The sequence below is a fragment of the Thunnus maccoyii genome, chromosome 9 (genome assembly GCF_910596095.1).
Source record: "Thunnus maccoyii chromosome 9, fThuMac1.1, whole genome shotgun sequence".
Classification (NCBI taxonomy): domain Eukaryota; kingdom Metazoa; phylum Chordata; class Actinopteri; order Scombriformes; family Scombridae; genus Thunnus; species Thunnus maccoyii.
In genome coordinates this window covers 25,348,493-25,633,333 of record NC_056541.1, presented here as the reverse complement: position 1 = coordinate 25,633,333, position 284,841 = coordinate 25,348,493, and the positions used below count along the sequence as shown (strand labels likewise).

The window sequence follows — 284,841 nt, the reverse complement described above, 5'->3', positions numbered from 1 at the left end:
GTGAACTCTGGACCTTCCACTTGTGCAGCAAAGCCACCACAGCGTCCTGGTTTGATTGATGTCACTACAGCAGTCAGTCTTTTCCCTTTGAATTGAAAGGCCCAGCGCTCCAAAATAGATTTTCCAGCACAATTCACACTGGCTGCCAGTAGATAGAATGGCAGGGCAACCCTTTATGCAGTTTCATTTAAAACCATGAGCTAGCTGACGTGTTCATTCACTTTTGGCAAATGCCCCTTTGGATAAGGTCTACAGTCTTCACTTTCATATTGTCTGGGTAGGTCTCATTGCTGGTCTTGAGCCACCAATAACCGTGAAATGATAAAGCAGAAAATGTAGACTCACTGTGAGACTAAGGTAAAAACCTATACAGCTTTCTTTAAAGGGGGCCTATTATGCTTTTCCTTATTTTCAGTCATATATATAATGTTACAATGTCAGATTTTCATATAATTATGTGGCCAAAGTGTCAAATAATGAGGTAAACATATGTAGAAGTAATCCCTGTGAGCAAAAAGCACCAGCTTCAGACGGCTCTGAACTTGATCCGCTTGAACCGCTTGGTTCCAACATTTTTTTCTACTTTCAGCCTTAGCCGACGTTGGCTCGTGATGGATTTCTTTATATGGTCATCTGCTCCATGCACAGCACGCAGGTTATGCTAACATTATGGCATTTTTCCATTCTTTTGGGAGTAGTCACGCCAAGCCATGACTCAAGTCAAGCTGGCATGCTGTGAGTGTTTTTCCATTACACAGCACAGCAAAGCAAACATCTCACTGTGGCTTTGAACTATTCCTCCCTGCATTATTTCTAACTGATCCGTTGAACAAATAGCTCCAAATATCTACATATCTTGTTGTGTTGATCGTTTTTTAGCACCTCTAACGAAGCTCTGCAGTAAAGCAGGAAATGTTGGGTTTGCATTGGCAGTAACGTAACCCAACTCTGATACGGCTGCCCCTCAGCATGCTTCCAGAGAGCTGGCCAATCAGAACAGAATGGGCTCATCAGGAGGGGGGCCTTAAAGAGACAGGAGCCTCTGTCTCTTAACTGCCTGAACTGAAGGGCCAGTGTAAGATAAATAAGGGTTTTTTTTTAACTGTGAATAATTCAAAGCTGGAGTCCCAGAATAAAAATATAGAGCTGGAAATGAGCTTAATAGGTTCCCTTTAAGACAGAAAACAAGATAGAATCACTTGTTGACTTTTCTCTAATTCTTAATGACAGTGTGTTTTGTAAAACAACAATTACTGTAAGATGCAAACCATTTATAAAAGCTGAATATATAATTGAAACAAGCACAAATTTCTGGATTGTAGATATCCAGAATGTACCATTGGACTTGCATGATTTGGTAAACATCAGAAACCTGCATTGGCAAAATTGGTAGTAACAAGTTTACTTTGTCTGTCTGCTGTTTGGTGCTAAGTAGGTAGTGTGCAGTGGGGTATTGGGGAGTTTAGAGCTTTTGTCACAGAAAAGAGCTGTCTACTAGTGCTGGAAACAATGCTGAACAGCCTGACTGAACCAAAACGGTCATTTCGAATTAGCTGAAAGATGCTAAAATGCTTTGTAGAGCTTAGAGGAAGTGCAGAGTGAAGTGTTAATTTTCTGTGGGTTTCTCACAAATGTCCCCTTTTACATTACACATACTCACTAGATCCATTGTTAATATAAAAATATTGATTATAGCAGCTTTAAATAAACACAGCTTCATTCACCAAGCAAGCATGTCCTCTTCCAAGAGAAAAAACAACCTCATTGCTAATCATGGCCACGCCACACTGATGGCAATGCATACACTAAAACCCCAGAACTGCTTTGATGCAACACTTGTGAAAGGTTGACTGCAGCTTGTTCTTTGGGCGCTCTTGTAATCAGATAAATTAACCAAAGCTATCAAAAGATTGCAATAACACTCAACGCTGCCATAAACCTAAGAGCTGCAACTGTGGCGGGAGCTTTATGACAGACGTCACTAGAGCATGCTGATTTATTTGTGCACCCCTGTCCTATCGATCTTTTGTACGGAGGCCTTACTCTGCCTCTCAAGAGAGACCTCTCAAGCCAGGTTCTCACCAGCAACCATCAAAATCAACTCTAAAGCACCGGAATACTGAGTGTGTATGTGTGTGTATATATGCATGCATGTATGTGTGTCACTGCTTTTATGACCCTGGACATGTGACAGTTAGTGGCAGGGTGGGGATTTTTTACGCTGGCATGTAGTATATGCGTGCATGTATTCCTCTGGTGTTTGTGTAACATTAGTACATCAGGAAAGAACGCCGCTAATGAAATTAAATAGAAAGCATGTGTGGGTAGCAAAGTGACCCGTATCCCGTTTGTGCATGTAATCAATATTATAGCTTGGCCTCTCTCGGTTGTTACTTTAATCAAGAACAAGCTCTACCTCTCTTAATCGCTTGGTCCCAAGATGAATGTTTCACAAATGCTGCTGAACATATGCTTTGATATATGCATCTGATTAGTGTATATAATATATGAGGGCTTTCTTTTTCAATTGGTTCCAAGAAATGTTATAATTTGGATGGCAAATTTTATTAATTATTCTTATATATTGAGCCCTTTTAAGAATCTCTCTTTTTTTCATAAAGACACCTTTTTGCCATTTTAATCATAAATGAAAAGTATGACACATAAGGGCACCCAATCATATGGTACATATTGCCTCATCCTTTTAACAAATATGTTTCATAGCCCTATTAAAAGGGGTCTTCATCTGTCCTGTCAAAAAGCAGCCTAGAAGGGTTTTTTACTTTAATTACACTATCCAATTAAAAAAAAAACTGAGCCGCATTCTGATCCGCCTCTCCTTGGGTTTGAGTGGATATGACATTTACAAGGCTCGCCTTTCAAGCAGACAATGGTGTGATTGATGAGGTGCAGACGCTATGAAGGAGGCGATTGCCATGTGGAAGCAGTGCTTAGTGCACTTTGATTTATTTATCATCTGTTTCTAAAGCAAGGCTGGCTGCTCCAGGTCCACACGGTTAGGTGAGGCTGTAGGTGGACTGTAGCCTTGATGCTCTGTGCTTGGAGTTTAAACAGCAGCGAGGCTGGAACATGACACTTTAACATAAGAGGTACCCACTATAAGCCCCTGAGTGGCAGTATCTTAAGGAGTATCAGGCCTCCAAATTGTTGTCCTCATTGTGCTGTGGTGTTGAGTCCAGTAGCTAAATGTTGCTGTTATTGACATTGACATGCTGTGGTCAACCAGCAGGGGCCTCTTGTTAGCTGACTCTTGCTGTTTTGTGTGTTTAGAGAATGATTAATTCATTCTGTAGGGAGAAAAGCTGGATTCAGTCCATAGACAGATGCTGATGGGTGAAAAAGAAGGTCTGTTTGCCTTTATGTCAAAAGCCTCTTTCTGCATATATATATGTATATACATCAGCGTTTTCACAATTAGCTGTTGATTGGATATATTTTCTGTGGGCCATTAGATTACTACAATAAATGCTAAAATGGACAGTAAGACTACCATACATCATCTTGTTAGACTACATTTTTATCACATTTCATTTGGCTCTTGAAGATACAAAGCTTTGTGAAATCTTTTGTCCAAAACCACACTATTAAGACTTTTTAGCACAAATTCAGGGTCTTCTATTCCGTTACAAAACTTACTTTTCTAAAAGAGATGGTAACATCTTGATTGGAACATCTTGAAAAGCGCAGCTGCATTGAAACTCAGTGAGGCGTGCTCACTCGCTGCTGCAGCAGTAGCAGCAACCTCATCAGAATCCACTGATGAACTTAGCCTCTGACATCTCTCTTGTCTTCACACTTGTACAGCCATGGAGTCAGAATAATTTAAAGCAATATTTCATTTTTTCAGCACGCACACCTCAGTGCGAGTTCACGAACAGTTAACCGCCAATCCCAAGTGGTGGCTCTCACATGACTTCACTTCAAAAGCTAAATACAAAAAGTCACACTTTTTACTCAGACAAGATGGCATCACGGGAGTCAGAAAATAGGAGAATCTTTATTCCTTTTTATATCTTTCTATTTTATTGATTTATTTTGAATTAGAAAAAGGATGAATGAATGCCAAATCTAGAGGGTGATATCAAAGGTAAACCTGTGAGTGAAATATGATCTTTCAGTGTTAAAAGCACCTTACTGTATATTTCCGAAATACAAGCACTGAAAAACATCTAACATAGCAACTCTCTGATTCCTCAACATCTTCTCCTTCATCCCAGTCAGACTCAGCAGTGATGGGTGGCACTGTTAACTCAGCGTGATGATGGTCAGCCCTTGGAGAGGGAGCAAGGGTGAGCCACCTTTGTTGTTTATTTGCTGCCTCCTTGGCAGCCTCCTCCATACAGAGACTGAAGGGGGGAGTCAGGAGACAGATGCTTAACGACTCCCTCAAGGCCACGGCTCCGGCCCTTATCTCATCCCCAGTTTGTGCAGGTTGCCATAGTAACTGACCTGAACACTTGAAAGGATGAGTAACACTACAGTATATTGGCCCAAAAGCTACTAGAAGAATTTATTGAACACGTATACCAATAAAAGCCTGATGCACTATAAGGTTAATGCAGTTATAATGTTCACTGTATCACTGTTTTTAGTATTCAGCTAAATCTCAGCTTAAACAGCAGAAAATTGCAAAATGTTGCCCTTCAGATTGGGAATTTAAATTGATATCAATTTTTGTCAGTCAGGCTCTCTATTGAATGGTGAATAAGTAAAATATGATAGCACATAATACTTTATATTAAATGTTATACAAATAATCCATTTGCATGAAAACATAATATTCTGATGTCCCATATGTATGCAGTTTACCACATCATTTTTTTGGTAAAATAGATAAAAAAAATTAAAAAATTTTAAGAAATAAAAAAAACAAATAAATTGACTTGAAGCTGGAATAGTTGATGAAAAATGAAATACATATTTCAATCACCTGGAGAAGAGTGCAAGGAAAGAGAAAAAGTATAGCCACACCAAAAATAAAAAATAAATTTCTTGGACCAATTTTACATACTTCAAATGTGATGACATGTGAGTGGCTTAACTGATTTGTTTTATCTTTATTAACATACCATATTTTCAGTTAATGCTGTTATTAATTAGCTACTGCTGTATACGTAAGGCTATAATTTGGCAGTACCATTCATGTTTAAACAATCAGAAATTTATTTTGTTAGCTTAAAGGGATAGTTCACATTTTTGAAATAGGGTTGTATGAGATACTTATCCATAATCAGTGTATTACCTATTCTAAATATAGCCTACACTTAAACTGATATTGATTTTTTTAGGTGGCTAAAATACATTTTGCTACTGGCTCCATCCACAGCAGTACACTGCTTAGCTTCTGTGCTGGTACTCCTGTACTCCTGTACTCCTGCCAGTACCCCTCCTAACTGGAGAGGTGTGGACCCCCATCTACTGCAGGTAATACACTGATTATGGATAAGTACTTCATACAACCCCATTGCAAAAAATACAAACTATCCCTTTAGCCTGTGCTACATTCAGATTAATTATGTAGGTATGACAAGGAATAGCAGACTAAATTAATTTGATCTATCTATTGACACTAGCTGAATCACCAACCCCGAATGTAAGTAGGTAAATGGAAAAAAAGTGCTACATAGACTAGAAGATGAAATTCAGCCTTTCAGGACAGCTCTTGTACATGTACAGTAATGTTGAAAAAAAAATCTGCAGTGTCTTTGTCAGCTGAGGCTGCATAGTGTAGTCGCAGACTGGGCCTTGAAGAGGAAACTAAACTAACAAGGACTGGTTGCACTGTTGCCGGTTGCACCAGCATGTGCACCATGGTGATCAGACAGGTGTTTTGACATCTCCCTCTCTCCTCTCAGAGAAACATCTGGCACGGCTGCCAGGCCTAATTGTAACAGTATTTTGCAGGCTGTCAGTAACCTGGACACTAACAAGCAAAACAAAATTATAATAATGATGCAAGTAAAGCCTTTTAGAAGGCCTATACTGTTGATTTCTGGAAGAAGTAAAATGCATCAGGCTTGTAATTAACTTATTCTTGTTTGCATGTTTAATATCTTCTTATTGCAGTTATTACTGGACAGCATGTATGTAAGAGTTTGTCTTCAGTTTTTTACTCGCATCACTCAATCATTTTTCAGGTCTCCTTTTCAAACCAAATACCACAAGGGCAGTCTAAGGGAATTCAAATATGGATCATTTTTCACTACTTTGATACAAAATATCAAATATGTCCAGCAAAAATGACTGAAACAGAGAACTTGTGGCCAAATGATGACTCAGTTGACCAGCATTTCCATGTGTATGTCTGTAACCATACTCTATATGTATAGTATATGTTTTTGTTATGTTTTTTATAGTCATAAATTACTATTTCTTTTTTATGTATTTACTTCATACAAACATTTACCAAAATAAAGCAAATAAAGCACTGCAGCATTTCTGATTAATTTCAATGTAGCAAACCGTAGTTTATCTTGTACATTCCTGTTTTAAAAAGGAATTACGGTTTATATGGTTTCAAAAAATGTCAATGATACTTCAAAGACAGAATGCTACCTGTTGTTGTTAGTGCTTTTAGATCAAGTGCACCAAACTGTGTTCTTGCTAATTCTGCTACCTCTAATTTAGTTTAGAGTTCAGGTGCATATTAAATGAGTGATTAAGCCCATGTTGGTAAAGAAAAAAAGCAATCTGCTCTCCAAACGTCAGCTGGATGATTTGGTTTGAAGATATTAAAAAGGTGAATATTGTATTGAAAAAAGAAACAACTGAGGCTAAAACAGAGTAAAATCATAACTGATTATTCTTTTTGCGCATGTATTGTTATATGAATTGTCATTTAGTTTTCATTTGTAGCTATGTTTTGGGCTATTATCAAAGCTGAATGATTGATGGCACAGTTAAATCAAACATTGTCAGTTTACCAATATGATATCATGTTGTATAGTCATTACCATATGCTATAGAAACGACAACATGTCAGTCAACAGGTGTTTATAGCAGACTGTAAACAAAGCTCCACCTTGATTGACACTTCACTCTGTGTGACTTTCGATTATGCCATAATACAAACCCTGTGTGTGTGTGTGTGTGTGTGTGTGTGTGTGTGTGTGTGCGTGCATGTTCTTTGACAAATAGAGAATGAACAGTTTCATAAATGTAGACAAAGGGTGTTAAGTAGAACCGTGGCGAAGAAATTAAATGAGTACAATAAAAATGGTATGAGCCATTTTACAAGTGACAAAAGATGCTTACTTTTACAGCATCCAGAGGACAAATTCCTGTGGCAGTTGTAAGGAACAATTACTTAAATAATTGGGCTTTCAAAGAAAAGATTGATTGTCTAAAAGCTGTTTTCTGTGGAGAATCCATTAAGTGAAACCATTTTTTCTGGCCCCTTGACATAGTGTTTTTATTAATTCCTACTCGCAAAGATGCATGATTCTTTGGTTTTTCGCTGCTCTGTCACTGGCCTGTATGATGAACTATGCAGCATAGGGAAAAGTCATCAGATGAACAATTTAGATTCAACCTCTGATTTACTGTGGTTATATACATATATATTTCTCAAGCAAAAAAAAAATTCTCTTTCAACTTGCACTGAAATAAATGTGTGCAGTGTTGCTGGATGTCCTGAGTTAACTGTGATGTCTTGACAGGAGGGAAAAGTAGTCAGCATTGCTGTAAGTGTGCGTGTGGGTTGTTTTTTTTTTTCACATGCATCCTTTGGCTGCAACAGTATGGCATCTTCTTTATATTCACAAAGCTTAATTAGCACCTATTCAGTACATGCTCTTCACACTGTGAGGAGAGGCAAGGGCTGGGAGGCTGCTGAAGGTTATCTCCCAGACAAGCTGCTCAGACGCCACAGCCTCATTCATAGTCGACCACGAGCCACGTCAGGCAGGTCGTGCCCCGTCATCTTAAACCTGATTTTATTCTGTCTCATTTTGAGGAATATATTTCCTCATCTAGATCCCATTTTTAGGCTATATGCGATAGGCTCTACCCTTGACTTTAATGTAACACTGTAAGTACCCAGATGATTGATTCAGCATCTCCAGTAGTGTGCTGAGGCGTTGGGGGGGTTTGGATGTTGTTAAAAACGTATCACGCTGGCGGGATGATAAGGCGTCTCCCTGAATACTGTTAATGCGAGGGGGCCTGTGGCCATCTTGAGTCCCCCTTCTGTTGTGCTGATGGGACAGAGCCGCTGCCATCTGCTTCCCATCCTCCCCATTCCCCCACCCACGGACGCGGCCGCTCTCCGATGCCCTTTCATCCAGCACGCTCGCATTGTCTTCCATCTCTCCTTGGAGGTCATGCGGTGCGCAAGTACAATAGCCTAAGCAGCAAGAGTGAATCCAGGCCTTCCTCTTTTGAATATGATGCTGTTGTCGCCACTGAGATCCTGCACGAATAGTGAAAAATTGGTAGCAGGTGCTGTCAACAAAAACATATGGAAAGTATATGAAAATACAAACATTTCTACCTGCAATAAATATGGTGGTTTGGGTTGTACTGCTAATATTTTGGAGGCTGATGTGAATTACAGGCCAATCCTGCTGCTACATGCATCATCACATGACTCCATAAACCTTGGGGCTGATAGAAGTGAGGGTGTGCATGGTGGAGTATTATGTAAATGTGAAGAGAGGGAAGTGTATTCCAGGAAGAAAAAAAAAATCACTTTATTTATGTGTCCTACATCTCAACTTCTATTTCAATCATCCTGGACCCCCCACCCCCCACCCCCACCCCCTCCCTCTGAGATGGGACCGGCAGCTTTGCTCCAGGGCAGTCTGGTCCTCCTGTGACTGACACCCTCCACTGCTGCCCCCCCACCAGGATGCTTCACACACAACCTGGGGGGCCCGTGTAGAATTAGCTTTAAAAGTAGGGCACGGATAATTGTCTGGACAAGAAAGTGTATCAGTGCTCTGTCATGTTCAAGTTCCTGCCACTCAGCCTCATAAGGCTAATCCTGGGGAACTACCTCATGCTGTAGAGGCAGAGTCGCTCTGCTTTTTGACTTATTTCTCTGCGCTGGTACATACATGTTAATGCACTCCTCAGCCCAAGGCAGCTGAATATAATTAATATGTATGAAAGGTGAAAAAGGGAAGAAAAGAGGTGTTTTTGATTAATTGTTCCTCTGTGTTGGCTTTACCGTATTAATAACCAGGAGGATTAAGAAGGTCAGGACTGACCTGGTAAACATTAAAATTTCATGGAACTACTACACATAGCTGACAGTAAAAAGACAGTAAGCATACACACGCAGGCTCTCATGCTGGCATGAATATAAATTACTCACATGGCGTAACACCAACCAAATCTGAAAAGTGTGCTGGGATGTCATTAATAATAAACAGGCAGGCTCCCATTTATTAGAATAGTGAAAAGTCATGTTTTCTCCAATGTGGCCTATTTTAAAAGTGCGTCTGTGGGAATAGAGGAGGCGCTCTGTGCTTGTGTCAGAGCAGGCTTTCCAGGTCCCCGCTGGGAGGAGGTATGGCTCGCTAGCAGCTGAACACACTCCTCATTCTGGTGGGACAGCACTGGGACAAATAGCAGAGGGAATATTTTGAAGGAGCAACGCTCCGGCTAGATTTCCCTTACACTGTGTCTCCATTCTGCTTATCATGTAAAGATCTGGGATTTTATTAGCCATGAAAATGTTCCGTATATTTTTATGCTTTAAGCTATAAAATGTAATGAAAGGGGAACACCCCACGGTGCATAAAAATTGTTCAGATTTTAGCACGGCACTGTAGAATCCAGCTGATACAAGGCCAAAGGGTCCATTTTTATCTTTTGATTCTCACATTAACCTTCCATTAAAAATTATCTATGTTATCATCACCCTAGATTTAGCCTAATAAATTCCAGTTTTATGAGCCATCTTGGAGGAGAATTATCATGATGTTATAGTTTAAGTAACATATGTTCCAATTTACTGACATCTACTGGATTTGACGCGGCATCAGCCATCCATTCACATCATCATCATTTCATGGCATGAAATTCCCTGCAATAAGTCGCCTTTGGATTTTGGTGATCAAGCAGCACATGGAGCCAGAAATGAACAGCCTGCTGCTGAACCAGGAACAGGACTGTTATAGGAATGAATGGGTTTTTTCTGCTTATTATGATCATACAACATAATGTAGCACAGTCTCTTTAGATAAGAAATGAGACAACCACTGCACTGAATAATGTGCCCAATTTTCTTTGTAAGAATCTAATTTATATGTAACGCTAAATCCTTATATTTACCGGTAAGCACTGGGAATTTTTATTGAGTAAAGCCCCATTAGCAAAAAAATACTATGAATCTTTAAGTGATTAATGTTTGGCTATTGTTAAAAATCCTTTTAGTTTGTACCATACCAATGTACTTTATTTCCTCCTTTGATGTACTCAGTAGTATGTAGCAAAGTATTCAGTGATTCATTTTGCATGAGTGGTAATTGATGGTTGATATATAACTAGAGTCAAATATTTTCTGAGGTCATGGGAGATGTTTAAAGCCTCTAAGGTGTTTATTGCCAGATTTACCCGGTGGAGGTTGACAAAAGCAGATGTAAATCTAATCTCTAAAGGTTAATGCTTTAGAGAATTCTGAGTCATAAAAAAGGAGTTGTGTTTATACGTTTTCCTCTTCCTTCTGGTAGACTGATAAACTTTCCCCCCACGCTCACTTGATTCATACTTTTGTGACCAAGAAAAGAAAATTCCAATCATATTCTTATATTACTTGGTATGAAACAAGAGGTGACTGTCATAGTCTTTAGGATGAAAATAATTATGAACGTACTGGTAAAGGTTTAGACTGAAAAAAAGATCTTTATTTCTTGTTTACAATGCATTGACATCAGAAATACACTGTGGTACTGTTGAGATGAGTCATAGAAATGCCACAAAATAAAACTGGAGTGATATCACTAAATGTCTGACACCTCTACGCAATGCGTGCAGTATCCTTTCAGGAGGTCAGCTGGAGTCATCTGGTGGGAGGGAGACACTGGGGCAAAAACTCTGCTTTTCTGGACAGCTGCTGCAATAACCTGAATAGATGTCTACCCCCCTGCAATTAAACCCTCCCTGATTACGTCTCTCTGGCCATCGATTGGAAACTTTCACTTAATAACCACTAACATGGTCTCTTATCTTAACCCCAAGGTCTAGCCTTCAAGGACTGACTGCAGAAAGATTTATGCCTGCTTCCTTAGTGACTCCTCGGGGACATTGTGTCATTTCTGTATTCCAAAGTGTGGAGAGGTCTGTTGATTTCTTGCAAAACCACATTATTAAACACTGTCCTTACCCGGTTTGCAGGTCAAATCTTTTTGTAGAAGTGTAGTGAAAAGGAACAAGGAAATGAAATAGCTGAATGTGGCCCAAAAACTTTCTTTGATTGTCGTTGATTATAAGTTAGGTTTTAAGAAAACAAAGCTTCATTAAAATTGTCTGACTGTATTGCTGTTCAAAGGGATTCTAGTTATGTAGCTCCAATGCACAGAAAATGCTGCACTGAAAATCTATCTGGCATAAAAGCATCCAAAAATGTTCTTTTCTATGGAATAATACCCACCATCCAAAGGCTCTCTACATGAAACATAAATATATTGCAGTATTACACATGTTTGATAAGTTACCTTTAAAGGAAAATTTTAGTTTCATATAACCTGGGTCTTAATTATTTTCAAAATTTTCCAACAAAAATGATTCCTAAATGATTCCTATCAGTCAGACTCCTATTGTAATTTTTGAGATTTGGGAAAGTGCCAACATCCCTAAAAAGAAATCCAATATGGCAAGAAACACAAGCAGTAAAACCATGAGGCTGAGGATTGGGAAGGCTATCATTTGACCAACTATCATATTTGTTTTAACGCCCATGGAGGACAATGTTATCATGTTCATAACAACAATTATATGCACTGATCGCAAAACGCACAGCTAATAATGCAACCCAGTAAAAGTAGACTGACTACTAAAGTTAGAAAAACTGAGTTTTGACACTTCGACACATTTAAACACAAGTTGATGTCATTATCTCCTCTCTCCCTGGATCATCCCTCCGTACTGTACAGGTAGCAGGTGATTCAATGCTAGCTGATGCACTAGCCAGTGTTGCAGGTGCTGCTGGCGGCATCTGGATTACATGTGGGTTTATCTTTTGCCTTGAAAAATGTAAATGTCCATGCAATGTCCATTTTGTTAGTTGAAGTTGACACTAGCTAGCTATAATTTCCAAAATAGTGCTTGCTTGCTTTCAATTGGCAGGATGAAATGATGCTTCGTGAACTGGATGTGATAGGCTACTTGAATTTAACGAGGCTAGCTAAGGCTTTGAAACACAAAAATTAAAAACATATATTAAAGTCTCAATTACATAATGTAATTTATAACAGCAGTAGTTTTATGTATGTGCAGATTTTTTTTAGCATGCTCATAAGACCTTCTACACGCTTCACCCTGGTGCTGCATTGCCACCTGGTGGCTGCAGTGATAATGACACACACAATAATACCATAATCCAGGCAAGCCAAGGACGACACAGCATTTTTATTATTTACTTTACCAGTATGCAACGTGGGGTGCACAATAGCCAGCAGTAAATTTATGGAAGGCTTAGCCTCCTCTAGCCTACATTACCGTCCCTGAGTAAAACGATTATTCAGGTTTTCAACAAATTCCCAGGTCAGTAAAAACTTTTGGAAGAACAAATGAACCTGGTTCAACTTTTTACCATACTTAGCTTAGAGCACACTCACAGTGCTTTTCAAGTGCTCAGTTTTGATTTTACCTCCTAAAAAAATTAAAATAATCTGGCTAAATTGTTGGTTTGTTAACAACTTGTCTGATATGTTTCTTGCCATGTGTTGGATGTGTTGCTCTGTAGTGTATCCATGTTCCAGATCTCAGCAAAAACTTTCGTGAGTACAAGGTAACCATAATCTATACAAATAATGGCCAAAACTCTGAAAATAAGACCCAAGTTGTATTAAACACAAATTAGCTTGCAGGCTAACTAACTAGCTAGTTAGCTTGTGGCAGAGCCAGGGACTGTGATGTCATGTCAGATTTACTTTGATACACAGTGCCAAGTGGGGAGAAGCATTACAGTTTTGTTGTGCATGGATGTTTTACAGGCAGGGATATGTAACATGAATCTGAATACAGCCGGCAAGAAAGGTGAACACAGCAGGGAGTCCCCTGGTGTCTGCTGTTCAACGCTGAATTAAATGATCTTTTGTATTCTTATTAATACATCAACGTCATCTACTCATAAACTATCAGCTGCACTCAACTCTACGAACATGCTGTTCCTCTGAGAAGCACCAGGTAACAAGCAGCAATACTAAGAAGTAAACAATGCAACTGAAATGTTGTGTGATAATTGCTTGATCGGTTATTTAAAGATGAAATCTTAAAGTAAAGCAAAGATGGCAGAGCATTTATATGCTGTTGTGCTTCTTGCCTCTGTGTTGTTCAGATCCAGCTGTGTACAGTTGCAGAATGAAATAGGGGGTTGTAATGACAAGCAGGGGCAATTTGCAAACTTCTGTGCTGTGCTGATGTTCTGCACATAAAGCTTCACAATGAAGTCATTGAAAAAACATTGATCAGCATCAATCAGCAGCATTTAGTATATGGCTAAAACACAGAAAAAAAATGATCAAGATCAAAATAAAATAGTAAAATAATGTACTCTCCATCACCAATGGATATGACACAATTATCATTTAGCATTCAACCCATTCATGAAAGGTTTAGCATTTGCTCCAGTTATTATCCAGAGATAATACAATGATGCACAGGATGTGATGACTTTTTAACAGCAGCTGCAACAGAGGTTTGTTTAAAATAAATAAATAGAAATGTGACAAAAGCACTGATATCCTCTGTGGCTGAATGGAGAGGCCCACCTACACAAACTGAGATCTCATGTAGAGGAAATCCATCCCTGGGCTGACAGTGTTTTAAAATACCATGGTGCTGACCACTTAGTATCACGCAGAATTTACACGCCATATTGATAAATGAGATTCAAGCCCATTTTTAATCCTAATATAGTAACAAGCACAATGGGGAATGCAGAGTTACTCACTGCCTTGAGCTCGCCATCAAAACAATAGAAACGCGTTTTGCCTTATGAGAGGAAAAAGTCACAATGCGTGTAAATGTTTCCTGGGACAGCTCCAAGCCGCTGTTTGCTCCAAAAGCAACATTGACTTGTATAAGAAATTCACCCTTCACAGCTTACGCCTCTGAATCATACACCTGTTTGGTTTCAGCGTGCCAGTCTTCCTCACTCGCTCTCTGCTCAGCCATGTGAACACAGCGCAGGTTGTCCACAGTACTGCCCTCAGGCCCCGCAATGTGTTCATAGCCCGGCTGGCTGGGTGGGTGGGTGGGTGGGTGCATGCAGGGGAAAAGAAGAGGAAGGGAAGGAGGGGGAATTAAATAAATAATAGCATGGCCTTTCTCTGGGTGAGTAAGCAAAGAGGGAAGCAGAGTTTCCAAGTGGCAGACATGGTGCCCTTTTATTTTCCGGAGCTTAGAGCCCATGCTCTTTATGGTAAATACAAAGCTTAAGATGATAAAGTATGTTTGCTGCAGAAGTGCAGAAAAAGCCAAAAAATAAAATGTATGAATCTTCAAAGAGAAGATCCACCTCAACTACGGTTTGCATTTACTAAAAAAAAATAGTCTGTTATAAATGTGAATGTGAGATAAATGTGAAATCTGCAATGGTCATTTGCACTCTGTGAACATGTGGAACATTGTGGGGCATTATCTTTTGAACTGTATCTTGCAGATGGAAAGATGGTTCATTTTCTGTTCTCTCTGTCTGGCGTCTGATTTTCGGGTAACTGCTGCATTCATCAAAGGCCTAGTCAGACACACAGAGACAATAGCTAATGAGTAGAAGCTCCCAGTTGGGCTGATCCAGGCTTTGGTGCTCCACAACATCTGTGCTGCTGAGTGCTGGTGTGTGCTGACAGAAGCGTCCCCAGAGAGAGAGAGAGAGAGAGAGAGAGAGACTGAAGGGGAGGAGGTGGGGTGGTGTCTTCACATGTCCTGGACATACAACCCTCCCTCCCTCCCTACCTCCCTCCATCCTTCCCTCCCTCCCTTCCAAGCCCTCTCATCACCCATCTGTACTGGGTCTTGACACACGAAGGGGATGGGTGGCGTGAAACCATGATCTATTTCTCACCCAGGTACACCGCTTGCACAAAACTCCAATCTCCAACTCAAGAAGCATTTGAAATGTCAAGAGTTTTGAGTTACCACTGGAAGAGGGAGAGAGATGATTTTTCCAGAGTGAGGATGGAGGGAGGGGGGAACAGGTGTGGACCTCCCTGTGGATAGAACTTCTCAAGGGGAGGGTTAGCAAAGACTGGGGCTGGATGGATGCCTCCCCACAGGGAGAGAGGTACACATAATTCAGGGAAGATGCCGGTCTCTCCCATATACAGAATTAGTTATGTTGAGTGGTGGCAGGCCAAGCATGAACAATAAGATCCCTATTCAGGCTCGAGCATTACGATTATGTTACAACATTTAGGGGAGTATCTCACTGTAAACATGCAGGTCTGAAAGCAGGCACGTCTGCACACTCACTCCCACCAAGGCGGTGACCCATCAGGAGGACAAGGTGTACCTGGTAATTAAAATGCAATCTCTGCTGCTGTGCCCCCTGGAGTGGCAGTGGCAGCGGACTCACCCAGGAGCCTGGGGGCGAGAGGTGCCACCTGCACTGCCACACCACCTGCGCCAGCACTGCCTCCCTTCATTAAGCCTGGTATTTATACTAGCGCCTGCCCCCCCAACAGCCCTGGTCTTCATGGGCCCCGGTAAGGCAGCGCTTTATTAGAATTAATGTGGCACTTCAGAGGAGAGTGTCAGTGTGGCGCGTACCGGGGTGCCAGGAGAAAGAGTCCCCAGCTCTCCTCTGTCACATTGAATAAAGGCGCCACAGCCAGCGCAGAGCTGAGATGAGCGTGGACAGCAGATGACAGAACTGTTTTCCAGGGCCAAGGGAAAGCAAAGTATTCTTTATTCAATCTGTTCTCATGTTTACAGGATGAGCTATTATATTGTACATGGAGAAGATCAAAGCCTTGAAGAGAACGTAACAGCGCGAGACAGAATGTTGTGTCAAGCGTTTAACAAAAAACGGACATTCGGCAAAGCTCACCGGAAAACACATGTGACAGTTGAGGAAAATTAATATCAAATTGCCCCTGCAGTCAGAAGGTTTAGAGGAGCCTCCCTGTTGCTCTGTTTTGAATGATGTTATTGTCAACTTGATTGGGTCAAGATTTGATACATAACACACTGATGACACCCAGCTTTCTCACTTTACATGGTGGTTTTTGACCTCTTCCACAAGCTTTAGAAACCAGCCAAGACTCAACTTCCTGAGACTGATAACAACAGTATCACATTAAAAATACCAACACCTTAATATGACCAGTCATTAGAAGCCATACATTATAAATCACTGGGTCAAAACTGACCCAATGTGGGTCCATTGTATACTCAGCACTGCGTTAATACAGCAACAAAAAAAAACAGTACTGGGTCAAGATTTACCCTTTAAGCATTTGTAGAAAGCTTTGTGTCACTGATCAAACCAAGACCCAGTGTTGGACATATTTGTTATAATACCCAGTATTAATGTTGTCCACATTTCTGTCGGGTTATAAATTAAACTGAAACAAGTACTTAAAATAATATGAAACAAAAATGATTCAAGTTCCCTCATGAGTCATGTGAGTGTATCTTTGGCAGGATTGTCACAAATACTTTTGCACCTCTTTACATGCCAGAAAATAAAACAAAACTGGCATTTAGATGCATTTAGCGTCTAATATATGCGTGTTGTGTTGCCACATTTAGAAGGGATTTTGTAAGAGTGTGTTTCAGACGTTGTTAGCAGTATGTTTGGTCATTTCTGCGAGGATAGATGGAAAAGGAGGGGTGGCAACATTGATGCTACTTGTACTCAGGCAGCAGGGGAGGGCATTAAAACCTAGTTTGCATCACTCAGCGCCTCCAATTAAACACGAATAACCAGATACAAGTTCCTGTCTTCAGATGTGTTTTATGAGCTCCTGTGCAGCAGGGGAATTCTCCAGAATATACTGTACATCTCCCGGCAGGTTGGTGATCTCTACTGCATGCCTCAGTTCATTAGTGTTAAAAATTGTAAGCATTTTAGAGCCAGATGTACTTTTTAAGTCTTATTAGCTTCAGATGATGTTGTTTAAGGGGCATATGAGGCTTCCAATTAAAACTGTAGGAAACTAAAACAGAAGTTTCTCCAATATTTTTTTTTTCCTCGAGTTATATGCAACTTTTTTCAAGCCATGGGCCTGACTGTTAGCACCCTACTTATCAAAGGCAGACATCAAAGGACTTCTGCGGCTTCTGCACACACAGCTATATTAATCCTTAAGACAGAATCTTAAAAGTTTGACTCGAAAAGAGAAATGAACAGTTCAGTCATGATTTGTTGATGTTGTCCATACTCAAAGTAGCTTGAAGATGGCTTTAGTTTGGATGTAAACAGATCTTAGCATTTGCAATACAGTATGTCAACTGTGACATCCATCCAATAATAATAAAAAAACTTTGAATCCCTAGCACATTAAATCAATGTGGTACAGTCAATGTCTAATACATCAGCTGAACAAGCAAAGAAGCATAATGCATAAATTGATACCATAACATCTTGTCTGAAAATCCCCTTTTGCCTCAATGGTTGAAAGTTATTTCAATTAATTTGTCAGCAGGTCTTTTAGAAAAAGACTTTTCCTCAATATGTCCAGCTCCACTCTAACCAAGACACAGCTCTTTTGGCACTCTAATTTTTCGACGGGTCCGCTCTAATGGGTTCATCCTGAGCGGCAGCGGAGGCAAGAACAAAGCCCTTTAGCGTCTCCCAGTACGGGGAGGTGCACCGAGGCCGGGCCGTGCTGCACTTCCAATCCCCTTACAGTGCTGTCACTATTCATTCACAGTCTGCCCTTCCTCCTCCCGCCACAACCTCAACAGGGGCATCGCTCATGATAGAAAACAATGAGCATGATTTGTGAACTCTCGTCGTCTTTGTAATTTCATCAGTGTAATGGGATTATATTTCAAATCACCACTCCTTTGTTCATTACACGTTTAAACTCCTCTGACAGACAAAAACTTAAATAAAATGTGCATGTCAACCCTGGTTGACTTTGCCGGCTCCCGCACTTGATTAGACAAACAGTGCACCAGGGCTGTGGAACAGGGGGAAATAATGTGCTCATTTATTCATTTTTCAGACAAGTCACAATAGATTTTTAACGACCAGTGTCTGACCTCCCTTAGGTACTTCTTGCTTAAGGGGGTTAATAAAGCCTAACGCTGTGGCGCTCGAGCACCAAGGCGAGGAGCACGCTGAGAAGGTTCCTGTGATGAAATAAAGACAGGACCAAATCAAGTCTCCGAACGCCCGCTCCAACCCCAGAGAGAGGAAGAGAAAGAGGGTGTGGGGGTGGAAGCGGTGGTGGTGGTGTCGGGGGGGTGAGACTGGAGAAAGAGACTGGTATTCCACTTAGATTCCAATTCCACAAGTCTCTGAGGGACAATTAAACCAAGTGAGGAAGAAGTACTCTCTTTTCTCAATGCACTGGGGCGTGCATATTAGACGCCGCAACCATGGTGATACACTCACACACAGAAGAGTCTGCCAAGATTTAAACTGGGAAGCTTGTAAAAGCCGCTCTGAAAACTTCACATTGACATTTTAGAACACAGAGAGATCCTCTCTGAATCGTCCTGAAACTTAATGTCAACTTGTGTGCCAGTTAAAGGATCCTCTCTGCATCGTAGCAACATTAAAAGCAGTGTACGTTTGTGAATGTCTTACAAGCGATTGTGTAATTTGCAGGCCTATTAAGTGTGCATCCAGACGGCTTTAGATGTGGAGCATCTTGGGAAAATGTCAAAAGTTTGAGAGTACCAGACAGACACACACACATACACACACACAGAGGGAGCCTGTGCAGATGTGCTGCCACAAGACATCCATCTTGTTTTCCCGCTTAGCTCAGTGCTCTATTTGTCTGAATCTATGTCATTTTAGCTCACTCAGGTCAACGGCAATTCAACCTCCTCTTTCGTCTGAGGCACTTCAGAATCATAATGTGATGCATGTGGGATAGGAACCTGCTAAACACAGTCCCTGTCACTGCTCAGACATTGCTGGATATAAATGATATACACCCTGTGCTTGCCTTCCCCATTCTGAGTGATACTGCATCCTGTTTCCACCTGTCCATGATCACTACTTTCTGCAAATGTTCTCTCCCACACCCTCTCAGGTAGCGTTCACAATGTGTCACGGCATTAGACTATAATCACACCTCCAGAAACAGCAGAAAAAAATAACTCTTAGCGATCTGGAAGAAGAAATAGTAACAAAAGGATTTGCTCAGAAGTCAATATTTCATACTTTTTTCTGGGCTCAGCCTTGTTTCTCTCCTTTTAGTTGGTGCAGCTCTCTGTTGGACGCCTCTTGGGAACGGAGAAAATTACATCCTACCTGATAATTAGCAAAGTTCAGAGCAAACTAAAATCTGCCCCACTCTCTTAGCTCCCCACCACTGGCAGCTTTCTCTTAGCAACTAATTAAGTCCGCCTCTGAGGTTTTCAGACAGCAATGGTGCTGGATGCTGCAACAGCAGAATTAGAAAAACAAAAGAAAGAAGGATGGAAATGAAGAGTGAGAGTTCATTTTTTTATTATGTTTTTTCATTTTTCTGTTTCATCTTTTTATACTGAGGAATAAAATATGACAATGGTATTCCTGGAGGGAGTATTATTATTTCATACATGGATGCATTCTTCAAATAGAAATAACAGTGTTGGCCGCCATTACACACGATAGCAAATAGCAAAGCACCCTCTGTCCATAATGTTCTTTAATTATTATAATGTCATCATCCATATCCGGCAATGTTGCATGAAAAAGGAACAGCAGAGCACACCGGGTATTAAATGCAAATCACTAATCTCCCCTCTCCCTACAGTTGAATGAAATCACACTACACAGACAGCATTATTAGTGATGTTATCGTCACTGTTGCAAATCATATTTGAGACTCCTCATATGAAACTTATATGTTCACAGAATGGGGTTTGATGCATGCTTCTTTTTTTTTCTTTTGTCGTTTGAATACTACAAATATAACTTCATTTTTGTGGTCCCAAACGCCTCAAAGCCTCAAGAACTCAAGAAAGCAAGGACAACCAATAAGAAATGCGAATTAAAAAGAAAGTCTGCGATTCAAGTGTGCGCAAAAATAGAAGCTAATTGTAATCTGTCATAAACCTTGAGTTAAACACTTACATACAAGTTGCTCATTAGAGACACTTGAGCCACTGGGCCACTGATGACTAGCAGTGTAAATGGAGTCGGCTTTAAAAGGCAACCCAACAGCCTCCTTGATAAGGCTCTGGGTTGCACTGAGACTGTTTGTGATGTGCAATCCATGAGAGACAGAGGAAGCAGGCAGGCAGGCAGTCATTATTTTCTCCACAATTACCTGAAGTCCTTGATAACGAGCAAAAAAAATGCCATATAATTAGAAAAACACCAGCAACACCATTATTGTCAGGAGAACACAACAGTATAATGAAGCAATTATAAATGAGCAGCTTTGTGCTTGTCATTAATTTCTGCTTTTAAGGATGTGGAGATGAAGCATGGCTAAACGTCACAGGCAGAATGAGCTGAGAGGATGTTTAGGTGGGTTAGGCTACGAGGAGAGCACTCTGGGGTGCTGCGTGTGTGAGGGGCTGCGGCACAGACGGGATCAGGCCTGCAGAACTGCTGGTGATGAGTCCGCCAAGTCACCCTGGACAAAATGTCCTCTGGGGGGACACTTTAAAGATGTTATAATAACCTTCTATAATGCGAGTGCAGCTAAAGCGCTCGGTCTGAGACGTGTGTTCACAAATATGTTCAGATGAGGACATGCAGGTTCCACTGCGGACACAGACGGCTGAATATCGCTCCACTGTATTCAAGTTGTTTATTTTGTATCAAGTAGAAGATGCTCAGTTGCCAAATGAAAGGTAATGAGGAAAATTACATGCTGGGCGAGGAGCTTGCCCTTTTCACACATCATCACAAAGATTGATCTCTCCTTCCCTTCCTCTCACTTGTATCTGGTCTCAATTGAGAGATACTACATTTGAAATTCATGCATATTTTCCTTTGAAATGTATACCGTGCTCCTGATGCAGCCGTGCAATTAGGTAACGTGTTGCATTTCATTAAAAAAATTTCCTCCCAGCCACTGAGTGGATTAGAGGCACGTCTTTTTATTAATGAGCCTTTTTCCCTCTTTGATTTCTCCACATATTGATATGAGTGGAGACAAGCTGAAATCCCAGTTTCCTCCTGATATGTCAGGACTACAGTGAGCTCAGTTGTTTGCTGCCTCAAAGGCATCAAATGGTAAAAAGGTGAGCAAACAAGAGAGACAGTGAGTGAGTGAAGTCGCTCCACTTGGTATACGCAGAGAGTACAACTCCAAAGGATTGTCCTCCTCAGTTAGAAATGCCATCTTATTAACACATCCTAAAGCACACTTCATCATATTGTCTTGAGGAGGCAATTGTATGGAAGGGGCAATTAGGACAGAGAAGCTGTGAGGTTGCCATTATTTTAGAATTTAATGACCACGCAATACGGAGCTAGATGTAGAAATGAGGGCTACAATACTACAATTATGCATAATCTGGCAGATCTTACCGCACCCCCCACACTCCTCTTCCTTTCGCCTTGAATAAATTTACATGGAAATGCATCTCTGCCTAATTTATTCAGAAAAATTAGAATATACATTACAAATATTTCCATAGACGACATCAGCAACATGCGGTTAGAAATTTAATGACTTATTTCTTTGTATTCATGCTTATGGATTAGGTCAGGGGGGTCCCCCTCCCCAGGCAGGGTTTTTGTGAAAACAGATAAATAATTAAACACAGACGTATATATTGATATTTATATTCACCTTTCATTTTCTCCAGCTGCTCTGCCATTCATTTTATAGGAAAAGAAAGCTTTCTGGTCTAACTCCAGAAAGAATACAAACTGAGGAAATGTGTGTATGTTTGTGTGTATGTGTGTGTGATGCATGACTCTGGACACCACCCAAAAGCAGGGATTATTGACATGGATGCTCCACCATTAATAAGCCGCTGTATCCTTTGTGTTCGGGGTCGCCATTGCTGCAGTTAACTATAACTTGTCAAGGCTGCTCTAGCTGCACAATGCGTACCTCATGCATCTCCTGTCAGCAGGCATAATTCCTGGATGCTGGCACGCCGCTGATTTCTGCATAAGTGATGCGAGCCTTCTAGTAGAGTTAGGAGCACGAGTCTTTTGCCATTGAGAGATGTTCATCATTCTTGATCTGGCTCTGTCAAGACCTGGTGTTTTAGTACCTCTCACGATTAGGCAGAATTGACAGGCCAAGAAGGCAGTGAATAGCAAAAATGTGAGGAACTAAGGGGGAGTGGTGTAGGCTGTAGGGTGAAGTGGAGTGTGGCCGCCATTTAATCTGCAATTTATCAGTTTAGGCTGCACCATGTAACATCAGGGAGATTACATTCCGGAGAGAAGGAGCTCTATCGCTCCTCCATCCCCTCCTCCTCCCCTATCTCCTCTCACATGCCTCCTAATGTCGTCTGACGGCAGAATGCGGAGGACAAAGAGGGAGGACTGTCTTTATTGTCACCATTATTGTTTCTGAAACCTTTAATTAATATATAGCATTGTGGACTCCTCTGTGAGTAAGCAATGAAGTGCCGGTGACAGAGAGACGGAGCGTAAGAGGTTTTGCTGCATCAAGACAGGCTGCATCTTTTATAGAGGCTGTTTGTCAAAGAAGAAAAAGTTGAGCCAGATTTAACATGCACAAGCACACAAACTGTATATGTCTTCAAACACATACACACACACACACACACACACATTGCCATTGATGTCTGCACATGACCTCTGACAACCCTGATCACGTTGGGCCAATAAATGCTTAATTGCCATTTTTCCGTTGGGCTGCTTTATTGATGCCATTTCAAAAGTGATTAATATGAACTGTTAACTAGCTGTAGCACTAAACAAAACTGAGCCGGCATGTTGGACTATATTGATTTCTTAGATTTTTATAACACTGTGCTTAGATAAAATTAATCCAAGAATGTGTTATAATAAAGATTCAGACTTCAGTGATATTATATGCCTTGTAATTGGAAGCTATTAACAGCGCAGGTATATTTTTTTTATGTTTACACCAATATCAGAGTCAAATAAATCCAAAATATTTTCTCTACATGCATCTCTCCTGCACAGTCTCCATGGTGTTTAAAAGGGCCATTAACAGGGTCACCAACTCTATTAATATACACTGGTAAAGTGTACCAACAGCATGCTTAGTACTCCAGTTTTATCTCTTGTTCTAGCAGGGCAGAAACAGAAATATGAAGACACTGGCTTACAGGAAGGAAACCCATGGCAGCCTGATATTAAAATGGTTCAGGAGTCAAGTAGAACAAGTCAAGTAGCTGGAGGGCAAACAAAAGAGAGAGAAAGAGGAGGGAACGAACAGGTCATTCTTAAAAGCTAATGGACTGTCAATGGTCATATTGTAATATGTCGAATATTATGAAATATGTTTGCTTCATGTGAAACGGTGCTATTAGTCATTGACTGTCCATTGACCAACAATAATAGAAAAAAAATATAATAGAAAATAAATGAATTCAATTTATATACTTCTATTTGAATAATGTTAATTTTCCAACCACAACAGTGAGTTTCCAATCGTAATTTGTTTTTTCTTTTCAAAACCGGATACATTTTTTTTAAAATGATAAAAATCTGATCACTGATATCTCTCCATAAATCTCTTTCTTCTTTTTCCTACATCTTGGTAACCTTTTCTGCGATGAGTCTGTCTACCAGCTGCTGATATCAGAGCTCAGTGCTGCTGCAGCTTACAGTGATATCCACCAGATGGACTGTAGCATGAATATGAGGCCATGCAGGGCTCATACAAAACACATTTCTCTTGCTGGACATACAGAAGTAGCAGGCAACACTTGTAATAAAATGCACGCTTCACATCTCGATTAGGGAATTTATTTGTACATGTGAAATCTAGTATTTTAGGACACACAGTGCACAAATTAGTTGATAGAATCTATTGCTCCATGATCACCAATAAATCAGCCTTTGTTAAGCACGCTTGTATCCCAAGGGTTATTTTCTAGACATTCTGAGTATGACCCGCCACACTTATCTGCACAGCCTCTCTCCAGCGACATAGAGCTTGATCCATCCTGAAAGGGGGATTGAACTCTCACAAGATGAAGACATGACATCTTCGGCTTACTTGATGTCAATGATAGGACAGCTCACTTGTAGATCGGGCATGTTGCCAGCCAGCTCTCCCTGGGTCCTGAATGCTGTCTCTGAACAGAGGCCAACGACACAGATGACATCCGGGGAAGCCCATCACCTGTTGCTTAAGGACAGAATAATCAAAGTGGGTCATACTGGGAAGCTGGACTCACTGTGTGTGCATAGCTGATGTGTTCATCTAATATGTGTCTGTGTGTGTGTGCGTGTGTGTCAGGGCAACAGCCAGAGCGGAGCCCTGAAATCCACCCCAGTGACAGAGATCATCAGCATCAGCAGCAGATCTTCAGCCTAGATCATGTTCACAATGAGGGCCATGCCAGCCACTGACACCACTGCACTGTCCAGTTGTACAAAAAAAAAAAAAAAAATGCTGCCTGCCAACAAATTTCTTAACATTGATTCTAAAATTTTCAAATCAGCAGACGTGTATAAGCAGTACAAGCTTTTCTCCAGGCAGTAAAAACAAAGCATTTTAATATAAACAACAGCTTTATTGATTTGCATGCATCCAGGTAAAATATAATTTATTATTAGCCTTAAGGGATTTTTCCTTATGATCCAAATTTGACACTTCCCTAACAATATTTCTTAATTGCAACCTCAATGAAACATGCATGTTCCATCAGAGAGGGAGTTTACTGTCGAATTTATGGAAATGCACGAAAGAGGCCTGTGTTAGTGGTAGGGTACACCTGCACTTGTCAAGGTACTCAAGGATGCCGGGTAATTGGCTGTTGATTGCTGCCATTAACATCCGATGGCTAAGTGTATCTAATTCCTGTTCCATTTCCACGGTTCAATTTGATGTCACCACCCACTCTTTCTCTCATAGGTGATTAGCTGCGCCTGTGAAATTTGTTCTTTTTCTAATGATATAAGCAAAATATAAGGAAGGAGCTGTAGCTGCAGAAGCACCATTGTAATTGACACCTTTGCCTAATTGATATCCTTTGTGGTGAGCAGTAAAAGAAAACATGGGGAATGTTATTTATCCCTATTTGTCTCCTATTTTAGACCAAACCCATATGGTTTAATGCCACAATAAATGTGAAAAAGGATGCAGTAGTCCACGTCTATCCCTTGGAATGATGCTATAACATGATTTTTAAGGTTTCTTAGCATTAACAGTATTTCCACAGTTTAATATTTACTTTATAGCAACCTTCTACTGAACCAGAGCTATTCTGTTATTTGTTACAAGACACAAATCTCCTTTGTCTTTGTAGTTTAAGCAGACATTATTACAGAGAATGGTGCTCACTTTTACTATTTGCATCTCTACAGTATCACCACCTCGGGGCACAGAGACTTAGTATCCCTTTGAGTTTTAATCTCCTCGTCTGCCTGCATCCTTGCGGCTATTTCATTTAAGTTTTAATATGTGTATTTGACATTTTGTTCATTTAGACCCCCCCACCCCCACCCCCACCCCCTCTCCTCCCCCTCCTCCTCTGTCCCCCTCCACCCTTAATTTAATTGACGTGCTGCTGCCTTGTGTTGTTTGTTTTGTCCTTAGTGAAGATTCCCCGCCACCACCAGCAGATTAGTCATATGTAAGTTATACTGTATGGACTTGTACCTTGTAGTATTCAGTAGGATATGCACATGAGGGATGGAGAGAGTGTTTTTCACATCAAAGAAAATGCCATGAGGAACTTCACAGGCCATTTTTAATAACAGGAAATGATTTGCCTTTTCTGTCAGTTCTGTCTGCCTGTTAATTTAGCTTGCAACATGTTTTATGTCAGTACTATTGCACTACTACTATCACTAATAATAATAATAATAACGATAATAAAGATAATAGTAACTTTAATAGCATAATGATAATCATAATAATAATAACACATGTTTAATTTGACGAATAACTATCTGTAATAAACAAAACAGATCTGTTTCCAGACAGCACAGTCCCACTGGCTTTAAATGTCAGGCCGTGGTGCCCCGTGGTGTTCTTTGTCTGCGCCGCTCTCAGATCAGATCTGCAGAGCGTCGTCGGGAATGGTGCGTCTGCCATCTGCAGGACGGCGAGGGAAAAACACTCACTGCCACAATAGCCGTCAGTCATTCAGTACAGCAGTACTGATGCTGGTTGTTGTGCTTCTTGCATGCTAAACGGACCCGTGTTGTTAAAATGACAAGGCCGCTTTCAACATAAGGAATTCTTGGAATAAAAGTAAAATCACTGGGATATTGTGGGTCATTACTGTTACAGTGTGTCTGCAGCGCACCTTTAGCCATCATGTTACCTTTTTAATTCTCTCCACTCTTAGATCACTATACTTTGTCTTTTGACACCTACCTTATATATATATATATATATATATATATTTTTTTTTTTTTTTTTTTTTTTTTTTTTTTAAACTGTAAACTGCACTGTTCTTGATACTGCAACTATTCCAAAATAAAGTAAAATATACCCTCATTAGAAAGAGCTTTGTGATCATTTTAGATTTTTCAAAGACAGTCAGTCTGAAAGGAATTTCTGTGTTCATGAGATAATTTTGGCTGATGGTATGTGGTGGAAGCTAGACATAGGAGGGGTGGGGGTGGCTCCTCCACTGTTCCCCTGCAGTCAGGAAGTACTAGACCTACGTGTGAAGTCATGCACGAGCCCCGCTGGACTGATCATCTGTTATTCCACAGCCATCTGGGTGAGACCTCAGGCCTGTTTATGTCTTCAAGAAACACAATGACATCAATATAAAACTCTGATGAGTCAAACAAGCCCAACCCCCCATCTCATCTTCTGAACTGGATCCATCTGCCATCACCTGTAAAAACCAACTCTACTGCACCGATGCTTTGGATTGGAAATAAAATAACACCTGATGTCTACACTGCTCTGTGCTGCTTCCAGTTCAGTGCTGAAGAAGGTTATTAGCCAGTAAGAATACAGTATTTGGGGCTCATTTTGGTTTAATACAAAACAAAACCCAAGCCTCCTTGTATCTCAGATCAGCTAAGTGCCACACAGTCAAAAAGATCAAATCTTCAAATCTGGCCTATCTAGCCATTGGCTTATGCAACTAATTAACTTCACACACCAAAATTTGAATTTAAATTAACAATTGCGAGATATCATCAGGGGACACAAAGCACCCCACGAAGAAGTTTATGATGAAAAAAAGATGAGTATTAGAGAAGACAATCGGTGAAGTAAGGAGGGCTTTTAGATGAGGGGATATCTCCAATTACAATCCAGCGTACACTTGTCAGCAGTAATGAAATGTTTGCTGAGAGGCTGCTATTTGTGGCTGCTAGATTGGATGATGCTGCTCCACTGCCCCCACTAACAATTATATTCCATGCATAAATTTCCCCACCATCTATTGTGTGAATTGTCGGCCAGATATACCTACAACTGTCCACGAATAATGAAACACTATTTGTGCATGTACAGTATAGGTACAGTATGACATTCTCCTCCTGCAGTGGAAATGCATAATGTATCTCGACACGACGCAAGAGCCACAGAAGAAGAGAAAATAAAAAAAAGGAAAAACTTCTGCTTCTTTTATTGTTTTTAAAGAATTACATAATGCATTAATCACAGTAAAGACAAACCGGCTTTCCCCGCATGTCATAATTGTGCAAGCTTACAATTAAATGTAAAATTAGATGTAATATGTAAAACTTTTTTTTTTTTCTTTTTTCTCTGCTCATCCTTTTCAACTCAATTGTACAGGGAGCAGAGCAGTAAAGCTTTGAAGAACAGACCTCATTGGTCTGTTTACTTGATACCACTGCTCAGTGGTTTGCATACAATCAGAACTAAAATTATAGTCAATATCACAGTCATATGTATTGGTTTTGTATGAATAATGTGATGTTTTGATCAGTGCTTCACCAGGGTCATTGGTAGCTGTGACCAGCTATCTGAGGAAACCCTGAAACATAAGCCAGGTCCAAATAATTTCATCAGATTTGTGCAGTATGTATTTCCAATTAAAGTGACATCACATAAACCTAATTAGTATAGATGCAACCTGCAACTTGATTTTCCAGTGCATGGTTTTCTCATCAAATTGATTACACAGACCCTGCAAGGAAGTGTACAGCACACATGCGAATCTGGTGCATGTGCTACTGTAGACGGATATAAAATGTACTTGTGATGTCTCCCATAAACACGGATGCTCATTAGCTTGAAAGAGTAACAGTCAGGTCCTTAAGTTTGCTACTCAAACAACGTTTATGTTAAATGACTGCGGCTGTAAAGGCCAGAAGTAATAACATTTCAAAATGCACTGCTCCCTGTCAAATGTTTTTTTTTTTTCTTTTTTAGGAAAAGACATATTTTGTGCAAAATAAATCATCGAGTTCTGATATGCAAGTATCACGGACACAAAGAAAAGCTTTGCGTCCTCTTGCAGGTTCAATTACTGGCCTGTGGCAGATACTAATCCTATTCTACTGTTTTATCATGATTGAGAATGTACAGACCATTCAATGACTTCATGCAAGAGGAGGCAGAGGGTCAACCAATCACACAATCGTCTCACACACCCACTAGACAAAAAAAAAAAAAAAGAAAAAAAAAAAAAACACACTCATGTACTACACCACCACCACTTTAGCATAAACTGCAAGTCAGTAACAAGTCAATAGTGTTGATTATTTGCTCTTCTATCCTACTGTGTATTGTGCTGTCAGGTCATTTACCATAAAATGTAATGGATTATCCAAACTATAATACACGTGGCACGTTTGTGCACAAAAATGAAGCAGAGGAGTTCAAGAGAAAAGGAGTTTTAGTCATTTCTGGATAATTAAAGACATGCTTGTTCTATAATTGGAAAGATACAATGACAATGGGATATCACAGCACGCCAAAAAAGGGGAACAAAAGTAATATAAGTGCACATAAACACGAGTCCCTTTCTTGAACTTACGAGGAGGTAGAGAGCTAATATCCAATAGTTCACTAGTCTGCCCATGCGGACACATGTGGCATCTCAGGTATAGTATCAGAAAGTAAAACGTCTTTGTTCGCTAACAAAGGTTTGTGTTATTTAAGGGCAATGTGACCACAACAAGCATCACAGCAGCTCCTCCCTTCCCCTTAATGTATTACTATGAAAAGGTGCTGAATGTACGAATCTACAGCAAACCTTTAACCAGTGCAAAAAGTGATCCAGTACTCTGTTGTCAACCAATGCAAGACAGTTTCTGTATGCAGACTGATATCAGGCTGATTGGTTTCAACTCTGAGGTAGGATCTAGCTAGAATACCAAAAGGGGATATTTGTTCAAACTCAAGTGCATTAAAGGGACTCAGCCGTGACAATCAGTAATGTAGCGATGCCTATGTTCCTGCAAGTGAGGGCTGGACAAAGGTTCCTCAGTGAGATGTGGTTGGCCCATTGGGGTGTGTTTGTGTGTGTGTGTGTGTAAGAGAGGGGGCGTTAATGCCTATTCTGGGTTAATAAAAAAAAAAAAAAAAAAAGAAAGAAAGAAAATTAACTACCTGTACAGAGCGCCCCACATCAAAGGCACTATTTTCAATATTTCCTCAAATGCCACCACTCCTCTGTGCATGAGTTGACCCTGTATGTCTTAATCGCCCAGCATCCCCCCACCTAAAGGGCTACTCATTGCTAAGGTGCCTTCCTAACTCAAGCTTTTCTAGCAAGTTTAATACAATATCAGCACTTGCCTCAGACATCTAGAATGGGCATGATATGCATTCATTTAAAAAAAAAAAAAAAAAAAAAAAACTAGATAAACAAAGCATTAAATAGAATTACAGAAATAAATACATTTTATTTCATATAAATATGTGGGCCCTTCTGTCCAAATTGTCACTGACACGTGTTTTGGGAATAGGTTGAAGTAAACAATTCATGAAATAAGCTGCCCTACTGTTTGATACACTAACCTTTTGAGTAGTGATGGTTATTATGAATTGATCTCTGTGTTTGAGTCACTAAATCCCATCATTAACTCTCACGCACTGTAAATCACCATGTTACAATGCATTTGATGAACATTATATTGTAATTTAATTGGAAGCCCATCCTTCTCACTCTGAGGAAAAGAAAAAAAAAAGATCAGTGATCACACCAAGGAAGTCTGGTCCCTTTAAATAGGATTATCTTTTAGGCTGATTTAATGTCATATTGGTAATTGTGTATGTATATATATATATATTTATATATATATATATATATAAATTCCTAATACAGACCCCAAAAGTGAAACATGACGGAAGAGACAAAAACATAAAAAGGAAAAATCCAAATTAGGTTCAAAGATAACATCTTGCCAAATTTTTCCCCAAGGCCGTTATCCCACCACGGCTAAAACCTGGATTTATCCTCATACGTACAGTAATATATATTTTGTAATCTTTCAACGTCTCTGGCTATGTACAAGCTATACAAATAAAGAGCAGGCTGAGGGCCAGGTTTTAGAAGCTGTGCAGAGGGAGCAGTTGGTTGGGAAGTCTCCCAGTCTCCCGGCTCCTTCCCCCGCAGTCTGCCCATACAGGTGGCTGTTCTGCTTCACTTGCGATCGTCGATGGTCTTAATGAATTCCACCGCCGCGGTGAACTGCATCCACCAATAGCACTCCTCCCCACTCAGCCGGCTGGCGTAGAAATTATTGATGTACTGAACGGTGGACAGCAGGCAGGGCGGGTTTGCCTGGAGGGGAGGAGAAGTGGGGATGGGCCCGCATTAGCCGCTGAAAGAATCTCACGCTACGCCATACAGATTACAATCATAAATATGTAAATATGTAAGATATATCCACACAGGTTATGGTGCCTTGCGATTACAATATAGTCGTTTTGGGGAACAATATTCTGATTTTTATTCATTCAAAAGTCTATAAATGATCAATGCTAATGGTGCAAAACCTTGGAAATTAAAGATTTTTTTCACAAATACACCTCAGTAGCAAAGTGTGAAATAATAGAGAACAGAAGCAGGAAAAACAGCAGACTCACCCTTATGAGGACAAAGACGAGCACAGGCACAAAGTCATCAGCTCCAGGGACAGAGTCTTCATTTGCCAGACTGAGGAGGTTCATAATGGTGGAACACATGCGCAGTATACACTGGACTTTGTCTCTTGGTGTCTTGTAGGCATTGATGGTCCTGATCTCAGACTGCGCAGAGGGCCAAGGAGCCTCCTTCAGGTAAACCTGCAGCCAGAAAAGTCAAAACACTCAAAACCTTCTACAAGCTGTATGCATCCCCACACTAAGTATATCCTCCTTCTCCACAAATGCGTAGAAGTGATGAAAAAAATATGACCAAGTTGATACCTCTGGGATTTGAAGAGCTTTATGATTGGCCGTCACAACTTTTGAGAGCCGCTGGATGTGTTCATGGAAAAGCCTGCCAAGAGAGAAACAGCTCAGTGTTTGACACCAGAAAGCACATATTCTGTCCAATCTATTGATTACTATTACTAAACAATTTATCCGTATTGATTGTATTTGTATCTTGTCTTCTGGTTTTCTAATGATTGATCAAGTTGCCTCAACACTTTTAAAGAGAAAACAACAGTAAAATGAGCTTTCATGGTTTACAGCATCATACTGACATACTATACATGTAGACTTTGGTCACACAATGTTATAGCTTACAATTTAATTTTGTATTACAACGTTTTCATTTAAGATGAGCCAAGAAGTACAGTATATATATATATATATATATATATATATATATATATATATATATATATATATATATACACATACTTAAATAATTACTTAGACACATAGACATTTATGACAATTACTTAGATACAACTTTCAAAATGATACTAACTCTTCTATATAACAATATAGTATATTTTTAGACAATATAACAGATCTACCCAATGGTATTTTATTCAACAAGTGTCCTATTTTAGATTTTGTACGTAAAAGTAATTTACATAATTTTCATATTGTCAGGCAAACCTGCTCTAATAAATTATTCTAAATGCCAAAACAACAAACATTGCAGACCTCAGATTACCACTCACTGATTTATAATTCACATTTGTGCATCTGAACACTTCTTTTTGTCCATTATGTTGAATTCCAACCAACATACCTAATTATATATTCTTGTTTTTTTTAGAACACCAGGTGCAGTATCAAAGTCTATTTACTATTCTAACTAATATTACTTTCAATCTCAAATGCCAGAGCATTACTGCCGCCCCTACACAATTCCTCAGTTTGAAATCTTCATAACATAACAGCGAAAAACTGCATAGTAGTGAGACTGAAGCACTTTGAGCAACACTGTGGTAACTCCAGCTACTCACTGGTCTCTGAGAATATCTCCATCTTGGTTTGGGTAGAAGGCCAGTTTGAAGATGCGGTTCATAACGCTGCGCTCGATAGCCATCTGGGCATCCTGCAGCTGGTCCTCGCTAGCATACTGCCAAATGGCATCACGGGCCATGGCGCCGTACAAGTAGCGCAGAAAATCCTCCACTGCTGCAGTCTTGTCATCAGCTGCTGTGCACCCCTGGAACGCTGGAGGGGAGGCGGGGAAACAACAGAGTCAACACCGGGACAGGATAAAGAGGGAATGTTTGAAAGCGAAGTTGAGTTTGAAAGTGACGCTGTGTGGACACACATCAACTAACTACATTTTAATAATAAATACAAAATAGGGAAAAAAAAGTGTCTATTAATTACATATAAGCTACCAATACACTGTCACACTTTAAAAGGACAAATTGTGTCACGTGATATCTATAGTGTCCACTTAGAAATGTTTCATATACAACCTACTATAACTGCTACTCTATATTATGAAAGTAAATCTTGTTTGGAAGCCACAGCTTATTTGCTTGTTATCTTCGGAGTGATAGCAGGAAAACATTGTAAAAGCTTGTAGAACATGTCAAAATGAAAATTAAGAGATACCCTTAATGAAGTCAAGCATCTTGGACTCCATGTGTTCGAGAAGGAGCCGAACACAGACAGTGGTGAAGTAGCGGTTAGCCACTTCCTTATCTCTCAGCACCCTCTGGAGGAGCCTCTCCAGATGGGCCTGTGAGGTCTGCAGGCCCTGACGACACCTGGTTAGATAGGCTATGTATGGTGCCCGCTTTCTAAAAAGGAAACACATGCAAGAATTTGTGTTTTATTATTGTCACTGTAGTGCACGCTGCATCTTCGAGTTGCAAGACTACGCACTGAGCAAAGAAAAGATAATTAAAAGACACATAGGGTGCACCGAGTGAGTTCTCCTCATCTCCCCAGGCCCCAACAGTTACCTGTAATCCTCCGCAATAGCAGCCAGCAGCTTCCGGCAGGTACGCGCGTCGAAACGGCTGACACAGCGCGTGGTCTCCTGGATCTGGGCCATCTGGTTCTTATCCTGAAGGTTGATGGCCTCTGCTAGCTGGACCTTCAGGAAGCAGACGATCTCATTGTCTGGGAGAGAGGACAATAGGGAGGCAGCATTAGACACAATGCTCACCGCTCACAAAGGAACGGCTGGTCGCTGTAATCTGATCAACCTGCCGCCTCCACATGACAATGTGACTGATGGCCACGAAGATGGAGTCTTATGGTTTTACTGTTAACCATTTCACAGCAGTGGCGTAGGTAGAGATTGTATTTTGGGTGGGCCAATACAAAGTGGGTGGGCTATCTTTTCTTAGAAAAACTGACTTATGAAAAGTTAGAAGAAGGAAAAAGAACAAACACAGACAAACTGAAAAACAAGCGACTAGTTTACTTTGCGACGTTCTGCATCACAAAGGCAACAACAGCAAAATACTGTCTGTCCAACATGCTCAACCAACAGCACATCAGACCATAAAAGCTGTACACTACAGTTCAGACAAAACGCCGTCTTTTATACCCCACCTGCCTAAACTCAGACAGCAGAAGTGTTGGACAGAAATCACACATGTAACACATCCCTCATTCATTATATCCTACCGCCATTGTTGCTTCACTACAGGTCAGCTCACGAAAAAACCAAATCTTCACATTTGACAGAAAACTGCATCCTTACACTCCATCCTTGAATCAAGAAAACTGTCCATCCTACTGTGATGAAAACACCTTGGTTTTCCATTCTTGACTGTGCAGGGAAATACATACAAATTTAGCTGTGAATGTGGTTCATAAATGGCACAAAAATCGGTGGGTGAACTCATAGCTGCTAGAAAATGATTTCAGTTAGGGGCTTGGGGGTGCTGTCTATTAAACACCTCCTCCCAAAAAAATGTTTGAGTTTATTGAATACTTGCAGCAATCCCACCGCAGCAGAAATGATAAGTGCATCTCCCCGTTGAGAGATACGCTGTGCGCGTTTTCGCTCAAGAAACAGCAGCGTAACTTCACCGATTATTTAAATCTCCTGACACACCGACAGGATCAGTCAGGATCTGATGGTAATTAATGTTCTTTGTTCTGTTACACATCCAAAAGGTCACACACACACACAGTCTGGGTTCATACAGTGAAATTGTTTGGAGTGAAGCAGCCGTCCTCCTGATAAATCCTGAGCTTCATCAGAGATGTCGAAAAAAAATTTTCAGAAGCTAAAAGTTTAATTCTGTTTCCTCTGGAGAGTGTCCTCTGCCCTGTCAAGTTGATAACTACCGTTTTATGGAAGTCGGGCTGCTGGAGAAAATTCTAATCGGCATGTGTCAAACAGGTCCTTGAGCCGCGTGTTTCACGCCTGGTTCTTTTCCCTCCTTCACTATCTTGATACACATGATCTATTGTTGCCAGACCAGTTATTGCAACAACACTAATGGGCCTATAGCTTGGCAGCCACTTGGAGGCTGCAGCGCTCCCAGAACCCCTACCTCACATGGCTATGAGTGAACCCGCATCAGGCTTGACCAGGAAGAAAGTGCTATACCACCAGGGAGCGAGCGAGCGGCTGGGCTGACCTCGTCATGGACTGATGAGGTGGTGGAGTTTCTTCTTACTATACTTTTTTCAAATAACTCATTAAAAACTTTGTTTGGCCATCATTGTAGCGTTAACAATACATCACCTGAGAAGCAGCTAGTAGGCTGAAGGCAGCTCAGGAAGGTCTGTGTGTCAGAACCGGAGCAACTAATTACATTCTGGAGACTTCCTACGACTTGTTTCAACTGTTCCGTTTTAATCAGCCGACAAATTCAACACATACATCGAGTCAACATTAAATCGAGTTCACGTTTATTTATTTATTTCCTCAATATATTTTTTATATTTATTGTCACAAAATGTATTTTGATCAAACTTGGCTGGGTGGGCCGGTGCTGCCCAGCTCTATTACTGTCTACACGCCTGTTTTACTTCATTCTGTCTGCTATTCTCCTGCCTCTCCATGTGTAGAGGTGAACGTGGTGCCCTGCAGAATTGCTAAGAGGAAAGGTTAAGAGGTCCCTCTTTTATTTTGTGCAGCATCAAAATACTTTTATATTTTTGATAAAATGTTGAGCCATTATTAATCTGTGTGGTTACACGGGTATTCTTAATATGTATGATGGCTTCATAATAGGATATTTTACGGACACCATATGGGAATTTGTTTTTTTAACATCCCCGACTCTTTCAACCTTCCCCCAAACCTTGGTGGGTGAGTCAGAAGGTGAAGGTGGGACAGATTTGGTGTCTTGCTTAAGGACTCTTTCAGCAGGTTGGACGTTTGCCAACATCAAGGGCTTGTTCCCTGCTCCCAATACAGAGTTGTGACATAGATTATTATAATTTAGTCGACAGGACAAAGTATAACAACAGCTCAATACACTCTGCAATGCATTCTTGATTTAGCTTAAATGCAGTCCCAGTTCTGACTGCATGGATGCTGCATTAATGCTGTGCTATTGTTCTGCCTCAAAAAGAAAAAAAGAAAAGAAAAGAAAAATTCCTTCTTTTCAGAAACAGGAAAGCAAATGAGCTGTAATACCTATTCAGTTCCAGTCTAGAGCAAGTGACAAAACAGGAAACTCTTAACTTGAGTACTGATAAAGGATACATGTAACATATATGACAGCCTACCTTCAGGGTCCATGTGGTCAGGCAGCCCATTTCGAGTGGTTGCGGGAGTCATGATGGGCAGAGCCACTGAGTCAGCAGAACACAACGCCAACCTCAACTTCTTCTTTGCATCACTGGAAGACACAGAATACAACATTTCTAAATAAGCAATGGCTAGGCAACTAGAAAGTGTTGAGTGATTGTTTGTGGTTTTCCTGCAGCATTGTGAATATCTGACCTGAAAGAGAACTTGGAGTCATGCTGCTGTGCTGTCTGGCTGGCTGAGTCTGGGAGGTCATCTGTGGAAATGTTCTGCAGAGTGTCTTCTCTTGGAGAGTCATGCACGCTGTCCTCAACACAAAGATCTGTCAACATAACAAAAAGCAAAGTAAGCAATAAGCAAATTACACAGTTTATCTGCTGCAAGTGTGTGTAAGGGTGTGTTTTTCCTGACCTCCTGCCCCATCGTAAGAAGCTCCAGTTGCGGCTCCGTCACTTGGGCTGGTCCTCTTGATGTTCCTGTACTTGTCCAGGATGTCTTCAGCTGCCTGGGCTTGTGAGCTCTGTCTGGGCACAGGGTCATCTAGAAAACCCCAAAACACACAAGATCCATTAAAATGAAACCCAACATAGTGGATATGCCTCAGCCACTCTGAACTGTAATGAAAACAAACCAGGACCAACCTTGTGGGATTCGCTCCTGAGCAATATCATCTTTCTCCTGCTTGTCCCTTTTCCGAAATGCTGCTATTGGAGCTGTGGAGGAGACATGATGTCAGTTGGGTGGAGTGACAACAGTTTCAGTATCGCTGGATGACAGGCTGATCATGAGTAACCTGTTGGCAGCCCATCAAAAATGCACTTTGTTAAATCTTTGGTACTTTTTCATGGGTTGTAATAAGACTAAAAATCTAAATGTGGGATGTATGGTATCATTCCACTTAAAAGTGTCAAAAAAGCAAAAAAAAAAAAAAAAAATTAAAACGGTGAATAAAGCCATTGTCCCATACCAGAATATCAAAAATGTCTGCTGTAACTCATTATGAAAAGTCTATAAAGACATAAATAACAAGAGACAAACAAGAGAGACGCTGAGTCGATCATTTGATGGGACACACAGGAAACGTTGAGTATCTACATTGATATTCTGTATTTTCCAAAAACAGTAAAATGGCAACATACTGTAGCAAAAGAAGGGTGATAAAAAACAGATGCATGAATGAGGACTGTGGGTGTATGAACTCAAGCTACACCATGTCACATCACAGCTATACAGCTCTAAGGCAACATCTACAAAGCAGCATGGCACGCAGCCGCTGGCTCCAGCAGTAAAGCTACGGTAGCTCAATGACGACAGCATGAAAGCGTTACCTGGGACATCACTCTCAGCCGTCCAATACAGCACTGTGAGGAACACAACAGACAGGGTTGGCCTTTCACACACAGGCTGCCGCTCTGCGGGACAACTGACTGTGCGTCACCATGCAGAGCAACAGGACAAACACAATGGACTCACTCTACAGAGGTTGGTGGGAGATTTAGGCTTCACGGCTCTCTACTTTTTTCCATGTGCACACAGTCCTCCATTTTATGAATATCAATTTAATGTTTACTTAAGAAACATCATTATCTCAAAGAGTAATAAGCAGTCATTCCGTGTGGGCACAGCCCATTATTTCCCAGACAGATGTATGAGAGATGGTTATAGAGTAGAACTGCAACAAGAGATGTGTCATCTATCAGTGCTGATGACAGAGAGGTCTATCTAATGACCATTAGCCGCTGGCTGACAGCACTGCTGGGAGGGCTACAGCCATACAATCTACACAGCTAAAGCTCCTGTGATGACTGATTAGCTTTGAAAAGTCTATATAAATCTGCAGCCGGTGAGACGTGAGAGAAAAAGGACTGGATATGTCTCTGGAGTAACTTCAAACAACAAGAAACATCATTTTCCAACTGGAACATCAGCAATGGAGTGGACAACATGGATCATCATTCTCTTTCTCACATTATAAATTGGTTTTCGCTCTGCTCTTTAAAGTGTGATATTTTCCTGTCAGTTATGATTAAGAGAAGTTTTTTCTGGAACAAAACATAAAGGAGCTCTGCAATCAAACATCACTTAAATGTGCAAAAGCTGATTTTTCAGTTTAGAAAAGAGGACATGCTTAAAATGACCAAGTGACCTGTTTCCTTACCTTTAGGAATGGCTGACACAAAACGTTTCTTCCACCATGGTCTGTTGCGATCAGACTTCTCATCATCACTGTCTTTTCTGTCCTCAGTCTGTGAGTGAAAATCACCAAATCACACTTAGACACTAGCAAGTAGATTACTACACATAACAGGTGGAAATGGAGATGAAAGAAAACATTCGACTTATTTTTTTTGCTATTTCGGAGCAGAATTTGTCAAAAACACATCCGTCTACGGCAATAAACCAGAGCACTGCTGTAGCTGGTTACCTCTCCTTTCAGGGAGTCCTTGCTGGGGGACGAGGACGGTCCTAGCGCGAAGGCCCCGGCAGGGTCACGCTCTTCAACTGCTACCCGCCGATTAAGGCCGGGGTCACTTGTGGGCCGGCGGCCTGGGCACACGATGTCAGAGCTGCGGCTACGGACCAGCCTGTCAGGGAAGGAGTGGCGCTGCTTAGTGTGCTCCAGCTCAGCCTGGGCCAAGCAGTGGGGCGTGAAGAGAGAGTGGCGCGTCTCTGGCCCCAGGGCGCTGGCTTCAGGGATGGGAGGGTCGGGGGGAGGGTGAGGGGGCCTGGCGTAGTGCACTTTGGGCCTCACTATTGTTCCGGTGGAGGAACCTGAGGTAATAAAAGACAGAAATAAAAGATCTGTTTAATGGAAATTTGCCTGATGAATATGGAAAACATTGAAATATCCGTGTGCACTTGATACGAGTAGTTTTCATTACAGTCACTCTCATTTTGAAGTTAGTTACTTTCAAGCCCACTAGACAGAGACTGCAGTGTTTCCCTTATATGCTTTCAACAGTGGCGCAGCAGCACAGCACTTGTGACGAACGCCACCACTGAAATTTCACGTTGTATATAATAATCACACACACACACAGCAGAGAGGTGGAGAAAGTGAACCAGGTGAGGTGAAAGAATTGACGACTTCTACTCTCGTTACTTTAAGTGCAATAAAACCGTCATGAGTAAAAAGCCAATAAGTACTTTATCAAAAAACTGCTTTGCCCGCAGTCCCTCATCAGTTTTACACAACCACAGCGTGCTGGTTAGGCTAATAGTAAATTGTTATGAGCAAGCTAAACTGATAGCTGTCTGTATGTAGCTGATGTAAATGTTTAGCTTAGTTTGCCACGTATCTTAAAATCTGGCAAATTCTTGCAAACTTAGCTGCTGGCTGAGACGGCAGCCCCTTCCTCTCTCTACCAGCAGAACCTGCAGCAGTGAATCACATCAGCAGCAGAGGGAGGAGGACAGAGGTAAGGACTGACAGTGACTGTTGACTACATGTTCTTCATTCTTTCTATACGTAACTCAGTATTTTGATGTCAGGAATATTATTTATTTTACTGAAATTTTAGATTTGTTTCCAGTGAGATATTATTGAGTTTATATAGTGACTTTGCTGTTGATATAAATCAACAAGGATTACTTCAGGCAGGATGTAGCGCAATGTCTGCCTGTACTGTGAAAAACTACAAACTGCGTTGTTTTTTTTTTAACAAATATTGTAATGATAATGGTCCAAATGATGTGAAATGCATAGTTTTTAGTCAAATAACATCAAATTTTCTTGGGGGAAAACCTTCAAATCCCCCAACTGTGTTTTTGACACTTTTAACATGACACTTATTTGGACCTCCAGAGCCCTTGTGGTGTCAAATGCTCCTGTAAATTATCACACACATAACTCTGTGGACATGGATAAACCTACCTGGAACAAATCTAAGCTAATTTTAAGTTATTCCACTGACAGTGTGCGTAAATACGTGTCCTGGCGTCGAATTTAATACATTAATGAAATTCTACCAGTATATTTGCCAAGAGATGTTATTCTGTACCACAATATCTCACCGTTTCTAAAGAGTAGTTGCTAAACATTACGAAAACAGCGGAAAAAAAATACCTCGAAAGTGGGGGAGAGTGCTAAAGAGAGATGTTAGTGGGAGATGAGCCCTAGGTGTAGGTAGGCCACCTGTTCCAAGGGTAGACTCTCTCTCCTGAAAAGCTTCCAATGGCAGCATCGTGCCATGAGCACAGTGGGACAAGGGGACAGTGCCAAAGAGCCTGGGGTGAGGTCTCTCAACCTGTCATCCCTTCACCTTGCCACAGACACGCAGCCACTACCATCCTTCTCTCAAACAATCTCCACCTGCACTGCGAACAAAACCCTCAGAAGATGGGAGCGAAGACTGCAAACGGATCATTTGGGATATTAAATGTGTCAAACAGAATGACATTTCACTTCCACTTATACTGCATCCAATAATTGGCACAAGACTTGGGTGAGGGGCGCAGGCACTCTTTTGGTTAATTTCGCAGACCTCAAGCTGTTCTGCGAGCGCGCGACATTAGGGTCGGGATTTAATGATACTCATTTCTATCTCTGATTGGCTGTAGAGCATTTTGGGAGTGCAAATTACCTTCACCAGAGGAGAGGGGATCAAACATGGCCAATAAGGAATCAGCTTGTGAGGGTGGAGATGTCAGATGGTGTGATCCTGTAACAACACAAGAGGACACGAGACAATTAACAGAGTTTAATAAAACAAGCACTGATACACAAATGCACATTTCTGTTAGCTTTAAAAATGTTTATCATTTGAGGTCTTCCAAACTTGCTGGTTCCCCAGTCCCACTAACAAACTCTCTGCTTTAACTCTCAGTAAAAATTACAACTGTTGAAACCAGTGAGCAAATAAAACAGTGATTTAGTTTGGTGGCAGCTGTGGAGGTGACAGGGATTGATAGCTCTGGCTGATGCTGTTTTGACCAGATAGACACTGGACTGATGGCTTAGCTAGCCTAGCAGGGATGTGACACTCTCCTACCGTGGCCTGACTCCTCCCCATCTGGACTGGTCACAGAGTCCTTTCCTCCAAAGTCTGAGCTGCACTCTGACCGCAGGTCCTCGATCTTGTTGGGGATGTCTTCAGAGGTTGCGCTGATACCTGCGGCATAAAAAAAAAAAAAGTTGTGTTGACATTCAGGACAAAAGCGACTCAATATCACCTCAGTCTACAGAGAGATGTCTCAGCTTGCGAGCAGTCAAAAAAAAAAAAAATGAATGAATGAAGAACCTGCATGCTAACAAAAAGAGGATATTTTTCTCTTTAGACTATGCTGTATGGTGTCTCTCAGATGGGAACCCAGTGGGAGCTCTAAATTGGAAGTGTAAGCTCCCATGGGTTAGGAGAAAGACACAGATAAGAGTGATCATCAGACGCAGACTATCCATCGGCCGGATCCCGTGAGACATTTTCCTGTGTGCTGAGCCTGGAACTTCACCGCTGGCTTCTTAATCTAGGATACTACTTCATGCATGTCAACATAGCGTGTCCACCTGAGCCCACGGAAAAGACAACCAGCATTAACCTCTGTGTCATACAGAAAATTTCACACTGACCCCACTATGCTGGTTAACAACCCTCCCAGCACCATGATCACTCTAAAAAGAAACAAGGAAAGCAAGAGGGGAGGCAGTTTCAGTCTGTGTATTTAACCTAAGTTTAGCAGGTATATATACGACTTATGTGATATATATATGACTTTTTCTACTTATAGGAGACAAAACAAACTACGGAGTCGAAATAGAAACAGAACTGTTTCAAACAGAGAAAACACGTGAGATGAAGTAGTTGAGTGAGAAGGTGGTGTTGGGGAAGATATGGACTAGGTAGATTTATACCTGAGACAACACTGAGGCCTGGAGTGCTGGGTCTAGAGCTGACCTCTCTGACCTCTGTATCATCTGAGGTGCTGCCAACACCTGAGCAGCTCTCCAGCTCCTGCAGCCGCTCCTCCTGCTTCAGGTCCGGGGCTTCTGCAAATAAAAAAAAATAAATAAAAAAACTATAAAATTTCTCTCTTCAGGAAAAAGACATCTTTCCTCACTTGTAGTGTGGATAAAGTACCGTTTAAAATCAAACAATACTCATGGCTGTTTCCAACAGATGCTGGTCATTCTGTCACTCCACCCCCTCCTCTGTTATGGTTATTGGGAAATCAAGCGTGCACATATGCATGAAATCAAACAAAGCATACATTATCATGTCTTATAACTGCCAAACGAAACCATAAAGCTAGTATGGCCAATTCTTTGGCTACCCAACGGAGCTGTTGGGTCGGGCCCAGAGGCTCCATACTAACAGCAGTACTCATTTGCATGCTCGTTAGTAATAATGTGTTGGTGAAGTGCTCTTCAGAGTGTAGTTTTCTGCTGCCTAACCATGAAACAAGCGCTCTACTCGAAGCAAGCCTCCGATCGCGCTATTACAGAGCCGAACAGGGGCAGCAAACGGAACAAAAAGCAATCAAGACACTCATGCATGTCATTTCTACACTGCACATATTGAGATGGTGTACTACTTCAATTAACATAAGGCCCAGGCTTTTCAAAGAAACACTTAACGCTGTCAATTAAAGCACTCTACTGATTTTCACGAAGCACAGGTAAGCACATAATCTCTCATTAATGAAAGCTTTGGACAGTATCTTCATTTTGAAAGAACAGACAAAAGAAAATATCTATGATTGTATTTACATTTGCACTGACACAAGTGACACAAGTGCCCGAAGTGATTATTGTCATAACAAAAGAAAATGTGCACACCAGTGTCAGAGCGATGCAATGTTACATCTAGCCAGAAAAAGAACTGACAACACGTAAACTGACGGAGGACAGCTGCTGTCCTTGCGCTTCCCTCCCCACTGCTCCACCACAGGTGCAAACACACCTGGTGGTCCCTCTAAGGAAACCCTGAGCTGCCTTTTACTGGCACACGCAGATCTGCCCTGAAAGACAGGCAAGTGCACACAAATATGATGACAGATGCATGCACACATTTTTTGGTATGGAATGCAGCGCCTCCACACCTGGTGTCCCAACCCCCCCCACTATATCAAACAAACAAAATATGCATGCATATACACGTTTAAAGCTGTCGTGGAGATGAAGTGCGAGAATCGAGACGATAACCGAAGAAAACAAAAGGTCAAAAGGTGTCTAGAACGGCAGAATAAACCTGGCACCGCACCTGAGTCACTAGGCAGGACCTCCACACTCCAGGCCTCGCTTGTGGTCTCTGAGATCGTGGAGCCATAGGGGTCGAGCAGCACTGAGCCCGAGCCAGGAAGACACAGCAGGCTGCCAAGCATGTTCTCCGCAGCTGCCCCTGAGAACAGAGAGAGACAGAGACAAAGAGTTAACCTCCTTCCGCAGCATGAAACTGCGTTATTGTCTGAAAAAGTGTTGGACCCGCGAGAAGTCACCTCTGTAGTCACAAAGTCATCTTGAGGACACCTTTTTGTTCTTTAACAAGTCTCTATTTGTTGTTAAAGGCACTAGTGTTGATTCATTTTCTGTAATTAGTAGTAATAAATTATTCAGATTTTAAGTATGAGCAATGTGTGAACTTGAGAATGTCACTACAGATTATATCCTTTTGACACCTTGATTTTTTTGAATTACATTAAATCAGCAAAGTAATTATTTAGTCTATAAATGACAAAAAAAAGAAAAAAAAAGTTAAGTGGTAAAAAAAACCAAATCATCACCAAATGTGAGATTTTAAGGTGATATTTTCATATTGCCTGTTTTGTGACCCAAAGATATTCAATTTACAATTAAAAAATTTACAAGCAAATTCTCACATTTGAGAAGCACAAAGCAGCAAAAATTCAGCATTTTTGCTTATGAATGACATAAATGATCAAAATAATTATTTTCAACCGACTAATCAACTAATTGATCAGTCATGTCAGCACTATACCTACTGTACTAATCTTGCCTTACATCTTAATTAAAAATTTAACGGTTCTTTCAGTTGTATGCTTTTGTTTCTGACTTTTAAACAACATTGTGAGATGGCCTGAGATAAGCCAAGATATGAAATAAACCCTAACCGACTTCAGAGACAGTGAGCTTTGCATACAGAGACACAGAGAGAGTTGGAGGTCACATGCATTTCATGCTGGGACCCACAGGCACATATACCACTGTGCCAAAGGTCAGAGGTTAATGGTAATATCTCACCCTACCCTGGCCTCCAGGGCCATGACTTTGAGCTGTTGATTAAGCCTAGCATTACTCACAACCAAATTACCGCCTTGCCCATGCTCCCACTAAGTCCTCAGCACAGTGTCCCTCCATCTCCATTTGGGAAGCCGCGGCTTAACAAGGCGGAAGAATGTGGAGGAGTGGGAACAGAGCTAGCAGGTGTGAGTGGGAGTCAGTGGCCAAGGCTCAAGACCAAAAAGTCGACCTGTGCTAGCCGCACCCCCTGGTACGTCATGCTTCCACTTCATGGCACACACGCGCCATGAGCACGCATGCATGCCAGCACCCGGGCAACAGTGTGTACTGATGTGTTGGCGGGGGCAGGGCTCTCATTGGCGGTGGGAGAGTTCTATCCCGCTGTCCGTGTTTACAGTCTTCAAGGTAGGGGCGCAGAGTACTTGTCTTTCAGGTGGATGATTAAATAAGTGGCACAACAAGAAGTGAAACAATTAGAATTTCTGCCTCATTATCATGGTAATCTTATCAGTGGGATAATGAGGTATTAATGGATATTTAATGTGCATCTCATAACCCAATCCCTTGGAGAAAACACATAAGGAAATCGCTGTAAATTCACTTAATGATGGAAAAGTCCCCCAACGCCATATTCCGAAGAATGAAAAATGGTGGATGCAAATGAGAAGGAACCAAGGTCAATAAGACTGCAGGGACTGAGTGAATGTCAGAGAGAGAGGGATAGAGAGAGAGAGTAGGAGAGAGATGGGCAGGGGGGCAGGTTGTGCAGAAAAAAGACTGAGGAAGAGGAGACAGGAAGATGAGGGTCTGTAGCTGGTTTCACATTGTGATGACTTGAGAAGTCATCTAGTCAAACCGGTTTTTCTTATACAACCTGTGTCTTCCTGTCCCAGTTTTGGCTCTACAGAGTTCAGAGGATGAACTTCTACAATCTATTGAATATGTTTATCTTGTATATCAGCTTATTATAATTATGCACGTACTTACAGTATTCACTACTACCATTGTGATAACGCAAGCTAACCTCATATTGTATTTGTCTATGAAAAGATATCCTAACTGGTTTTGCCTCTAGCTTAGACAGTCCCGTTTTCTATTTTCATATAATGCATCCACTACACTACTGTGTTCTATCTATGGGAAGATAATTCATTGCTTATTCATTTAAATCCAGCGGTCATTAAAATAGGCAATTGCTTGGTCTTTAAATTGCTGATCCAAATTCAAATGAATGTTATAAACTATGATGAAGCTCCTTTTTCTGAAATGACAAATATTCAGATGCAACACAGAAATTAAGCGGTGTTATGATTTGGCAGTGTGACATGGTACTAGAGCTCCAATAGTTAGTCAATTAATCAATTAGTCGATCAACAGAAAATTAATTGGCAACTATTTTGATAACTGATGAATCATTTTGAGTCATTTTTTTAGGACAAAATGCTGAAATGATCTGGTTGCAGCTAGTTTTGTTCTTCTGTGACAGTAAACTCAGGGTTGCTGCATCTTTTCTTAAATCAAATTCAAGCATTATATATTTTTTTCACTTCTTAATCACATTAAATCAGATGTTGTTATGCTATAAACAACCAAAATTATGTTTAATGATAGTATTCTACAGACAGCAGACAAATTAAAATGAAAATACAACAGTAAGTTGTATTTTCAAGTAATGCAATTACAATTTCAAGCAATTTCAAGCACTTTATTTAAAATCCGAGCGCTTTTCAAACCTTGAAAATACCATATTAAAATTCAAGCGTTTTCAAGGACCCGTATGAACCCTGTTAAGTGAATATGTTTGGGTTGTGAACCTTTGTTAGAGGAAACAAGACATTTGAACTTGACTTTGGGAAATTGTGATGGACGTTTTTTCTTTATGACATTTTATAGATCAAACAACCAATTGATTAATCAAGAAAATAACCCACAGATTATTCAATAATGAAAAGGTTTCAATACACGGCACTGAATTTGCAACATAATAACATCATTTTGTCAACACTGCCTTAGTTTATTACTTTCAGCCCAATTAAGAATTAAAATTCTGATGATGTGCACCAGTGAAAATAAGTGTAATTAACTGTATTTCTTAAATCACAGAAAACTACTCAGAGAAAACACATAAAAATGGCCACATATGTGTTATATGGCATCTGGTGACTTTCTTTGTATAACCTAAACTGAAAACCTTCCCTTTGATGCTATTTCACTCATGTACCACAAGGTGATGACATTTCACTAAATCTACTCATTCAACAGTCACAGAAGGTCTTCAAGAGCAGAAAATTCACCTCTTAAGATATAAAATGTCACACTGGCTTACTGATACAGAGAGTAAAAGGTATTCAAATACAGGTAACAAACCCATGTCTCACCTGCTATTTCCTGCAGCCGATCTTCATCCATGTTGGGATCAAAGTCACTGCCGAGTACATCAGTGCTCCAAGTTTCACTGACTGTCTCAGAGATGTCCCGATCGTCTGTCAGGCCCATCATGTCTCTGATCTCAAATTTGCGCAGTTTGTCATCCAGGTTGTCCTGAGTGGTGGCTGAAAGAGGTATACAGTATGTTAGGCTTTGTAATATTTGTTTATAAAAATGTATCTATGCCTTCAACTCCACTTTTTTAGTAACATTCACAAGAACAAACATGTACCCTGTTCATGCTCCAAAAGCTGTAGAGCCTCCACCCCATTGCTCCCTGATGGTCCAGCTCCCAGCTCAGAAACAGACTCTCCCTCCAGGTCCAGAGATGATACAGAGTTAGAACGATTAGATGGACCTGAGCAAAAAAAAATAGAAAGTAAGAACTTATCCAAGGTTGATCAGTAATTTTGTCAGGATTGTTTTGATCTCAAAATCCAATCAGCACTGTCCGTGATACGATGTGTGACAAAACATTGTTTACTTTCTTACTTTGCCTATATTATTCTGAAAATATGAAAAAATACCCTGTAATTATTAGTTTTTAGTTAGTTTTTGGCTTCATGTGTCTTCAAACTTCAGACTGACCCTCTGAGATGCCTTCCAGGTTGTCACTGCAGAGGGAGAAGCGCAGGGTTTTGTCTGGTTTACCATGCAGCTTAGTGTCATCAGCATGGCCGTCACCTTGGGCCCCATCAGCCATCTGCAGGTTCAAAACCTAGAAATGCAGGAAACAGGGGGAAAAGGGGAAAGTATTGATGACAAATAAGTGCACGCATGAAAAAAGTGTCACTTATGTTTGGCTGCAAACTTGTTTTGCCATAAGTCATTCTTAACAGAGCCATTACCTCATTTAAAAAAAAGTCATGGGACAGTTAAATGTGGATCAGGGAGTTAGACTTACAGGGCATAAAAAGGTTTCTTATTACTTGCACATTACTGCAAGCAAAGATAAAGCCCTACAAAAGGCATGACACCAATTCTAAGAAATCACACTCCCCTTCACTGACACTAAAAAAATATTACATTGAATTTATGACATCATCATCTCTCCTGCAAATGAGTACATTAATTCAAGTCACATTACCTCATTCTCTGACATCATCCCAGGGACATTCTGAGGACCAGATCCTAGTGAAATCACCAGCACCTCCTCTGGCATCAGCTCCTGCAGGGACTCTTGGGAGCTGGCCTCTGCCTCCCCCTCCTGGGCTATGTTGGTACGGCTGCGGCTACGAGCAGCTGCTGGTTAGTGGGTTGGATGAAGGGAATTAGTAGAGAACGATTGTGTTATTTTCAGACTGTTGGACACTAAACAGCATTTTTTACTCATGTTTTAACTCCCAGATTTTTGTTGGATTTAGTCAGTACATTATAGAATCAACATGTCACTTTTTAAAGGACATTTTTTGAGCAAACAAACTGTATATTTGTGAAAACAAACAGCTCTATCTTAAAGCTGGAGGCCAGCAAACCAAGACTCATCTAGTATGTCATACCAACGTGTAGTTTGTAACTGCAATTTAATGACTGAATTTAATTTTTAATTTAAATTGGAAGGTCAAATTGGCTTGAAAATGTCAAAACTTTTTTCTCTGTGCAGCTACAGGTTTACACTGGTGTGACATTGAAGATGAGTTTATCTCTGCCTCGCGTTTTTAAATGTTAGACAGTAGTTAGTTAACAATGCAAAGGCTGAGCTTTCTTTTAGCATAAAAATGTTGGTTTTTATCATCTAAATATGGTGTTCCTGTTTAACTGTGACCAGTTCACCGTTTAGCTGCAAACAAATAAACAAACACACACACAACAGCACATAGACAGCTTCGCTTATGATGTCACTTTACGTACCAAATCCTCACTTGAAAATGGAGAAGGCTACATATCTGCCATAGTACTTAAACAATATGATTCAGCCAACACTAGTACACTAGTATAAAGAATTTATAACACTGTGCATAAAAAACATTAACCTGTAACACCATTTAAATTCAGTCTTCCAGCCCAAAATAAGTTGTCATTCTACACTGGACCACGTTAATCTACGTGTGTCACAATACCAACTGACATGCTACCATGTTGTTTCTGGGATTAAAATGGCCGGTCTGACATAGTGGAGCACTTAAATATCACATGACATTCCTAATGAGCTCTACTACTCTAAAAACAGGACTGACATATTTCAGTCCTGTTTTTGTTGCTATATAGTGCACTGGTTTGATTCTTTAGCTTCATCCGCTGGATATAGTCAAAAACTTACAACTAACTACAGGCACTATACTAGTTCACTGAGGTTCTGGGTTTGTATGGAAAGCGTGCTGTTCACTTCTTCAATCACGTCAAGATTACATAAATACGGTCAAGACGTGCGACCACATTACACTCAATCTGGGTTGCATTTCCTTCTCAGTGCGAGTGGTTTTCATGAACAATGCCTCAATCACAGAATAAAAACCCGCATGAGCCACTTAACAGTTGAATGACGTGACAACGATTCTGGTTATATGACACTTTGACTAACAACACATTGACGCAGTTAAAGATTTTCAACTGATCTACCACTATGACTACATGAAAAGCCAACGTAATCACTCAAAATAATTGAAATCATCAATGTACTTAGTTTTGCCCTTTCTCTCTAGATAGTGGATGCTATATGTGCTATCAAGAACACAACTGCTATTCCAGTACCTGGAAATGAATAGCCATACTCCGCTGAATGAGGAAGCAAAAAAGGGAAAAACTTAGAAAACGAAATGAGTGGGACAAACATCTCAGCCCTAACAATGAGCCAAAGCACTATGCAAAACAAAGCAGGTATGGTGAAAGCGCATGGAGGAGAGCAGCTGCTAGGTATCAGTGGTGAGGCGGGGGGGGGTTACTGTGCCGTTTGGAGCATGGGCTGATGCCGGATGAGAATTATCTAACACGCAGCTGGGTGAAAACAATAGCAACAACGGCTAACTTCTCTCCAGCTCTAACACGACTCACAGGCTACCCACCAAAAGGGGTTACTAATGGAATGTGAGCAGACAGAGTGGTGGTTGTGGGGTCCCAGGATGTTATAGCGGCTAAGTGTTGTCCTGGTCATTCATTGGCAGCACAGGAGGAAAGGAGAAGGACAAGGTAGGGAGTTGGAGAAAGAATACAGAGTACATCTCAGAATTCAAAAAGTATTTCAAGTATCAAGTCAAGACTGTGTGTATAAACGTCATATTTCAGAGAAGCAAGCACAAGTGGTTCATTTCTAATTAAGAGGGTAGTCGCTGCAGCATCATTTGTCTTGAAAATGCTAATGAAGGTAGTCTATGCATCTTTTCCATCCATTCCAATTAAAATGAGTTCATTTATATTTGGTAATTTAATTGGTTGTCATTTCTGTAATTGAGCCTCAATCCAGGCCGTGCTAATTATCTTTATAACAAGATGAGAAGAAGCTCATTAGCTTCCTATGAAACACAGGCCTTTAACTAGCCATCACCACTCAACTCAACTTGTTTATTTTGCTTCTCATTAGAGAAAATATTACAGTTTTATCCTCTACTTCTTGTTTCAAATTGTTATATTCCTATAAGGCAAAATGGCCTTCAGATCTTCACATCAAGAAATTACACGAGGTTGCATCATACTGAGCACGTTGATAAATGTATTTTGAAAATCAGAGTGACAGGAAGACGGAGGCTTAGAGGCTGTAGAGGTACCTATGGGGAGCCTGTTCTTCTTGTTGGCAGGAGTGGTGGCCGGGGAGAGCTGGGGGGTGTTGGAAGGGGTGAGCTCCAGACTGTTGCTCTTCACAGTTCGAGATTGGGGCACATTGGCCAACAGGGTCTCCAGAGCCATGTGGTCCTCCTCCCGAAGGTGGTCTCCCGCCGTCACGCTCCGCACAAAGTCCACCTATACAGGATGAAGAGGGGTTTTTCTTTTTCTTATGATCATAACTCTGAATAACAATCAATCAATCCTTGAAAGTCAACAGTTATTCCAAGAAAGGGTGTGACATGTGATATGTTTGCACTTGCCAAGCTTGTGTTCTGGTGAATCTAAATGGTTACTTGTTTAAATTATGGGATTAGACACACTTTCAAAAGTGTGGGCGAAAATCCAAACAAGATCTCAACTTTCATATACAAGTAAACCAAAAGGCTCTTGATCCACCTTATGTCCTGACATGATATACTAATACACATACACTGAGGTCACACTGATATCATGAGGTAACTTAATGCATTAAGCCATTCCCTCTGGCAACATATCTGCTGTGTTCGCAAGTGATTCATGAGAAATTCAAACACCGACAATCTAGTCTATTTTTACCACTGTGGGTTGCTTCAACAAGTCACTTTTAAGAATAATGCTTGTCACACACCTACTAAAGCGTTTGCATACTGTTGTTGGCATTCAACTGAAAGTGACTCACGTGTCATTTCTTTTCTTAAAATGTGATTCACACAGTTGTGACTGAACTGCTATTACATCAGCTGAAAACACTGAAAGATTATTTAAAGCGAGGATAGGTTAGGTCTCAATAAACATGGCAACATATGCCACACACAGAAAAACTGCAATGAGAAGTGGTCACAAGTAAAACTTCCAACATTCCTCACATAAAACACAACATAAAACCACTAGTTTCAACAAAAACCCAACACTCTAAGTTGTACCAAAAGGGTGTTAACTGTACAGCTTTGTACTGTACAGCATTTTTGTTATTTTGTCCTCCCCTTGTACATAAACTCTGTATCCGAAAGCATTAAGTTCTCACAAAGGTTTCAAGGTGATATGCACATTTATGCAGCAAGGTGCTTCAAAATTTTATCAGATCACCTAGTCTGTAGGGAGCATGTGTGATGCACGCTTGGTAATTTTACTATGTCTTGTTCCAGGATGGCAGAACATAATTTGGCTATCAGTTACAAAATAAATTACCAGCGCCAGCAGCTGATTATGCGTAATATAGACTGCAGTCCTGCTTAGGCCTTCCAGAAGGTTCATTGAGGACATAGGTGGGGTCTCGACTGCTCGTCCTCCAATCACCACATCCAGAAAGGCAGCTACACAACTCTGGAGAAACAGAAAAGAAACATTGTACAAGGAAAAATATAATAGAATTAAGTTAGAGTTACACAAGCAAAAATAGCAATGTGCATACCTTATCAAATTTGGACAAGCAGCTTTTCCGCCTTGGGTCTGCATCATCGTCAGCCATGGCCAACTGCTGCAAAAGCTGCCCCACCTGTACAACAAAACATTATCAGATATGAGTCTATAGCAGAATGAGTCCCGCATGTATGTATGTGTGAGCAGGTTACTTCCTGTGCCGCTGACCTGCATTAGATTGAAGCGGGCCACTTCATTGATGGGGGCATCTGAGATGATACCATACTGCTCCGGGTTGACTATAGCTGGGCAGATGAAGCAGGTCAACAGCAGGTCTGTGCACATGGTGCGCACTTCACCCACCTCAAGACGCTCCACACATGACAACGTCTTGTACATCTGGGACACAATCCAGCGCAGGCTATGGGGAAAGCAGTAGGTGTTCTGCTTCAAGTAACCAATAAACTTATTGACCAGAGCTACCAGCTTGGCTTCATTGGCCTCCACAGCTGCCTGCACCCTTTGTTTGTATCCCTCAGAGCCCTTCTCCCCAAAGCGCTCCTGCTGGGCCGGAGTGAGGCGTTCTGTCACCTTGGCTGGGTCAATCTCCAGATGGTCTTCATCTTCTACCAGCAGCTGCATAATGGGTTCATGGAGGGTGGCAGTGAGGAAGAGTTTGGCTGAATACAGGCCTTCAGAGAAGAGCTTGAAAAGGATGCTGAAGGCACAGGTTCCCCTTCGCAGCAGACGGCGAGGGTTGTCGCTCTCCTTCAGCTCAAACTCTATCAGGTACCGCAACACCTGGAAGTTGGCAAGAAAGAGAGACACACAAGATAAATAACATTTAATCTCTCTGAGAAGCTAAATTGCTTTTCTAATGTGTAACACTAGAGGCAGGTAGGACCTCACCTGCAGCAGGTAGCTCTCATCCTCCTGCATGATGCAGTTGCCATAAAGTGAGGTGAAGACTGTATGGATGACCCCCTGGGTGTGCTCCTGGTTCAGCCTCTCTCCTGCCACCAGGCATGACGCCACCAGTCTGGGGTTCTCCCTCAACCGGGCCACGAACTCGCCATATATAGTTTCCTGGAAGCCCAGAGTCTTGTAGCCATCAACAAACTGTGTGTCTTCCAGCATTTTGGCATGTTGGCAGCATTCAGCTGGAGAGGCCTCCGCACTGTAAAAAAAACAAAACAACACAGCATGTTTTCCAACCATGCTCTGATTGACGTATATACACTTTTACAGAAGCGAGTGCATCTATTAGATCACATGCTCAATGATTAAAGGGTTGCTCTCACTTTGTAGTTTCCCTTTTAGGACAACTGATCTGAACTGCAGTGACAGGGCGAAGTGTGTGCAACAACACCACAAAGAATCAAACTTTAGCTTATATTTGTGTTCCTGGGTCGTTATCTTAGCATTTGTACTTGTGCAACAGTATTTACAATTAGAAAAATGTTCACCACATCTTCAACTTTTAACATTTTTTTTTTTTTCATTTGAAGTTAAAATATTTGCATTTACCAATATTCTAATTTCTTGACAACAAATAGTGTTTATTCATTCAATTTAATGCTCACTGTTGGTAGAAGCACCACAAGATACAACAACAAATTACGGGCATGTATAACAGGAAATGTTAAGTTTCATATCTCCCTCTGAAACCACAAACCAAAAATGTTTTTACATTTCTGTCAGTGTACAAATTAAACAAACAAGTTACATAATAATTAATGACCTTCACAGTTGCTGGTAGTCATATTTTTGAACTCTGGAGAGAGCCAAGCTAGCCATTTCCACCTGCTTCTAGTCTGTAGAATAAGATAAGCAGGTCCTGGCTCTAGCTCTGTTAAATGGCATTTAAGTTTATTTTAAGTGAAAAGGTTAAACTATTCCTCGGCCCGACCTGGTGAGAATGAGACGATCTAGGTTGATCCTCTGCTGCTTGGCGATCCAGGCGGCCCGGTAGAGCCTCTCAGCTGTCTTCAGCACATCACTGTTGAGCCTCTGGATCAGCTGCTTCTCCGACGCCACATACAGCCGCTCCTGCTTCAGGTGGTGGGCCAGAGTGTGGATGTCTGGCTTCACCATCTTCACCAGCTCTCACAGGCAGAGGGGTAAATAACTATGGGAATAAAAGAGACAAGATTCAGTCACGCTAGATTACAGAACACAACTGTGTAAAAGGATAACTGAGGTGAATATGAGGAACAGGGACTTAACAAAAGTTCATACCACCTTTCATCAAATGTTAAAAGAACATCAGTGGAAAAAAAACAGGAATAAACACCATACAGCAAAAGTACATGTATGAGCAAATATATTTACTATTAAAGGCTTTTACTGTGAAGTAGCTGAAATCACAGAAGTGGTGAGTTAGCTGCTGGCCACATAGAGGCCAGCAGCTAACTGAACCATGGTTCAGTTCATTTCTGGTGTGAAAACATTTTTTGGATGGTTCGGACTTTCGGGTTAATTACAGGAAGTTGCAGCAGGCTATCGTCAGACCTGGAAAAAGGAAAAAGGAGCCATGGTAGCACATGGGTAGAGGAGGAGACCAAGTTTTTAACTGAAATATGGTCTGACCATGTTAGAAAAAGTCAACTGGAAAAAATGTCTAAAAATGCCAACACTTTCCAGGTATTGAGAAATGAGACAGAATGAGACAGAGAGGATATGAGAGGACAGGAGAGCAATGCCACCTTAATATAATTTAGTGGCAATGGGATGAATCTGTTGATTCATTTTTCTCCATTAATTCAAACAGCAGTAGTAGGTAAAATGACAACATGCCAACGTCAGACCCACACCTGTCTCAAAAACAATCAATGTCAGGTATAGGAACACGTAGCACACATAGGTGATGACGACAGGACGTAGGTATGTCATGTAAAGTTCTTTAGTGCGCTCACATAATTGCAATGTGAAACCAAAACTAACTGGATCAAATGTAGTTTAACAAAAACATGAACCTTGGTTCAGACTTTTCAGGTGTGAAAAGGCCCACTGACTGCCACATTAGGTGGGCTCTCACTCAGAGGGATGTTAACATCAGGGGTTTCACAAGAAGCAAGAGAGGCAGACTCACTTTTTTTTCACAACAAAGCCACACAGAGGCTCTTAAGCAAAAATGACCATTAATTTCTGAATGAAGGGGTATGTGGTGTTAAATACTCCCTCTGTCTTATAGTCACTGTTCTGGTTTTTAAGTCAGCTGTGCCAAAGGGAACTCCACCAATTTTACACATATAAGTCCGTTTAGGCATTATGGGTAGTACTTTAGCATGTCATCAAGGTTATATCGGCTTGGGCTTTGAGACTACAGATTTATAATAGACAAGGAGTAATCATTTAATCAATTAGTCGATTGTCATCAACAAATGTTGGTCGGACAAAACAAGCCATCTGAAGAAGTCACTGTGAACTCTGAGAAACTGTGATGAACATTTTAACTATTTTCTGACATCTTATAGACTAAACAATTAATCAAGGAAATAAGCAGCTCTACTTATATTACAAACTGGGGGCAAGGAGTTTGAAAAGAGGGTCTGTTTAAAAGATGCTATAGCATTATGGGAAGTGCAGTATTCTGCCATTCTGGAGCTTTAACTAAAAGTTGGAATATTTCAGCCTCTGCTCCTTTAAATTTGACCATTTTTGTCATTGTTGTGCCCAAACTTTATGGAAGTGAATAATTAAATTGCTGAAGTACACCTTTAAACATCAAAACACTGAGCTGGGATGCTTGTTTTTTGCAAGCACTTTAATCAGAAGGGAGAAAACTGCAGTTTTCAGTACATCACTGTTGCACTGGCACAAGGCTTGTGACTGTGCTGCGATACTATCTAGCATGTGTATTGGAACCATACAGAAACCCCAATGAACCAAAGAAACACAACATTTATTACACAGTTAATACCCACATTCAATTTCATTTTTTTTTCCTTTCTTGAAAATCTCGTCAGTTTTCAATATTTAGGTAATGTTGCATCTCAAAGTTGATGAAGCAGGAAGCAGTTCCCTTTTCTGTAAATGTCTGGCTGAACGTTAGCTCACACATGATGCTCGTGTCATGCAAGAGGGAAGTGATCATTTGCATTCAGTGTGCTTCACACACTGGCCCAATGACAACAGCAAAAGCATGCTTTTTCAGCTACATAGCAGAATATGCAAATCACTCTCCCCTTTTCCAGACATACACAGCCAAGATATACAAACCAAGCTGAGTGCATGAAATTTGAATGATTTCTTGGTGAATCCTTTGCACAAAAGCCTCTTTGTGGCTGCTTGCTAACATAGCAAACACAGATTTAACTGCGGAGTTAGGGCCCTGGGAGGAGAATGAGACTAGACTGGTGAAAACTGCCACAGAGCGGGAATGACTGCAAGGCAGCGTCTTTGCTCGCAAGGTAATAGACAACCACAACGTTGGAGTTGATATGCCTGACAAATCAAATTGGTTATGCAGATTTAAACACATAATGATGGGCTGTACAAAGAGTTCCCTCTGTAAACCAAGAATAAACAGTGATTACTGATCTCAAATTACTGAGATAAGATTGTTTCATTAAAAAAAAAAAATGGGTCAAGTTTAAAGACCCAGAAACATTGTGTGTGTTAATTTATGGTTTAGGGAGAAAATGTAAATGTATAGTGTCTCCCAGAAATTCTTTATAAAGCACAGCTTCTCTTTATCACGTGAGAAACATGATGACGGTCTGAAAGTAGGGCTGCGATCGAGAAACAACAACAACAAAAAAAGCATAACAACCTTAATCAATTAACTGTTAAATACATTTATCAAGTTAAAATATCAAACATTAATGTTTGATATTTTAATATATGTTTGATATTAATGTTGCTAGCACCATAACGTAAAAAGAGTCTAAAAAGAGAACAGAAACAACTCATCTACTGTATTACTTGAAAACCTACAAAGGAGGGCTGCACTACATTGGATAGGGGCTTTAAGTTGTTCTTAACTGACCAACATTCAGGACCTTTCCAGATTATAAATAAATTTGTATATAAAAAGGAAAATAAGAAAGATGACATTCTGTGATTTATTTTGTTTTCATTTCCTGCCTAAATAAGCCAACAGGTAACTGGCTGAGTAGAAGGGCTGGGTTTTACACGATCTCGATACGGTATCGAAATAAAATTTATGTTGATAACGATGATAAACTTTGGATATTTTTTACTTGATATGGAAAGATCTAACAGCCTATTACAAAGCAGAAATAATCGTGACATTTGCCAGTCAGTCTGTAAATTTGGTCTACATGTCAAAGTACAAACTCATTTCCTTCTGCAGCGGGGCTATGAATATCTGGAGAGCCCGTCATGTATAAAGTAATGTTAGCCAAAAAAAGCTGCTCTAACTCACCGACACGTTTCTCTAGTAGAGACATTCTGTCTGTAGCTGTGGAATAGGCTGCTTTGACTGCAAATGCTAACTAACGGTTAAGCTAGGCTAAGCTTGAAGCTAAGTAAAGAGTACGAGTAGCAACGAAAAGCCAGTTACTGCTAACATCGTCATTTCATAAAGAAAATGAGCAAATCTAATGATGAACTAAGCAAAGAAAATGATGTAGTCAGTTAGATAAATGAAGAGGTTACAGCAGACTGTATATTGTATCTATAAAAAACATGTAGCATAATGACTGGATTACAATTTTGTACTTTTTACTCAGATTTTTACTTCTACAACATTTGAGAGATGTCAAACCAGATCATAATTCATATCTTTTACATGTATTTTATCTTACAGTTGAGTGTATGAATGTGTCAGGGCCTTTCTGATCCACTGGTTTATTTGCTTTTTTTGTCTTGGTTGAACCTCTACAAACATTTGAGATGTTTGCTGCCCCGCCAAATGAATTTGATGTGACAGTAATCACAGCTTTTAGTTTCATTTACATTATTTTAAGAAGTTACAAGGCACGCTCACTTGTATTGTTTTGTTACAGCAGAAGAAGCATGTTTATACAGTTAAATGTTTACATTTAGATATGATCCAATATATTATTTTATCACAAAATATATTCGAAACCAAACCATGTTTGCACAGTTAAATGTTTACATGATTTTATTCTGTTTTTTATGTTAATAAAGTATTGTAAATTTTAACTGATGAACCCTCTGGTTTCTTCAGGCTTCAGATCAATATGGAAAAAATTATCATGATCACATTTTTTTGCCATTTCACCCAGCTCTACTGAGTAGTACACTCACTTCCACGTATACACTCGTGTTAGTGAATAAGCACATTCCTGACATACTTGGACGGAAGTGAAAAAGCAACTAGGCTATTAAGTGGCTAGCAGGGAGGTTAACTGCCATTTGTCATGGCCTCCTGTGCCCAACAACTCAAATACAATCAGCTGCGTAAAACTACCTGGTGAGTCAGTCATGGAGAGCACTGAGGAACTCTAAAGCAGAAGAGAAACCAAACAACGGGGGGGTGTAAAGGAAGGCATTATCTGCAGTCTTCTGAGTTGCATGAGAATGATCATGGTCTTGAATACAGTTAACATGGGAGACAAAGAGGCTCAATGACAAAAGCCAAACATCTGTGTAAGCACCATAATTATAACAGCAAGGCAGGGTAAGAGACAAGAGGCAGGGCAGAAACAAAACAAGAGAATTTCAAATATCAGGATAAGGCCAACCACTTAAGTTATCTGATGAAAACGATTAAATGTTGCCAATTTTTTGATATCGAAAGCACAAAACAACACTACCCTATAAAAGAATGTAAGTTAACATCACAGCACTAGAGTAAAGGGGTTTGGAACGTGGCCCACTCCTCCTACTGCATGATCTCACACACAAACCAATGGAACAAAGTTCTTTTTATAGATATTCAAAGGATTTCACTCTCTACAAAAGGTATTCACGGTTGCGAGACAACATCCTCTTCACACTTCCCTTTCAGATAATTTCTTACACTGCTCAGCAAGCAAATACTGTGCAGTAAGTACATGAGATTTATCTGACTTCTCCCACCACTAACAGGACAAGTTACTAGCGGTGGGACTTAACCTCAATACTTTCATAGTACTGACCAGTATGTTTCCACTCCACTGTTTATCGAAATTTGTCAAATACTCGATGACATTGAGCAATTGATCGGATTCTTAAGATGGGTTAGTTTGAGAAAAGGTGAGATTTATGCATGCCTAGATCTAGATCTATCCATGCCAGTCAGGGGATGGAAGAAGCGACACAAGCCCCCTTCTCTAACTTTAAAGCCACCACTGCCCCGAAAGAATGTTTGACAATGTGCACGACACAAAAAGCTGTAGCAGTGGGGGAAAAAAAGAAAGAAAAAAAAACACAATGAACACATAAGCTGTGTCCCAATTCAGGGGCTTGATCTTCTTAAGTCCATGTTTCTAAACCAAAGACAGTGTGAAGGGCAGACAAGTCCTGTCTAATTTCAAGGGCTCCTCTACGTTCATCCAAGAAAATGAATGTTTATGTTGAAATTCTGGCATCAACTGTTATCGTTATGTAGTTATTTACAGGGTGTTAAATGAAAGTAAGGTAAACTTTTTATCAGTTGCCCATCATATATATGTTGAAGTTTTATCACAACTCCGACTGTGAACTCAGGTATCATGGAACATAGTCCAGTAGACCACAGCAGTTACTGACGGTACAAGTACAGCCTAGCCTTCAGATCCTTTAAGGGTGAGTCAGACCTTGTTTGTGGACCAATACGTGGCCCCCAAACCAAACTATTTAGTGAGATAACTTTAAGGAAAGTGTGGAAACACTGGATTCTGAGCCACAAACAATTTGCCCAAAGCAAAATCCTCAAGTTGTGCAGCAAGTGTCATGAAGAAGTGAAGCACACAGCACAAATACACAAAGAGATACACACAGCACAAGCTCTAAAGTTTAATATCATCTTAATTCCTCACCAATTGTCTCATTCAGTGACTGCACACTTAAGAAACAACATAGACTTTACTAATACATTCAGGACAGACACAAACGAAGTGGTGATCTTAAGACATCTGCACCGAGCATCACTGTTACAGTAAACACTAAATGAAAGGAGACAGACGATGGTATTGCAAAGTATGAAGAATATTAACGTTGACATTTGTATCACCTTAAATGGCCTCATGAAAAAACACAAGGCTACTTCTGAGTAATATCTGCTAAGGCTACAGCATGAGGCCAGGAATTATTAAAATCCAGTTACGTAGAGTCATTGCACTCTCAAACCATAAACTAAACAGGCCACATTTCCTGGCAACACGATAATTACTACACAGGAAGAAAGTCCTGTTGACTGAACCTCAATCTGAGCTAATGAACACAATATGATACATTAAAGTGACTGACTGGAGCTAACTGATGCATTGACACTATAATGCAAAGGGATGTTCCACTGTGTAATGTGTCAGCATCTGGCTACACACTAGGAAAACATGTTAGTGCTTTTATGGTGAAAGGATGAGAGCTTGGATCATTTCAAACCAAAACACTTTGACATCAATTATTGTCAAAGTGGGAAGTAATGACTGAATTTTTGGATGAAATTACAAGTTATTAAATGATTATCTTCCTCATTTATCATGTGGAATACAAGTTCACTAAGCCAACAAGTCTTTCATTAATACATTTTTTTCTGTCAAACAATAAAATTCATAATATCCAATTTAGAAGGATATGAAACAGATATAGTAATAATAATACACTTAATTTGTACTGCACTTAAATTCATAATGAAATTCAACATAAAGACAATATAAAGAATAGAGCAGCAAAATCCCAAATTTCACAAATGTACAAATAAACAACAAATGTTTCGCATTTTCACCCAGTAAAAAGACTTCAATGATAAACTGCCTTTATTATCATTACTGTCGTTCCCTAATTGTTACAGCACTATAAGACAAAAAGGGAAGATGATTAGTTTAACATTTAAGATGTTAAATGACAGCATCACAAGCATTACAGATGTGGCTTAATCGTGCTGTTGTTCGACTAAAAACTTCAGACATGCCTTTCACGGCCTCGACGGGTGGGTGGGGACACATTTGACACAAAAACTGAAACATTTTGATGTGCTGTTCAAATTCAGTTGCATGTTTTCAGTGTCCTTGATACGAATATATTGGTTTATTAGCCAACCGAGATTTATCTAAGCAGCCAACACACCGAGGTGTGTTAGGTTTGGTTAATGTCAGCTACCACTTGCTTAGGTTAAACCCGGCTAAATTTACCACCAAACGAGTTGAGAATCAGATCAAATAAACCATGTAACGTTAACCAACGTCAGGTCGGCTAAAGACTGTGGAGAAAACTGACCGAAGAACAAGACACCCACAAATCTGGTATCAGTCAAGGACTTGTGTTCGCACTGATGTGAAAGGAGAATCACAAACAGCAAATTGGTGAACTGGCCAACCAAGCGGTAGCCTGCTAACCAAGTTAAAGACTGCTAACCTTAGCTAGTCAAGCACGGCAAGCTAACGACAAGCTAGTTGGCTACGTTAGCTTAGCTTTAGGTTGCAAGCTCCTGAGAGACCGAATATGAGCCACAAAATATGCTAACGTAAATTCAGCAACTTACCGGACGTAATTAGCGCGCACCGGTTGTTCACAATGTCTCTAAACACGGCTGATCATAAGATTTCTCGAGTCAGAGGGATTGTTTGTTGGCGATTAGCCGTCTCTCACTGGCTTCTGCAGGGGCGAACAGTGCTGTCATTTGCTGTCATCACGAGGAGACCTGCGCAGCCCGCATGCGCAAAGGCTTTGTTTAAAGGGAGAGCCCGCACTAATGCAGAAACAGGCGTATATGTTATTATTGTAATATAAGAATTTGGTGCAATTTCAAACAATAGATTTTTTGATTCACATGCTGTGGGCACCAACTTACATAATAATACCTAAAACAATTTCTATATGAACCCACAGAGTCACAAATTGTCTGTTGGCCACTTACAAAAATGTCTGTTGATATCATTAGTTCAGTTTTTAGGCCAATTGTTGTCTCTGTTATTAAAGTAGAATACTGTCGACTATTTGAAATAGGCAAATGTTATTTTTGTCTTCATGGTTATGTAGCCGTGTTGTTTTTTTCATGCTCTTCAAATTCTCCCAAAAATTATTATCATTATTGTGTAAAAACAATTTGATGCACTTATATAAATGAGAGAATGTATAATAGAGAGATATTTTCAAGATTGTTATTAGATGACACCCTGGTGGCCTAGGAGTCAAGACACTGACCATCAATATTAGCTTTCATGCACAAACTGTAAGATTATGTATTATTTCAATGCTGAAATCAAATTTGTGAAATGGCAGTGTCACTTTCAGGAAATTAAATGCTTTTGCTATGATTACAGTCACATGTATTTCAGCTCTGTGAGTTATGGGTAGTGTAGCTGGCATTACATCCATTGGGTAAGCAAGCTAACAAGCAAGATTCATTCATCTATTTTTATTATCTGAACCCCTCTGCACAAGGGACGGAAAGGCAAGGGCCATTTTGAGTACTGCCAGATACTGCAGCTTTTTTTCTTCCATGATATTGAGAGAAAAAGAGATTCATCCTTTTATATCATCCCACCATGACTTTGCAATTACTGTTCACTGTAGGAAAAGCAAAAAAAGTAGTTCAGCTTCAGAAGATCTAAAATAGCTCAAAAGAATGTCATGATCACCAAGGTCTAAGGATAGAGGATGTTGTATGCTGTACAGATTGTAAAGCCCCCTGAGGCAAATTTGTGATTTGTGATATTGGGCTATATAAATAGAAATGACTTGACTTGAAGGCTGCTCCAAACCCCATTCGTTGTGCCTCCCATTACTGTGCCCCAGTATGAATATACTGGCCAGTATGGTTTTCTGTTCCTGCCTTTTATGCCCTTTCTCACCAACTGTGAGAAGGCACCTGATATTGATAACTGACATACATGATGCTGCCAACCACTCAGTGTTGGAAAATAATCTGAAATTCATTTGGGTTTTTATTTTTATGCATTGTATTGTATTGTACAGTCATCACAATTTGTTTTCATAGGTTTTTCATAAATAAATTTGACAACTTTATTTTGCATCATGGCCACATACTGTAATATAAATACTGCTGGATTTAGCTGCTGCAGAGTGCCAATATGAGATCATTGGGAAATGCTGCAACTCTGGGTACAATGCACAAAATAGGTAGAGGTAATACCTGCATTCTTCCACTAGGTGGTGATCTAATAACATGGAAGAAAGCCGGTCCAGGAAACACTACAAACCCCTTATAATATGTATATAGTGGCATATAGTATGGTTTATAATATATTAATGGTAGAGCAAGTCATATCATACTACTCTCTATCTCTCCTCCATGTATCTCTCTACAGTGTCAGGCCTCAAATAAAGGCAAAATGTCAAAAAATAAATAAATGAACCACATATTTACTCATGTAAATTTACTGTTGCTTGTCTAAGTTATTTGCTGCAGATTATTACAAGCTTGAATTATAGGCATGTACTCTAGCCCTCATCCTTTCATATCCTTTATATTTGCTTATCATCAACTATTTGGACCAATAAAATTACCTTAAATAGGTATCATATAGGATGTAGCTGCACAAGTTTCCCATATTTACACTTTAACATTCACTCTTGTATTTAGTGTGTAAGGGTGCCAATATTTTAAAATAAGAGAGTTATTATATTGAGATCAGGAAGATCAAGAGCCGCACTTCAAAGTAATGACACTTGATTTTTACATTTCAACCAACTGGCCATTTTTTATAATAGTTGTGAATTTTTATAGTAGATTAGTATAGCAGAATTTTTTATCATAGTGTCTTAGCTTTCATGGAGATGGTTGATTCCTCACATATTTCCTGATTGAATACTCCTGCATGTATGTCAAAAACCTATGAAATATTAAATATTCCAGCTCAAGAGCAAAAGGGACTGGATGTCTTCAGTTCTCGCCATAAGACACAGTGATCAATTAGTATATAAATGCTGTAGATGAGTACTATATAATTTCCCCTTTCTGCTGAAATGCCTGATAAGCAGTATAGAAGAGAAATGCAAAGCCATGAGGTCACTTGTTAAATTCCATTTATTATATATATTTATATATAGGTTATAAACATCACAAAATAGAAAGTTGAGGAAGGTCTTGCACAAAGATATATAATCAAGTAAAAGAGCAACCTTAGATTAGTCAACAGTGACAATGGAAGCAGGCATATCATCATATCTGGGTTCAGTGCTGCAGCTATGTTAGGAACATTCTTATTTTATAATTTATGATTTAGTGCAAACAAAGTCTTTGCAGCTCTTGGCTCCAAGCAATTGTTCAATATTGATAATAAAATAGGATTTTACAATATAGATGTTAAGGTTGCTCTTTTATTGCATATTGTTTAAGAACATACTGTGGTATTAGTTTGTATGTTTCAAATGATCTAATATTCAATATATAATATACCTCTTACATAAGCATCAAATGGTCTCTCATTAACATAATAAATTTAATTATAAGCAATATCAATATTAAAATACCTGAATATAAATAACATGCTTTGAGCAAAATAATTGTTCATTTACAATGGTAGTTCAAACCCAGGTCAAGACCTGTTAAGCCTTTAGAAATAGCTAAATCTATACATTGCTTTGTGTCAAATGCATTGTTTTTCTCAACTGAAGGCCACTTTCAAACAAAGCAATGAACACGAGAATGACATCAAATCTTATCACGAGATGAAATAAGTTCTAACAAAATTCTTAATGAAGTGGGAAAACAAAAGATGTGGTTTGATTGTACTTTTTTGTCTATCAAACAATAACTAATGTAGCAATAATTTAACAAAAAAATACCCACACAACTACAGTATACTTAGGAAATAATACTTAAGTACTAATAAACAGTTGTAATATTACAACCACTGTAACAAGGTATAATAGAAAATTTTGATATATTTGTTGGAGAAAACAATTGTGGGTGACTGTTACAATATGAGACCTTGCTGTGCCTTATTATGTGGAGGCAATGAGATGTGTACTTCATAAATATTGTGTGCTTCATACATTGTCTGCAGAAACTGCACAGATCATACATGTTCACATCTTAAACACCTGGATAATTGAGTTTGTGCCTAGTCTACATGCAGGCTATTAACTCTTCTGAGTGCAACAGGTTCAAAACAAGCCAAAAACGACATAGGGCAACTTTTCAAACTGTGTATATTATGTACGTGTGAGTATCAGTGTATGTGTGTGTGTGTCTGTGTGTGGCAACAGAAAGAAATAAGAGAATAGACAGAAAGAGAGATTGATCACAGATATACACACACACATTTCCATATCAATTTTCAATTTGCTAAATCCCACCATGTATTTACAGTATGTACACTAGTGTAGCTGACATCATTATTATTACTATTTAGTGCTTTTCTATATAATATCATCCAAGAGATGTGGGGTACCCACCCAGTCCAGTGTTCTTGGCTCTGATGCAGCCATGATCATGCACATAAACTGCTTCCCTGTTCTCTTATCAATTGGATAAATAGTAGTTGGAGTGAACCTTTTGTTGCTCTCCACAAACTCACACAGCTGATTATAGATTTTGGGGTACTCGTGACGAAGAAAGACTCCCCTGATCCTGAGCTCACGCTGGATATTGACAAAGCACACCTCTCTGGCTTTTCTTCCTTCCTCCCCCTCCTTGTCAATGTCTGGTGTGCCTGGAGGCGGAGTGAGAATGAGAGTTTCCATTTCACTATCCTTCCTGAGTACCTTTTTGTCAGGGCTTGAAGAGGCCAAGGACACCTTTGCATATTTTCGAACTGTTGGCGTTTGGACCCTTGGTGACGGTCGGTTAGGTACCAGTTCACCAACAGCTATGGATACATTCAGAAGGAAACATTCATTGGGGTCGTACTCGTTACCTGCATGCTGCAGTTCCTTGCAGTATTCACCTAGGTTGTCCTTGAAGCCATCCAGCTCTCTGAGAGATAAGTATGTGGGAGACATGAGGAGACTCTCCAGCCCAACTTGCAGGAAGTTGTCAGCTGTCTCTGGATTAGCAAAACCCAGAAAGAGAACGCCTCTCCCTCTGGAGAGGTAGCCAGCTTTAGCAACACGAGAGAAGGCTTTATGAATCTCTGAATTCTCTCTGCAGAACTTGAGTGTGTGTCGACACACACTGCTCACACGGCCATACAGACAGGTCTCTTTGTGGATCTCCCAGTCATCCCTGCGACAGTTTCGTGAGCAGTAAAAGGTATAGCAACTGTGACATGATTTGAAGTACAAGCAAGCGTTGAACATATTCTCAGTCCGATTGCACTTCTTGTTAGCACACACCATGGTGTCATCTTCATCTGTGCTGTGGTCTGGAGAACATTCTTCTGCACTCCTTTGTAATGCATCACACCCACTATCAGGGTCTTTGATTGTGTCAGGGCTGGATTTAGAGGATGGGAGCTGAGTGTTCAAACATCCTAGGTTTTCAAGTCCAGAGGACCCTCTGCCTTTTTCATCATCCTCACTAATCAGGTGTTTCAGCTGGTCCAAAATGTCCTCACTTGACTTTCTGCTAGTTGGTGGTTTGTAATCAACAACCAAGTCAGCTAATAGCTCGTCCAGTTGCTCCAGACTCTGCTGAAGGGAGAAGTTGTTGTGTTTCCTGTCTTTAGTTATGTCTGCTGTGTTGGATGTCTGCTTCTGATGCATTACTCTCGGAGATGGTGTCTTTTCATTGTCCAGTGTATCCCAGCTGACAGTGTGCACATCACGCCTTTTGCTGTTGCCTGCACATATGTCATTGTCTGTTATGGTGATCTCCGGAGTTACAAACCACTGCCCGCTCTTGGTATTCCTCCACGCATTGCTTGAGCCCCTCTCTAATGAGTTTTCGGAGAGTGACAGGGCAGCGTAGCGCCTTGGTGAACTTGAGAGGTTAAGGATAACAGGTTGAGATGTAACATCAGCGGATGCTCCATGCCTTGCTTGGTAAAATAGGTTTTCATAGCTTCGTCCACGAGGCACTGATTGCTCTCTGTCATGCCGTGGATATAGAATATTGTCCCAAGACTTGGAGTGGTTTTTGACCTCTGCTCCTAGTCTACTTGTCTCCATGCAGCTGTTAGTAAACCACGGGGGTATACCAGGGTCTTGCCTTACTCTTGGTGGTGTGTGCTGAGAGGACTGGTTGGAGTAACCAGATATACTTGAGCGATACCAGTCATCTGAAAAGGCCTGGGACATTCGAGGGCGCCGACGACCCTCTGTGTGATATGGCCTTGATGGAAAGTATTGCTCCTCAGGAGAGTTGAATGGCTTAGAATAAAACAACCTTGAGCTACTTTGATGGTATGGATTGAACCGGTGGTCCTCTCCGTAGTAGGATCTGGACAGTGGAGTTTGAGAAAAGTATGACCCTGCCTCACTTGTAGAGTAAGGTCTACTATATACAGAGTTTGCTGGCTCTCGGTTGGAAATGTGGTCTGTGTAATAAGACCTGACTGGAAGGGTGTGCACCCATCGAGTCCTTGGATCATACTGACTAGTCATTGTACTTCCATGGCTGGTTAGACTGGACCGATCATCCTGAAAGTATGCCCTAGAATAGGGATGAACTGGATACCGAACAGGATCCTCTGTATAGAAAAACTTTGTAGGAATGTTCGGGTTTGAGTAAGCTCTTTGTTCTTGACTCAGATATGGTGCTGTTGGTGATGGCATTCTGTGCATGTCTATATGCTGGTAAGAGATGGGAGACATGCTGGTGGTGTAGTGGTATCCCTGTCTAAAATCTCCACTGTAGCATTCGCTTGGAATGGGCGTTGGTGAGGAGACAATCTGCCGTGGTACATACAAACCTCTACTGCTACTGGCCTGTGAGTATCTCTGCCAAAGATGCTCGGTCCGTACACTGGGAACCAGCCTGGATGTGTGCTGGAGTACAGCAGCATCTGGTTTAATATCCACACGGCACCTGACATGAGGGGTAATGGCTGGTTTATCTGGTTTATCCTCTTCAAAACAATCAGAGACATAGAGGGGGGAATGAGGCTGCAGTTTGATAGGATGGACCTCATTCAAAAAAGCCCTGTTAGAGGAATATGACTCTCGATGCATCTCAGAAGTCCTCAAAGTATCTGATGCAGTCTGAGGTGCATCTCTCCCCTTCCTGGCTCCTGGCGGAGATACTGAGATGGGCACAGGAGTGAGGGTGGACTTAATTCTGGGAGCACTTTTAGATCTTTTTCTATTTTTAGAGTCTGACCATGTAAGATGGCTGGTTTTGTCTTGGGTGGTGTGCTGCTGGAAATGCCTGGTGTTAAACAGATCAGGAGACGAAAAGCGAAGGTGCCCCGGTTGATCTAGTCCATTCCACATTAGATCTTTGTTTAATGTCTGATGCTCAGCCCTCTTGTAAGGGTACTCCATTGAAGAAGGGAAGGACTGTGGGTCGTCTAGGGACTCAATGAAGTCAAAGCTACGACAGTGTCTTTTGTTGATGATTTCTGGTTTGTCAATCATCTTCAAGTCACATTGCTGGAAGGAACGGAGAGAAATGGAGTGGTCAGTGATGGGATTTAGAGTAATGTCCCGATATAGAGTTGATGCCAGTATATCAGGGGGATGCGTCCGTGTCATCTTAATGGAACTTCAATGCTCCCCATTCAGTGTGATTCAAGATCAACACAGCCTGTGGAAAGAAAGAGATACATGAAAACACATGCACTTCATTGAATTGTTGTTCTAATGTATTAATGTCCTGAAACAAGATACAGACATTAAATTGTTTCCAGCAAACACTAGCAACAGTTAATATTCGCTTAATCAGAATACCAAATTTCTTACTACATTTTAAAATAATTTAATACATATGATTTATATAAATCTACAAAGAGTCTTTTTGGTTTCATACTTGTGAAGATGATTGGGTATAAACTTAGCAGATGTAGTTGTTGATTTACTAACCAAGTTAATGGAAGATTTCATGGCAACAACCACAACAGATAGTTGCTGTATCTGAGCAATGTCACCACCATGCTTTATCTCAAATAATAATTGAGGAGGTTTTTGAGGAGGTGGTTTGTTTGTAATCAAACTATAAAAACTGATAAGACATGACCTTTAATTAGACTGGAGATGCTGTATGCAAACATTAGCTATTTACATTATCTTGCACTGTTACTTAGAAGTTTTTTATCAAAAGAAAGTGCAAAAAAACTAATGTGTTTATTTCTAATATTACTTTAAAATTTGTTATAAGTATAAATGATTAAATATGTTGGTAGATAGTAATATTAAAGCTATTTTCAACTTTTTTGATTCGTGATTAAAATGTCATCTGGGGCAAATTTAAAGCAATTTTAATGCATTGCTGCAGGATACCATGTTTACCATTTTAATGAGGTGCTAAGGAACTAATTGCATATTAGATATTAAATGTAAACAAAATTGCTATTAAAAAAGTTAGTTTCAGTTTCAGTGGAATACTATCCTTGTTTCTAAAATTAAAAAATACCATGCAACAAAGCATTTCTTCGGTCTACCGTTTGAATTATTCAAATCTTATCTATAAATAATACAGAAACCCTCTGTCAATCTCTGCTTAAAGAACACCAGGAGTATTTCTTTAGGCCTTAATTTAGGCCTTAGTTCATAGATTATTAGATTAAAACGATCCAATTCAACAATGGATTTTTATGTGTCACACACACATGGGCTTTCTTGTTGGCTCTCACCCATGAGCCAACCCTGAGTTACCATCTGTTCATCGTGATGAGAAAGGACTGACCAGCCATCTCCCTGTCATGTCTCCACAGTATACCTAAATATCACGCCTGTTCACACACAACCAACCTCGACAGACAAAACTACACTGTCGTCCATTGCTTTGCTTGGTTCCTTAGGACTGTTTGTTTCAAAAACATATAGTAAGGTAACTGTGTGTATTCTGCAGCTTTTTAAAAGAGAAACACAGAAGCTACATTTGTATATGATGATTGTTTTGATTGATTGATTTTGATTTTGATTGGCTGTTGTAAATGAATACCAAATCTCTTAGTTTCTGGCTCAAAGGATCACTTAAATTAAGGCTTATCAATTTTATACACAGTACATCAACTTAATCCTTGAACATCTCATGATATTTATCCTATTACATGGCATTTTATATGTTAAATACTGTTGTATTCATATTACAATGTGAGTGTTTTGACTGAATCATTCATTGAGATAGGAAATGTTTAAATTTGGTAAGCTAAATTTAACGCAAAAAAATGCAGGTTACATGCTCTTATTAGCTCTTCCATCCCATCACCATGGGGACTGATTCAACTAATGGATGAATGCCAGTATAATATGAATTTAATAAAGTACTTCTGCAATAATGGCAGGAAGAAACTCATTAGTAACATCCTACCAGCCAAGAATATGTAAATGATAATAGGATTGGTGCTGACGTAAAAATGGTACTTAAATCCATCTTACTTTCAGTCTTCCTATCTTTCATAAGAATGAGACAAGATGTCAACAAGGTGGATAAGTCCATGATGAGACTTATTTCATTATATAGTATAAAATGTAGGTCCAGTAAGGTGCAGGGTGTTAAGTGTGGACAACTAGTGAGTTGTTTACAACCTCAATCTATTTGTCTCAAACAGCTACCCAGTTTAGATTAATACATTAATGGATATGGATAGCTTAGCTCAGGCTTTCTTAAACATATGAATGGGTGTGCAAGGATATTGTACAAATAACACTGCAGGCTACTGTACAAATCCCAACACAGCACTATAGAAAAGCCATAAAAGATAAATAATAACAACAGAATTGATAACAGGTCTACAATAAGGTCACTAACATCTCTACTGACCACCGCTGACACACTTCAAGTCCCTGTAGACACATTATAAAGCTTTACTTCTTGGAAAGTGTGCAATCACAGATCTCTGACCTAAAGTTTAGAGAAACACAGCAATTTGTTTTTAGAATTCAGTGACAGGACATGCTTAAATTAACTAAATGCATGCTTTCTCCTACTCGCATTCATGGCTTACAAGGCTGTTCTTCAACAGAGGGACCACACTTTCTAGCACAAGTATAAAACCACATGCCACATACTGTCTCCATGGCTACAGCACACAGCAAAGAAACCATGAAACACTCCTGGAGTTGCATACTGGGGGGGCAAAATCTCAGTCTGAAAAAAATGACTCCTTATAAGTAAATTGCTGTAATATCCTCTGTGGAGGCAAAATGCATCTGTGACACACAAGTGTGACTCTATATTGATCCAATAAATTCTATCTCTATAGCTCATATTCATGTACAGTACAGTCATATAGGTTATATTTCCCTGTGGGGAATAGGTTACAGTATTTTTCTTAAATGGGTCCGTGGTTTTACATGCGGTCTAGTAACATTCACTAACTTGCTGTAATTTGAAATTGAAAAAAAAAACTGCGCAAACTGTATTGAAGCATTTTGCCTGGTTTTCTGGACAATAACAAACGTGATGCCGATCGGCCTGAAACCTCCCCATGGGGTCATACCATGGCGCATTCATCCTTGAAGCGTTACCAAATACTTGCTCTAACGCACTTGGCACCCCTATTATTTTGGTGCTGCGGCACGGACACGGCCCTCCATCCTTTGTGGCTGACCTAATGCCTTTGAGCCCGCCGGAATGACATCGTTTGCGGAAAAAGAAGGAAGCAGCGGGTTCAAACCAGGACAGAACAGAAAGGGGGAGGGGGGTGACTTTCGGCTAAGTTTGGCAATATAAGATTTCGCAAGTCAACAAGGGGCCTTACCGTTTTGCCAGTGAGTTGATCGGATGCAGTGGACATGGTGAAGCAGCAGCCTGTCCTCCGTGAGGTGCAGCTTCAGCCTACCGCACCTGCTGTGAGCCTGCCGGAGCCGAGCACTCGTCCTTCCTGCTGCCTTACATGTTGTCTGCTTCACCGAGGGATGCTCTCACAGTCCCTTATGTCTTTGTGTGTGTGTGTGCGTGTCTGAGTGAGGGAGAGAGGGTGTGTGTGTGTGATGGAGGGGGAAAGAGGAGGTGTGTCTGAGCCTGCGCCTGTGCGCGTGCCTCTGGAGGCGTGGTTGTGCGTGTTTTTATGAGGAGTGCGGGGGTTGGGGTGTTGGAGGCTGGGTTGGGTGTTCAGTCTGCGAGCGGCAATGCGGTCTCTCTCCGTACATCTCTGAATACGGAGGCCTGAGGACAACTTGGCATTTCCGGGGAAACTGATGGTTGTTTGCTCATCCTGCTGTGTAAGGTGCTTCGTAGTCAGCTTTCTCCTCCATAAGGCAAAGCAAATGTGACATTTTCATTTTTAGAAAGTTTGCAGACAGACTTTTTAAAAAAAAGCTGCCTGGAGAATTGGGTCTTCTGTTAAAGCCCTCATTCTGCCATCCTACATTTGATGGGTCACCTCTGGTGTTCCTCCCACATTACTGGAAATGCAGTACATATGGTGATGAGAAAAAAATAAATTGTGGGCCAATATACTGCAAATTCTGGTGGAAATGTGGTGGATTGTTTATCGAAACTGGACTTTTATGGCCTATAGTTTCTCCTTTGATAATGAGCTGGAGAGCAGCTTTAGTTTACTCAAGTCTAGTCAATTTTATTAATATGTTGGCTGTAGCCCAAAATAATGAATTTGCCTCTAAGGAAATCTGTGCATTATTAGACACTCTGTATCCTTAGACCATTAAAACCTCAATTTGGATAAGGAAAACTCCCTCTAAAAAAATCCATAAATGGGTAAAAAAGAAAGAAACTTCAGGAGGAGCAAAAGAAGGAGGGTCCCTCTCCCAGGAACTTTTCAGATTTTTCTGTGTGAACTTGTGCATCCATTCAAATTGTAACCTCAAAAACTTCTCTCGCCACCCATAGAGTTGTTCCATGATACAACATGGGGCAGACAAAATGTTCTTTTTTGCTTGCAGATCATCTTTGTTATTAGCAATGCTGTGAAGTTAAAAATCAGCTACTTTACTCCTTTCCTTGCCTGTCCCTGTGTCACACACATCTACCCCAAAGTCTCACCTCACTACAGCTTCTGCATTGTCTGAATTGATGATGGGGACAGCTGGCTGTGAGCCCCGGCCCAGAGCATGTGACTGCCGCAGGAAAACTGCTTACTGAAGCACTCTCACAGCAGATAGAAATCACTACAGACAAACTGTGCTGATCAGGCTGAAGATCGCAATGATACTTATAGCTTTGACACAGCTCATTATGTTGCAGGGAGGACAGTTTTCTACTGCTTGCACACGCTGGAGGCTGAGCATGATTTTTTGTGTGTGTGTGTTGCTATTATTTATTTTCTTCCCTGTATAAAATCTTGTGCATCCTTGTGACAAAACACCACAGCTAACCGAGACTCCATCTGTGATATACCACGTGTATGAGATATGATTCAGAATGACAGTATCATGGATCTCACATTGTGCGGCATCCAGCATCCCTGAGAGTGGGATCTATCTATCGGAGCATGTGTGACTCACCCTCTCCAGCACAGTGCATTGGCATCAGTTCGTGTCAGCTGTTAGTTAGCAGGCATAAGTGTCTGTCAGCTGGCTTCTAGCAGGTGTCTTAGGCACCTCATAGGTTCCGTGGAGAGGAAATCAATGAGTCTCTGTTGATTAGAGGCCCCTGTGACAGGGATCAATCAGGTTTATACCAAATTAAAGGAGAACACGGCTTCACTCTGCCTCCACTGCTCAAACAGGCTTTCATGCTGCTCTGACATATCAGCCATAATGAGCCATACGGAAGAATCTGGACATTCTGCTTTGTTCCTACACTGTTCCTCGCTCATGCTGGCACAGTAAACAACCTTCAGTTCTCCAGCTGTCTCCAATTAACTCTCTGTAAGATTAAGTGACTCTCAACAAACTTTCCTTCTGATTTCTGTGCTCCCATCAGAGGGAATTACATAAGAGATGTGGCAATGCACACACAGCCAGGCCCCGTTGAGTCCAACCCAAAATAGCCAGGGCGGCAGGCTAATACAAAGCAACTCTCAGCTTCGCTTATTTTGGATTGTAATGATATGTCAGAGGAAACAAGGAAAACACATTAGACTGAGATGTTAAGGCAAACACTTCTCAGCTAGACTGTGTCACAAGATCTCCAGGGAACCTAGGGATGTCAGTGGTCCCTGTAATGGTGAATTTTTCACACAGCCAGATTTAGACCTCTTAGATAGACATATGTCTGAATGTGGGTGGTTCTTTAAGATACATTTTCAAGCCCTGTATGAAATATGTAGATTCTCAGATTCAGTGGCAGACTCAGAAGGGAGTGAAGTGCAGCAGTGGCGAATCTGAAGACTCTATGAGAGATGCACACCATGTCATCCCTTAATTCCAATTGAAACCTGATTAAGTCTTCAACAAATTAAACCACTCAATCCTCTCTGCCCAACTTTCTTGCCTCAGACATAATTTACAGTTTTGGCGGTCCGTATAGGGCGCACACCACTCAGACCGTGTGTTTTTGTGAGGATTTACTGTAGAACTGCAACCAAATGAAGGACTTGGATGTTTTGTTGGCGTAGTTTTGATTCCCAATGGATCAGACTAGATTATACGCAGTGGATTGTAAGGCTTTTTCTGAGTGAACAAGAGTCACTCATTCTGGTGTCTTCAGGTAACTGAGACAGAATTTCATGATCACTCTCCGAAGAAACCTCGATCAAATGGAGCACTCTGCATCTTCACCCTGGTAGAATAGAATAAAATAGGATAAAATAACAACTTAATGAAATTTGGCTATGCCAGTAATTCATGTTGACTTTGGCTGCACAAAAAAAGAACATTCCAATCCACTCCAAGTAACACTCAAATAAACAAATTCATGTACAAGCCAAACCATTTGGGAGCGGTATCCATGGTAACCCACACTGAGTAGGAGCAAAAGAGACGGCATTGATTTCAAAGGGAATGAAGTAAAGTGCTGATGGGAGTCTTCCATGGAGACCATAAAAATCTACGTCATGAGAATAAGACCAGGGGAGGTGAAAATTGCTTGTAAACCTACATCAATCTGCAAATTCACAGTGGGAGGGATTCAGTAGTGCAGCATCCTATCGAGTTTCATTTCCTCTTGAGCTGCACTTTTAGGGGAAACAGGCAGTGCGGATGTTTCTTATGTCCCAGATTATCTCCAGCAGAGATTGACAATGTTCAGTTAACATAAGGTTTACCATAAGGTGACCCCCTCTGGCAGCCTCACCGTGAAAAAAGACCTGCACTCATGTGGGCATATTCTCAGATCCTCCTCTCAGTACATGTAGGTCAAAGTAAGAATAGTGTAGATATTATTCACAGCTGCACTCAGCAAACACAAACTCCTCTGTCCTGGTCTCTGGAGTCACAGTAAGCCATCCCATGGTGCAGCTTAATTAAATCTTTACTACACACTCCTCTCTTATCCTTCATCATCTGCCATTTTGGCTAAGGAATCACTCTATCATGTGTGCAAGTTTATTAAAAGGGAAACACATTTGGAACAAGGAGATGGGAGTCTTGGTGGGTGCAGTGTTTTTCAGAGGGCTTCTGATGGTGTGAAATATTTGTGGTTGTGAATTGTCACTGTGATGTTTTTATGTAACATAGAGAAGGAATGCTGTTACACTACATGAACAGCAAAATGTCCTCACTCAGAGTTTCATTAAAGTCCCGCTATTCAAGACTGGACAAACAACAAATCTTTTGTGCCTCAGTGAGGAAGAATCAATGAGGGCCTTCTAAATATGGATATCATTCACCCTCCATCCCACAACAGCACAATGCAAAGCAGTACTGAGTTGCACTAATTGTCCAAGGCTATAGGCCGTGTGTAATAGCTGGTAACAGCCACTGTTTCCCTTTCAGAGACTACTATGGGCCTGCAAAACAACTCAATGGTGCACTGGGATCGACATGAGCTTTTCTTATGTTTGTTTTTTGTTATAAAAGAATGAGAATGCTTAGTTACACATCTTCTGTTTAAGTATTCAAAATGAAACTAAAGTGATTCAACCCTCAGCCTGGGATTCTCCCGTTCAAATCCTGAGTAGTTTGCACATCCACCCGTCAAATTATACGCGCAAATCAGTTTTGACAGTTGTTTCAATTTGTGATTTAATAGCATCTTAATGTATGTAATTACGCATTCTGGTTGGCAGTTGCAGCCATCCAGATGCACCTGTGCTTGCAGCTTCCCAGGGCTGTTTAAATGGGTCAGGTCTAGAAATATCCAGGCTGAGTGAAGAAGTCGTGAGTGCCCCTCCCCTTTTGTCTTCTCTCTGTCCATAACAGAACAAGACTATTGCTGGCAATACCCTTGAATCCTTTATTTGTGACCTGCCAAGTCATGAGAGTTGAATTTGAATGATTATATAACACCTTTGTAGGAGAATATCACATTTTCTACTATCTTCTTGTGAATGGGTGGCTTAGTTCATCACAGTGTTTGCCAGCTAGTGACAGACTAACCTCCTGCTGTCTTTTTATCAAGTTAGTAAAGTCATTCTCTCTTGCAATTGTAGGCTCAAGATGTATGTAATGTAGAAATGATGCTGAGTTACAAATATTAGGTGCCAAAAAATTAAGGTAATTCTCCACTGGAACAAGATCAACATAACATCACATCTTTTCTGGTCAGATGAGCATCATTACTGCTAATCAACCCTTGTTTGGAGAGAATAAATAAAATAATAAAAAAGCCTGCTGGGAAGCTAGATAAGAAATGCAGGCAAGCAGACAGAGCTTTAAAAACCTCACTGACCTTTCATGAGCGAGGGGCTATATAACATCCTGCCTGCAAATTGGATTTTGCACCCCAGACACTTTTGTCTGCAGTGAAAACTTTAACGGGAAAAAGAAATTGATCCATTTGGTGATTAAAATTGAGTCTTCTTCGAAGCTAAAACGTACCAGCCAAAGAATTTAGACATGACAAGTCATTTTACAGTGGCATGAGGGAAAGTAAAATATCTCTGCTCGAATGTATTTATTTCAGTAGACGCAGTCATTGATTTGCACAAAAAAAGGTGATGAAACACAGTCATTCTTTTGACTGCAGGGTGCACAGTACTGTTGGCCTCTCTCAGCTGCAGCTGTTGCATTCAAAAGAGATACTGGAACATAATACGTGTTTTTTTCCTCAAACACCATGAATTAGGATATTATTCTAAGAAGAAAAGATAGGCTAACTATGACGGGTTGTATTCAGGGGGCCATTTGTTCATGTGTGCCAGCTTAGTTTTGTTTAATAGGATTATGCACACATTGGTATTTGTGTTTTCTGTGTGACTGTGACGCAAAATTGTGTAATTAAAAATGTATATCTCAGAGGACACAGTGAAAATGAGACCTCATTGCTATTTATAACACAGCAGAAGACAAAACTCCAATAAAACTTATGTCTCTGTAGCATTACCAACATAATAATGGTTCAATCACTGAAAGGTCAATGAATTACTTAGATCTCATTTCTAAAAAAACGTGTGTGATTTGTGTTGCACTGAACACATTTGAGCTAGATGCACTTCCATATTTTGATGACATCAACCCATTGTTCCTATTGAGTCTCTAGGGACAAAAATATATCTGCCAAATGAATGTAATGTAATGTAATGTAATATAATGTAATGTAATGTAATAAATACACATTCTAATTCTCAACAGACCAATGTGAAATGAATTACATAACTCTAGTTAATCTTGTGCACAACTGAAGGCTATGGTAGGGAGACTGCAGGCCCACACCACCTTGTGGTCACATTCAGATGCCCATGATCATAACTACTGTGCAAAACACTGTACAACTCCATAAAGTGTGCTTAGTTTAGAGTTGTATTTCATCCATTTCATAATCTGTCTGTTAGACATAAAGTGGAGATGTAAGCTCCCTCTTGACCTCACATTTTAGATGTATTTTATTTTAGACATATAGAGTGCCAATGATGAGCAGTTGGACTGGACAACAAAACAAACTGTCAGTGTTGCACAGAGACATGTTTAACACAGGCAAATTTTTTCTTCTTCAATTTCCTGATCTGGGTCAAGTCGAGTCAGTTTTATTGGCCAAAATCTTTTTGTGTGGGACAGATTTACAACTTGTACAACATAAGTTTGAATTGAATAAGAATTGGATAAGAAAAGTAAAACTGGAGAAACCTCAGGAAGAACAACAGACGAAGGGTCCCGCTTCCAAGATGGACGGATCTTCAAACTTGATATATTCAGTCAACAACAACAAATAAAACAGTAATTGTTGGTCATAGACTTTATTCGACATGTGCATGTTTTAATAACATACTCATTTGCACATAATATATAATATAAACATTGCATATAACATCAAATATTTTTTTTTACATTTAATTTAATAATCCACCATGATTTACATTATGCAGTATCTTATTTTTTGATTAACCAAAACCTCAAAAGCTTTTGATTCTTGCACTTACATTTATGATGTATGTTTTTAAATCTGGCAGGCATCGACTGACAATCATTTCCACTCAAATTTATAAGGATTTAATCTTTTCACAATGATTATACAATGCGTTTTATTTTTTAAAAAAACAATGAAACTAGCTGTAACAAAGAAAACAATTTACATTCACAGTCAAATATATCCACCATTAATAATGTAATCTGTTAAAAAGAACATATCTGTGGATATCAAATACTTAAATAAATAAAAACAACTTTGTTGTAGTGCTGTCATGGCTCATCCTGTCAGTCTCAGACTGACATGTCAAATGGTTCGTCTTAATATGGCCAAGAGGCCTCTGACTGACAGAATGACACTTCTCAAATTTAACCATCCGTGCTAATTGACATGGCTCATTTTCATAAATTACACACTCAGTGTAACAATTACACAAGCCTCCTCTTACCAATTCTCTTGCCAGTAGGATGTATCACGATATATCTGACAATCATGTACTGACACTGAGTCACTGTAAAATCTAAAAATGAAGCCCTGAATCACAAGCTGGCGCATAAACTTACAAGCACCAAATAGTCTTGCCTCATAGAAAAAAATGAAGCTATCACAAAATAAATGAAACAGAAATGCACAATTGTGAGTCAAAAATTAAAAAATAAAACCCAAAAGGCTCAGAGACACACGTAATATCAACAAGCACAGATAGCAGCAGGGGATAAAGGCGACAATCTGCGTCACTCAGAGCTCTGTACAGCACATCTATTTGGTTTGACCAGTCACAGAACAACATTCACACATTTATGCACCATTGAGCACAAGGGGTCACTGTGGCTACACAAACAGACTGATAAACACAGGCAGCATGGAGAATCTGCAGGGGAACCAGGACTCCTTTACACTTTTGGCTATTGGGTCTTCTTTAAAAAGCATGATATTGCCATACTATATCAACATTCGAATGGAAAGCACTCCTTCTGGAAGACATTTTTGGTGCCAGGAAACTTTCAAATTTTCAGAGTATAGTGACCAAAGAAAGAGTTGTCAGTGCAAAGGAGGGGTGGCAGGAAAGTCACAAGTGCTATATCTACTGCAGAGGTGCATCCCACAGTTGACATTCCCATACCTGGACATTATTTTGTCTTTATTGTATAGATGAACCGTTAATATGTAACATTCCTTGGCTGAGTATGCTTTGGAGTATGGCCTCCGCTCACAGATTGTGAACCCACTGAAAACTGAGAGGCAGATATGGAAGCAGAAACTCTTCTGCACTGTATGATACAGACTCAGGGTTGGAGTTGCTTGAGTGCAAAATCGTAAATTCATAGCTGGTTTACAGTCAGACATTTCCCATTACATTGCTTTGAAGTCAAGGGAATACGAAATTAAACTGTCTGTGAATAATGTAATTTTTCACTAACTGTACCTGAACAGTTGCCAACCCTGTCTATGCTGTATCTTACTGTACTGTGCCACACCTGTCACAGACACAGCAGCATCCCAGAGTAGAAGAGCTGAGTTGTTGCTTTGTCAAGTGGCAAATGAATAAACCTGAAAATATAGACTCAATACATCAGTCAGTGTCACTTAATTCAAGTATAATTTTGCAATATACTCTGTGTGCAAATGCATCATAAATAATAAAAACATTCTACCTCATTAAAATGCATGCTTTTCCTTCATCAATGGTAGACAACCACAATAAAACTGTAATGGAAGACCCTCACCCACACACAAGTGTCACAACCAATTGGACATCCCTGAGACAACTCCATTTGATCTGACGTTCTTGTCTGTGTAAGGCATGCTTTCAAGGTGGAGAGCTTCCAGGCTTTTGTTCTTGTGCGACAAAAAACAGTAGAAGAAAGCAACAACATACTCACAACACCTACTAGGCTACTTTACTAACTAATTCAACTACATGTGACAACACAGTTACAAGCGCCAATGTCAGGGGTTGGAAAATGCAACCATTGCCTCCTGTTGACATGCAGCTAAGACATCACCATGAGCGGTCAACAGCTCGAGCAGATCTAGCATTAGCTAACACTGGACATCCTATGTGTGCAGCTGTGCTGAGATAATTTGTTTGGTTGGTCGGTAAACCAACCAAAAGTTTGAACATAAAGATCACAATGACTTTACGGCACCGACAAACAAGTGGAAGCAGTATTGTGTTGTTTTGTTTCTTATTTGTGTGTGTTCATGCATATACAGGCTTTTTTGTGGTGTGTGTGTTTATGTGTGTGTGTGATGAGTGAATAACTTAAGCTTGAGGCAAGGCAAGGAATGTTTCAGACTTCAGTGCCTAAATTTACTGTGTACTCTATTTTTTTGTTCATTTTAAAATATTTTAACTACCGTATTTAGGCAGTGAATGTGTAGTGTGTACATTTTCATATCAGGGTCATTGTACATGAATTGGAGAGAGTGTCCTGTTGGTCCTTGTTTGTTGGGAGAAGAAGGAATCAGTCCTTCAGTGTACCTGTCCATCTTTCTGTCAGTAGGAGGAGGGAGTGGGGGGGGGGGCTCTTGCCATCTCAGTCTGAGAAGAGACTGGCAAAAGATTTGCGTAGATTGCGTATGGTTTCAGCCTTCACCTCATCCTGGCTAAGGCTGGCTCGTGGAGCTGGGGTTTCTGGAATGTTGAAGGTATTGGTAAGAGACTGGGATTTGCTATAAAGAGAGGAAAATGGCAATAGAGGAGAGGAAGAGGCTATTAAAGTCATGCAGCAAACCCATGGAATGAAAAAACTGGAGCACGGCAGGACAGAGAGAGAGAAAGGAGAGAAAGGGCTCAATCAAAGATGACAAAAGCGCATTCCTTCTCTAGTGTCATTCAGTATTACCTTATCATTTCAGGGTATCACTTGAATATGATATGAATAGTGAATGACTTTTCTGGATGCAAGGATTGATGACGAAGTGTTTCAGGGCTCCATTTCAAGTCCTAAATCAGGATTTAATAACTCATTTATCAGTGATCCCATCAGCTGGAGAATGTAGAGGCAGTTATAAAGATTTTAGCAGGAAAAATTTTTTGTCGGTTTATTAGGCATTTCTGAACGAAATTTCTACAGCGTTTAAGAAACTGAGAATGAATGTAAGTGTACTTGTAGAGCATTGATAGTTAAATGGTAGCCTGTTGTAATAAATGGTTCAGTATCTTGGTGTGTTCTATCTTTATTTTTTGTTGCTGTTTACGTTTATTTTCTGCCCAGTCTTGTTATAACTGCCAATATTTTGTACATTTTATCTTCTTTTTTAAAAAATATAAACCAGCAATACAATGGATTCACTTGGCATTGCAACATTAACATACACAAATCCGTACTGTTTTGCATTATTCGTTTGAGTGTGAGAGTACTCACTAGGAATTTGATTTATTGTATTGGTTCAAATATGTCATCACACTTTCAATTATGTGAGAAAGAGAATTTGGATAAAATATCACTTAAATTGTCTTACTTTACTTAATACAGTTTCATCAAGATGGCAAAAATTATATTTACATATCATAAATGAATGCCTCATATAATATATAATTCAACATATTTTTCATAATATTAAGACATTCTATATCAAAGAACCATTTTTGAAAACAACTTCTTAAAGTTGGATTCATTTGTAAAAGTTGACAGTATGCAGAGTAATTGGCACCATAAACTATAGTTATATATATCTATATTTATATCATTGTCCATGCTTTTGACTAAAAAAATGGTTTATAAGTTGACACCTGAGCAATTTAAAGCTAGTAAGTGTAACTTGAGTTAAAAATCCTTTACCAAAGAGTTATTAGTAGAAAAATATGCCACAGAACACTCAGTAGTCTGTGACAGATGTGATAGATTTGTTGTGATTATGAACAACTGCAGGCCAGTTTCAGCAAGTTGTTGTATCAGTGTTGTATCACAATCACTCCAGACATTTTGAAATGTTATGTTTTGTGAAACTGCTGTTGAAGGACTGAAAAATGTAAATACATCATGCACATTCAGGAGGCTTATATATCAGTAAAGAATATGGATAGATTTCCTATGTAGCATGCATATCTTGAGGCAGGCAAAAAGTAAGAGAAGATCTTTTGTTTGGTTCACTTAATGAAAAATTAGAGAGAACTGATCCCAACTCATTGATCATACACAGTTACTTACTTTAGTTGTGGAGAGCCGCCCATAGTCGGGTTGTCCTGGCTGGGCTTCTGTGGGGGCTGAGGCTTTTGCTGCAGTGGGGGTCGTCCTCCCGGGCCTCCCTGGCCCTGGGCTGCAGGTCGTGGCTGCTGGGTGGTGGGCGCTCCAGGACGGCCCGGCTGGCCAGGAGCCCTCTGTTGCTGTGGCCCTCCCTGGGACTGCTGCCTAGGGGGCTGGGCAGGCCTCTGCTGCTGGGGTTGGCCACTTGGTGGTTTCTGGCCAGGGCCTCCTGGGGAAGGTTTCTGCTGCTGTTGGGAGACAGACTGTTGCCTCTGAGCTTGGGGGGAACCTCCCTGGCTTCGCTGAGGAGAACTTTGACCAGAAGGAGGTCTCTGGGTAGGAGGAGCTCCCTGACCCGGTGGCCGTTGCTGTGCTGTGCCTTGGCTAGCCTTGGCCTGGGCACTTGGTTCGCCAGTGCCTGGGCTAGCTGCAGATTGCTGGGCCTGTGCAGGAGGTTGGCCTTGAGGCTGTGGACGTGGCTGAGATGGGGGACCTTGCTGAGGACCACCTAAAGGAGAAAAACAGAAGCAGCAATCACATTACATCTTCTTAATCCCTGCTTTGGAAATAAGGAGAAGGATTTTAAATAAAACGGTATGATTTCATGTTTTTGTTATTATAAAGAGGTCAACTTCTTACCCTGGGGTGAGGGGCGCTGTTGAACCTGTGGCACTCTGGGCTGTGAGACAGGCTGAGGAGACACTGCTTTCTACAAAGGACACAAGAGTTAAAAAGCAGAGAGTAAATATCAAAAATGAAAGAACGAGAAACTTTGTCAATGATGGAGAATAATAATAATGGTAATTCCAATAATAATGGTCTGAAAAATCAACTCTTTCCACCACAAGACATCTGGAAAGCTTGACATCAAAGATAAGTATATTGTATGCCTTGTATGCAGATGTGTGTTCAGTATGTCAGTTGTGGAAAGTATGGCCTCTTCATTTGATCATCAAGACTTTGTAGAGACTTGTGTGCAACGTTGCAGGATTGCTGGATGATGCCAGTACAGGATATTCAAATCATCTTGGTACTTCTGTCAGATAGAGCTTAATATTTTGTCTGTAATGTTACCACCTCTGATATCTCTGCTATTAAGCCTGGAGTACCCCAGGACTCAGTGCTTGGCACATTACTATTCAATCTGTTGCTTCATGGTGATATTATCCATAAATCTCAGCTGCGACACCGATGACACCCCCGTTAAGGCTGACATCTGCCCTTGAGAACTGTTTGTCTCAGATGTCAGAAGTGGATGTCAGCTCACTCTCTGCATCTGAATGAGAAATACTGTAAGGCTGAGATGCTAAGTGTTGGTCCAAACAGATATACAGTAGATATCTATTTTCAGACAATGCCATAATTTTTGTCCTAGACCTGTTTTGATCTTTTGAATATAAGCATTATAAAAACTGCACTTTTCCATTTTTGAAATATAGGTGTTACTGTCTGCAAAATAATAAAATGTATTTTTACAGTTTGTGCATGTGTGCATGTGTACCTGTATATGCATATTTTTGTTGTTGAAATTTTCACTTTTAATATAAGATGTGCTGGGACAATTTGTATGTAATTGTGTAACTGTGGTGAGATTACAGGACTAAGAATAGACTATAGGTGGTTTGAGCACCTGTGCTGGCTGTCCTGCTGTGGCACGGACTGTGGAAGAGCTTGAAGTGCGTGGAACAACCTGGTTCATCTTAGAAACCACCAGTTCCGCAATCTGAACACGATCCTCATCCTGCTGGTCTCCAATCAATGGCATTGAACAGTCATCTACCTAAAAATCAACACGATGATGGGTTAATGGATTTCCGTTTTGATCACAAATGATGATTACCTTGATTTCATTATGTGGCCTTCTAGTACCTCTATAATGTAGTCCTTGCCATCTTTACCGTGCAGAGCTTCCACTGCACAGATATCCAAACCTCCAAATATATCAGCGCAAGAATCCACCCACATTCTGTACCTGCAATATAATGTTAAACAGTGCTATAATAGTACAGTGAGACTTAATATGACACACAATCTCACATTACATCCCATCCATGAGCTCTTACTTGTCTGACATGGCCACCTGCTCAAGCATAGATGAGCCAGTGTTGGTTTTCCAGTTGCCAGAAATGGATGTTCTCCTGTTAATACAAAAATAGAAAAAATAATTAACATGTTTGCTGTTAACATGCTGATGTGTTGATTCCGTAGTTATCTGATGGATCTACAAAATGCCAAGACAGTTGAAGGCTAATTTCACTCACATGTAAGCCTTGTAATTGTCGCCAATCTTCTGGATGCGGACGTCATATTTTGCATCAATAAAGGGCTCAGATGTAGCATAGGTCTTGGTCAGTGCCACGACACTGGCAATATCTTGAAAATCATATTGATTGTCCACTTTCACCTGGGATAGCAAGATTCAAAACATAAATATGTTAGCACATATTGGTCCCAGGGGCTTTGTGGTCACATTGAATTGAGTAAAAAGTTGAGTAATCCAGTACTACCTTTCCCATTCCTGAGTGAGCATGGCCCATCTTTACCACTACAGGGAATCGAGGGGAAGTAATCTGTAGATTAGATATTTAGATTATTATAATAAACAAACTCAGAATTCTGAGATACTTTTCTAGTGATTAACACACCAATCATTCAATTAATTTCAAATCAAACAGAAGTGAAACACAGAGCACCCCTCCTATATTTCTGCAGGAAATTCTGATTCATATTGATGGCTGAAAGCAGACTCGATACTGTCAGCCTTTGACTGCAGGGGTGGAGATGATGGCTCTGCAGCAACAGTCTCAGTGTAACTGCAGTGACACTGATCTGGCACACAGAGAACCAAAAAAACCAACCTCTACCCGCAAAAAAAAACAAAAAACCCCCCCCAAAAAACAAGACACTTCCCAGAAAATTAGATTGGTCTCAGCTGCTACATGAGATGGAATATTGACGGAGGTGAATTATCCTCCTAACATGTGATCCATGCAGAGGGAAGACCTGTCTGTGTGTGTCCCTTTAAGGGTTGTTTAGCATGAAGACATACTCATCAGTGCAAGTGGAAGGGGGAGGAGGAATAGAAGGAGAACAGATGGCAAAGAACTCACCATTTCCTTGTGATTTGGATAGTAAACCTGCTCAATCAGTGGGAACTCCTCTGGGCCGAGTTGCTTATACAATCTTGACATCTGAGCAAACTGATACAAACACAAATCTTTAGGATTTGTAATCCAAAATGTAATTTTAAATTAATAAATTACTTAAAATAAACACTTACCACCCATGGTTTGTCACAGAAATTGTAGACAGAGTGTAAAGAGTTAGCACTTGGCAATCCTGCATACTGCAGTCCAATCACTATGTTCCGGTGGTCTCCATTCTTGTCCATGCTGAAGGCATGCTGTCTGATCAGCACAAAGTCTGGCTTAAAGGATCTGGGACAGGGGACATTAGCAAAATATTGAACTGCATTGCAAGTCAAACTGATCAGTTATTAGGCATACAGAGAGAAGAGATTTCAAGATAAACCCACGTTGTGTTTTATGAGCAGCAAGTGCAAATTATCAAACTTTCTTGACTAGTTGAAATATTTCATAGAGGACTTACTTAGTAACCTTATGCCCATTCCTGATTGCATCAATATCCACATTATAGGTGCCTGTGGAGTTGGCCACCAGGTTGATTTCAGAGAATTCTGCCTAAAAGGACAATAGGAAGGTCAGTCATATAAATATGAATAATTACAATCAGAGCAGGAGTACAGTGAATGACTACTTATTCTACATGAGTCAGGCTGAACAGGGTATAATTATAATTATAATATGACAGGCTTTATCTGAAGTGTGTTCTTCCTGTTAGGAGGCCACAGGGGAAATAATTGAAATGCCAAGGCAACGTCAAATTGGAGGACAAAAATAGGTGGTAAGGAAAATGCCTGAGGCAAAGAAAAAGATCTTGAAACTTTCAGGGTCTCCTCAAACTGCTACTGAGTTGATGACAGCATGAATAACAACTTAAACATATTAATACTCTTTTAAGCCTACACATTACTATTTACTCATTTACCTTACTGCTCACTAGCTTGTTAGGCTACAGCAAACACCTGATTTATCACTCGAAAAGATCACAATTAACAGTTTAGATCACTTTGAGAGGCTTTGTCCGCATTTCTCAAACTAAATATTGAATATTTTACCTAATTGGATGTCTAGAAAGAGAACTAAAGTGTGGAAATAAAAGCAGCAGTCCCCTCTTCAATCAATACTCACTGATTAGTGAACTGGTCCCTGAGACATTTATCATTCTAAGGGCTATTTGTGAACTGAGTAAAAGCTCCCATCCTACGATATGATTCATCTTTTATTTGTTGAAGAAACCGTGAATCGTTTTAGTTATTTAGTTATTAGTATCAAGCAGGTTGTTGATCAGAGCACCTTAAAATGCAAGTGCACACATTGGAATAGATCTACCTCACAAAATGACACCTCAAGGGAGTTAGACATGGCACAGCCTTAGAAAATAAAGACATATAAGCAAAATAGGACCCAATAAAGAATGCACAATGTGGGCAGGGGTGGAGCTGAAACCCTATTGTTCATTATTATTATTATTATTATTATTATTATTATTATTATTATTATTATTTTCTTATTTCTTATTTTATTTTTATTTTCTTCTTCTTCTTCTTCTTCTTTAGAAATTTTTCACAAATTCCTGTGACATGGTAATTCAAGAGACATGAGATTTTGCCCATTGACTGTAAGTTGTGTGCAAGTTCTAACCCAAGAAATATGACCCCAATCAGCCTGATGGTGGCGCTATAACAATTAACTTTTCTTTTTGGCCTATAACTTTTGAACTGTAAGTCTCACAAGCGTAATTCTTTTTTTCATAAGTCATTTAATGTCATAAATCAATGACAGTTTGTCCAAACATCACCAAACTTGGTGGATATTTTTATTTAAGCTGTTGAAGCTTTCAACTTCTAACAGGCTGTGTTGGCTTGAACCCCAGAATCGCTGCTTGTGGCTATATTTTATGGCTGCTTGTGCTTTTAGGGAGAATAATGACCATCAATAAATACAATTAAATCATATATCTATAAATAGTAGATGTAATAATGCCAATGGCACTGCCCTCATCTACAGAGGAAAATAAATCAGACAACATGTCAATAACCAAGTCTTGACCCAAGCTGGCCAAAGACAATCCATCAGCATCAACAAAAAACACAAAAAATGTTTCACAGAAGAAAGATGCAACATCTCTCTACCTGACACTCAGCCACTCTGTTATCTTATGAATGAGTCCAATAACTATTTGTGTCTTTATTTTAACCATTAACTGTCCTCCTGGTACAGGGCATAAAGATGAACACAAAAAAGCAAGCAGTTACAAATGAAAACCTACCTGTTCTACCTTGATGTCGAATTCGCCATGGACCTTTCTGCCTCTGAAAACCTTCACCCTGCACATGAAACAAGGTGTTAAATCCAGTAGTTTATTTGGCATTTAATATTTTCTCCAATGTTTGCAGAACATTTCAAACCTCTAACATCAAATTCAGCTCATTTGATAGTGTGCAATATATTGCACACTATCTTATATATTATTACATTATCAATATGTTGATAGGTTGTATCTTAGATCAAGTAAAGAAAAAGATAAAGAAACTAAATAGCCTACAGTATACAGGTATAGAGATAACTATCTGTGACAGAATGGGAAAACCACTGTTTTCTGTGGGATGGAAGGGTTTTAATGTGGTGATTACACAGATCTGCTTACTTTATTATCACCTGTAGAGTGTCATTTTAAGACATGTAGAATGCAGTATTTCTTCAGTTTTGTCTTGTTGTGCACTGGTGAAGTCTTTCTTGTAACTGTAACTGTAACCGTGCGTTACAGCCACTCGATTTACATCAACTTGCATCATCATGGTGGCATTAACCCTTATCCAGTGCATTGGCATAATTATAAGCCTTTAAAGTGCAGAATGCAACATGGCTTTGTCGCAAGCAATAGCTGATCGTCAAACGAAAATGGCTTCTCTGCTGTAAGTCTGTTGCGTTTTTGCCATGGCACCATCAGCGCTCAAACACATCTGCAAGGTGTTTCTGATCTGAGTAAGAAGCCGGCAGCTTGTTACACATATATCTCACAGCATTGGATGAATCATATGACCTTCGAGATATTAGGCCACTGCAACCCACGGTCTGGCACACATTTTTGTCTAGACTAGGCACCGCTCTGGCAATGCGCACTGCTCTTACCAGTCGGTCTGCTGGTCATCAATAACCAGGAGGATCTTGGCACTGCTGGAGACACCTGCCCGATCTGCTGCCTCGGATAGGGTCGCAGCCGCAGCAGCTGTGGTCTGTTTGACAGCATTTGATATGGATGAGAAGAAGCCGGAGCCTCCACCTCCAGGTTGCTGCTGCGGCTGCTGGCTGGTGGACTGGCGCCTCTCTGACGGCCCGGGCGACACTGCGGGGCTTTGCTGCGGCGGGTCGGGGCGTTGGAGATCAGTCATGTAACCATTGGGCAGGTTGGACATGAAATTACTGTCCGAGAGTCGTCGACGTAGGTAGTTCATGATGGAGGCTTATTGAAATGACAGAGGTGTCCAAATATCCTCCCACAGGATGAGACTTACAACTCGGTGTGCAGTGAGAAAACAGAATGACTAGGCTACTTTTCCATGTGCAGATACGTGAATCAGTGTTACCTAAAGAAAAACAATAATTGATGTGTTATCCATTAGGAGCAGATTTTAAATATCTGATTAAATAAGCGAGAAATAGAAAATGTCGTGACTGAGTAGCCTAAGGAATTGGCTAAGGTAAAGGAAACCACAGCCTCTTGACAATGAAGCAGGACAAAAATAAGGTGAGTCGCCACAATTGACTCAAATTTTTTTTTTTAAAAATCACTATTATATCTGAATGATTTGGTTAATGAAGCCACCTATCAAAGCAAGCACTATAATCCATAGTAATAGTCATAACAAGGCATGATGAAGCCTACCTGGGAGCGCATCCACACTGAGCCGCCCCTGTAGGATGAAATGATGCCTTATTATTGTCTCACGCAGGAAAGACGACACATAAGTGACTGTGGTGTCCTCTAAGGCATTCGGGCTTGAACCTGTGAGATCAAAGCTACAGCCCTTCCTGCATCACCGCCGTTCTCCCTGCCCTGTCCTGCCCCTCAAGCTCCAGTTTTTTCCGTCTGCCCTGCGTCACTCCCAGTCATCCTGAGGGAAAGCAGGATGAGCCAACGTCAAGCTAGAGAGGACGAGAAACAACACACCCGGATGTTGCTTTAAAAATGAAATACACGTATGAGTAGGGCGTTGCAAGGTATATATTTTTGTAAATTCTTACTGTTGAATTTAAAACCTATGGTGAGTTCTGTTTAATAAGGCTATGTATCCTGACCATTTTATTGCAAATGTACACATATTTATATCACAAAAGGAACATTTAACCCCCTTTCTATCATAACCACGCAGCCTTACTCTGTACCCCTTTATTTGGTGTATCAGCAACACTTCTGTTCATATATAAAGCAGCATTTGCCTGTGGTGAGATCTCTACCATTCTGTGGCAAATCAAAGTAGTGCTGACACATTTGAATGACAGGATTCAACAGTCAAGTAAGAATGCCAAGCACTGGTTCAGCTTCTCAAATGTGAGGATTGGCTGCTTATTCCAGTTTGAAGTCACTGTCAGTGCCCTACCCTTACATTTCAGACCTGGCTGGTTAGTTGAAGATTTTTATCTGGACTCCAGGAGACAGAGATGAGAAATAGTCAACAGATTATTTGATAATGAAAATAATCATTAGTTGTGGCCCTAGATTTCTCGATTTAAAATATTTAGAGAGATGGCAGGCAGTTGAAAATACATTGAAATCTTCTGCTGTTGTTTTTCTATCTTTTAAACTTTTGAAGGGCATTTTAAGTGGCTTCCTGTATTGTCGTGCCTGCGTCTGTGTGGCTTGACGGAGCTCTGTGCTGGGATATGAGGGTGGTGCTGATGTGAGCAGGGTGACAGGGGCGTCGCTCTCTGTCACACATGGGCATGCTGTTGACTCCACAGGGCGCATGTGGGTGTTGATGTGATACTGCATCCCGCTGTGTCCAATAAATCAGCAGTGACAGACTTGCTGTTCGCCTTTTATGCTGCTGACACAGGGTGTTACTTTTCAGCAGAGTCCATACACATTGTCAGAGATGCGCCATCTGTTGGTGATGCCCAGAGCCAGAGAGCAGCACAGACCCCCTGGTAGTCCTTACTGTGTGGTGGTTACTGAGCTGTATTCACAATGAACACAGCTAAGCACAGCAGAGTGCATTATTTTACTGAACCAGTGGTTTCATGCCTGGTAGAGACACGGAGGGTTTTACCAGTAAATTTACCCACGATTGTCATGCTGATAGTAAAATAATGAAATGCATTTTCTCAGTAGTACTGCTTGTGATATTAGCTAATAAAACAGTTCACTGGTTTAAAGAATTATTTATAATATGAATGTTAAATTCTTTTTTTTTTGCATAAGTTACGTTTTAAGTGGATATTTGAGGATATCTATTTGTTGTATTGTTGGATTATTTAAATGTTAAACCCCACATATTTCAAGCTCAGACTAAAATCTTTTATTCATTTATGAACATGCTTTTACTCAACAGTGACTGCTGGGCCTACAGACACTGGTGAAAACACTCAAGGAACAGCAAAAATTCTGTAATTTTTTCAATTGTACTTGTTGATTAATAATATAGGCATTGTATGTATAGATATATTTACTGTTATGATAATCATTTCAGAATCTCAGATCAGTATTGTTTTAGCATTATGAGCAATAGAAATTTTATGTTAAATAACTGAAGAAGCACAGGTTTGAGGCGCAGACACGAGGACCATTAAAGCTACAGAACTAGAAAAATGTAGTCACAGATTCCACACATTATACGCTCAGATTCATCATCATTTAAAATGTTTACACTGCACGAAATTTGTGAGTGAGCAAACGTGATTTTCAAGATTAGTTTTGTCCACTTTACTACTCGTAGTGCTTTAACTCACATGCTGAGTACCCTGGTGTAGATTTTGATGATGTTATTGCAACATGTGCCTTAGGGGGGCACTCTTGAGCTGAATTTGAACCCCAGACTTTTGATGCATGTTTTCACAGTAAAATCTTTTACGTGTACAGTCCCTTCTCATTTCTGAACCAGTCTACTTCAGCAGCTGATATGACCCTGTTTGGACCATAATCACCAGCAGTATGAAATGACTGAGACAGGCTGATATCATATATTAGGGTAGCACAATGGATCATTTTTATTGATTATCAACATCCTGATGTGAAAATATATCTCAAAACATATTAATTACACTCTTGATGGCTTTCTCAACAGTGTTAATGCAATAAAGTGTCTGAGTGAGCAGCCTTCAAGACATTCTGCGTGTTTCTAAAGTCCTCAGTATGCTCAGGCAAGACTGTTCTCATGGCAGCAGCATTTTCAGGACTTAGGAGTCTTTGTCTGGCCATCAACAAAAGCCTTCGGATTACTGGTGAGGCAGGCTCACAGTACAGCTGCATGCGTGTATGGGCAGGTCAGTGGAATGACTGGAGCTCTGGTGGGCTAAGTGCTCGAAAAAATGCTGTTTGGTGAGATTGCAGATTAGGAGGGAGGGAGGAGGGGAGTGGGACAGGTGCTGACTCCATGGGGGGAAACAAAAGCCACACTTCACTTTCTTCATGGATCAGGGGGAAATCAAAAAAGTTGTGCCAAAAAAAAAGTGATTTATGACCAAAGTGGTGGGTTTTTTTGTTACCTTGTATAAAAGGAAGTGCTGGAAAAAAAGCAAAAGCTCAGTTGCTGTAACCAATGGACCCTGTGGTACTGTTACATTTAGCAACTGTTCACCTCCACTTTCTACCTTTTGGGCAGGTCTACCTGTGAGCAGCCTGCAGGACAATAACAACACTGAGTCAGTGAGGGACAGCTTTTGATTGGTCCCCTCAGCAGCCAATCTGAATGCAGGGAAAGAGTCACAGCCACAGCTCCTGTCTGCACTCACCTGATACGTTACCTGGCTGAGCTCAGACCCAGCATCTCATTACCTTTCCAATACAATCTATAACCGAGGCTCATTGTGTCCTGTAAGCTCCAGCAGTCAAGGTGTCCCTCTATTTTTGCCTCCACTCAGACAAAGGCACAGAGTCATGGCTGTGGCAAATTTCCAGTACATTACTCGGATGAGCAGTGGCTTCAAGGTCTACATTTTAGAAGGTAAGCTTGATTATTGCTTTTGTCTTGATGCCTCATGTTGCTTAAAGAGTATGAAGACTTGTAACACCTTGATCAGTGGAATTAACTCTCTGCTTTGGTCATGTTTTAATATTTTAGTCTTGTAGTTAGAGTATATATTACCTTATATCATGACAACCTCATATAATATTTGTGTGCATTACTGTGGCACTCAGCTTTGTTCTGTGCATGACATTTATGTAAATATCAAATGGTAACTTTCAGATGTGTATGACAATCAAATAGAAGATACACAGGAACAAGATTCTTTTTGAATTTGTTAGGTGTGTTTTAATTACCTGTGATGAGAAGAAATTAATATGCCGATTTCAAATTTTGAGAATAATGAACTCTATGAGTGCTTACTGGCTCTCAAAGTCCTCAAGATTGAACTAAGATATTGTAAATTGTGTTGTCACTCTCAAACTGTTGAATCTGCATAAACCCTGATTAAACACACCAAACGGAAGGTCAGGGAGCTTATTCCCTCCATAATAAGGAAGAAATATCCATGCCCGAGGCATTAGAAAATCAGCATAGGTGTGGTTATACATGCCCCCCCTCCCCTTCCTCCACAATGGCACTCTGTGTGAAGGAGTCGCTCACAGGTGTTTGAGTGTTTAGTAGGAAATGCGGATTGGAGCAAGCACTGAGCACCTAGGGTGTGAAGACACTGTGAACAACTTTTTTTTTTGTCTCACTATGCAAACAGATAATCACCCATTGTTTGATTTCACTAGATCAGTAGATGTTGTTGTGGCTGGGTATTTTTTTCTTTCAAAGCACTGAATGACTGATTTGAATATAGTTGAAGGAGTTTTGAAGGACTTCTGCTGTCTCATCAGTGTGGATTTCCAAGTGTTAACTGAGCATACAGTCAAAACAATGGGCCATAGAAAACACTGAAATTGTGTGAACAATTATGCTGCCATTACATTTTCAGACAATGCTGGTGTTTTGACTGTATGCATGACTGTTTTGAACATTTGAGCATGCTCATGAGAGGCAAGAGCCCCAAGAGCAAACCTGATTTACATATATATTACTCCTGTTGCCTGGACTGCAAATTAATAAGTATTTATTAAGTATTAAGTATTTATTTAAAAAAAACATTGATCATTTTGTGAGTTCAACTTACACTGCACATTTCACTTATTAAACACATTAATGACATCATCAGCTTCTTGTTGATGTGTTCCAACTTGTGTAATTACTAAAATCCAGTGTGTCTGTGTTCACCTTTCATAAAAGGGTGCAGCCTAAATTGGGGTCTTCAAAGACTAAAAGCCATTAAATGTGTGGCGCTCCATCATAAAAAAAAAAAAAAGTGACTGTGCCCTTTTGAGTATGTGATTGGGCCAAATGCCAGCATTATGCAGAAAAACAACATTTACCGTTAGCACTGAATCAGCTGTGTAGTGTTGTAATCCTCACTGATCAGGTAGATCAAGTTCTACCACTTAACGGAGTTTACAATTAACGGTGACAAAAAAACGTTCAAACGTTTTCCCACGAATGTCAGTCATGCAGGTCGATGTCATGGATCAAAACAAGCAGTTACTCATCGCTGATGTGTAAACCACCATTACCCATGTAGTGAAATCATTTGATCATTTGATCTTTTATCCTCTTACTACTGTATTCTTTGTTCTAGCAAAAATGCCACAGCACCGGTGGCATGATTGTATTCTTTAAAAGCCTACTTTTCTTATTCAACACTTTGATTTTGTTTTACAGGTCAGTCTCACCTCAGAAGCGAAGACAGATACAGACATATCACAAATGACCGGGCTCGAGCCCCAACAGTGTATCCAATCAAGCGCAAGCGCAGCCATGAGAGAGGTCTAACTTTGGAGGAAAGGTAAAACTGTTTTATTCATGCTCCCAATTATAATTCAATATTAAACAATGTGAATGATAAATTCAAATTCTGTCACAGTAATATGACATTTTCTGATGAATGCTTATTTCAGACGAGAACGGGCACTGAGCAGAAGCAGCGGTAAAGCTGCCCAGAGAACAGCTCCAGCATCAACTCCAACACCAGCACCAGCACCAGCACCAGCGGTGTTTAACAGCCCACAAAGTCCCACATCTACCTGGAGTCCAACACCCAGTCCCACCAGCCCTATGCCCACCCATGTGTACTACACACCAGTCATGGATGAACCCCTTGCCCTCATCAAGAAACCAAGAAAGGAGCCTGAAAACAAAGAGGACAAGACTAGAAGCACTGCTACTAATCAAATCCAGGTAAATCATCAGAAAAAACAGGGGCTACTTCTGTCTCCAGACAGTTAAAGTTCATTTCATCTAAGATCAATGATGTTTGCGATATCATAACTTATGGAAAGTGGTAGCACTGTACAGTATGTCCCTTTGTAGTGTCAGTGTAGCTCCAGGCTATTCACAGCAATGGTACATCTCCCATGTAGTCAGTGAATCCAACTGCACAGACATTCTACTTCCAAGAGTGTATACAGGCCTAAGCTTGTCCGAGCTATGCAATCCAGCCGGATTCAGGAAGAAAATGTCAGCAATGGAGGGAGGAATGCCATCAACAAGACCAAACAGACTGCTCTCTCTGACCTGTTTATGCCACTACACTGGGAGTGATCTGACTTTCATGGACAAACCCAACCAGTTTAATGAGTGTTTAAATCACTTCATTTTCAAATTGAACTTTATACACTATTTCGTGTGAAGTGCACATTCAGGTTCAGGAGATTTTAAAACAGTAATACAACTTTTGGAGGATGAAGAGAAAAGCAAAGCAGAGTTACAATGTTATAAATGCAGAAATTAAAGCCATTATTCTGTCTTTTTGTTTAATTAATGACTCATCTCTCTTTTTTTTTTCAGATGCGTCCCTCTGTGATCACTTGTGTCTCCTCATCAAGAAACCCCTCCTGCAGATCTGAGGTCCACAGGAGCCACTCATCAGGTCAGTCTCACACCTGTGAATGAGCTCATCCACCACAGGGTCACTCCCTAATCGTTACACATGCATCATAATGTAGCTATCTGCATTCATATACTGACTCACTGAAGGCTCAGCATGAAGGTGTGTATTTGACGTTTGTCATGCATCCTTTCTATTCCAGTGATTTCCAAAAGCAATTACGACCATGTCGTTGAGGAACATTTCCAGAGGAGCCTCGGGGTGAATTACCAGAGAGCCCGTGCCCAGCAGCTCTCCATCAGCGTGTCTGTGGATGACCACTTTGCCAAGGCCTTGGGAGACAAGTGGCTGCAGATCAAATCCAAGTCTTCTTCCTGTTCTTCCACCCCTCCCAGCAGTCCAAGTGTTACTCACTCTCCCACGTACAGCCACAGCCCAATTCTGTCCCGCAAAGAATCCACCAGCAGCTCATCGCCAACCTCCAGCCGCTGGTCTGTCAATTAAAGCAGAAAATGACCTCTGATCCCAGAGGAAAATGGACTTTGTGACTTTTAACATTTCACTGCGTGCAGCTCTGCTTGTCGAGCAAGTGTTGAGAGGGCAGATTTAGGAGTGATGTCAGACTGGACCACTGTGTGTCCAAATATAAGACGCACGGACGCAGACAAATGTAGCATGAATTGGGACGTCCTTGTTTTGTTACATTTCTTTACTCTGCTTGCCGATAGCCTCTGAATACCTGAGATAGATGGTGGTATGGGATGATTGAAAAATCAGCCAAAATATTCCTTTACATTTCTTTGATTTTGTGTCATTCTTTCACTGCCACAATTTCATTGTATTATATTTATATTCTGATACACCTGGGTGCCTTATGGTCTACCTGACTAGCCTATCTGCTGTATATTATTGTGCTTTTAAGTTGTACACAAAACAAAGACCTTGAAACCTTTTGAAAAAAGTTTTGAAAAAATAAAAAATCTTTAAAGAATCAGTAATGTTTTTGTGTCTTCTTGTGTCATTTGTAAAAGCACAAATGTGTAGTGGTAAACATTGGACTACAAATGAAAAACTTCATGACTTTTGTAAGAATTTATTCATTAATTAAACTCTTTTTGAACATGAGGGTTGTGAACTCATAGACACCTTGTAAAACAGGGCAGGGTGCTGTACCAGACAATCTAATTTGAGTTGAGTCAGTGTACGTCTACAACACGTCCGGTGCATACATGGCACTTCACACTAAGAGTTGTTGCCACATGCTGAGTGGGAATTAAATGGATGTATGAGCAACACATTCAGGACTTTTTCCTGTAAGTTTGAGGGAATGTTGGGTGCATGTTCCAGCAGGCACCAGCCCTGACATTCCTGTCTCCTGAGAAAATGACTCTGTAAGATCCTACAGATCCTGTTTGGCAAGGGATAGGAGGGAGGGAAGAGGGGAAGGAAGGGTTGGGCTAATGTAGGCCTGAGCATGAGAACCAGTCGTACTCTTCAGTTACTTATTTGCATGTCCTATCTTGTCTAACTTTAAATATGATAGGCAACATTTAAAAAAATTCCAAAGCTTATGTCTTTGAAATTATAGGGTTGGTCGTTATTTCAATTTTAAAGAAGTGGGAAATAACCTGAGTGTCGTGACAAGTTGAACGTGTTAGAAATCAGGGACCAGAGGGAGGGAAAATGTGAACTGAATATGTTTTAATATTAAAATTGTAAAGTTAAACAATTAAATATGCGTGAGCTAATGTCAGTGGATGGTTGGAGTAAATACATCTTTACAAGCTCTCTTAAAATCCACTGTACAGTTCACATCAAACAAATTATTGACATTAATTCTGCTGCAAGTTCAAACAGCAGCAACTAGTGACTGAACTGCTGATTATTACCTTTTCCCCATTAAGTGTTGAAACTGGTATTTCCACATAGAGTATATTCATTAGCCAGTGTAACCTGAACATGGGCATTGATGCCATCTAGAGGCCCTCGGGTAAACCTCAAACAGCAGGCATTGTCAGTGACAAATGGTCTCATATTGCACGATGAACAGCATAAACAACTAAAAGGAGTTCTGCGGGTAAACTTGTTGTTGAGTAAGAGATCATGCTTGACAGAAAGACCCTCTAAAACTAAAGAGAGAGACAAATTACTTTGCTCAGCTTACCACTAGGAGGTGACTCCACAAGTTATTGCACCTGCACATCAGCCTCAATCCTCGTCACATATTATTTGACCAAACTGTTTAATAAGAGTTTGAATATGGATTATATTTCTCATGCTTTAAGTCAAATTAGGTGTGTAAAAAGTAACAAAACTTTCATTTCAGGACAATATTATTAAATACCAATATGTCTACTTATTATCAATTTGATACATTGACCACAGTAATACACACTATTTACAGTAGAAGGTAGTTGAAAGGTGTTCGGTCACTGTCAGCTTTTTAGCACTGTTGTTTAATGTTCAGCACAGCTAAGCTGTAAATAGCATTTTGAAATATACTCTACAAGTGGCCATGAGAATGTTAAAAGATAAAAATTCTCATGCTGCTGCAAAACAAATGCACATTGTAGTTCAGGAGAACAGTAACACATAATTACAATACAGCAGAAAACAACGTTTAACTCGCTTTAACTCCAACAGTAGCAATTACTGTAAGTATACAGTATATCACAATACAGAACATCAACCAAGCCTTCTGGGAAACTGTTTCTGGTCTGTCAAAAGTTTGATCACTATCAACAAATCAAGAAGCATTTAGTAAATAATCAAAATACGGCTTTAATCTTATGAGAACATGATTGCACAGAATGGCTGATGTGTATCTATTGTGAGTCATTTTCAAAGTTCTTGCTCAACCTCTTTTTATTTAAACGATCTCAGATAATTATCTGAGATGTTTGTTTAAACACAATCCCAAACTGGCAGCTACTATTAACCTGCCGTACTGAGTCAATAAGGTTTTCAGGTCCTTTATAAAAAGCTTTGTTGCTTATTCCTACTTGTTCCACTAGTGTGGAATGTCTGTTTTGCAGTTGGATTTCATGTAGCCTCAACAGGAATATTTTAATAGACACTCTTACAAACATTGCATGCACAACAATGTATATTTGAAATATTCTTTTGTTATGTTAAACCAAGTGCAAGCCCTTAAAACTGAATGAGCACAGTCTGGGATTTAGTACAAGCTGAATATTGTTCCATCAACACCAGTTCATCAACATGACCTATAAGTAACATGTTTGTTTTGGCACTGACTGTACACATTGATGCCTTTTTACATTATCTGAAGCACATATAAATAGTTCAAGCAGATAATAAGTGTTTTCACTGCTTCCTCCAACAGTCTTATTTCTTTTCAGTGGAACTGTGACTCACTTTCCATTTGCAGTGGTCACATGCTTGAGCGAGGTCAAAATATTCCACACAGGTGGCATTTATTCATGAGCACAGATTGACTTCTCAGATGCCACAGATCCAAACGACATCATCCAACAGGTACCAAATAAATGAGTAATGAAGAGGAACTTATCAGCAGATTTGGAGGCACTGTACCATTTCAGAAAAGAGTGGATTCTGCTGACGTTCAAGGCGGACTGACACTGTAATGGAATTTCTCAGTAAAAAGGCAGTTCAATGCGGATAACAGGTTGATCAGTAACACAGATTGTGACTGCTGCCTCTCATTCTGCTTAGTTTACTCACACTACAGGTCACTTTCCATACCATTCAGTTCAGTGTGATCATATTGTGGCAGAATACATTTTCCTTTGGTGGGAATTCTTTAACATTGATACCCTTAAATTAAGTGATAGACTGTCAAAGAGGAAGAGGGAAAGGGCCTTTTAAACAAGACTTAAAAAGATTGGAACACAAAGTAGTAGAAAAATGGAGAGACTATCCCTTTCTTGTAACATATATGAAATATTAAATTTGGCCAGTGGGTGGCACCAGAGGAAAGGCCCTGTTGTTGCCTAGATAACAGGATAATGCTCCAGTCATTTTACGACTCAGTTAGTTAGACTCAGCTGCACTCTGCCAGATCTGCATTATGAGATGAAGTTGTACAGTGTCTGCCTCATTTGTACCTACAAAAATACGCCAAACTATAAAAAGGATGCTGGAACACTATGAAAATATTACACTTAATACATGATATAATAAACCTGATCACCAAAACGCACTGTAAGTAGAAAAGGTCTTTAGAAAAAAAAAGTTGTAAGATATTTATATATTTTGACTTTCTTAGAGTAAACAATAGACATTTTATATTTCTCCATAGTGAATAAAAACATTTAATTTGGGGATTTCAGGCTCACAGACAGTAAAGCAACTTAATCAAAGACAACTGTAATTATGTATCCCTGTCACCAAACAGGCTAAACATTAGCTTTCGGCGGCAGCAGTCCCATGACCGGACTGGAAAGGCGTGTACTCAGCCAGCTCAATAAATAAAGCGTACTTCAGCACCCTCCAAACATTGCAGGCAGCAGGACTCCCCTCCCCTGACAGCCACTGAAAACATCATTCTCAGTTTGTACACAGTTTGTTAAGGCTGGTTTTCTCCTGATAAAAGGACACACAAACTGCAGTGGAGCAAAACACTCAGTGGAAAACTCTAACTTTGGTCTCACATGTGAGTACAAACTATTTTTCTTCTATTTTCATTTTCTCTCATTTCTTTTTTTTCTGTATTGTTGGTCCTTTTGAGTTGTGTAAGAACAGCTAAAGAGATTAACATACCGCTGTTTTTTTATTCTGATGGTCAGTTTCTTCATAAATACTGACTGCTGACAGTCCTGAATAGGCCAATTATTCACAGCTCTAGAGTCCTTTTTTGAAGTTTTAAGTGGATTTATTTGTGATTCCACTATGCCACTGGAATTTATAGGGGCTACTATTATTATGTAACTCTCACAGGGTGCCTGTTGAATGCTACACCAACACATGTAGACAGTCAGGTAACACTTCACTTTAAATGAGCAGTATATAAGCTACAAGTACATATATGAACATTTTAAAGTGTTTATTAATGTACAGTATTTTAAACAGTCATAACTTGTCCTATGAAGACTTATTTTATATAATTACAACCGTGTTATATTTTATTGTCATTCATTATCTATTTATATACCAGCATCCATTTATGGATACTTTATGAGGAGTTAACATTGGTGACAACTACGTTAGTAAATACTTGAAAAGACCTATCAGCTTACAACCACATTGAAGTGTGTTATAAATATGTATTAAATGTCTCTATACTCTATACTGCTTATAAATGCCAAATAGGGGTGTTAAAATTAAGTGTTACTGACAGTTGTAAAGAAAAATAACTACTATTGACGCTAAAAGCAGTGGCTTAATTGTTCCAAATCCGATTTAAACACCCCAGGAGATTGAACATACCAAAAGTGCTCTGAAGTTACTAAAAAGTCACTGCTGTTCTACAGCTGTTTTCCATATGAGCCCCTTCATTGTAACATAAAACTGACAAGAGGGGAAGGAAAAATATACATAATAATGATACTTCACAGTTACTGTATAACCTTAAAATATAACCCTTAAAATATGATTGTATTTGGGAGGTAGTAATGCTTATAAAAACCATTTATCAGACCTACACCGCATCATTCATGAAGGTATTCAGAGTTGTTTGTTGTTATGGAAAATATTAAATGAAATATTAAATTCAAGCACACTCTGAGCTGCATTACTGTGTTAAGACACTGACTCCAAGTCATGTTATGATTAACTCGGCTGTCTGTAGCCACCTGCACAGACAGATAACTCGAGAGTAATGTTATGCTCTAACAAGTTTATGCCAAACTTTATTGTCCCTCACACCCATTATGACATTCTTCCTCAGCACTTCATCATAACCACTTCCCTCTGTCACAGCTTACTAAATCATGCCTGCACGACAACATAATGCATGTCGTTGGTCTTGTCAGCTAGTTTCGGGCTTGTTAATATATAGCTCAGTTTAGCCTTTGTTTATGTATTGTTAGCAGTTATTAACTACTAACTCATGTATGTCTCTTTCTTGCAGTGTGTATCATCAGAGGCTCGCCATCAAAATGGATGTGATTCTCATCTCTATACACTCTCATTTTTTGACAAAGCCTGCAGACAAACAATGCATACCCAGATAGCAATAAATTTTGATTTCTTCCCAATTTTAGAACTGAACTAAGGGGTGACAAAGAATATATTTTTATCCATTAATCATTTCCTCAGAGGGACAAATTTATTTATTAACACATATTACCTCATTAATCATTGTCAAACCCCAATACACTGGCTTGTTTTCACTTTGATTGAAACTTAAATTAAATTGAAAGTAACCCGACAATGTATTCAACTACACTAGCAACCCTCGCCACCGCCACTACTGTGGCTCTGGCCTCTCAGTCTGACATGTCATCTTACTTGTGGCTGTTAGTGTTAGGCTTCATCATTGCCTTCATCCTGGCTTTCTCTGTGGGGGCCAATGATGTGGCCAACTCCTTCGGTACAGCGGTGGGCTCAGGGGTGGTCACCTTACGGCAGGCCTGCATCCTGGCCACTATCTTTGAGACTGTAGGCTCAGTGCTGCTGGGAGCCAAAGTCAGCGAGACCATCCGAAAGGGCATCATTGATGTCCAGATGTACAACGGCTCTGAACACATCCTGATGGCCGGATCAATAAGTGCAATGTTTGGTAAGTACTCAAATACATATGTTTCACTGAAATGCCTTCTTAACTTGCTTGAATGTTGCCATTCAAATAAACCAAGGAAGACATTTTACTCGCAATTTTTTCAGAATTTGAAGGCCTTTTTACTCTTTTGTATGACAGGCTCTGCTGTGTGGCAGCTAGCTGCGTCATTCCTGAAGCTCCCCATTTCTGGAACCCACTGTATTGTTGGAGCCACAATTGGTTTCTCCATGGTAGCCAGAGGTCACCAAGGGGTCAAATGGATGGAGCTACTCCGCATCGGTGAATATACTTTGTTTTTCCCCTACATAAGTATCTGTCAAATCTGAAATACAAGTCTAGCTAAAAACAATGTTCTCAAATGTCTTTTGTTATCCAAAGTGGCATCCTGGTTCCTGTCACCTGTACTGTCCGGCATCATGTCAGCAATTCTCTTCTATTTTGTTCGCAAATTTATTCTGAACAAGGTAAGCCATTTAGCCAGTTAATAAGAGTAATTTGAACTTGTTAGTGGTATTATAAGTATTAAGATCCTTTACATAAATAAAGTGCCGATACCACTATATAAAATACTTAAATCAAAAGTCCTGCATTCAAAATGATACTTCAGTATAAGTACAGAAGGACTATTAGCAAAGTATAGTTTAAGTATCTCATTCTGCAAAAAAATGTCTCCATTGACAGATATATTACATTATTTGATCTTTAATGCCAATATATCAATGCTTCAGCAGCATTTTACTGCTGCAGTTTTTGGAGGTGGAGATTTTAATTAATTTTTACACTGTTAGGTAGTTCAGACCAGTGGAGTAGTGTATGGAAATACCCAAGTACAATAATACACTGATTTCCACAGACTGACCCTGTACCAAACGGCCTCAGAGCACTTCCTATCTTCTACGCCATCACTATGGGCATCAACCTCTTCTCCATCATGTTTACAGGAGCACCAAGTGAGTCCCACATTCACACATTCTACACCCCTGCTTCTTTTAACTCTCGCTTACCGCACTGCACTAACACAGCAGCTGTTGAAATCCCTGGAGCAAGATGAGGTCTGAATAAATGTGTCACTGGAGGCACAGAGGAGAGTTGATGACATTCTTCTTAGGACAAAAGCAGGTGACAAAAATAAGGAGGAATTTCATTAATATTTAAACACATCAGATAATTCTTGATTCATCAACCTGAATTTTTTACTACTGTGGTATTTCTGTCCAGTTATTTGCTGCCTTTAAGCTAATACCAATAATGAAAAAGCCAAATACTAATTAAAAACAGTATAACAGAAGATAAAAGCAAGAAAACATACCAAGAATATAATAAAAAAAAAGTCTGAGAAAGATACAATTATTAAATGGACAATTTCCACTCCTTTTGTTTCATTTGCAGGATTGAACTTATCGAGAAGTCAACTGGCCTGGGCCCTTTACTGAAGGCTGCAGGCCGGTGTGTGTGGGTCAAGGAATATAACACACCATAATACCTGCTATGCAAAAATACAGAAGAATGCACTTCTCACACTGATGCAGGCTCCCATCACACATTGTTTTCTACACACATGCACATATTCTCTGACACAGTGTTACAGAAAACCTTTATTTTTTGCATCATATTAAAAATGACACTTTCTACATACGCACTTCAACTGTGTATGTAGTTAATAATATTTGCAGCCTCATGCATGTTAAAGATGGGGTATTCCCATACAGCCACTGCTTTTACTGTGTGGCCCTTTATTTGTAGTTAACCTGCCATTGTCTACAAAGGAAAACAGGTAAGTTTTGTCAGTAAGGAAATATTTAATATTGTCATACTAACCTATCTAAAGTTGTAAATTATAAATTACTTTATAAAGTTAGAGACAAAGACCAACAACAGTTTAGATATTCTGTGTTCTGTGAGGACAGTGATGTAACTCGAAGTGCCTGTAACAGAGTGTACTGTATGTATTTTATCAATGGGCCACAAGCCTGGTCTCCTCCTCACTATCTGATTAGAGGACTGTGTACTTTCGCTGATACTGTAAAATTTGAAGCAATCACATGACCACAACTCACGAGACATGAAGGGGCGTGGCTACCTTGGAAAAATGATCATGTTTTTTTTTTTTAGTTTTCTTGGAACATTTAAATGATATGATAACAATTATTAGGAATGTATAGGTACTAACAGTTTTTTCTCACTAGTGTCAAAGGACCAAACAGCATCAGTTGTGAGTTAAAGAAGCAGTTAAGCTTCTGTTTCTCCTTATCTGAGACAGAGTTTTTTTTTTCTCGTGTCCCTGTCTTGTGTGCATAGTGCTGGGTTTTGACAGAGTGCCATGGTGGGGTACACTGTGCATTTCGCTGGGCTGTGCCTGCATCACAGGTTTGGTTGTTTGGTTTGTTGTCTGTCCACGCCTCAAGAAGAAAATCAAACGTGAGTAAATCTCCAGACATTTTAGGACTTCCATTCACAAATGCATTATAAATGAGATTAAACTGCTCATTGTTCACACAAATACAGTTCTTTTGATTGAACAAGTTAGAAAGTAAAAGAAATATATATATATACATATGGTGGATATTACATTTTGGAGTGTCATTTTTACTCATTGTTAAAGTGAGTATGCCACATGAGCTTGTAGATAGTAGTCCTTGTCTACATTGTGTCATATTTGATCATGATCAGTAAGCTCAGTTGAACACTGCCCTGTACTTAAGGAGAAACGGCTGCTGTTCCCTGTGAAACTCCACTAATGGAGAAAAAGTCCAGCACACCTGTGCTAGAAGAGCAGCCCTCGATATCCCACGAACCTCAACCCCAGACCCCTCCAGCAGACAGTCAGAAGGTGGCTTTCAAACTTGGAGGCTCAGATGAGGCTGATTTGGACAACAATGACATGGAAACCAAAGACTTTGATATCAGTAATGGTGAGAAAGAAATTCCAAGTTATACTTTACCTCAGTTTCTAAATGTCAAAATATTTCCCTCAATGGATATATTCATGGAGATATAACCAGAGGTAACTCTCAATAAGTTCCCCAATTGAATTACCATAGATTATTATTGTCATAGGGCTGAATGGCACTGTTGGCCCCATGATGATCACGGATCCTCACAGCGGACGGTCCCACACGATCCACAAAGATTCTGGCCTTTACAAAGACCTGCTACACAAGCTTCACAAGGCCAAAGTTGGTGACTGCATTGGTGACAGTGACACAGAAGAACGGCCCATACGGAGAAACAACAGCTACACCTCATACACCATGGCCATCTATGGCATTCAAGGAGATCCTAAAAACAAGGACCTGGATAGCGGGCTGCAGAGAAGATCAAGGGTGGACAGTTACAGCAGCTACAGCTCAGCAATAACCAGTGGGAGTTCAGTCCATGACGCGAGTGTGACGCAGGAAGCTGGCGGGGACCTTGCTCAGGAGGAGGATGAGCTGGAGGTCGACCAACCAGCTGTTTCCTTGCTCTTCCAGTTCCTCCAGATCCTCACGGCGTGCTTTGGTTCCTTTGCTCATGGAGGGAATGATGTCAGGTAGGTGAGAGTGGTATCCTCTGTGGAATGTGTGTATGCACATTCATTCAGAAGATTTACACAACTTATTTCTATCACCAGCAATGCAATTGGTCCACTGGTGGCTCTTTGGCTTCTGTATGAGAGCGGCTCTGTGGTGTCCAATGCGCCCACACCAATCTGGTTGCTTCTGTATGGCGGAGTGGGCATCTGTGCCGGGCTGTGGGTATGGGGCCGAAGGGTGATCGAGACCTTGGGCAAAGACCTTACCCCCATTACACCCTCTAGGTATGCCATATATCTTTATCCTATAACAACTTAAATTCTGATATAGTCAAAGCATAACATATTTTCTTCCAATTTAGTGGATTCAGCATCGAGCTAGCTTCAGCAATCACAGTTGTTGTGGCATCAAATGTTGGTCTTCCTGTCAGCACAACACACTGCAAGGTAATGACACTCAAAAGCCTGAAACATCAACCCAAATAGATGACAGTCAAAAGTAGGTTCAGCTGTTGATGAACTCTCATATTATGTGAACAGGTAGGATCTGTGGTGGCTGTGGGATGGCTGCGCTCCAGGAAATCAGTTGACTGGCGTCTGTTTAGGAACATCTTCATCGCCTGGTTCGTTACAGTTCCCATCTCCGGGCTGATCAGTGCTGCCATCATGGCTGTCTTCATAAATGTCGGTCTGTGAGCGTCACACTGTCCAGCTAGTCTGTCAGCACACTGTTACTTCAATCGATGGACCACTACCAACAGTTATTTTTTGACTGGCTGAGAAAACTGTGCTAATAAATATGTTCAGTTTGTTTTCTGTTAATGATGTTTATCATGTCATTTAATGCCATTTCAAGGTCAAGTCAATGACGAAATGTCCATGAGCAATGTAACACTGTTCAGATATCCAGAAGTTCTGTGATATTGTATATCCCTATGAATATTTGTACAAAAGCAAAATATTTCAAAAATCAAATAATTAAATTTTGATTAAAAAAGAAGAAATTTCAACAGCTATATTCTATGTTTTACTATTTGGCTAATGAAAAAAGGAGTTGCCTGATTTGAAGGGATTTCAATGTATTTTACTCACTCTTAAATATTTTCAACAGCATCTTATCTTAGTATGTTTGCATGCAGAAAGACGGGTTAATAAAATTTAAAAAACACCATCTTAAGTGTTTTTGTTTGACAGTATGACATTGATTTAACAAATACAATTGCTGACAGAGACAGAGCATATTGTAAGTGAAACAACAAACACACACATATAGCCTCCTTATCTCACATTATCATCAGAATCAGGTTTATTGCCAAGTAGATTTGCACATACAAGCAGTTTGCCTTAGTATTGTGGTGCATAACAGTCAAAATATACAGTAATCAGTAATCAAATTAAGTAATCATTAATATAAAAAAGAAATTTACAGTAAAATATATAAAATATATTCTAAGTGAAAAGAGCTGTTCTAAGTTTAAAGTCTAAACTGAAGAGAATGAAATGAAACGTACAAAATATTGACCAGCAATGTGTAAATGTTCATAGTGTAAACAGTATTATGCAGTGTGCAAGTAATAATAATATAAGTTTGCATTAATGTAATGCGCCATGTTAGATCACAGATCACATATGTGCAAATATAAGATTATGAGATTTTACATTAATATAACGTGTAATGTCTATGGGGAGGATAGAGTCCATGTCAGTGGAGGTCTCGGACCTTGTTGATGACGCCACCTGCAGTCAGAAAAAAACTGTTGCTGTGGTGTGAGGTTTTGGTCTTGATAGATCGCATCTTGCTGGAGGAGAGTGTTTAAAAAAGTTTATGTCTGGGATGGTAGGGGTCGGCCATGATCTTTCCTGCTTGCCTGAGTGTCCTGGAGGTGTGCGGGTCCTGGTGGGACAGCAGGCTCTCCCAGCAGCTGCTGGGATGATCGTGTTGAAGGCGAAGCTGAAGGCCACAAACAGGATCCTGGAGTAGATTCCTGAAGAGTTCAGGTGTTGGAGGATGAAGTGGAGGGCCATGTTGACTGCGTCGTCTACAGACCTGTTGGCTCTGTAGGCAAACTGCAGGGGGTCCAGGAGTGGGTCTGTGATGAATTTGAAGTGGAAGAGCACCAGGTGCTCAAAGGACTTTATTACCACAGAAATAAGGGCAACGGGTAGTCGTCAAGTCTTGTGATTCTTAGTTTTTTGGGGACTGGGATGATGGTGGAGGATTTGAAGCAGGCTGGCACGTGGCATGTCTTCAGTGAGGTGTTAAAGATGTCTGTGAACACCGGAGACAGCTGGTCAGCACAATGCTTCAGGGTGGAGAGAGAGACAGAGTCTGGTCTGACATCTTTAGGTGGGTTCTGTTTCTTAAACAGCCTGTTTACGTCCCTCTCCAGGATGGAGAGAGTCGTTGTTGTGGATGGGGCCTCTGAGATATTAAAGAATATTTAGAGAATCACTGAAAACTGCACACTGCATATGAGGTTATACAAGAAAAAGAACAAAAACCCTGTAAAGTTCATGCATGTGGTCATAAGAGGCTGTAAAATGGAGAGAGATGATGAACTTATATACATTACCACAAATCCTCCATTTTTCCAGTGGCGCTGTCCTAAGGGTTCTAAGACAACTTGTCCTCAGCATCATCAGGTAACCAAGGTCTTTGCAGCTGGTTGCACTAAACTGAAATAAACATGCATTCATTGTGTGGACAAGTACACAAGTATTTAACTTTCTCATGAGAGGGTTCACATACCGGTGTTTTCTCAATCTTTTCTTCTCATTTTGTCACTTTTTTCTCTTCTACTCAACCCTAACTTTTTTCCCATCACCACAAAGTAAACTGATACACAATCAAACAGAACACAATCAAAACAATACATCAAAAAATACAGTTTTACAAATACAGAATTATAACACAAAAATGAAGTCAAGGCAACTTAAAAGAAGAAATGCAATGAAAGAAAAAGAAGAAATCCAACACCGCATGGGTGTCATATCACATCTTTACCTGGAACAACACCAACATTTAAATCCAGTATTTACACAAACTGTGCCCAGATTTCAGAAACAGAACTACAAATATGGCCCCACTGTTCTGTAATTTGTTGTGTGAGCTGTATGCTACATCCACTGTGGATATACTGGATTTAGAATATCAGCAGACTTATCCGCTTTCGAATCAGTGTACCCACTAGAAAGAAAAACAGACTCAGATCATTTCATCAGATCTTTTTTTTTTGCCTTATTTGACAGTTGAAAGTCTTGAAGGAGAGACGGGAACATTTACGTTTTGCGGTTGTGTGTGTTTTTGATTTTTTTTATCTCATCAGCATGGTGTTTTTTCTAAATTTTATTTTTTCTATCAATTAATGTGCAGTATTGTGTTTTTGTGTTCCGTAAAAAATGCAAATCATTCTAACTCACAATAACATCCAGTGATTCACCCACCAAATGTCTTTCCTTGCTACCTACCTTACTTATTCACACTGACAGGTTTTAATAGCTGGTTCCAAGTTAAAAATATAAAGGTCTGTAAAGCTCAAAGTCTTATCAATGTCATATTAAATCTTTTATCTCTTGTTTTTTTAATTAGCAAAGAACAACGTATTTAGCTTGATGGCAGATAACTAATCTAGTTTTTGTTATAGATCTTTTAGAATAAAGTGTATGTAAGATATTTCTTTGTTTCTGTGCAGCTGGTTTTAACACCCTGTTTGGTCAATGAAATGTCAGTTTTAAATGTCAGTTTTTGAGTTTAAGTTCCTTAATATATTTTATAACTTGTGACGACCCCTCCGCTCCACTAGGTGCTCCTGCGTTCCGTTTGCTGGTTTCCTTTTGTCTTGCAGGATCCAGGGCAGGGCGGAGGATCGTCATCGCCATCATGAGCCACACCTGGGCCCGGTGTGGTCATGACTATAAAGCTTGGCCTCCTACAGAGTTTCTCTCTCCTCCTTCATCACGCCTCTTCCATTCCGAGCGCAGCATGGCACGGCTGTTTTGTTTTTTTGTTTGCCAACACGCACACATCCACACATCCACACATGCCTACATTACTGATTACTGACTTCCACGTTTTTCCGTACTCATTTATCATTTTGTAAATAAACACTTATCCTAAGTTGCAAAAACTTGTCTGGTTTCCCGTATTTTGTCGCAGCCTATGAGCCGGGCTGTGACAAACTTTTGTTATTCACGTTTTCTGGACTAAAATTAATGAGATTTTGCAAGTAATTTGGATTTGACAAACAAATGTAATACTGCTTGATAAAGTGCTCACACTTACATTAACTTGTAAATCAAATGTCTTGTCAAATGTTAAATTTTGTTTAAACACAAGCAGCTGTAACAGACTTTGTCCTGATTTAAATCAGGAAATATCTGATTAAAGAATTATTAAACAAGATTATGAATCTGACCAAGCAATTTGATGCAAACTTCTGATTTTTTTCAGTCTGTGCTATAGGAAGCAGTGTGTAGTCGGGGTCTCATTTCAGATGTCTATGAGTTGTTAACAGCACCACCAAATAGTGATTTTTCCCTCTAAACTTCACATGGTTTCATTTCAATAAATGTACAAATGATCCAATATTTCACCAAAAATCAGAGATTAGAGAAACTCTCCAAAACCTGAAAACAGATTTGTGTATCTGACTTTGCTTTGCAGGACTTTTACTTGAAATGTATTTTTACATTGCTGAATTTGTACTTTTACTTAAGTAAAGGCTCTCCATATTACTTCTTCCACCACCTCCTAACATGACTACTGTAGGATCCCTTTTGATTACAGTAACACCACCTTTCCTCTGATTTCCCCTTAGGGCAAACTTTATTTTATGACACACTAGTAGTAAAGATGAGAATAACAAAGTTGTGTCTCTATATTCATTTATCTGACAATTCTGTTTTCTATGAACATTACAGGGCTGCTAGTGTGGCTACAGACCAAGTCTTCTTTCTTTTTGTAAGTGACCTCATTATGAATGTGATGATACACTTCAAGATGTCGGACATGTCGGACATGTTGGACATGACGTGATGGTGTCCTGCTTGAGCCAGGACTGCATACACAAGCTGAGGACACACAAACACTCAGTGTTACTCAGTGGTACGAAACAATCTGTAGTAATAAAATATTAAATAAAACATTCACTAAATGTTACAACTGAGTGACTCATGCATACAAATCTCATTTCCTTTTATTACATCATCATTGTGCTCATCATTGTGCTTGCCAGTCATTTACTTTACTGTATCTCATCATTGTAATGTTTCCAAAGTTGCATTTATTTTTCAATTATTTAATCTCCTCATTAGGTTTCCCAGAGGTGTTTATTTATTCATCAGTCTATCCCATCATCATGTTTCCCTGTAGGATTTAGCTCTTTGTTAACTAACTAATGTACGCTCAAATTATAATTACTATATTTCCCAGAGCACATGAAGGCAGCAGCAGTCAGCAATGTTGTTTCGTTGTTGTTGTTTTTGCAGGTAACATTATTCGCTAAAATGTTGATGACTTAAAACTGCAGCAGAGTTTTGAGTGTGTGTGTGTGTGTGTGTGTGTGAGTGTGTGTGTGTGTGTGTGTGTGAGTGTGTGTGTGTGTGTGTGTGTGTGTTTTAAACTGTTCATGTTTGTCTTGTTTTCAGACTTTTTTCAAAAACTTTTATGCATCCATTAATAATCTCTTTAATCAAAAAGCACAAAAAACATTGTGAAGCACAATGTATTCTTGTGCTTTGCTTTTCAAAGTCAACTCTTTATTTCTAGCAGTAGCTGTGTGATCTATTTTTTATTGTCCCTTACTTATAATTTGACTATGGAGCTGCTATGTAGGTCCAGAAGAAGTATGTCTGTCATCCCCCTGTTCTGTTTGTAAATTAAGTTTTTAAGAAGAATGTGAAGCTCCGCAATCGAAAATTTTAAAAATTCAATTGGAATAGTCATATTGATGAACCCACAGAGAATTATCACCAACTCTGCAGCTCCTCTGAACTTTTAAGGCTATTTTAGATTGTAGTTTTGGTTTTGCAGCGCATTTACTGTCTACTGTTTCCAGCAGCAGCACTTTTCATCAAACAAGCTCTGATGAACCCGCTGTACACTACCTGCCCAGCAGCAAACAGCAGACACACACAGTTAGAGACTAGCTGGTGAAGAAAATGGAACATCTAGAAGCTAAAGAGACAGATATTTTTCTTAGAAGTTAGTTTAGTTAGACTAAACCAAAGCTAAAAGGAGACTGACTTAAATGGACTGAAATCCCTTGCGCTCACCTGTGGAAGAGGTGACCACAGGGAAGTTTCCACGCTGAACTCATCACATTCCAGCAGATCGCACAGTCAATATTTTTGGCTGCCAGTTCATCAGGAGACGCCATAGAAAATCCGGAAACACAACACAACAAATGCAATATTTAAAGCATTGTTTTCTGTTTATCCTGACAGTTTGTTACAAGTGGTGTGACGTGCTGCCACTGTACTCTAACATCCACTATAGTTCTCTGATGAAGTGAAGTTGTTGTACATGTTGAACATTTATGACAATTGTATTGTTGTTGTGTATTGACCTATTGTCTTTCATTTTGTAATTAAAGGATACATTCACAAGTTTTCGAGTCTGTCTTAAAACAACAGTCTGGTGCCTAAATGAACACTGGAAGAGGTTTTCCTCACTGTAATCATTCCTCCTGTTCATACTGGCTATTTAAAGATCCCCTTCAAATGTGCTTTCAATGGAAGTGATGGGGACCAAAATCCACAGTCATTTTGTGTAAAAATGCATTTAATAGTTTATCTGAAGCTTATATGAGGCTTCAGCTGTCTCAGTTAGTCATATCAAATGGATAGCTGCTGGTGTCATATCAAAAAGTCTTTTTCTGAACTTTCAATCACCAAAATTAGAGGTAGGAAGTGAAGATGTGTCGTCCATGTTTATATATAGTCTGTGCTACACGCCCAGAGCCACAGACTGGTTGAACGATTCAAGTACACCTGCAGACGAAGGCCCCAGTTTCACTGCACCTGCCCCCGACCCTGGTCAAAGTCCCCCATCCGACTCTCAAGTTCAGGCATGAGGTCGCACTCCAGTAATCATGGGAAACCCCATACCATTAACTGTTTTACCATATTGACCTTCTTGTGAAAGTCCTCAAATCTTTTATATAACAGTATCAGTACATTACACATAAGTAAAAGTATTTGCAGTTAAGTATAACAATTAAAGGTATGTATGTATTTAACAGTGTTTTTATGGCATGAGGCCTTAAGTTTAAGCTGATCATACCATATGTTGCTGGCAAATTAACTTAATTCTACTATATATCAGAAAATATTTGATGAAATATGAATGTCTTTGATAACAGAACAACACACTTGTTTGTCACAGTAGTTATCATAAAAAACAATGCATCTAACAATGCATTATATGCCTTGTTTGTAGACGCTTAAACCTCCCAAAGAACTGTTTTAACTGTCAAATGAATGTACAGTTGAATAAAAATTATTATATTTCCTTCTTAAATAGTAAAAAAGGAGTAAAACAATCTCACACATTGCAAGCAATTAAGTGAAGAGTCAATACATTAAACTTAAGGACAGTACTTCAAAGAATGTACTTTGCCCCTCTGCTCAGCAGAACCTGATTATATTAATTTGATAAATAGCAATTAAATAACAGTTTCATTTTAATCAATAAAAGTACATTTAATCTGCCACTGCACATATGTGTACTTGTTAAGGGGCTTGTACTTTACTTGAGTACACCCAGTTTGTTAAATATTATGTACTATTAAACAACCCAACAGTCCTATAAAAGTATAAACTCTACCTCCATTAACTACAATACTGAAATGCAGCTCACACCTTAAGGCCTCAGTGAAAACTATTATACTAATACTAAAACTACCACGATTACTAAATACTTTCACTTATCTAAAGGAGTTGTGAACTTGTCCACAGTTCATTAGAAAAATCTTTTAACACCATGTAGAAAAAAATGGCTTTGTGACTAATAAATGATCATATGTAGTGGTGTAAGGTACATTATTTCCATTCTATGCTACTTTACACTATTATTCCTCTACATTTCCGAGGAAAATACTGTACTTCCACTGTACTATACTTTCACTACATTTACCTGACAGCTATCATTACTTTTCATACTTTTCATTTGTAAAATATGTTCCCTTGCAATCTATGAGACCCAAAAATATATAAAACAATAAAAAAAATAGCTCCACATTAACTAGCTACAATATTATAGTACTGCTTACATTAATACATCCAAAATAATGATTCCACAAATTATTATTTAACACTGACAAGGTCCACTCTGCCCAACAAGTACATTTACTTTAAGTATACTTGCTGATAATATTTCTGTACTTTTACTTGAGTAAAAATCTGGATGCAAGACTTTTACTTGTAGTTCAGTATTTTTTATAGTGAAGTTGCTACTTTTACTTAAGTATAATGATCTTAGTACATCTTCCACCACTGATTAGGTTTAGACTGCATGAAGTACAGACATCTGTCATGAATGTTACAGCCTGCAGCCTGATCCTCGACATGGGGATTGTGCAGCCAGATCAAATGCCGAAGCCTTATATGTGTAACAACTTTCTTGTTAAATCAGATGACTTTTGTTTCTCAGTCTAGCAACCTGTGTTAATTGGTGGTAAATAGTCCGTCAAAAAACTATTTTTTCCCTTCATAGTTGGTTTGAACCTTAAATGTCTGTCACAATTAATTATTATATACCTCAATTTTCACTCAACAGTGGCTTATTAGCAATGTCTCGATGAATCTAGGACGTTTTGAAAGTTAGAGGGGTGAAAAAACTTACCAGGACACCATGAACCTGAACCATGTAAGATGAAATCTCACATCTTCCAGGATGAAAGCACTTCTGTCACTTTATCAGTGGGCTATCTGTCGGTGGATGTCCGGATGCAAAACAGCTTCGGTGGATGTTTCCTTTGCAGAGAAATCGTCGAGTGATGGTTGTTGTTATCCGAGAATTGCCAAGTGATAACTGTGTGTATAAATGGTCCAGCTGTCCATATGCAAATGTCTCTCTTCTTATCTACATGTTTGCCTACCCCAGCTGACCCCAGCTGTAAAACAAGGTTAAACACGATGGATTTTCATTTGATCTTTTCATTTGACGTGATTGATGTACATAGTGATAATACCCTTCTCAAATACTTTCATATTACCGGGAGACATAATAATCTCACTTCAATACCTTTCAACATATTTACTTCGGTAACGCTTTATTTTACCGGTCCTTTTATTTCATACTAGGCCTAATTTCCTGGAAATTTTCTTAGTAATTATCAGGTATTTGAATGCAATTTATTACAAATTATTAAAAAAAAAATGAAAAAGTGTTAAGTAGGTCTAGTTAAGTGCTGATTCATTATATTTGGGTTCATATGTGGTTGTTCATTTGCAAAAATATTAGGTTGTTATTTAAAAACTCTAATGAGTGCATTTACAGTCTACTAAACTAAATAACCCTTTCAAGGAAATGTTCTGAGAATTAACAGTTACACAGAAGCTACTTTTAGGAAATTGTTGAAAAAACTAATTATGCTAATATATCATTTGATTTGATTTCACAAACTGAAAACTTAACATTGTCTGTCAGTTAAAGACTTGTCAAGACTCTAATTTATTAAGATTTAACAACTACAGGTGAACCCAAATATAATGAGTGGGCACTTACCACCCCTTTTCTGTAAAATGAACCATTAAATACCAGCAAATTACTCTGAAATGTATAAAATAAAGTAAAGTATAAAATTAAGGGACCTGTGAAATAAAGTGTTACCTTTAGTTTTTAGAAAGGTCAGAGGAAATTTTAAAATTATATCAATATGAAAACAATGGTTGATTTTGCAGTTATTCTTATTACTACATCACATACTGGACACACTTTTTACACATACATGGACTCAAAACAACAGGAAAGTAAAGCATATTTCAACAGAAGTTGCTGTGTTGTCTTGTCCCTCAGTCTTTGGTCCCTCTTTTTCTACATGATTCCTGCTTCCACTTGCTTTCATCCTTTCTGTCATCACCAGTAAACACTCATTTCTTGCTGATATATTTGAATAAAACAGATAAGATAAATTACAATTGGAAAAACTAAATAGAGCTGCTGAAACAGATATGACAATTATTATATCACTAAATAGTCTGAGATATTTTAAGTAGATTTAATTCATAACACCGGTGGAAGATTTCCACTAGTGGTTTTACTAACACCAAAAGGCCACATGATGGTGGTGTTCTCCATATGATTGATGCCTGCTGTTCATACTGAGGCGATGAATGTTCCCTGTGTTGCATTACTTCCCCTGTTTCACCACCTCGGGAGTATTTTCCTGTCTTTTGTCCAAATCTGACCAACCTGTCTGCACTGAGGTGTTCATTTGATTTTGCAGCTACCATGTGCATGTTTTGTTTGGCTCTTGAGTAACAGATATATGAGGCTAGTTAGTGAGGCTAGTTAGTAACCTAAATGAAAACCATATACTGGGTTAGTATTTCTGCCCCTACAAAATCCACAGGTCTGATATGCCCCATCCTTTACTCCTCTGCATCAATATTACAGCATTTCACATTCCCCTTAAAAACCTGAGGTCAGTAAACCTGGACTGGAACAGAAAATGCTTTACAAACACAAGCAATGCATGAGATGTATAAGTGCAGGAAATCATTCTTGGTTGGAAGTAATGGATGGGGCAATGTACTTTATTATATAAAACCCATGTGTCTCCAGCCAGAGGGCCAGGATGGCAGAGTTATTACTTCAGGGATCCTTCATTCTTCTTTTTTTTCTACCCCTTGCAGGTACATTGTTTTGACAGCAGATGGTACTGGTCCCATTTAGCAGAATTTATCATGAACCCAGCCAACTGTTACACAGTAATCCTTGAACAGACAGACCTTGACATCAGTTGAAATGTGTTACCCTGAGCAACAATATTCCCACGTCAATTGAGAATCTATGAAATCTTCTGTAAACTTTTGATGAAGACATCTGACCTCTCTGCTTACTTTAAAAGCTTCTGTAAGTAAGTTGAATTATGTAATAAGTATCCTATTTACAATGAATAACAACTCCTTCACTCGATTTGATGTTAAATTTATTGTACTCAACAAGTGCTGAGTTCTTTGAGGAGAAAATATAACCAAATTATCTGCACACAAAATATGATTCTAGGCATTTGTGAGACTACAAGTATTTAATTATCCACTCAAGTCATCCATATATTATGTTAATAATAATTCAAATAACATCCCACTCTACCTAACTCTGTTACTGACATGAGGAGAGTAGACATTTGTCATCTATCTTTCTAATAACTTTAGACACTTCATCAGATCTCACTCGTCAAGTGAAGTCAAAATTGTCAACAGCAAAGATTTTGCAGTGCAGTCATCATAATGCTGATTTAGCAGTCTTGTCTATGTCCTTCACCACATCAGTATCACATGATAAAGAGGTTGTACTGCTGTTTATGGTTCTTACTTCTCTCTAAAAATCATAAGTATTGCTTCACAAATTCCTGGGAATTAAAGCACAGCCCATTTCTGACCACCTCAGCCACATTTTCATCTATCCAAACTTAATTTGACCCCCCTAGAATTTTGTCTGGGTACGGTGAGTAAGACAGAAAATGTGCAGGTTACTTTTTGTTTTAAATTGACAGATCTAGTTGTCAAGGTACTTATGCATCTCAACAGGAGCACTGCTTTAAACTCATTCGGTCTCTGAGCCTGGCTGGGCCCCTGAACTGTGTATTTTCCTGTCTGTCACCTTATGTAAGACCTCTGGTTTCACAGTTTCAGGGGTAAGAAGGGGTGCATGTACTGTAAAATGCTATGAATAGATCTGTGAAAACCAAATCTTTCCATCCACTATTGTTTTTTGTTATCTGAATGCTTTTTTTTTTTTTTTTTTTTTTTTTTGTAGTGTGCTTTTCTCTCTCTCTCTCTCTCTTTCTCTCTCGTTAAGATTTATTTTGAAACCAGATACCGGAAGTTTTATTCTTCTGTTTTGACACACTTGACGGTTTGGGTGATTTTTTTTAAGGCTAAATGTACAGGTGCGCTTGGACATTTGTGAGTAATTTTGTGTGCGTGTTTACCATGTGAACGCACGCTTACAGAGAGAAATGCGCGTGTGCAGCGGAGCACGGCTCTCCACCTCACACACTGATAACCGTGCAACTGGGGCAAGCATCCACTTTAACACAGCGGACCAACAAAGCTGCTGTAGTCTATAGCAGATTCACGGGAATAAAACGACGGCTTGGTTTTCTGCAATAACACTGGATTGTTGGAGCTGCGGGATGTGTGCTTGAGACATTTCAATTTCGGGAAAAAACGTCCAAATCACCGATGTGAAAAAGGCAGATGTCTTTCAAGATTTACGCGTCTGTTTTTTCTTTTGTTTTGCAATCTGATTTTCGGCCGGAGCCTGTGAAATGCAGCCTCTAGTTACCTGACAGATGTGTGGCACCACAACTGCAGCCTACAGGTCTGTATCGCCAGAATCAATTCAAGCATGATGTGAATGCACGTAAAACATTCAATATGAGCCTTAAAATGAAATACGAATCATAGAAACAGAGACAATGTTCCTTCTTTTGCGTTCATTGCACCTGGACTGCTTTCTACTGTATGTGGAAAATATCTGTCTGCTAGGATTATGATGGCATCTGGCTGTTTATGCACACTGCTGTCTCTCTCTCTCTCTCTCTCTCTCTCTCTGTCTCTCTGCCACTCAAAACTGATGACAATCACAATTATTTCGCTGCTCAAACAAGGCTGAGACACATTTTTATGTCACCACACTTCAAGTAAACAGAATTGCCTAGAGGTACAGGCTAGTGGATCCATAGCACAGCACTGCTTGGGTTTGTGTCGTCTCTTGTGAAACAGCACTTGACTGTGTGAAATAACTCATGGGATAAATCACAGCATTTGTTTACCAGTGTGTTTCCTCCTCTTTTATTCAGAGAGTGTCCCCTCATGTCTACCTGCAGCTGATTTGCTGTGGTTGGCTTTGGAAGACTGAGACTGCTGCAGCTGCAAATCTCATCATCATCATCATCATCAACCTCATCAACATCTGCCACTTCAAATACGACAAGACACAAGGGGGACAGAGGCTTGCTCTTTGGCTGATCAAAGCGCCAGCAGCCAGAAAGTACCTGTAGACGATGACTCCAGCAGAGATGCTTGCTTGAAAGCAGCATGAGATAGCTGAGGGCTAACGTACCACTCGCTGATTCAAGCTTTTTTCTGTTTGGCGCAGATGAAAATGTTCCAGTGTGTCAGTTGACTGACAGGGTTGCAGTGGTGTTCTAGCCCAGGACTTAGCCAGCAGCTGAACCGCAGACACCACAGAGGAGATGGCCCGTCCAGGATCAGGGTTGCTGGTGCCTGTCAATGGGCTGGGGTACCCCCCTCAGAACCTGGCCAGGGTGGTGGTCTGGGAGTGGTTGAATGAACATGGGCGCTGGAGGCCCTACAGTGCGGCCGTTTGCCACCATATTGAGAACGTACTGAAGGGGGATGCCCGGGGAACTGTAGTTCTGGGGCAGGTGGATGCCCAGCTCTCTCCTTACATCATCGACCTGCAGTCCATGCATCAGTTTCGACAGGACACAGGTAAGAGACACACCAGGTTCACGTAGCACACAGTCTGTTTACTGTGTGGTCAGGATTCTTTTCTATGTCAAGGAAAGAACAGATAATGTGTGTGTACACACAACAGCCATCAATACATCACATATATGTATAACCAGTAGTCATATGTAAATAAGGGAATCCTATTAAGCTTTCTTCACCACAAATGATGTCACATAATCTCTCATTGGGACCGATTAAATCAGAGCCAGCCTTGATGTGGTTGCTACACAAACCTTATGTAATTTTCAAGGGAATAAATGAGCGTCCCGAATGTCCCGTCCACTTTGGGACTCACGTAGATGAGCCACAGGTTGAGCCGAGAGGCGTCGCAACAACAAGACACAAAGCTGCCAGATGAAAAAGTGTTGCAAAGATATATTAATTCAGGAGTGTCTTTATGCAGCTGCTGGAATGCCATGACCTTGCCAAAGGTCAGCATGTTGGAGGGGCTGTGCATTCATCAAGTAAATGAGTGTTGTAGCTCAGTACAGCGCTCCGCACTCGTCTCAGCGTGTTGTATTCATGAGATGTTTTCAGTTGTAAGAATGGCAGTCATAATTGTGTTCAGTGATTTAGTTATACTACACGATTACTAAAAGACAATGCTCCTAGTTTCTGTTGCATGACTTCAATTTATGTCCTTTCACTCCACATGATGGAAACAATATGACTTGGAAGAATATGGTCCACCACATGCGTGTTACTGAAGAATAAAATCCACCCGACACAGCCTTTGTTTGGTTGACTGTAATTCCCTCTGATCACTGCTACCTTTTTTAAATATGATCAGATGTTTTTGCTGTGCTCTACCAAGGCTCAACACACTCTCTGGGTCCGTCTCTTCACCTCCCTGCTGTTTCCCGTGTTTGAAGCGAAGATATGGGGGATGTTTTAGACATCTGTTAGAACAGGCCTCGGACAAATCTCAGCTTTCTGAATTGTTCTTCACATATAATTCAGCCATACAAAATACATAAAGTATAGTAGCACTGAATTACAGCTAAAAACAAATCAGGTGACTGATTTTGTGTTGGATATGAGTCCTGGGAATGTACAGGAAAATCAATGTTTCATCACCTTATCAGAGACATCAAGAACGCTGAGTAAATCACTCACTTTAAATCAGAGACTGTTTGAAAGCATTACGTAACATCTGAGCATCACAAGCAAAACAAGGAGACACACACACACACACAATATATACAAGGTGACCTTTCTATGAATTGATCTGTATTATGTCAACTTGCAATGATTCATTTCCATTCATTATTTAGTCTCTAAATGGTCCAAACCTGCAGTAATACCTTCAGCTGTATAAACAGTTATAGTTGTGTATATGTTTCTTGTTAGGCTGTGGGGTTTTTCCATCTACTGATGGGCGTTGCAAACCAGCTCCGGCTATAAATTCTGTGGTATGTGGCATTGGTCGATGTGGTGCACTTGTCCTTTTGAAAATAAATGAATACATCAAAATATCTATTTTTAATTCAGTCATTTGTTTTTAACTTATTCATCAATAATTATATATCATTATTCTGTGCTGACATCACTTACTGTATGATGAACCGATTGCTCTGTCTTTAATGCTGTACGTTCAGTAAACAGAGAAACATTTCAGTAATTTTGACAAGTTATAACATTAAAAGTTGCCACAACAAAAACACCATCATGTAGAAAACAGACAAGTATTAACTTTCCTTGAGTCTGTAGAATATTTATGTAGTCTACAGTTAAGGGTTACATAGAGAAATCAAAAGCAGGTGTGCAGGCTATTGAAGGCATGTGAAAGGCATCGAAAAAAGTAAATACTGAGTGAGCACTAAATGTCTTTGCTACACAGTATATAGCATACTATACCCTCTAAATTGGCGTTTTTCTATTCTTTATGAAAAACATGCTGTTCTTTTATGTTGGAAATGCTGATTATGAGGGTGGTGGCACTTTTTTCACGACTGTCAGGTGGTTTGTATAAGTTTGTGTAAGTATAAGGAGCCTCTTGGCTGCATTTCTGCTGTTCTCGTTGTCATTTCCCCCTCTGATAGAACATAGCGCAGAGCAGCATATGTGTCTGGGGTTGAGTGGCTGCGAGATGAGCCGCTGAGCCGTTTGTCAGCCATTACCACGGCACTGAGGCTAGGCCTGACGTTTATCGCTCCTCATTGTGCTGTTGGGTGTGTTACCTTCCCCCTCGGCTGGGATAAACCTGTCACAGTAGGGCCTGACATATAGCGGCCTGGACACCCGCTGCCTGCTTCCTCCTCTTCTTTCTTCCTCCTCTGCACACTCTGTTCCTGTCCCCAAACATGGGCAAACCTCTACCAGGCCACATCCATCGATCCGCGCTCCCATGAGGCCTAGCTTCCAGGCTGCAGTGATGTTGTTGCACTGCCACTTGCACAAGCGATGCTTAGCGAGCTTGTTTCGATGTGGATTGCGATGCATCTGTTTCACATGGAGTGTTTGCTATATTTGTAGCTCAGCAGGTCAGCTGCAGCCACTTGCTCTGTTGCAGGCTTATGGAGTGTCCCTGTGGGGAAACCCCATTTTGTCACGGAGCCAGTGATCTCGTCCTCTGAGGCTGTTTTTTGGCAAGAGCTAGAAAGAGAGCTGAGTGAGCTTGATGTCCCTTGCGTGTGTGTGTGTGTGTGTGTGTGTGTGTGTCCTCGTGTCTGTGTGTGTGATGGTGCATTGTGGCAGCTGTGGTGTTTGTGTCCTGTCCGGGCAGGCTGTGTAGGGGTGCCCTGCTCTCCTGTGGCTTTGGGAGGGGCTCCTGTGGGTGGGAGCCAGGCAGAGTTACTTCAACTAATGAGACAGTGGCTATAGTTCATCTCCATGGCTCCCTCTAATCAGAGCATCATGAGGACAACACAGGCACCACAGATGATGCAGTCGGGCCCCTCTCTCTGGAAAGCAGCCTAAACACATCTGTATTTAATTGGCATTTAAAAACACAGGGCTTGGAGTTCTGCTGAATACAACTTCTGGTGAAGACTACCAGTCTGTGGTGAAATCCTGAACCTCAGCGCTTTGTATATACAGTAAGAGTGAAGGCTTAAAGGCTTATATATAGGATGGATGAATATCTGGCTGAAGGCAGGGAGAGGATTGGCTCCCGGCCAAGGAGGATCGATCCGTTCTTCTCCCCAGAGGGGTGTTTGAACCTCTAAACACTGCTGTGGACTGATCCCCTTTCACTACACCCACTCCAAAAGCAAAACACATGGGCTTATCTGCCATTTCCATCATATACCAACACTTGTGGCCTGTCTGATGGATTTCACACTGCAGCTATTGCTTCTGCTTCCTGGCTTTTAAGCGTTTTCCTCTTCTATATTTTCTCTTATGATGGAGAGGTGCTGAATGATCGCTAAATCATATATGTAACATTAAGCATCATTCAAAACTTTTCTTAAATAATGACAGATTCTGTGGGTTACTTGCTATAAATCCACTTTATAGCGAGTAGTCATTGAAGGACAGTGAAGAGGTGAAAAAAGTAGACAGTATTTTCAATTTGACAGGCGCCACCCATCAAGAAACATGAGCAGTTTCTCAATAACATCTTCAACCACAGCTGTGGTTGCTTTACATTAACTAAAAACATGACATCTTTAGTTATGACTTTGAAAACAATATAAGTTACAATTTGTTTTGGTAATAAATTTATACATCCTTGGAGCTTGTTTACTGATTTGGTCAAAATTGTAATTTTGTAAATTTTATTTCTTTTGTGCAATATCTGTGGGCAGGTATAAAAAATAATTTGTAATAATACTTCCATTCCAACAGCTGCAGAGGCAGTTAACCAAAGTCAAATAAAAGGGAAACTTATGAGTGCTGAAGTTACACGTTGCATTGAGTTTTGACAGTGTGGTCATTAGCTGTCATGCTAGTTATACACCCTGCTTTGACATCTTGACCACAACCCAGCAGGTGTTGAAATACCATGACATGAAAACAACTTTAGCAACATGGTGGGTCTTCCTACATTTTGAATGTTGTAAAGGGACAGACAGCTTAAATTAAAACAGTTAGTAGCCTATGTGGGCTTGTTGAAAAAGGTGGGAAAAACGTATTGTATCAATGATTGTAGGATGACAGCAACGTTTCCTAGCAACGTCAGTTCTCAGGTGTCAATCAACTGTTGCCATAAGGAACATCCACGCAGAGAGTTTACATACTTTTTCCAAAAAATATGTCCAAAAACACTTCTTTATTCTATTTTGAAAAATAGGTAAATATGCATGTTAGCTGCTGTAACATAGTTACTATTTCCTTACACAAGAAGTGAGAAGAATCGAAAATTCAGTTTGACTTTAAAATCAGAGAGTGACAGCAAGTCACATGCAGTGAATGTCTGCATCTGTTTCTGGAGTTGAAAGGGCAGTTGCTCAGTGCTTAGTGTTTTGAGATGGTCCATGTGCGACTGCAGAGATAACACCTATCAGCGGCTGTTGGCTGCTGTGTTGCCAGAGAGGGGTTTTGTTTGTTTTGGTTGCACAGGCGTGAGAAACTCCTCTCCTCTGGCCTATTTCCCTCAGCTAAATGCCCTCTCTGAGTAATTATAATGAAAAAAACAGCAGAAGACAAAGAAGAGATGGTCCTGTTCTCATGTCTGTTTTGTGTTGAACAGACAAACAACAGCAGCTGTGGTTGTGGTCTGGATACTGGCTATAAACCTGCTGAGCATATGTAATGCTGTAGATTACTGAAGAGGGCAGTGCGTCAGTTTTTTGTTTTTTTCTTTTTTTGTAACTTAGCATGTAGTAAATGTGTGTGGGAACTGTTTTGGTGGTCTGTGGGAGGAAGCTGTAAAAAGGATTCCAGCTATGTTCGTGCTAAAGGTCAGGTGTTGCATGCATCAGCTCTGACTGTGAAATCCCACTTGCGTCAGAAGAAAGCAGAATGAGCTAACAGTGGAGCCTGAAGGCTTCAACCTATACATTTAGAATAGAAACATCAAGAAACAAGTAGAAATAGACACAAAACAGAAGGCGCATTGAGTGCTTTTTTATTGAATGTGTCCACAAGTGGAACATATGTCCACACAGCACTGTGATGCTGGCTGGCGCGCTGCGTAATGCAGTGTATCATTTTTACGTGGGTTACACACTGTAGGACTGCTATTTATGATTATAGTTGTGGAACCAGAAGTAGTATCTATGTAACACGCTACAGATACTCAGCATTTCACATCCTGACCTTATCCTCAGCCACGTAAAGATAAACAGACATTACATAATGACCTGATACTTTTTCTCTTAAAGCTTTTTGTAATTAACATGATTAGTGAGAAAACTTCTGTTGCAGAATCAAAATTCTGCTTAGCCAAGGTGGTGCTAAGGTGTCACTGTACTCCAGGCTCTATTATAGCCCAAACTAGCTGGCTCAATTCCACTTGGATGTTGGCAGGAAAGGGATTGGAGCGGCGCTGAGGGAGGGAGGGAGGGAGGAGGGTAGTTGGGATGACAGAGGTGAGAACAGAAGAGGAACAGAGGGAGAGGTGGAGCGTTTTCCTGATGGAAAGTGACAGTCAGGGAGGAGGGAGGGATATATAATAACACTGGAAAGACCCTCAGCTGTGCACATTCTCCTGCTTTTTCTCTCTCACACACATACAGCCTTTGTCTTGTTAGTACGAAGACTCCCATCTGCGGCCTCAAGATGTGCTTCTTTTAATTATGAACCATATTTTTTGTTAATTAACTGCTTGATTATTGTATTTTGACAAATGCCTGTCACACGCTACTGGAGCCCAAAGTCATTGCATAGTCTGACCAGCAGCCGACTCATTTTGTATTGACATGAAATGGAGGAAAGCAAGCAAATCATAGCATCTGCGTAGTTGTGAAACACATGTTGGTACTTTAATTCAACCTATGACTAATGTTGAAGCTGACTCGAGCTATAAAGCAAGCAGCAGCAAAAAACATTTGTGTAAATACATTTTTACATATTTGAAGTAGCAAAAGCTATTTTCATTGTAAATCTTTTGAATATTTTTCAGATTTTCATAGTTTAGTCCAAATAATATCAGAAAATAGTAGCCAATCATAGTTTCTCAGTTTAAATTGATGTCTCAAACTTGTTTTTGTCCAACGAACAGTCCAAAACTCAAAGCTATTCAACTATTAAATCTCACTAATTAAATACATTCTGTCATCATTGTAAAGCATCACAGTCAGTTTGTACAGGCAGACTGCTGCTCCCTAAGTGTGACCTTGTTGTCAGGGTCGTAGTGCTTTGCTCTGCTCTGTCCACATCCTCATCACGTCACAGTGATGAGCAGGCTGTGCAGCCTCTGGTGCTGGTAGCAGAGGCGTCTCTCAACATCTCCTTTTAACTAATCCAGCAAGTCACCGCTTTTAACTTCTAAAGTGGATATCTAACTCTTTCATCAAAGAAGCAGCTTTAAAGCTGCTCTCTGCGCCGCTTGCTTATCAGGCCGGTCTGGGAGGTCACTCAGATCGGAGGCTGTCGTCTGCTTCAGCATGCTGCTGCTAGAATAGGAATGAGGCATCATCCCAGCACCGTAAAATATCCTCCATCTCATGGTTGCATTCATTGACAGATCTCCTGTTGAAATGTGTGTTACTATCTAAGATGAAGAGTTAAATTCAAAGCATTCTCACTCAAATCTTATGCCTGCACCAAGATGGTTGCAAACTTATCATGAATAACTTAAGCTGGTATTAATGAAGAGCTGTAGGGGATGTACTTGAAATCTAGAGAAACATTGTTTTTGAGTGTGCAGAACAGTATTCTCCCACTAGCATGATTTATCTGAGGAAAAAAGTTTTTTATTCAGAAAAACGTCACTGTCACTCGAGTCAACAGAGTGGTTACAAAATGTGATTTAACAAGTATATTCCAATCCAACTGTTGTGTTGAAAAACATGACTTTACATGGTTTTATTGCTCTACACTACGAACCAGATGTTAGGTAGCTGTCATGCTGAATAGGGACACACTGTTCCTGTTGTAACAAATGGGGTGTCTTTGATCTACAAGAGTGTGTGGGCTAACATTTACAGAAAGCATCGTTTGACTGAGACCAGAGCTGCAGTGACGCAACTCAGGCTGCCAGCGGTTGCAGTAAGCCAAGCTCAGATCTCCTTTGATCAGTCTCGGTGAATGCAGAAACACAGCGCGGGACTTTCTGTTTTGGTCTCAGCATTTTTTACTCATTTTAACAAAATGCACTCTGACCCACTTAAGCCCACTTCCAATTGTGACAACAGAAGACAATAAAAAAGTGGCAGCATGACAAATCACTAAAGCCCAAACTGGGATAGCTTTCTCAAAAGCATCTTGGTTGTAAAACAGTCATCGCTGTCCCAGTATAAGCTACTGTAATAGACAAAAAAAGATCTTCCTCAAGTCTGAACACACAGGCAGGAGTCATATCTCTGTGAGGCTTTCGGTCAAACACTTTCACTGGCCGCAAATTCTGTAAAAATATTGTAGTTACATGAGATTTTTCACAGACTGCTTTGAGACTATATGACGCATCTACAATACAACATGATTTATTTCACATGGGGCCATTTATAATGAACGTATAATACACAGATAACAAACAAGACAGGGAAGGTTATCAGTTTAAACTCCTATTATCATATACTAACCTTTTAATGTCAGTTTACTGTTCTGCCCGCACTACACCGTCATTACATATGTTAATTAGTGCTGAAACGATTAGTTGATTAATCAGTTAATCAACAGCAAAATAATCCACAACAATTTTGATAATCGATTAATCACTTAAGTCATTTATCAAGCAAAAAATGCCAAACATTCACAGGTCAGATGTGAAGATTTGCTGATTAATATAATTGTAAATTGAATATATTTGAATCTTAAAGTGTAGAACAAGTCATTTGAAAATGTCAGTTTTCGGTCTTGGACTTTCTGAACAACAACTATGGTTTGCCCTGAAATGTTATACTGGCATTCATGGTCCCCAGAGGACCAAAGGTAAAAATTTTCACTTATCCAGTGAAATATCTCAACATCTATAACATGGATTGGAACAAAATTTTGTACACATTCAAGGCTCCCATACAATGTATCCCAATAACTTTAGTGATCCCTTGACTTTTCCTCTAGTGCCGCTATGAGGTTGATGTTTGTAGTAACTTTGATCTCCTGACATTTCATCAAGTCAAATTTGTAGTTTGTCCAAATACTTATATATAAATAATAATAAATAAACTTATATAAAAACTGACATCAGCCTCAGCTGTACTTTGTATGTAGTACTAATTAGTCAATTTTAACATGCTAACAAGCTAAACTAATATGGTGAAAATGGTAAACATTATACCTGCATGTTAGCATGCTGACATTAGCTTTTAGCTCAGAGCTATGCCTGAGTGCAGCCTTACAAAACCACTAGCATGACATTGATTCAAAATCAACAAATCATTATGCAAAACTGCCCAGATTGGTCCAGCTTCCCAAATGTTAGGATGTGTGAATTTAGTATTATTGCAAAATAAATATGTGTTTTGGACTGTTAGTTGGACTAAACAAGCCATTTGAGGAGCCGCCTTTGGCTCTAGGAAGTTGCAATAAGCATTTTTCACTGTTTTTTGACATTTTTAAGACTAAATGATTAATCAATTGATTGCTTGCGTTCTGAATGCATGGTCACAGGCTGTTTGGACTGATGAAAATGAGAAGAGGAATTACTGCGACGAGGCATGGGATGATCACATGCATGCACATAACCGTTTCACATTCCTCCACACTCGCACTTTTCACCCATACAAAAACGATCACTTATTTTGATTGTTTGCTGCCTGGGCACTCAGCAGAATATCAATGTTGGTCTCTCTCAACCTCTTCCCCTCTCCTCCTTTCTCTGTGTCACCTGTGAGTGCTTCTAAATCACGGTTTCTGGTGAGAGTCCAAATCCTGTGACTTGTCAGCATGAGGAACATCCTGCAGTAGCCTGTGAGGTGAATAATATTTGCCAGGTGCTCTTGGCAGGCACCCCTCCAACCTCCACTGTTGCTCCTCAAAGGAGCAGCTCACACAATGTCACTTTTTAAGACATTTCATTATTAATGACAGCTTGCAAACTCTCTAAGGATTTATAACACTGGTGCCTCAAGGTGATTTTTTATCAGACCTAAACGGTAATTACTTCTACTCTTTTCTGTCCTTTGCATGGACGCATTCAATCAAAGAGACATTTATCAATATGAAAGAGAAAAGTCGCTACAATCATGTCTTTCAGGTGGAAGTTTGTTCTTTAAGGCAAATAATTTACTACTTCACATGGAAGCCTGAACCAATGACTGAACAAATGACTTAAGTGTTCCACAAAGTGATATTTCGATCAGGGAACTTGATTTGTTTATGATTGGACTAGACTCATTATTACAGTAAAAAATAAGTCATGAGCAAAAGGGCGTAAGCATAGGAAACTGCTTGCCATCAAAAACAGTGAAAACTTGGTGTGAACCTGATGAATGTAGGGATCCAAGTTGTCATTTTCATCTTCCTCCTCCTTCTGATTGTGACAATAGAAGACGACAAAAAAAGCTTGTAATAAGATATCAATCATTTAATAAAAACTATTCTATCTGATAACGTATGGCCTTACCAGAGCCTTACAGCCATGCAGTAATGTATAAATGCAATAATCATGCATGTCATAATGGAGCTATGGCATAGAGATGCAAACAAACATAAAGCAAAGCAAACTATGGAGTGAACTATTTGCAAAAAAAGGTAAATAAAGTTACCTGCATATCTTTTTTGGTCTCAGCCCAGCTGCTGTCATGTGACAGAGAGTGCAGGCGACTAAACGCAGCAGGTGGACAGCTCGCTTTCCAGTTGATCAGATACAGACTACACTATCTGTCTTCGCTGTATTCAGAATATTTGAACTTTATCAGCATTTCAAAAGGCAACATCGAAGGTTGTTGCCTTGAATGCAAATGATTGGAGTCCTTTGCATCAGACTAGCGGTGAATATGTGAGTTGGCAACTGGAAAAATATCACATGATACATTAAGTTATAAACAAAAAGGGATTTGCAAAAAAAAACAAAAAAATATTTGAGACACCAACAATCAAACATTCACCTCTTATGAAAGATGGCTGTGAGGTTTGTAGTGTTACCTTGTGGTCAGCTTGTGCTTACCATGGATTCCAACAGTGACAGCATTTGACGTACAAAAAGTACCACAAGGTAAATCGAAACTTTTCAAGCTACTCCTGCAGCATAATACTCTGTATGTATGCTCAGTATGTTCCAAACCATAATTGCTTTGCTAAAGTGCGGCTGAAAACACTGCTTCTGGCGTAGCTTCAGAGCTTCAAAGCTTCAGAGCTTTGGAGGTTCGTGGTAGGTTGTATTTTGGGTGGTGCATATCACTTTAGGCCCAATAATCCCAACCCTCCCACCCCCTAGAGTGCAATATAAATTGAATTTCAAAGTTGTTCTAGAGTAATTAAGCCTTCCCAGAAAATCATAAATGATTTATTTATCATAGTTCCATATAAATTATGTACATTTCTTGCAGCTATTAAAGCCTTGAGAACAGTCCTCTGCCTGTATTGATATTACACTGTAAACAACCTTATATTATCATGTGACATCAGAGCATAGAAGTAGGAGTCTACCTACAATACAATAAGCACTTTCCCATAACATAATTCATACTGTAGCAGTTCCCTGTTCCTCCTTCTTTATCGCAAGAGAACTGATGACTTCTGAAAAGGCGATTTGTGAAATGAGTTTCTCCGTAGGCTTTGACCCCCAACATTACCGTACCACTGTTACACTTATATAGGCTTCGATAAAGCCCACCCGACCTGTGTTGAGGCTTTAAGCTCAATAAAAGCTTTTTCTTGATCCCGCAGCAACTTTGCAACAAGGACATGACCCTGATTTTATTCCAGCCTCTGACCTTTAGCCTCGACAAGCGTGAATCGGTTCCCTGCACCGCTGGCTGAATATTCTCCGTTACTGTAAATAGACTTAATCAGTAACTGCAGAAAACCTGTACATCATTCAGAAATGGTAGTAAAGATAATTGGGCTATTCTCTTCATTAATTTTGTAGTATGAACACAAAGGAGATGTGATTACACTTGTGATTCAGCAGGGAGAAGATCTAGGCCTAAAAATAAAAACTCCTTGGGAAAGTAGAGCATATTTAAGGCAAAGTTGTGTTTGGAAAATCCATTAAGGTGTACGGATAAAACATCCATCTCTCTGCAGGGGGGTCTGATCTGATCTGATGCCCTTTGACCTCTCTCATACCAGGTCCATTTTACTGCTGATCAAAGCTGACTGGTGTAGACTAGCCCACTGACACTTTGCATTAATGCAGCCAGACGTTTCCTCTGATAAGACCTGACTGTGTCTGACAGCCATGAAGTGGGTTATAAAAGCCTCTCTCAGCAAACTCATTTACTGCACGCTGTTCATCTCAACGAGTTAGACTCCCTTTATTTTTCAAATGTAATATTCTGAGCAGTTTGATGACTCCCATCAACAACCTTGATGTTATGTCATTTGTTACAAATTGGTCCTTGTTTGTATATTTCTTGGTATATATTGTGGTCAGTGATTAACCTTTTTTAGATGATTATGTAGGATCCACCCCACATATTTATTGTATGAGAAGTATATACAACTCATAGGTTGTTGCGTTTATACAGAAGTGCAAGTCAGAAATGTCTGACGTCTGTAACACTGACCACGTAAGAGTTGAAGTGGAGATCATGTGAAAAACTACTTCCTCTTTCTAAAATTTGAACTTATGCTAGCTTTGTTTGCTAACTTCATACACTTGACTGGATGTGATTAATTCTTGATCCAGTCATGTAGCAGTTAGTGTTTCATGTTCAGCGTGGAAGAGGTCACCTGAGTGAGCTATTCCTCAATGACTCCGCTGACGTGGTGCGCCCATCAGTCAGCTTTGTGCTGAGAACGCAAAATGGTTTCACTGATGTACAGTCTGTCTTGCTGGTGTGACGGCTGACATGAAATATTGTGTTGTCACACAAAACTACTGCAGCATGTCGGGGTGTGGGAGTTTCACACGTGTATTTTTGTGTGTAGGTGTGTGTGTGTGTGTGTCACTTTTGCTTGTGTTAAATGGAGGGAGGAGTGATGCCGTCTGGTCAGATGCGAGGTCAGCCAGGGGTTCGTTGTATGTTTGAAATCATTCACTGTCCTGACGATATAAATATTAATATCACATTAATGTCATAATGCAATATATTTACATCAATGTGGTTTACTTTCCAATGTTGCTATACAGTATATGTGCAAAAAATGTTATGAGTGATAAACTGTTCCATTGTTTGGCATCATATGGAAAAAAACAGAAATGTGTAGAATGATAACGTGATAAGATCATGTCATCATGATATGATGTTGTTGAAAATGATGTCATACAGACGACAGCTTTTTGACATGCAGATTTAAAAAAACAATGAATAAACAATATTGGGCTAGTTTTTAGTGAATGCTCAATATACTGTACCACAATATACTGCAGCACTCCTGTACCCTGGCAGCAGGGTTTATGAAGCTTTAAGGAGTTATAAATTGTTATTATTATATGTATTATTATATATTATTATTAATGTTATTGTAATTGATATCTTTTGTTGTATCAGCTGGCAGCACTGTTCTCAAATTGGACTGATGCCAGAAAAAAAAAAAAGCTCTGTAGCATCTAGGCATAAGAAGTCATCAGTCAGGCAGCTGTCAGGGATGAGAAAAAGTGTTGTGATAAAATAACAAGCCTCTGTAGTTCACAGGGGATAAGCTGGCAAAAATCCCAGAAAATTAGCAAATGTCATACCTCAGAAGGAAACGTTGAAATGTTGTCAAAAGCTACATCGACCATATAAGCTGTTTTGGTCAGACTGACAGCCAGATCTGCTGTCTTTACTGGAAGTTAACAAGGCAGGATTTTGTTTTCTAATGTGTGAAAGTGACTCCTCTCTGCTAACAAGAAACCTGTTTTACTGTAACTCTGACACTTGGCAGTGCTGGTCTGTTTCATGTGAAGCAAAGGCTGCAGGTTGGTGGGTGTGTGTGTTTGTGTTTGTGTGTGTGTGTGTGTGTGTGTGTGTGTGTGTGTGTGTGTGTGTGTGTGTGTGTGTGTGTGTGTGTGTGTGTTGTAACCGTGCCTAGAGCTGTGCCTCCTACTCCCTTGCCCTTGTGACGTGATGGCACGGCACTGACACGCTAACGAGGCTCCTGCTGGACGTGATGAGGCTGAAGTGGTGTGAAGAGGAAGCAATTCTGCCATGAAACACACAAGCACTGTGCATTCAGCCACGCTCACCTCCTAAGTGACGCATGCCACTTCTAGTATTCACTCATACACAGATACACACATACGTGAGTGAACTGATAGGTGTGTACACACACACACAGTGACTCAGAGAGCATCCTTGGCAGAGCTGAGGCTCCTCAGCTGAGGACGGTCACGACATCCACAGAGTCAGAAGGTTGTTTCAGGGTCTGTTGCTTCACTGCAGTACAGGAGCTGGCAGGTGGACAGGGCTATAACTTCATTTTCTCAAGATTTTTTTTTCTACACTGTCTTTTTTTTTTGTTACCTCAGTAACTGCAAACTCTGCACAAGTGCACGGTAACTGGCCAGCTCCCCGGGCCAGGCAGGGGTGTTGGAGAGTTTTGAAGGGGCTAAGGATGAGGAAGGTTGCAGTGGGAGTTAAGCCACTTCTCCTCACCACTTTGTCTTGCTGGCAGCAAAACTGTATTAGTGGGGCCTGTTTTACTGCAGTGTTCACTTTCTAAGCTTGGGCAGAAGTGAGACATCCTCTTTTTTTTATTGTTCTTTGGCAGAAATCCTCCACTCATCACACGCCTCCTCCAGCATCTACTCCCTCCCTCCCTTCATACTCACCTAACATTTCTCCAACGCCCCCCCCTCCTTCCCTTCTTCTGGCCCTCCTCCATCCCTATCTACCCTCTCTATCTTCATTCCCCCCATGTCTTTTCCGTCTTTCTTCTGTCCTTTCCTCTACCTCTGCCTACCCTGTGGGCTTTCATCCCTCCTTTACAATCCCCTTTTCTCTTTCCTGTCCGCTTTACTTTCCTTTCCTACCCTGCCTTACCTTCTCGTCCTTTCCTCCCTCTCCCCTCCGTCCTCATCTCCCTCCTTCCCTCCCTGCCCCCCAACCAACAGCAGATCCCCCACTTTTGTTCATCCATCACGTGTGCCGACAAAGAGACAAGGACGCTTAAGGGAATCCAAGTTGCTATTCACTACTGTTATAAAGAGCTGCATTCCGGGAAAACGAAAGTGTCATCTCAGTATAGAAAATGAGCTTTAATGTGTGATTTATTGCGAGAGGAGCAGGGGAGCTGCGATATTGTAACATATAATGCTGTTAAATCAGCTTAATGCCAGACTGTCATCCTCCTGGTCTGTGATCTCTGGGTAGTTGTTAATGAGCAGATAATGCGCTTACAGATCTTTGAGACTTTGATGTACAGGTATGACAACGTCTTTTGAACAGGGGAGAGATTTTCTCATCTAAAGCCTCAGTGGTACATGCATTAAAATGAAAAGTTCACTTCTTATCATATTCATATAGTATCAGATCTTTTTAAGCCAAATGTTTTCTCTCTGTATGTGATGCATTTTTAACTGCTCGGCAGTGTTCTGTCTCTTCATCATCTCTAATAGCCAGCTTGGGTTTATTGTTTGTGAAGGCCTTTTTAGGAGATGAAAGTCCTTTTTTTTTGTCAAGCTGTGCTCTGGGGTTTATGTGAAAACATCAAACGCGCTTCAATTATTTTATTTCCCCCATACTGTAGAATTTATTAGCATATTCATCATGTGTTCACTATTCATATGTTGGATATTATGAAGCCTGTATGATGATAATTCATGGTCTGTGCCTGCGCTGATGTTGTGCTGCTCACAGTTCAGTAGGCCTTTTGTTTGAGCAGAAATTGATGAAGTATAAAATAATATGAAGAATAACTTCCACTGACTGCAAAATCACTTTAAAGTTGGAATGTAGGTGCAGTCAAGACTCAGTGGTTTTATTATACTAAAAATATTTTTAAACAGGGCCAAGAGTCTACAGCCAGTGCTAGCAGCTCTGTGAGGCTGTATATGGCTCAGGGGTGCTTTGAGCTAAATGCTAAGATCAGCATGCTAACATGCTCACAATGACAATGCTAACATGTTAGCTGATGTTAAGCAGATATTACCGTGTGCACTATCCTGATTAAGCTTGTCAACGTGCTAATATTTACAAAGTAGGAAACGATGGGATAGGAATGACAATAGTTTTGCAGATATTTAGTCATAAACCAGGGTATTGAAAAACAGTGAAATTTTGAGCTCATGATGGTGCTTGTGAAAAGTCAAGGGATTACCAAAGTTATTATAAATCATTCTGGGCACCATGGATGTATGTGTCAAATGTCATGGCAATCCATTTAATAGTTGCCAAGATACTTAAAGATAAGGCTGGTGATTTTCTATATTTCTCTTATTGACAGCAAATCTCATGTGTAGAGTTAAACCAACAATGAACTCATCCTGCTCATCCGACTTTGTACTTAAGTTCTTTGAGAAATTTATAAAATAGTACAATATAATACAGGTTGTTAGCAAAGCTCTATAAACAGAGGAATAAGATATATCAAACTTTGGATACACACACAATACTTGTAAGTAGGTAAGTTCAATATTGGTTTGACTCTGCAAAAATATAGAAAGTCACCAGCCATATCCTTTTAACCAAAAATGATGGTGCTATAGGAAAAGTCAGAGGATCACCAAAGTTAATAGGATTCATAATTTGGGGCCCATGATTGTTTGTACAGAATTTCATGGCAATCCATCTAGTAATTGTTGACATATTTCAGTCTGGACCAAAGTGGTGGACAGACAGATAACATTTCCATCCCTAGAGCTATGCTGGTAGCGTGCCTAAATACATATTTTTTAAATAGCCATAACATCAATCTTTTGCTATCTCAATTTTTAAAGCAAAATTCCACTCTTGGATTCTTTTCCTGAGCAACTTTCAACAACTCCTTTAGAGAAGGAGGGCCTCGCTGTAACTTGAGAGAGATTACTAGCAATGTAACAACAACAAAAAAGGTTTTCTGGTAAAGTAAGAATAAGAGTAAAGCAGGAACAATGCTGTGGTTTACTGAGCATTGTTGTTAAAATAACAGCAAGCCACTGAAAAGGAAGTTGTTTCACACAAGCAACAAGCTGTGGCTGCATCTCTGTGGCTGGAAGTCATATAGACATTGACATTCCTGTCTCTGCTGTGATGAATCTCTGTATGGTTGGTGGAAGTTCTTGCAAATGAGAGAATCTTGAAAGAAAACGTTTGCATTTTATTCTGTTACAGATTGTTCAATAAACTTTTTGTCAAATTCAGCAAATATCTCCTCACGGTCCACTAGCTGCTCATGCACAGGACAGGGAAGTCATCAGAGAGGCTGTGGCCAATTCACATAGAAAGTGTTTTCTCACGGAACAGATAAGCTTCTGTTTTATTAAATGTATTAATACACACTCTGAGTCTGTTTCTGTCGCATTTAGTGAAGCATAATCTGAGCAGGCAGCTGTTTGAATCACACAAATATCCTGCTGTATGTGTTTTCAACTTATTAACCCTATCAATAAATCAATAAATGCAAACACTGACACTTTCTTCCTGTGGAGCCAACATGCAAACTATTTTGTTTCAGTAAATTTCTGCTGTCAGTCAGCTTGGTGAAGGCAGTTTGTCTGGCTGCTGTCCTCTCAGCTCTCTAGGAGCTGCAGCTGACAGACGGCTGCTTCTGTGGACAGAGACGCTGAACGCAGGTCGAGTGAGAAGTGAGGAGGCAGCAGAGAGACGGAGAGTGTGGATTGACTGTTGTGTTCACATGAGATGAAATTTTTTTTCCACTCGTGATAATATGTGAGAGGAACAGAAGTGACTGCAGCTGACACATCGCTCTGGACTGCACCATATTTCTCTTTTGGTTGTTGCCTTGGCGATGCCCATCCATTATTTTGGGGGGCGGAGCATCTGAGGGAGCACGAAGGGAGGGGTGTATTTATTTAGGTGTTTTGTTCAAATATCAACAATCTTTCTGCCAATTGACTGACTCTACCTTGCTTCTGGTGATAGTCTGAATTTTATGGATGTTACACTCTGAGTGTGCATTGCATCTGTTTGACTAATTGTCTGTAAGAAAAGGAAAAGTATACCAAAAAACAAGATGGCAGAAATCACAAGTATGAATACGTCACCAGTAACTGTTAACAATAACATGTTTAGAGTTGAAGCTGAAGCTCCTCCAAAAAATTGGGGGACTTATAAAAGACAGATTTTTTAAAAAGAATTGTCAAAATTGCAGTAGAGCTTAAGATAGAACAGTGGATGATGCATTTCACATAGTGCAACTCAGTAGCATGTTTCATTAGACCCTCCCTTGATGACCTCCTAAAAATGTGTAGTCTCCAAACCCAAATATCCATGATGACATTTAATCAGTTATTTGGCGAACAGAAAGTTAATCAACAGCATTTCTGATAACCAAATAATCATTTAAAGGTCCCATATTTTACACTTTTCCGGTGTTTTATTTGAAGTCTTGATATCCATAAGAAGATATTTTTGTGGTTATCAAAAACCATCTCAATATAGTTTTACATCTCCTCTCTTAAGATCTACCAAGAACAGGCTGTTTTGTGTCCTCTCAATGCCCCTCTATTGACTGGCTGACTGTTTTCTGAGTGACACATGCCCAACCACAGGTAATAGATTGTAGCTTAGCCTGTAGCTGGGTAAAACCAGGGCTCTGGGTAAACTCACTGGTAAATTGCGATGGCCATTGATGAGGATAATGTTATCCAACCTTTGGAAGGCTGTGCGGCAACAAATTTGCTTCCTGACATCCAAAAACTATGCAGCATTTCCTCCACTGTTGGTCTCTCCTCTGCTCCGCTCTGTGCGCGTGTGTGGAGGGGCTAAGCCCCGCCCCCGATGAAACACAGATAGTAGAGGAGAGAAACTAACACAAAAAGCAGTGGAGACCCTCACACTGAGCTGAAATGGAACAAGTGCACATAAATTAAGTAAATAACATAAATATTTTGTTTCTCTCAGGAGGGGCAGGGGGTCTTGTTGGAGGGGAAATGGCAGGAGAAGGCAAATACTGAGTGTGTAGTTGTGACATCACAAAGTTACAGAAGTCCAAATGGCTCGTTTAAAGGCACAGTTTCTGAATTAGGGCTGTGTGCATTTCCCCATGGACTGAGCGTTTTGATACTTTCACAATACAATACACACAATATTCACGATATTTATATAGCACCTAGACCTGCTTTATAATCAAAAAAGAAATGGAAATCTCCCTTTCTACCGTTCTTTCTACCTTTAAGTTGTTTATTAAGCAACAATGCCGAACATTTCCTGGTTCCAGCTTCTCTTTTTTAATTCATTGTAAATGTATTACTTTAGAGTTTGAAGATGTCACCTTGGACTGTCAGAACTTGCAGTGAGCATTTTTTTAATAATTTAATGACATTTTAAATTTTAAATGAGAGATTAAATCATGCACTTAAATGGATTTATTGAAACAAAGAGACAGAAATGAAAATAATTATTAGTTGCAGCCCTGTTTTCAAGTGGCTTCCTCACTCCTAAAGAAGCAATATCAGTCCTATCAATTGCAATATAAACATAGACATGAAGGTAATATTAAATTTATGGGATGTCATTCATCGCTTCAGAGTTTCTTTGTTTTGTATGCACAGCATTCTTTTTCTGACAGAGGTCTGCCCATTTTCCAGCAGAGACCATAGATTAGCTGGCTTTAAATGCCTTTCAGACAGCATTTAGCCGTATGATGCTGGACCTGTTACTGGCCTCTCCTTCTGTACTTAAAAGAAAAATGCAGCACAATGTTTTAATAGGCTCAACGCAGCCCTGGGGAAATTGGAGAGGCTTGTCAATTATAAGGATATATTATAAAGCTTGATCCCGGCACTTCCCGTCTGCCTTTCCTCCCACTGCAGCAGCGCAAGGAAGAGCATTAACTACAAGGTGATGTGGGCCCTAATTTGATGACACAGATTTCTGCTCCCTGTCCAAGAGTTGAGCGTTGTGTGAGAGCAGGATGTCCAGTGAGTGACAGAGTGGAAAATGTGAATGTGAAATGTGAAGAATAGCGAGACAGCGCTGGTAGGGAGTCAGGAGAGACGGAAGAGAGCGAGGGGAAAGCTGGCGTCAGCAGCAGATGAGATGAGCGAGTGGAGGAGGAGTTGACTCTGTTGGTGCTCTGCTCAGGGAAAGGAGTAGTAGGAACGTTCACATATGGGCAACCCCCCCCCCCCCGCCAACACCTCCTCCTCCTCTTCCCAGCCACAGGGACGACTTCCATGACAACAAAACCTTTCCTTAGTGTTTCTGTGACAACAAAACTTGTATCTCATGCATTTTGCAGCAGCTGTTCTGGTACAACCTGTGGTTACACATCAGGCACCGACAGTTTCCATTAACTGAGCCTGCATCACACTTCCCTGGGTGACCACAGAGGTGTAAGTGCGTGAGAGAAACACACACATCAATAACCTCAGTGACAGATTTAGATAGGATTTACTGCTCACTGTGTGGAGTGAAGCAGTTTTACTCCCTAGATGAGCTCTAGCTTGGGAGAAGTGGATTTGTTGATTCAATTCAACATTCATTCAATTTTGTTCCTTATTTTTTCTCATCAGTTATTTGAGTATTTAAATGCAGCATGGCTACTAATAATCATGTTTTGTATATAACAAATTGACAAAAAAACATTTTTGAGTTATTACACCAGTCTTCTTGAGTTCTGTTCTGGTGTCAGATTATATCTTAAAGCCACACTGTAGCCTATATCTTGAAAAATACAACACGTGAACTGGTTAACCATTTTGATAAAATCGTGGACTAAAATACATACAAAGCATCAGCTTGCCAATCTGCTTTCACTCCCCGCAGCAGGCCTCTGAGGGCAGTCAAGGATGCTGTAACTTAATGTTGCTTGTCCGTCCATTTAAAAGAGTGACTCAGACAGGCCTTCCCTCACTTACAGAGGAAAACAAAGCTATTAAGAATGGAGACTGGCATGGCCTCCAACAGCGAACAAACTGCAGGAAGTTTCCCCTCCCCAGCAAAGATGTGAGAGGGCAGTCAAGCTCACCATGAACCCACCTGGCCCTGCGTGACAGTGAGGTTCAGAGTCCCACTGTGGGGCCTGACGAGGCAATACATCACACAGCTACCGCTCACCCAAGGGAAACTACACTGGTGTTAGGCAAGGACAGCTGGAGGACATCGTGGGAGGGAGGACAGGGGATATGAGCGGAGGGCAGGAAAGATGGCTGCCAAAAGCACACAGGGTCAGACAGGAAGTGGCCACTCTCGCTTAGTTTCCTGTTAGGAAGAGGGAAGGGTCACACAGAGAACATCAACAACTCACGCCCGGGCTTTTGGCAGAGGCAGGTATATATACAGCAGTAAATTACAGCAGAATTGGAGGCAGTGAGCAGATTTTCAGGCTGTATGTTGTTAACAAAACTTCCCTCATGAGGCCCCAGGACTAATGTGTTGGCTTCCGCTCTTTCCTCCCTGCGTAATAATGCAAATATTTAAAGATTAATTCCGGTGTATTAGCGCTTTAGTTTTCATAGTTCTGGCCATCATTCATATTGGTAATAATAATGTGCTCACAAGTTAACCGCTGAGATGAGGAAATGTGGCGACATCGCTAAAAAAGAAGTCAAACAGAGCAGGAAACAAGCGATCAGATGATCATAGAGGTTTTAAACACGTTTTTTCAAAATTATTGGGAAGTGAAAAAAAAGGCACAAACAGTAAAATTATGACCAAGTCTGTCTATTATAAAAATCCACCAGAGTTTACAGACTGACTCCCTGATTAGAGGAATAGTTTAACAATTTGGGAAATAATTACACTTTTTTGTCTTCTTGCCCAGAATTATATGAAAGCATTGATACCACTTTCTCAGATTAAACCAAGGAGATATGCATTCATTTGTAAAATTTAGAGATGATAGGCAGATTTTGTAAACTTTAGACAGAGCCAGGCTAGCTGTTTCTCCCTGCTTCCAGTCTTAACGCTAGGTTAAGCTAATTGTCTCTTGTCCTGAGCTTCAAATTGAACTGACAGATATGAGAAAGGTATCAATCTTCTCATCTAACTCTTGGCAAGAAAGCTAATTAGCATAATTCCCAAAATGTCTATATCTCCAAATAAAGTGGTTTAGATAATCTTGTAAAACTGTTAGCGTGTTTACAACCTGTGTAATGAGCTGATTTCTCACGCTCGTCTGACTTCATTGTGGCATTGTTGTTGTGTTTCCAGATCTGATAGATAGATAGATAGATAATGGCAGTGAAACTAAAAACAGAGTTGTAATAAACCAGAAACCATATATATATATATATATATATATATATATATATATATAAGCTACATATATCTGCTTTGTTCAGAGTTACAGTATTAGTAAGGATTACAACCAGAGTGTGTTCCAATATGTGAGAGCATTTACCTTTATGCTTGGTCTATGAATGCTGAGCAATGCTTGGTCCTCCCCTCACTTTAATTACACTAAAGAAATCTGAGTGCCAAACACTCATCCCTCAGAGTGCACTGAACTGTTTATAGAAAATCCTTCAGCTGAGCACATTTCATGCAGCAGGCTCCATCAGAGCTCTCATGAACAATTAACAGTACTAATAGGCTTTCAAAGAGGGATTCTGTTTATCTTTCCTCACCAAAGTTGAGATGTTTAAAATGATGCCGGGGAATAAAACATCTCTACATGTTGAAATATTTATGAAGCTTGTGTTAAACCTACTACAGAGCAAGTGTGGAGCTGTGCGACTATGGATCCGGTCAGAAACACGCAGCCACGCTGAAAGTGTCGAAGATAATTCATCCCTCAGGAGACACAGCGGTAAAGGCTCGGCATTTCAGAGCCTTCCACTGCTACGCTAAAAGTACAGAGAAAATCACTGACTTTTGGGAAATCAGTGAGGGTCTTATTTTCAAATCCATTTTGGGAAATCATTTCTATTTTAATTATTATGTTCAGGGAAAATATAAAGAATCAGAGCAGGCTGTGAGCGGGTATGGATGCAACTGGCAAAGAACGTCATGCATGGCTGACTGACTGAAGACGTGAGAGACTCAGGCAGCTGGCTCACTGAGCAGTCATCTGCGTGTGTGTGTGTGTGTGTGTGTGTGTGTGTGTGTGTGTGTGTGTGTGTGTGTGTGGTTCTCAGCAGCTCCAAATGAAATTAGCCATCAAGCTGAGTCCTTTAGCGGCAGTCTGCAGCAGAGACTCAAGGTCAGACTTGCTGATTCTGCTGATGCATTTTATTCTCCGGAGCCAGCACCAGGCTGCTCGATGAGGGGTTGCCGCTGCCCACCAACCCCCTACTCATTCCCACACCCATTCATCCCTTGCACACACTCCCATCCCTCCATTATCACCCTGGTCCTCCCTGGAAGGAGAGTGAGCATTTACCCGTTAAATTAGGTGGGAGAAGGAGGGGTAACGGTCTCCCTGCCGGAGTGCCTGGATACCCTTGCTGACGTGCAGCGGGGAGATGGATAGACCAAGGTGTCTTGATTTCCCATGTGACTACAGTAATTGTGTTATAATGGAGGTTGGAGCTGAGTGGCCATCAGCAGAGGGACAGAGGTACAAAAGCTCCAAGTCTCCCTCCTTCCTGTCGCCATACAGAACAGTAGAGTGCAGAGACCGAGAAAGCAGGGAGTTGTGGATATGATGTCTGGCCACGCATACAGTTTAATGCTCTGTCAGAGCTACGTGAGCTGAGGGCTTTTTCAAGTGTGTACACCTCAGCTTAGTGATTTAAGTTTGAACTCTTAAGCCACTTAGATAATGCTACAATTTGTAACATAGGCCTTGAGGCAGGTAGTGAAGTGTGACACTTCATCCTCATCAGCTGGTCAAGTTGCTGACTCAACACTTTGTTAATTTACTTGGTGAGCTTGAAAGGAATCAAGATTGAAATGGTATTTGGCCTCAAGCTGTGATAACCAGCAATTAATCTATTTAGGAGTTTTTTTCTGTTAGCTTACTATAAAATGTCAAATGTAATGACTAATTTTCATCACAAGTGAACAGATTTCAGAGATTAACGTGAAATAGAGAAAAGCAAGTGACTTTCTGCATTTGTGAAGCTGTAACCAAAAATACTTTGGGTATTTTTAATGACTGGATTTTTTAAGAAATGTTTTAATGTGTAATACTCATCATTAAAATCAACTAATTTTCTGCCCATGAACATATCAGTTTGTCTCAGAGGTGCTGAAGAACCAGTCATAGAAAGATCTGTACTTGGAAAAGAATGCTCATGTTTACCGTTAGACTTTTAGCATTTGTGATCTCTATTTTCAAATAGCTTGTTTCACCACTACAAACACCCCAAATATCACTGAAAAGACAACTTTAGGCAAACAGACACATTTTGACATATACAGGCAAAGCAAGTTTATTTGTATAGCACATTTCATACACGAGGACAATTCAAGGTGCTTTACATAATACATTAAAAAATTAAAAATGAGAAACAGTATAAAACATTAAAAAACATACAAAAGAGGTACAAAAATATAGAGACAAATACAAATACAGCACACTCACAGACAGAATCTAACTTGTCCTCATGTCCCATTTCTCCTCTGTCCCTTACTTTTAGGCACCATGAGACCAGTGCAGAGGAACTTCTACGAGCCGTCGTCCGCCCCGGGTAAAGGCGTGGTGTGGGAGTGGGAGAACGACAACGGTTCGTGGACGCCGTATGACATGGAGATCTGTGTGACCATTCAGAACGCCTACGAGAAGCAGCACCCCTGGTTGGACCTGACCTCTCTGGGCTTCTGCTACCTCATCGACTTCAATAGCATGTCTCAGACCAACAGGCAGAGCCAGCGCAAGCGACGCCTGCGAAGACGCATGGACCTTGCTTACCCTCTAATCATGGGTTCCATCCCCAAGTCGCAGTCCTGGCCTGTGGGAGCCAGCTCTGGCCAGCCCTGCTCCTGCCAGCAATGCATCCTGGTCAACAGTACGAGAGCCGCCTCTAATGCTATTCTGGCCTCTCAGCGACGGAAGCTCTACGGAGGGACAGCGGGCAACCCGGGTGCCACAGGAACCCTGACGGTAGTGCGGCAGAGCAACACCTTTGCTGGAACCTCCCTCTGGTCTCCGACATCCGCCTCCTCCGGTACCAACAACAATAACATAAGTGTGGGAGGCGGACAAGCCAAAGCTGAACAGGTGCAGTTGCCACTGTCCACTGCCAACTTCCCCTGTTCCCCCGTGATGCCATCTCTTTCATCCGCCCATGGCCACCACGCTCTCACCATCAATGGACAGAACAACCTGAACAGACCAGGCACCCAGCGCATATCCATGGGCACTGCCAGAGGAGCCATCCCACCAGGGTAATGATGTTTGCAAACACGGCCATGCATTTCCCTTATTTTCTCATTTAGATTTTCTGGAGTCTGCAGTAGCCTGTTAGTTGTTATAGCGCAGACATAATGCTCGCATTTGTTTGAATTTACAGTTCGGCTGAGGCAATGGGAGGATATAAAAAGAGACAGTCTCCGTTTCTGCTTGTCTGCTTCACAGAGTTTCAGCCTGCATGTGTCTGGTGTATTGTACTGTCATTTTCTCTTTCTGTTTCTGTACCTCTTTCTCCCAATCTTCCCTCCGCTGATTTACGACCACTCTTGTTAACGTGCTCTTCAGTGAATCTGCAGAGAAGGCCTTGGGTCCAGTTGATTCTCTTTTGCCCGAGTTTACAGAGGAAGAGCCTCCCATATGTGTGCCTGCCATGGTTACTACTTGATAATGAGCTTATGTTGGCCCCAATAGGCGTGAAATACTGCAGCTCTTCTGGATCATTCTGTTGCCTCTACTATGAACTCATTTTGTTACTATCACACTACGCTGTGGCTGTTGTGTCATGAGATGTGAAGAAGTCTGATATTGTATGTGGATTTTGTGGATGTGTGGTGTGTGTGTAACTGCATCTTTGTTTCATGATGTGGCTGTGTGCGCGCGGTCAGACATGTGAAGCGGGCTCTGGTGTAGCTGTGGAAACCTATTTGCCATTGAGGCAGAGCTCCACTGGGGAAGAATGAATAATGGATCAAGGAAAAATGGGAGCTTCAGCAGAGCGCTCTGACCTCAGAGCGATTCAGCGAAAGGAACCGAGGAAAAGAAGTGTGTCTAGCGTTGTAACCGATACTTCAGTCCCTATCCTGCTTTCTTTTACTAAAATAAACCCTCTCCTGATCTAATTTGATTCCATTTTGTTCTCACTGCTCATGGGGAGAGACACACTTACTGCATGTTTGAATAATACTGTCCTTCACCTACTGTAGGCACAAAAGCTTCCACTTTCCGTGGCCTAATTCTGTGTCACTGAAAGGAAACGCACATGGTTTTTGCTCATCATAGCAGGCCGTGACGTTGTTTCATCCCACAAGCAGGTGGTTGATGATGTGTTTCTGTGCAAGGGTATATGTGAAAGAAAAAGACAGCAGAGAACGACCTATTCGGGGACATTCCTCCTGTATTTGAATAATTCAGTTGAAGCTCAGGTGTTTTGGATGAAATGTGACTTTCTCACCTCACAGCGCTAGGGGTTTTGAGGAGACAGAGACAGAGAGAGCGAGAGCGAGAGAGAGGAAGAGACAGTGGGGTGAGGCGGAGTACATCAGTTCCCAGGCGAGTGGCTCGACGTACAGGATGAGTGTGGTTAACATACACACAGCAGGACATGAGAGCTCACAAACACACACAGGCGCGCACACACAATCTGAGATGTGAACTCCCTCGCACATTCCCACAAGCGTGCTACAGACAGATAACAGAGGAACCCACACAGAGTGTAAAACATCAGATCTGTTTTTTTTCACACACCCACACCCTAATATGGCTGGTGCTGTGTACAAGAAGATATTTGGCACGCTGTGGCCTGTTTACATGAGTTTATGTTTATGTTGCAGCTTTACATACGCAAACAACCACGTTGCATGTGATGATAAGTCTATTTCGACTAGATTTATATAAAAATGTGAATAAAAAAAAACAATAATCTTGCAAATTATTTATTCCATCTTTGCATTAGCCAACACAGCACAGCATGTGTTGTTATGAGCTGAGTATCATTGATGATGAAGGCTGCAGTTCAAATATTGATCTTTTTATTCTCTAAAGAAATCATTGCTTGTAGGCTGTAAATGCTGGTGGGGGGTGGGGGTTGTGTGTTGTTTCATGGTTTTATGTTACATGCACAAATATTAGAAGTGGCACCATCTGCTGGGCTTGTGTCAACAAATCAGTTTATCTCATTACTGGGCAGACAGAGCCCACTATATTACCACCTGCCTTTACATTTTACTTGCTATAAACTGAAGACACGTGGTTTGGGAAACAAGCTCATGTGTAGTAACAACAGGTGGCTATAAAGTTTTTGAAATATTGAGCTCACATATTACTCACAGTTATTCGTCAGAAACAGGAAAAGGCTAATGCATCTTACTTTACTGTAAAACATGCAAGTAGGGCTGCTACTCTAGATTATTTTCATTATCAATTAATCTGACAATTATTTTCTCGATTAATTGATTAATCGCTGGTTTATGAATTGGCAAAAAATAGTGAAAAATGCTCATTGTAGAATGATTGACGTTGACATTTCTGCTTGAAAAATGACTGAAACAATTATCAAAATAGTTGTGGATCATTTACCTAATCAATCCACTAATCAATTAATCAACTAATCCTTTCAGCTCTACATGAGAATAGGCAAATAATTCAAAATGACATAATAAGAAAGTTAAACTTATGTTTATCCCTTTTTGTCAAAGCGTTTTTTTCTGTGTGTGTTCGAGTAGAATAATGTGCTATACATTTAAGTGTTCTCAAGTATTCAACTTGGTCGAATATAACTTATCTTTTATTTCAACATGAAATATGTAACCATAATCTCGCCACATGAGGTCTTTTGTCATAATATGATTACATGGAAATGATTGAGATAATTATATTCAGTTATCTGTCTGTTTGAGCAGATAGAGAAACATATTTTGTTGTGGAGTGAACAGAGAAAGAATTTCACATGGTCTCTGGGGATTTTTTTTTCTCACAACATCTCTGTCAGTCAAACCACTTCCTCCTGTGCACTCTCGCCATGCATGTCAGTATTTAAGTTACGACTTGTGCTGAATGTCAGTATTGGTTTCTGTACAGAACCAAAATGCTCAGAGACAGAGGTGAAAGTCAGGGTCTTCTTCACACAAAAGGAGTGAGATTGTGCCTTTGAACGTGCTCGCTGCTACTGGTTGTGTTTACCAGCTCCATGTGTTGAAGACTGCTCATGTGAGTTTTGACTGGAGGGCCGTGTTTCTGTGCAGAGATCATTATCCCTCTGTGAGCTGCTTCACCTCTCTGCTCTGGTGCTCCCCGTAAGATAAAATTAATATTGAAATTAATGAATAAATCATGAGGGCTCATCTGGAACAAACTGGTGCAATTTGGAAATTCTTGGTGTCATTATTGCTCATTCTCGGGGCATTCCAGGTGCATTGTAAAGTGCATTACCCATGTTGTAATCTCCCCTCCGTGTAGCAGGGGGTAGGGCTTGCCTCTACCTCCCGCTACTCACATCAATATGCAATTAAGCGCTCCTGGAGTTCTCTCCCTCCAGCCCTCTCTCTCACTGTCTTTATGGTGCATAATAAACAGATGAGGAGATATTAGTCCTCCGTCAGCACTTTCCTAACTAGGCCTAATGTGGTCTCTATTTGGGGAATCACATCGCTCTCAGTCTGATTAAGTCCTTAAGGCGGGCTGGAGATTCCCTCTGGAATGGAGGGATGATACTGAGCACAAGACAGAAGAGGGACAGCGACCCTCATGCCCTGACCTGACAGGACCATAATTAATGTAGCGTTAATGGGCTAGGTATGTAGGGCTGGATTTATCACTTAATTGCATGGTTTGGGGTCAGATGTTACAGCATTAGATGTGAGAAATATTGCCAGGGGCAATACCTTTACAGTTTATTTGAAAAACATGCACATAGAAAATATAGACTATAGGGTTTTTTCAGGCTTAGACAAACCTTTTTAGGGCTTGGGTGTAGCTGGGCTCAACTTTTTTTTTTCATGCAGAGAAAATGGGCAGAAGGGAACAAGGTGAACACAGGTCACAGGGAAGAGAAAATTAAGAATAAGTAAGGCGAAAGAAATGCAGAAGTGACAAAGTTCAGTCTGGTTCACCTGTTGTAACAGCAGCGTTGCAAAACAAGCAAAGACCTTTTGCCTGCAAAGGTCTGTGTTTACACTGATGATGAGGTATAATTGCTCATTAGATCTGAGCGCGAGCCAACACAGCCTATTGTTCTTGTCATTTTATTTGAGGGATGATGATGCTGTTTTTGGATGTTTGCGAGAGACGGCGAGAGAGAAAGAGGAAGAAGGAAGAGTTAAAGCCACAGTTAAACCCTAGAAGTCATTCAGCATTAGAGATTGTCAGCAGATTGTGAGGAGGTTACGTATGTCTTAAACCCCAGTGCTGAAGATGTAGCCACAACAGACGGGGTCAATGCCTCTGCAGGTGCACAGTTCTTAAAAAAAAAAAGAGAGAGAAAAGAGCTTAGCAATGTGCTGAATGAGGTTTGAGGGTGGTTGCACACAGGCTACAGGTTGTCTGGCTGGTTAAGGTTTCTGCAGTGCATACTGTAGATAGGTAATCACAAGCTTTGCAAAAATAATGAGATACAGTGCAGTGGCAAATTGCTTGCAAGATGTGGATCTATCCATCTATGAAAAATAAACCATAAACACAATGTAGAAAAGTGTGTTAGCTTGTTTCCTCCAGTCTAGCAGATGATGATCAGCAGTAGCTGCTGCTGCTGGTTGCTTTTGGTGGTTGTGGAGTCACACAGTGTGCAGCTGTTTCATCAACATTGCATACTTATTATGCAATGTGCTCTCAGGCTGAGCTTTGCTAGAATTGGAAAGCAATAAAGATGAAAAGCATGATGTTACAGATCGTTGACAGATCCGCTGTACTGTATGCTTATAGGAGTGTGTAGTTTGCGCACACAGCACACAATGAGACGGTGTTAAGGGCTCTCGTGGTGCGATGTCCCATTTCTTCTCCTAATGAAAATTATTTGTTTGATCACAGCGCTCTGTGTGAACAGCCTAAATTATACATGCACTCATAAAGGGAGGCATCTTGTTCGTGGTGTGTTTTGATTTGATTTAGGCCTAAGTGCATGTTTAACCGAAGGAGGAACTCTCCCAGTGGGTAGCACATAATTTGTTTTTGTTGAGCGAAATATTCTGCCAGAGCTGATCAGTTTTTTTTTTTTCTTTTTTCAGTACACTTACTTCCTCCATTACTCATGTTTGTTAAGGTGTTTGTCACTTCCTTATTTCCTCAGCAGTGAAAACAAACACTGCCCTCATTTCCAGACGGACACACTAGCTGCCAACATCTGAGTCAAACTGGTGCTTTCCCTGAATGATGTGCAGTTGTGTGCCATGAAGTATCGACTGGTTGGTTTTTGTTACAAGGAAAGACTGTAGCAGGTGAGTGGGCTCATTAATTCCTTTGCTGCGGTTCAAGGTGTGAAATCACTCACTGTAGTCTTTGCTTGAAGCAAAATCCTGCAGCCGGAATCAAACCCGTCACTCTGGTTTCACACTCTGAATTCAACACTCTAACGTAAAGTATTTATCACTGTACTTTATTTTTAATAACATCAGTCCTGCAGTCAGCTGAACCTGTCCTGAGCCTGGTCTTTGGTCCACTAGTGTTAGACACAGCACATCTGAGTTCTTACTCTCAGCCTCAGCCAGGCCTCGTGTCCCTTTTTGTTATTGCACTCAGCTTATTGAAGGGCTTCCCCTGGCACAGCAACAGAGGCTTTCGCTAATATCAAAGCAGTCTCTTGATGCAGATTTGTGAAACGCCTGGGAGCTACAGAGCCAAAGACCTCAGTCTCTTCATGGTCAAAGAGCAGAGAGATTTAAAAGTATATGCGCTGGAGTGTGAAAGATTAATCGAGATAACCAACGAGCGACTTGTGAGCAGTGCCGCATTTACACATGTTCATTCCATGTGACTTTTATCTAGACTACTTTTAACTTTGGTTACTTTTATCCCCTATAAAAATAAATAAATTTTACCACGACAGTGCTTTTCCTCTATTCCACAGTTGCCTTATTATATGGCTTTTTTCATTATGTTTGATTTATTTTATGTGACTGTGTTGCACCCATGAATCACACTGGACTCAGGACGAAACATATGTCAAGAAGTTTTAAGAAGAATAAATGAAAATGAACAGTAATTTGGTATTCAGTGGCTTCACTGATATTCTCTGGGTGTAACTACCAACTGAAGAACGCAGCACAAGCCCTCTGCTTATATACCCGCAGATGCGCTCATGCCTTTACTCAAATCAGAAATGCATTAATTTGAATGCATGAATTTGAAATAAAGTCAATATACTGTGTATAAAATAACACATAGCTACGAGTGAGTAGGCAAATACTCATAAATACTAATACTGACACAACTGCATGCAACCTCCGCGTTTGTGATTGTGAGGTTTCAGCTTTGGGGGGATTCCTGATTGGTAAAGTACAGTTTGCATTGAGAACGTTGTTAGAATGTGTCACAGACCATGTCCCAGAGTAATCTAAGTCATTAATATAAACCAAGCCATCTTTGACTACTAGTGGTGCTGTGGAGCAGTGTTTTGATGAGTGTGTCTCAGTTTTGTTTGTATTTTATGCACATACAGTATAAGGATGCCTAGACTGTACACACATGTTATGAATTTTTTACACGTGTTGATCTTAAAATATTAATTAGTTATGCTAATAAGACAAATGTTGCTCCTTCAATGAATGTTTTGAATTTATTATTACTCAGGCTGGAAACATTTTATCATGCTGAACATGTCTAACAGACTTGAGTGATTAGAACAGCCGTATATCACTCAGTTTAATGCAATTCCACATGTAGACCACCACAAACACACAAAAAACATGAAAAAAACAGCATTGCTAATGTTTTATGATATAATAAATGCATTTAACATGTGTGTCAGACCTTAAATAGCCACCAATTGGTGTTTGGGTGAGAAATATTGAATGTAAACACATTTTTTTGTGTTTACTGAAAAACTCTGCATTGTCTCTTTAATGTGTCTGGTCCACTGCAGCATTTTTAAATGAATCATTCATATTTGGATTTAAAGCAAGTATAAAGTGTAATATCTGAAAAACTCTGACTTTGGAACCACACAGAGATATAATACCCAAAAAGTCTGCAATCTAACTTGAGAACACAAAGAATGAGTGGCTGAAAGCAACACATAGACTCCACCAATTTAAATTCCACACATAGCGGCTTTAATTTATCCATATGAGATAGGTAAATTGGGGTAAATTTAGCCCCTCTATCTGGAAGATGAGATTTGACTCTTATTGAAGTTTTAGTTAATCCATTCTCATCAAAGTGCTTTACTTGCTTTGATAGATTTCTAGCTGTAACTTGAGTTGGCTTGCTGCACTGAGACTTACTTTTGACCTGAGGACAGAAAACTTGTTCCTGAGCTCTGCTGTTCAGTAGCGCCTGTTCTGAGATGTTAGTTGAGCTGAGGCCCTCTGAAAAGAGACTCACTGACTTGTATGCTCATATTAATGCCCCAAGTGCTTTGGTCCGCTCTGCTCCACAGATCTTGAAGAGTGCGCAAGTCAACTGTCTTTGTCGTCTGTGTTTGCCATGAAGACCAGCCTCTACAAATGTCATCCTGAATCAGGCTCTGCTGCAGTGCTTTGTACATGAGTCAAGCTGTCTCATCCTATTGTAGTTGTCTCTGTCTCTGTGGCGAAGCACATGTGACATTTTAACTTGAGTGTTTTTTATGGTGTGCAGAGCAGAACTAGCTACTGTTCTCAGTTTCTCAGTTGTGGTGTAGCAGGCAGTGGTGCACATTCAGGGTAATTTAGCGTCAATTTTGGAGGTCACAGGGCCATTTAAAGGTCAAGTGTGTAGAATTTAGTGGCATCTAGTGGTGAGGTTGCAGATTGCAAGCACCTGAATACCTCTCCCCTTACCCTTCCATTTCAAAGTGTGAAGGGGAACCTATGGTGGCCATGAAACTTGCAAAAAATGCACGAAAAATGCAAAAAGTCCCTCTCCAGAGCCAATGTTTGGTTTGTCCATTCTGGGCTACTGTAGAAACATGGCGGGCTCTGTGGAAGAGAACCCACTCCCTAGGTAGATATAAAGGGCTCATTCTAAGGTAATGAATACACAATTCTTAGTTTATGAAAACATAATTATGAATTACCATTTCTGCCAATAGAGCACCCTAAGTCTTGCACACTGGTCCTGTGTGAAGAATATATATTTTGTTTTACAAAAAGAAAAAAAAATGATGTGGAACAACAGGTAGCACCCATAGTCACATAGAGGAGATGAGTGTTTCCAAATAATCTGCGCTTTCTGTAGACCTTGGTGTTTCCAGATAGCCACTGGAGGTGGCAGTATGACCCTGAATGAATGTATGAGTTTACCTTTTTTTTCTTTCCTCTTGTAGGGTTCCTGCACTCCCAGTTAAGAACCTGACTGGATCTGGACCAGTGCACCCAGCGCTAGCAGGTTAGACAACATTCACTACACAGCATCTGCTTGGAAATGAGCTAAAACATACAAAACTGGTTAGATGTATACTCCTATTTATGTTGAAAGACATTCACAATCATTGCTTTTTCCACTTTTCTGCGTGCGTGTGTGTGTATGTGTGTGCGTGCGTGCATGCACGATTGCGCCTGCACGTGCATGTGTGTGCGTGTGTGTATGTGTGTGTGTGTGTGTGTGTGTGTGTGTGTGTGGGCTCTATATATGCATCAGGTATGACAGGTATCCTGATGTGCGCTGCAGGTCTGCCAGTTTGCCTGACCCGGGCCCCCAAGCCCATACTACACCCACCACCCATCAACAAGAGCGACATGAAGCCTGTGCCAGGGATCAACGGCATGCGACGCAAAACCAAGAAAAAGCACCTGAGGAGGGGTAAGACGGATGGAATCGCAGCAATGGGACCATGGCATGAGAGGAGAGTAGAAAAATGACATGAAAACACAGCTTTACACACTTTATTTTTTAGTGTGTTAATTAATAAATGGGAAATGCACTGAGGAGAGGAATAGACCAACCACTGACAGTCAGCAGACTTTCTCTGTCCTGCCAAGCTTTGCAAGATGTTTCAGTTTCAGCTGCCTGTGAATTGGTTGTTCAGCGTGCAAACAAAACCAACAAATAAACTGTTTTCAAGGGGCCGTAATTGTTCTTTAAATGCCTTCCATTTAAGCTCTATAAGAGTGTTACAATAAATCCAACCTCATTCACAGCCACCGATGATTAGTAAGAAAAGGATTCCTGTAACTTTCAAAAGGATAATAAAATGTAATGATGACTGCTGGTTCAGTTCGGATTTATGAGTAAATGCAGTCAAAGTGTTATTGTAACAGTTTTATAGATGTTACACTACATGTAGATTGACAGAGGCTGTTGCGAATAAAGTAATTAACAAGGGACTGTTGTACTGAGCTGGTTTGTGAGAGGATCTGGTGTTTTAGTTGGACGGCTTTGGGCTTGAATAAGTGCTGGTCGATGGAAGCCGTGGAAACCGCCGGCCTCCCAAGGGAGTCTTTGTCCTAATTGATCAGTGAGGCTGTTGGGTTTCCATCCCCTGCACCGTACTCGTCCTCTCAGTCAACCATCCAAAGCGCTCCATTACTGTACACACAGACTTTGTGTGTGGAGATGATACGGTAACACTTCATTTCACGGGTCCCTTAGTTTCTTATTATTTCCTACGACCTAGAGTCCTGTCTACAGGCAAGTATACAGTTCAACATATATGCAGTCTCCAATTTTAAATGAATCATAAATGTTAAGGTGAGGTTTAAATTCCTCTGAAATTCAAGAGCTTTTAATGAATTCAACATAACTAAATTAACTCAAAAAAACTGCCTAAAGTTTCTCTATTTTTCTCTATAACCAAGTGTGCAGCCTGTTTGTGCTGTCTGCAGAAAGAGCATGAACTCAGACATACTGTAAGGGCAATGGAGATTTGGTTTTCTCGTGCAGGGAGATTTGGGCTTATCCTGCTCTGCTTTCTGCGCAGAAACAGGTCAAATAGGCTTGTGATCCGGCTAATGAAGCCATCAAATAGCAATAGTGCAAAAATACATAATTGAGTCTCTTGTGTCTTTTCCCCCTGTTTTTTTTTACTGTTTGCTGTCCTCTCTCTCTTCACATCTCTCTGCCTCCTCTCCCGTATATACCTTAACATTGTTTCCTCGCTTCGCTCCCCTCCCTCTGTTTGCTGGCTGTCCCTCAAATGAACAAACAAAGGCTCCGAGGGAAAAGAGGTTGCCTGTAAGCATATTAGGGGTGTAAGCTGTGGGTGTGCTCTCAGCCATGCTAGCCTGGTTGCACACGGGGATTATCAGAGAGTGCAGGGATGACTGGTTGTTCTGTGCCAGTTTGAAGGTGACCTCCTCTTCAACATCACAGACATGTATATTGAAACAAGTGTGGCCGCAGTCACACCCAGGCCAGAGCGGCCGCTGAGAGTTGATGAGAATTTGTCATCCATCAAGATCTAGGTGTTATTCTCTTGTGTTATGACAAGCAAATGTCATCCGGTGGTCCATCTTTCCTTTTTCCTTAATGTGGTATGTGGGTGTAAGTGGCAAGTTTGGATTTTCTTTGATGGCCATCTCATCTCTCTTATGTTTTATTTTATGACAAGGGAAAAACCCAGAGGATGTGGTGCGAAGATACACAGAGAAGATTAAAGTGGTGCCAGACGAGGTAAGAAAAAGACATGCACACACACACACACACACACACAGGACTTAAAAGTTTTGCGCCCACCAAGAGATGCACTCTGTCATCGTTTGATGTCCTAACCAAGTGTGAAAGTATAATAAATACACAGTCATGGTGAATGGCAGCTGAAGTATTTTGGTTGGCTATTCCAGGACTGTACCATCTGCATGGAGAGGCTGGTCATGTCATCAGGCTATGAAGGCGTCCTGCAGCACAAAGGCATCAAGCCAGAGCTGGTGGGCAAACTTGGCAAGTGTGGGCACATGTACCATCTGCTGTGCCTGGTGGCCATGTACAACAATGGCAATAAGGTGGGTTAAAAGCTTGTGAGTTGCTATGATGTCACTCAAGGCTCAAATTATAAACTTTTGACATCTTACAGCTCGACTGGGTTGCACGGCACCGACAGATCAGGCCTCACAATTGGGCTACACAGATGGGATCTTATGAAGTCTTTTCAGATCAATGCTTTCAGTTTTGACAGCACAATACTTTGTAAAATCATTATGAATTCAGTTCACCTCAGTTCAGTTCACTTTCATCAAATATGAAAGTGCTTCTTGCTAATGTCAAGCAGCAAATACAAGCGGATTTAATCAGCAATCATCAATGTCATATTAACAACAGCAGTTGTCAAATCAATCAAATCACTTTGTCAGTATTATTAAAGGTTCTATATGTGTAATTGTGAAGCAATTTATATGTATTAATTGTTTTTTATTGCCAATGAGTGAACAGGTAGTAATGTAATGTAAAAAAAAGACCTTTTCCATCTTTCTCGATTGTCTATAACATGAAAATCCAACTAAAGTTACGTTTCTGTGCGCTCCCAAGTGCCTTGCCTCTCTCCCGCTAACATCAACAAACAACCGACATAACAACACAACACAACAAAAATGGTGCCATGCGACTAGAAACACCCTGCAGATATTAGCTCTCCAGCTAATGAAACAGATAGCTGCCTCTGTCAACCACAGCAAATTTCACAACAAAACAGTCCTGCAATTACGAGTCACCCATTCCCGAGCACAAGCAGCTAAAACAACATTATTCCCTCAACAAAGGAACAGAAAACAAGCTCTAGAGTGATAGCAGAACAACCCTTTTGTTTTTCCTGTTGGTAGGCCAAACGACATAATAAGCACACATTTCACAACAAAACTGCAGCATGTTGGTCCCCAACCCCAACACATTGGTCCCCGGCCACAGCGCGTTGCTCCCTGGCCACAGCGCGTTGCTCCCTGGCCACGGCACGTTGCTCCCTGGCCACAGCACGTTGCTCCCCGACCACAGCGCGTTGCTCCCTGGCCACAGCACGTTGCTCCCCGACCACAGTGCGTTGCTCCCCGGCCACAGCTCACTGGGCCTACCAGTGTTTAGTAAACACGGTTGGTAAAAAAAAAAAAAGTTGACAATTTGCAGATCAGGTCAGTTTCGGGTGGTTGATTAACACATATTTGTGCAAGTTAGGCGGTGTGGATTAGCTCTCACCGGCCAGCAGCCGCAGCAGGAGCCTCTGTGTGTGTGTTTGTATGTGAGCAAGCGAGCACACGTACATACAGCAGGGAGGGGGGAAACCAGGCTGTTTACTGCAGCTCATATAATGGCCACATATGTCACTAATGAGAAGGAATTTGTGATTCCTACATATAGAACCTTTAAAGTGTCTTCTTACTTACCTCTGGTAGTATTTAGTCATGCAAATAGTTACTCTGGATAATCAACAGAACAAAGAAATTTTCAACAGTTTTCACCAGGACTATTTTTTTAGTAGACGGTGGTTCCAGGAAATTGTTTCTGGAGAGACTTGTTTCTGTTGAATGCTTAAAACCAGTATAAATTGAATTTTTTTTTCTTGCATCCAGGGGGCAAGCAGTTGTTATGGCAAGCGTATTAGCAACAGTTGCTCATCTAAACATCCAGCAGACACAGTGCAACAGTAGCAATCATTTGGAGTTGTGTCTCTTGCCGCCTGACGAATGAAAGACGAATATTAACTTTTTATTTACCTTCTGTTTTGGACACCAACGACTCCTTAGAAACTCCTTCAGCTGCTAAATGCTCCACTGTCTTCACCAGCTAGTTGCTAACTTTGTCTGTCTGCTGTTTGGTGCTGGGAAGGTAGCATTTAGTGGGTATTTAGCAGTGAGAGTGAATCAAACAGTGAAGTCATGGGCTGAAGTCAACCGAAACAATGCGCTGAAAGCCCCTAAAAACTTTCATAGAGCTGCAGAATCAGATGATTATTTTCTGTATGTTATTGATCAGTGCAAATACACATTTTCAATGCAGAAAACAAACAACATTCTCTTCTACTGTATTGGGATGAAAGCAGAAATCTTAGAGACAGATACCTCAAAGCCTGTGCTAATAAAACCAAAACTATCTGCATAGCTAGATGCCTCTACAGGTAAATGAAAAAGTTTTTGTAATTTGGGTGAACTGACCCTTTAAAATACTGTGACACTCTCAAAGCAACAAATGTTAATATCATCTTGTTTATGTCATCATGTTTTATTTTTTTCTTCAAACCAGGATGGCAGTCTTCAGTGCCCAACATGCAAGACCATCTATGGGGAGAAAACAGGCACTCAGCCTCCTGGGAAGATGGAGTACCACGTCATCCCTCACTGCCTGCCCGGCTACCCAGACTCTAAGACCATCCGCATCGTCTATGACATTCCTGCCGGCATCCAGGTCAGGACTGTCTCACTTCACTAAATCCACCGTTGCCGCCTTTGTGCTCTGATCCACTGTCTCTCTTCTCTAAATCTTTGCCCTTTCTACAAGAGCTGCTTTATCCGCTTAAGTTTGACGGGCGGTTATTCGTGCAGTAAGGTGAGGTGTTGGGGCTGTGTAAGTCAATGTGAAAACAACGTTCTTATGGATCCCACAGTAGTTCTTGAGCAGAGACAGACTGTTGAAAAACTAAAAAATGTGGAAGATATTATAGGAACATTTCAGTGGGTCTCCTCCCTCTCTTTCTGCTCTCACTCCTCAGTCCACACTGTAAACATCCTGATGGTTTAGTCTGGTTTATAGAGGAGGAGCTGATTTTTAGCTGCAAAGTAAAGCCACTAAATTCTACACAGCTACATGATAGCAACACAATTTCACTAGAAATAAGAAAAATTTGGAAATTATGGCCATTAGTTCATGATAAGGCACCTGAAACTACATGTACACTTCTGGACCTACACCTGGACATACTGGGATTTAGTCAAGCCAGATTTTTTTTTCACATTGCAGCTTTGAAAGTTTCTAAAATATAATATTTAAAGATATTTATTTACATATAATTTTACCTATTTACTAATTTTAAGGGCCATTATGAGCAACATGAGCAAGAAAGGCTCGTCCTGTGGGTGCTGTTGACATTTCCTACATAGTTACGTCACAACTGGAAGAGAAGAAAGAGTTGTAACAATTGTTTTTGTTCTTGACATTTTCAGACCAATGAGCACCCCAACCCTGGGAAGAAGTTCAGCGCGAGAGGGTTCCCCCGACACTGTTACCTCCCTGACAACGAGAAAGGCAGGAAGGTAAGCTTTGACACTGGTCAAAGGAAACACTAGTCTGACAGCTCATCAAGAATTAAAAACATGCGGGATTTGAACTGTTGATCATCAGTATAATGAGCCTGTAATCAAACCTGTTTCTCCAAAGAAATCCAATGATGAGTTTCAAAAGCATGTATTTATTTTTTAGCATTCTTATATGAGTACAAATAACGTTTCCATGTATTATCATGTATTAAGTAACAAAATAATTCATTTCTGGGAGCAGTAATTTGTTAAATTTGTCCTTGTATTACTATTACTCTGCTATTTTGCTACACAAAATTGGCTGTTATAGCTTCATTTATCTTTTTAAAAAGTGATAATTCTGCCTAGTATGTTTGTATTCTTTTGCTTCAGTAAAATTAAAGTTTAGAGAGTTCTTCCATACAGACTAAAACAGCAATTTAGGCTGTTTGAAGAACATTACTGTAATAAGTCTGCATCTATACCAAAGGCTAAATGATACTAGTCCTGTATGTTGTTTGTTTCTTCCATTTTGCTGTTAAGAGATGATAACTTCTTTCCTCTTCCCTCCTTGTGTGTTTCCAGGTCCTGAAGCTGCTGATCATGGCCTGGGACCGTCGCCTCATCTTCACCATCGGCACATCCAGCACCACAGGCGAGTCGGACACGGTGGTCTGGAACGAGATTCACCACAAGACAGAATTCGGCTCCAACCTGACAGGCCACGGTTACCCCGACCCCAACTACCTGGACAACGTCCTGACAGAGCTGTCAGCCCAGGGGGTCGGCGAGGACAACCTTAAGGACTGAGGACCAGCTGAGCTGGTACGCAGGAACACAACCCACCATGCCCAGTCGTCTCCCAGAGAACAGGGACACTGCATGACGGGCCAACATGCAGCTGACAACTCTTTACTCCCCACAAACAGAAAGACCTTGCAGATGTGGTGGCACAAGAGCAATGGAAATGCTCAAGTAAATGATGTAACGGTTATGATCAATTTTTTGATTTCTATAACCTAATAAGATTTCCCCCCCTGCTGTCTCTTGATCCATGCCATGAGCATGTTGCCTTCATGCCAAATTTTCTCAGAGGATTGAGGAATGTAAAGACAAGGTCTTGATGTTTTTAGCTGCAGGAAAATGGTCGTTAACCCCTTGTAGATTCGAACTGAAGCTGTTTCTCTGCACTTGGAGTAAAATGACGAGGGGCCAAAACTATTTAAAGGCATATTTATAAATGCTGAATCCAGATTGCATGGCCCAGACTAACGCTGCATAATGAATGTTGAGCGAATATCTGCAATAGGGTGAGGTGCCAATGGATAGGTTGTTATTGTGAAGGTTGATATTGTAAAGATACATTCAAGAGAATTTCAGAATTCTAAATGAATGAAAATCAATCGATTAATTACTCCCCCCATTTTCTCTAATAATTGATATTGTCCTGTAACAATGTGGTGAGACTTGGTTTTGTGATTTTGGATGAGAGGATCTCGGCTTTAACAGCAAGTAGACCTGAGTGAAGGTGATGTGACTTAAGGTTGCACTGGGCATCACTGACATTTTCCACTTCTGATACACACAGGTCGGTCGTTCTGTAAAACGGAGGTGTGCTCAGTAGTGCATGAGCTGGATTCTAAAGAGAAGTAAAGGCAATGAAATGTAAGTGTTTGATGATAAATGTATGTTGTATGGTTAACCTTGTTGACGGTCTGCGAGAGGAGGCGTGAAATAGATGGAACAAGCGTCTTACCAGTCAGTTTGACGCTTGTTCAGAGGCGTTGTTACTCTGAAGGCTGAGGTTGCAAAGCGGGATTTGCTATGCTCCAAGGTTAAACTCATTTGTTTTGTTGACATACCAATGACGCTGACCTCTGTGAATATAAAGCCTGCATTATTATTCTCCCTGTTGGAGTAAACCCAGTGGTTGGCACGATCCATCATGCTGACCATACATGGGTGTGCGACTGCGTGCTCTGAGGCATTAATATGCTGGCTTTAAGTCCTTGAGGAGAGAAGCTGAACGCGCCTCTCACAGATGGACGTTCAGTTTTCCCTTAGAGATCCATCTTGGGCAGCGCTGCTCGCCTGCGATCTACAAGTCCCCTGTGAGCTCATGTGCTGTCAGGCAGTGCGCTGGGCTCTACTGCTTTCTTACATAGCGAGCAGTGAAACATCTCATTCCCAGCGTGAGCTCACTCAGAGTTGTTGGGGCTGATCTTGATGTATGGCCTCTTCCCCCAATCTTCCTCTTCTTCCTCAGCAGCAGGAGCCATGCAAATGTTGGTCTAGTATGTAGCTGGCTGTTGATGCGTCACAGGGAACTATTTTTTCCTACACGCCCTCCTCTTTCCTGCTCAGAGTTTATGCCTGTGAGCTAAAAACTTTTTGAAGGTCCTTGGTGGAGATCTTGTGATGTTTCTTTGCTCTGAGATAAAAGATAACCCAGTGCTGCATAATTATCCATGAATATATCTGATCAATTTTAATGAGCGGGGGATGTTGATGTAAGGTTTAACGTGTTGGCACCCAGCTGTGGGCTTAATTTTGGATTGAATCATAGTCTTCCATAGCACTTTGAGGCAACGGTTTTGTTCAATCGATCGTTTCATTTTAAGGAAAAGGTCTTAAATTGCATTTGCAACAACAAAATCTATTTCTTTTTTTAAGTTTATGTTTATAAACTGGCTTGCAATGCTTTGAAAAATATATATATATATATATATGATATACATTTGCAGATGTGATATACCTTGAAATTCAAGCTCAATTTGAGTCTATGGTGTTAGTGTAATTTATTTTTATACTCTTCTATATAGAAAAATATACAAATACTGACTGGCCCACATACGTATCTATACACAGGCACATATTAACATGAATACATAAAATCTGGCAAAGATGAATTTGTCAGGATGTCAGGGACTGTTGAAATATGTATGACATGTTATGGACGTCTAATATTACAAGTAGTCTTAGTGTATGCTGCTGTCGTTACCTTAATGTAGAATCTGTGTAGTTGATCCCCTGTGAGACTCCCAATAAATACAGTAAATGTGTCTTTATTATTGGGTGGGAAGCCTTAGCAGCATGAAGATGGCTGTTTCCCCCCAAATGGGCCATTTCTCTTTTTCTACTTGTCCAGAATATGGGAATGGATGCAGTCAGCAGTTTTTGTTCAGCCTGAAGGTGAAAACAGCATGACTGGGTTAAATATCAGCTGCAAATATTCTTAGAGTTGTGTTAGATAACTGGAGAGACAGATGGGTGGGATTTATCTCAGTTTGTTGCCAATCATAGATCAACATACTGATTTAAATTGTTTTAAAGGCCCTGAAAACCTATTTTCTCAATAAGGAAATCTCAGAACTCAGCGGAAACTACGGTTCTGTTCATTATTTTCCTCCAGTCTCTCTCCTTTTCCTCAAAACTCTGTAGATTCGTAAAGGATATAGGTGCAAAATTTTTGAAATGTTTTCAACTGGACCGGGCGAATTTGCATCTTTCCATTGCTTTGTTTGTAAAATTTGTCTCACGTTCTGTCTCAACACACCTTTACTGGTTTTAAATGGGCTGGGCTCCGTTGGAAAAAGATGATGTCATATATTTCTGATCACCAATCAGAATTTAGCAATGTTTAAATAAAAATCTGATGTCAGTTAGTGGATGTTTGCTTACGTTGCCAGGCTATTGTTAAGTAATCAAACCACACCCACACAGTCCTGATTAAGCAGATTAGCTGTTTTTTCATAAATACTTTTTTTTTTTTCCAAACTTTGACTTTGATTGTTTAGTCATGAATATTTAAAGCAAGTTTTCAGGGGCTTTAAACTATTTTTTGTGTTTTTCTGCAGTTTATTTGGTCTCAGACCCCAACTTTCTGGCACCCACACACGCTAAACCAAACCACTAAAAGTATTTGTAAGAGTGATTCTGATCCAGATCTTGAAAACACCTGGCCTGTTTCATCTCAAGTTTTCTCCTTCACAACTTTTTGACACCCTTTATAATATGGGACAGCAAGAGAGAATGCTTCCAAACTATCAGGGAATTTTCCATTTTGAGTGCAGTTTCATTAACAAGAGAAATCCAAATGTTTGCTTCTTCAGCTTTTCCTTTTTCATGTGTCAGTCTCGTAATATGAACGATGCAGGCCCTTTAGACTTTTCAGGTGTGTACAGACTTACTGTATATGGAAATGATGAATAAAACACGGTTTGGTATTTATCTGATTAAGAAAGAGAGAAATAGTGTTTATGCAATTTACTATTTTTAAGATCTAATACATGATTTATGTGTAGCAAGACGGCTGATTTATTGGGTTTAAATGACATTTTCTTTACGGGGTGTCTACCTCCATGTTTCTAAAAAAAAAAAAAGGGAGGGGGGGGAGGGGGGTACGATCCAAGGATGTTCACAAGCTATGTTTTAGAAAACATATTTTTGATGTCTTTTTTTGAATGATGATTGTCTTTAAAAGAACTATTGCATAACATTGCTGTATTACTCTTATTAAGATTCATTCCATACTATTTTCCATTTGATTAGAAGTGGGATGAAATCACTTTGTCCTGACATATAAAGTATTTACAGTTGTACTCTGTCATAGTGTCCACAGCAAACTGTACTTCTCTCTCTCTAAATGATACCTTAACATTTTGTGTGGATATACTGTATGTTTGTATCTCTTTGTCTGTGTGAATGTGTGCCGAGTGTGCGTCTAGTAAACGAATCTTAGGTTCATGTCCTTTAAAGATACAGTAATGTTCTCCTAGAGGTGCATGTAAACCAAACTGTGAGCAAGTTTATTGACAATGCATAGCTTTTGCGTATGAAAACATCATATAGCTTCTTTAGAGATGTCACCCAGGTCTTCTGGTGATTTAGCACTGTGGTTTGCATCTTAACTCCAGTTAGTTAGAACGTTTGTTCCTCTACCGGGTTTGATTTACACATTGATGAGGATGAGACAGCGTTTGGCTGCTCTCCTCACTCTTTCAACAACGTGTGAAACATCTGAATGTTTTGCATTTTTAAGTGCCCATTTTAATTGACATTTTCAAATCATGATTTTGTGGTTTAACTTTGATTTCTCTTAAGCAGTGTCTACATATTGCTATTTGAGATGGTTCACAAAGAGAAAATGAGATCAACTAAAAGCAAGATATAGAGAGACATTGATTAAACTATAAAGGGCTTCTTAATCTATCAGTCTTTATTGAACTGTGATGACCTTGTTGCATGTTTGTGTGTTTCTCGTGGAAAAATAAATGTGCCCTGGACAGGGGTAGTTTGTTTGACCTTTTGTCACCTTGGCTCTTCTAAATTTTTTCCACCATTTCCTTCTTCCCGGGCAGCTCTGTGCCCTGCACCTCATTATATGGATATAAATGAGCTTTTCTGGAGCTGTGAGGTGCAGCAGAAATAGTTCTCACTAGCAGTAAATTAGCTTTATGGTCATTTTCTGTCATTGGCTGCTGTATGTTGGTGCTGTGCTGAAGAGATGTGGTTGGTGTGTACCAAAGCTAAACTAATCTCTAAGGCCTGCGGGACATCAGAAAACAAACCCCACCTTCCCTCCAGCACTGACCCAGCAGATACCTAACCCAGCTGCCCTGCCTCATCTCATCGCTCACCTCTCATGCCTAATGAGAGAGCTAGCAGGGAGACTGCTGCATCACTGCAGGTAGGTCTCCTCTCATTAGCATTTAAATAAGGAGGAGCAGTTGCAAACATTGTTTGTGTGGCATAATTTAACATTAGATTCTGTTGGATTGTCAAGTCTGTGGTTATGGTGGTTTGATTAAATTATTCATGTGAACAAAGGGGTGGTGTGGTAACCAGGACGCTGCCAGGCTGCTCTGGGATCTGTCAGACAGGTAATGACATTTCCTGTAGTACCATGAATGAATGAATGTCAGGCCTTCCATTTTAAAACTAACCAGGAGAAGCAAATTAGATACTTAGTATTAATTATTTCTGCTCTTGATTCAAAGCATGTTAACTGGAAGAGAAAAATAGGTACTTCAATCATTTACAACTGCACCTCTTTAAAGTTTGGGGACTTGCAAGAAACAGGGAAAAAATGTCAAAATTGATGCATCAGAGGCTGAGATATCCTGACTTTTTGTCCCTAGCATGAGTCAAGTTTCAAAAGTGCAGAATCCTACAGTTCCCATAATGCAACTCAGCAACATCTTTCATAAGACCTTCCCTGCCACGTTAATGCCTTCATCTTCAGCAACCTCAATGACATCATCATGTTTTTACAGGCTGAGTAGTACCCTGTTGATAAAATAAGTGGAATCCCAGTTTAATGTATTTCCTGTGAGGTGTCATTTTTGTTTTTGTGGGCACAAAGTAGACATTTAGACTTGTTAGCTGAAATAAGAGTTTACTGAATAATACAGTTGTGTTCAGTTCACAGTTAACAATCCACTTTAAACAAACCATCATGGTGTATTTGCAAAATAAAGTACAGGCAGTGTTTTTCTTTCTTTTTGTCATAATAAGAGCCCTCATTCACTGGATATAAAGTTCACAAGCAACAACTGGTGATGATGATGATGATGATGTGATGATTACTCTACTTTTGAAATGACTGTGTGGTAGATCTGAGAAGATTGCAAATCAACAAAAACAAATCTTGGAATGCAGCAAATACCAAAACACTTATAAGAAATTACTCTGTATCAATGCAGCCTATTGATCATCATGCCTGGCATGTCCACCACAGTGTTACTATACTGAAGACTGTTTATTCCACACATAAATATAAAACAGTTCTTCCTCTACAATAAAGACTGACACTACAGTAGCTGTGCCAGAACATACTGTAATCTAAACAGCTCCAGAGGCCGGGTGGCCTGCTGAGGCTATCTGACAGATCACAGATCTGATCTCCATTACAATCACTGTTTAAGGGAAAGACATTGAGCACTACTTGCTCTACAGGAAATGGCTTTATAACATATCCAAATACAGTTTGTGTGTCTCCCAGATATCGAAAGGAAACATATTTCAAATATTGTGATTGAGTGCTTAAGAATCTGTTTAAAAATAAAACTAATAAAAACAATTTTGGCATCTCAAACACATCCTGACACTTGTGAGCCAAATTTAATGGCACCAAAATCTCAAGAAAACTGCTCAAATGGGAGCATCTTACACAATTATGTAGTCTCATTTATAGTGTAGATGATCATTTATATGTATGGACATAATATTTAACAGGTAAATATTACCCATATGACTTCAGGTATGGCTACAACAATGTATCCTCAACTGCAAGGACATTTTTAAATATGCAAATTACATCAGAACCAAACTCAACTGGCTATAGCACCAAAAAAAGCACATTGTTTTGTCATAAAGGGCCCAAAGCAACAATTAAAATAGAATTCACTTTGCTCACTGTACAGGCAAAGTTATACTGCGGCGTGTGCACCATAATTTCAAAAACTCACGGTGGTATGACCAATAATGTTAATGTCACTGCTACATTGCGGCCATGGTGATAAATTGACTTAATAAAATACAAAACGTTGATAAAAGCAATATCAAAACACCTTACATTCAGATACTGTAGATTACATAACAACAAGCTTTTTGCATAAAAATGTGTGACCGAGGTCCTGTACAGTATCTCAAAATATAAAAGCTTCTTTTCACATTTCACAACAAGTGGATGCAGGCCATGCAACAGATTGCTTGTTATCTACATAAAAAATATCAAGTCAGATCATGCTTCAAAGTGCCTCAGCCCCCCTTATCGTCAAGTATCATAATCTCTTCCCGGCGCTGCTGAAGTCAGTGGCACTCAGAGAATACAAAAAGATTCAAAGTGGCAAAATTCCCTCTGCTCTATAGAAATGTACTAAAAGGCTGGAAGAGGTGTCACTTTTCCTCCCTGACAATCAAGAGAGTGAATATCTGATGTTCACTCGTGTTGGTACAGGATACTGCCCCCCCCCTCCTTAGGCATTAGCGTGGATCCCTGTTCAAGTCTAGACTAGGGATTCAGAATGACACTGGTGGCATCCTCCTTTTCTCTGTGCTGGAAGGTGGCGTGAGCCTGTTCCAGATCCTCTATCACCCCCAACAGCCGAGCAGCGACACTCTGACCTGGCTTCAGGAGTTGAACATTGCATTCTGCACCATCTATGAGACAGAAAGTGTACAATAATAGCAAACTAAAAATGCAGACAACAATAAGAATTATTTCACCACAGCAGAAAATTTACAGTCTAGATGCAGCAGCTGGATCCTCACCTGGATGGATGTCAGAGTTGATCTTTTCTCTGTTGCTGGGCATCTGATCAGCGTCTGGCATCTCCAGATATTTTTTCCTGCAGTATCGGTCAGGAACATTAATCATATAATCACTGACTGTTCTCTGAGAGCTGCTTTGTCTTTTCATTGAGTGACAGTAAAACATTTGATTGTTATGTCCAGAACCATGAACAGCAGCAGCAGCAGTGCGGCAGTAGTTCCAGTGTTGCAACATAGACCTCTAGTGTCCAGTAAGTGAACTGCATCTACAAATTGTTTCCTCCACTGACCTGAGTTTGTCTCTGCCCTGGAGCAGCTGCTTGTAAATGGTCTGAGTCTCTACATCGGGATCCAGAGGGTCACTCCAATCCCCCAGAGTCACAGCAGAGTGGGTTCTACTGCAGCCTGTAACTGAGAAGCAGCCATACAGATAAACATGACAAACCCTTCAACTATTGCATCAGGTGGAAGTCTCACAGCACTATGACTTTGAATGTTTTTAGTGTGAATTATCCCAGTGCCAATCTAACCTGAACTTTAGCATTACCCAAGGTTTAACCTAGAAGGAACATATGTCCCATAAACAGTCATGCATCATAATAAACTGTAGCTCATAACGGTGAGAGGTCACATGGCACACTAGCATGTGAGGCTCTCTGACACTGACAAAATGTAATTGGTCAGAGAAAATCAAATCATTATTTCCAGCGCTCATCCTCTACTGAAGCAAAACATGGCAGCTACAAGTTGAGCATTTAGTCATTAAATATGGATTTACAGGAGCTCATTTGCTCTTTTAAGCCAGCAACAAATTAGTTGACCAGGAGTGGAGTTAGAGGCTATAATGTTACGAACAAGATGTAAGCCTGCCATGTTGATGGACAATATTTCAGTAGTGAGTAGGTGGTTCTGGGAAGCTCTTAACTCCTGATGATCCTTCTGACGGCGTCCCAGGTTTAATTCAAGGCATTTGTAATGGCAGGTGACATAACATAAACTGCTCACACTCATCCTCTTCCAAAGTCAATGTTAGATTTTTCATATATGCTCACACACTGCACAGTTACACCACATCGTGAGTGAGCAGTATCAGAAGTAATCAAAGCAGGATTACCAGCACGGTCCACCTGCAGGCAGCAGGTCCACTTGCCACTGCGATGAGCCCCTGGGTGGAAAGAGGGCAGCATGCGCTCATTGTAGATGCTGACTTTCCTGATAGCTGACAACCACTGGTTCAGCTCATTCACGTTCTATTCAGACACAAATATACCATGAACCATTCATATGGTGGTAAGTCCAGTGAAATCAGAGCAGGATTCTATACAAAAGTGATATATTGTTTAAAACAATACATGAATTCACTGTTATTTCTGTTTTACAAGAATATTTATACCTGATGTAAACATTTCTTTTTAAACTAAGGGGTAATGGTTGGAGAAAATACATTAAAATAAATTAAAAAGTAAAGTAATGTCGCTTTTATTTTTTTTAAATGTTTTTAAAAATAAAAACAATAGTCAACTTTTAATCTGTGCCAAAAGCTATAAAAGAATTTTTGTTACAGAAATGAGAGAGGTCAAAAACTATGTTGGTGACTGGCAGGTGTCAGTACCAATGCACCTTGCACTGGATGTACATGGTGTGCAGCTGCCCATCATTGTCCTGGGTGACGACCTGCATTACATTCTGCTGTTGAAAGGCATTTTCATCCACCCTCTCCACTGCACACACACACTGAATAGGGATTGAGGAGCGCACCTGCAATAATTCAAACACAAACCACAACCCCAATTAACACAAGTACACGCAGGCTGGTAATGATAGATCATGCTTCTGCAGTTTACATTTGAGTGAAATAAAAGTGACATTTGATCACACAGCAAATTAATGGGGCAGTGTCTGATACTGAAATATTTTTCACGTTAGGCTGTAAGGAACCGTATGAGACAAGGAGGAAGTGAAGATGAAATCAGCATGGCAGAAAAGGCCACTTTAAAGTGTAAATCAGGTACTTCCAATGGGAGCTCGCTTCACTGAGACTGGAGTGCTCCAACATGGAGGAAAGGGTCCAGGACATTGTCTGCAATCTGATTTGCCATGTTAGCATGAATATCCACAGCCTTCAATTAACCCTCGCCTTTATTCCAGTCACACAAAGCAGAGACTGGCTCAAAGAGGGAGCTTTTTACTGGGCTAGAGAGAGCCTGCTCTCCTCTCCGTTTCCCTCTCCCTCTCAGTCTGTGGCTGGTGAATGAGAGGAGATCATTATCACAAGGTTAGGCACCACATGGTAATAACACTAATGATGTCCTCACAAGGAGACCAACACAAATACATTAAAGCAAGCTGAGGGTGACTAAAATGTTTCCTCTTTTTATGAGCCAAGTTGATAAATGTCCTTCAAAGGGCAGACACGGCGACTAATTCATCATCAGACGGCATATCAGCTTCTAATAATGGATGAGTCACTTTCACATGACTTTGATTCAAAGTTTACTCATCTATTTTTGGCTTATATAAGACAAAGTTAATAAAAATGTATCTGGCAGGCATTCACTTAAATTTGTTTGATCCAAAAGTCACATTAGCAGACACATTAAGGAACAAGCTACCTAATTATACAGCCAGATGTTAAAAAACTAAACATGAAACTCTGGCTGGTTGCCAAAATGGCTAAAAGAGTAGATAAAAAACATTTTCTAACACAAACTCTAGCCTACTGAATCAGTACAGACCTGCCAATCAGGAGTTTTGGCATAGGAAAGGGTCTCACTAGTCAACCAGAAGTACCGCTTCTTAAAGGCAAAGCGGGACAGCAGTTGGGGTCCTTCTGCCTTGTGTTTGTGGAGGTACCCCTCTTTGACAGTAACTGAGGGCATGAATACAGCCCTCTGTGGCACCTCGGACACTGCAATACAGAGGAGAAAGAGTTTTAAATGGGATTCAAAGAAACACTTTGTTAAACACATGTAATGGCTTTTTCATCTATATAGACACAAGGTGGTGCTGTGTGTTCTGTTTGTTTACACTGTAAACAAACAGAACATTCTACTGTTAAACTACATTATATGTCTTCATTTTCAGCACTTTGTTATTTATGACACCTCGGCTGCCTTCCATCACCACGTGAAGGACGGCTTCAAAGAGGTGTAACAAGATTCCACTTCTGTCCAACAAATCCACCTGAAGAGCATTAAATGTCAAACTGGCCTTTAAGAGAAAAGAGTGGGTGTGATGTGCAGAAGGAGGCTGAAACATGATATGTCAGAGGGGGAAGATGTTTCACAACAACAGCCTCACTGACACATGACAGCAAGAAAGCAGCCAAGACAAGTAGGGTAACCAGTGTGGCGTGTACGAGCGCCTGTGGCGTCTCACTCCAACTCCCCGCCAGCTTTTTTAGGCTTCCAGCTAGTTATGAATATTTCACCACTGGGCTACAGTATGGTTTCATTTAATCCTTACATCAGCTGGGAGCCAGCTGGCCTGCGGCTGATTAGCTCAACAGCACGACCTCTGAACTTTCCCCTTGATTGCCCGTTTAGTGGCATGTTCACTGTTATCAGCCTTACCGATGTCATGATCTATGTCGATTAACTTGTCCAGTAAGTCTTTGACAGAGGCCACACTGCGAAGGATGATGGGGTGGAGAGGTGCCATCCACTGCTCCTTTCCGTGACCCAGCTGAAGGCCCAAGTTCCCAACACTTTGTAATGCCTGTAAACCGTAAAGACACAAATTCTATTCAACACTCTCATCTTCTGCACATGAAGTCCTCTAGACTTCCTAACCTGACGGTAACTGTCAGAACTCAGTATGAGTGACTGCACATCTCAAAGTGGGAGATCAAAAGGGTCCCTGAGGCCAAGCATGCTGTGAGGCCCTTTGTCTGGCCCACACCTGGCCTAGGGTGCGGAGGAAGTCCCTCTCTCCACCCTCTCTGATGCTCAGCTTTGAACGCAGTCTGGTAACAGCGCACACAGAGGTAAAAATAGCCTGTTCTCTTTCTCTGTAGAGGACCCATGGCAACAGCACTTCAGCACCATGGACAGCAACCACAGAACCCACACATGAGGAATGAGGTTTCACTTTTCTTTTAATGTGAGACCATGACACCCCTGTTTTTAATGATGTTGAGGATGCATGCAGGGAGGTGTTTATTTTAGAGAGAGTTGGGGCCCCCTCCATTCAAAAACATAGTGAGCTCTCAGTTATAACCTACTAGACGCCTTTCTTGACAGTCTCAAGGAAATGGCTTTTCAATGGTGTCTTTCTTTTGTCATTTGACCCAATTTCCAGTTGAATTCCAGGGATGTTAGAGCAGAGGATAATGTGAGAAGGTATTGTTCAAAAGCCTATGGCAAACAATGGCATAGTGTGAAACCCACTGCATACCTGGCATGGTTGGTGAAAGAATCCACTGTGAAATGTATTGTGTATGATCTTGAGTTGTAATAAATGTCTGCTTCTATAAAATAAATGAATTCAAGCTTGTGGAACACTAACAGGGGTTTTTCTTTCCTATAATGGGAGAGATGAGGGGGAGAATTATTGATGGGAATTTTTACATATACTTGTAGTTAAGCAATAAGATATCCAGGAAGTACATTCATTGACATAAAAACACCCAACAAGGTGAAAAAGTAACTGCTCAGGACTGTGTTACCTGTCACCCCATACAAAAACACTTCTGCCTGTACACATAGTATAAACACTGCATGTTGTATTCATGCATCATATTTACTTTTCTTTCACCTGCAAATTAAAATTCCTATCAGTTGGCACTTCAGCATTTAGCCTCAGTTGCAGTGCATCTGGCCTCTTAACTGTTTGTTTTTTTCTGCACTTAAGTGTGATGTCTGGAGATGAATAAATTATTCATAGCAATGTCTGTGTGTACGTTTGAGTTGTGAATTATACCTTGGCCAGTAGTAACAGTGTTCGGCTTGTGCGCGTATCAGCATGCTGGTCCCTCAGCTGGAACAGTTTGGGTGTGAGGATTGCAGGAGCAAAAAAACGCAGGAAAAAGAATCCACTGATGGCCAAATACTTAACATCCTGTAAAACATTTGGTGAAATTGACAGGAGCGTTAAGGAACCTGAGGACCGTTTCTTTGGATAACAACTGTAGTGCAGTATCTCACATGTAAAGGCAATGTAAACTGATTAAATCTCTAATACACAAATATTTTAAAATGCACTGAAATTGTGTTTACGGCTTTTCTTTGCTCCAGACTGACCTCATTCTCAGGTTCAGAAAATTGCTCCTCTACCCTCTTGTGCAGCTGTTTGAAGGCCACTCTCATGACAGGAGGACACTGATCGACTGAGCCCACGATTGATTCAATGATGCTGGTTAAGTAGCTCTGCAGCATCTCCACACTGCTGTCCCGCACCTCTGCCTCTGACACTGCACCCTTAAATGAAATTCGCCTTCAGAGAGAAAGAAAGATAGATAGGACTGAATGCCACTGTTGGAAACCTATTCATTACGAAGACAATTCAAGGACAAGATGCTAGTCATACTAGCAATATTGCTTATAAATAGTCTGAATTCTGCAAAGACCATACATAATTAACCTTACTAAGCAAATACTCAATCTACAATGGCTCTTGTAATATAACTGATAACCTCTCTGTTCCTGATAATGTCATTACATGTGAGAGCATCCTATTTTAGAGATTTTAGAGACAAGGGAATGCAGACACTGAGTACCGAATTGAGGATGTCAGGGGAGATTTATAGACGGGGAGTGGAGACAACAAATATGGTGATGGCAGGCACAGCCACCACACGTAGAGGATGTTAGATCCTAGATCTCCCTCCATGTCAGAGATAGACATCTCAGGGGGCTGATAGCAGTTGCCAAGCAACAGCCTTCCCCCTTTTTACATTCCTTTTTTTTTTTCGTTTTCTCACATTGATGTCTTCCTATCAGGGGTAAAGAGTAAAGGAGTGGGCAGTCTCATGTGGCAGCTTTTCCATTTGACCATTTTCACACATTGATTGTGAATTACACACATAATTCCACTTGTCATTTGCAGTTTAAGACATGAACCTGGGGGACATATTTGGACTATTTTAAGAATATGATCAATAGAATATGATGTTTTACCTTGTGCGGTTCAGGTCGATCTTACATGGATCCAGTTCAATGTACTTCTTCTCATCAAAGATGAGGTTAATGATGGGCTTCAGCACCTCATGCAGATACAGCATGCCAACAGCCTGACACAAAACAATGCCATATGTTGAGGACACCTCATTTGCATTTATTCTACAGGGATTGTTTTCTAAAGTGTAACCAAGGTGTAATATGATGCAGCAGGGAACCATAAGGCATGCAACTGACTCAGTGTGCATTTAAAAGAGATGGGAAATGTTCAGATAGATAATAGCTGAGATTGGCTACATGAGTGAAAATAATTAGTGGTCACATCGTGCTTTTACTTACACGAGAGACAGATAAATCAATTACTCTCAAATCTTGATTTTAAAAAAAACAGCAGATACACCAACGCACCTTCATAAACTGTTCCATGGCTTTGGAGGCAAGTGAGTTGGAGCGAAATAAAGTGTTTGGATCAGCTATGAGAGCAAAACAAAAAAGAGATTGTTTTATTGAAAATAATAACATTTTGGAGATACTGGAGAAACAAGATGAACTGTTGGAATGTTTGGAACATGAAATGTGTGAACTGTCTACTTTTCATGCAATATCTAATGCATTTCTTTGCCTTTTCTTGTAGAGGAATCCTTCCTCTGATGATCTTTTTCTCTACTCAAGTTTTTATGTGGAGTTTTTCTTCATCTGAATTGAGGATCAAAGGCTAAAGGATGTCATGCACTCTACAGACTTTAAAGCCCTCTGGCACAAACTTGTGATTTTGAGCTATATACGTGAATTTCACTTTTTTTACTTGCCTGTAAGTATGATCAGTCAGTTTCCTCCTAATAGTTTCAAATAAAACATTTTAAAAAAACACCATGTTTGATGTTTGATAAAAACTGACAAAGGTTTCCCACACTGTATTAATAGCCCCAAATAAATGTAATGAAGTAATGGGTGACTTTTCACGAAGATCTCTACAAGGCTTTCAGTAATTCCTGATGCCTGTGAGCCTCTGAATGAGCACATGTAGAGTTTTTTTGGATGTGTATGCATTCTATCCTGTTTGATATATGTCTTCGATGTACTGTATGTCTGTCACAAATGAAGGTAGACTGACCATGCTGCAACATCACTTAAATCCTTCAAGGTGACAACACTGATATATCTACTGTAACAGGACTCGGTTGCCAGGTAAAATATTTTGGTTCTAAAAATCAGGACATCTGGGAAAGGTTTGATTTTAATATGCAGCTCAGTGGGTGAACAGTATATTTTTCTTGCCCCTGTGCCCAACTTTAATGTGTGGCTGCTCACGGCATCTATTCCTGATCAACCAGTTACCGTTCAGATCATGTGGAGTTGCTATGGAAACTTAGGCACTATGCTTATTATCTCAAACTACACCAACAGTACCCAAAGACCAGAGCACAACTCTGTGTGAATTAGCAATAGGGATGTGGTGCGGAGGCAAAAACATGACTAATACAGACCACAGAGAAGCTATGAAAAGACGGTTGGCTGAGTAAATAATTGGCATCAGGGTAGTAAATATAGTGCTGGTAGGTTTGAAGTGCCCACACACGGACCATGACTGCAGCGTTCAGGGATCTTAATGTCAATTCACAGTTAGCAGCAATAGCAGCAACCCTCCGAGGGTCTCTAGAGTGGATCAATAACAGAAAACTGGCATGTCCCAAACTTTGACTAATATAAATACTGACTCATAAGGATATAGTTAGGTCTTACGCACTCTGTATTAGTCACAGTTTTGTAGTAGTCACAGTTCTTACATGCAAAAAACTGAAATATGTAGCCATTAATGGTGGAAACATTTAAATAATAACTCATCTTTGTTGATATATAATATCTAAATTGCAAACTAGAGTACACAGAATTAAAAATGTCTGCACATCCTAGTTTTATGGAGATGTTACACTTACAAATAGCTCTGATGGACACTGATCTGATGTTTTAGACAGCTCTGATATCTTTACATGTTGTTACTTCGGTTGTTTACTTACTGGTGTGGTTGACCTCCCGGGTGTTAAGGTAATCCAGAAAGGGCACCACCAGGCCCTGGCCCAGGTAGATCTTTACGAGGGTCATTGCCACGTCCTGTCGGCTCTCAACTGTGGTCACCTCCTCCAGCATGGTCAGAGCAGTGCTATCCTCCACCTGGTGAGAGGAGGACCCAGGTCATGACATGCTGCTGACATGGCCAAAGAGTTTTTCTGTCGTCTGAAAGCCAGCATGAGATTAATAAACCAGGCGGAGTCAAGATAAATGTGGATTAGTTTAGGGGAAAACATTAGAACTGGAAAAAAAGTATCTCTTGATGTTACAGCACTAAATTTCTCACACAGGTGAGAACGTGAATATCAGCATTGAGGAGGAGTTACTAACCTCGGTGGGCGAGATGACTGACTCAACCAAAAGGTCTATGAGGGGCTGATAGTACACAGACGGCAAAATCCGATCCTCCACCAAACGCACCTTGAGACGCAGCGCTCCCAGCTTGCCACTAGAAACAAAGGAAAATACCACAAAATCTCAGCAAGAGGAGATTTTGTGCACACCTTGAGCTCATACTGAGGTATGGCTTCATTTAAAATAAACCGCAAATGAAAAAGTGTTCATAACACCCAATGAAGACGACCTCCTGAATTTATTTGTTTTTCTGTAAGTGAAAACAACCAAACACATTTGATTTTTCTACAGCGTTGTCTTATGAGAGAAGTGTGTGAAATCGACACAAAATTCTAAGTAAAAGGGCAATGCCTAAAGATTGCCTTATTATTGAAGAAACAGATTAGGCTGTTTATTGGTAGTAGTATATAGTATAAATATAAATGCATCTAATACATTTTTTAAATGTTCTTACAAAATGTCTATATTATTGTAAAGTGAAAAATTGATCATATCAAATCAAATGTAAATGGTAAACAGCTGTTAAGGTGTCTTAATGTTCAAGAAGACTGTCAAAGGGTAACATATAGTCCCTGAGGTAATATCTCTTCCAGTGTCATTTTCTTCTTTCTTCTTTATGTGAAAGTAAGTCTCTAACTAAATTTCCACTCTGTAGTGTGTTCCTCTCTGTGTGTTAGATCCTAATGAATCTCTGAGATTCATTTCTGTTTGACACTACTCCTCTGCAGTTCGCTCAGCTCCCTTTGTTCTAAAAATATCTAAAGGAAGAGATGCTGTCAGAGACCTGGCCATACACCTGTGAATCTTCATTTAAATGCACTAAAGGATGCATGAGGAGGAACAGATTCTTTCCTTGAGTGCGTTTCAAAAAGACACACGGATTGCTGCACGATTTAAGTCTGATGAGATTCCAAAAGCAGTCAACAAAATGCTCGTCTCAGTTATACAAACACACAAACTCACCACATTGAATAAACAAGCACACCCATAATCCTCACCCAGCATCAACCTCATTGTTTCCCAAGGGTAGCAAACGAAACCAGCCCTCTAACAGAGGTGTCTTGTGCAAACAAGCAAAAGGGATTTCCACCTGTGGAAAGAAACAACATAGAAGGATAGAATATCAGACAAGAACAACAACCTATTAAGCAATTTTATGGTGGGAAATACTGTACTCAAGGATGAAGCATACAGTATTTTATACAATGACCAATACATGAAATCTATGAAGTGTGTAACATAATACAGAATCTTGATAGAACACAGTAATATGCCGTCCTCACCTTTCCCAGAAAGTCATTCTTGCCCACCATGTCCCAGTCCCAGACCTCCACCGTGATAGTTCCCTCCTCACGTAGTTCCTCTGGATCCAGCTCCAGCTCCAGCGTCTCTCCCCAATGAGGGAAACGTGTCTTCTTGATAATCTGAAACCCAGCAGGTTGGGGTGTTAGAAAATCCTAAAACTTTATCTCTGTTCACTACACTACTTCACCTCAGCTCTGATCCTACGTATACAGTAATATGAAATAAAATGACAATGATACAATCCAAAAAAACATCAATCACAATAGAAGTATTTGGCTTCAGTGAAACCATTACATACTGAACATGCACGCACACAGAGCTCACCGAAGTCTCTGCACTGTGGTTGTTGAAAATAACTCTTGTAAATGGATCCGAGGTTCCAGAGATGTCTCTCGGAGCCAGGTCTCTGTGGGGTTACCAGACCAAAAGACAACAGAACCGTTCAATACATTAAATTGGCCGACAAACTCCTATTCCCTGCTCTGTAAATTAGTGTGTTAAGTGCAGCGAGGTAAAATAGCAAAACCACGACTTTTCGCTTGACCTCAATCTTTCACACAAATTCACATTCATCCGAGCATGTTTAAATAACACAGTGTCAAGCCCTGATTGACATGCTCATTAGAGCCCTGCCTGAGAGGGAGAGATTGTAGCCTGGGACACACAGATGGGGCAGTGAGTGGTGTGATAGCGGCAGAATGACTCAGGAGGGGAGTGTGGAGGCCTGCGGGGTGATGGTGATAAGATTACAGCACAGGAATGGTGATGACACTGACACCTCTCGCTGCAAGATACTCCGATAAAGAAATTTAACTTATGACTGACGACCACCTTAATTATCTCAAAACTACTGAATTGTGACACGCACAAGTCAAGATAAATGATAGTTTTAACACCTGGAAAGTGCATTTGAACACACGTTTATTATATTTCCCAAGCGGATCCAGACCCTCTCATCATCTAATCTGTGGGCCAACGTGGGTCTTTAATCATAGTTCTGTAGTCCATCATTATCTCTAAATGAGCTCATATTTATAACATAACACAGTGGCAGCTTTTCAAGCTCAAAGTCATGCTACCTGGCTTCAATGACTTGACATCGCAGGCTAATCTTCTCTGTGTCTTTCAGCAGCTCCAGACTCAGGTGGATCTCCCCCTGGACCTCTTCATCAGGATCGACTCTCGTCAGGTTCAGCCAACTATCCAGCCCTGATGATACCGCACAGACAGGTGTCATTCACTGAAACAGCACACCTGATAACAAACATGGAAACTAGGGATGCAACCGATGGTCTATTTTTTTCTGTCAATTGACAAATTGATTGATCAACTAAATCATTTCAGAACTAATGGAAAAGTAATATTCTAACCTTAATGGAGAGAGTTGAAAATGAAAAAAGAGATGATAAGAGATATCCTAGGGCAGGAATTAATTTACAGATGAAAGAATTAGTCAATTTATTGATGAGCTGATCAACAGAAAAATAATCTGCAACTGTTTTAATAATCAGTTTATTGTTTAAGCTTTTTTTCAGGCAAAAAATGCCAGACATTCACTAGTTCCAGCTTCTCAGTCGTGAGCTTTTCTTTGTCTTATTCGATAGTAAACTAAATTATTTTAGGAGTTTGAGAGTTGGTTGAGGAAAACAAGCAATTTAATGACTATGCACTATTTTCTGAAATTTTATAAACTATATATCAATTAATCAGGAAAATAACTGATAATGAAAACAATAGTTAGATGCAGTCCTGAATTAACTAACTTTAAAGTATGTATTTAAGTAAGTATACATTTAAAAATATCTAATTTTGTGTTAAATATTTTCCATAACGCTAACAAGTATAAGACAAGGTGAAGGCATGCACAAACTACAGTATAATATTCCAAGCAAGATGTAGTTTATTTGATACGGTTTACACTGCATGCATGTCAAATTGAATGTGTTCTGTCTTCATTATTTCAGAAGTATCTGACATAAGCAAGGGTACAATGTCAAGGCCAGACTGTGAGAAGATTCCTGCGAGGGAGTAAGTGACTCACTACCAACATGTACCAATGAATCACAGGAGCGAGGGCCATGCCAAGTAGCTTTCAGGAAAGAGGTATCATTAATATGCAGCACACACACCCTGATAAACACTTTCATAAGTCATTTCATAAAAGTACAAAATCTCAACATACCAAAGTTTAAATGCCATATGGCTGGCCAAGACAGCACAGACAGTGCTAGAGTTCATACTGAGGTAAACACTGTGACTAATTTCTTGAATGTGAAAGCCTCTGTGAGAGAGCCAGACTTTTACTGGTTTGAGGCCATTTGAAATGCTTTGGTTGTTCTCCTCTTTTTTTGCAGCGCTGTGGGATTCCAAATGAAGGTTTAAAATGCACAATGAATGCCTGGTTCATTGCACAACTCAAAAGAAACTCTGAAAAAGATGATTGATAAATGAGAACAAATCAAATTAAATGTGTGAGCGTGCATTGCTCAACATTCCCAGCAGCTTGGGTTAAAAAAGGCATGTCTCCTCAATCACTCAGACCTTTGACTTGGTCATGGGAATCCATGTATGTTTAACCTCTGAGCTCTGGTCATGCGCCCGTCCTGCTGCACATGTACACCCATGAAAATTTGTTCAGTCGTACCTTTAGCTTGAGATCCAATGGCTTCTTTGCTCAGAGTTATCTTTCCAATAACATCGTCATGGCTGTAGAAAGAGATAAAACAACAGATGATCAGATAGACAAAATTGAAAATATGATCAAATGTGTTTGTTCTCACTGGAGTTAAATGAGGTGACAGATTGATTAGTGTACTGGTGGTCATGAGAAAAGGAGAAAAAAATAACCTTTAATCAATCTGGGTGACCATCTGCCTGATGATGTTTGTTTATTCAAAGCTTGTTTTTTTCCCCAAAAAACGTTAAACTGTACATGAGGTCAAGTTAAGCAAACACTGATGGCTTGATAGACGATAAATCATTGCAAAGCACCATCAGTAAACAGTAATGGCTGAATATGGAGTCATTTAGATACAGCATATGATTTACCCAATCGTGTCCTCATCCATGACATGAAAGGAGAGTGAATGGAACCCCATCGGAAGGTGCAGCGTGTACTCTTCACCCCAGAAAGGATTAAGGTTCTTCCACACTGTGGCAGTCCTGAAAAAAAAAGAGGCAGTAGTCACTGTAAATGTGGCAGCAGTATACACCCTCCATTACTCACTTCATAAGTGTAGCTGAGGGCAGACAACTTCATATGCTTTTCTAGTAATAATGAAAAGTCTCAGTCATGTATCTCTACAGTAGTGGTTCTCCACATGGGCACAGGACCATTTAAAGGAGTTCTTAAGATAAATCTGAGGGGTCGTGAGATGAAGAAGAACAAACATAGATCTACTACGCAAAATTGTATTACTATTTTCTGACTTCTATGTAAAGCCTCTGGATAGTTTTTCCTCTTTAGAAATATTTCAAATGAAACAATCTGATAAGTGAAATTACTTTTTGGTAGAACTGCTCACAACTAAACAGATATCGCTTCATTTAGAGTGATCATGTTGTAAAAAGGTTTTTGAACTTCGGCTCTACATCAAAATCTTCTGCTTTTTGATACTAGATCAGGTTCCACGTAACATTCAGTATGTGTATCATTTTGTAAGTGCTCGTAAGAGATCTGTCAGAGCCAAAGGACTGGTTCTGGACGACCAGGGTGTGTACTGAACTTCAATACTTGTTTGATACGGAACGAAATGTGTCAACTAAGTATCAAAACTGTCAGGTGCCCGGTCAGATTAAGAGTCTTTTTTTACTTATTCTTTGATCAGATAGTTCCTGATTTAAATTATAAATCTGCTTGTGTTTAGACAACATCTAAATGAAAAAAGGGTTTTATAAAAAAATTTAAAAACAGGTTTACATTCCTGAAAGCAATAAGAAATCAAAAAGTACCGTTTTGGTATCAGCACCATAGTCGAGTAACATATATTCAAAAGTATCTAAAGATTTTAACGGATACTCAACCCTGAGGACAACCTAAAAATCCTGAATGTTTTTAATCAGCCCTTCTGTTTCTCAGAGTGTACTGTACCCATTATTTCCCACAAGAATCTAGCAGCCACATCATCCATGAGCATCACACTGGAGGAGTCAGTTGACCAGTAACACTACAAGTACAAGATAATTAGTGTGAGTGTCTGCAGTGAATCACTGTGCTGTTTTCCCTCACTATACCAGATAGAATAGCCACTGAATTCATCCCATGTTCTTGTTAAAGCCCACAGCAATTTATTTCTACAAGGATCTGAATTGCTGCTTCAGACCACCACTTGGAAATAAACTGTTAGTCTGGCTGCTATCTGCAACAAAAAAAAAACGTGCTTAATCTGAACATTTTGAGGGCTGAAATCTGTCTGTGCTTTTGCACTCAAACTGAGAACACCTCTGAACTGGTGTATTCTGCTCTCAGCTCCCACCATTCTCCTTGCTTACACCGGGAGCTCCCTGCAATAATTGATGCGCCCTCTCCATGGTTACCTGCGGGTGTTTTAAAGGCCAGACCAGTATCGGGTTCTCTGTGTTGGAAGGGCCACGCTGTGGGCACCACAACCCTGATCACACACACTCCTCCCTGGGCTAACATGTGCGGAGTAGCCGGAGCACAACCAGAAAACTAACATAACGTAAATATCTCAACTGTGCTGAAGGATATTCAAATCTGAGTATAAAGACTAAAGACAATTTGCAGCCTGTACTTCTGGATAAAACAAGATGCACTTAGAGCAGGACTTACCTGGCCACAACTTCATTGTCAACTTTTACAATGCAGTATGGATCACTGGTTCCGGATCTGAAGATGAAGAAAAATGACATGACATGACATGACACCTGAAGATGACTAGTCGATTTGTCTCGTTAATTGTCAGTTGTCTTGACTTAAACACGCCAATGTAAACTGGAATAGACAGTCCTGACTTAATAACTCACATTTAATTCCTTAATAGGAGACAGCATACAAGTACACAGGTCTGAACTTTTTCTTCTTACCTAACCAGCCGGATAAATACTAGTTCAACATTTTAGAGGCTTCATTTGATCTCAGAGCTATAAGACCCTATATTGCATAGATAAGCACCTGCCATTCAGAAATTACTTACACGTCTTTGGCCGGGAGGTTCCTGCCCTCGACAATGCGAAAATAAAGAGATGTATTTTTGGCCATTTTTAGTCGGGTGAGCTATTATCCAATTTCTCCTTGTGTGTTCCCATACACGCTCTTATAAATAGTGCTCTACCCCTCCGCAAGTGAGTTTTCTTCATTTCATGGCACCTTCGGCGCGTGACAGCGCACAGCCCACCAGTAGCGCGCGACACAGGCGCGCATCCATCCAGCTCAGTCAGTCCAGCGAGTTCAACACTGAGGGCTGATCCGGGGTTTTAAAGCTGTCAGTCTCTTCTTTTATGCGTATGAAATGTCCATTCTTAAATAAATATCGTAGAATAAAAGGTATTCACAACAGCACCTGCGGATGTTTTTCTTAGAAATCTGACATCGTTCACAATCTGTTTGTAATTGACGTAATTGCCGTTTTTTCCAGATACGCTGTCGTACTAATTAATAATAGCATAAGTGTAGGGTTTATGGTTATACCTGATAGGTATTCTCAGCTTCTTCTTTGTTGCAATGCGCCACCTGACGGACATATTGAGCTACTACACGTAACATTTTATTTTAAACATTACAGGCAGGCATCTTGACAGCCAGCAACTTGGGGTCCTCTGTAGAGCGAATGGGAGCTAATAACAACGTTACACCTACAGCTGCAAAATCAATCATTTTCTTACTATTAAGTCGGCTTAGTAACCATAACTACGTGCCGTTAACTTACGAAGATCATTAGATGCAGCCTAGTCTTCACCAGGTTAGTTCTATTGTTTCTGAGAAGTTTTAATTAGTTAAATTAGCCCAACCTGCTACTGTTAGCTAGCTGAGTGCTGTTTTCATCTTCCCAGCTGGGGACATGGATGGTTATCCCGGAGTCATTGGTGGTGATTCTACCAAACAACAAGAGAGACATTACTACCTTTTATCAGAGCTGCAAACTTTAGTCAAAGATTTACCAAGGTAATGTTTCCTTAGCTCCAGGGAGGGCTCCTTCACTAACTTCAGAGAACTTCAGTTAAATGTCTATTTTTTTTTATCTGTATGGTCGTTTTGTAAGAGCATCTTGACGTTGTTTTTTTCCATGTGTAGCTCCTTCCAGCAGCGCCTGTCCTACAACACACTGAGTGACCTGGCTCTGGCACTCATAGATGGGACGGTCTATGAGATAGTGCAGGGGCTCCTGGATATTCAGCATCTGACAGAGAAAAATCTGTACAACCAGAGGCAAAAGCTGCACTGTGAACACCAAGGTTGGTGCTCTGTTTAACAGAAAACACACTGAGACTAATGGTATCTGATCCAAGAAGCAAGTTCCTTGCCTGTGATCAGCTTAATTGTGCTGAATAAAACTAGGGAACCCCTTCAAATCAGGAACCATATGAAGTACCGAACCTGCTTCTTGGAACAGTCCCCAGGTATGAGGATGCAACTGCTCAATGTTGATGTTGACATGCTGCTTCTTTTGTGTGTAGCACTCAAACAAGACCTTGCACGGAAACACAAAGAAGCTCTGCAGTCATGCAAGTCTCACAACCTTGCGCTCCTCAAATCAAATCAACAAGCTGAGCAAGAGGTAAGGCATTGGCACATCCTAATTCCTCTGAGTACTAAAATGGCTATGGTTATTGCTGTATGCTTCTTGTTTTTCAAACAGTTGTGCGTTGTGTTATCAGGCTCTGGAAATCCGTGTGCGAGAGGAGCAAAGAATGATGGATAAGAAGATTGTAGCGGAAATTGATCAAAAAGTGATAGACCAACAGAATACCCTGGAGAAGGCTGGAGTCCCTGGGTTTTACATCACCACTAATCCTCAGGTTAACTTCTAGACCTGTTTAGTCACTGTAGTTAAAATGTACTCCACAGATGGTACCGTAGCATAGAAAACATGCACTTTATGATACATACAAATGTCCAGCAGATGGCAATGTACTGTATGTCCACACTAATTGCTCTTCAACAACTGTGTGTTATTTCAGGAGCTGACAATGCAGATGAATCTACTTGAATTGGTGCTCAAGCTTCAACAGAAGGAGTCACAATCTGGTATCCTATGAGACAGAGACTAATGGGAGAAGAAAATACATACAATGGTAGCAGACGGCGTTCGCTCACATTCCAGTAACTGTGAGATTCAATATGTACTGGCCGACATTGGCATTGCTCACTTTAAAAAGCAACATGTTAAATAAGTGTTTATCACTTGTTGTAAAGAGTGTAATATTTACCATCACAATCTGTTTGTCCCAGGAGTACAAGTAAGACGATATAAGTCCTGAAGGGGGTCAAACAGTTGCGACAACACAGAGTGCAAAGAACTTATATGCTGTGTCACACATTGTGAAATTAGTTTTGGTGCATATCCCTCAAAGACAATAATGTATACGGTAATAATAATAATAATATAAGCATTTCAGCACAGTAATAAGAGAGCAGGCTCAGCCAGACGTTAACTATAGCTGTAACTGGAATTAATGCAGCGCCCCTCCTGCAATATATGGTCACTCCATAAGAGCCCCCTGATGCCTTTGGAGAAGTCGACACCATTTGAGGTGAACAGGAATGTTTTATTTGATGTGTGTACATGGGGACCCAACTCTGAGCAGCAGTATTGTACTGACATCACAATTAAAGCTGAAATCTGTAACTTTCCATGTTTTATTGCCCTCTGAAATGGTTAAAATGCAAACAAAGTGTGAAATGTGCCAGTTTTGATCAGACTTTACTTCTTATTTATTTTAATAGTACTGTGATATATTTCCTATACACACTTTTCTCATATTTCTTGCTGTTTTATTGTGTATAATGTTTTTTTTATCTGTTCAGTTTGTTATTAGTTATGTTAAAACTGTTGGGCAGATTAGCTGTTAAGCTAACCCCAGTACATTAACAATGAATTTTTCAATGTTCATTGTCCCCCATAAATAAACAATTTGTGAATATGAATCAGGATGCAACCAAAGAGGTAGTAGCGGAGTAGGAATAGACTTTAAACACATAGTGTTTGCTTTTCTCTTGAATGCAAATGATATGAAATATAGCATTGTTTTTCCATAACATTGATATCTATTTTCATTAAAACAAATGTTTCAAAAGTCTCTCAAAATGTCTTTGTGTTTTGTGAAACTCAGAAACATATAATTCCCTTATTTATCTCCATATTCACATCACTGTGGTCCAGACTGCTGTTGCTGGTTTCTGACCAGTTGGACCAGTTCCAACAGCAGGTGTCTTATCACATCCCTCTTCTTTACACTGGCTACAGAACAAATTTAAATTTTCACGGTCATGTATAACAGGCTCCATGGTCAGGCACATGACTACATTGTAATTTAATGTACCACCATCATCACTGTAGGCCTCTTTCATCTGCTGGCAGGATTTAATGACTGGTCTGAAACAAAAGGTGATCAAACATGCCTAAGATTTATTGACTCTGAAGACAAGTATTTCTGTTTGACTCTGGGTTAGTTTTACGTCATCTATTCATAAACTCTTTAAATAAACTGTCCACTTACTTGAGCCGCTTACTTCACTAACATGCTTATCTGCTGATGATTCTCAAACATGTTCACATTTATATTCATCTAGTCTGGGCCCGGGGACACCCTCTGCACCCCGGCTCCAGATACACCCCTCTCTGCTATACAATGGGTGGGGCGCGGTGGGGAAACCCTTTCAGCTGGAGTAGAAAGGTGACTGTGCCTTTAAGAAGCAGTCCAGGCAGTGCATGTTGGTTTTATTCCTCGGCGCACCTTCTGCTCCATCACCAGACGATGCACCCCGGCAACTTCTGTCAGCGGCGGACCCGCAGCACAGATGGGACACCCTGAACAACAACAACGGTAAAGCGATTATAGCATTTCAGATGTTGTAAATGCTGTTTCTCCTATCTCCTGTTAAAATGGGAATCCCGATAGAATTTTTTTTTTTTAAAAACACACCTGAAACACGGATTTAAAGCAGCGCAGCATTTCCAGTACATCCAGGAGTAAGCTTACCTAATGCATTAACGATCCTCTTTTTGCGTCCGTTTCCATTTTGTTGTAAATTATTAATCTGGCGTTATAAACGACGTTTATTCCACACGTCGTCTATCTTGGCACGGATATGTCATTAATATATGTACTGAAGATCACGAGGCCTGTGTAAACGAGTCGTTTTAGTTTATGACAGTGGTTTTATTTCTAGAGGGGAATAAAGCGTTACGTAATTATAACGGAGGCATCCTGTTGTCGCCATATGCCTATCGAGGGCAGGAATCGGATGCTGCACTGCCAGGAGGATGAATAATGAGTGGAGTCCGGCCTTATTGTTGGTTGTCAAACAAATAAAAAATAATACATGATCTAGCCTACATCATTGCTGTTTTTAGTAAGTTTTTTACATTAGTGTACCGGATGCCTTTCAGATGACGTGGACTGGCCTTGTCCTGAGTGATGACTGTCCACTGCCACACATTGCAAAATATAGATATGATAGATAAACTTTCAGTGGTAAACAGTTACAGACCACATCTTCAAATGGCCCTGCTGACTTCTGCTTTGTGAACTAGCTTTGAGGTTTATTTTTTATGAAATTTATTTCCTTACAATGGAATTTACTGTGCTGCTATTGCATTCACTAAATTCAGACTTAACCCTTGTCACTATTTCATGAAAGAATTTAGGTGATCATTTTTAACTAAATTAGTATTTCCACAAAACATTGGAAGGCCATCCTGTGACCAAAGGGGTGTCTGTAAACTGGCTTTCCTAACAGGCACGTCTATGTTTATCTATCTTTGTAAAATGTTTGAGCCAATCATTAGATCCCACCCTGCAGTCAGACAAGCCAACTAAACAGCTAGAACATCGATGTATAAAGTTTAATCATCATTCTGTGGTTACTAAGTTGACCTGGAAGTGCAATACACAGACAGGTTAAACAAGTCAGACCACATAAACCAGCAGTTGTTTTTCATGTTTCAATGTATACCTTTGTCAATATTGTACCTATGCTCTGTCTTGCAGGTTAGCTTCATAGAAAGGTAATGGATCCAGTGTGACTGTTACAACACTATCCTGACCAGCTGGCCTGTCTAACTCTACTGTAGCTATGGCAACTTGTCCAAGAGGCTGCGCACCAGCGGTGCGCCTTTGTCAGAGACTGAACCGACTTAAGACACTGGATGATGACATGATGGCCACGTCGCTGAAACGCTGCCTCTCCACCCTGGACCTGACGCTGTTGGGTGTAGGGGGCATGGTGGGTTCTGGGCTTTATGTCCTGACAGGCACAGTGGCTAAAGACATGGTTGGGCCTGCTGTCATCATATCCTTCATTTTTGCAGGTATTGCTTCTTTACTGGCTGCCTTTTGTTATGCAGAGTTTGGAGCACGCATTCCCAAAACAGGATCTGCCTACATGTTTACCTACGTCTCTGTGGGAGAGGTCTGGGCTTTTCTAATTGGTTGGAATGTGATTCTGGAGAACATGATTGGTGGCGCTGCTGTGGCACGTGCATGGAGTGGCTATCTGGACTCCATTTTTAACCACGCCATCCAAAACTTCACAGAAACACACATTATGCAGTGGAACGTGCCCTTTCTTGCCCATTACCCTGACCTACTTGCAGCAGGGATCCTAGTAGTTGCCTCGTTCTTCATTTCCTTCGGCGTTCAAGTGTCCTCGTACCTCAACCACATCTTCTCCACCATTAGTATGGTTGTCATCATTTTCATCCTAGTCTTTGGCTTTGTCTTGGCTGAACCAGCAAATTGGAGCCAGAAAGAAGGAGGTTTTGCACCTTTTGGATTGTCTGGAATACTGGAAGGCTCGGCCACGTGCTTCTACGCATTTGTTGGCTTTGATGTAATCGCATCCTCAAGTGAGGAGGCAAAGAACCCACAGAAAGCTGTTCCCATTGCCACGGCGATCTCCCTCGGACTGGCAGCAACAGCTTACATCCTGGTCTCCACAGTGCTCACACTAATGGTACCTTGGCATACACTGGACCCCAACTCAGCTCTGGCAGATGCTTTTTTCCGCCGTGGTTACAGTTGGGCTGGAGTTATTGTGGCAATAGGTTCCATCTGTGGTGAGTGTCAAGCCTGAATTGAGAATTACATTTTAAATGTCTGGTATATTAATATTGTAGTACATTATGGGTAGCAGAGGTACTGACTGTACACTGCTACATTTTGACTTATGTTTTTCTAATGACTCTCTATTCCCATTTCTAGCCATGAATACCGTGCTGCTCTGTAATCTCTTCTCCCTCCCTCGGATCGTGTACGCCATGGCGGAGGATGGGTTGTTCTTCTCCATTTTTGCGCGAGTCAATCCTCTCACCAAAGTCCCCGTCAATGCTATTCTGGTGTTTGGAATCCTCATGGCCACCTTGGCTCTCATCTTTGACCTGGAGGCCTTGGTTCAGTTCTTATCCATCGGCACCCTGCTGGCGTACACCTTTGTGGCAGCTAGCGTTATTGTGCTTCGCTTCCAGCCTGACAAAGCCACCTCCAAGGGAACGGCTTCAACATCTCCCAACCCTAATGCTGAGCCTTCACCTGCCCCCTCAGAGACTCAGACCATAACTGAGGACAGCGGAGAGCTGAAGCAGTATGAGTCCTTCTCTGACAAACTCCAGCTGGTGGAGAGGCAGACAAGAGAGCGCCGAGGCGTGGGGCAGCTGAGGGCCTACTGGGAACCATACCTGGGCAAGCTGCTGGGGGACTGTGAGCCGGGCGAGGTGGTGGCCATCTGCGTGCTGACACTGATAGTGAGCTCAGTATCCCTCTGTGCTGTGCTGGAGTTTGGAAACAACCAGCTGCATCTGCCGCTCTGGAGCTTCACAATGCTTCTAGTGATTTTTAGCTTAGCTTACGTTCTCAGCATGGCACTCATATGGGCTCATGAGCCGCAAACCGACAGCAAAACATTCCAGGTGAGCTCCTTAATGATTTTAACAACTGTTGTACAACTCTGTTTGTAATATGGTGATTGAATGCCTCCGTTTTTCACTAGTAGTTTGAACCACAGATGGACACCATTTTATTTGAAAGCAAATGTTATGGCTGTGAAAACTACATGACTGAAAACTATGATTGGAGTTTGACTTAAGTTTTATTGTTGTGTAGGTACCTCTGGTTCCATTGACTCCAGGTGCCAGTATCCTCATTAATGTGTTCCTCATGATGAAGCTCAGCTATCTCACCTGGATTCGATTCACTGTTTGGATTGCCATAGGTAAGAATGCAGAAAACATAGTGGCTCCAAAAACCTTCTTTCAGCTTTTCCATAGAAACACATTCTTGTGAAACAAATACATTTGTCACTTAACATAAAAAAGCATCAGGTATACAACTTCCGCTCTACATAAACACTACATTTCTAGCTGTTATGGTCATTTTGGTTACTCAGAGACAAATTAATCCACTGTGCACACATGACGTGAAATGAATGTTATCTCAGGAAGTCGTTTGAATACACATTAAAAGTCTGTGTACTGTTTTGTAAGTGAGCTTAATGTACATAATCACATTACATCATCAAATTAAACAAACATTTTCTCCACTCTAAGGGGACAGAAACTTTTCCTTTTTGTCAGCAAGCCTCTGAGGATGTAGATGGTGGTCAAACAGTATTAATGCCCTGTTAGTATGGGGAGGGGAGGGGGAGGGGATGTGACTGAGGAAACATGATTAGCTTAAGGCTTCTCTGGACCAGTAAACCATTTAAACACAACTGTCAGACTGCAGCAAGTTAACAAGATGCACACTCATGGAATATTACACCTGACAGGGCCTTGGGCTAGGCTCTCTCTCTTAAACCCCTTTTCCCTAGAGAAAGGAATGACCATTTACCTTCCATAATGGCAACTGCTGGGAAAAAAACAAGTTTCTGAAGCGTGGGATTTCTTCATTTGACTAGCAGTTTAGGTGGAAAGAGTTAAAGTCAAGTAAATAATATTACACCAAAGAGAATAGTCCACATAATCCACATGTTACATGAAACTTTTTTTGTTTAATATGATGAAGTACTGTATTTCATTGACTACAATAAATGTGAAGTTTTTGACATATTGAGGGCTTCTGAAATACTTAATTTGTATTACAAAAAGATCAAGTTAATTTAAAGCTATTAAGTAACAGTGTTTATATGGGTTATTATATCACAAACCTATAGATTTTGCCCATAGAGAATTATGGGGGAAAAAACAATATTAAAGGATGAGGCTGGTGATTTTCTATATTTTTCTTATTGTCAACAAATCTTATGTGCAGAATCAAACTCATCTCACTTACAAGTATTGTTTGCATTTCCAAAGTCTGATACATCTTATTCCTCTGTGCTGTAAACCTCCGTTTTTTTATTAAAAACACATTATTGAGCCACACCACTGCACTGGGTAACATGTTCCTTTGCCACAAAGATGTAGTTTGTCAGAGGATGTATAGTTTGTTTAGAAAAGGCTCCATATGTGATACATATCACAACCACTTGACTTTGTATAGTGAAGTTATCTGAGAAATTCACAATGTAGCACTCTCAGCACATGAATTTTGTTGACAATAAGAAAAATATAGGAAATTGCCAGCCATATCATTTAAAAGAAAATGTAAAACAATATTCCACATTGACTCTTCTCAACACTTCATTGCATACAGCATACCCTGATTTAAATTGTTACAGTTAAAAGTGTTTCATGCTGTCTCTTTCCCAGGTCTCTTTGTGTATTTTGGCTATGGCATCTGGCACAGTAAGGAGGGCATGCGGGAGCTGCAGCCCAAAGACATGGCCGCCCGGTATGTGGTGCTACCCAGCGGCAGCCTGGTAGAGACAGTGCAGTCTGTCCAGCCCGATGGACAAGTGGACACCTCGGCGCATCACATCAACCCACCCACTGCCCCGACAGCTGAGGAGTATCCGGGAAAGAGATGATGTGTGACCACACATAGTCATAACAACTGCCTGATATTATCTGTTGTCTCACACTCATATGCTCAACTAATACTATTGTACTCTCTGTATCTCACTCCCTTTAGCGTGTGACTGGCCTGCCACAGTCTGTACTTGTTGCTCTGCAAATGTAAGCACACCACAGGATGGGATGCACGCTCTCTGTCTCGTTGTGAAGCATATTTGTATATCTTGTAATACTCCAATGTACAGTAGAGAGCTTTTATTACTGTCCTGTAACTCCTAGCATCAAAGTTATGTTACATCCTTTAAAACCAGCTCTTTTCTTGCAACCTTGCCAGTTTGTCAAAACCCATGTGGTTGTAGGTTATATATGGTGCTTTCTTTGTGACAACTCTTAGTTAGGTACACTCAGTGGATGATTTTTTGAATTTTAACATGGATCTGAACTTGGAAAATCAACATTCACCAAAAATGTTATTCTGTTGTTAACAAGGTAGAGGACATTCCACTGGATTTTTGAAGATATCATCTTGAGTATAGTAAATAGTCATGTGTTGCACGTTTTTTAATTAAGCAGAGGAATGCACAGACTTTTGTGGGTTTATGTTTTTGCCCCTTTCTCAAACTCCCGCCCAAAACCTCAGGAGAAACTCTGGCTCTAATAATGTGGATCCTCTTAGTCCATCTCATCCCTTCGGTACTTAGAGACTGCCCTGCCTGTAGTGACTTCTGACAAATTATCTGATCCAGTATGCTAAACTATGTATTTATTTTTCTATTATTATTCCAATTTTTGCTTTTATACAAATGTCATTAGCTTCATTTTTTGTGAGTTTCTTGTTCCTGCCGCTGTCCGTTTTTGTGTCATTGTCATATGAGTAGGCACTATGTTTTGCATGTACTTCTATTAGTCTTCTTAGGTCATTTGTGCTAATTGACAGGACAACACTTCAGTGGTTCACTTAATCTCCTAAATCTCATCCCATGACCCTGTTCTCTTTCATGTCACTAATTTTGCAGTTTTTTTTCTCACGCACCTTTTAACAGCAGCCCTTTCCCCTCTCTCCCTGTTAGCACAAGATTAGATGTGAAAGCACATTATTGAGCTCTTATATTATTATCATGTGACATTGATCATTTGATTACTCAATATGTATGGCAAGCACAAACCTATCAAAAGTGGGCATCTTTGCAGGATAGAATATGGGCAGACATCGGTCGTTATGTTAAACCAGGGATGTGCTTCATCTCTCTGAGGCCTCCGTAATCCCAGCAGATTTGTGGCGGGCCCTGTCGCCAGTCTGCGGCTTGACCTAGATTAAAGAAAGGCACACATGTGAGAACACACTCATATTATACAGATAACATTCCCACAGCCTCTCACACGCTAACATAGATGTCAATAAACACAAGGCTTTAATCTCTATTACAAAAAAACTAGAAAAAAAAGACTTGCTTTATATGTTTTTGTTGATTTCAGTTTATGTTTGCATGTGTTACATATGAAACCGATGGCCTTAAATGTGTGTTATTCAATGCAGACTGATTTCCAAAGTTAAAGTAGTCTGTCTGGATGGTTTTTTTGTTTGTTTTTCTGATAGTATTTCTGATTTTATTTCACTGTTAGAAAAACTCTTATACAGCACTTCATGATTACTAGTTAATAAACCAAAATACAAACTTGGAAGAGAATGTACCATAATAAGGCGTCAGGTTCAAGAGAACTTTGTACAACTTTGCACACTCTTTGAAAATGATTGTCGGGTAGTTTTGTGTCACAGTTATGCTTTTGATGTCAGGGCCAGTGACAGATATTATTACTATGGTACTTTTTTAAGCTGAACATTCACTGTCTCTTTGTGCCGGGAAGCACAGTCATAAATTATCCAGTTCTTTTCTTACTTCTGCATAGTATTGTACTCTGTACTTGCACATTACAGTCTCAATCTTTCTGTTATCGTGTATGTCTGTATAACTTGCAAAATACTGTGTTATCAGTGAAAAATAAATGTTTTGAAGCAGCATTTACAAAAACTGAAATTGTGGAATAACCTGACTGCAGTATCCTCTGGGAGAAAAGTCTTATCATTAATGTAGTGTTGAGTTGGTTGGTTTGGATTTGGCTGAAGCAGTGAAGTACACATGTACACATATAGTATTTATGCCATCAAAAATAGATAGAAACATAACCCTGATAATACCCTCTTTTTTCAAATTGCCTAATACAACTATTCTCTCTGCATCACACAAGTGTATCGTAGAATAGACATGACTTGTCTCATGTATAGTCATGTCTATTACATAATCAGGAGTGTATATGTAGTCATTATGAGCCAACTGCTCCTGATTAACATGACTAAATGTCATAGGTAATATTTATTAATCACTTTATCAAGCATAGCACTGGTATAAAGCTCACTGGCATCTACGGCACTGGGTGAAAAAGCTTGAGACTAACTTCAATTACATGCTTGATGACACAACTGTATAGTTAACCCAATTTAAGGATTAACCCTCGGGTCATGAACTGTCTTTAGAGAGAATGACATTATAGATCAGGTGTCCATTCAGGTAGTATTGGTGAGAGAGTGTTGATGCTAAGATGATTAGTAATGTTAATTAGGTGTTTACAGTTAGTTACTAACAGTTACTCATTTTCACCATCTGTCAGCTTTAAGAAAACACAAACACATGAACAAATATGTGTTTCACTGAACAGCTCTGACACAACCTAAGTCTCTTAGCTTTCCTAGGAGACTCATATTACACAACTGAGCTCATGGCATCTCAAATTACCGCTGCAAAAACAAAAACACACTTCATGATGTGTGATGCACAGTGATCTACAGTACGTGTGGTCTTGATCTTGGTGAACTAATGAGGACTTACTGACAGATTATCTTGGTTGGACTGAAATAAAAGCCTGTAGTGATTCAGCAGAGCATAAATCCTGCAGAGCACTTGCGTTGCTATGGAAACCCCCACTCCCTGCCCTTGTGAGATGGCACTAACGAGCTATCTGCACATCTGTCCCTGTGTCATTGTTTGTGCAACATTCAAGGTTGTACAAACCACCTATTTACTCAGAAGCATGTGACTCGCCTCCTGTGAAGGTTATCAATCCAGTTTGTTTGAGAAGCATATCGAATATCCATAAACCTACTTTGCAATAGCCTTTAATTGCACTATTTAATAGCAGTAAAATAGCATCCTTTATATATCGATCCACATTAAAGTTAATTAAAAACTTCAGTGTAGCACATTACAACATAACATAATGAGAAGTATAATGGTAACAGTTGTGCACTCTCACAACATAAAAAATATACATCCTCTTCCACAATGACATTGTGAAAATGACAAAAACAGAGTGGTGTGAACATGAAACAAGTGTGGTATTGTGTAATACAATTATGTGGCAATTCAATGTAGGTAAAAACATTCTTAAATTAAAAATCCAATTTATGTGCCAGTTGTTGCCAAAAATCCTTAAACAAAGCTTTGTTCTTTCTTTCTCTGACTTCTGTTTAAATGTATTTACATATTAAGTGTTTCATTTTTTCCTCTGATTTAAGCTCCTGGTTTGAAGAGAGAAGAGAGAAGTCCTGTGTGCTTTTGTAGGGGTTTTAGCAGCAGTGGAGCTTGTATCAAGGTGAAGAGTTTGAAGGTGAATTTGTAGAGAGGAGGGAGAGACAATAGCGGACACACGATCCTCTGATCCAGCTGACTCCAGACCACTCTCCCTTCTTCTTTCTTCCTTCATTCTGTTACTGTATGCCAGCTGCTCTGCACTTCTGTTCTGCCTGCGGTGCGAAGGAGAAATAATACCGGAAACGCAGTATCATGATAAATCATTTATAAATTGTGTGCTTATGGTACTTTTGTTAGGACGTACGATTTTTAACAACTCTGAGTAATATATATGTATACTTACAATGAACTCTGTTGCATTTGTGTCAGGTGGTTTTGTTGCTTTTCTACTGGAGTGCTGGGTAGAGAGAGGCTCCATGTCTGCTGAGTTGAGGTTTCCTGTTGATAACAAAATTTTAATGTGACTTACAATAATCCCAACGACATCTAAAAAACCAACATGTAGCAGTTCATGCATATGTAATACACATTAATTCACACATTTCTGTCCCACCTTGACAACATGATGTTGTGCTCTTTCCCTCAGTTTCACAAGGCTGCTGTGCAGGGCGGCATTCTCCTGCTCCAGAACTCTTATTCGAATGCAGTTTGCCTGCAATTGTTGCTCCATATCCAAAAGCACATTTCCTGTACCTTGTAAGGATGCAAAGAGCAACATGTTAACATTCAACATATTAATCGAAAAAGGGGAAGTTGGGAAAAAAATAACTGGATACAGGATTTACACTTTACTTTTCCAAATAATGCATGCAGGATCACTCTTTTAAATAATTTGCAGTCATCACCTCTTAAATAAGAATTACATTTTGAAGTTTACCTCTATGCCAAAGTGCACATATGTGTATTTAGGGACACTTAAATTGTGTTATTTCTTACACTCTTACACTCTCAACATCAATGACGTTTCTGTCAATCAGAGGATGGTTTGTGTAAAAAGATGTTGTAAGATAGATGAAGATAAAATATTTGCCTACTCTGTGGTTGGGCCTGAGCCAGAGGGCTGAGCTCTGGGAAAGCCACCAAGAGCCTCTCCCTCTCCCTTAAAGATTGCACATATTCCTTCAGCTCAGCCACACTGTCCTTTAACTCGCCTACGTGTGTTTCTAGTGTTTGCTTCTCCTTTTGGAGCTCAAAACACAGGTCCTGTTGGAAAGAAGCACCACAGAGAGGATGACTAAGTTTAAGAAGATTATATGACATAGTGGGTGTTGGATATGAAAGAGCTCCGATATACCTGTTGTTGAGTGAGCTGAGTCTGCAGTTGTCCCTTCTTCTCTGACATCTGTTGCAGCTGATTGTGTAGGTTGAGCTCTCTCTCCTCACTCCCTCCCAACTGCTTCTGCAGCTCTTCACACTCTTCGTCGAGAGCATCCACTCTCCCTAACAAAGATTTCTGCTTTGCCTGCATTGACTGGATGCACAATGAGAAAACGCCCACATAAATCTATTTGAAAATGGATTATGTGATTCACGGTTCTGACTGTCAAAGTCTCAAAATGAAAACAACAGATAGTCTGATGTTAGTCATGACTGACCTCTTGCTGACGGCAAGCGCTGTGGTACTTGGCATTCTCTTTGTCAAGAAGTAGTTGAGTTTCAGAGATTTGACTCTCTAATTGCTGGATCCTTTCATGTAGTTTACAACAGGCCTCTTTCTCTGCGTGCAAGGCCCTCATTTTCTCCTGCAGATCATTCCTTTCACGCTCTGCCACAAAAAAAGATCCATCACACAGCATATTAGTTTATTTCGTGTGTATAGCTAGGGCAAGGGTTTTAATCTAATTTCTTCTGAATGACTTTCTGAAAAATATGAACATTGTAAGAAGGGTTGGATGATGGAAAACTAAATCCGTCATGTCCTCACCAAGTGCTTGTAATGTCTCTTGTTGCACTGCTACTTCTTCTTTCAGTCTGGAATTGCTCTCCTCCAGGGACAAAGTCTCTGTTACAGAAAAATGATTAAACATACAATATTAAAAGTGATCTCAGAGCGTTTCCATAATATTTATTTGTGAGTTTGCTGCACCTCTCTTGTTTTGTTGTTGCTCCTCTTGTAGCCTTTGTTCTGTTTCTTTCATGGATCTCTTTGCTTTCTGCAGTGAAAACTCCAATTTAACTATGCTGGCTTGGTGTTTTTCCACTTCTTGCTTTAGCTCTTTTTGTGCTCTTTCCATCTGAGACCTGAATCTCTCCCGCTCTGCTTCTGCTGCCGCTAGTCTTTCCCCAAGAGGCTGAACCGTACCCCGCACATCATGTAGATGTTTTGCCAGCCGGCGCATGTCTCTGTGCTGCTCATTGGCCCACTGGGCAACATCACCTGCTGTCATTTGGCCCAGCTCCAAAGTGTCCTCGACAGCTACTAAGAGCGGCTGCAGGGAAGAGGGCAGGCCCTCACTTTGAAACAGTTCTACCAAAGCACCTCCTGTCTTTTTTAAAATGGCTTGCACTTGATGACATGCATTGCAGGGAACGAGGGATGATTTGACTGTCTGGCAGCTTACATTGTGGCTGTCAACTTTAGGGTTGTATGGGGTGTTGTGAGTGGGACTGGAGGGTACAGCATTCTGTGGCAGAAACTTAAAGGAGCTTGTTGAAGACCAGGCAGATAAGCAATGTGTGCAACAGTCACTCTTTGAGCTTATTTGGGGGGAGGAAGATGACACTGTCTCTGTCTCATCACAATCAAACATTGTTTTTGTCTGTTTTTTTATGTCTTTGCAGATCCCCTGACAGAATAAAAACAACATACAATAGATAATTAGATCTATAGGTTAACATAGTTAGTCACTCTTTTTAATTGTGTTATTTCCACTGAAATAAATAACTGTGCCTACCTTAATGTTTGCAAGCTGAACTAAATTACTCCAATAGTTTCTGACAACAAGACCAACTGACAGGCATCCTTTCTGCTGGGTTTGGTCACTCTTGTGGCTGCTCCTCAGTTGCTCAACATAAGCATTAAAGCTTTGTAGAAGAAGCAGCAATCTGGGATGGAATGTGATGTTAAACTGGGATTTATTTCTGAATGTCATGTAAGATTAAGTTATATTTTACCTGTCAATCATCAGCTCCAATAAGACAATGTGGGAGTGCTGATTGAATGCATCCTCTCCCTCCACAAAATCATATTGCTCCAGCAGAGTCACCATGTCCAGGTTACAGGAGAGTTTGTCCGGGAACTTCCAGGAGGAAAAGCGCACTGGTCCGGTTCTGGAAAAGACGTCCAGAATGGCACCTTGAAGGTCGACGATGTCTTTCCGGAGACTGTCGATGCAGTCCTGACTACCCAACAACTCACTCATTTCTGACACGCTTGCCTGTATTTGTCTTCTGAAAGCAGCAGTAATGGGAGTGAGGAGATGTAGCTTGTTGACATCACGTCACCGTGACAACCTCAAAAAAAGTACTGCAAGTTCCATGATGCTTTGCGACTTGTTTCCGGAAGCAATACGTCTCCATTGAAGAGCGGGGTCAACGACACCGCGACGCAGTAAGTCCTCAACTTCAACAAATGTAGGCTTTTAGCCGTCATTGACTGCGTAAATAACACACACACATGAAAACATAAGTGTACCTAAAACAGTCGTTTTTGTGGTTGGGTGTTTGCAGGTGACTTGAAGCTTTATAAAAAGACACAGCCATGCCGCCTGGGCCTGTTCAAATTGTTCAGCCGGAGTCCAACAACAAGGTAACTATGCCGCCGCAAGCTAGCTAGCTAGCTAGCATGTTAAACTAATGTACAATGAATTTGTGCCCCATGAAAACTGTTTACAGTGAGGTTTTTGTGGTTATTATCCATTGAATCGTGTCTTAGAAATAACGTTGCTGTAGAGTTTTTCTAAATGTTTCAATACTTTAAGCGCCACGTTGCATTCACCTTTATTAGCTAGGTGGTAGAAGTTACTGTGTTTTAATATATGAAATTTCGATTCAAAACCTCAGCAAATAAAACATCAGGTGTGTGTGTGTGTGTGTGTGTGTGTGAGTGAGAGAGAGAGAGAGAGAGAGAGAGAGAGAGAGAGAGAGAGAGAGAGAGAGAGAGAGAGAGAGAGAGAGAGAGATTTGTGTGACTTTGTAAGTACTTGATGTACTTGAAGCCTCAAGTGTTGATAGTCAGTTAGATAACAAATGGGATATGTACTTATTTTAACATGATCATGGTAAAGGTTTGTCTGAAAGCATCTTAAGTTGCTGAGCTTGTTTTGTTTTTTTTTTGTTTGTTTTTTTTAAATCCCATTAAAAAAAAATTGTACATACAGTAGCCTAACAAATGTTGATGTTGTCAACAGAATGATGCAGTACCAGAAGAAACCCCGGCCACCAAACCCATCGTTGGTATCATATATCCACCTCCTGAAGTCCGAAACATTGTTGACAAGACAGCCAGCTTTGTAGCCAGGTTGGTTGCTCCTTATGTGTCAAATGTATTTATCTTTAATGATGCTGGAATCCATTGGTTTTTATGCCTATGAGAATACTAACTCTCTTTCCTTGTCATTTCACAGGAATGGGCCTGAATTTGAAGCAAGAATCCGGCAGAATGAGATCAACAATCCCAAGTTCAATTTCCTCAACCCCAGCGACCCATACCATGCATATTACCGTCACAAGGTCAATGAATTTAAGGAAGGCAAAGCGCAGGAACCATCTGCAGCTGTGCCAAAGGTTATGCAGCAGCAGGCCATGCAGCAGTCCCAGCAGCTCCCTCAAAAAGTAAGACATTTATTTTCAGTGTGTGATTACATCTGGTTTGTTTGCTAGTTATTGTTTGGTATCATTAAGTAATTTTTCTGCTTGTCAAAAGGTGCAGTCACAGGTGATTCAGGAGACAGTGGTCCCCAAAGAACCACCTCCTGAGTTTGAGTTCATTGCCGATCCTCCATCAATCTCGGCATTTGATCTGGATGTTGTCAAGCTGACTGCCCAGTTTGTCGCCCGCAATGGCCGCCAGTTTCTTACTCAGCTCATGCAGAAAGAACAGAGGAACTACCAGTTTGACTTTCTGCGGCCGCAGCACAGCCTTTTCAACTACTTCACCAAATTAGTTGAGCAGTACACTAAGGTGAATAACCGCACCTCTCTGATATTGTTTTCATTCTTTATTGTTGTTGTGATGCTAAACTGTATTTTGGTCTTGTCGCTCAACCTGTAGATTCTAATCCCTCCCAAAGGCCTACTGACCAAGCTGAAGAGAGAGGCTGAGCATCCAAGAGAGGTTATGGACCAGGTAATCCCTTTTAACTTTAACTGTTGCTCAGATTAGGCATTCAATAGCCTGCTGCCCATATTAATCAGCTGTCTCACTGCACAACCACCAGGTGAGGTACCGTGTTGAGTGGGCAAAGTTCCAGGAGCGCGAGAGAAAGAAGGAGGAAGAGGAAAGAGAGAAAGAGCGGGTGGCATATGCCCAAATCGACTGGCATGATTTTGTAGTGGTTGAGACGGTGGATTTCCAGCCCAATGAACAAGGTAATAAAACCACAATAATTATAATCTTCAGAGGTGCAAATCCAATGTGTATAATTCATTAATAATCCCTATCGGTATCTGTATTTCCACAGGCCACTTCCCCCCACCTACCACCCCAGAGGAGCTCGGCGCTCGCATCCTAATCCAAGAGCGCTATGAGAAGTATGGAGAGAGTGAGGAAGTGGAGATGGAGGTTGAAAGTGAGGATGAGGACGATGAACGCGAGGATCGTAACGAAGGCCATCCCTCACAACCTGATCAAGACACACAGGTTCAGGACATGGACGAGGTAAGAAGACACTGAAAAGAAAACAATGTGGGCAATTTTGTATTGTATTATTTATTGTTGGTAACAATAATTTTCCTTTGCTGCCTTCTTCAGGGATCTGATGATGAGGACGATGGCATGAAGGCACCACTGCCCCCAGACAACCCGATGCCACCCCCACTGCCTCCAACTCCAGACCAGGTTATTATTCGCAAAGACTACGACCCCAAAGGTAAAATGCTTCCTTAAATGAGAGAACACCAAACGCAGCTCACTAGTCATAAGTAATTACTTTTTATAATGTGTGTTAATCTCATGCCATTTTCCCCTCAGCTTCCAAGCCTCAGCCTCCGATTGCAGCTCCGGATGAGTACCTCATCTCACCAATTACTGGTGAGAAGATCCCAGCCAGTAAGATGCAAGAGCACATGCGTATTGGTTTGCTGGATCCGCGCTGGCTGGAGCAAAGAGACCGCAGCATCAGAGAGAGGCAGACCGAAGATGAAGTCTACGCTCCTGGTCTGGATATTGAGAGCAGCTTGAAACAACTGGCTGAGAGACGTACTGATATCTTTGGTGTGGAAGAGACAGCCATCGGTAAGAAGATCGGAGAAGAAGAAATCCAGAAGCCAGAAGAGAAGGTGAATACAGCTATGGGATTATGTAGTGCAAAAGTTACATGTAGCTAGGTTTGGTTTTTAGTAATTTGATGTTTTTCTGTAACATTTGTGTCCTTCTGTTGTCAGGTTACCTGGGATGGCCACTCAGGAAGCATGGCACGTACTCAGCAGGCAGCACAGGCAAACATCACTCTTCAAGAGCAGATTGAAGCCATTCACAAGGCCAAAGGGCTAGTGGGAGAGGATGACACTAAGGAGAAAATAGGTCCAAGCAAGCCCAGTGAAATTCATCACCAGCCTCCCACCCCCTCATCTTCAGCCAGTTTGCCTAAACCCAATCCTCCAGTTGCAGTGCCTCGCCCACCCTCCACTGTAAGTTACTTAAAACACAGTTCATCCTTAATCAGATGAAATTATTCATTTTTATGTTATAACACACTAATGTGCTTGTTGACAGATGGCACCTCCAGTGCGCACCACTCTTCTGTCCGCTGTACCTGTAATTCCAAGGCCACCGGTGGCTCCTGTGGTGCGCCTTGCACCAGGACAAGTTATAACACCAATGCCTCCCATGATTCCTGCTCCTCGCATCAATGTGGTTCCCATGCCACCATCAGGACCCCACATCATGGCCCCTAGACCACCTCCCATGGTTGTTCCAGCAGGTATGAACGTTTCCACACAACTATCATGTTGAAAATGAACATCCAGTGTTTCAATACTTGTTACATTATTATTTCATAATTTTAAATTCAATGAATCCCCTCATCCTTTTATTTCCAGCGTTTGTCCCTGCTCCTCCTGTGCCACAACCCCCAAGCGCTGCGCCTGCACCACCGGCTCACCCACCCCCACCTCATGAGGATGAGCCAGTCAGCAAGAAGATGAAGACAGAGGACAACCTTATTCCAGAGGAGGAGTTCCTTCGTAGAAACAAGGTTTGTTGGAGCAGTGATGTATTAAAATTAACCAATGCCATTTGTTCATTTCCAATACTTAAAGGCAAAGATTATGATCCACATGAAGACAAAATTCAGAATACAGGATTGAAACCTTGTTTTGACCCCAAATTCACTGACAGGTCATCAAATATACACACTAAGCAACAACAACTAAATACAAGTTATGAATTGCTAATACCTTGTGTATATCAATAATGTTTGTGAACATAGGTATACGTATATTTTCAATTCAAGTCAGTCTCTTGAGCAATAAATGTAGATTTACCTGTAATAAACATGGTCAAAATACTGATTGGGCCTGTCAATACCTAAGTTCATCTAAATTTCTTGCTGCAAGTTGCCTTGTCTTAACTTGAAACTTGATTTTTTTTTTTCTCTCTGCAGGGTCCTGTGGCAGTCAAAGTACAGGTCCCCAACATGCAGGACAAGACCGAATGGAAGCTGAACGGCCAAGTGCTGAATTTCACTGTCCCTCTCACAGACCAGGTATGTAGAGCTTACCTTATTGTTTCCATGTTTTTAATAAGTGTAAAACCTGCCTATCTACCTAATTAATGTGTAAATGCAATGTCTCCTCAGGTGTCTGTTATTAAAGTCAAAATCCATGAAGCCACAGGCATGCCAGCAGGAAAGCAGAAGTTACAGTATGAGGTAAACTTTTCTCCTGACCTCGTTGAAAAATGGGTTGTTTTGTGCACATTCATGTACAGTAAATTAGTGACCAAATAATAATGTCTAATGTTTTTTCCACTTACAGGGCATTTTCATCAAAGATTCCAACTCTCTGGCCTATTACAACATGAGCAATGGTTCAATCATTCACCTGGCACTGAAAGAGAGAGGTGGAAGAAAGAAGTGATCCTTGCAGCAAGAGGGAAAAGATTTTTCACTATGGATGTTTTGTCACTCACTCTTGTCTTGTCATTTTAATTTTGTGACATTATACTGTAGTTTTCATCCAAATTGTGTGAAAAACTTGTTATTCTTAAATGTTAACTCTATGGATGCTAAGTGCACTGCCTGGCAGGCATGGCTTTATACCATTGGCTCAACTCTTGATTTGTTCATTTGCTACATAGTGATCATTCATTAAATAAAGGAATTTAAAAAAAAACACAATCTGCTTTTGTCAGTGTTAAGGTTCATTTCGATGTTAAAGTTAGAAACTGGTGAATAACAATGTGATTAACAACAGTGATGAATGTAGGCTGCTTTGATAGACAGACCACCCACTTCAGCAAAGGCACAGAGGAAATACAAGAGTGATGAGTATGTCTAGATTAAATTGGTGGTGTACTTAAAAGTTGGCCCTGAAGTAGAAGATTTGGATTGGTGTTATTACTGGCATTTTTTAATCTAGCTTGATGGATTGTGGAGGCGTAGACTTGCAGTGCAGGAGAGGCAGGCAATTTTCTCCAGACATAAGATTACTTCCAGGAGCATCCACTAGGGGTAACACTGACATCTGTTTAAGTCAAGACAGAAATGCAACCACCCCAGGGCTGCTGGCCGAGCCAAAATCAGTCCAGCGCACTCGGGATGACAGGACAGGACTGAGCCACCGTCAGTCGTCACCATGTTTAACTAGTCCGTTAACTAGCACATAGCTAGTGAATAGCAAACTTTGAAAAACAAGCTGATAATATAGTGCTCGTTTGTTGAAGGTGGGGTCAATGTAGTAGTACTTTTGGGTTGTGTCGTTACGAGCGACTGAGGCTAACTTTAGCAACTTAGCTAATGTTAAATCTGACAAGTTAACCGAGCTAGCTCTTTGATGTGTATGACCTGCCAGCTGTAGCGTAACGTTAGATGACATTTACAAAGTAAACAGTAGGTGAAAAAGCTTAATTCACATCGAGAAATATAATGGCGTCGATGATATTTGATTCGACAACATATGCTGAGGAGCAGTTTTGACTTCGGGCTGTCAACAAGCTCGCTGACGTTAGCTAGTCTGGCTAGCCAGCTAGCTGTGTAGCTACCATGGCCAGAATAGAGAACGGCCGTCAGTCGGTGGACACAAGGAGCATCCGGACTATCAGCAGCAGCCACATTGACGATGAAAGTTCATTTGGATCCGACTCGGAGATCAACGGCTTCACCAGCGACAGACAAACCGATAAATATGGATTTATTGGCGGGGCACAGCAGTATACGGAGGCATCGTAAGTTTGTTTTAGCTCAAAAGTGCCCAATTCACTGCATCAGTGTTGTCTTGTCGATGTAACTTACTCCTGAGCTAACTTAACTAAAATATGGGCATGACATTTGTAATCCACTTCAGCCAAAGTTGAGAGCAGGGTGTGAGTAAAGATGAGTTATTGTCTGGCTGCTTCTGTATAACAGTCTCCCAACCAGCTGCGTGGCACACTGTGGTTATAATCTCAGTGTTTGACTCACTCAACAAGGCAAATATAAACACTAGAGGCGAGCAGACAATCCAGGCGAGATAGATTGATGAACAAGGATCATCATTTGTCTTCAAACCATTTTCTAATGTAGATATTACTTACTACACAGTCCCTTTGTGGGAAAAGCTGAAAAAGCAATTCACACTGTTCTGTGTGTTACATATTTTGTTTGAATGAGTTTACTCATTGCCTTTGAGGCAAGTTGCAGTGTGTGTGTTTTTTTTCCTAAGAAGGCCTTTCTTTCTTTCTTCCTTTTTCACTGGGGGCCTGAAGCCTGTATTACAGCACTGAAATAGTGGAAGGACTGAGTGAAAGTTGTGCCAAGCACTGGCTGGCTGGGAGCTTCCTGTTTTCTGGAGTTTTGGCAGACTTGGAGCCTCAGCTCTGGTGCCCTGTTACTAGAGGGCCTCTTTTGGCTCACAGTTTTATAGGTATTCCCAAATCCAGGGTTTAACTTCCACTGTTTGGCAGCCATTGAAAGTAACTCATCATTGCTTAAGGTCTTTCAAAGCTGAAGCTGGAGTACAACATTTTGCACTGATCCACAGCATATAGCCTACTACCTCCTTTTTAGATGAAGGAGGGATGTCCCAAGTTTAGAAAAAAATGCTCTTTGAAGAAGTTTGAACCCTACAATCACAGGCTTGTGCTGATGAGATAATTACATAGTTTAGTAAAGCATCAGACCTCATTCATAATGTAGGTTAGAGCTGCCTACATTTTCTTTTTCAGTCGGAGAATATTATATGTGGTCTCTAATTTTTTTCTGTGGCTGCTTGTAAATGTTTTAAGTTAAATTACATCATAAGAAAGACAAATACTCACTGCGACTCTTTGAGGTTAAACAGACTTTACCATTGAATGGGCTAGATTTGCAGTTGTATCTTTTATTGTGTCCTCAGAACAAGTCTAGTGGTTGCTATTTTTGACTCGTGTCATGGCACAGTCATTGCCCTCATATGAGCTATGGCCACACACACTGACACATGTATCAAGATGCAGCCTTTCTGAGCACCGTTCCTTGTTTTGTTAACACCCTCCTCATAAAACTCCTTATAAGTGTCTCTCTTTGTGGTTATCCAGTTGTTTATTTTAAGTTATTACAGGTTTATTTCAGGCTGAACCTATTAGAAAGTATATTAACCTTTTCTGCTGGGCCCATGCTCCAGCTCCAAAAATAAGAATGAGCTAGGATGTTGTATAAACTCATTTGATTGAATATTTAAAATTGTTGAATTTGTCTGTCTTGTCTTTTCTCTGTTGTCTCCCCAGAGCTCAGGATGTGCCTCCAGAGGTGCTCAGGCAAAGGGAGGTGAAGTGGTTGGACATGCTTAGCCACTGGGACAAGTGGATGATCAAGAGATTCAATAAGGTCAGCGCCAAGTATTAACTCAATAACAAAAAACATCAAGTGGCTTGTTTACATGACTTGCATGGTACTAGCCATGTGGATTGGCCGCGTGTGAACAGGTTCTGTTTTTGCAAAGGGTTATTATAAAGCTGTTATCTCACCTTTGTCTCCAGGCAGCAGAGTAGTTTTGTACACATGATCAGACAAGACAAATGGCTGCGTTCAAGTATTTGATTGCATAAGGACAAGACTGTTGTAGACACATTGTTTGTAGCTTCACTCGCCTATCTGGTTCGGTGTGAACCGCTGTCAGCAGTTCTACACAGAGCTGCAACTTCACCTCATTTCCATGAGTCAGCAGTAGGGCAGGACACGACCCATCCCTTTATCACACCATGCACCATGTGACAAATTGACAGTCTCAGATTCAGGGTGGGGCTGTGTTGACTTCATGTGAAACTCTGTAATAAAGGCACAGCAAAACATCCTGTGGGTATAAACTGTAGCTGTAGTCAAGTGCAAAACAGCTCTTTAGACTGAAAAATGAACTGAGCTGCAAGCAGTTTGTATTTGCTTGTTGTGCAGATAGGCGTTAAGGTCGGGCAGTGAAGGTCAGGGTTTCTAATCCCTTATTGTGCTCCTTTACTTAGCAGCGACTTCACGGAAATTGTGCTCTCTTTGGGGAAGTGTGCCAGGTTTATATCAGAAAAAGGTGTTTACAAATGTTGATGCGAGAAAAGCAGCAGCAGACTTACTGGAACAGTGGGATAATTTTTTTTTTAATTTCAGTTCAACCAATCTGTCAACAATGTCTTGTGTGTAAGCAATTACAGCTGCATTTCCACTAAGACACATTGCACAAGTAATGTTCAAGGTTTACAAGGTGATAATAAGTTGCATACCTCAGTATTTAACAGGAAGACCCATTGAAAAAATGCAAGTCTGTCTGTATTTGTTGTTGTTTGTCTCTGCTCATCTCACCTCGTCATGCCTTGTATTTCCTGTATCACTTATGATGCACTTCCAACAACAATAAAAACAAAGAAAAAAAGTCGCAGAGCTCTCAACACAGAAACAAAATTCAGGTTATTGAGACCACTAGATTCCTCCAAAATGTTTATGAGGTCACAGATTGTTAAAAAGGAGATGTTGCAAAGGGAGGAATCTTTTTTTTTTCCTGATCCAAATTGTATTTGGTCAACAAATTGAAGTGAAAAAAAAGTTTTTAAAAAAGTATACATCACATTATCACATGACAAAGTGGAAGTTGAACTGTTTCCGCTTTTTGTTATCTGCCTAGGGAGTACAGATGTAAATTAGCATTCTTGCTAACTCTGGCATGTTTACATCTTGTGTTTTATACTGATTTTCATTAATGGATTCTGTCCCTATCAAATAAACAAATAAGTAAAATAAAATTAATAGTAAGAGTGTCTAAAATAACAATGTTAATATCCCAGGAATGTTGGCGTTACCACAGATTTAACAGGTCTTTGATCAGTTAGTGGTCACATACAGTATACATAAAATAGATTTTCAGTCCATCATTTTCAGTAGGCCTTTTCCACAGCACACATTTTGACTTAACATAGTGGGAAACATACAGATGTTACTAATAACACTAATAATTGCTCCGCTCTATTCTAGTGTCCCAGTCCCAATGTTTATTTTATCATTTACACCTTTGCTTTTTCTACTGTGACATGTCAAAGAACCAAAAAATCCTGTTCACTGTTAATCCGTTTATTTAAATAAAATAAGAACTAGATGTTTTTGGTTCTTTCACAGTCAGAGTTTATCTGACGCACCTGTCTGTAAGACTTTAAGGAGTGCAAGAACTTTGTAGTAATTGTTACCTATTGGGACATGTTGAGATGTCTGTGAATTCTGTGAAAAAGCCATATGTATGATGTCAGTGTTTTCACATGTATTCAAGAAGCACTGAGTGTATGTTCTCTTTGTGTCCTGCTTTATTTGTTGAACCTGTGTTCCTCTGTGGTTCAGGTGAGGCTGCGGTGCCAGAAAGGAATCCCTCCTTCCCTCCGAGGCCGCGCGTGGCTCTACTTGTCAGGGGGGAAAGTGAAGAGAGAGCAGAACCATGGAAAGTTTCAGGTCCGAGACCTTCCTCTTTCACTTCCTCATCACAGCTTCTTTCATGATGTATTTGGATTCATTTCATTTATAAATTTCATCTGAAATTGTTACTGAAACCCTGGTCATGCACCAGTGTCACTTGATGTGTTTTGCAGAAGGCTGGTGCCACTTCACTTTTAGTGCTGCTAGTTTACGATTTAAAATGAACAGCTGTTTAAAGGCTAATAAAAACAACTGTCATTCTCTATTAACGTATTTGGAATAGTGAAACTACTTTAAGACTCTCTTTTTTAAGAAATAAGTATTTTAAGTGAAAATATGGAGAATATCCACTTTCTGAATTGTTTGATTTGAAAGCACATTGCCATCAATACTGTTCATTTGTAATAAATGGATCTCACAGTCTCCTCCATGTGTTTTGTCAGGAGTTGGACAGTCTGCCAGGGGACCCCAAATGGATTGATGTCATCGAGAAAGACCTTCATAGACAGTTTCCATTCCACGAGATGTTTGTGGCACGGGGAGGACACGGGTGAGCAGTCTGACTTGATGTGACGTTACACACTGGAGCTGATGACAAAGTCCTGTTTGACAGATTATTTGACTTTGTCTGTGTTTTGACCCTCTGCAGGCAGCAGGACCTGTTCCGTGTTCTCAAGGCCTACACTCTGTACAGACCAGAGGAGGGATACTGCCAAGCTCAGGCTCCCATTGCTGCTGTGTTGCTCATGCATATGCCTGCTGAGGTATGCCTTCCCTCCACCATAAACCCCACGTAAACTGCCTCCTCTGGTGTAAATGTGCTGTCACCATATGTCGGCAGACTAATTTTGTCTTGCCTATGCAGTGTTTCCTTTATATTCGTGTGCCGCTGCTAAAATTTCACACGTTATTGTGGAATTGTTTTGAGTCATCGACTAGTGCATTAAATCCCAGAATCTTCCCTCTATGTTCTTCAAATGACATTGTAAACTTCAAATGACACGTGAACTGTACCGTACTGTTATAAGAGTAGCATAGCTGCTTAAAGAAATTGGGCAGTGCGTAATGTGTGTGGTTGAGCGAGTGTGAGAGAACAAATGGCAGAAAAGTGACAGTGAATGTGAGCAGAGCAGAGGAAACGGTAAGCAGTAAGGTGTCAATCTGACAATAAATGTACAGAACAGACTATAGTGTGTCAGCTAATAAATGCTGCAGCTTCTCAAGACCGAGAAAAGTCTCATCTGCTTCCCCAACTGCTGGAAAAGTGAAAAAGGGAGTTAGCCCCAAAGTTAGCAACAATGGGTTAGCCTAACCTGACCAGGCTCACTTAAGGTGGACTGACCTTTAAGGTGGACCAGCTATTGTCATTTTAGTGTCAATCTCACCACTCCTAAACAGAGAAATGCTGAACTGCACCCCCACCCCAGTTGCCCCAAAGCAGGCAACGTAGGGGAATCACTGCTGTATAGTTATTGGGTGTCTGCACCAGTGCTAAAAGACAAATTTTTTAAAATTTTGTCATTTGTGACCTTGATAAAAGTCTGTTTTCAATCTGAACAGCGGAGCGGAACAGAGACAGATTGCAGACAGATGATGTCATTTAGAGTTAGATTTTGTAGCCGCTCTGTTTACTGAATAATGGATGAACGCTTAGGACGTTATGACAGCAGCCCTGGTGAATTTACAAGAATGTAAGCACATTTTTGTGATTCACAGTTGTAATCCCTATATTCAAATAAAACTAATAACGTCTCAAATTGTCACAAATTTCTATGTAAACAGAGTCATTTACTAATTGTGTGTCGATGGATCATCTCTAAAAATGTTTTGTTTGATGTCGTCAGCAATTTAAGTCTTAATGCTCATTTCAGTTTATCATGCCCAACTTAGTTGTCTCTGTAATTATCGACCACTGAGACAAGTATCACATCAATATGTGAGTTTTTGAAGTAACTTGAGAATCACAGAGGTCTAAAGAGGCGTGTTTTTTGGACATAAGAAAGTACTTAATAATTGAATGTGTTTAGAAGAAAATTTCTCAGGAAATATGTTAACATTATCCAAATGCAAACAAACTGACTCATGGAAGAATAACATCAGTCACAAGTTAAAACTAACTGGGATATGTAGAAGATAAAAAAGAATGTAGAGGATTTAGATACTGTTGATTTACTTCTTTCCTAATGTGACCCATGTTTGCAGTAGTGTTTGCAGTGATGATTAACTTCACAGTTCTTTCTGCATGATTTTGTCCCTCCCCTTTTTTCCCCTAATATTCATTATAGAAGAATAAAAAAGATTGTATCTGTTTTTACCATCAAAGTCAAACTTTCCAGTGTTCACTTGACTTCCATGTAAACAGAGAAATGCCCTGTAAAATGAACAGTTCACCTCAGTTTCCTGACATCATCTGTATGTGTTTCCACAGGATGCCTTCTGGGGGCTGGTCCAAATTTGTGAGAAGTATCTTCCTGGCTACTACAGTCCTGGCCTGGTGAGACTGAAACACGTGTTACAGTGCTGCCATGTGTGATGACATCAGAAGAAGAATATTACTTCATTACAGTCTGTTGTTACAAGACTTAACTCGTACTTTAGCATTTACTGCCATCACACTAAAACTCTAGTGCATTTTACAGATGAAAACAATGAGGCATTGTCACATTTGTCAGACCGAAATTACAACATAATAACGTATCTTCTGTAATTAATTCTGCCTGGTGACTACTTTTCAAAAACATGTTTTCTTATTACGTAATTCATTTAAAATGAAAACCAGATTTTACTCATGAAACGTTTCCTTGTGAAAACATGGAGCTATAAAAGAAAGGTGTAACCAAATCTGGCTTATCATGCACACAAATACCTGACACTTGCAGCAATATGATGCATTTGGACTGGTTTATTTTTAATGGGTGAACATGCACATGCGTATCTGGTTTCAGCCTCAACAATACAGAGCACAATGGCTTTTGTTTTCCCTGTTAATGCTTTCCTACCTGTGTCTCATTCAGGAAGCTATACAGTTAGATGGGGAGATCCTGTTCGCCCTGCTGCGACGTGTCTCTCCGCTAGCCTTCCGCCATCTGGAGAAACATAAGATCGACCCCATCCTCTACATGACTGAATGGTTTATGTGCGCCTTCTCCAGAACGCTGCCCTGGGCCTCTGTGCTTCGTGTCTGGGACATGTTCCTCTGTGACGGTAACACTGGCTTATAGTGCTCTACTCGCAGTGGTACCAGACTCAGTAGACAAGCAGTACATTAGAAGTTTTCTTTCATGACTGACACACTCTGAAACCCACTCATCTGGCTCCTCTCCCTCCCTCAGGAGTGAAGATAATTTTCCGTGTGGGTTTGGTGCTGCTGAAGTGCATGCTTGGGAGCCGTGAGAAGCTGAAGGCCTGCCAGGGCCAGTACGAAACCATGGAGCTTCTCAGAGCCATAGAGCCTCGATACATGCAGGAGGGCTTCCTCGTCCGAGAGGTAAGAAGTAGTAGAGTGGCGGAGAGATCCTGGAAAATTATAGTCTAGGACTACATTTCAATTAGTTTGTAGAATATATATATGTAGATATTATTATTATTATTATTATTATTATTATTATTATTATTATTATACTAATGCTACAATGCTGAGATTTTGCCTTACATAGGCTCATCTTTGTGTACATCTTCCAATCAGAACTAGCCAGACATGATGTGATCTGTGAGATGTATTTAAATGGGATACAGTAGTTAGAAATATTACATTTAGAAAAAGTGAAGTCTCCCCTAATTTTGTCTCACAAAGTTTTTCCTGCAGTTTTTCAACATGAATGGCATTACGTATGGTCGGCATAAACTGAGGTTTGCTGAAGACATGAGCGGTCTTTGTCAGTGACAAGAAGTCATATTACACAGGCATAATCCTAAATGAAGTAGTGGAGGGTTGTGTCAGTCATGGTGGATATGGAGTAGACAGAGAACAATGAGTGTTCACAAATGCAGCCAAGGGAATAGAAGACAGTCTGAGAGCATGAATTAAAGTGACACAGAGATAAATTGATTGAGTGCTGGCTGGCCAGTGTCTGGTTACTTTGCCAAGCCTTGTGTGAGTCTCTGTCCAGGCTAACAATACCCCCTCTTATATGTAGGGCTGTCTTGACTGTAGTTGACCATTCATACACTCCAGCCAGATGCCCTTTGGCATTTTCAGACAAAGTTCAAATTTTTAAACACAATGGCCGAACATGGAAAGAGCATTTTCCAGCAAAAACTGTTCTTTTGCTTCACATTTCCACTGAAAATGATCTAAGTGACTCTGGCTGTGACCTGATGACGCGTCTCTTTCCTGTCGCAGATTCTGGAGGTGCCAGTAACAGCGCGAGATGTGGAAAGGGAGCACCACACCCAGCTGAAGCGCTGGAAGAAGAACCGCGGAGAGCTGAATTTCAAATCGCCTCCGAGGATGCACGGCGCTCGGCTCATCATTTTGGCTGAGCCGCCCAGGCGCCAGGACCTGCAGCAGAACCCCACCATTTTACTCGAGGTGCCTCAGCCGGCCACGCAGCTGAAGAAAGACAAGGAGGAGAGGAAAAGCAAGAAGAAGAAGAGCATGAAGAAATCCCAGCCCATTGAGGAGATCCCTAACCCTTATCCTCTTCTCAATGACTTTCCACCACCACCCTCTGATCCACCAGCCCCACCTCCGGTCCGCAGCGAGACGCCGGAGACAGTGCCACAGACTGAAACACACTCACCTCACCAGCAGCAAGCACCTCCTACAGTCCTTCCCCCTGCCAAAGAGTCGCCCCTTCAGCGATCCACACAAAGCCTTAGCAGCACAGAGCAGGATACATACCTGTAACTCCACTGCAGTCAGTGTGTGTGCGCGTGTGCATGTGTGCGTGCGTGTGTGTGTGTGGAAGAAGCACCAGCACCCTTCAGCCAACGACCAGCCAGTGAAGTATTGGACTGTTTTGTATTCATTTATTCATTTTAGACACCATTTTGCCTACAATATTATTGTTACACACTAAAGCATCATTGCTCAGTGTAAAGCTAGTTTGATGCTTGCGCCAATTTTTCCACGTGATGCTGATGTTAGCTCCTCCTGATGCTTGACGCTTTTATTCAAACCATAAGTCTTAGTATTCTGTTTGCAAGGGAGACGTGTTACCGAGTTATTGGGAGAAGAATGGGAGCAATGAGGTTACACAGCTTATGCAGTTTTTCTTTACATTTCCACTCAGATTCAACACTATTGAGATCAGTTGTAATATTTTACATCAGTGAATGTTAAGTCCTGATAGAAACTCCATGGCTTTTTTTTTTTATTATTCAAATACTTTTCAAGTTGTTATCCCCTAAGATGTCGTTAGGGGCTTTGTTCACTAGAGGGCAGCCTCGCAAAGGTGCCAGCTGTAATTCCTGTTACATTCCCTGATGCAGGGTTGGGATTCCTTTAAGGACTCAATTTGGGAGGAAATATTTTGAGATTGAGCTAATGTTTTTTTTTCCAGTATGGAAACTTGAACATTTCATGTTTTATGTTCTTACATGTGAATTGAAAAAAACCTTAATTGATGAAATTGCAACAGCAACAACATTGTGATCATGCAACTCTTTCTACAAGAATTATTTATTTTCAGTATAAACATGAAATGTGTTGTTTGTGCATGCCGTGCTTGTGCACAAATGATCACCTTTTTTTTTTTTTTTTTTTTCCAAAGTGAGCTGAATTGATGTGGTTTTACTTCAATACTCACTGTGCCAGGCACTTCCAGCCACTTTAGAGCAGCAGTAATTCTTGTTAGTTTGGCAACAGAGAGGAGAACACCGGACATTCCTCACTGTATGACACATTCCTGCCTTCTTAAAAGCTAATCAGTCTAGAAGCTGTCTTTTGCCAAATGCAAATGTGTATAATATATGTATTTGTGCATGTGTTTCCTGTGACAACTTGGACAGCGAGTGATTGCAAATCACCTAATGGTGCTGACCTTCCAACAAGATCGGACGGTGTGTTCTGGGTCTGTTTTTCTTTTATATATATATATATTTTGCTAGAATTTCCAAAGCAGATCAAGACTGTTGTTTGACCTACAACTGCTACCTGTGACCAGGCTTATTCTGTTACTACAGTCAAGAGGGATCATGTCTTTTCAAGACTTTTTGGGGACATTTCTCTTGTGAGAACCTGGCTCAGTTTTTGGGAAATATGGAGACATGCCAGGGTTGTGAGGCTGTTTTCAAAACATGTAAGACAATCTTTCTTTTTTTTTTTTTTTTTGGCAGTCCAAGTGTGTTTTCTGACTTTCATCACAATGGTTAATGATAAAGGGAGTTTTGACACGCATAAGCACATGTGTAAAATGTGTTTGTGTATGCAATTAATCTATAAAAAAAAGCCTCTGCTGCATGTTTAGGTCAATTATAAAAAGCAATGGGGTTTAAAAGGATAACACATTTTCAAGCCATCACTTGCCTGTATGTAATAGTTTTTTAGTTGCTTATATTAAACACCTCACACTTGGCTGATGTTATATTTTAATTTAATGCTCTTTGTGTAGATACAACATGTAAAATAACAATTTGTTTTGTAATGAAATCTATTTTTCAATGTATAATGCTATATTTTATTGAACAGTTACAGAAACTGCAGAGGGAACATCTCTAAATCATTTGCAAACCAGGACAGTATCTTTTAGATCTACATTTGTAACACTAGAAAACTTTGTCCATCTTGAATTTGTGGAAAACCTTTGCCAGTGAAAATGTTTATTGTTACTACGGAGACAGTGGTATCACTTTACCATTCACAGTATGGTTATAAAAGAGATGTTCCACAACCAAGGGGAAGTATGCAGCATCATGAGTTAAAAATTTACAAATAAAAATTTGTTTAAAGCTAACTTAAACTTTCTGTTTCCTGTTTATTTTTACCAACTGTAACGTACTGTGAGTAAATGCATTGCTACTTGTCAAGCTTTGTGCCTATATTTCCCTTGTTGTGTGTCATGTCTTGTTTTCAACAGCAGATGGAGCGCCAGAGTCATCGCTTTAAAGCAGTGGCTCCCAAACTGTGTACAACAGCAATCAACTTTTTAACTGTTCACTTTTAGTCGTGTCCACACATAAAGTGTGATTCAACAATTACATTGAAAACTACAGTTTTACATCACATTTTCAAATGTATCAAAATGGAAGAAATAAGCAATGACTATTGTACTTCTTAAAACGACACACATGGAAATCTCTGGACTAAAGTATGACAATTTTACTATCACTATTCAAAGTTCATATAATGACAAACATTAGGTTCTACAATGATCAATTTTCTTTCCCTCTGCTATGTAATTCTGCACTATGTCAAGTCTGTCATCTCAGATAGGACTACATGGTACAAAATCTTATCATATGGGAGTCCACAGTCTGGTGTGTATCTCTCTGGGCATCCTGGAAATGGAAAAAAAAGCCACTGTAGGAGTGTATCCACTCATGACACAAATATTTGACCTTTCTACACTAAAGCTTTCTCTTCAGCTTGAACAACTTCCCCCAAGAGGTCATTCCCAGTCCCTCTCCTCATTTAGACTAATGACAGGTTGCTATTCTTCTTCTTAATTCACCGTTTGGACCACCAAATATCCTTTTTCTCCACCTTGAGGTGTGGGATATTTGAAGTGTTTGCCTCAGGCTTGAATGAGTTCATTGCAAATTGCTACCTTGATGACCTCAGTAAGCCTGCTAATTCATCTCAAATCGTCCAGCAAGGCGTGAGCTGCAGCTGTTGACCTCTGGTCATCAGAGGCTCCAAGTTGTGATTACAAGAGCAAATTGTCCATGATTTGGGAATTGTCATTTCAACTACAATGTGATTAGTTTTATATTATCAGTACAACAGGTATGTTAAGCATGTGTCTGCTTGAAGGAGAGCACCTGTCATACTTTCCCATTGTGTCATTCCACCGAGGCCATTATGAACCATTATGGGATCTGTTGATGTTTGCCCACATGAGGCACAGCAACAGTTAATGGTCGAGGTCCCTGAGGAATGCATGCACCGTCACGCTTTCCCTCTTTGCATCGGACACCTGGCCCTCTTTCAGTGCCACCGTTCCATTTACATCTCAAAGGGGGACGACCAAGAAGGCTCTCTCTGTGCTCCCTTCCTTACTCCAGAAATGATCTGATTTATCTCTTCATCAACGGAAATATATGCCTTTAGAGGGCCATCCCGCCTCTCTCATCCCCAGCTAATAGAGATGGGAGAGGGAGCAGTAAAAAGAGAGACTTGTGATCCTCCGTGTGATCCCAGACCCAACGGACTCCTGTCACAGTGCTTGATTCATGTGATGCGGGTGACTTTCTCTCTGCTCCCAGGCTCAATGTGTTAAGGCACAGGGGGGGATGGCATAACGCAAAGCAAAGGCGCCTGTGTTCCTGAGGTATCCGATTCCCACGTTTGATGGAGCATGACAGGTTGGCTCAGGTCAAATTAAAAGGCCGCAGTAACAAATATGAGGGCAGACATTGTGATCGTCTGTGCAGGTGAACTTTCCGTGGCAGCAGGAATAAAAAGTTATTTATTGCACTGAGGGAAAACATTAGTCTCTGTGCAAGAGGCATTAAGAGAAGGGATTCCTGTGCAAGGGCCAGAGTTGAATAATTGAATCATGCCTGTGTTGTTCTTTCAGTTTGGACTTCTTGTGTTCATCTGCCAGAGGAAAAGCCCTCTCTCTTATTTTCCTCTTTTAGTATTATGAATGACTGTGTTCCTTTCCAGATCCAGACCTTAAAAGCAAATCATCTATATCTGCCCTTAATTTCTACAGTCTGCGTATGTCATGAATATTAATTATCTGAGGTCTATTTTCTGGCCCTACTGGTCTCTTCACAGATGGAAACGTGACATTTTTCCAGACATGGCTTTGTAAATCTTCTCCTGCAAGTTATTTCTGACCATCCTAAATAGAGACTACTGTTGAATAATGTTATAAATATCTGCTAATGTTTTAAGTCTGGAGCAGTGCTTGCAGGCTCAACTATTCCATCATGTGATATACAAGAGTCTCTGTACCTTGGAAATGGAGCTTTGGCACCTATGTTGTTTCCATTGTGTATTTTTGCTTCCATTTATGGTCCACAAAGAGCTACATACATGGTTAATACTTAGCTGGTAAATTTATCATAGAATAACAACCAGAAATTCTCACGGGTGCATTTAGCAAACTACTTTAAATGTCATGACAGTTCTCGTTCCAGCTACTCCCAGTTGACACACCGCCCTGGATTAAGGACCATACAAAGATTATTGGGATGGTGAGGGATTTTTTTAAAACTATAGTGTCTTCTAGATTATTTATATCTGGTTTGGACTCTCACCTTTATTTAGAAAAAAAAATGCAACACCCTCTCCCCTAATTTCTCAACTAAACCCTGATTTTAAGCTTAATATGTTGATGCAACTGTATTATTTAAAGAGCTCAAATTGCACATTAGGAGTGGCATTAGCAATTGCCAAAATTACGCCCAACATCACAAATGGTGCGTTCTGTTTACCAAGTATCTTTATTTTTCAACCAAGAGCTACCAAACAAACAGTGATTACGACGGTTGCTGAAAAAGCTAACGGGGCACAAGCAGAAGCTCTTCGGCTACCGAGGGGCTTCAGCACCATAAAAGTTTTGCTTCATTATCTACTATTAGTAGAACAGGTTGGGTTGTGCTGAATATGAGTTATATTATAGGTTAACTCAGTATGATGAAAATATTTTTTTATCATAGTTCTGTTGTAATGCATAAAAAAGTGACTGCGGGCTTGTGCAACTAGAAATTAAAGCCTAAATACAGAGGCATAGATGGCAAAATGCACATTTAAGATCCATGGCTCATACCAAAGGCATGTTTCAATGTAACTATTTCATTCAGTCTTTTTATCAGTATGTCTTGCAAAAATGTATGCCACTCTCCCTTAAGCAAAAAGAAAAAATACATAACCTTCCCCCTTTTATGATCCCACCTCCCCCCCGAACACTTTTGTGCGGTCCCTTAGCGTATGTATAAAAAACAGTTTTTAAAAGGTGCAGCCATTTAGTGGTAAATTCAACACAGCCTACCACTCTGAGGGCTCAAATCTCATGAAGCAACAAGGCTCTCTCTGTCAAGTGAGATTCACACATGCGGGTGAATAGCAGAAAGGTAAGTGAGGCATAGTAATTGTGTCTGCTAATCACTTGCCTGCTGCTACACCTACAGGATATTTTAGCCGCAAACGATGGGTGTGTGGGGGTTATGTGGGGGTAAGTGCTGCACACCTGTGTGACCGTCATACTCCTTGAGGAGTTTTAGGCGTTTCATTTAATCTCCATCAGTTTCCCCCCCCCTGCAACCATCCTCCTGACCTCTTAACCCTCTACATCCCCTGGCTCAGTAGTGCCAGAGGCACATGCAATTATAGCTGTGAAGTCTTGTCAAGTAGATGAAGCATAAGAAGCAGGAACATTTTTCCTGACACTTGTGAAGTCTGTTGACTTGACTCCATCTTCATTTCCTGCTGGTGGTAATTAAACCTGTCACAGTAGTTTTTTTTCATAGCCTTGTGTACTGATTGAGTTTTTTTTTTTTTTTCAGATTTGTCTGACACAAATTCCCTCCATAATGAGGACGATGAAGCAATCTGAAGTAACCGGGCCCCTATCCACAGCTGGCTCCCCATTATCCCCTCTTACCTCTCTCCACTGGCTCCTGTCCTCTACTTTTTGGGTGGCACTGATAATCAGTAATTAACAGAGCCAGGTAGAGAATTAGCCATTAAATGGCTCTCTCCGGGTGTTTGTTTACTTGTGTGTGTGCCTGCGGAGGCTCCTGGCTGGTGGGTGATGAGTTACAGACACAGATGGTGGGCATCAGCAGGCTGGCTTGGGGCAGATTAGCAGCCTCCCATGTCTGAGCAGCCCCGTCCCCATCCCGCTCCCACTCCCACTGAGCCCCAGAGGAGTGCCTGTCTGTAACTCTACTCGCTTTGGCAAGCCTCATGTGTTGATGGAGGCCTACCATGGGCTTATCTCGTCTCATTCCACCACCACTGGGCCTAGCAGGCTCGGGGCTCCCAGAGAGAGGGGCGGGTGTGTGTGGGTGGGTGGGTGGGGGGGCAGTCTGGTCGGGGTGTCTGTGTGAAAACAGCTTTGTTTTGAAAAGGTAATGCTGCTGCCTTTAAATGGCACAGGTTTTGTAATTAGAGGTAACTTTACACCACTTAATGGAGCCTTATCTAAATGTATACTCATTTGCACTTTTAACAGTGGAGCATCTGGTTGCTATTTTTTTTTTTTTTTTTTGCCTTGTTTTTTTCATTAACCACTGTGACTTTATATGATTGAAAATCAAAGTTCTATGCTTTAACCCTCCATGTGCTCATGTTTGTTGATGGCAGCTGCCACATGTGCCCCCTCCATGCGGATGTGTTGGTAATCCCTCTTCCGCTGCATAAAAAGTGCCTACAGTGCAGATTTTGCCATTATGCCATATACATGTTGCACTGGACAGGAAGCATAGTTCAAACAACACAGGTCACAGGTCAGCCAGATGCGATGTAGAGGGCGCAGGAGGGGGGGAAACTGAGCAGCCTGTAGGTTGGCGTTCAGGGGCCTGTTTATTTTATAAACAGTGGGAGCAGATTAGTATTGGAGCCAGGATCCCCCAGCCATATGGGGAGGATGTCCTCTGCGTTAGGAGGCTCTTAACAAACCATTGTGTTCATAACTGGAGACACACAGTCACTGGCATCATTTCTGGTCACCACTAATGATGAGATGATGTTGCTGCCAATAAATGTGTGCAGCCCGGGATGTGTGGTCTATACTGGGCATAATAGAGTAGTGAAGGATTGTATTAGTAAAGTCTCACAAGTCTTGAGTCATAAGTAGTGTTGGCACACTCAGACCCTCGTCACCGCTTAGCTTGGAGGTAAAAACAGGAAATGGATGGACCCCCCCATACACACACACCCAACCTCAGCGCCAGTCTGATGAATCCTGCTTGAAGATGTTTGTGTGTGGCTCATCTCCTGAAGACTTGCAGCCTCTTCCTGCCATTGTTGGCAGGTTTTGTGAGATGCAGTAGCAGTAAAGTCTCTTTGATGACTCCAGCTGTCAACGCTCGGCTGGACTGATGGGTCTCTCCCGACACTTGAGGATTTACGCAAACACACTGTTGTTTGATGGCTTAAATGCTTTCATCCAAAGCACCTTACTGTACCAGGAATACATATTTTACAATTGAAGACCCCAGTGAGATATCAAACCCACAGGCACACGTCGCACGATTGACCTCCACTTAAAATCCAAATAAAAGCAACAGATTGAAATTGAAAATTTCAGCACATTATTCAGATGATTTATCAACCTTCAAGCTGTGAAGTGCTTTCTTGACTGGCTGCTGGAAACTTTCCCAGACAGCAATGCTGTTAGCCAGATAAACGATGTAACTGTGCCAGGACACTGCAGTGCTGCTGACAAGCCTGCTGCACTGAAACAGAACCAAGACTGTGTGTGTGTGTGTGCATAATCTACTGTATTAGACACCTTTCTCACATTCATTCATTCATTCAAATTACAGATGATTTCATGGGTTGCTGAGGATGATAAGATAATAATGATGTGATGTGATGCTCTTTTTAGGGAAATGTTCTTCTTTCTCTGCCAACCCTCTTCTCCTTAAAGAGGTCAGAGATCAGACAGGTCAGGACTCCAGGAGATGGAAGGATGTTTTATTGCTTCATATACCTTTACATCACCCTGGGTTCTCTTTGCGGTGGATTTTATGATTCAAGTGAAGAAGTAATCGACAGGGACTTGCGCTACACATAGAGTGTAGGGAAATGTTGTAATAGTTATGATATTTTTGAGCCTCTCCTTGGTTCCTCCTAAATCAGACAGTACAGATTTCCAAGCTAGGGCTGATGATACCCCCTTACAGCTTGAGTGTTATGTAGACCAGATGATGGGAAACCTGAGCGTTACACAGAGCAGGAACTATAAACCTAACCAGCAATTTTGATGTTAAGAGGCCCCTCTAAAAGAAGTGGCCCCGGAGTCCAGTACTGTGAGGAAGACAGGCGTACTTGAGAAGAGTAGATATACACCATAAGGAACACAAAGCAGGTTTGTTTCCCATGGAAAGAGCTCCAGTTTGGCTTTTCTGTTATTTACAATGAACTGCAGGGATAAAACAGCAGCTCATGTATCAGCACAGAGGGTGTTGTGTCTTCAGAGCTGCATGGACAAAGCCCCTTCATCTCCACGCTGGGGTATGATTGAGGAGGATCAGGGCACAGCGGTGGGACTTGTTAACACTGCTTGCTATAGACCGCAGGCTGCAGGTTTCAGTTTTAGCCAGCGGGCTGGATCTGGTCGCAAAATATTGTCAGTTTATTCTGGATTATGACTCACAAGGATTGATTGTTGATTAATTCTGTTACACCAACTCACTCACTGTATACATAAAGGCATTAGCCGAGGGTTCAGCTGCAGGACAATACCCAACTCTTTAAACTCTTAATCCTAAATATATGAACAAGTCTTATATATGTATGCTAAATGCAACACAGGTTTCTTTATGTAGCACAAAAAGCATCTGAAAAGTCGGTCTGTCTTTTATGTCGACATACAGTATATCTGTACATTGTGAATTCATAGCACATCATACTAAGCAGTGTCAACACTGTAAGATAATACGGTACATAATACCAAGACATAGATAGCATGTATTTCAAATGGTAAATAAAAATAATATAGTTCTTTGATTAATAATGATCTAAACTGTGAAGCTTTGTGTGGTTACAATGGTTTATTCCCCCATGATACAGTAATTCTTGACTGCAAGTCATAGGTAACCCACCTTTTAATTTCAAAGGACTACATGAATGACTTTTGTTTGAACTGGACTGTAATGAAAATAAACAGCCTCTTCACAGGGCGAAATATCCTGAATGTAACTAGAGACATATTACAAGAGCACATCTGGAGTTTGAGCTTCAGCTCAGGTTTTGTTCGTGCATTAATATAACTCATTATGCCATATCATAAATCTTGCTGTGGCCCATCTGTAGCCATGATTGCATGTGTGTGCTGCTGTCACCTAAACGCAACCCTGGACTTACATCTGCTCCAGGCCTCAGATCATGTTAGATGTAAGAACATGATTGCTGCAGATGAGAGGAGAGCACTAATTCTTAATCACCAAGTAACACGTGAACAGAAGAGTGAGTCAGAGATGTTTTATTGATCTTGGCCTTTCCATATAATTCCAATTATAAGGACTACTAACAACTAGATGCAGCATTGCTTTTGTTAAACAGCAGCTGTACAGAGTAGCATGTGATTGCACATTTTCAGCTCACAGCATCTAGTCCTTCATTTCTGCTATCTGATCTGCATTTGAACAAACAACAAGGTTATATGAGGAGATTGGCCTTGGGAAAAGGTGGATGCATGAGAGGAGTGGGACCCTGAGAAAGAGGAGTTATGGCGGGATGGCGTGCAGGCTGCGCCGGCCATGGAGATTAGAGAGGAGAGGAGAGAGCAAGGCGGCGCTGCCAGCGATAACAGCAGGAAAGATAATAAAGGAGAAGGTGTTTCCTGTGAGTGTTCCCTCAGGAGAGGTACTCTTCCATTCACTAGTATAGGTTCATTGTAGGCTAGATGCAGACTAAAGGCTTGGTTGCCATCTTGAACTGATTTGTGGTAGGCTTTCAAATCAAACTTTACTGTTCCTTGCTGCTGTCACAGGAAGGGAGGGGGTTGTAATCCATTTAAAGTACACTGTATATACAGATGGACATGCAAGCACACACATACACACGAGTCCTCAAGATCCTATTGTTTTTTTTGTTTTTTGTTTTTTCACACACGAGTCCTCAAGATCCTATTGTGTTTGCTATCCTTCACCTCAGCCAAGACAGACAATGGTCTTGGCCCCTAACGCCTGGCCTCACTGGCTCAGATGGTCGCTGTCCCTCTCGTGATGCTAGTAGCTATTGTGCTGATGTTCCGCTCCTCTCGCTCGGAAGATGAGCTCATGTGTGTTTTAGCTTCAGCCCTTCCAGATGTCACAGGTGCTCTCAATTTCATCACATATTAGATGCTCAATCACGGTACTTCTTAACTTCTGTGAAACCCCATCTTAGAGAGATGTCACCACCAATAGCCTTTACAATTTCAGCCTCAACTCAATGTGCTGAAGAAAGCTTTGCTTGGCTGTGCCGTGTTTCCAAGCTGTTGGTTCCAGTTGAAAGAACCGCTAGGAACCAGAGCATGCCCCAGCTGACTTTTAATCACACTCACCCAGGCACTGGCTCAGTCACAGAGAGTAGTAGGCATGTAATTAGATGACAATGGGCCCCTATCTGGTGCACATATTGATGGCTGACGGGTGGCCACAGAATTATTGATCAAAGACGTAGGCACAGGAAGGGTGGGGGGAGCAAAAGGCCTGGTATAGATGTTTGGTTGTGTGAACAACAGGTGACAGACATCTTACAGGCTCTAGCTCTGGCCTGCTGTGAATAATTATAACTTAGAAAGAATTTGCCACCCAGGAGAAGTTCTGCTGGAAAAGAGAAGTCTAATGGCAAAGGTCCTTTGAGATTATATTAAATACAAATGGCCATTATTTCCCAACTGTAATTGAACTGATAGGACAGAGCCAATAGTTTACAGAGAGCTGAAGTGAAACCAGAACTACCAGGTTCTGTCTCAGAAGTAAGAAAACCACATTCAAAATCCCACTGACATTTGTAACAATGCAAATAACTAAAAATCCAGCCTTGAAATGTAACCTTACTCAACAAGTTCTGTGATTCAACGAGAGTCTATATGGGGAAAATATTTTTTTTAAAAACAACAGTCTGATACAATTGTTTTAATATGTTTGTTTTTAGAGGCTTTAACAAACACCATTTTCCATAGACCATGGCGGACTAACGTCTGGCTCGACAAAAGTGGCGACTCCATGGGTGAGTCAAGGTTGTAGTGAGTTGACAAATCTGTAATAACAGCTGGACTGAGGTCAGAACAGACAGCAAAAATTACAACTAAAAAGTTGGGAAAATGACATTAGAAGAGTATAGATAGGCATAATAGATATGGACAAAAAAAAGTTATGATGATGGAGGTAGGAGTTGTAGTTTTTTGTAATCTTGAAGTAATAATTGTTTAACTTTGTTAAAATAACAACGGTTTCAATTTCTAACAGCATAGTGGAAGCCAATTTGTGTTTGAATATGGACAGTAAACAGGGACACGCTTAATGTTTTCAGGAAGACCCATGAAAGTGATACTCAATGAGAGACTGTCCAAGCTAGTGGAATGGAAAAAAAAGACTGAAGCTACATGTCACAGGCAAAAGTCAAGACATGGAAATATTACAGTGGTCTTACTTTTTGTTAATATCTTGGATAAAAAGTTTGGTTTGGGTTGCTGGAGTTTAAACTTTGCCAAATCGAATAAAGAGGAGGACAAAGCAGCTAATGTTACCCTTCATTCTCATATCATGCAGGACCGACTTCCACACAGTGTGCTAGTCATGGACCAGCTTTTTTGAAAACGTAACCTGTAACCCCACACAATAAAAAAGCTGGATTAGGTTAGTCATTTATTAGTGTATTATTTATTAGCTGGTCCTGCTAATGTTTGTTGCTTACGTTAGAGTCGATAAACACACTGTTAAATCCATATACTTGTGCTTGTGTGTCTCTGGTTTCTGAGAGGCTGACAGCTGTGCCCATTTACAGTTGCTATGCTATGATTGGACGGTCACTATTTTGGGGAGGGCCTTAGCGAAATCAATTATGAAAAAGCTTCCTCCACCGGGTGATATATTTTCAATATTAGCTGTGGTCAAAACCGCAGCTCCATCTTGAAAAAGATTCATTGCAGAGAGAAAAAGCTATTATATTTAGCTGTTATCTGATACTTGAAAGGATTTACTAAATTACCACAGTTAAGTATTCTTTAACTATTATAAATCCCACTTGAAGTTACATCAACATGAACTCTGACCTGTCAAGCAAAAACCCATCAGTTACCACTTGTTCAACAGTCACACATGGGCCACAATGTGTAAAACACAGTAGCTTATTCAAGTATGAATAATTCAGTGTTGGTTGGATGGATCCAGAGGCGGCTGCAGCACATCTGTGTTGCCCAGATGGCATGGTGGAAGTGGTGCAGCTGGGCATCCACTGCTCTCCTCCCCTAGCCTGCCTCAGAGCAATATCTGAGGTGGAACCTCATCCCTCCCCTAGCCTGCCTCAGAGCGATATCTGAGGTGGAACCTCATCCCTCCCCTGGCCTGCCTGCTTCAGATACCAGGAGGTGAAGATGTCACAGGTTGCAGATAGTTGAGTGGGGGAGAAAAAGAAATATGCACCACCGCTCCTACTCTCAGCCCTGCTTCCTGCTCCTATATTCATTCATTCACACCCATTTATTAAACACTACTGTTGAGGACAATCCAGGTTTTAAAATTTTGATTTTTTTAAAAAGGTCTGTACATTTTCCAACACATTTCCTTTGAATAATTCTGTTACATCAGGATACTTTAAGAGAGCTGTGTGTAAAAAGATGTTTCGACATGAACTGCATTATAAGAGAGCTGACAGTGAGAGCTGCAGTGTGTCCACTGGGTGTGCTTTCAGATACGGAGCTGATCTCTCAGGGCTGAAAGTGTAATTATGTGACTGGTTGAAGAAGATCTCATCAGCCCTGCTCTAAACATGCAGGGGCCCCTCAGGAAGTCATACTGTAGGAACCGAGAATCCACTCGGTGTGACGACAGGAGCAGTCTGTCCAGCCGCTGACACTGTACTCTCCTGATTACTCTGTTGGGGCCTTCATTTTACAGTTTAATATTACAGCAGCCTCTTACAGCAGACAGTGTTTCTCTACAGTGAAAAAAGCAAGAGCCTACATTGTGACTTTTCTCAAGGTCCAGGAAGGGACTACATGGCCCTTCTGATTCACACCATGACTAATCCAGTGTTTTCATGAAAGGAGCTAATAATCTTTAGCAAAGAGGGAGAGTTTTTCCACGGAGACTGGCAAGACGCAGGGTCTCGCCTGACAGGCTTTTGAAGTGTCCCTACCTTTACTTCCCGCACTGTGGGACATAAAAAACCATACACCATATCCCCTCTCGTACATGTACTTGCAGACCTTTCCATGTTGACGCAATTATGTCCCGGTAATTCCCCTGCTTTTTAAAATATTTGATGTTTTAGTTGATACACTCTGTCTGCGCGCCTCATGCCTGTGGACAAAAGCCAGAGTTTTGTCTTCTTTTTCTACTTTTCTGTGGGAAAACCATGTGCTTAGAACGTCTGACATTTGGCTTGAGTGTGTTGGGACCATTACTCATTATATTCATGACTTCTATCACATTTAATGCAAACACACGCACACAGACTATTTTTTTACACACTCCTCTGCTGTTTCCTCTTATCTGTGAAATATTTTTGCATCATCCAGAGAACAATCTCAAATATCAATTTTGAGACTAGTCAAGTAAGGTTTTTATATTTTGTATATTTTAAGTGATAAGAAGTTATATCTGAATTCATCACAGTAAGAACAATGGTAAAGTTGTGAGTTGTACTCTGGAGTTACCTAGATGTCTTATGTATCACTGCCTACTAAGAGGATAGCTGAGTTAAAACAGACAGGTTACCGTCCTAACTGTTGAGTAATGACACCTCAGTCTCACCTCAACCCTGCTGTGTATCTTCTCTCTTCCTCTCCTTTGCTGCTCCCATTTTCTCCTTGTGAAAACAGGAAGAGGGTGTGTTTGGAGAACCAGAGCTTGAGGAGTCAAGCCATCCACCACTGACTGACCGTAGTCTTTGTGTATGTGTATGTACGTGTGTGTGTGTGTGTGTGTATGTGTGTGTGTGCATGCCAGTATAATTGCTTTCAGGGAACCCTGAATACCTTTCTCTTGTTTCTTCAGCTCTTCAGAGATCCGCAGTATTTGCTTTGGGCATTGTGCCCCAAAGGCAACATCTTAAGCCCTGTGTATATTACATGCTGTCTGAAACATGCCACTGCATGTGGGCTTTGCACACATGACCATGTTATCAACTCACATGCAAAGTGTGAGCGGACTGTCTGGATGCTCACATGAACATTTTTCACTTGTTAGACATCAATTACCACGCTATAGTTTCATTCTATGTATGAGGCTCTGCAGGGGCTCTTCCTCTGGTCTAACAGGGGCTTCTGCACTCATGGGATGTGCAGGAATTTGAGTGCAGCATTGCAGGCAGGGTATCGGCCTGGTGAAGCCCGATCTGGTGGGGATTAGAGGTGAGCTGTGCCTCGCCCGTTCCCCTCCCAGCAGGAGCTGTCATGTCTGCCGTGGCGTCCTGCCGCTGAGCTTCATTCCCATTGGGTATAGGTCAGGGGCCAGCGTCAGGTCACACTGCTGGCTTCTGCAGCTTTTACCGAGCTTTGCCCTCCTCTTACACAATGTATGACCGCTAGCGTACATGCGATCTGACAACCCACGCCCAAGCAACAAAAGAAAAGAGAACGGCTGAGACTGGGGTTATTCTCTATGTACAGTGCTGCTGGACCGTATCAGTCAGGCTCTTTAATCAGAATCTGGATTTTTTTTATATCTCAAGATTTTCCTTTGTGATTCTCAGCTATTTAATTGCAAATATACCACATTTTGCAACTAGAAGCTGCTGCAAAGTTGCAAAACATTTCCATGGAGTATGGAATGTGCATGAGCGGGTTTTATCACAGCAAATTAACTTTGTAATAACAGCATTTTTGTGTTTTAATGACCTAACTTGGTAGCTAATTGCATGCTGATGGTATTTTGTCTGATAAGATGTTCCTCTGTGAGAAGTCACTGGGCCTCCCTCCTTTTTCTGCCCTATGGTGCTTGTTAACTGTGGAATTTGGTGGGTCTGTCCGTGGACAATCAGGTCAAATAGGCACTGAAATGGAATGAGAGATATGTGGAGACTCTCCTCAGTGTAAAACATGAAGGGGAGGGTTGAGCAGTTTTGCACTTTAAGATTTTAAGATGACAAGTATTGCACTTCTTGCATTTGTGTGTTATTTCATGCATCATATCCAGATGCATGGCCAGTAGTGAGAATATAGCGTGTTGATCTGCAGGGGCAGCTGGCTGTAACTTCAGAGGCTCTCAATAATGACAGGCAGCAGCTGGATGGCAGAAAGGAAATCTCAGCGTCTGCCTCTGAGACTTGCTGTATCTGATCTAAAGAGGAGTCTGCCTGGCGTGGCTTCTCCTGAACAAACAGCAGCGGTGGTCGGCAGGCTATTAACAGAACTGTCCCCGCCGGGGCCAAAGTGCTGCCTGCTCCTCCTCTACAACATCCACACTTACAATGTAATGCTGTAATCCTTCCTGTGAAATTTATTATAAAGACTATAAATCTTCCCAAACCTGCCTCTCATTTCCCCCCTTTTTCAGTGCAGCTGGGAAAGACCCCCAGTTTCTCTCTTCCTTTGCCAGACTAGCAAAATGTTTTCTCTTGATACCCGCGGTGGCCTCCGTCACTCCTTTGCTGTGAGTCCAAGACGCCAAGTAGCAACAGTGTGCTGGGTCACTCTTTTGACCCATATTCTGCCTGTATTCCTGCCAGAAGGTAAACTCTAATCAAGAGGCAGCTGCTGTGCACGCAGAGGGCAATTAACCAAAGATTGGAGTCTGATAAAACGTAGACACACTCAAAGGACCGTTTAGAGAAATATTTATGAATGGATGTCCCACTCTTTCATTCAACTTATGTTTTGACACTGTTTCCACCTTTTTTATTGACCTTATTCAGACACTCCCTTAAAGGTCAGAGGTCAAACCCAAGTAATGGAATCTATTGCCTGTAGTGATTGTAGTGCAGACCTGTTGACCTGGGCATTGTCTAAGTCAGCCTCAGGTTCAATAGCCTGACATGTTGAGGTGTACGGTCAGTGGTGCTCTGTCACTTACTGCTCCCTGAGGAATGTTACATCCAAACAACTGCATGCCTGGAAGGGGCTCTTAAATCAATAAAGTCTAAAGTCAAAGTGTGGCATAAATTTGACTAAATTCTTTCGACCAATTATGCAGTTGTAGCTGTACTACAAAGGAATTTGTGTTACATTATTGTGTTGAAACACAATAATATTAGAGCTTTTCTGTGAATAACCTACACTGTCTTTATAAAAACATATTATATTGGCTGATTTATACAATTTTTAAAGAATAAGCTTCACAGAAAAGCAGTGTTTTTTCTTTTTTTATGCAAGCACAATTTATCACCTCTGGGGTTTTATTGGAAGGGAGGCTCCTCCAGTTCTGAGACAGCAGCACAGATGATGTCCAGACCAGCTGACATGTTTGCTTAAATTAAATCTTTCCTGTTTGTGTCTTGATGCTTTAAACTGATCCCCATTGGGGTCTCTCCCTTTTTTTATTAATGGCACTTCAACTGTGCCAACACAGGAGCAAAGTTTCATTCTCATGTGAGGTCACGCCGTTTTTGACATCTATCCATAAACAATGTTCAACACAATAGACTGTAGCCGTAACAGTTTCTCAGACTCAATAGTTCACAGTGTGCCCTTCCAGTTGACCAGCTGACCACAGGAGAGTTCAGTCTCCAGATTCTGTGTGGTTTCCTCTGCCTGTCCTGGGAGGATACTTCACTACCTCCTGTTTATGCTATGCACTGAGGCCAAAGAAAGTGATGGGGACTGGAGAAAAATGCCTCAACACAGCAGGGGGCACATACAGCAGGCTGTTTTTAGACTGCAGTCATCCTGCCATTGTGGGTGCTTTACCCTAGAGTGGCATGTGGTCCACAGGGAGAGAAATTCACTGTACTGCTGCACAGAGCAATCAGCGCCTGCAGGCCGGAGCTGATGAAGGATCGTGTCTGCAAAGGAGAAACAAAAGCCACGCTGACCCCTGTGAGCCTGGGGGCAGCCGCTCTACACTGTTCAACATTCCTTGCAAGACAGCTAATGTAATAAAGCAGAAAAGATCATACATCAAGCTGAATTTCAATACCTTGTACTGGGATATTGCAATTCATAAATTAGTCAGTGTGCACACTTATAATGTACTATATATTGTCTAAGCTGACCAAATTAAGCGTTAAAACTGCAGATCTGAAAGAAGTGAAATGATGAAAGAAGCTGAGATAGGAGTGACTTGGAGATCTGTCAAATTGTACTTTAAAGAGAGATCTTGGCTGAGGTTCCCACATTGTTTATTGTGTGCACTTACATTAACTTCCAAATTTGAATCAGTGAATCATCTTGCCATAAATAAGGCCCTACCAAAGGGTTTGTTGGGCCATGTTGTCCGGGGTGGAGGGGCAGGGCGCGGACATGCTACAACCTTGTTTCTATGAGTGGCTGGTTTGTACGGAGGGGCAGATTTGACCAGTGCCCTCCTCTCTGCTCCGAGGAGATCCGGCTGATGGATGGGCTCTAATCAGCAGCAGACAGACCTGCCACAGGAAACATCTCCCCATCACGTTTACGGAAACCAGCACTTCTCCAGAGACCCGCTGATAGCCACAGAGGGAGAGGGGGAGGGAGGTGAAAAACAATTGGATTCTCTCTCATTTTCTGCAAAGAAAATCAGCAGACTGTCTACTTTTCACTAACCAGAATACGATTTACAGGCCTGTTGCCAAACTGCATCCTTGAACAATACAGTAGTCTAGAACTTGATTGGCTCAGAAACAATTGCCAAAAATTTATTTTGAGAATATGTGTCATATTGATTTCCCACTGCATTCAGTGTAACATTCCCACGACTCTTTAGTTGTTTACTCTGTAATTTTTCATTTTTTATCAAATCCGCTTATTCATGTCCTTGTCGAGAATGAGGTGAGAAGTTCAATACAACTCTCATGTTTTTATGGTAAATATGGAGCTACAGCCAGCAGCCGGTTGGCTTGGCATAGCGTAAAGACTGGAAACAGAGGAAACAGCTAGCCTGGAGATATAATGCGTTAATTAGTGAACTTAAGAGGTGTTTGAAGGCAGATTTTGTTGCACACAAAAGGTAATAAGCAATATAATGTTACACCAAACAAAGGTCCATCATAGATGCCCTGTAAAAATTAAGCAGGCTAACAGGTTAGGATTTCATGCATATGCAAACAGGATGTTAAAGCCAGGATAAGGATCACTGAGATGTTTTAGACTGTTTAATGTAGTTTCTCCAACAGTTCCTCTATACATTTTGCATTAATCCTTGTTACTTTAAATTTCCTGCCTCAATTTATACCATGCTTTCTTACTAGTTTCACAAAAATATTACCTGATCGCTGATTAGGGTTGATCATTTCAGTCAGGATTAAGTGTAATTTTCCCGCCCCTTCATGTGCCGCTACAGGAAGCATCTGTCCTGTCAGGTTTTGTTATGCGCTTTGTATCCTGGCCGAAGGGCTTTCTACCTCTGACAGGTGAAGCTTCCCTCCTGCAAGAAAAATTCCCCCCCACCCTTGTCGGATGAGCAAGGAGATGAGTTGCCATTCACTCTGCATATGAATAGACCGATCTGTCTGCCATGTTGGAATGCTGAGAGCTGTTTGCCTTTTGGGCCCGTGAAAGCTTGTCACTCGGTATTGTGGTAGCAGAGATTATCCCTAAAAAGAGCCTGGGTGTCCTCCTTTCTTTTCACTCTTCTCAAACTCTCTGACCTTGATCTTGCTGTCATGCAGCCTCCTGCCCTCTGCATAGACCCATGGAGTCACACTTGCAGATGTGAGGGGGAGGATCACCATTCCTTTAATCATGGAGGTTTCAGTGTGACCGCGATCAAAAGGTTTCCAGTTCGCTAACTCATCTTAACTTAACTTTGGTATAATGGTGTTTTGTTCAGATATCACCATTATTTTCTTTAACACAATTTTCATGTGTTGTAAAGTCAGAGGTCTGTGCAGGCTCATGAGAGGAAGGTAAGAGATCAGGTTTAGACTTGCCCTCTCAGCCCTAATCCTAAAAGCCCTTGGGGTCGTACCCACCTCAACCGTCGTTAAAAAACATCTCAGTTTCCATGATACTCATGAAAAAAGGTACATACGTTTCTCCAGGTACTTGCTCAATTTACAAATGAAATACCTCAAACTTTACACTGAAGTGTCTTGTAAGGTCTGATCTTTCAGGAGGAACCTGTAGAGCAAGGGTCACGCACAAGGGCACCTCTGGTTGATGAAGGTGTACCACCCTAAACAAAGACCAACAAAGGCAGGAAGGGCTGAGCCATTGAACCCTACACCCGGGCTAAGTCCCCCCATCCATCGTATGCATAGAGTGTCTAAGGAGTATGATGGGTAACACAGACTCTTTTTCCTGTTTTAGTATTCATTCTCAGAGGATCCCCTCTCTGAGTGCAAAGCCTCACTGGGGGTGTGCAGTGCAATGTAAACACTCTCAAATCATGGCTCTGATGTGGATATTTAGACATCAAAAATGTGGACACAGTTGTGGAATGCTTTTTGGGTGGAGGAAGCCAGTGTCAAATGCTTTGTTGTTCTTGACAGACAATGAAGAAGGACAATGGGAGAGGATCCTGGTTTTTGGCCACATTAGAACTGTGGCTCTAGGTCTTAGTTTATGACCAAAATATTTACAAAACCATTGACATTCCCATCAGCCTCGGCTGTACTTTGTGGTTAGTGCCAATTAGCTGATGTTAGCAGGCTAGTACGCTTAACTATGATGGTGGACATGGTAAACATCACAGGCGGCTGAGCAATGGAGCATGTGGAGCAAATGCATCCCCATTATTCAATTAGGGGTAGCAAAGTTATGGTTTTCCTGCCCCACTTTGTGTCTTTTTAAAAATAAACTTATCATTATACAGTCCCCACAACCAGGTGATTATATTTAAGCAGCTTATATCAATGATCATTTTACTATTTTCAGCAACTGACAAAAAATAAAAAATCACACATTTTTAGACCACCCTTGGACCAGCATGCTTTGGCTGTCAATCACATTCTGTCAATCCACATGCCATTTAGCTTAACTGCGATCATTGACTGAAAATAGAACATAGGAAAAGATAGGCTAGTGTATGTTGAATGAACCTTCTTGGCTCACTGACTTCAGCCAAACTTAAATTAGCTAAAAGTAGGATTGTACTGTCGCCGAAATACCAAACCAATTTGCAAGTCAATGTTAGCTAACTTTACCAGCCCGCCCACCTAACGTTAGCTCGCTGATTGGACAGGATTCAGCTGTGGAGATGGGACTTCCACGAAGAGGTGGAATCAGAATTGGCTCTTTTTTAGTATAATGTGGCTATTAACAGGGCCGCCAACTCTCACACATTGACTGTGAGACTCACACAATTGACACTTTTCACATGCTCTTATACCACACTTCCATTTTCTCACACAGTGAAAAAGAAATTCATAACTGACACCGTTGTGGTGCCAAAAGAGGACATTGACAGTGCACGGACAGACAAGACAGAGCAGCACTGCACAACAGCAGCACCATACAGCAACGAGTTACTCAGGCCATCATGGGAAAAGAAGAAGTATACATAAGTTATATATTATATTGTCATGTATTCTCATGCATGCCGCTCAGAGTAATCTCAGTCAACTTTCCTGGTAGCAGCATAGCGTCTCTCTCCGTCGGTTGTGTGCATGTGCACATGCAGGCAGGAGTGAGAGTGAGTTAGCGATTCCCAATAATAGATTTTCAGGTTAGTATGTGGCATACTTTCACTTTCATTCTTCTAATAATAATTACCCAATTATATACTGTTCTTGATGCATTGGTTTTCATAGCACCCTCAATCTCACTAATCTAGACCAGTGAGGTGGCTTTTTCTTGACTTAATCCAAGAGGTTAGGTGGTGTAGAAATGCAGGAAATTTGTTTTTCTGGGGGAGGACCCCCAGACCTCACCACCAATTATGTATCTTTCCAAGTTTGCTCCCCCATTTTAAAACATAACCAGGCGCCTATGGTAAACATTATACCTGCTAAACATCAGTATGTTAATATTGACATTGTGAGTATGTTAACATACTAATGTTAACATTAGCACTGCTGTGCCTAAAAGAGTATACTCGAATCATGTTTGTATAATGTATTGTCTGACCATGTAAGCAAATGTGTTTGTACTTGTTCTGAATGACCAAAAGTAACTTTCAAATAGGCATAATGGTGCACACTTTCAGATATAGAATATTCATAGTATTGCACTTGTTGGCATATATAAAAAGTGATGGAAATAGTTGTGTGAAGAAAAAAAGGAGAGCTTGAGAGAAACATTCAAATGTTTACCGTCTGACCTCCAAACACCTGAGCAATCACTGCATGAAGTGGGCGTACTTCTCAGATTGTCGGTTTCAGAAGGTTACAAAAAGCCCCAACAATTCTGATGTTGGAAAGATGTGTGTGTGTGTGTGTGTGTGTGTGTGTGTGTGTGTGTGTGTGTGTGTGTGTGTGTGTGTACATCGTGGTACAGTATAAACATACGTGATCAGTTGCAGACAAAGATAAATGAAACTCAAGAATGTTGCTGAATTGCTTTGTGAATGTGCCTGGCTCACAGTTGGACGAAGAGATTGTATTTCGAGATAGTTCCTCCAGATTGTTCAACAGTATTATGGCCATATGGAAGCCATGCATATGACGTAATGATGTCAGTGCCGGCACCAGAGGAAAGTAACTGGCCATACAATAATGCATCAAAAATCACTCATAACTGCAGTTTAATGTTTAGTTTTATGACTGTTGTGGTAGCAAATACAAGTATAAGCCCATAGTGAAGCATTATATACAATACAGAAACTGCGTCATCAAAAGGTACAGGCCGGTTCACTGTAGGCCAGCTGTCTCAGACATAATGCACACATATGCATGCTTACACACAAACACACACACACACAAACAGATAAAACAACTGAAGTCTGTTTCTACCTTTAAAACATCTTCCTCCTGGTTTTACTTGCATGAAGGTCCAGGGCTCTAACAATGTCATCAATATTAAGTCGAGCATGATTTCGTTTTAATTTAATGTTTTGATTGTTAACAGGTGTTTTTTCTGTTTAACTAGTGACCATATTAACTGTCCACTTTCAGCTAAATGTGTTGTAGTTGCTTGTAGTGACTACAGCTGACTCCTAAAAGCCTTATCAATTTTACTTTAATGAATCAATCAATGTCTTTACTATCTACGGCAGCCATTTACGTAAGTTAAACTGTGCTCAGCAAGAGGCATTCACCTCATAATACTTCTTAAAATGTGGGAAATAAAACATATCTTATAGACAACATGAAGGTACGTCATGCTGCATTGCATGCTGGAGCGGGGGCACCATCTTTGGAGGAACGTGCTCTGTTACCTGCCTGTACCTGCTACAGTGCTTACCTGCTTACCTTTTGTTTTGTTTGGCTAAAAAGTTGGTAAAATCGTTAAATAGTTTAAAAGTTACAAATCCCTAGAAGTTCATGAACAGTTTTGCAGTGGCTGGGTGTAAGATCTGCTAATTCACAAGCCGGCAAACTGTGAGAGCACAGTCATACTCGCAAAGGTAAGGTGGCACTCCTCTTTTTGCCTCAATGATATGCCAAACAAAATACAAAACTTACCAGACAGTCAAAGGACAGACAGCAATGAAGCTTCTGTTCAGCGTGCAGAACAATCATTTTCTGAACTATAGCTAAGTTTATTGTGAAGTGACAATAATAATCATACAGAACAAAGGAGGAAAGTTATCTTTTGTATTTCAGTGGTCACATATACCTATATTGAACTATATACAATTAATTTACACATGAGATTGTATTTACAGAAGCAACCTGTGCCAGCCTCTGTACAGTGCAGAAGACAAAGACACCTCCAGCCTGGACAGCGGACCCTCTACTATTCATGTCCACTCTGTCAGTCTTTGTAAGAAATGTAGAGATGGACAAAAGGTTGAACATCCACAGAATTCATAAACATTTATATTTTATTAATGTACTTATGACCTGAGCAGACCTGGCTGCTCTCTCTTCTTCTTTTTCTCAGTATTAATGTGAAAAGTTAATCCCATATTACACATCTAATTGTTTGAATGTAATGTACAGTAACAACATTAAAGCCAATGTAATACAAGGCCAGTAGACTTGTCATCATGGATTATTATTACATTTGTGGTTGATGTGGACACTTGGTAACACAAACAGCATTAGATAATTTTCAGTAAACATGCAAATAATTTATGTTCAGGTTTCTCTGCAACCATATTTACACAAACTGTACTCCTCTTCACATTCAACACTTAAGTACAGGTAATGTACATAGAGAATAAAACTTTAAACTATTTTATGAAAGGAAAATGTGAAGGATTACACTAATATCCAGGAGCCACAGCCCAACCCCTGGATGCTTCTGTCTGAAACAACTGAACAAAGCTCCCGCCAACACAGGCGCCATCACGCTGTCTCTCCTGGCTGGGCAGACTCAGAGGATGATACTAATCTAAGGAACAGTTGGTGGATATCCTGCAGCTTCTGCTTCAGTCCTGCATCAAGCTTCACTCTCTTCAGGTGTCCCATGTTGCTGCTGTGGTCTTCATCACTCACTGTCATGCAGCTCTGCCCCTCACTGCAGGGTGAAGGCCTGTTGATGGACAGAAGTATAACACAAGAAGTTTAAATATTACATATTTCATGTAGACAGGATAGTAACTGTTCAGGAATAGATATATTCTAAAATATCCTTAATTAAGCTGGAGTGGGCCTTAAGTATTGTTAAGTTATATCACTTGTTATCAACAGTAAGTGTCAAATCAAAGTCAGACATTTAAGAACTTTCTTAAGAAGCTGTAATAATCTGGTGGATTGTATAACATTGGTGGATGTGAACTGAGAGTAAACTGCTGGACATAAAAAACATTGTAATGTTACTGTGAGACAAAGAGGCAGACGTGTATGAGGTACTAACAAGCAGCTACTAACTAGCAAACTGATAACTGATAACTAAAAAAAGCAACAGGGATTAGCTAAATCTTAACAAGTTAGCTTGAGTGGGTTTACATTCAGAATGAAGCTCTGGGTCCAAACTGGTGCAACATATTTATTCACAGGTGTTACCTGTGAATAAATATTTGAAACAGAAAAACACTCTGAACTGTGAACTTCACTGTAATAACTTTAGTTTACAATCTTGCTTTAAACTTCTTAATGGACTTCACTTACTTTAAACATCCCGTACACAATGCTACAAATACCTACATGCGTAAGCTGCAGAACACACTTTCATTGATGCAGGAATGTTGTTAAAAGTAACCAACTCATAGCTCCAACTCTGCGAGGCAGCGGGATCCTCTAAACATGGCACGTACCCAAAATTCAACACAGTGTTGATGTCAACTTCACATTCTCTATAGTATAGCAGTGCAGCCATAGTTTATGTTGTGATTTTATACTGTAATCTTCAATTGCTAAGTGGCCCATATCCAACCAATAAACCTGCTTTGTCATTGTGTACAAACTAAAAGTATGTGGCTAAATAAACTGTGTAGTCACACCGCCAGTACTCACCAGGTTTGACCAGCCTACGTGTGTTTAACTTGTGACCATCAGTGTGATACTACCACAAGATTCAACGTTCCCTCTCAAGCCATTTAAAAAGATTCAGAAAAATAAGTGAGGAAATGCTTCTTGTTGGCGACACTATTTAATTTACATAACACAAAAAGGACCAGACGAATATATACTGTGTTGAATATATGATAATTTAAGACTTTTTTTTTTTTACTCCCTGTGAATTTTATTTTACTTTTTCCCCCAAGCATAATGGGCCCTTTCACGTCGTTGGGCCCAGGGCTTGAGCCCTGGTAAGCCTGTGCAGTAAAACAGCATTGATGCTGATTTCTCCTGAGAGGGCCAAATTCCTGTATGGGTTGATCCACATACTCGTCACTCATAACACTGGGACTGAACTACATAACTGCAAAGATTTGTGAGGAGACATGAGTTAAAATCATATTTCATATCCAGGGCACCATTAGTCACAGCTATAACGCCTACTATGTGTACTATACTGATTCCCCTGCAGCATAATATTTTGGCACAGCATATGGATTAATACTGTATATATGGAAAGTTGTCACTTTTGAGGGATGCTATAGCTAAATGCTGAGTGTTTTTTGTGGTAGTTAGCAGTAGATTAAAGGAGGAATGATGTTGGAGAGGGAGGGATGTGGTCTGCAGTTGTCTGTTTCAGCTAAATCATAGCTGGGTGAGTGCAGGGTGCAAACATTTGGTTTCATAAGGGATTGTGGAGCCAGCCAACACATATGCTGGCATCATGGCCACCCTGACAACCAGGAGCCCTCTCTGTAAGAAGTGCTGTCATAGAGCATCCCGGTAGCTCAAAGGATTAGGTTGCATGCTGTATTATGAGTGTGTATCTCATAGGCTGTTAGCACTCTCACTTGTGCTTTGCCATCTAAGGTAAAAAAAAGTGTTCTTACAAGGTTAGAAATGTCTTCTCTATTCATTAATAATGCAAGAAGTTTTACTAAATCCCCCAGCTGTGTTTTGAAGCCCTCAATCCTTGAACAAGATCAAGTGCAACAACATGTGCTGAGTGCCGAGTATGTGGATCAGCCCATTTTGGAGGCTGAAATAGCGCAGGGCTTTGTCCAAATATTTTCTTAGAGTCCCAGCTTCTTTTCGGACGCAGTTAGCCTTCCCACACAGGGCTCAGAAGAGTGACACATGGCTTTGACATTGAGTTTCGGCCTGTTTTTGGATCGTTAAAGGCCAATTTGTCAGCATTCAACACAAGGCAGACAGTGAGATGTGTTTCATGGGGCCTCACATCTGGACCTTTTGTATTTTAACAGTGTCCCGCTTCCTCTTTTAGAAACCTGAAGTACGTGTATAATGGGAAGGCCACGTTCCATGGCCGGTTGGTCTTGTTTCATTAAAGCACTCCGGCCGGGGACTCCTATTCAAACACAGTATATCCCTGCTGGCCCAATCTTACCCTGGACTCATGCCTCCTTTCTTCTTCCAGAGCCACTCAGCCACATTTTATGATAATAATCATCAGTTGTAATGAGTTAATGTAATTATCAGCTGTCTGCTGAGGAGAAAAGAATAGTGTTCTTAAGGGGAAAACCCTTGAAGAGCTGAAACTTAGTTGTACAGTAAGCAGAGATGGAGAGACATGCAAGACGTGGCCAAGGTCTGGTCTGGCAATCAGTCACCGTGAGGGCAGCTTGATTAAAGGAAATGGACTGAGTGGAAACTTTGAATGTGTGTTTTCAGTTGTGTTTTCAGCGTGTCTGGGTGATAGTAACAGCAAAACAGATGCCGAAACAATTAGGGCAAGTCAGAGGATGTTTTCACTCCTACTCTGCAACCCCACCCCCCCACCCCCCACCCCACCACACACACAAACGCCTTGTGATTGCACATCAAAGTTGTCGACGGAGTGTAAAAGTTGATTTTATTGTTTGACTCTTTAAAGCTGTTGTCAGATTTTAAAGGAGCCCTGGCCTCTGTCTGGCCTCAAGCTGAGAGCCCAGACAGCCTCAAAATAGACCAGTCCATGCAAAGGCACAATGTCAAGTGGTGGGATTTACACACACACACAAGTTTCAGGTCCTAAAATGTGCTGTATGATGGGATGATTGTCATATTATTGCACTTGGCACCCAAAAAAATCATTCAATTTGACTCTTATCTCAGTGCTAAAATTTGGATCCACTTGACCCACCTGATGGCGGTGTAGCGTCAGCACCACATGACACAAGTAAAGGAAGTGGACGATGCACTGTCAGGATGAATACACACACACACACACACACACACACACACACACACACACACACACACACACATACTCCCTATGGTTTGTTTGCTCTGAGCAGGGAGAGGGGCCGGCCTCGTCTCAGAGGTGACTGATTTACAGTTTGTTGCTGTCTGTCAAACAGCTGACAGATGGGGAAAACACTGCAGCCTGCGCCACAGTGTCGCCACTGTGAGATGCTTTGCAGTTTCACCAGTGGCACGAATGTTCAGGAGTGCTCCTTAAGTTTGATGGGAAGGTTAACGGCAACCATAAAAGTGTAACAGTAGAAGATACAGTTTATTGTTTTGTACCTGTGCTGACCATTGAACCTGTTAAATATCATTTAACGGAGCTTACTGCAGAGCTGATCTGCCCTCAGTGTACATTCAGCAGTGGTTGGCACTGAATCCAGACTATATGGAAATAAACACAGTTGCTGAAATTTGAAAGGCCTTTTTAAAACCTTTAGAAAAACATTGTCATACTTTGGACCGAAATAAGAACAAAAATGTGACACAGTCCTTCTCTGTGATGAAATCAGTAATAGTGGGCGATGTTTTGAGATAGAAATAGTCCCTGATATTCCTGGCATGCTCATAATGTGGAACACAACTTGTTACTCGTTTTAGCAGTTTTTATGAAAGGGTCTTTTAGATTTTCCCTGGCAGGGCTCCAGTTTTCAGCACTGGCCATTTACCTGCCACAAACCTGTTAGTGCTTTTTGTGCCCTGCTGCACAGACCAACTTTTTAGGCCTATAAATCATATAAAATGTAATTTGGGGGTAACAAGTTAACAATTAAAGCCTACTAGTTTGCTCAAATTCACATTTGTGGTTTTGCTCACTGAGCATTTTTTGTCAGGTACTCCCTCCTGGTCTTTCTCAGTGCCAGTCAGGTCTGTGACAGCTCTTTCATTCCCACCCTGAAGGAAATTATCGTATAACAGACAAAAGTTCCGCTCAGGCGTCGTGAGACTTTGGGTGGAAAGTCTGCAAAGCACCTGGTTTTCACATGGGCCACTGTTTGGGTTTTCACTTTGACTTCTCATAACAGGGACAGGTTTCGGGTCTTTTCCTGTCACTTCAGAATAACACTCCCGGACAAAAAATAAAAAATAAGCATCCGCCTTTACAGAAAAAAAGCCAAGCAATATTAAAAGCAGCGTATTTTTATTGAACTTGAGCATTATATTAACACTTACACCACCCATCTTTGATGTAGCAAACACACATGCAGTGAAAATACTATAACAGAGTAAGTAAGATTGTGAATGTGTAGGGAGAGACTAATTTCCTCTTAATTGAGCCACAGGGTTTTTGTTTTGTCAGGAGATTTTGGGCCAAATGGAGTCAGATTCCCGCAGGTCTCCTGGGATGGGTGGGCCGGCCTGGAGTCTAGCAGAGCCTGGAGATCCCAGCAGTCCCAGGTTCCTAATCCCTGTCATTAACTCTACTACACAGAGAAAACTGTCCTGACTGCCAGCCACTACCCTCTCATCAACACTGTCCTTTGTCCCTTTATTTTTTCAATAACATCCTGTCTTTCATTTGACTCATCTCCCTTCTTCTCCCTTCTTTATTTTCTCCTGTGTTATTGTTTCCTATATTTTCTACAAGTTTCCTTCCTGATCTTTCCCTCTACTGTGTGCAGCTGAAACATAAATCATAAGTTTATGAATAAACACTTCATGAATAAACTTTCCTTATAGAAACTAAGATTTAATCTAAGAATGACAACATATGAGAAATGTCACATCTTTTCATATAATCACTAATCTGATCTGTTTTTACAGTTCTATAAAAAGAACAATCTGGCAATGTACTGTAAGTGGCAAGACTTAAGATAAAAATATTTACTCTCATTCAGTCACGCCATCTACTAAATAAACAGCTTACCTTAAGCGGCTATAAAACAAAAGTCTGACAGGAGCATCTCAGTTGGAGAGGATAAACTGTCCTATTTTAGCACATCCTGTAGTGCTTGCTGTTTTGTCCATTGACACACACACAGACACACAGTGTATTGGGGAGAGGATGGGTGCGGGGGTGGTCCAGGGTCCTGAGAAGGGAGAGGGGAAACACCTTGTGACCCCCTTGTTCCTGACCAAGCTACTGGAGGTGCAGAGACAACAAGGATGGACGAGCAGAGAGCACTGCTGAACAGCTGCCTCATTTGGGTCAGTGAGTGTAGCCGGCTTACATTTAACATCACGATTACCCGCTCAAACCTGGTGTATTTGTGTTAAAAAAATTTGAATCAAGAGTCTAAAAAGCACTAGTTTGAGCTAAGCAAAATGTCATCGTAAAAACAAGTGGGCCAACTCTTGCTTTTTCTTGGCAAGCATTGCAGTAAGGAAGGTAGATAAGTAATAAATAAACAGTTGGGATTTTGTTTCTAGTGGCAACAACAATGATCAGCATTGCTGTAGTTTGGCTCTGGCTGGCCAATGTTTGGGTTTTGATATGGATGTCAAGCCCAACTGTCTCCAATGAACAGACAGCGTAACTTCTGCTGCTGATAAACCCTCTGCTCCATTTGAGCCATCCAAGGAAAACTTTGCTTTGATGCACGCACATGCTCAGCTCACTGACACAGTTTGAATTTTTAAATAAATTAATCTGCATTTTTACCATTTTATACTGTAACACCAAATTGAAAATTCCCTTCGTAGGTAGTTAAATAATGTAAACCACCAGCAGAGGCTACAAGAGAGGCGACACAAACACAACAAATCAGCAAAATCTCTGAACAAGAAAATTTTCTTCCTGTTGGTCTTAAAAAAATAATTGCATCCGTTTCAATCCAATCTGGAATACGTGATTAAATATTAAAAAACACACCAAGAACAGATGCATTGCTCATTAAGAAGAAAAGTGCTTAGAGCGACAAAATTTAAACAATAGAGCCTCCTTATCAACCCAAACATATCTTATGATTGGGCGGAGATCTCTACTCAGTTCAATGCTGAGGTCAAGAGTGGGCAGATGTGAGGAAAAGATAGCTGTTTATGTTACAGCTGACCTGGAGTTTAAAGGTTTAATTAGGCACATACAGCACCATGCCCTCTGGAAGAACTTACCATTTCAATCTATTAGATATATCCTTGCCCTTTATACTGAGTTTGCTTTTAGTTTCTTTGCTGCTGTTTAATTATTATTGCTGAATATGCAAGCCTGTCAGAGAAAATCATCATGCAGACAGCCACGCAACAGCCAGTGAGCCTCAAGTTTGACAAAAAGCTCTGCTTATCAGCAAACTCCACAGCAGGGGCAGCGCCCTCGCACATCTCCGTGGCACAGGAGTGCGACGTCGTCTGACACAGCAGAGTCAGCACTTAGCAAGCCGATGTGAAAGGTCAGCGGCTGTGGCTCGCAGTCAGTTATAAGATTTGACCAGGTGGAAACACAAATCAGGGGCCAGTATGAATTATTGTTATCTCTATTCTACATTAAGTGTTCTCACCAGGGACAGTGTGCACTCAAGGGACCAACCTTGTCTCTAGCTTGATTCAAGTGACACCACACTGTGACCCCAGCAGCTCTGGGCCCCGGGTGCCTCAGCATGATTTGTGGGGCCTGGGGTCTGCTGTATTGGCCACAAATCAAGGAAGGGGGGAGAATCTGTGTACCCGCAACAATTTTACACTTCAAACAAGCCTCGGGTCACAGATTACACCTTCAATCACTTATCTCCTCTTCTGACCAGACTGGAGCTGACAGGCGTCCATTACAAATGTCCCCCCCAAGTCGCCTGTCATTGACTCCAGTGAACTCTATCTATCTATCTCACAACTTCCTCTCTTTACATACACCAAGTAATTGAAAAATATAGCTGCTATGAGGCAAAAGATAGCACCAATTTTCCACGGAAGGGATACATTTTGTCCACACACAAACATCCATGAAAGCCCTCGACTGAAGCTAACAGTCAGAGTGAGACAGGGGCAGTCATATCACTGCAGCAGGGTCATTACAGGAGCAGATCAAAAGCATGTCACAGCTGTGGCAGGGACACATGTGTGGTCCAGGAAAAAACAAGACTGGAGAAAACCCTGTGACACAAGCAATGCCGGGCAGCTCACAGGAAGAAAGGAAAGAGAATGACGGAAAATGAAAGCAGGATCCACACAGGTTAATTTGATAGATTTGACTCATGTTTAATTTGGAAAGAAATGTAAGTGTCTCCTCACTCCCAGCTGATAATCACACTCCCACCCCCATAAAACTGAGCTCTGGATCAGCAGCAGGACTTTATCTTGGCACCTATAAAGGCTATGATTAACAAGTGAGGAGGTCCTGTGAAGATATCTAAGACGACGGTCTAATCTGACCATCTGTTTCTTATCTGCTCGCCTTTATTTTTTAAATTTGCAAATTTATTTGTCCAAAGGATTCCGAGCCTGCAAGCAGCAGGCGGCCAATCCTCTCCCTGGGGAATGAGGTAGAGGTGAGACCCACCTGGTGTGTGTGTTTGTGTGAGTGCTTGTGTGTGTGTTTTTTAAGGTTGAGGATCAAGTAGTGGCAGAATAAGCACAGTGTGTTTCTTTTACCATTACCAGACCGAGACTGAGGAGGGCTTTTTTTTTTCAATTTCAACTTTAAATTTTTGAATTGAGTGTCTCCCCTGAACAACAGTGCAGCAGTCGTGTCTCCACAGAGAGGAAACTAGGCGCCAACGTCTCCTCATTGTTGAAAGGATAAAAAGACCCTGCCATGTTTGACTCCCCACAACTGGATCCATGTAATGCACAATCACCAGTCACTCACTGCAGGCTGATAAGCTGTGATCCAGAATGTCATTCCTTTCATCAGAGACATTTCTCAAAGCTGGTGCATTTACAGTACAATGATCCACGGAGGATTCATGTATGTAGCAGCTCCCTGTTATCACCACTAGTAGGCCTGTGTGGAACAGATTACCTAAACTAAACCTGCTGTAAATAATGTTCAGCACTGCTCAGACTTGTCCGCTCCTTGTTTCACTGGAGGTAAATTTATGCGAGGACACATAGTCTCACTGCAGGTCTACAAGTATGTCTTGTGAGCTGAGTGATTCAATTATGCAAAATCTAATTTTTAGGTGTGGTGTTAAAAATACTTTTCTTTTTTAGTGTTGCTCAATTATGCCTAATGTGAGCAATAACTGCAAGCAAATCAAATTCAATGTGAGTACAAACATAAAAACAACAAAAATTGATTCATAAACCAATTAAACTCAAAAATAAACTACATTAATTATTTTTTAAATGTCTTGCCTTGTAAGTTTCACTGCATTAACTCCTTTAAGCCCGTGTGATGCAATCAACAGTGCAGTTAAATGTATTAACCAACAGGTCAAATGAAAAGGATTTAGAAATAGACATTGTCAGAACAAAGATGGTGTCAATGTGAAGTTTCCTTTTGTTTTTGCTTGTCCCTTTTCTCATGGAAATTAATCCCCAGACTTAAGAATTGAATTCACACATCTCTGCTCTCTGACATTTAATCTAATCTTCAAATAGTTTGCAATTCATTGTCGATCCTACCTTCTCGTTTCATGGCAACTCGTTAAATTCGTAATATTTTTCAGGTTGCAGCAGTTTAAAATTAGAGATCATTCTACTTGATTAGGTTTCTTTTATTATCAATTGACGGCGAAAAAAAGACAAAACGTGATGTATATCTGACGGTTTGCGCTTTAAACGGCCGTTTAATTGGTCTGATTGTGATGTTAAACAGCAGGACTTGAAATGTCCAGACCTGTTCCGCATATAAACCACAATCCGCCTTTTTTTAACGAAATTGCCGGGAATCTAATGCAACAGTAAGTAATGCCGATCAGAAGATAAAGTTGAGGCAGGGTGGTTGAACCTGACAAACAGGTCTGCTTTCAGTCACATCAGTAACGGACACTAACTGATTCAATCAATAATGGTGATTATATTATTATTTCTAAAAACAATTTTAATCAAGGGAAACTTGCCTACGAAAGGCTATACAGTTATAATTGTATATATTTAATCATTACTTTTTGGCAATTGCACATGCAACATATGCAACTTATTTCGACCAGCTCTCACGTGCCAAATTCAAGTGCTGCAAGATTAATCACTTATACAACAACTGGCGTTTAAAAATGCAATATCTGTAATGAGGTTTGACCCGACTTTGTACAAGGGGGAACTTATCGGGGCTCCTTGTCCTCCGGGCGGAGAGATGGGCTGCGCCAGAAGAGGTGAGAGAGGAGGAGGAGGAGGAGGGGGGGGAGGGGAGGGGGAGGGCTGAGAGATGTTTTACTGGGGGAGGAAGAGGGGGAGAGGGGGGTCGTCCTGGGAGGGAACCAGGGGTGTGGAGGGCCGAGTTTAAAAAGGGAGGCAGCGCCAACAGTCACTCACACACAATCTTCCCTCTCTAACTTCCACCACCAGCAGCAGCTCCTACAGCTCCTGTGATATTAGCTTTGATTCACTGCCTCAGAAGCCTTGGAACTGTACAGGACTCTATCTTTTTTTTTTTTAAACTGAGGATTTTTTTAAAAAAAAATAAAATAAAAAAGATCTTTTCCACTGCAGCATGGAGGCCATCACTGGGGAATATGCAGATAACTATGAATACTATGACGACAATGAGACTGCCTGTGACTTCTCAGAGTGGGAGCCTTCTTACTCTCTCATCCCGGTCCTCTACATGCTCATCTTCATCCTGGGCCTGTCAGGAAACGGCGTGGTCATCTTCACCGTCTGGAGATCCAAATCGAAACGTCGGGCTGCAGATGTCTACATTGGAAACCTGGCCCTCGCTGACCTCACCTTTGTTATAACCCTACCTCTCTGGGCTGTGTACACGGCGCTGGGCTACCACTGGCCCTTTGGTGTGGCTCTGTGCAAGATCAGCAGCTACGTTGTTCTGGTCAACATGTACGCCAGCGTTTTCTGCCTCACCTGCCTGAGCTTTGACCGCTACCTGGCCATTGTGCACTCTCTTTCCAGCAGCAGGCTGCGTTCACGAGGCACCATGCTGGCGTCCCTGGGCGCTATATGGTTCCTGTCTGGCCTGCTGGCTGTGCCCACGCTGCTGTTCCGCACCACTGTGAATGACCAGAACAGCAACCGGACCACCTGTGCCATGGACTTCAGCTTGGTGACCATGAACCAGAGGCATGAGTCCCTCTGGATCGCTGGGCTCAGTCTTTCCTCCTCTGCCTTGGGTTTTTTGCTACCTTTCTTGGCCATGACCATCTTCTACTGCTTCATCGGCTGCACCGTCACACGCCACTTCAACAACCTCCGCAAGGAGGACCAGAAGAAGAAGAGGCTGCTTAAGATCATCACCACACTGGTGGTGGTATTTGCCATCTGCTGGACACCTTTCCATGTCCTGAAGAGCATGGACGCCCTCTCCTACCTGAACCTGGCTCCAAGCTCCTGCGGCTTCCTACGCTTCCTGCTGCTGGCTCACCCCTATGCTACCTGCTTGGCCTACGTCAACAGCTGCCTCAACCCGTTCTTGTACGCTTTCTTTGACCTGCGCTTTCGTTCTCAGTGTCTGTGCCTGCTCAACCTGAAGAAGGCTATGCATGGCCAGATGAGCTCCATGTCGTCCACGCTGAGCGCCCAGACTCAGAAGTCAGAGATTCAGTCTCTGGCCACCAAGGTGTAGAGAGGTAAAGCAAAAGAAAGATGGAGCGGGGCTGCAGGACGGTCCCAGCTGCCACCACTGGAACACTTGTAAAAATACAGACTTTACGTGTCCATTGTTCAATGCTGGTGAGATGAGAAGATGAACTTTGAATTGTCACTGCTCACAGTCATGAAATTCATTATATGTCCCTCCGATTCTACAGTGAGAGAGGTCGATGCTCTGTATCTTGTGTGGACTTTGTGCTGGAGCCAGCTGGCTGAGCTCCTTAGTTGCTTTGTTCCTCAAATTCTCAGAGAAAAGTCTATTTTTTGTTTTGTGTTGCTCTGCAAAGGTTCTCATTTGTATTATGAAAGAGGGCAGGATTATGGCTCGAACAACACACACTGAGAATTGTGAATCAATTTACATGGAAATCTGTTTACACTGGATGAAACATAAAGCTGTACAGTATTTTCATACCATAGCATTTTTTTTCCTCGGTATATTGCTGTTTTGTTTTTAGAAGCACTTGTTAAGAAAAATGTGAGAGCAGGGAAATCAAACAGAGCAGTGTCCTGTCTTGAAAGCTTGTTTTTTTGTGAAGGTAGAAGTCTGGGCTGCAGGAGGGAGGGGGCAGCGGGGGGGCGTAAGAGGAGAAAAGGTGTTGCAGCTTAATTATATAGTTTGTGGAGAGGAGCTGGGGGCAGACAGGCAGATGGCAGTTGACAAATGTTGTTGGGGAACAGGAATGGGGTGGGGTGGGTGGTGTTGTGGGGTGGAGGGGTTTCACAGTGCAGCCACGGCACTAAAGGGGACAAAGGAACTTCATAAATGTTCCACTTTGATGTATATGTTTTATTTTTGACATCAATGTAACTAACTGCTGTATTAAAGATGTGTTCTATGAACCAAATCTCTTAGATTCATTGTGTGTAAGCATGTGTAAAAAACAAAGTTTGAATTATGTAGGCGAAAAGGTGTAAGGAAACATGAAGAAAAAAACTTTTAAAATTGTACCATATGTAAATATTATTAGAAAAGGTGTCTTTTAAAAGCCAAACTTGTAGTTTCACATCAGTTTCATTACACCATCCTGTTATTTCAGTGATAAGTATCTCCTGAGGGTTTAAGCTTTGTTATGAATATCTTGCATTTGGTTTGCACCTTCAGACTAATAGATCTCTAATCTCTATTGATTCACAGCCAGTATCCAGACTGTAACCAGATTATGCAAAGTGCCAGTCATTCTGAGTGTGTATTCGATACTCAGTTGTGACTTCCAATCAGCTCTGGTACTTAAACTATTTGATGACACAGTCCTGTGGGTTACAATCAAAGGTTTATGTATTTATTTATAATCAGCTCATTGGTGGCACCATGCAAGTATTCTGAGTTAGGTTCTTTTAGGTGAGGAAAGTGTATATTGCCTAAATATATACCATCTACCTTTATCAGCACCACATCTAGACACCACTATATCTACAGGAGGTGAAGCCAACCGAACCCAACATGTTCACTGAATAACCGTGTCATTACCAATGAGTGACTCTTCTGAGGGATCCTTTGATTTGACAGTAATGAGCTCTGTTGGGCATAATCACCGTTCAGAGATGGCGGCGGGGGGAAGTGGGGCTCTAATCCTGGCAGAAGTCGGGCCACCGAACAAGTCAATATTTGTCCCTGCTGACAAGAGATTGCAGTTAGAGCGGTTGTTGGGGTGCGGGGCGGGGCTGGTGGGGGGCGTCTGAACTGCAGATGCTCCAACACACTGTGATGACAGAGCAGAAGACTTTGCTCGCAGTGGAAAAAAGAGAAATTAACTACTAGAGAAAGAGGTGAGGAAGTTGGAAGAAATCACAGATGTATGCTTCGGCCTGACATCACATCTTAAAGTAACAACATGTGTGAAATGGCGAGAATGTGACGCCACATGATTCATCTTGTCTTTGAACGTGAGAGATCATGTGTTACTTATTGTCCAACCTGGCGAAATGGAGCAGATTTGACAGCACTGAGGCTTGAAATATATTACAAAATGGTCAGTTTGATGGATGCTTAAACACACTCTTATTCTTCATATAGTTCAGCCATAAGCAGAGTTGAGTACCATGAGTTTAAAGGGAATTGAAGCCATAACACAGGCCTTTACTGCATCATTGAACAAATAGAACGAAAGAATGAAGCCTTCATCTTGTTCATCTTTACGCTAAACAGCAGATATTAGTTTGACAATAAGACAGTGGAAACAGGGTGGAGCCAATCATGCATGCAGGACTGGCCGGACTTGATGTTGTTATTGGGATGAGCTGGAATTGACAGCTTGTCTGATGCTGTTAGCCAGCAAGTCCACTTTGGGATAACTCACCCAGAATACCGGCTGACCAAAGCAGCGGGGCAACGCAGGCGACATTGCCAACACAAAAAACAACAGTTGTTGGCCACTGAATGCACATAAATGTATGTCTGTGTTCATGTGTGGCCTGTGTGACCTGTTTGGGTGTGGGTGGATGCCCCGACGTATTCTTAGGGGGAGTTCAACCATGTTAATCTGCTTGCTCTTTAAAATCAGTTTTTCCTCACCAGGAGAGTGAGCATGATCTTTCTCATTAACATGTTTTGGTTGCTCTGACCAACAGCCCCAACAGCTGCTACCTCTTGTCAAGACAAAAAACCACCCTGCAGCTTTTTGCACAGTCTACGTCAACAATACGAGTTCTACAATGAAAATGTTTGTCATATCTGTTTCAACACCACTGACTGAGATGCTCTACATATTAAAGAATATTCTAAATTTTTGTTATTGTCTACCAATGCCATGAAAAGACCAAAACCAAAAATGTTCACATAAGCTTATGTTGACATATGATGTTAATACAGGTGATTTTTTCAACAACACATGTATTGTGTGTAAAAACAGTTTTTTCTGCTCAAAATTAGCTTATTTGTGGATTTGAATATTCAGGAAATCCTAATCTTGATGAAATAGGCAAGTCTGATGTACATTTCATATACAAGCTGCCACACCAAGTATAAATACTTGATCACTGGCTAACTGTAGCCTCAGTTTATGCCTCTAACACATAGCTGCTGGTAGCATTACCAAGCCTGATAAGCAACAGTGGAGAGACATACATGAAAAATATTCCTCTTTTGTGGCAGTAAACACAATACACGGGCCTGCTGATAACTGTGCTACATTCAGATCTTAACAAGATATTCAGGGCTGATGAAAGTAACATTAGCCATGATAAACAGCAGGGCTACAACTATGTACTGAAACTCCCACACAGACACATACACACTAGACTTACCTTGCTGGCATTTGGCTTCCAATTTGTTCCAAGTGAGGACGTACATCTAAAAAAACAAATACATAGTTTCATTTTTTTCAGACAGCTGGGCACCGTAGTTTTTAGTAAAAGTCACTCAAAGAGGAGTAAATAAAGCATTTGTTGGGGACTATTTTCTGCTGTGGATTTGCTCTATTGTGCTCTAGTGTGTATTCACGGCAGCAGGATGGTGCATGTGGGATTGATTCAAAATGAACTACATCACCCATGTTCATAGTAATGAAGGAGCATGTTGCCTAGAGCAACAGTGTGGCTCACTGATTTGTTTTTAATAGTTTTTGGAAAAAAAGAGAAATACTCTCTGTCAGGCTTTGGCTACACACGAAACACACACTAAAGGTTTGTTGATTCTGGTCTTTTCATGGGATTTGTTGACATCAAGAAAAAAACTGTGAGTATCACCAGACTTATCCTTTAATGTTACTGGTATCACTATTAGTCTGCATCTCTGGTCCAAACTCCAAGTGACGCACATTAAAGACACAGGTGCTTGTTCCCGAGTGTTGTCATCAGCGTGAGCTGCCACACCCAAATGGGACTTCTGAACAGCCCGAAGCTCAACCAAAACACAACTGCTCACCTCTCCTCAGATCTCCCTGCTGTTCCATCCCACCCAAGAAGCAACAAATGCACTCTATAGTGTGTGTGTGTGTGTGTGTGTGTGTGTGTGTGTGTGTGTGTGTGTGTGTGTGTGTGTGTGTGTGTGTATGCACATGTAAACAGAGATCTGACACATTCCACAGGCTGTCAACGCTAACCCTACTTTCTCTGTAGCATTAGTCCACCTGTTGCCAGAATATAACTCACACACACACACACACACACACATAGTCAGCTCCCCGTTCCTTTAATTACTCCCAAAACAAACAGTATTAGTTCAGAGATATGTATCACAAAAGTTAGAGAAAGTATCTCTGCATACAGTCCATCCATTAGTTGGTTTATTGGAGAGAAGAGCAAGGGAGGGGTTGGAGGTGGAGGTAGAAGTGGAGGGGTGAGAGGGCATCACTTATTATCCCCCCCAAAACTTTTCTCTGAAAGATCAAAAGGACCCTTGGGTGTCCCTCTCCCTGCCTGCCTGTCTGTCTTACCAGTAAATCTGGAGCACAAAGGGTCTACCAGAGCCCAAAAATCAGGAAAATGTAGTTGGTGTATGGGGGTGGGGGTGATGAAGTGTGGGCTGCATTTGTTCCTATGTGTGAGTGTGTATGTGGTTGGGTGGCGGAGCAGGAGTGTGTGTGGTACAAACAGTATGTGTGAGTGTGTTCTCCTTTTCTGCAATTATATGTTGTTTCTTCAAATGTTTTTTTTTGTTCTATTTGTAATTTTCCCAGGTTGCTCAAGCAGATAATATGTGTTCCTATAATGGAAGATAAATTAATTCCCAGTTTACCCCCTTTTTTATTTGCTGGATAGTGTTTGCTGTCAATTTTGGGATCATAAAAATCTATTGCAGAATTTTATAGTTTGGAAATTTATAAGTGAAGAAAAATATATGGTGTGACCACATTTTCAGTAGGAGGAACCTTCTTTTAAGCCCTGTTCATGCTCAATTAGGGATTGACAGCTTTGTGATGAGAAACTGTCCAGAGGATTAAGGCTCACACTGTACAGTTAATAACATAAAGAGTCTGAGTCGGTGGTCTGAGTATGAGTCCAGTACCAGTCTAGACAGTGGAGCCTCTGATCCATCAAAACAAGTTGTCCCCATCTGACGCAGACACCTGGAAAATAGTAGTTTCCCTCTGTCAACGCTGACCCCCTCCCTCCCTCTGATGCCATGTTTTGATGCTTGTTTACGGTGCACACACCTTAAAAATTCATATTTTGCTTCATCTGAATTTTTTGTCTCAATGATGTGTCCCCTTCTCTCCCAAGACTCAAGATCCTTTCAAATAAAAACCTGTTTCCTATAGACAAAGTAACATGTTATGGAGCTGCCAATGTAAAAAGCTGCTTGAACTTTAATGTTCATTATCACAGAGATGGTGGTGGGCCTCTAAGGAAAATTATATTGTATATAATATGTAGTAGAGTAAATTTTAAAGTCTCACAAAATAAAAATATTCTAAATTTTCCAGAACTTAAGTGGGCCTATATGTACTATTTTTGGTTCCCCCCCCCCCCATCCAATAAAGCTTGTCTTATGACCTTTTTTGGAGTTTATGTTTTTGGATGCAAAAAAACAAAACAAAACAAGTTAAAGCCAATTTGTTTTCTGCATTCACAGCAACATTTATCTTCACATCTCTTTCCTTTTGATTGAATCTGTATTGATAGTGATGACTGGAATTCCACAGACCTTGGAAACAGAGCCAAATCACTACAAATCTTATCAATAAGCTGAAATTAAGGGGTATTACATGCCTTATCATGCCTCACAAAAGTGGCCAATTGAATGTTCAATACATACCAACACTCCCCGACGTCTTCCGCATATGATGACCATAAATTGCAACCATGTCCTGAAATCAGCCTCTCTCAATAGGTTAACCTGGAAGTGGCCTCTCTCTGTGATTGTCCAGACCTTGAAAACCACAGCCTTGAAAAGTACAGCATTTACATGAGATCAGTGTTTTAAATGATAATGTTGTTATCGTTTGGCACATTTCAAGAGGTGATTAGGAAATCGGGGCTTTCAAATGGTTCTCTAAGTGCCCCCTCCCTTCCCCCCGTCATTGTTATTCGTTGTTGTTCAGGGTCATGTTCACTCCACCCGTTGGAGCATTAACTGGGTCTGAGTGGGAGGATTTTAGTCAGCTGAACAAATGTATAAGATGATATACTGCAAAGACCTCTAAACCTCTAACACATGCAGCACATATGTGGAACTGAATCTATCTATCTGATGTGTGAAAATATCCAACAGCACTTCTAAAATTGCTTTATCCTTTGCTGAATATTAAAACCATCAATCTGAAGGAAAGACCAGGGACCTGCTGCATGGTGCATAGTAATGAGCCCTGCTGCTGCTGGTGGTTATCGTTAGGCGAGAGATGCTGCTTCCGAAGACAGCGTGGCTTGGCCAGACCTGAATGTGCTGGGCTCGCGTCCCTTCCGGATATGGTTGCTCAAGGCTCATCATCCCTTAGACACAAAGATCCTCTTCACACTCTTCTCTATCCCGTCCATTGTAGGGGCCTGCCTCTCGGCACACGGCTCCTGTGCCTGCTCAAGGCCTAAATGCATCTCCTGTCACTGGCTGGCCCCAGTGCCAGTTCAGCTGCTGGAGACACTCAGGTGCTTAGATCTCCACAAATAAACATCAAAAGGTAAATAAAGTGAGCTTTGGATCACCTTTACTGCACAAGCTAGACCTGTACCTTAAAGGATATGAGCCATCATTAATGCAGATTATCGGCTGTATTTGGTGTTAAATATGGTCTGGTGTCAGTTTTGAAATGTTGCTGATTTCTTGAGCCTCTTCAGAAGCTGAAGAACGTCATTATGTTGCACCTTTGCAGGAAGGGAAATGTACAGACATCTAAATATCTAAAAGTGTTTTGTGCTTGTCAAGGCACTGATGATACACTTTTAGACACTTTGAATGCCATCTTGAATGGGACGCATTGAATCAGCATGATGGTGTCAAATTGTTCAAATAATAGAAACAAAAATGTTTTTTTGATGCAACAAATTCATATCTAAAAATTGTAATAATTTGCATTAGGAAGTCACATGAAAGTGTTTTTGCACACTTTGCTTCCCTCCTTCATTACTGTTTGTTTACATTCATATAATTACACATTCTCTCCTGTGAGCTGATCGGTACAGCTGCAGTCCTCTGCTGTTTGTCCACTGGGGAGCAACAGCACACTGTAGAGTTCAGGCAGGGGAGGGAGTTACTTGACTTTGTTTCAGCTTCAAATTCCTGACCTCATGGGTCAGATGCTCTTCCCTCTCTTGTCTCAACTTTCATATATTTTACAGTTTGCTTAATTACAAGAGCAAACTGTAATCGTTATGCAGTGTTGTTACTTGTATAGTACATTCAAACCTGTGCTTGCATATCTGCCTTTCAAACAAGTGCTGCACAGTACAAAACCAGAATAAAAAATATTTAAGCTGTAGTTTACGTTGTTCCACTGCAGCTACAACGGACCATCACTTATGAAACTGCTTCATCACTCCGAGTAAGGGTGACATTAGTTTTATTCATCTAGATGGGACTCTTGTGTACCAACGCAAATGAACTGCTGCCACCTGTTGATCAAGCTGTGCAATTACCAGAAGTATTTTTTTTAAAGGGTCATGACTTTTAATGTACTTTTTGAAAGTACTATTTAACTATGAAAACTATCATTTTAATTTTTTCTTTTAATTTTGAGGTTTCCCAACTTAAGGGTTACTCCTCTCATTGAGATTTATGTTGCACTCTGAGAAACCACATTATTTTTTGTGTTTAAACTGTTCATTTATGTAAATACATTGTACCAATATGACAGATGTCAGTCCCTGTGTTGTAATTCAAGATGAGCATTCAAAGAGAAGTCAGAAAAACTGTTCACCACAGATAATAATAGAAGCCATACTGCTAGAAAAATACTACAGCTACTACTAAGTAGACAGCTTCCATCTCAGGTGTTAATTTACTGTAATTAACTCCACCAGAAAGCTCAACAGTGAATTATCCTAATCAGATAAACCAAATACTGCTTAAACCTTGAGTGCCCCCACTTTCCCAATATTGCTATTTTTCGATCACATGACCTTTGATCATCGACTACCTACATCAGTGGTGGAAAGTAACTAAGTACATTTATTCAAGTACTGTACTAAAGTACAATTTTAAGGTACTTGTACTTTACTTGAGTATTTCCATTTGATGCTACTTTATAATTCCACTCCACTACATTTCAGAGGGAAATATTGTACTTTTTACTCCACTACATTTATTTGACAGTTTTAGTTACTTTTCAGATGAAGATGTGACACAATTGATAATATAACAAGCTTTTAAAATACAACACATTATTAAAGATGAAACTAGTGGTTTCCAACCTTTTTGACTTTTGACGTCTTACAAAAAGCAGTGTGTAGTCGGGGTCACATTTCTGATGTCTATGAGTTGTTAACAGCTCCATTAAATAATGATTTTTCCCTCTAAACTTCTCACATGGTTTCATTTCAATAAATGTTCAAATGATCCAATATTTCACCAAAAATCAAAGATTTTTTTTTCTTCTTTCCTCTCTCATTAATCATCTCACGACCCCTCAGACTTATCTGGTGTCCCTTTGGAGGGCCCTGACCCCTAGGTTGGGAACCACTGGACTAAACTGGCTAACTGTATATAAAGTAGTTCAAACTAGCTCCATCTTCAGCAGCTACAACAGTAACATGCTGCTTACACACTGATGCTTCAGTATTAATAATCTAATGATGTCATATATAGTAATATATCAGTCAGAGGGACCAACCACTACTTTTACTGCAATACTTTAACTACATCAAGCTGATAATAATAGGTCAGGATGTCTCATGGTGCCTCCTAGAACCGACAAACAGTATTACAATAGGCCTTTTCCACAGCAGACATTTGATTGGATTTGTCATAGTAGGAAAAGCACTGGTCTTACTAATAACATTAACGATAGATCTGCTCTATTGTAGTGTCCCAGTGAGCTCAAGTGAGCATTTTCAATACCAGGAGCCTTACACTGCATCAGCTTATTGTTAACTTTATTATTTACACCTGTGCTTTTCCTACTGTGACAGGTCAAAAGCCTGCCCTATACACCTTTAGTCACAATTTGTGACTATTGCTGCAAATCAGTTCAGGAACAATCCACATCTCCTTCAAGAAACAAGAACCTTCCACTTGTGAAACGGGCACTTTTAAAGGCCAAATGGTAATTATATTTACAGATTCATACAAGAAAGTAACACAAATTCTAGGAAATTACATGGTAAATAACGGGAAGTTACACTGTATTACAAATTAGTTTTGTATTACAGCAAATTATTTGATTAGTCTACTTAACAGAGCCTGGATTTTGGGGAATACTGACCCCAACTGATCTCAGTCCTCCCAATTCAACTTGTTTGGAGTCTTCACAGGGGTAGATAATAGCACAACATTTTGTGGGAGGGGATTTTCAAATTCTTACAAGATGCTTTATTATTTTGACTTTATTATCATATCACTACAGGTACAACAAAAAGCTACATATGTCTTGGATAGTAGTGTATCAGGTACAGCAATGGTCACAGCTAACAAGAAATGACAGACGCTCTCTTTATAAATGTGACAATTTTGATCTGAATGCTTATTGGCCTGGTCTGTCATCAGTCCCACTGCATAAATGATTTCCTGATATATTTTTTTAACTTCTGTCTTTCAGTTTAAGTTCAGTCAGTTTTCTATTTTAGCTTTTGACCTGACAGGCTTTTTGCGCTGATGCAGCAGGGGGCAAGCTGGGGGGAGCGGCTTGCGGCTCTGGTAAGGCTTGGAGAGCGAGGAGAGCACTGGATCTCTCAGCAGAAGTCGAGAACTTTCACCCTTTGAGGAGCTTAGAGTCTCTGATTTAGCACGTGGGCCAACGATGACAGGAGCACATGTCTTAGGGATGATGGTCGTCATGGTGCGGGTCAGGACTCTTCCTCTTCTGGACGCCAGTGAAGGAACTGCTGAAGGTTTCTGTTTCTTGTCTGGACCTTTGCTCTCTTGTTGCTGTTTGGGATGTGCCTGCTGTAGGTGAAGGGACTGCCAGCTCTGCATCTTACTCTCCAAGTCTCTCAGAGCGTGGTCAGTGTAGGCTTGCATGTCTTTACGCACCTGGGAAATCTGCTCTTCAAACTCATCCCTCAAAGCCTTTTTACTGGCCTCAAGCTTTTTTTCAAAAATTACACACAACTCCTCCTCCTTCAGATTCACCTCATCCTTGCTCTCATCTGTCAAATTGTCAGCTTGTTTATTCTCTTCACTGTTGCCCTCAGGTTCACTGTTCTCCTGTGCAACCTCAGGTTGTCTGTCTTTGACTCTTTGCACTAGCTCCAGTATGCTGCTCTTTGGGGTCTTCACACCCACTTGTGATCTGATCTGTTTACGTACCTGTTGGAAAACAGACTGCATTTTTGCTTGTGTCTCCTTGTCTGCAGAAACGCTGTCCTCAGCACATTCATCATCCAGAACAGTGGAGATCTGCTCTTCTACATTGACGGTTTCATCCTTCTGTTGCTCCTGTTGTTTACCATTCACCAGTACTTGTGGATTTGCATTGGAGGTTAATTCACTCATTTTTATCTCTTGTCTTGACAGCTGTTTTGCTTTCTTGCACTGACCTACTACGATTATGTGAGAAGTGAAGGTGTGGGAAGAGTCTAATTGACTGAGGTGTTTGCCCTTAGAGAGACTGAACACGGGGGATTTAGGCCTTCATTATAGTGTAATCCAGCATGATGTATAAGACAGCATTTAAAAACATTATTGTGAGAAAACAGCGATGCAAATCAATCAATAATCAGTAAAAATATCAAATCTACCAACCAAAATTTTTTAATCAAATGAGGCGAAAGCCTGCAAGAATTGCTTCTGTTCTGATAAAGCAACTCTGTCCACACTTAAACTACAACAAAAACACCTCCCACATCACACTATTTCATTACTTAATAGATGCAGTTATGTAAACCAGCTGTAATTATTTAACCCAGCATGTTGTGTTTCTCTACCTGCATGTGTGTAGTTGCATCCCGTGACAACAGAGAGCCTTCTGGTAACAGCATGAAAAACAAAGATCCTCAGGGACAGTCGCAGAGGGAGAGCTGACAGGCACACTTGAAATTCTCATTAGTGGTTTGTGCTCTGTCTGTCTGTCTGTCTGGAGTGTAGAACTGAAACACACAAATAACAAATCTGTGTTACTGGAATAAGGCTGCTCATCAACATGTTTTCAATGGATGACTTGACTACATACATATCAGGAATAGAAAGTGATATTTGCCTGTGTATAACAGGCTGCAGTCCTGTTAATTGGGTCAATAAAAAAATAACAGCAAATGTCAAACTCAGAATTACTGTAGGTGTTGCCATACAGGGTGCTGACCTGACCATTCAAAGGGATTTGGGGTTCAGTATCTTACACAAGAACACTTCAACAAATATCAAAATGCAGCCAGACATCGAATGCGATTAATGAATCAGCTCTACCCAATGATATATTTCTAGTACAGTTATTTAATCTGCACAGCTTCTGTTCAGTCCATATATGTTTTGAAATCCAATTTTTTTTTCTGGATAATGAAAAAACAACTTATTTTTTCCAATTTTCACTTTAAAATACGAAGAAACAAAAACAGAAACGAAAATCATTTTTGCTTTCATTTACCCGTATACACCATCAGTCAAATGTTTTGGTGCACCTCAATTTTTCCAGTTTTTATTGAAATTTACATAGCATAATGTCTCAAAATGTCTCAAAAGCATTGAACACATAAACAATTGGAGATAAAAGAATCTAAATTTTTAACTCAATTAGCCACCATTTGCAGATATAACAGCCAAACACACAATTCTTTTCACAATGGAAATCAAATATTGTTCAGAAAGTTCCCACAAATATGTTGTACTGTTCTGCTTTTCTCTCAACCTTCTGTCCAGTTCTTCCCAAACCAGCTCGATGACTGAACTGGTTCCATGAATTGAGGCCTACCATCTTGTTCTTTTCTTCTAAAGTAGTTCTGAGACCCTGGAGATATATTTTGGGTGATTATCTTTCTGTAGGATGAACCCTGACCAGCTAGGCGTAGACCAGAGGATATTGCATGGCTCTGCGCTCGGTCCAGCATGCAAGTCACTCTGTGTAAGAAACCAGCTCTGGATCCAGCAAAAGAGCCCCAGACCATCCCACTTTTTGAACTTTTTGTTTTGTCTCAGATAGTTTGAAGGTTGATCTGATTGTTTCCTTGGACCATAAAATTTAGTGCAGAGATAATCGGTGAATGGTTTGTCCTTGTAGGAATCCCAGTTAGGCTGGAATGTTGTGTGTTTTGGGGTCACAGGTTGGTCAGTTTGCTTGCTTGCACGATTTCGAGGGCAATTAGCAGGTTCCATATTGAGTCTCCTAATTCTTGAATCATGATGGGGAAGCTTGGGCCTAAAATTTGAAGTGAACATCCTATGACACTGGCAAGATATGATTGGGTATTTCATCTTTGTTTTAGGATTCTTGTGTTGACAAGGGAAGAAAAGATGTTTTCCTGTTGGAATCTTGGATTGTGTTGCACTGGACTCTTTGGAAGCAGTTTGATTGGATCGATCTACTCTTAACACTGAGGCATACACCTACATTACACCAGTTGTTTTTTTTATTACAGAGACCTAAATTATAGAGAAAAAAATACACACGGTAAGAGACAGCTGTAGTTGTAAATGTATTTGATCACATCTAAATGCACATTCTGTACAGATGTATGGTTTTCTTTAGATCTGTTCAAGTATAGATTTAACATTTAACATTTTCTCTATGTTTTCCCTTTCTATGTTATAAACTATATGGCATAGTGATTTTATAAAGTCTGAGTACAGCCAGTACTGAATATGATTTTTGATCTGTAATCTTACTCTTTAAGTGGAGCTGCCACAATTAAGGAAAACTATAGAAATATGTATAGGAGGAGTGATGGGACGGGAGCATTTCAAGGCACACCAGGGTTCACTCAGCTCCAACAGTGAACCAATGAGAGTTCTGCATGAGTGAGCCTCCTCTCGGCACTAAACACTAACATATGGGCTTCTTCTTCCTCTAGGAAAATGCAGCTGTAATTCTAAACCTGTGGACAAACAGTTTTTCTGTAATCTTTGCAGGAAAATAACGTTTTTATTTGAATTTATTTTCTGCATTTTTGACAAAATCTGATGTGTTGGTTAGATCATTATGTAGTAAGAGAAGTTGTGACTGTCAGGTTTTGCATAATGAAGTTTACCCAGCTCTCTAAGGCAGATATAAATCTTGAAATTACATTTATTGTAAATCATAGTTGGTAGCATTAAATTGACAATGAAATAAGTGATTGTGAATTAAGTGATGGTTTTGTAGTAAAACTGTAAAAAATAATGCTTTTCTGAAATTAATAATTTGTGTCTGTAGTTGGTTCTTTGCCTTAAAATAATGGAAGTTAAATTTTCTCATGTACCTCTACATCAATATTTAATTACTTTACACACTGAACATAATCAGATCTTTGGTATGTTGACATGTTTTCCTTTGTAATCATTGTGTAACAGGGAGGTTGCACCAAAAATCAATACTCTCCCTCGTCCTGCTCTCCTCATCCTCCTCCTCCTCACCGGTGGGCGTGGATTTGGAAACTTTCTTCTCAGCTTTTAAATTCAGGAGTTCATTGTAGATTTCATTCTGACAGTCAAGTCAGGTCACTGGGAGCAAGATGGTAAGTAATATTTCATTTGTGAATACTTTTAGATTGCTTGTTTCTATTATTACCTGCCACAAAATACCTTGTATTTTGCTTTGTAATATAGTGACTTTTTCATGTGTTTTTTTAAAATTATAGACAACATACACAGACAAAGGCGAGAAGGTAGGTAACCTAATCATAAATTTTGTATGTTGCAGTTATCAAGCAGATGGACTAAATTATGGCTTTTAATGCCACCAGTCTGGCATTTGTTAGTGATAATTTTGCTACAGATTGTCATTCACTTGAATATGTAATTTAACTAGTTTCCACTGAAGTTTCCAAATAATTCATTCATTAATTGATTTATTTATTACACCTTTTTGTTTTGTTTTCTTTAGCATGAGCAGGGAAGGTTCCTCTGCTTTGATCACTTGACATTCTGGGTTGGTAATGCAAAACAGGTAAGTTAACTCATAACTACTCGTCGTCTGCTTTTTTTCCTGTCCAACTTTTCTCACAATTGGGGGGGAGGCTATTCACTCAGCAAGGCTATTGGTTCTCCAGAGGGGTGGGGGGTGACACAGCATCTTGTTAAAACCCCCAGCCACATAATTCTCCCACTACCAAATCTAAATACACTACAAACTCAAGTCGAGCCTCACAATCACCAGGAGATGGCGCTATCACACTGTTTAAAGCCAGCCCTGCTGCAATCATGCCCATGTTTATCTTACGGTCACATGCAAATGAAAAGCTTCACCCATGATTTTCTGTTGGGTACTAATCATTCTGTCTTCAACAGGCTGCGTCATATTACTGTAACAAGCTGGGATTTGAGCCTTTGGCCTACCAAGGTTTGGAGACAGGCAGTCGAGAAACAGTGTCCCATGTAGTCAAACAAGGCAAGGTAAACAAATCCTCAGTTCTTTGAGCCTGGAAGCACATATCAACACAGAAAGAAAATCAGCCTCAGGACACACCAAAAAATGAGAAGATTTCTTTTAGTGAAAGTAAATTAAAATGAGAAACAGTTCTGTGTAGGCTGAATTGGTGTATTGGAGTATTAACTGAAATTCCTTCATCATCCAGACCTCATGATTCAACTATTCTCACGTTTTCTTGAGTAATGAGGATTTAAAAGCTAGTTGTCAATAATTAACTTTATTTGGACCAAAATGGTAGTACTGTAAATTAAATATAAATGATGGATGGGGGAAGGAGTTTCTATCAGTGTCTTAATGTTTTCATTTTGTATTTCAGATTATATATGTGTTCTCATCTGCCCTCAATCCTGGAAACAAAGGTAGGCCTACAACAGCTGGTTTCCCATGTGGTCATAGCTGAAGTAGTTGCTCACTGTTGACTTAACTCTTTTGAGGTGTACCGTGTCTAATACAAAAAATACATTTGCTTGATACCTTAAATGGCCTGCTGAGAGAACACAGAGCTCCCATAATTGTACCATTATTATCATTAAAAACAATGGAAAATGAAGAATTATGCAAAACATTTCTTCATATATCCTGATGTGTTTTTCATCAAGTTAACTCCAAACAGTCCCTCTCAGTGTGCACAGGATTTGCAAAATATATTACAGAAATATTCATGTTTGCCAGTTATTCCAATGGATTTCAAAAGTTAATTACTATAGCATAAAAACTACATTTAAATCCTATTTTTAGACAGATTGAAAAGTGTCAAAGTAATGAACATCATAGATTAACAGAATGACAGATTCTGTGTGGCTAAAGGAAATGTCTTTTCTCATATTTTCTTAGAGATGGGAGATCATTTAATCAAGCACGGGGACGGAGTGAAAGATATCGCATTTACAGTGGAGAACTGTGACTTCCTGGTGCAGGTAATACTACAAGCTTAGCAGGCACATCCTCAGCATGACATACTACTTACTTTCAAGGTTACATTTCTGGTAATGAATGCTATGAGATTGAAGCTTTCACTTTCATAATACACTGACATTTTCTGCCTGCACAGAAAGCCCGTGAGCGAGGTGCAATAATTATAAAGGAGCCCTACACCCTGGAGGACAAGTATGGTAAAGTCAGGCTGGCTGTGCTTCAAACGGTGAGAGAAATCATTCAGAAGCATGAATCCTAAATTTAAATATTGAAAATGTTCTAAGAAATGCCAAGATCATAGATATCATAGATTTGCTTTTTTTCTGCTGCAGTATGGTGACACCACACACACATTTGTGGAGAGGACAGGATACAGTGGGTTGTTTCTACCAGGTTTCAATCCCCCTTTGTTCAAGGACCCTTTATTAGCAAAACTGTGAGTATACATGAGTTATTGTTGACTTATGGTGTTATACTCATAAAATGACAATAAAAACTATGAGAAATGATTGTATGAATTAAATGATTGTATAACTTCCACCCTCCCCCATAGACCAAGTGGAAAACTGAACTTCATCGATCATGTTGTTGGAAACCAACCAGACGAAGAGATGGTTCCAGTGGTTGAATGGTAAGGGATTATTTCTTGTAGAGAGTTTAGAGACATGCATTGTAACTGTAGAACATGTGATAACAACAACTTTCTGTCCATGCCTCTGTGTTGTGATGTGTTGCAAGTTAGGGGGTGGATGGGAGGAGGAGACCAAGGGTGTCTAATTCTTATATAACTCTGCGTTTCTGGCATGAGTCAGTGGTCAGCATGACTTAGCATTTTCTTAAATGGGTCTCAAATGGCTCTGCACATCTGGATCTTGCATGTTGGCATGAAAAGGAGGGGGAGGGCAGTTCTCAAAATGAGACAGTTCATTGGTTGATCCTGAAGAGGAGAGATGTAACACAGGCTGGAGGTTTTTAGATGTGAGGTACCTCATGGAACCAGCTTGTAACTGAAAAGAAAAGAAGTCACTCATTCATTCATGTTCTGCAACTCTCCACAAAGGGAGCAGCCACAGTTTAGTGCTGCATGTGAGATCAGTTCCAGGCGTGTGCAAACCAGAATCTGAGTTAGACAGACTCTGATTAGTTAAAATGATTTAACATACTGTATGTTTACACTATGAGAAGGAATTCAGCACCTGACTTCAATGTGTGGCTCTTGGTCTCTTAAGGTATCAGAGGAACCTTCTCTTTCACCGCTTCTGGTCAGTAGATGACAAGCAGCTTCAGACAGAGTTCAGTGCACTGCGCTCCATTGTGGTGGCAAACCACGAGGAGACTGTGAAGATGCCCATCAACGAGCCTGCCATGGGGAAGAGAAAGTCTCAAATCCAGGCATGTTCTGTACAGTTTGATCAGTTTAATCAGTTAAATAATGAATTTATTGATATAACTTCTGCTGTTAGTTAGTTCACATGTAAAAAAAATAAATAAAAATAACCCTTCTCCATATATTGACTTACAGGAGTATGTGGAGTACTATGGAGGTCCAGGAGTGCAGCACATTGCCATGAACACATCAGATATTATCACCGCAGTAAGTCAACAAAAAGCCGTTTTTATCTTTGTAAAGGGACTCACCCTGAAGGGTGCAACAATAACGATCAAATTGATCACATATTTGTAGATTCGTAACCTGAAGGAGCGTGGGATGGAGTTTATGTCTGTGCCTGACACCTACTACGAGCAGCTGAGGGAGAAGTTAAAACACTCAAAGGTCAAAGTCACAGAAGACCTGGATGTCCTGCAGGTTGGAACTAAGATCATATTTGTTCACTAAGTTTGTTAAAATTATTTTTTAATGTCTGAGAACATAATGTACGTAGACTACACTACCTACAGTGATAACACTGAGTCAACTGCTGTCAATTCATGGAGAAATTCCTTACAGTAAACAAATATTATGTTGTACTTCTTACTCATATTCAGGAGCTGAAGATCTTGGTGGACTACGATGACAATGGCTATTTACTTCAGATCTTTACCAAGCCAGTCCAGGATCGCCCCACTGTGTTCTTGGAAGTCATTCAGAGACATAACCACCAGGTGAGGGCACAACTGGATAGATGACAACTTCAGCATGACGAAATATACACATTATTCTGCATCTAAATATGACACCATCTGTTCTAAGTAAAGGTTTCTGTTTCAGTAACTTAAATACATGTTTTATCTACAGGGCTTTGGTGCAGGAAACTTCAAGTCTCTTTTTGAAGCCATTGAAGCAGACCAACATGCTAGAGGAAATCTGACCATCCTGACACCAAATGGAGTTTCAAAGAGCATGTGATCCCAGTGTTAAAATTACATTACAGTCTTAATAACTATCAATTTACTATGAAAAGACAGTCTGTTGAGGGTCTTGTTTACTTTTTGAGAGTATTATACTGGTAACACGCTAGATCAATGCTCTGATATTGTCAGATGCACGATACGAACGCACATGGCATGTTTATTCATGTTACTTTTTTTATTTTTTGTGACATGCATGTTTTAGTACAATGTAACATTTATTTTTAAGTATGTGTTCAAAAGTACTTCATTATAATCTCCCCCGACTTTTATGAAAGATGATCTTCTGAGTTTGTATCAGTTATCAAGAAGAACAACATTAACAAGAAAACCAGTATTATTGATACAAGCTTGACTCAAGCATAACACCATTTAAATTCTCATAAATGAAAACATTTAACTGTACATGTATGTTATGATTTGGACAATGAGGTCAACAGATATTTCATTGTAACAGACTTTTTTGCATGATATTTGAGATGCCTATTTTTCCTCCATGTTGGACAAGACAGCAGTTGGTATGTGTGAAACAACAGATATGTTATTATACTGTGATGTACAACCAAAAGTAGCATCTTGTTATATGCTTATGTTTAAACAGAAAAAGAATAAATAGTTTTGACAGTGGTAACCAGGGCTTATAGGTCGAGTCTTCTTCATAATCATACCATCTTTTGATTAAGTAAAGTTCCAGATGTTTGGTCCCATTCCTGTTGTAAGTGCTGTTCAGGGTAGTTTATTAACTCATTATTACACCGAGCAGCACCACTCCAGCACTCTGCAAGTGCATCTCTGAGCTCCTGTATGACCTCCAGACAGTTAGCAACTGTGCATTTGAATATTATTAAAATTACTCTTTTTCAAACATCTGCAGTGTCTGTGTTTATGTCGCACAGTACCTCAGGCAACTTTGGCTCTTGACAAAGACATAAGCAGGACACCAACAGTGATTAGTTCAAGGAACCCCGGCAGCTATCTGCTCCACACAAACAAGGAATCTTTATTTCCTCGATGGGAAACTTGTAGTCATATGTGATCTCTTCGTTGATGCTTATCGGCTGCCGAGAATATATCACAATCTTCTTCTGAGACTCCACAGTGATGATCTTTGCATAGCAGTTAGGCTGCAAGACAAAAACAATCTGGTTAATTTTTCTATCGAAAATGTAAAATTATTTTCTGAATTGCAGAAGTGTTAATCTCCTAGCAGCTCTTACTCACATTGCAGCTGTGGTTGATAAACCTGGCTAAATTCCCATATTTAGTGGCATCAATGATGGTGTCATGATCGACCCGGAACAAATAGCTGCTTCCGATGCCCTCCTCCTCGTATCTCTGCTCCCTCATGTCAGCAATGACCTAGGGAGAAGAAGAACAGATAAGCCAATTCATGACAGTGTTGTTTATAATTACAACCCTACTCACACTCCTGGAAAATACCCAGAACCACCACATGTCCCAGTGGGCCAGTTCACAGAAACAATCAGGGGAAAACAGCTTTTACACACAAGTGTAAAATCACATGAGTGCTAGGGGGAGATGGGTGCACTATGACTTAATTTCCAAGCTGATGATTAGTTTGTGTCTGTCTTACCTGTCTGATAATCTGGCCCACATACTCAATCACCATCTCATCTGCTGCTATGGGCTCCATGGCAAACAGACCCCACTCATGGATGTGACTCCGGCTGAAACAAATCCTCTTCTTTCGGAACTGGAGTATGAAGATGTGAAGAGTTTCATGCCAAAAATAGACATATATAACATACCATAACATAAGCAACTGCTGCAAATAATGACATGAAACACACAATCATGCAATTGTTCTTTGTCCACACAACCATTTGTGGGGTTATTACAACTGCAAATAAACTCAAAAATATATTTTACCTGAGAATCATGTGCATGAACACATGGGTGGTGTATTTTTAATCTCTTTTTTCCTCCATATACATCCACTTTCTATCTAACTGACAACTGTGGTCTAGAACTAGACATACTGTATATAGCCCAGTGATTTATGAATCACCACCCATATTTATGATTTGTTCATTGATCCAAATAGGATGAATGAAGGGAAACGAAATGGCAATTCAGGTTATAGGACTACACAATTGTTGATTGCTAAAAGAGTTGTATTGTTCCATTGCTTTGTGTTGCATTCAGATAAATACAAAATATGATTTATAAATGCTACAAAACTTATTTGATAAAATCAATTTCTCATAAGCTTCTTTTTGGTTGAATGCAGTTTGATTGAACTTACTATATTTACTGAAACCTAATTTACCTTGAGCTGGTTGAACTTGACTAGGTCACTATCACAGCTGAAGGAGGACAGCAGGCGACGCTGTTCAGACCTGAAGTCAGATCCAGCACGCAGTGAAGTTGGCTGAGCTGGGATGCACTTTCCCTGTTGAGATACAATACATATTTATGTTAGATTCTGAATGGCCTAAATTTGATCTGATATCATCATAATTTCCTCCGTTTAATACCTGAGTGCTTGTAGATGGAAGCTCGGTGGCAAGCTTTGTGTTGTTGAGGTATTTTATTTTATCCTTCAGGCAGATTTTGTAGAAACCTTCACTGCGGGCGGAGCCGGTCCTGTGGTTTGGCTGCCAGGGGTTGTGTTCCTCATTCCTCTCTGTGATGACTTTAGTCAGTGAGCAGCAGTTAAGGATGTGAAGCAAACAAGCCATGACTGGTGCAATCTGATAATGATGCATATCAAATAAGCTTAGTGATTTATATGAATGAATGACTTATGTGTAAACTGATGTTTCAAAGGCAAAATATCTATAAAATGACAAAAAAATCTACCTAAAATATGACTTAAACCTCACAATTTAATTTGACTTTGAAACTCTGTTAAAAAGATATGAGGGTGGGGTATCCAGAGGGTGTCACTCAGCCAGCCAAAGCCATCATCCTGCACTTGCAGCCGTTCATATGTACACTGCAGCAGCCTTGCATCTTCTTCATCCAGACCCTCCTTCCAAACACTGTGAAGGACTCTCCTCTCGTCAAACAGTGAACGCCGCCTGTGAGGACGGCTGCAAGAGAAGAGTGAACCGGTGATTCTTTGAAGGGATTTCTGCCGTTGATGGATTCTCCATCTCCTCTTTAACCTCTTCCAATGTTTTCGCCTTGATAAGGATTTGTCTGCCTCTCTCCTATTCTCCTCATCCAGTAGGCCAGGCATATTCTCCAGTCCCTGCAAGGGCTTCGCTCTCACACCTGAGCTGATCCACACGCCCCTCCCATCAGCAGTGTCAGATGAGGACTCAGAGATGCTGCATGGAGAAGACACTGCAAGGAATTCATCACATAACAGAGGCCGTGAGTTGTTCAACATTTGTGTCTTCCTCCTGTGGACTATGGCTCTTCGCGGTAGGATTATATCTCTTCCAGGAGTCTTTGGGGCTGTGATATATGGATTGGTGGGCAGTGATGAAATAGGTGGTGGGCTGCTGAGAGGTGAACATATTACTGTGCTACCCTCTAATACGGTCATCTCTCTGCCTGGAGTTGCTGGAGCTCTCCTAGAGCTGTACTGAGTCCATTCACTTCTCTTCTCTCTACCAGGAGTTTTGGGCATATCCTGGTATAATAAGTATGGGCCCGGAGGATCAGAGGGAGCCTGAACAAGCTCACTGCTTGTTGGGGAGAGGACTTCATCTGCAGATTCCTCACTTCCTAGTTCAGCTACTATTCCCTTGCCTGGCGTCTGTGGTCGTTCCACCTCCTCCACAGCTGGAGATGTTGGTTTGCTTCTTATCTGGAGGTCAGGGTCACTGTCGACCAAGCAGCCAGTGGGAGTGAGAGGCCTACAGTTTTCTATGTTTTCTAGAGACTCCACCATCCATTCAGTGCTCTCCATCTCCACGTCAAGGTCAGGCTCCACTGCTACAGAAATAAATAACAAGAAAACATTACAGAATTTTCATAATTTGATGAACTGTTCCATCAGTAAGTTAACATGTAAATATGTTTTTTGAATAGTACTGGATTAGACCTGTAACAAATAACATCTGGAAATGTTTTACCAGTTAATTCGATTTTTTTTTATCATAATAGGTGGCAGAACTGTCCTGCAGTAAAATACTTCCATCTACTACTACACAGCATACTGGATATATGACCTGAAAGTCCAATTGGTGATGGTGGCTGAAGGTCCTGTGGTTCGCTGCTTTGGAGTTCCATCATGATATCCAAGCCTTGTTGACTTGTGTACTGATTCTCCTCTGGCTCTTCCCTGCTAAATGGATCTGACCAGTCTTGCAGGCCCAGCTCTAGCTGAGAACCAGGGGTGAGGGGCGCTGATGGGGTGACAGGGGGCTCGAGCTCCATCGACTCCTCATCTGACGATATCACAATACACTCACCACTCCTGTCGTCCTCGCCACCCTCCTCCATGTCCTCATCTTCAGGACTGAGGTCAGAGTAAGAGGAGTCCTCAAAGCTCTCTGAGGAGAATGAGTCGGAGGAGTCAAAGTCTGACGAGCAGTCGCTTCCCTCTGAGGAGCTGTTCTCTGAAAAAGTCTCTGTAATTGAAAGAACAAAGGTTTAACTTACTAAAAGGTACATGGTAATGCATTAGCTTTCAGTAGTGCATGCATGACCTTTAACATACCACTATCTGAGTCCTGCACTCCTTTGGTCGTTGGAGAGATGAAAGCATCTTCATTCTCTGTGTGTTTTTGTACCACCTCCTTTTCTTCATCACGATTACTGTCATCACCATCATCGTGATCGTCTCTGTCACTCTAAGCACAGTACAATATATATTATGAAGTCTAGTATTTATTATATTTGCATGTCAGTTTATCACATAAATACTGTGTAGAGATTCTGGAACAGTTGAGGAAAATTAACCACTTTCAGCTGAGGTTTATACCATCATAAGACATTTAATTCAAGGCTATTCAAAAACTCAAAGTGTCCCAATAGATTTCACCACACTGCAATTCAAAATTAAGGACTTTATTTATAATTTTCTATTTACCAAAATTTGAAGATCATCATCAATCGGCACAACTGGGTCAATTTTGTCTGATACGATTTCTTCATCTTGATGTGTGTTATCTTCTTCTTTCCCTTCATCATCATCACTGTCAAGCTCATGTGGTCTTGCATGTCTGCGTTTAGGTCTCTGGGATTCCAGTCCCATTATGTCATCCCCCTGTTTCACATCTAAAGCTGCATTTAACAAGAGCGACACAGCTCATCAGTACAGAATAGAAAGTAAATATGTAGTAAATAAGGGTTAGCTGCATTAAAAGCACTCACCAGGACTTTCATTTTCTATCTCCTCTGATGTAGCAGGATCATAAGCTCTTTTCCTTTTTACCTGCGTTATAAGAAGTTAAGTTATGCATCACTCAGAGTTCAAATGCTGGTGTATTAATATTAAGCTCATAATAGTTTACCTTAAAGGAGGGGAGTGGAGGTTTCTTGCCCTGGCCAGTGATGTGAATGAGGGGATTTATTAGTTTGTTTCTCTCTTCCACACTTGCTGTTCCACTTTTTGAAGAAGAAACTAGTATCTTATGGATAAAACAATAATAATGATGTTCGTAATAATACAAAGTGGCGCAAGACACAGAAAATTCATGTACTCACTTGCAGGATTTTATTAACCATTTAAGGGATATTTAAGAATGAAAAAACTTACCTTTGTCTTCTTCTCTTGACAGTCCCACCAGTCCTCAAATGCCTTGAAAGCAACCCCTTCAATCATTCTGCGTATAATGTCTTTCTTAATGATTGACTTCAGTTCATCCACGATCACTTCTAAAACCTTTTCCACTGTGACCTTATGAGGGTTTTCCCTCACTAGCGAGTAATCTGGTGGTGGCACAAAGGGGTTGAACCTAGGCAAAGGTGGGGCAGGCCAGGGTGGTCCATAAAATGGTAAGGGTGGTGGAGGATTGCCCTTGTCCAAAAGGCCTGCAGGTTGTAAGGGTAAGGGGCATACAGGAGGTGGAACAGAGGGCGATGCCATCAGAGGTGGAGGGGGTCCCAGAAAAGCAGGAGGCGGAGGAATACAGGGAGGAGGTGGAATAGGGGGAGGAGGTATGGGGATCCGAGCATGACAGCCCGGAGGGGGGATCCAACCTGGAGGTGGAATGGGGATGGTGCCATTTGGCAGGCGAGGTGGGATGGGTGGAAGAGACGGGGGAAAGGAAGGGATGCGGAAAGGGAAAGGGGTAACTGGTGGATGGGGGCATCCAGACGTAATGCCAGGAGGAGGTTTGGAGTTAAGAAGTTGAGTGGTACCACTGAGAGAAGAAAGTGACGGGAGCGGTGGAAGAGAGGAGATATCTTTTCTGGGAGTCAAAGTTTCAGGGTGTCTGTTATTGGAGTGCTCCTTGGCTTTATTTGATAAATGAGGTTCCTGAGTAAGACAGAAAAAACATGAATTATTGATTTATGCCATAAATAAAACATAAATATATAGATAATAACATAATAACTACTATATTTATTTCAATTATGATATATGCAGATTTATAGGTATTACCATAGAACTTTCTGCATCTTTCCTGTTGTTTACATCAGGCCTTCTTTCAAGATGTGTGAAATCTGATTGAGTGGGAGACAGAGGATTTTTTGTTAGAAAAGAAACAGCTCGGGTAGTTTCATCCTCTTCATTTTCAAGGAGGGACGTCAAACTGACATCCTCCAGATCCTTGCATGAGCCTTGTTGGCTGGATGTGAAGGATCCACAAAAAGGCAGAGTGTAAACAAGGGAGTCATCTGAGAAATTAGCTGAGCAAGGTGATGTCGGGCTGTCCTGAGAGTGCACATCGGCCTCCAAAGTTTTTTCATGAAAGTACGAGGTGCTTGTACTCTGACTGTTTATCAACAAACTTTCAATGCGGGAGTCCAAGCTCTCCACCTCTGGTTGGGGGCTGCTAGAGGAACAGTTCACAGCAGATGGACATAACTCTGTTATGCACGCATGGTCATCAGGTGGGGAGGACGCCGCTGTCTGCCTCTCAGCTGCGAAATTAATGCTCAAGATGCTGAGAGAATTGCAGTTCAGAGGTAAAGCCTCAGAGGTAGCCGTAACCACATCCTCATCAGGAGAGGCAGGGTGAAAGGAAGGCTCTGTATTATTGTGTTCAGAGATTTGTCCATCCTGACCCCACAGTGCAAGCTGCTGGCTGCTAGTTTGAGCAGAGAGAGGAAGCGGTGGCTGTGGTTGGCAATGCTTAAAAATCGAGGTCACGTCTGAGACTTCACCAGATACCCTGTGGTACCTTGCAAGTTTTCGATGGCAGAGCTCTCGTCTTAAAGGTTTGTGAACACTATAAGTGGAGGGCTCCCCCTGGAGGACCGGAGTCGCCTGAAGACTGGAGTAGCAAGAGTCCTGGGAGAGAGGAGTCGCAGATAAGCAAGGAGTGCGGGGGGTTCCCTGAGAACGTGGTGTAAGCCCAAAGCTGCAAGGTGTATCCTGCCAAATACTGGAGTAGGCCGTGTCGAGAGAGAGAGGTGTAGCAATGCTGGTGGGGCTGGAGACGCTCCCTTGTTGCTGGGTGGCTGCGCAACACTGTAAGAAATGGAAAACAGAGAAACAAGACAAATAATTTGAAACTTAATCCTTAAACAGCTGGTTTATAAATAATAAATATATGATTATTACAGTGTTCATTGGACATTAACATGCCATAAAATATGACTTATAATTACCAGCAGACTATCGATTAAGCTTTGGAGACTTTGCTCACTGCTGCTCACTGGTAATGTCCAAGGAGTACAAAGGCCACGTAAGAGGAGCTGGAGATAACGCACCCTGTTTTCACCTGAAGAGAGATGCATGTCACATTATAATTAATCTACAAATTTAACAAGACTAATATTTATACTTTCAATACATAAAAACGTAAGGTGACCTTACCTTTTGGATCAATTTCCACATGAATAATATTTCCCATCACTGATGTCTGGTTGAGGTGTTGGACAGCGTCCTTTGCAGCCCTCACTGTGTCAAAGACAACTTTCGCAATTCCTAAATGCTTCTTGTTCTTAGGATTGTAGAATATGTCAACTTCTTCAACGTGACCATACTTGTTGCACATATTAGTCAAGAATGCCTCTTTTACATTGTCATTCAACCTGGAAAATGTCACTTCTTTGGGAGGAATAGGGCCAACGTAGCATTCATCAATCTGAAAGGACACAGGTAAACAAAAAAGCAAACTATTATTATTATTTTTTAATCATTATTTGTTTTGTTATTACTTTTGTTATGATGACTATAAGGATTACCTTGAATTTAGGCACCAACAGGTCAGTCTTGTTGCATTTGCTCCACAGGCGGCAGATGCGGGGATCTCTAACTGTATCCACAGGAAACAAACCTAGGTCCTCAACCTGAAGTGATAAATAACACCCACTATGATGGAAAACAGCCATACTTGTTTGGCGCAGTATTATATACTGTTAAGACGCTATTATTTATGAAAGACAGGCAATAAACAAATTCATAATTCAATGTTTGAAAAATGCTCACGGGTAGGTTAAAACATTGTCCATCATAACGGTACACTTTGTACAGTCCTTTTGTTAATGCGGGGTCAATAATCAACTTGCAACTTCTCCAGTGCTGAGGCGGTGTCTCTCTCTCAGTAGTTTGTTTTTCGCTTTCCATTACATTCGTCAAAACCTGAAAAATACAACAAATAAACACCGTATGCTGCCATCTGTGCCTAAGTGACTGTAGCGATCAGCTAGTCCTCCACTGGAGGTTAACACGCCCCAACAGGTGATGGAGAGCATCACCTGTAACGTTATCCTTCCCTACTAAATTACAGCTTGTAAAATGAAACAAACCCAAACAAACAAGGTAAAGTTTGACTACATAGATTTATCTCGCTTACCTGTACCAAAGTTTTATCCTTTCATGGGCCAACATTGTGGACCAGCCGTAGTGATTTTCGGTGTTTTAACAGTTCGTCGCTCAGGTTGGTTTATGGATCCATCCGCTGGAACGACTATAGATCCTCCGGTAAGGCGGAGGAACACAAACACTTGCAGGAGAGGAGGGGTAACGGGTGACAGGTGCACTTTCAGGTGTTTCCATGCACCTTAAAATACATTTGTTTAATAGAAAACCATATACATGTATGTAACATTATCATATAGAGTATTTAATGTTTAGGCTGTAACTACAAATTAAATAGCAACATCCATGTTTAATACTGATGTTGCTATACCCATAAATATATAAATAATACCCATAAATAGAATAAAATAAATAAAATAGGATAAAATAAATCATTTAAAAAGGGCACATCTCATTGCATTATCAGCATTTTGATACGAAATGAAATAAAAAGTTCTGTAAATGATCTTTTACAAGTTCATTTATAAGATAAGATAAGAATTTATTGATCCCCAGGAGGAAAATTAGTTTCACAGCAGCACAAGACATAAATTAGAAATGTATATATTTAAAATTATACCCAAGTGGCATAGTAGCTATACACATTTGTATGTATGCAAGTGGAATTATTATAACCAAGCATAATGTGAAAAAAAAATATATCTAGGCTACATATCAGTATGTGATGTCCATGTGTATATGTGATATCTGAGGTTGTTTAAATGCTTGAGATGATCAGACAAAAGCTGCAACAGCCCATTAAAAGAGGGTGGAACCATGAGGAGGTGTGGTTCAAGGTGTGAGTTTCCCATGAAGAATTTCTAAATCTGTTCATCTGTTCATACAAGTGCCTCGATGATGGTGTTCAAATGACTTGTAGCTAATTTAAGCCTTCCTACAGTTCCACAGAACTTCTGCTGCAGTCTCATTATCTGTTTATCTCTGGATTATCTCTACAGTATATACACTGCCAGGACCAGCAGTCACTGAAGCATCCTTCCTCATCTGTCATTCTACAAAACATGAGCCAGAACACATCAGGAGTGAAGAGAGAACACACAGTCCAACAAGAGGAATTCAAAGTTGTTATTGTTGGAGACAAATGTTGTGGGAAAACTTCGCTAATCACAGTTTACACTAAAGGAGTCTTTCCAGAGGTAAGAGACATACAATGATGCTCCAATACATTTGGCTGTTGTCATTGAATCTGATGTAGCCTATTTTTAGTATTTCAAACGCTGCCTGAAAGCTATTTTAATGCATAAAATTATTAAATATTCATAATTCAAATGAATATTAACAGTCAAGTACTGAGAGACAAAATAATTGTTTCCACTCAGGAATATGTCCCATCTGTGTTTGACAAGAGTGTTGTCAATACAAGGTACAGAGGCCAACAGTTTCGCTTACATCTCTATGACACTGCAGGTAAGGTCCCATTCTCACACTTTTGAAATCATCTTGTTAAACAGGTAGGCCAAGTCTGAAGAAGGTGCGTCCTGTCTTTCCTAAACAGGATCAGAGTAATACAATCACTGGAATTTTTGTCTTTTTTCCATCTGAATAGTCAAAGTACTGAATAATAATTGTACTGGTGATCCATGTTTGCTTTATTGACATTTTGTGTATCACCAGAGAGGTTTTAAATTTAAATTTAATTACAGTAACTTAGTTTTTTTATTATGAGGCACCGAATTTTTAAATATTAACTCAGTTTGGCATTCATGGTGCTGGTATGACAGTAGTGGACTATGACAAACCTTCATATCAGGTCAAGAGGAGTATGATCGCTTGCGGCCTCTCTCCTACCAGAACGTCAATGTGGTGCTGATCTGCTACAACATCATGTGTCCTTCAAGTTTTGATAATGTCTTCGTAAAGGTATTTCTTTGTTTCTTTACTGTTTGTTGTTCTGGTTAATACCAAGGTTAGTATTAAATTACACCTTTATGACTCCACAATTCTTCAGTTATGCAGTTCTCAAAAAAGATCACAGTGTAAACGTGTTCAACATCTTTTAGTGGTACCCTGAGGTGCAGCATTTTTGTGATGGAGCACCCATCATCCTTGTTGGTTGCAAAGCAGACCTACGTGAGGACAAAATCCTGGTCAAGAAACTGTGGGCATCGGGCCAGAACGCTGTCACATATATTCAGGTATGCAAACCAATTCCTCTGGGCCCAGAGGAGACATTTATATGATGGCAGGTATCAGATTAGCCATGTACTGTTATTACATTGCTAATTCATTTAAAACTGCTCTGACAGGGAGAAGAAGCCAGGAGGAAAATCAATGCCGTGCTGTATTTGGAGTGCTCTGCCAAATACAAGGAAAATGTGAAGGACTTATTCAGGGAAGCAACAAAACGAGCACTGGCGGCAACAACACCAGAAAAAGTGAGAGAGCGAGGAGGGGTGTGTGCTTTGTTGTGATGCACGCTTATAGATGTCACTGACTGACAGTAGCTGCACTGCATGTCCGGACACATTTCCTGTGTGGGTTTCCTTTTAACTTCATAGTGTGATATACATTTTTGATGTTAGATTATATTGTTTGTCTGCTTTCCTGTTACAATAAATAGATATAAAACTCACAAGTCATCTCAAATGTGTTTTATTTGCAAACCAGCAACAAAAAGTCCTGGTGAATCTCACCAAGTTACAAAGCCGCAGCGTCGTGAGCTTCTACCACCACATGTAAGCAAAACTAAAAACACATTTACTCAATATTCACGTTTAAGTTGTACTTTGGCACAAGCAATGAAACTTCTGTATATACAGTAACATACACTGGGTTAAATAAATAAACCACAAAAATGAACCGTAAAGAACATGCAGACATTTGCAGTAATATGTTTTTAAAGAAGGCACATGTAACAGAGGTGTTGACCTGAATAATCTGTCTCCATTTAATTCCTTCTGAAGTTCACACATAAACAGTTCTTTGGAGAGAAGCAATAACCGTTTTACTAGTCTATAAGTTACCAACACGATATGGCTCCTTGTTCTCTGCTAACTGTCAGAGATATTATCGTCTGGCCAGAACAATTTTAACGCAAATTTGGGAAGCCTTGGTCAACTGAAAACTACTTTACAATAAATGTAGACGGTATGTGTTGGGGTAGGTGATACAGACAAAACTGATGCACTGATTGCAATATTTACGAAGGCAATATAAATACAGCATGTTGTAACAGTCACTTAAGTGTTCAAAATCACATGACAAAAATTCAAACTCATGTTCATCACAGTGGTTAAGACGATTGTACTGTTTTTTGTTGACCAAAAGCCTAAATTTAAAAAAAAAAAAAAATATATATATATATATATATATATATATATATATATATATATATATATATATATATATATATATATATACTCATATTGTGATTTTTTTCTAATTCAGCATGTTTCGGGATGAGTGTTTTGGATTGGAAATTTCATATTGATATGAAATTTTTGTCAAGACACCATCACATGAGACTATAAAGTGATAATAATGAATTATCCTAAATGTGTTCACACTGAACTTGAACAGAGTTTTTGTACAAACATAGAAATAAAGAATACAGTCAGTCAAAGTAAAACAATTCAACAATGAGCCACAGGACAGAAATAACACAACGCACATTCCACACTTAATCTATAACCTAGAGCATGCAAACATGCTCAAGCTTGTAAACTATGAAAAGTAAAAAAAGATACAAATATTAACACATTTCTATGAAACACATGCTTGTAATACATTCACCAACACTTCTTTCATTAAAAGCAGTAACCATATATAGGGAAGTGCAAAAGCAATGTGAAATTGAGCAAATTTCTTACATGAAATTGATTTTTACAAAAGTGTGAAAAACACAGACTCCACTATCAGTCTTACATTTTCACAGGGCCCTCGAGATGATAATGTGTGCACTGCGATAACACAGTTTGGATAAAAGCCTGGCTGAGTTTCATTTTTAAGATGTTGCTTCAGACTGTACACAAATACTGCTGGCTGTTAACTATTTGTTTTCCTAATGATCTACGCAACACTTCGCTCAAATCGTTTTTCTGCTGGCACTATATGCACTGTGGACGGTTTTCGACAAATGTTAGTGTAGATGTTTAAAAAGGAAGCAACTTTGGTCACAGAAGTCTTTTTGGTTGTGAAACCAGCTTTAAAAGCATGCAGATCAAGCTGTGAACTGATATTTCAGTCAGACTATCCACATCTTAATAATAAACATCTGCATTGATGTTAAAGGCTTGGTGTTGCTCCCTGCAAGCCTAATGTATAGTCCGCCAAAAGAAAGAACAGGATAAACAAATGTCACCCACCATGGGCCACTATAAAGGCCACAGGTGGGTGCTGTCATGGTGGTGAGTTATGCAGTATACCACCATCAGCTGCACTGAATAAATAAACTGATTGATCTGAAACTGATTGTCATCTTAAATAACAGAGAGAAAACAGCAGAGAGCACAGATCCACTAAAGTTATTTGCCTGAACTAAAACAGGCTTCACTTCATTTAAATGAATATTGAAAGGAGTTCTGGGCTGTTGATTCATATTCAAACATGGACGTGCACCTTTAAAGCTGTAGTGCGGAACTTTTACATATCAATGAACATCTGTTACATTCAAGCCCTTGCCAAACAAGCTCACACAATGTTGATTACGCTTATCACTGCCACGTAAATCTCTCTGTATTTGACAGTATACAGAGTTTTAAAATCTGGTGTTTAGTATGATATTCCCACACTGGCGCACCAGTAGTGATGCGTTTTACATCAACCAGCGATGACTGGTTTGCCAGAGCTTCTCTCTACTATTTAGGGGTTGTGTATCAGCTTCTGTTCTTGATGTTCCTTCTACTGATGTAGCGACTCACCAACTGGAAAAGTGTGCTTTGACCCATCTGGTTGTGAGAACTGTGAGGTCTGTGCTCTATTTCAATGTAATATTGTTTCTGTTTCACCTGGAATAGATTTTTGAAATAGTCGTGTAAACAATTTATGCTGGAAAAAAAGTTTAGACTCTCCCACAAAAATTGTTTTTTGGTCAATTAAGTTAAAGAAGTTTCATTTAAAATCATTCATCTGTGTTACCTGGTTAGATCTTTTTTTGTTAAATTCAAAAATTATATTGATTTAAACTGTGCTTTCTGTTTTTCCCATACTGAGACTGTTGTACATCTGTTCTAGAAAAGTGTACATACCCGTAAACTGTGCTAAGATATTTGTAGATTTATCTTGGATAATATTATCTGTAACTTTGAGCTTCTACTGGAAAATGTGTTTCTTTGATTTTTTAAGGATCGACACAATATATGAAAAATAGTATTTTCTAATCGATCTCAATATATGTTTTGCAAAGTTTTACATTCATAAATGTAAATTTGCTAAGGTAAAACCTCACTTTCAAGTTTTGAAGAAAGAAATGGAGCTAAATATTCAGACAATAACGTCAGCAAAAAACAAAAAAGCTATCAAAACTGTGATACTGTGCTCCCAATTTAATGTTTTCACTTAAGTTACTTTGGCATGTTTTGAGTTATTAATTATCCTAATTTATTATTTATTTATCCTTTTACCTATATATCTGTTGAAATTGAATTGTTATTGATTATTTGTATCATTGTATTGTTAAGAGAACTGAAAAAGAAAAAAGGTTTGCCAGAGCTGAAGGGTGTCCACAGAGCATGTGCTCTGCTAACTAGCCCTGGATCAAATTAAATAGTGACACGAGTCATATGTGGGGTTGGGTAGCGCTTAAAAACAATTTATCCACCGTTTTACAGCTGCAACAGTAGCGACGGGGACCGGGTCACGCAAGTACTCATAGAACTGGAGTTACATCCAGATAACGGCTATTTACTCTTACTGCCAGAAGGGGGACACAAAAGTTCCGCACTGCAGCTTTAATTTACTGCCATCATTTTGATCTGATGTGGATATCCTTTGGGTAAACATTTTAAGTCAGATTTCCTAGTAGTCCTGCTCTCTACTGTTGTTGTAAACAACAACGTATTATTCAGTTCTGAACAGAACATTTTTTACATATTAAATAAGTACCTGACTATTTCCTTCATAAAAAAGCAGAAGAAATGGGTGTTGCTCCAATTTCTATGACAATGCACATGTGAAGTCCTTTAGTGGCTCTAAAATAAGTAGTGTTACAATATGATATGTTGTCATAAAAGCCACTAAAAATTTGCAGCCTGAGAACAAAAAAATGAACCTGAATATTCAAGGTAAAACTATTTCCTACAGTAATATATGATGTACAGAAGACTGTGACCATGCACTCTCCAAAAGTGGATGGAGTCAAAACATTCAACGCTAAACAGCTGAAACTTGCAAAGGCATTAAAAGCATCTGAGCACAGTTCTTAAACACAAATTTTACAATGTCCGCTGCTGTTGTATGCTAACTGGCTATAATCAAGGAATATGGACAGCAGCCTTCAGGTCGTCATTCTCAGGCCTTTGGTCCAGCTGGTTCTGGAGCCGAATGACCTGCTCCAGCTCTCTGATCTGCCGGTCTGTTTTGTGACTGACGAGCGTGCGGTAGAAGTGGACAGCGAACATAATAAAAACGAGTCCAAACGGCACCATGATGCAGGTGGAAGCGATGGCCGCCGCCTCGCCGGAGCTTATAGTGCCGTTGTTCTCAGAGTTGTTTCTGAGGGGCAAGAACTTCACCCAGCACAAGAGCATCACCTCTGTGAGGAAGAGGAGGGTGCCAATGACTGTGGAAAAAGCCCAGGCCAGTTCTATGTGGCGGTGCATACGCTCATGGGGAGACTCGTTGACAGAATTGAGGTTGTGAACGTTGCTGACGGCCTCGAGGTTAGGGAGGATACAGGTGCTGATCATGAGGGCAAACAGGTGCACTGCAACCAGAACCGTGGTGCAGGCGCTGAAGGCTATGAGCAGCCCAGGAGGATACACATGATCCGGCTCCAGCTGTACCTCCACCATGGCAACCTGGGAAAAAATGACACATGAAAATTGTTTACATGTACAACATGTTTTATACAAGTGTTGAGAAAGAAAAGTAGAGTTTAGAATGTGAATTTTAATTTTTAATTTTCTAACTCTTAAGAAAACATGGATTAAATAATTGTGAATGGCTGAGTCATCCTGGTGGCTTTAGGGGAAAGCTGGGGGGTGATAAGGGAAAGTGGCCTGGGGGTGGATTTCATTTCTCTCATTTTTATGCATCCAGTTTAGTTTTTGTTTGTTACAATTTCCCTCACCTTACAACACAAGTAATGTGTCATGTTTATTATGAAACTGAAGGTTAAAATGGAATCAATTTTACAAAATTATATAGAATTGAAAATAGAATATAGAAATCTCAATAGCCTATTTTTATTGTTTATAGTTATTCTGTTAGCCTATTTATTTTAAATGGAAATATCTAGTGAATGGATGGCTATTACCGTATTTTGAAATATTGAGATTTTGATGTAATACTGTGATTTTATTATTATATTGTTATTGTATTACATTGTCATTTGTATTGTTCCAACTAAGTTCAGTTGGTCACAAAAAAAGAATATGAATTTTCACATGATTTATTGAGTTTGTCAAAAATTTGCCATCTCACTTTATGTTGTTCCAAAGACATGTGAAGCCATTGATTCTCTCCTATTTAAGTTCATATGGAAAAACAAAACTGAATATGTTCAAAGAAAAACATGTATTAGAAGCTACTCTGAAGGCTTTAATGCAGCATGCACTGTTCAGAAACAAGTTCAGATACATGAAAGATACATAAAAATACGTCCAAATTCTAACAGTAAGGTACTGTTCTTTCTAAATATACTCTAAAATACTGTAACTTTTGATGCTATTTGGAGCCAAAACCAAGAACAGACATCAACAGTAGGCTATTGTAAGACTTGACGGTAAAATACAGTATTTTCATTTTCGCTGCCGCAGTACTGGAGGGACAGAAGCCACATTCAACCATCAACATCATATAATCATCGTTCATCCTCCTTTGTGGAATAAAACCAAAAGGTCAGTGAAATAGTACTAAGAAAACAGAACTACATTTGTCTGGTTACACAATTAGTGACGATGCTTAATTTTTGCTAACATTAAATTGGTATAATCCTAGCAAGCACCTGGAAACACAAAAGAGTGTTTTCAGGTAGTGTCTTCAGCAGGTGGAAGTTTGAATTACTGGTATTTAAACATTTTTTTCACTGCTGCTTGCAAGTCTAGTTTAAAGATTATATTTGGATGACTGTTTTCTCTTGAACTACACATCAGTGAATGTTAATGTTAGTCTGGCCTGGTCTATACTTACACCTTGTTTATCCACTTGATTTTCATAATTAATAATAGCCTACTATCTAAAGCACATAACAGCTGAAGTTTATTCAAATATGTAGCCAAGTTGATTAAGATATGTTTGCTGCTGAGCCCCAAAAGACAGAGTGGTCATATTGATTGTCTTAGCTCAACCCAAGTGTGTTTCTAAGCTGTAGGTTGCTGCAAATATCACTTAAGTTTGTTGCCAAGCTGGATTAAAACCTGGGACATAATCGTTACATGTAGTTTTCAGGTACTTCATTGTGATTAACCCTGAGAGGGGAACAGAGGCCAGCCAGGGAAAGTAATGCCTAAGAAGACAAACAAGCTCATGGTGAATCCTTGACACCACTCTTCTGAGGAACTTGATGTTACTTCATAAAGGGAAGTCAGGTGTCCTTCTTGTGTAAAATGTTTCTTTCTGCCATCCAATTGTTTCAGTTCTCTGTCTCTCACTATGTGATTGATTTTCATTCTGGTTTCTTTCTCACTCAGTGAGCTGTGAGTCTGGAAGCCTGGATGCCAACTTTCTGCCCATTATAACAGAGGACGTTTAAAGGTATTATTTATGTATTATTATTTAGGTATTATTTATCCAGCAATCTGTTTATTTGTGCTTTTATATTTTTTAAACAGTAGTTTGCAAAGCAGTTGCTGTTTAGACTCATGACTAAGTTTTGCCAGCAGCTCAGGATATTAAAATTAACAGATTTACATTGACCCCCTGTGAAAGGGCATGAACCATAACAATTATTTTTTCCAACATATACTTGAATATATTTGGCATATTTGAAAGCCTTTGCATAAATGCTCAGTTCCATAAAGCTGTCACTTGTCTCATCATCTTTTGTGCTTAATGTTAAAGGTCATGTGTTTTTAAATGTAAAACTGAGCTGATCTCATTACTGGACCATTAAGATTGAAGACACATTGTTATTTACAGTATATGTCTGCAATTTATAGTTGTTTTTATTAATATGAATAAGAAAACTTTTCAGTTGTTTACTGTAACATTTACAGTAAGAATCTGTTCATTTAGATTACAATAGCAACACTGTAAAAATACAGTATATTACTGCAGGCCTAGCTACAATATCAAACTGTCAACTCACACTCTACAGCAGAATACTGTTATATTTTTTACAGTAATTAACTGTTAAAGTAAATTACAGTAATGACACTAAAAACTGTAAAATGCTGGCAACAGCTGCCAGTAGTTTACTGTCATTTTACAGGGAAATATGTTAGTGAAGTTTACATCTCCCCCGTTTGACGTTGTCTTTATTGATTTTTGTGTTTCCTTCTCTTTTCTTAATATGTTTGATATTGATGTTTCACATTTGAATTTATATGAAAGATGTTAAAATGATCATTTCTCAGTGTGATAATATGGAAGATGTATATTTGTAGAATAAACTGTAACATTTGAAATAAAAAGGCTGTGTGGTCTACACTTAATGGCGGAAGATAAACCTGCAGGCAAGCCGTCTACAGTTAACATTAAATGTTTGTTTTTTAAAAATCTCTTAGTCTGTTATTATCGCACTGTGACACCGTGAGAAACATGTTCAGCAAAGTCGTAAAACTTAACAGCTACTGTTTGTGTGACCTACTTGTTTTGAAGTACTTTGAAGGTCCTTACGAGAGAGAAAACACTCATTAATGTTAAATATTAGCGCTCAGTATCAGGCCTGTGAAGTGTCGGGACCTTTCACAGCCCTTGAGAACAATAATCTGCGTCACATATGTATCTGCGGTTCGTGCCGATGCCCGAAGTTCAGTGTGCATTCATGCAGTAAATGTCATGATTACTGTAACAGGAAGCAGTAAAGTCAGCGAAGCTGTCTCTTACCATCGCGAATCCCGACAGAAGAGCTGAAGTGCGGCTGGTGGCTTTTAGTTTGGCTCGACTCAAGTACAGTTTCCTCCAGGACAGAGCCTGCATGGAGTGCTCGTTCAAACTCATTGCCAAAGTTATTCCAAGTTATTCTTGTATAGATACAGATTTCCACCGGACCGACTGTCAGGATTGTAGTCGATGAAACAAAAGTTATAAACAGCGCGCACAGGAAATGAGGTCCAAGCGCGGTGTAACATGTAAAAAAAACGACAGATAGACTATACAAAGAGTTATCAAACTATGAACAAACTTTCCTGCAACAGCTGACTGTCAGAGTCTATCAGGAAACATAAGATACCCACAATCCAATGCTCCGCAGGGCAGCGGCAGCGGCAGCTCTCCCCCCCGTGTCAGATATAGATATGTTCATGGAGCTGTTTGGTCATTTCCTCCACCAACTCTCCAGCATACACCCTGGACAAATTGTGCAATCCAACTTTTTTGCAAATGCCAGTGTTTTTTAAGTGCTGCAAAATAGTTGAATCATTAGTTGTTTGTATCTATTTGATATGATTCTTTTTTTTTTATGATAGTATTGTGGCCCATTCTAGGTCACATAGCCACTCCTGTTTCCAACTACAGTGCAGCTGTGTTTTTATGGCACATGAGGGAGTTTGAACTGAGACACAGCAACACTAGATCCTTTCATCATGAGGAGGCTCTGCAGGCAAGACAATGAACAAACCACTGTTCAATCCCCACCAGTCAATTGCACAGACGCACTTTAATGTTTGTGAGCATCTCTACATGTGTAGCTCAGTTTTGTGAGGAAGCCATGGCCGTCCTCTCCACCACATGAGGGCAGAGCAGCACAG

The 284,841-nt window shown here is 40.5% G+C and overlaps 17 protein-coding genes and 2 long non-coding RNA genes across 40 annotated transcripts; 11 read left to right on the top strand and 8 right to left on the bottom strand.

Annotated features, from left to right (window-relative positions):
• Positions 1–28,011: 28,011 nt before the first annotated feature.
• Positions 28,012–61,987, bottom strand: gapvd1 (GTPase activating protein and VPS9 domains 1). Of its 3 annotated transcripts, XM_042421299.1 has the most exons (28): positions 61,824–61,987; positions 54,138–54,356; positions 53,138–53,405; positions 52,457–53,029; positions 52,281–52,364; positions 52,058–52,192; positions 50,833–51,025; positions 50,134–50,214; positions 48,219–48,373; positions 47,720–47,849; positions 47,364–47,489; positions 47,083–47,256; positions 43,707–43,844; positions 42,359–42,493; positions 41,502–41,621; positions 41,094–41,171; positions 38,936–39,282; positions 38,669–38,756; positions 37,152–37,223; positions 36,922–37,050; positions 36,706–36,832; positions 36,489–36,601; positions 33,752–33,911; positions 33,399–33,586; positions 32,789–33,002; positions 31,791–31,863; positions 31,470–31,667; positions 28,012–31,164 (listed from the first exon to the last, which is right to left on the bottom strand). In XM_042421299.1, exons 2-28 carry the CDS (start codon positions 54,320–54,322, stop codon positions 31,024–31,026), a joined length of 4,425 nt encoding a protein of 1,474 aa, XP_042277233.1. In that variant the 5' UTR covers positions 54,323–54,356; positions 61,824–61,987; the 3' UTR covers positions 28,012–31,023. The 3 variants fall into 3 exon arrangements, with proteins under 3 accessions (XP_042277233.1, XP_042277234.1, XP_042277235.1); XM_042421300.1 differs by lacking the exon at positions 50,134–50,214 and having other exon boundaries at positions 48,219–48,376; XM_042421301.1 differs by lacking the exon at positions 50,134–50,214.
• Positions 61,988–64,360: 2,373 nt separating this feature from the next.
• unm_hu7912 (un-named hu7912) lies at positions 64,361–72,311 on the bottom strand. Its single transcript, XM_042421479.1, has 2 exons — positions 72,052–72,311; positions 64,361–68,933 (listed from the first exon to the last, which is right to left on the bottom strand). The coding sequence occupies exon 2, from the start codon at positions 68,879–68,881 to the stop codon at positions 65,669–65,671; it is 3,213 nt and encodes a 1,070-aa protein (XP_042277413.1). The 5' UTR covers positions 68,882–68,933; positions 72,052–72,311; the 3' UTR covers positions 64,361–65,668.
• An 8,641-nt stretch (positions 72,312–80,952) lies between these two features.
• syn1 (synapsin I) lies at positions 80,953–90,008 on the bottom strand. The gene is made up of 14 exons (XM_042420192.1): positions 89,921–90,008; positions 89,167–89,621; positions 88,304–88,361; positions 86,501–86,592; positions 86,172–86,328; positions 86,002–86,091; positions 85,399–85,461; positions 85,153–85,295; positions 84,955–85,029; positions 84,761–84,863; positions 84,522–84,671; positions 83,531–83,600; positions 82,856–83,399; positions 80,953–81,374 (listed from the first exon to the last, which is right to left on the bottom strand). The coding sequence occupies exons 2-14, from the start codon at positions 89,487–89,489 to the stop codon at positions 81,239–81,241; spliced, it is 2,004 nt and encodes a 667-aa protein (XP_042276126.1). The 5' UTR covers positions 89,490–89,621; positions 89,921–90,008; the 3' UTR covers positions 80,953–81,238.
• Positions 90,009–90,184: 176 nt separating this feature from the next.
• On the top strand, positions 90,185–97,046 carry vgll4l (vestigial like 4 like). 2 transcript variants are annotated; one of them, XM_042420194.1, is made up of 6 exons: positions 90,185–90,255; positions 92,856–93,197; positions 94,953–95,076; positions 95,189–95,468; positions 96,078–96,159; positions 96,320–97,046. In XM_042420194.1, exons 2-6 carry the CDS (start codon positions 93,131–93,133, stop codon positions 96,619–96,621), a joined length of 855 nt encoding a protein of 284 aa, XP_042276128.1. In that variant the 5' UTR covers positions 90,185–90,255; positions 92,856–93,130; the 3' UTR covers positions 96,622–97,046. The 2 variants fall into 2 exon arrangements, with proteins under 2 accessions (XP_042276128.1, XP_042276127.1); XM_042420193.1 differs by lacking the exon at positions 90,185–90,255 and adding an exon at positions 92,298–92,517.
• A 3,089-nt stretch (positions 97,047–100,135) lies between these two features.
• On the top strand, positions 100,136–107,492 carry slc20a1a (solute carrier family 20 member 1a). Its single transcript, XM_042421523.1, has 12 exons — positions 100,136–100,302; positions 100,496–100,753; positions 102,170–102,820; positions 102,959–103,099; positions 103,199–103,284; positions 103,674–103,770; positions 105,119–105,238; positions 105,523–105,732; positions 105,878–106,349; positions 106,431–106,616; positions 106,694–106,778; positions 106,872–107,492. Exons 3-12 carry the CDS (start codon positions 102,472–102,474, stop codon positions 107,025–107,027), a joined length of 1,902 nt encoding a protein of 633 aa, XP_042277457.1. The 5' UTR covers positions 100,136–100,302; positions 100,496–100,753; positions 102,170–102,471; the 3' UTR covers positions 107,028–107,492.
• Positions 107,493–111,066: 3,574 nt separating this feature from the next.
• On the bottom strand, positions 111,067–115,428 carry LOC121904576. The gene is made up of 3 exons (XR_006098254.1): positions 115,174–115,428; positions 112,605–112,683; positions 111,067–111,401 (listed from the first exon to the last, which is right to left on the bottom strand). It is a non-coding gene; the product is annotated as an uncharacterized LOC121904576 (long non-coding RNA).
• A 2,984-nt stretch (positions 115,429–118,412) lies between these two features.
• On the top strand, positions 118,413–162,956 carry dtx1 (deltex 1, E3 ubiquitin ligase). Of its 3 annotated transcripts, none has more exons than XM_042421946.1 (10): positions 118,413–118,881; positions 119,363–120,017; positions 143,803–144,550; positions 152,749–152,810; positions 153,093–153,224; positions 154,972–155,033; positions 155,204–155,362; positions 157,587–157,748; positions 158,504–158,593; positions 159,161–162,956. In XM_042421946.1, exons 2-10 carry the CDS (start codon positions 119,759–119,761, stop codon positions 159,383–159,385), a joined length of 1,899 nt encoding a protein of 632 aa, XP_042277880.1. In that variant the 5' UTR covers positions 118,413–118,881; positions 119,363–119,758; the 3' UTR covers positions 159,386–162,956. The 3 variants fall into 3 exon arrangements, with proteins under 3 accessions (XP_042277880.1, XP_042277879.1, XP_042277878.1); XM_042421945.1 differs by having other exon boundaries at positions 153,072–153,224; XM_042421944.1 differs by having other exon boundaries at positions 153,063–153,224.
• A 3,531-nt stretch (positions 162,957–166,487) lies between these two features.
• On the bottom strand, positions 166,488–182,941 carry LOC121904191 (rasGAP-activating-like protein 1). Of its 4 annotated transcripts, none has more exons than XM_042421789.1 (21): positions 181,851–182,334; positions 181,487–181,543; positions 179,743–179,856; positions 179,339–179,400; positions 177,774–177,903; positions 177,019–177,100; positions 176,673–176,813; positions 176,388–176,479; positions 175,366–175,483; positions 174,984–175,137; positions 173,374–173,438; positions 172,966–173,078; positions 172,090–172,282; positions 171,770–171,907; positions 170,422–170,566; positions 169,585–169,757; positions 168,470–168,607; positions 167,964–168,099; positions 167,140–167,260; positions 166,850–166,926; positions 166,488–166,738 (listed from the first exon to the last, which is right to left on the bottom strand). In XM_042421789.1, exons 1-21 carry the CDS (start codon positions 181,913–181,915, stop codon positions 166,590–166,592), a joined length of 2,463 nt encoding a protein of 820 aa, XP_042277723.1. In that variant the 5' UTR covers positions 181,916–182,334; the 3' UTR covers positions 166,488–166,589. The 4 variants fall into 4 exon arrangements, with proteins under 4 accessions (XP_042277723.1, XP_042277725.1, XP_042277726.1 ...); XM_042421791.1 differs by lacking the exon at positions 181,851–182,334 and adding an exon at positions 182,815–182,941 and having other exon boundaries at positions 166,489–166,738; XM_042421792.1 differs by lacking the exons at positions 181,487–181,543; positions 181,851–182,334 and adding an exon at positions 181,231–181,283 and having other exon boundaries at positions 166,489–166,738.
• dgcr6 (DiGeorge syndrome critical region gene 6) lies at positions 182,488–184,953 on the top strand. Its single transcript, XM_042421794.1, has 6 exons — positions 182,488–182,615; positions 182,707–182,818; positions 182,948–183,108; positions 183,331–183,431; positions 183,532–183,672; positions 183,835–184,953. Exons 2-6 carry the CDS (start codon positions 182,715–182,717, stop codon positions 183,910–183,912), a joined length of 585 nt encoding a protein of 194 aa, XP_042277728.1. The 5' UTR covers positions 182,488–182,615; positions 182,707–182,714; the 3' UTR covers positions 183,913–184,953.
• A 660-nt stretch (positions 184,954–185,613) lies between these two features.
• On the top strand, positions 185,614–192,814 carry slc7a4 (solute carrier family 7 member 4). 2 transcript variants are annotated; one of them, XM_042420058.1, is made up of 6 exons: positions 185,614–185,700; positions 186,868–187,934; positions 188,080–188,783; positions 188,977–189,085; positions 190,563–190,781; positions 190,885–192,814. In XM_042420058.1, the coding sequence occupies exons 2-5, from the start codon at positions 186,953–186,955 to the stop codon at positions 190,778–190,780; spliced, it is 2,013 nt and encodes a 670-aa protein (XP_042275992.1). In that variant the 5' UTR covers positions 185,614–185,700; positions 186,868–186,952; the 3' UTR covers position 190,781; positions 190,885–192,814. The 2 variants fall into 2 exon arrangements, with proteins under 2 accessions (XP_042275992.1, XP_042275993.1); XM_042420059.1 differs by lacking the exon at positions 185,614–185,700 and having other exon boundaries at positions 187,014–187,102; positions 187,188–187,934; positions 190,563–192,814.
• A 1,123-nt stretch (positions 192,815–193,937) lies between these two features.
• ccdc157 (coiled-coil domain containing 157) lies at positions 193,938–197,819 on the bottom strand. The gene is made up of 10 exons (XM_042421005.1): positions 197,468–197,819; positions 197,248–197,398; positions 196,440–197,139; positions 196,278–196,355; positions 195,949–196,118; positions 195,648–195,824; positions 195,388–195,556; positions 194,907–195,046; positions 194,697–194,791; positions 193,938–194,565 (listed from the first exon to the last, which is right to left on the bottom strand). The coding sequence occupies exons 1-10, from the start codon at positions 197,713–197,715 to the stop codon at positions 194,316–194,318; spliced, it is 2,178 nt and encodes a 725-aa protein (XP_042276939.1). The 5' UTR covers positions 197,716–197,819; the 3' UTR covers positions 193,938–194,315.
• sf3a1 (splicing factor 3a, subunit 1) lies at positions 197,815–202,851 on the top strand. 2 transcript variants are annotated; one of them, XM_042421002.1, is made up of 16 exons: positions 197,815–197,903; positions 198,023–198,101; positions 198,703–198,812; positions 198,919–199,126; positions 199,218–199,475; positions 199,566–199,640; positions 199,732–199,882; positions 199,975–200,171; positions 200,265–200,382; positions 200,484–200,791; positions 200,897–201,142; positions 201,228–201,435; positions 201,554–201,708; positions 202,117–202,218; positions 202,312–202,383; positions 202,490–202,851. In XM_042421002.1, exons 2-16 carry the CDS (start codon positions 198,054–198,056, stop codon positions 202,589–202,591), a joined length of 2,358 nt encoding a protein of 785 aa, XP_042276936.1. In that variant the 5' UTR covers positions 197,815–197,903; positions 198,023–198,053; the 3' UTR covers positions 202,592–202,851. The 2 variants fall into 2 exon arrangements, with proteins under 2 accessions (XP_042276936.1, XP_042276937.1); XM_042421003.1 differs by lacking the exon at positions 197,815–197,903 and having other exon boundaries at positions 197,919–198,101.
• Positions 202,852–202,953: 102 nt separating this feature from the next.
• LOC121903701 (TBC1 domain family member 10A-like) lies at positions 202,954–214,466 on the top strand. The gene is made up of 9 exons (XM_042421006.1): positions 202,954–203,897; positions 205,416–205,515; positions 207,499–207,606; positions 208,014–208,120; positions 208,220–208,334; positions 209,999–210,064; positions 210,585–210,774; positions 210,903–211,057; positions 211,913–214,466. Exons 1-9 carry the CDS (start codon positions 203,716–203,718, stop codon positions 212,417–212,419), a joined length of 1,530 nt encoding a protein of 509 aa, XP_042276940.1. The 5' UTR covers positions 202,954–203,715; the 3' UTR covers positions 212,420–214,466.
• Positions 214,467–245,777: 31,311 nt separating this feature from the next.
• aplnra (apelin receptor a) lies at positions 245,778–247,618 on the top strand. Its single transcript, XM_042421949.1, has one exon. The coding sequence runs from the start codon at positions 245,955–245,957 to the stop codon at positions 247,038–247,040; it is 1,086 nt and encodes a 361-aa protein (XP_042277883.1). The 5' UTR covers positions 245,778–245,954; the 3' UTR covers positions 247,041–247,618.
• A 12,959-nt stretch (positions 247,619–260,577) lies between these two features.
• Positions 260,578–261,172, top strand: LOC121904246. Its single transcript, XR_006098189.1, has 3 exons — positions 260,578–260,740; positions 260,864–260,890; positions 261,109–261,172. It is a non-coding gene; the product is annotated as an uncharacterized LOC121904246 (long non-coding RNA).
• Positions 261,173–261,427: 255 nt separating this feature from the next.
• On the top strand, positions 261,428–265,786 carry hpdb (4-hydroxyphenylpyruvate dioxygenase b). The gene is made up of 11 exons (XM_042421888.1): positions 261,428–261,617; positions 261,971–262,013; positions 262,489–262,571; positions 262,706–262,795; positions 262,902–263,005; positions 263,123–263,200; positions 263,799–263,961; positions 264,092–264,163; positions 264,254–264,376; positions 264,556–264,672; positions 264,806–265,786. The coding sequence occupies exons 3-11, from the start codon at positions 262,491–262,493 to the stop codon at positions 264,914–264,916; spliced, it is 939 nt and encodes a 312-aa protein (XP_042277822.1). The 5' UTR covers positions 261,428–261,617; positions 261,971–262,013; positions 262,489–262,490; the 3' UTR covers positions 264,917–265,786.
• Positions 265,238–273,890, bottom strand: LOC121904242 (histone-lysine N-methyltransferase SETD1B-A-like). Of its 5 annotated transcripts, none has more exons than XM_042421883.1 (18): positions 273,807–273,890; positions 273,440–273,592; positions 273,196–273,300; positions 272,825–273,095; positions 272,617–272,729; positions 271,445–272,476; positions 270,596–271,318; positions 270,351–270,467; positions 270,211–270,271; positions 269,927–270,120; positions 269,555–269,687; positions 269,064–269,465; positions 267,802–268,827; positions 267,417–267,583; positions 267,209–267,331; positions 266,513–266,632; positions 266,140–266,277; positions 265,238–266,042 (listed from the first exon to the last, which is right to left on the bottom strand). In XM_042421883.1, exons 2-18 carry the CDS (start codon positions 273,575–273,577, stop codon positions 265,869–265,871), a joined length of 5,037 nt encoding a protein of 1,678 aa, XP_042277817.1. In that variant the 5' UTR covers positions 273,578–273,592; positions 273,807–273,890; the 3' UTR covers positions 265,238–265,868. The 5 variants fall into 5 exon arrangements, with proteins under 5 accessions (XP_042277817.1, XP_042277818.1, XP_042277819.1 ...); XM_042421884.1 differs by having other exon boundaries at positions 269,927–270,114; XM_042421885.1 differs by having other exon boundaries at positions 270,351–270,380.
• Positions 273,050–277,111, top strand: LOC121904245 (rho-related GTP-binding protein RhoF-like). 7 transcript variants are annotated; one of them, XM_042421890.1, is made up of 7 exons: positions 273,622–273,772; positions 273,879–273,934; positions 274,771–274,968; positions 275,152–275,239; positions 275,583–275,692; positions 275,833–275,967; positions 276,079–277,111. In XM_042421890.1, exons 2-7 carry the CDS (start codon positions 273,899–273,901, stop codon positions 276,241–276,243), a joined length of 732 nt encoding a protein of 243 aa, XP_042277824.1. In that variant the 5' UTR covers positions 273,622–273,772; positions 273,879–273,898; the 3' UTR covers positions 276,244–277,111. The 7 variants fall into 7 exon arrangements, with proteins under 7 accessions (XP_042277828.1, XP_042277826.1, XP_042277824.1 ...); XM_042421894.1 differs by lacking the exons at positions 273,622–273,772; positions 273,879–273,934 and adding an exon at positions 273,050–273,109; XM_042421892.1 differs by lacking the exons at positions 273,622–273,772; positions 273,879–273,934 and adding an exon at positions 273,363–273,441.
• A 69-nt stretch (positions 277,112–277,180) lies between these two features.
• Positions 277,181–284,345, bottom strand: LOC121903905 (calcium release-activated calcium channel protein 1-like). 2 transcript variants are annotated; one of them, XM_042421311.1, is made up of 2 exons: positions 283,979–284,345; positions 277,181–280,788 (listed from the first exon to the last, which is right to left on the bottom strand). In XM_042421311.1, exons 1-2 carry the CDS (start codon positions 284,090–284,092, stop codon positions 280,243–280,245), a joined length of 660 nt encoding a protein of 219 aa, XP_042277245.1. In that variant the 5' UTR covers positions 284,093–284,345; the 3' UTR covers positions 277,181–280,242. The 2 variants fall into 2 exon arrangements, with proteins under 2 accessions (XP_042277245.1, XP_042277246.1); XM_042421312.1 differs by lacking the exon at positions 283,979–284,345 and adding an exon at positions 283,740–283,852.
• Between the last annotated feature and the right edge of the window lie 496 nt (positions 284,346–284,841).

What these genes read in the sequence shown, in the direction of transcription:
- gapvd1 (XM_042421299.1), bottom strand. Translation starts at nt 54,322, where the DNA reads ATGGTGAAGCCAGACATCCACACTCTGGCCCACCACCTGAAGCAGGAG. An exon ending in ATAATCAGCTGCTGGCGCTG is followed by an intron (nt 51,026 to 52,057) that starts GTAATTTATTTT and finishes CATCCTGTATAG; the next exon opens with GTGGACTTTGTGCGGAGCGT. An exon ending in TCGTCTTTGTCCTCATAAGG is followed by an intron (nt 31,165 to 31,469) that starts GTGAGTCTGCTG and finishes CCTCCCCTCCAG; the next exon opens with GCAAACCCGCCCTGCCTGCT.
- unm_hu7912 (XM_042421479.1), bottom strand. Translation starts at nt 68,881, where the DNA reads ATGACACGGACGCATCCCCCTGATATACTGGCATCAACTCTATATCGG.
- syn1 (XM_042420192.1), bottom strand. Translation starts at nt 89,489, where the DNA reads ATGAACTACCTACGTCGACGACTCTCGGACAGTAATTTCATGTCCAAC. An exon ending in TCTGTGACAAACCATGGGTG is followed by an intron (nt 86,092 to 86,171) that starts GTAAGTGTTTAT and finishes TGTTTGTATCAG; the next exon opens with TTTGCTCAGATGTCAAGATT. An exon ending in ACAGCGCCCCTCACCCCAGG is followed by an intron (nt 83,400 to 83,530) that starts GTAAGAAGTTGA and finishes TTTCTCCTTTAG; the next exon opens with GTGGTCCTCAGCAAGGTCCC.
- vgll4l (XM_042420194.1), top strand. Translation starts at nt 93,131, where the DNA reads ATGGCTGTGGCAAATTTCCAGTACATTACTCGGATGAGCAGTGGCTTC. An exon ending in CAAGGTCTACATTTTAGAAG is followed by an intron (nt 93,198 to 94,952) that starts GTAAGCTTGATT and finishes TTTGTTTTACAG; the next exon opens with GTCAGTCTCACCTCAGAAGC. An exon ending in CTGCTACTAATCAAATCCAG is followed by an intron (nt 95,469 to 96,077) that starts GTAAATCATCAG and finishes TTTTTTTTTCAG; the next exon opens with ATGCGTCCCTCTGTGATCAC.
- slc20a1a (XM_042421523.1), top strand. Translation starts at nt 102,472, where the DNA reads ATGTATTCAACTACACTAGCAACCCTCGCCACCGCCACTACTGTGGCT. An exon ending in AGACTTTGATATCAGTAATG is followed by an intron (nt 105,733 to 105,877) that starts GTGAGAAAGAAA and finishes TTATTGTCATAG; the next exon opens with GGCTGAATGGCACTGTTGGC. An exon ending in TCAGCACAACACACTGCAAG is followed by an intron (nt 106,779 to 106,871) that starts GTAATGACACTC and finishes TTATGTGAACAG; the next exon opens with GTAGGATCTGTGGTGGCTGT.
- dtx1 (XM_042421944.1), top strand. Translation starts at nt 119,759, where the DNA reads ATGGCCCGTCCAGGATCAGGGTTGCTGGTGCCTGTCAATGGGCTGGGG. An exon ending in TCAGTTTCGACAGGACACAG is followed by an intron (nt 120,018 to 143,802) that starts GTAAGAGACACA and finishes CCTTACTTTTAG; the next exon opens with GCACCATGAGACCAGTGCAG. An exon ending in ACATTCCTGCCGGCATCCAG is followed by an intron (nt 157,749 to 158,503) that starts GTCAGGACTGTC and finishes TGACATTTTCAG; the next exon opens with ACCAATGAGCACCCCAACCC.
- LOC121904191 (XM_042421789.1), bottom strand. Translation starts at nt 181,915, where the DNA reads ATGGCCAAAAATACATCTCTTTATTTTCGCATTGTCGAGGGCAGGAAC. An exon ending in CATTGGATCTCAAGCTAAAG is followed by an intron (nt 177,904 to 179,338) that starts GTACGACTGAAC and finishes CGGTATCATCAG; the next exon opens with GGCTGGATAGTTGGCTGAAC. An exon ending in AGAATGACTTTCTGGGAAAG is followed by an intron (nt 176,480 to 176,672) that starts GTGAGGACGGCA and finishes TTCTTTCCACAG; the next exon opens with GTGGAAATCCCTTTTGCTTG.
- dgcr6 (XM_042421794.1), top strand. Translation starts at nt 182,715, where the DNA reads ATGGATGGTTATCCCGGAGTCATTGGTGGTGATTCTACCAAACAACAA. An exon ending in TTAGTCAAAGATTTACCAAG is followed by an intron (nt 182,819 to 182,947) that starts GTAATGTTTCCT and finishes TTCCATGTGTAG; the next exon opens with CTCCTTCCAGCAGCGCCTGT. An exon ending in ATCAACAAGCTGAGCAAGAG is followed by an intron (nt 183,432 to 183,531) that starts GTAAGGCATTGG and finishes TTGTGTTATCAG; the next exon opens with GCTCTGGAAATCCGTGTGCG.
- slc7a4 (XM_042420058.1), top strand. Translation starts at nt 186,953, where the DNA reads ATGGCAACTTGTCCAAGAGGCTGCGCACCAGCGGTGCGCCTTTGTCAG. An exon ending in GGCAATAGGTTCCATCTGTG is followed by an intron (nt 187,935 to 188,079) that starts GTGAGTGTCAAG and finishes TCCCATTTCTAG; the next exon opens with CCATGAATACCGTGCTGCTC. An exon ending in CACTGTTTGGATTGCCATAG is followed by an intron (nt 189,086 to 190,562) that starts GTAAGAATGCAG and finishes TCTCTTTCCCAG; the next exon opens with GTCTCTTTGTGTATTTTGGC.
- ccdc157 (XM_042421005.1), bottom strand. Translation starts at nt 197,715, where the DNA reads ATGAGTGAGTTGTTGGGTAGTCAGGACTGCATCGACAGTCTCCGGAAA. An exon ending in GCAACAACAAAACAAGAGAG is followed by an intron (nt 196,356 to 196,439) that starts GTGCAGCAAACT and finishes TTTCTGTAACAG; the next exon opens with AGACTTTGTCCCTGGAGGAG. An exon ending in AGAGACATTACAAGCACTTG is followed by an intron (nt 196,119 to 196,277) that starts GTGAGGACATGA and finishes TTTTTGTGGCAG; the next exon opens with AGCGTGAAAGGAATGATCTG.
- sf3a1 (XM_042421002.1), top strand. Translation starts at nt 198,054, where the DNA reads ATGCCGCCTGGGCCTGTTCAAATTGTTCAGCCGGAGTCCAACAACAAG. An exon ending in CCCAGCAGCTCCCTCAAAAA is followed by an intron (nt 199,127 to 199,217) that starts GTAAGACATTTA and finishes GCTTGTCAAAAG; the next exon opens with GTGCAGTCACAGGTGATTCA. An exon ending in TGCCTCGCCCACCCTCCACT is followed by an intron (nt 201,143 to 201,227) that starts GTAAGTTACTTA and finishes GCTTGTTGACAG; the next exon opens with ATGGCACCTCCAGTGCGCAC.
- LOC121903701 (XM_042421006.1), top strand. Translation starts at nt 203,716, where the DNA reads ATGGCCAGAATAGAGAACGGCCGTCAGTCGGTGGACACAAGGAGCATC. An exon ending in TCATGCATATGCCTGCTGAG is followed by an intron (nt 208,335 to 209,998) that starts GTATGCCTTCCC and finishes GTGTTTCCACAG; the next exon opens with GATGCCTTCTGGGGGCTGGT. An exon ending in GGACATGTTCCTCTGTGACG is followed by an intron (nt 210,775 to 210,902) that starts GTAACACTGGCT and finishes TCCCTCCCTCAG; the next exon opens with GAGTGAAGATAATTTTCCGT.
- aplnra (XM_042421949.1), top strand. Translation starts at nt 245,955, where the DNA reads ATGGAGGCCATCACTGGGGAATATGCAGATAACTATGAATACTATGAC.
- hpdb (XM_042421888.1), top strand. Translation starts at nt 262,491, where the DNA reads ATGGGAGATCATTTAATCAAGCACGGGGACGGAGTGAAAGATATCGCA. An exon ending in GACCCTTTATTAGCAAAACT is followed by an intron (nt 263,006 to 263,122) that starts GTGAGTATACAT and finishes CCTCCCCCATAG; the next exon opens with ACCAAGTGGAAAACTGAACT. An exon ending in AAGACCTGGATGTCCTGCAG is followed by an intron (nt 264,377 to 264,555) that starts GTTGGAACTAAG and finishes ACTCATATTCAG; the next exon opens with GAGCTGAAGATCTTGGTGGA.
- LOC121904242 (XM_042421883.1), bottom strand. Translation starts at nt 273,577, where the DNA reads ATGGAAAGCGAAAAACAAACTACTGAGAGAGAGACACCGCCTCAGCAC. An exon ending in ATCACCAATTGGACTTTCAG is followed by an intron (nt 268,828 to 269,063) that starts GTCATATATCCA and finishes TTATTTCTGTAG; the next exon opens with CAGTGGAGCCTGACCTTGAC. An exon ending in CCTCTGGATACCCCACCCTC is followed by an intron (nt 267,584 to 267,801) that starts ATATCTTTTTAA and finishes ACTGCTGCTCAC; the next exon opens with TGACTAAAGTCATCACAGAG.
- LOC121904245 (XM_042421889.1), top strand. Translation starts at nt 273,830, where the DNA reads ATGGGCCAACATTGTGGACCAGCCGTAGTGATTTTCGGTGTTTTAACA. An exon ending in GAACGACTATAGATCCTCCG is followed by an intron (nt 273,935 to 274,770) that starts GTAAGGCGGAGG and finishes TTATCTCTACAG; the next exon opens with TATATACACTGCCAGGACCA. An exon ending in TTGATAATGTCTTCGTAAAG is followed by an intron (nt 275,693 to 275,832) that starts GTATTTCTTTGT and finishes AACATCTTTTAG; the next exon opens with TGGTACCCTGAGGTGCAGCA.
- LOC121903905 (XM_042421311.1), bottom strand. Translation starts at nt 284,092, where the DNA reads ATGAGTTTGAACGAGCACTCCATGCAGGCTCTGTCCTGGAGGAAACTG. An exon ending in TTCTGTCGGGATTCGCGATG is followed by an intron (nt 280,789 to 283,978) that starts GTAAGAGACAGC and finishes ATTTTTTCCCAG; the next exon opens with GTTGCCATGGTGGAGGTACA.